General features: G+C 43.0%; 1 protein-coding gene and 1 long non-coding RNA gene across 6 annotated transcripts; both read left to right on the top strand.

The window, feature by feature from the left end:
- Window positions 1-8,281: 8,281 nt before the first annotated feature.
- LOC123800723 (uncharacterized) lies at window positions 8,282-10,283 on the top strand. The gene is made up of 3 exons (XR_006781992.2): window positions 8,282-8,403; window positions 9,305-9,554; window positions 9,888-10,283. It is a non-coding gene; the product is annotated as an uncharacterized LOC123800723 (long non-coding RNA).
- Window positions 10,284-43,047: 32,764 nt separating this feature from the next.
- On the top strand, window positions 43,048-233,646 carry PELI2 (pellino E3 ubiquitin protein ligase family member 2). Of its 5 annotated transcripts, none has more exons than XM_087855959.1 (8): window positions 92,863-92,951; window positions 179,048-179,180; window positions 179,593-187,408; window positions 206,474-206,575; window positions 215,913-216,110; window positions 223,022-223,168; window positions 223,424-223,612; window positions 229,054-233,646. In XM_087855959.1, exons 4-8 carry the CDS (start codon window positions 206,567-206,569, stop codon window positions 229,618-229,620), a joined length of 1,110 nt encoding a protein of 369 aa, XP_087712085.1. In that variant the 5' UTR covers window positions 92,863-92,951; window positions 179,048-179,180; window positions 179,593-187,408; window positions 206,474-206,566; the 3' UTR covers window positions 229,621-233,646. The 5 variants fall into 5 exon arrangements, with proteins under 5 accessions (XP_045666358.1, XP_045666359.1, XP_087712085.1 ...); XM_045810405.2 differs by having other exon boundaries at window positions 179,048-187,081; window positions 187,295-187,408; XM_045810402.2 differs by lacking the exons at window positions 179,048-179,180; window positions 179,593-187,408 and adding an exon at window positions 43,048-43,500 and having other exon boundaries at window positions 92,822-92,951.
- The last annotated feature ends 45,395 nt before the right edge of the window (window positions 233,647-279,041 follow it).

Here is a 279,041-nt window from a genome sequence, read left to right as displayed (position 1 = left end):
TCCCCTCATTGTAACTGATTTTCACAAGCAATTTAAACTCTCTGCTGAATGATGGTCGTTCATCTGAAGAGCACCTTACTCTGGGATCCGTCTACACCGTCTTCACCGTGGTCCCTGGTTCGCCTCTGCACAGTTTTCCCAGGAGCAATAAACCAAACTGGCCCAGAGCACATTTTGAGTGAGAGAGGGGCTCTACAAAGGCCAACTATTTGGGGAAGGAGGCCAGAGCCTTCCTAACCAAGCAAGCACAAACTCGGCTCTCTTTTGCAGTCAACCATTTCCTTTTGGCCTCAGACTATTTATGGAGTCCCTGGAATAGGTCACATCCTTCTCAGCATGTCTAGCTCAGCAGAAGTCCATGAATTATTGACCAGTCCCAAAGCCTTCAGACTCTGGACCAGAGATTCTTGACCTTTCTTTGGTCCACAGATGTATTTGGCAGCCCGCGGAAGCCCATAAACTCCTTCCTTAATGTTTTTACATACTTAAAAGAAAATGAGTGGGATTACAAATGAAATAAGTCGTACTGCAATGCAGTCATTAAAATGTCAAAAATAAAGGTGTTATACAATGTGTATGCTTGTTTTGCTAGTATTAAGTAATGATATTTAGAGGTAGATCTAAGAACTATCATTTTGAAGAAGCTCTAAGTGTAAACGATATTTCACGATGTCTGCAATAACTGAAAAATGCTACGAATATACCTGTGATTTCTGTTGGTGATGAGGTCTGAGGTACTCTTAATACCACCGTGGCTTACTGACTCTATGCTTAAAGGAAATACAAATTTAGTTAGAGTTAACGAAAACAAAGATGCCGTTTTTTAGGGCTGGTACCGTGTTTTGTTCTATTTGTTTCATTTTTTATTTTTTAACTTCTAGCACAGTATTTAGCATGTAGGATGTACTTAATACATTTATGGACTTTTTTAAAAGATAAATAATCAATGAATTAATTTAGTAAGAAGAAAACATACACCTGTAATTTCTTATATTTAGATAAAGTGTCAGTTGTGGCACTGATTCATAGTAAAAAATAGTGTGAAGCTAAAAACACAGAGCCTCTGTATCCTAATTTATCCTTCAGCCATTCTATTGCGCATGCCCCTCTAGAGAGGGCGGGGCCGCGGGATGGAGGGGCCTCCATACTGCTTTGTCCCCGAAGTTTGGAAGGAGAATCCAGGGCTCCGTCTTCGGTATAGGTACTGATTTGCTGTGAAGTATGTTCTGAGAAATATAGGCATTGCTGCTCCTGGAAACATGTTTTCTTGCCAGCGAATGGTAATTCCAATTCCTATTTGAAGTAAATTCCAGATTTGGAGGTCATTGACTTAAAAGTCTCATGATGTTTAATAATTTTGGCTTTTAACTTCATTAGGTCTGGGTTTTCTATCTTCTGGGACCTAATGCCTGACATCCTTCCTTAGTAACAATGTTCCTCACCCGCAAAATCTGTTTCTTTTCTTTAAAAAAAAATTTTTTTTAAATGTTATTCGCCATCCGCTATCTTAATTTGTAAATAGCCACTAGAGAGTACTAACCTACCCATGCAACTGCTATCTGATGGTGCTGCAGAACTTTCCCCCAAATGGCGTAGTAGGGGGTGGGGTGGGGACGACTCCAGTTTTCTAGAATTCTTCCAAATAAGGAGGCATATTTGACCTTTCTGCTGTGTTCAGCTCCACACTCAGTAGAGTGTCATTCTGTGGGTCAATAAAGAAAAGAAGATGCTTGTGAATTTTTATGGTCATTATTTAGGGGTTGCTATCTTTGGAAACATTACTGCATTAAATCCTATTCCTGTGTGCCTCTGGCCAGCAGGATTCTCCTCTGGCTGTAAACTCTGTGTGAACTAGGTGGCAGGTACAGTGGCCTTCAACCAACTCACTAGAGCGTTTGACTTCCTGGTTAGGAAGACCCTCGTTATCACTAACTTGAGAATTGCTGCCAGTCATAAGACAAATGTGGTGGTGCCACAGTCATTCATCAACGGGGGGACGGAGCAACCTTTGCCATCCATTAGGATGAGAGGAAAAGCTTGGGTGTTAGCTCAGTTAGAAATGGTATATACACCCTGGCCCACCCTATTAAATTCAGAGTCGAGGCCTTGCTGGGGGCCACTTGACTGAGCTGCCTCGGCACAGAGGATTGTTTTATGTAATGCAGCCTCTAGTTCTGAGAGTCTGGAGCCTTTCTTTGTCACCGGCTCCGTGAGAGAGGCTTCTCATTCAGCGCTTTCCATGTTTTAAGGACGGGAGACAGCTTTTGCAAAATGTGGTTGGGATACACAGACACTCAGTTGCAGCTTCCCGCCAGAGCTAGCTATTTTTAAAGAGGTCTCCCCCTTTTCTTTTTTTGGAAACACAAAGCGCATATTTCTCTGGCTAATTAGTATTTCAAAAGCAAACTCAGAGACAAGGCAAAGAATCCAGAAAGTATTTAATTTGTAGAAATGTTTTATTTTTGATGTAGCCAAGGCAGTTTAAACACACACTCGTTATCAGAGGCGGGAGGGGTGCCTGGGTGGCTCAGTCGGCTGGACTCTTGATTTTGGCTTAGGTCATGATCTCACGGTGGTGAGATCGAGCCCCACAGCAGGCTCCACACTCAGTGGGGTGTCTGCTTGAGATTCTCTCCCTCTCCCTCTGCCCCTCCCATCTGCTTGCGTGTACTCTCTCTCTCTCTAAAATAAATAAGTAAATCTTAAAAAAAAAAAAAAAGAAGCAGGAAATAGGTTGGGAAATGGATCTGAGGTCTCAAGAATTCTTGGGCAAGCAGCTGATTTCAAGGGCCTAGAAATCTACTTGGTACAGACATGGTCTCATGGTCTCCTGGGCTAAGGATGCAGATTCAGCAAGGCTGTCACAGGAATGGACGCAAACCCGACTGCCTGGACCTCCACCTTCACATTCATTAACTTTGCTCCCCTCTTGCCAAACCCTCCACCCTGACGCCACCTCAGGTTTGTGTTAGAGACAGAACTGGAAGAAGAGAAAGTATGAATGCCAACTGGGCCAGGGTGTTGTATGCTCCAAAGAAAGCAGAAGGGGGTGGGAGGCCACAGGGGCTGAGGCTCCATGGAGCAAAGCCACGGCCAGAGAGAAAGCCTAGGAGTGCCAGGTTCCAGGAGCCAGAGCCAAGCACAAAGCGCTATGGCCAGAGATGCCGAGGCAAAGCAGAAAGGGAGAGGCGATCCAGGCCACCGATTCCAAAGTTCAGGGCTGCAACCCCTTATCAGGGAGAGGCTTGTAACACAGCATATGGGCCAGGCAACTCTGGTTTCCCCTTGCTCCTTTCCTCTTCTCATTGTGCGTTTTTTCTCTGTGTGAGCTCATGCATCCCCATGCTATCCCTGATGATGAAATATGATTTCCAAAATCTACACCTTCAACCCCGACTCGGGCTTCTGAGCTCTGGCCTCCTCTTTCCTCTGTCAGCTGCCTCTCTCTCTCTGGATGGCCCCAGCAGCCACAAACTGCATATCTGTGACTCAACGCATTTCTGCTCCCCGCAAGCATATTCTTCTGGTTCACTAGTTAGAAACTGCAAAATCATCTCTGACTCATTGCATTCTCCCTCACTCCCCCCGCGCCTACGCACACGCAACTGGCCAGCGTGCCCAAGTGCTGTACTGAGGGTGCCTCTAGACTACCTGTCGGATAGATCTCTCTCCTTTCCAGGGCTGGTTCCCTAATTCAAACCCACACTGTCTCTTACCCTGACTTTTACAGTGACCTCCTCTCCGGTTCCAAGCCTCCTCCCATCTATTCAAATTTCAATCAGCATAAGCTTTCAAAAATACAGATATGATTATTCCCTTTTCCTGGGTCACTCTTTTAAAGGCTCCCCATTGTCTCTAGGGCAGAGTCCAGGCTCCTCAGCAGGGCACACAGAGCTTTCTGACCACCTGACCCAGTCTCCATCCCCTGATCGCCTCAGGCAATTCTCCCACGCCTGGGCCTTCATGTGTGCTGTTCTCTCTGCTTAGAATTCCTTCCTCGCCCACGTGTCTAACTAGTAAACTTCTGCTCATCTTTCACTGCCTAATATGAGTGCACGTCTCCCTTTATTCCTGAACCCCAGCACTCGAACAATGGCTGCATTGTCTGTGCTCCTAAGCTTGTGTCCAAACCTTAATAATACGACCTACCCTGTAGTATAGTTAAATGTTTGTTAACAAATGTTTTGAATGAATGAACTCTAGATGTATAGTGAAGGGGAAGGGCCTATGGATCATATCCACCCAGCTCTGCAGTCCTGATCTTTATTCGCGATCCAGTCCCCTGTTCTGCCTTAGAAACGGTAAAAGTTTTGTTTCAATGTTAAAAATAATAATAATAAATCACCTGGGCAGAGTCTTGACGGTTAGGGCCGTGAGCTCATCAAACAATTGGCTGAAAGACACTGACAGTTCAAGAATACATTTCCTTTCAAAAAAATCTGTATTTACGTCTCATGTCCTGATGAATACATTTCCTCCTACTTGTTTACAATCAAATATATTTTAATATTAAAGAATTAGCGTTGATGCTACCTTCTGTTGCTGTTAGAAGGCACAGTGCTTCATGATATATAACAATGAAATCTTTTTGTAGTAAATCTGGGATCACCGTGAACCCAGAGGCATTCTCAGCCCTTTGTGTGACTTGGTCTATTAAAGTGCAGAGGCGTTACCTCATTATCTTTCACTTTGCCAAAAGACAAACTTAGGCACACCAAAAAAGTCAAGTTTGACTTTAAGGAAAAGAATTTGATCAGAGTGTTCCTATTCCTTGCTCTAGTTTCCAGGACACACTTGCCTTCTTAAGGAGGATTAAATAACTTCGAGTGAGAAATTAAGAGAACTAAAGAGCTTGGGGTCTTGTTGTTTTATAAATGGGAAGACTTATGGAGAAAAACTAAAACAGAACCAAGGCTAGACCGTAGAACAAAAAGTTGAATCAAACTGGATTTTTTTTTAAATCCCATCTACTGGTTGTTACTTCTATAGGACAATATAGTTTTAAAGTTTAAAATATCGCCCTGGTTATAAATAATTCCCTTTCTTGACATTGGCATTAACATTTGAGTACCTGCAACATGGAAATGAAGACCATCAATAAGCCTTGACCAAATTATGAGATCAAAGTCTTGACTCTCGAATGAAGTGACGTCTGGCCCAGTCATGATCCACCATGATAAAGATCTAAGGATAGGAAATAGATGGAATTTTTGCTGGTTTTTCTCTTCCTGCCATGCCCAAGGTCAACAACAACAAAGAATGACAGCCCTCACTGTGACCTGCACGCAAGTCTTCAGACCATCAATACAGCCCTCCTGGGGGCAGCCACCAATAACCCATCACTGTGGGTCACCTTTCAGGAGGGGACCCAGCAGGAAGCAGATGGTACACTCAAACTAGTCACTTTAGGAATGTTTAATACAGGGACTCTTGCTAATCCTTGCCACTCCTGGGTCTGAAGGTGCAAGTGGTTGGAGAATCCAGGAGTGGCTGGACGAAGAGGATCTGGCAGGAGCTGTGGGCTTTAGCAGAGAAGCAGCCAAGCATTGCTTTCTGGCAGGGCGGGTGCTGGGGCAATACATACCCAGGCCTCACTCTTCTCTCACCATCCAGTCTCTGCCAGTGTGTTCCACTCATCAGGCCGAGCTGGTGCAGTCTGCACTGGTTAGCCCCTTTGGCACAGGGCTGTTCTCTCTGCTTAGCAGAGCAGAGTGGAGAGTAGATCTGGAGGGGACAATGGGCATATCGGATTGAGAGCAGATGGAAAACTTGTTGCCATTCATAACAACTTGATTGTACTGTCTTCTGCATGTGGGTGCAAAAACAAAACAAAACAAACAGAATGGGCTGCTGATGCTAGCATGTCTTCATTTTCCCACTAGGTAGGCAGGAGTGAGCCTGTGGACCTCTGAGATGGATGAGGCCGTTCTCCAAGCTTAACATTCTAAACCAATTGAATTGTTGGCAAGAGAGTCCCAGCCGGTGTTGGTAGAAAGATGTGACAGACTATTTTGTTTCTAACACTTCTCAGGCAAAGCATCCAAGGAAAATTTCCTCCTTCTTTTCATCTGTCTGCAGATGGGAGTCCTTGTGTCTCTGGAGTCATCTGCGAATGTTACTGATCTCCCATCTGCATCCCCAGCCAGCGGAGGAGCGTGAGCTTCCAGTAGAGTTTATTCATATCCAGTCTGTATATTTTTGATTGAAACCTGATATTTTGACTCTGGAGCCAAGTGTCTTGTGATCTGCCATCACCCAAATGTGTTACTGAGGCGTCATCCCAAGGGTGTTTTCTCCTGCTGCAAATAAGATGTTGTTGGTTTCTTTTCTGTTGTGGAAAATGTTTTGTATGCCAGTTTTCAAAAATAAAAATTCTAAAACGGTCCATGGAACATTCTAGGAGGGCTCTTGAGAGTGGAGAAGGTCTTATCCAAGTATGGTTTGTGTTAGCATCTGGCCTGTGTTTAAATGATCACATTAGGGAAGCAGCCTTGGGATTTCAGCTAAATTACCTATAACATACTGTTAATGCAAAGAGAAAGGGGGGAGAGAGAGGATAACTGATATAAAAAAAATGAATTTAAAGTATTGCTTCCCTTTCCCCCTTTGGTACCAGGGTAAGTAAGGCAAAGGGGTACAAATGTGCATTCTATATATAATTTATCACTATTTCTCACATGGTCATTTACAATTTTTTCAACAGATATTTAGAGCAAGTATGGTTCAGTGTATCTTACTTACACTGTTTCATCAGGAGAAGGGAGGGAGCCTCTTATGGTACATTTTCTAATTGTATTTAAAGGCATTTGTCTCACTTTACTATTTAAAGACCACATATAAAATAATAAAATCCCTCTGTCCCTTTCTCCCCATTCTCTCCCAGATTCTGTAGTCCCCATGCCCCCTCTACTTAGTTCATCTCTATGCTTTGCTCCTTTGATTTCTCTTTAACACTGATGTTTCCTGTCTTTCCAGGGCCTTCCCATAACTTGGAGTCAAGTTTGGGAGGTGCTTGGGTATCTGAATACCCACCAGACCCCACTTGCCCTGCCTGTCTATTCCAATGAGTTCAGCCTACCGTGAGAAACACAGCGCACTCAGCGTGCGGGAGTAAAAGGGGGATTCAGATACGGTTCCTACCCTATGGAGCTTGCAGTCTAATGAGGGAGTCAGAAATACACACACTCTACTATAGTTCAAAGTAGTAAAACATATACTAAGAGCAGAAATGGGAATCTTTATAAAGAGAGGGCTCCCAAGGAAGAGCTGAATTCTGGCCAGATGTGGAGGAGAATGGAAGGCTTCGTGAAGGAAGTGGCACTGAGGACGAGCCTCCATTAGAAGAGGGAAAGCAGGGAGACCTCCAGCCAATCAGAACCGTCACTCTTGGGGTCTGGCGGTGTACCTCTCACCCAGGGGAGAGGCCAGGCTATGGGAGTGAGGCAGATCCCTGTGGGAAAGAACACAGTGGGGAAAGGAAAAGAGGAAGAGCAGAAGCTTGGCCACTGCCTATACTGATGGAAGAGAAGTCAGTGAGGGGGCTTCGAGAAAACCGTCAGAGCTTGGAGGACAACCAACAGGTCAGTGGCAGGGAAGCTAAGGGATGGAGGCATTTCCGAAGGAAGGACAGCTAGTAATAGTCATGAGGAGAATAGCAGCTCGGGTTGTGGACTGTGTGCTACATGCCAGGCACTGTACTGAAGCCCTAACAAAGCTGGGAAGTGACAGAGTCGGGGCTTGAACCCGGGCTTGGCGGAGGCCAACACTCAGCTTTGCAGATACTCATCAGAACGAAGACCCGGGGCATGCCATTTGCCATGTCAGCGCTCGCTGGCGACAGCCCGATGGAGAGGTTATGGTAAAGTGGTCAGGAGGGGTTGCAATACAAGGTAGTAAGGGTGTTGAGTTTGGCATCTCTTCCCAAAAGTTCGGCAGTAAAACTGAAGAAGTGGGGTGGTAACTGAAGAGGAGAAGGCCTTTTTTGAAAGGGGAGTGACTTAGATATTAGGTTGACCATGAGCTTGACGTGTGAGAGGAGATTCCCAAAGAGGTGGGAGGAAGTGGGATCAAGGATACACGTGAACAGATTGTGGTGGAAAGGGTGAGGGGCACTGCTTCCTGCCTCTGAGATAAGAGAAAAGAGGTCAGGAGGAGCACCAGGCAGACCTGCTGCGGAGAGCAGAGTAGCTGAGGAGGGTCGCCCAGGGGGGCCCGGCCCTCCGTCTTCTCTCTAAAGATTGCTAATGAAAGGGGCGGGGAGCTCTGAAAATAGAAAGCGGAGCGGCCCCCGCAGATCACGTGCTGGGCAAAGCCCATCTAGCAAGTAGGAGACGTCCACTTGGAATGCCGACCACGTCTATTTGGGACACAGAATGCAGAGCAGGAAAACAACACTGTCGCGGGGTAAGTTGGAAGTTGTTTTTGAAAGTGAGGAATCCCAAAGACCAAAAAAGCAGATTCACATTCCAACTGAGGGCCTAGGCTTCTTCCCTTACTGATTTTTTGGCTGAGAAAGCAGTAAGCAAAGAGTCTGGGCATTTATATACCAGAAAGACCTCTGGTAAATTAAAAGTCACCTCGGCCGAAAGCAGAGTCCTGAATGCCCCTGGTATAAAAGGTTCTTTGTGGGATAAACCCTACAGAACTAAGGCTTGAAGTAGGGGTTTCTGGATTAGCTGGAGAGCCAGCTTAGGGGCAGGGTGAGAAGATCCTTCATCACTTACTGCCTTCCCTAGTTGATTGTGGAACAAAGTGTGGTGAAAAGAGGGGCACCTGGGTGGCTCAGTCGGTTAAATGTCTGCCTTCAGCTCAGGTCATGATCCCAGGGTCCTGGGATCGAGTCCTGCATCAAGCTCCCTGCTCAGCGGGGAGTCTTCTTCTCCATCTCCCTCTGCCGCTCCCCCTGCTTGTGCTCTCTCTCTGTGTCAAATAAATAAATAAAATCTTAAAAAAGAAAGTATAGTGAAAAGAACATGAGCCTGAGCTCTGAGAGTCCAGGGTTCAAGCGTGGGTCCTCTACTTATTAGTGCCTGGCTTGGGCAGGGTACTTACTCCCTGTGGACCCCAGCTTTAGAACGAAGGGCGTAATACCTACCACGTAGAGCTGTCAGAATTGGATGAGATAACACATCCGCTTTCCTTTCCCTACCTGCCCTGGACACCGAAAATCCCAAATTCTAAGGTGAGGAAGGAGTGGTGTATATATTACATCCATCACAGTACTTCAGAGACTTGAGCCGGTCTTTAAAAAAAAAAAAAAAAAAAAAACCCAAATGGCAGGAATTATTTTACTTTTGTTGAGCAGAGACAGAAATGATCAGGAGCAAGTCTGGTGCAAACTGGGAACCGCTAAGATGCAGGCGCCCGCCTGGAATTCCCTGGGGTCTCTTTTTGGTCTGCCAGTCGCTGCTACTGCCTCCAGCCACGCTCTCCGGAACATCTGAAAAGACATGTGACAGAGCGGGGGAGCCTCGCAGAAGAGAGAAAAGGCAGGCATCGTGAAATCAAGATAATGGAAGGTTTGGTGTCTCTTCCCTCAGGAGTGACAGAATCAGGTACGAGAGATTTCCTCAGAACCACTTAAACTGGATGTCAGGAAGTTGTTTCTAGAAAGACAGGCCTAGTCCTAGGGTAGAAGAGCCCTCCGCTCTCAGAGTATGATAAGTGAGGCACAAACTAATAAGAGCAGCACAGCTCTTGTTAGGTTCTCAGTCATAAAACCCTTGACATTGACATTCCTTAGCTTTGCAGAAATGTAGAATGGGAACGTCTTTGCCTGAAGCGCACTCCTTCAGCACGGACACAGGAGGGGCAGGGAACTGTGGCAGGGTTCTACCTTGTATCTACCAACCCGCCTGCCTCTGACTGAGTCTCTGCCTTCTCTCCAGTCACTGTGATGACCTGGCCTTGCTGCGGCCTGTGACCAACGTCTCCTCCTGGGCACCGTGCCGTCCCTCAGTCAAGCCCCGGGATGTTCGCTCCAGCAACTCTCCTCTTTCTCCTCACCTTCACGTTTCCCCGCTCTGCAGGATCATTCCCAGCAGTCTGCAAACAGGCTGTAATGCCTGTCCTCTTAAAGAAAATCCTGCTCTTGGGGTGCCTGGGGGACCCAGTTGGTTAAGCATCTGCCTTCGGCTCAGGTTGTGATCCCAGGGTCCTGGGATCGAAGCCCACGTTGAGCTCCCTGCACCGTGGGGAGTCTGCTTCTCCCTCTGCCTCTGCCCCCTCCCCTGCTCATGCTCTATCTCTCAAATAAATAAATAAATAAATAAAATCTTAAAAAAAATAAAAATACCCTCTCTGACCCCTCTTCCTTTTCTAGTCATGCCCCATTTTTCTCCTTTCCTTCGTGGTAAAACCTCTCGAAAGAGGCATCTGTTCTTGTAACTTTCAGTTGTTTCTCTCTCCCTCTCCCCTGAACCCACTCCAGGCAGGTTTGGGACCCCATTCCTCTGCGGACATTGCTCAAGGTCACCAGTGAGTTACAGTATCGCTAAATCTAATGTAACTTTTCAGACCTCATCTTAATTGGCCTTGAGCACCCTTAGACCGAGTCAATGCCCTTTCCTCCTTGGAACAGTTTCTTCTCTTGGCTTCCAGGTTTTCCTGGTATTCCTCCTCCCTTACTGGTCAGGGTTTTCTTCATCTCTCCAAACTCTAAATCTTGGACCTTGGCAGGGCTCAGCCATGGGGTATTTTGCTTTTCTAATCATGTTTGCTCTCTTGGTGAATGTTTCCAGTCTTACGGCTTTAAGTGTATCTCTATGCTGATGACTCCCAACGTTGTATCTTCCCACTAGACCTTTCCCTTAAATTCATCAAAGAGCCCCGACATCTCCAAGTGGATGTTGAACTGGCCCTCCAACTTAACATGTCATTCTCCCTGAAACCAGTTTCTCCGGTAGTCCGTTTAGGGCTGCTGTGTTCTGGCAGTTCTTTCAGCCAAAAGATCTTAAGGGCGTCCTTGACTCTTTCCTCTCTCACACACTCTGTACGTGATTTTGCAGCAATGGCTGTTGGCTCTACCTTCAAAATACACAGAGCATCCGCTCTTCACCCTCCTGCTACTGTCCTGGTCCGAGTCCACACCATCTCTCACTACTGCCAGGCCTTGCCCTTCTGCAGGTTCTTCTGGCCCCGTTAGCCAGAGGTGTCCTGTTAGAATGTGAAATTTAACCATGATGCTCCTTGCTTCAAATCTAAGGGCTTCCCATCTCATCCTGAATAAAAGCCAAGTCTACACACCGATGCCCTGTTAACCTCTTGACCCCATTTGTGACCGATCTCCCTTTCAGTTACCCCAGTGAAGCCACACTGGCCACTGCTGGTCCTCGAATACACCTGTGACATGCTTCTGCCCCAAGGCCTTCGCATTTGCTGCTCCTTCCACCTGGATTGCTCCTCTCCCAGGGAGCCTTAAGGTCAGATCTCTCACTTTCTTATTCATTAAAATGTAACAATTTCAGGTAAGCCTATCCTTCTTTTCTGCTTCACTTCCCCCCCTTCTCAACACACTATCTAGTTTATTTACTTTGTTTATTATCTCCCCCACTAGAATGAATGTCCCACGGGATCAGAGATTTTTCTGTTTGGCTCACAACTTTATTCCAGCACCTAGAACAGTGCCTGACACATAGTATTTGTTGAAAGATTAAATGTATGGATTTTACTCCTTAAATATATTTGAAAACCCAAAGAGAGTATCATCAAATTTAAGTAGGCATTGCTTCATGCAGAGTGAATTTTGAGCTGCTGATTCTCTGAGCTAGAAGCACCCCAGGGATCCTGATTGCCGTGACTTGTCCCAGGTTAAAATAAAAATTGATTACTTCTTTATATTAAAAAAAAAGGAGGTATTTTGGGGGGAAAGCGGCAGAGATCTAGTGATCTGGAGTATTTAAATTCATGCCAGAGATGACACCTAGTAGTAACTTTACTCATGGTCATCAAGAATGAGATTTTCAGGGGTAGCGTTTTCTTAGTTGCGTGCTGATGGTGGGCCTCCAGCCAGAGCGCTTCCTGGGAACCAGTAAAGAACCAATTTTGTGGCTCTAACATTAAGAATAAAACTATGGTCCCATTTACCAAGCAAGCAATCGTGGACAGAGTAGCTTCACTCCTTAATGATTTACAATATCAAAGTGGATAACATCTCGGGGCGGTGAGGAAAAGCCCTGTGTTATGGTCTTGGTTATGGTTATGGATATGGCTGGGAAAACCTGGCCTGTCAAGTCTGTGTCCCAGTCACATTTCCAGGGCTCAGAAACGTGAACTGAATTAGATGTAATGTTTCTTTTCTATGAGTGAGACATGGCTTCTCTTATTGAACAAGAAAACTATACTTTCAGCACCCATGTATAAGAGATTTATGGATATAACGATGTGGCAGCTGAACTTACAAAGAAATTCAAAAGTTTTTCCCCCAAAATATGAATTAAATGACTAGCTGTGCGATGTCAGGGAAAGCTCTTGGCTCTTTGGAGCTACCGTCTCTGCATCTGGAGGATGGCAGGGTGTGCCGTATGATCGCTAAGGCCAATTTCTACTTATATTCATCGGCCATGACATCATCTAAACCTTTTTTCTCTAAAATAATACAATAAAATTTGTCCTATATAGCTCATATTTGCTTAGGATCAAGTGATATAATGGTTCTGAAAGCTCTTAGTAAACTAAAACACTTTGCCAATGCAAAGCATTTATTATTACTATTCTCTAGGAGTTCGATATAATGTGTTTAGAATGTTATGGTCCCCACAGTATTTTTTTATTTAAATTCCAGTTAGAGAACATACAGTGTAATATTAGTTTCAGGTGTACAATATAGTGATTCAACACTTCAATAGAACACCCGGTGCTCATCACAACAGGTGCACTCCTTAATCTGCATCACCTGTTTCACCCATCCCCCACCCCACCCCCACCCCACCCCGCCCTGCACCTCCCTTCTGGTAACCATCAGTTTGTTCTCTATAGTTAAGAGGCTGTTTCTCGAGTTGCCACTCTTTTTCTCCCCTATGATCATTTGTTTCTTATATTCCACATATGAGTGAAATCCTATGGTATTGGTCTTTCTCTGACTGGTTTATTTCGCTTAGGATTGTACTCCCAAGCTCCATCCATGTTATTGCAAATGGCAAGATTTCATTCTTTTTATGACCAAGTAATATGCCATATATATGTGACATATATATATATATATATATATATATATATATATATGACATCATCCCCAAAATATTTTTAGGAAAAGATAAAACCCTAGTGAAGAACAAATTTGACCTTGCTAATACATAAAGGGCTTAGATAATTGTCCATTGAAATTTTTTTTAAGTAAATGAATTTTTAAGGCTGTATTAGTTAGGATTGTTTTAGTTATATATGACAGATAACATAACCCACACTAACGCATGTAGAAACTTGCATTCAAAACTGGAGAGTCCAGGGGAAATCAGCTCTAGATGGGGCTTGTTCAGCCTTCCGTGATGTCACCATAAGCTGATTACTCTCTTCACATCAGCTGCCTCCAGTCCAGCTCTAATCACAGGCCTTCTCTGGTCATTAAGTGTCTTCCAGAAGTCCTCAGGGTGACATCCTTTTAAGTTTGAATACAACGGGGAATAGCGAAGCTTTTGCACATCCAGGATTAGCAGACATCCAGTGAGTTACAAACAACTTCCTGGACCAATTTCTGTGGCCAGGAGAAATACGATATGCTGATTGGTTTGGGCTCGCTATAAACTCTGTTTGTTCTAAAGCAGGCTGAAGCCCTGCCCAGCCTTTCTGGAGTAGGAGGGAGTAGAAGTGGATCCCCTCCGCAAATCAGTCCATCGACCCAAGAAGAAAGAGTTGCTACGGACGAGGCAGGCCACATGTGTACACCTCATAAGAAAAATCTAGGCATCCAGTCTTACCATTGCTACTGTGCGCCCTCCAGTTGCCAAGAAAGTAGCACATCTTTTTATTGTGCCAACGAGCAGGCTGTTGGGAGACCATGTTAACTTTTGTTAATGGAAAGCTCAGAGTTTGCAGAGTGAAGCCAAATCTCCCGCAAGAGCCTGCGCAGTCGGCTGTGTTTATCGTGTCCTTGCTCTCAGGTGAAGCTGCTGCATCAGACCAGCCACACCGCTAACAGCCGTGGAGAGGACGTACCGCTCACGAGCTTTGGTACAGATGTGTTCCGGGCCACCATAGTTAGGCATTGCTCTTGCACGGTTCAAGGGGGAGAACCGTCTATCCTCCAAGAGCAAGTTAAACACAACTTTGTGGGTTTCGTGGTTAGCTGCCAACAAGAAGACGGATCTCTGAATTAATAGTTCACGACAGGATGACTCCGGAGTTCTTGGCAGAAAGCAGTGTTTCCAATACTAACGCTCCTTATGGCAAGAAAAGGCATCTATGCGAAGTAGCCCATATTCACCGGTAGTATTTGCATAAAGGATCAGCTCTATTATTGTATTCAATGCCAGATTTGCTGAGGTGAAGGAGACGGTAGATACTCGGCCTGAAGGTGGGAATGTAGCTGTGCCATTCCCAACCCCGTGAACGGTGTGACTGTGAGATGTCCCATCGACGTGACAGGTTTTCGCATGAGACTCCTCTCGCCTATGAATATGAATTTCGCTCCGTGGCATATGAGAACGGAACCTCATAGTGGAAGCCCTGCTACAAGGAGATTTGGTTAAGCTGTCCGACCGTTAAATAAATGGTCTCTTACAATTTGTTTATACCTCTGTCGAGCACAACATTTCAACACAGAAGGAAAATTTTAACTGCCTGAGGGGAGATGGGAAAGATATTACAAGTCTATGGCTGACCTTTATCTCATTTCACGGACTTTATTTTTCTGAGCATTGAGGAGAAAACAGTAGGAAAGTTGCTTCTGAAGATTCTTAGGGGAAATGCCACATCTGTTAAAAGAACTAGCCAAAGCAGGGTCTTTCTCACAAATCATTTGTATCGGAAATAGAAATCAAAGTCTGAAGTGTCAAAACAATCTTGTCTTTTTCCTACCTTCATCGCGATGCCTCTTGATGGAGTACGACACTAGTCCATCCTTTGTGGGAATGCAAGAGTAAAGAACAGGAAGGAATAAAGAATGCAAGGTCCCCAAAATTTTCCTTGCAAACTGCATGCTTTTTGTGTTTTTCAGTTTGTATGATTGCTAAATTTTCTCCCAGGGTATCTGTCACCAAAACTATTACAGGAAAGTCTGGCTAACAGTGAAGTCTCAAAAGCAGCCGCCCACCATTTCCAGCAGCCCTTCGTAAGAGACTCATCTCTGGCCGTGGCTATACTGCTGCATACAAAACGTGTAGAAAGGGACTGGCTGAAGCACGACAGTATAGCCCTTTCTTTATTTATAATAGGCTTGGCAAATACATCCAAAGTAAGCTTTTTCTCAAAAAGTTCTAGGGAGACAGTCATTTACCATTTGTTAAGGCCAGGCGGGCAAGAGCCATGGTTAAGTGTTCAGATGCTGGGATCAGATGGCCCTAAACTGTGTGAGTTTGGGCGAGTTACTACATCTCTCTGATCTCAGTTTTATCATCTCTAACACAAGGACAACACTAGTATCTAATGCAGCACTGCTTGAGAAATACATAAGGTAACGGGCATAAAGTCCTTAGCATAGTTTCAGGAAAAACTTCTAAAAGTGCTGGACACTGCTATGAAGATAAAGTGTAGGTGTAAAAATTTCCCAGTCATCACACACATGCGCACGCATGTGCACACATGTGCACACACACACACACACACACACACGCTCTCTGAGGGATAATTGAATTTTCTCTCTGATCAAAACAGCTACCTACCTCTTTGTGCAGCTTCTCAATTTGCTGAAATGTGTCTCCTAATGGTAGTGGATCTGACAAATGGATTTAAAAATGTAAAAGTTTTGTCTTCATGGGCTAGACAGAGCCAGCCATATTCCTGGGATACAGGGAGGGGGTCTGTGGCTGAGAGGAAACCCCCAAGACCCCAATCTCCATGAATCCATAGGTCAGCGCCAGCACCCGGTGCAGAAAGCCGGGAGAGAGGCACTGCACCACAGTTGTGGGCCCCGCACGTTCATTTCGCCTGGCAGAAGGGTTGACCAGATAGCCTCTCCCTCAAATGGTGCAAAAACCAATTAACAAAGACGTGCACGCACTCTTAAGAGTGATCGTATGGGCACAGAAAAATTAATAAAAGACCCCCCCTTCTCCTTATTTTAAGAGAAAAAATATCCTTCCCATTTCCTTCCTTGAGAAAGAGCCGTAGGAAATATTAAGTAGGCGAAACAGGTGGTGAGACAAGACCTCTCCTTATTTCCTTGGACAATGGTCTTGGAGAAATCAGAATTTCCTTCAGTGGAGTTAAGATGGAAAAGTAAGGGAAAACCACAGCCTCCGCTGGCTTCCTTTGTGGCCGGGCGCGTTGGCCGGGGCTGCCGGCGTGGCCGCGGCAGGGCCAGCATCCGGGAGGCGGTGGCTGGCCCGTGGTCTCAGGTGGCGCGGGGCAGGTGACCGCGGCTTTGGCTGCAAATGGAAGGCCCGGGCCATTTAGCAGTGTGGGGCGTTGCTAATTAGTGGCAGATCTGGCTGGTGTCTGCCAGCGAGGAAGCTCGGGCTGACTCTGGCCCCATCTGCTGTGAAAATAACGATGATGAAATTTTATGAAACGACTTTGCTTTCACAGGGAGCCTCTCTTTGGTCTTTCATGGGAAAACTAAGGGGGAAGATTTTTCTTCTCATCATGGCAGGGTTGTTGGTTTGGTTTGTCTTGGTTTGGTTTCACGTACAGGGGAGTCTCCTCCCTGATATTTTTGTCTTGGGGCTGGTTAAAGATCCCCCCACATCTGAGGAGTCCTCCGTTTCCTTTGTTAATCTGAGTCTCCCTCAAACCCTGAGCTCTGCAGAAAATCTCTGAGAAAACAAGATCTGAACTTAGCTCCTCAGGGTTAAGTAGCTTCCCTTTATTCCGCCTACCTCTGTTCATCTTGTGCTGCTGTAGGGGGGCCAGGACCCTGAAAGCTCATTTACTGGAGACTGACTTTTCTCGAAGAAAATGTCAGGAGATCCTCCCTGTTCTTACAATGGTTTTTGAACTGGGAAGCTCATTTCTTCTTGTTTCTATGTGTGTTTGCTTGCTTGTTTTTTTTTTTTTTTAGTCGGGCAGTAATTGCTCATGTTTTCTTACTGAATCATATTTACCTGGGATTAAAAACCAGAACAAAGTAAATAAACAGAAAAACGCAAGAAAACAAAAACAGTGTGTGGCTTTTCTCCTATCCCATGTATGGATTCCAAAAATAAGTAAGTACTTGAACGTACAGGCATTTTTATTTTTTCTCCCTTCTCCTAAAGGACTGGGCAAAGATGTCTCCACTCCCCACCCCCTTCTTTTATTGTTCTTGTGTCACCTAATCTCTTCCTGGGTTTTCTTGGAGCTTTTCTGCGTAGCTTTCATTAGCTGGATGCTTTTAATAACTCTCAGCAACTCATTTTCAGCATCTTAAAGAAAAAATCCAGTAAGAATGCAAGAGTTGTATACCACTTGCAGCAGATAACCATTTCTCTATTAATTAAGTCATTATGATCTTATTGCGATGAGAAGGATTTTGCCTGTATATCCATCCACTCTGTAGCCCAGAATAACAAAAACTCTGTAAGAACCTTTGCTGATGGGCACACCTTTGAGTTTACAAAGATTAATGATTTTAAAATTGACTCTACAGACCACTAGTAATGAAATTGACCATATCCAATTTTGAAAGCCCTAAGACCGGAGAGAAATTGCAAATTAACAACGAAAATGTAGTGTGTTCCTGGTGACGTGAGGCCCAAGCTGATGGTGGCCCACTGAAGTGTTGTAGAATGTAGCAGGTTAGGTCAATATTATAACACTGGGTTAAAGGTCAGCCTGGACATGAAACATGTGGACGGCTTTAGGAGACATTCGTTTGTAATTCCTGAAGTACTTGAAGTAGTGACAGCACAGTGACCATATGATTATACTAGTTAGAGTTATTAGTTATTATATCCTACTGGCATGGGATATAAATGAAAAGAAGAAGGAAATCGTTTGGGTTCTGATCTTGCATCTGTTGAAGTCATAATGACGGTAGTAACAATACTAGCTACTATTTGTTAAACATTTGCTGTGTTCTGGACACAAGGCTCAGTATTGATTACACGTTACTTCATTAGTTCTCACCAGAATCCTAGGTGGTATACACTCTTACTATTGCCCCCCTTTTACAGGTGAAGAAACGAAAACTTAACACGGCTAAATAACTTGCTTGACTTAAATAACTGTCAAGTAGTAGATAGGGGAGTTGAACCTCCATCTATTTGATTCCAAAGTATAAGCACATCATCACTATCTTTCCCTGCCTCTGTATAGAGCATGGCTGCTCTGTTTTATAGAATCACATGACTGGGAAGGGAGAGCCAAGATGGCCACCATGGGCAAGGCTTCAGTCAGTCATTTGAAGGTCTTTTAAATAACATCCCTAGCTTCTTGTAGGAAATTTTCTCTTTGACAACCAATTTAAATTCCTCATACTGTCCTTTCAAACTCTTAGCTGTCATGTCCTTCCCCTTGCACAATTAGAAGCTCAATCAATGTGACCCTTGTGCTTCTTCAAAGAAAATAAAAGTAAAGGTACATGTTACAGTCTTCAAAGCTTCTTAGTTAACATCTCCAAGTTCCCATCCAGCTGTCAATGAACACCTTCACATTGTAACACGAGCACCTTCCTCTGGGACTCAAACGCCTGGACCCATCACCCAACTGACTTTCAATGCTATGGTGCAAATCATTGAGAAGAAATATGTGTAAATCCTCTCTCAATGTCCTCATGTTAATCAATTTCCTTTTCAAATATTGCAGTATGGGATTTATAATTCAAGTGTTTTATCAAGTACAGGTTTTCCTAGTCCTGATAAGTTAAAGGGGAAAATGCTGTTTTTAAAAAAGATTCATTTATTTTTTTGAGAGAGAGAGAGAGGAGGGGAGGGGCAGAGGGAGCAGGAGAGAGAAACTTGAGCAGACTGCGTTCAGCACAGAGCTTGACACGGGGCTCGATCTCAGGACCCTGAAATCATAACCTGACCTGAAACCAAGAGTCAGATGCTTAATGGACTGTGCCACCCAGGTGCCCCAAAAATGCTTATTTTTATGATGGGGCGCCTGGGTGGCGCAGTCGTTAAGCATCTGCCTTCAGCTCAGGGCGTGATCCCAGCGTTCTGGGATCGAGCCCCACATCAGGCTCCTCCGCTGGGAGCCTGCTTCTTCCTCTCCCACTCCCTCTGCCTGTGTTCCCTCTCTTGCTGGCTGTCTCTCTCTCTAATGAATAAATAAAATTAAAAAAAAAAAGACTTATTTTTATGAGATCTACAACTTTTTATGCTCCCCTGTTTCTCTCCTCTTCTTTCCTGACACCCCATCCCATTTAGCATTTTTTAAAAGATTTTATTTATTTATTTGAGAGAGAGAGAGATAGTGACAGAGCTAGCAAGAGAGAGCAGGAGCGGGGAGGAGAGGGAGAAGCAGGTTCCCTGGTGAGCAGGGAGCCCAACAGGGGCTTGATCCCAGGACTCCAGGATCGTGACTTGAGCCGAAGGCAGATGTTCAACCACTCAACCAACTGAGTCACCCAGGTGCAACCCCCCCACATTTAGCATTTCTTAATGGCTTTATTCTCAGCAATACTACTTTAAAATTGAATGCACGCTTTGTAGTAACAAGAGCTGAAGAGTGGTGTGTGTACTGGATTGATTTTCAATTTCTTTTTAAAAAACTAAGAAAACTTGGCTCAAAAGAAGGGCAATCAGAAATAGAACATTCTGACTATTTCTCTCTCAACACTTGGTGCTTGGTTTTGGTTCCTAATTTTTTTCATCTTTGACTCTTGGTACACATTTCAGACGACAACCTCACCTGTACCACCTCTCCCTGGGCTTGGCCTGTCAGTCTTGGCCAGTCTCCAGTGAATTCTATTTCTGTGACATAATATTAGAAAAATGAAAGTAGTTTGTCACCTCAAGCACTAACAAAGTGTGTTGTTTTCCTCTCATGTAACCCGCTCCCTCTTCTGTCTTTCTCTCCTACTCCATTAAGTTTCAGAGCGGCCAGAATACCCAGAACTAAGTGTTCACTGTAAACGAAGTTCCTTCTAGTCCAGAGAAAATGAAATGGAACAGACAAATTATTTCCGTTTCATGATGGCTTTATCAGGTGAAAGAGCTGCACGAGGCTGCAGGTTTGTGTTTCTGTCTCATGGAAGATGGCATAATTTCTTTTTTCTTTTCTTTTTTTTTTTTTTTTTTGTAGCCATGTCACAAGTTCATCTAGATTTGAGTATGTGAGACCTGGAGAATCCAGAGTTCGATTTTCTGGCTTATTTCTACAGCCACTGGAATACGGTTCTAGATACAGGGGAGCCACTCAATAAATACATGCCAATTTCAGCACCTCTCCTCCTTACAAAGATGCTGGAACATTTGAACAGTTCCCAGCAGGGGTAGATGAGAACGATGAGTAAAAGAAGGCAAAAGTGATGGGTTGCTGCTGATATCTCAGGAGCCTGGAGCCTCCATAAGTTACGAGGGAGCGAGCTGATGTCATCTACAGATTGGTTTGAAAAATTTAAGGGTGAGCCTCGCGAATCCCCCAGGAAGAAAATGTTTCTGAAATGTATTGAAAGATGTAACTGGAAACATAATTGCTATTGAAGTATTTTTTCGCGTTTTCTCCCAGTATGAAAGGACAATTGAAAATTAGAAGATGGGGAACTGTGACCACAATTTGATAATATCATTTAATTAAAAAAATATGTGTACAAAGCACTGACGATGATGCTAGAATTAACAGCACTGCTAACGTCTTTATTCACAAATTAGACACGGGCCACGATCTGGTGGTATTGGTTGAGCCTGGACAAAGGAGCATGCATGGAAAGGGAAGTCGGAAAACCATAAAAATTGTGTTTTTATGTTTTATGGTACTTCAGGCAGCCTTGCTTCCTCCCCTCCTCTCTCTGGGTCAGCCACCATGTGAAAGCCAGGCCTTGGGGGCCCTGTGTTCCCCAGACAGTGGCAGAGTGAGGCAAGGAGGATGAACCAGCGAAACGTTTTTGCCAGTCTAAAGTGCATTGGAACCATAGGCTTCTCTTCTAGAATAAAACCAGCAGCCGTCTGGAAACTGATAGCGTAGAAACAACTGTTTGCACCCTTGCTCTGTGGCAAGGGCAAGTTGGTGACCCTTTCTTGACTTGAGGTTCTTTACCTGTCAAGGCCAGATTGGGTATCTACTTTCGCTCTCCTTGGGAAGATTCATTAAAATAACGCACAGGGAAGCACTCCATGCTCCGTGGGCCTCAGTGGGCCTCAGGTGGTGGGGTGGGGTGACTGGGTATACTCATTTCCTGGGGCTGCCATAAAAAAATGATCGCAAGCTGGGCGACTTTGAACAGCAGAAATGTACTCTCGCACAGCTCTAGAGGCCCGAAGCCAAAATACTAGGTATTGGCAGGCCACGCTCCCTCTGAAGGCTCTAGGGGAGAACCCTAACTTACTTCTCAGCTTCTGGGGGATCCCAGCGTGCTTTGGCTTGTGGCTGCATCACTCCAATCTCCGACTCTGTCTTCCCTATCTTCTTCTCTTCTTCTAAGGATACTTATCATTGAATGTAGGGCCCATTCAGCTAATCCAGGGGGATCTCATCTCAAGATTCCTCACTTGTTGATGCTACAAAGACCCTTTTTCCAAATAAGGTCACACGTACAGGTAGTGGGGGTTAGGACTCGGACATATTTTGGGGGGACGGACCACAATCCAACTTACTGCACTAAATTTTTAAGTCCCAGGACTGATTGGTCATTCATAGCTTACTGTGAACTCATCTAACCAGAGAACAAATTTATGTAAAGAATAATGAGTGTTGCTCTGCTGAAAACCGAGGGAGAGTCTCTTGGAGCTTGGGACGTTTTAGGAGAGAGGGAAGATGAGAGTGGGGTACTGCTGGTGTTGGGGGGGGTATTGAGGATCCTGGCACTGAGGGAGGGGCGCAGGGAAGAAAAGCGGAATGAGAAGTGAAAGACAAGCGTCACCTTCCTCACGTTCATTCCCAGGGCCCTGGTGCTGCTGCTGCATGTGGCGAACAAAGTCACACCTGTGCCACCCGGGTCTTCGGTCTGGCCTGTTACATGAATATGGGAGGAGATGCACTGTTCTCCCTAAAGAACATACCTTGGAATCAGGTGTCCAACGCCTGTGGCCGGTGGCTATGTGCGTGCTTGCCACTAATAGGCTGTCAGGAGAGTTTCTCGCTGTGGTGAATGGAAGGAAGGGTGTACCCTGACTCCAGAGCCTGGAGGAGGAAGCTTGCTGTGGGTGCATCCCTTCTCACTGCCAGCCCTGCTGGAACCTGCAGCTAACACCTAGCACCTCGTAAGCAGGAAGGCGTGACCCCGTTAGGGGCCTGACCCCGGCAAAGCCCATCCGCACGGTCTTAGGCGATCTCCGAGAGTACTTCTACTGACTTGCAAGCTGTGCCTGTTCCAGCACGCCTGGAAATAACTGAAATCCAAAGGACGTCTTAGAACGAGAATTCTGGAGTCTCAAGCTCTTCTTTGTTCTGATATCTCTGATACGTGTTCATTTACTCTAACGGCTAATATGGAGTGAACATTCGGTTATACTCTAAGCACTGTTGTATATGCTTATGATGCTTTATTTCTTTAGCTCTCATAAGAGTCTTGCATGGTAGGTATATTATTGTCTCCGCTTTCAAGGTTAAGAGATGGATGACCAGAGACTCAATGTAAGTTGCGCAAAGTCACACAGTTAGTAGGCGGCGGGGCCAGAGTTCAAATCCCGATGTCTCTAAGAGCAAAGCTCTTGCCTAAACCGCAGCCCCGGGGGTCACGGCGGCAAGCCACTTACACAGTAGGAAGTAGGGAGGGGTCCATGCAAAAAGAAGCTGCTTAAGAGCAAGAAAGGCTCAGAGACCTAAGAAATGAAACTGGAGAGTTTTCCGACCACGTGGCAGGTAGAGTTCTGTCGCCGTTCAGCTCCCTAGCCTCCTGTGTCCCTCGCTGTCAGCCCGTAGCCTCTCTCCAACACCGAAGGGACAGAAGGGAGCCCCCCTCAAGAAGGTGGCAGAAGCTGACCGTACAGAAATATTTCAGGTCAGCTCTTACTAGCACGTCTGGTTCAAAATCAGGATAGCTCGGGAAACAAAACAAAACCAAACAAAACAAAAACCACGCACACAACAGGACAGATGGTTGTTCCTAGGAAAGCTTCACTTTAAGAAACGGGATTCTGTGTCCTTATTTCACACGGCGCAAACCGTATGTTTGAGTGTCTTGTGTCACTATCTAGCTACAAGTATTACAACTTTTGGAGGAGGGGCCTGGCCCCTGCGAGGCGCCGCTGCACAGAGGTCACTGGTGAGCAGGCGTGCAGACGCGCGTGGAAACGCTGGTCGATAGAGACCCTCTTGCCACTCTCACAAGTCGCTGTGGGTCATTTTCAGCATTTTTCTGAGCCCGCTCGCTACTTGAAATGCTCGGCAATAATTGAATACAGCTGTTTGAGCGTTTCTAAGTGATTTCTATTTCAGAGTTAGGAAACACCAGAAAGATTTTGTTGCTCCAATTGCAAAAAAGGGATTTCTTCTCGGGAACTTTAGTTCTAGAAAAATAATTGCACACGTGTAGGGGGAGGAAAACCATGCAAACCTTTTTGACATGTAACGTATAAACACCAGTTCCAGGCCCTGCCCGTCAACTCACACAAATCTATATGATTTGAAGTGTCTGTTTTCCAAGTTACTACCGTGAATTATTATGAAGAAGGCCATATTTTATGTTCATCAAAAAATAATTTTTCTCACATGTTAACTGCAGAAAAGTTTTAAAATAATGGAACTTTCTCCTTGGAAGAAAGTGTTCCAGTTAACGTCGTAATAAACTATCTCAAAATATAGCACCTTAAAAGAGCAACAGTTTAATATGGTCATGGATTCTACAGATCAGGCATTTGAATAGGGCACACAAGGGTTGTGTTGATTCTGTTCCAGGGTGTCGGAGATCTCAGCTAAGACAGCTTCAGACTTGAGGGTGCCGTTGAAGACTTGGAGGCTGGAATCCTCTGGGGCTCCCGCATCGGGCACCTGGGCTAAGCTGACTTGAGCGCTGACGGGTGTGTGTCCCCTCCACGAGGTCTGGCTCCCTTACAGCATAGCAGCCTCAGGGACCCAAATACAAGCGTCCCAGCGAACAGAGCAGAAGCGTAATCACTTGTTGTGACCCATTCTCTCACTCCCACCACGGTCTCTCGGCCAAAGCGGTGAAAGCCCCCCCCTCCAGGTTCAAGGGGAGGGAGACACCACCTGCTGATGGAGAAGTGACAGGTCACATCACAGAAGAGCCCAAGAAATGGGACTTATTGTTGCAGTTGTCTTTGGAAAAATACAGTCTGCCATGAGAATGAGAAATGCCACCGTGGTTCAAAATGCCCATTACCCATGAGTTGACACGTGGAGAGAAAAACTTAACTGGAATAAAGCTCCTTGAAGGAAAATATATTTTATCCAGGACACAGTTAACAATGAGGGTGATAATGATAGTAACTAAAGCTTCACTGTGTACCCGACATTTTCCCAGGTGTCTGTATGAATTCAGTTCATCCTCAGTGGAAACTGGGTTACAAAGAGGTTAAGTAAGTAACCCAAAGTTACGCAGCTAGAACTCAGTAAAACCAGGCCTTGAGCCCTGGCAGTTCAGGTCCACATGCCGTGTGCTTCACCCACTCCGCGGTGTTGCCTCCCCAACCCAATGGGAGAAAGAAGTACAGTGAAACGTAAGCTGTACGTCGGCGTTTGTTTCTAGGCCATGCTGGGGAATGGGGACCAAGATTTATGGATCGCCCACCCCCTGCCAGGTCTTATGCACCGCGTATCCCCTCTCCCAGTTCTCACAGTGACCCTGTGAGGCAGCTCTTACTACCGCCATCTTACAGAAGAGTGAATGGAGGTTCAGAGATGTGAAGTCACTTGCCCAAAGTCACAGAGCCGGCAAATGGTGGCCCTGGAATTCAGATTTATTAATTAACTTACTCAATTTATCTGCTCTTTCCATCTTTCTGTAGCTGCAATCTACCTACTCTCAAGGTTTTAGTGTCCGGGTCCATTTGAATCCTCGCTAAAATATTCACTATGGAGTGTTTTGCTTCTCAGTAGAATGGCATTTGGAGGACATAGCTGAATGATTCGGAGCGGCTAAAAATCTCTTAGTTTGATTATGGAGCTTTGGGGACCAATACTGCCACATTTGTGTTTATCTTTATAAATTCCTGCTGGACATGAACCATGACTTTTATCTTAGATAAGCCTGAATTCTGGAAGGATTTTTTTTCTGTCTAAGAATATGCCTTATTGAATACCTGACATTTTCAAGAATTTATCCTTTGCCCTATCAGACCATTAAGTGAGCAGTAACTGCTCTGAAAAGGCCTGTGTTTGACTTGGGCTTCAGCTATAATTTGATAGGCATTCAACCATAACATCATGATTATGAAGCACTTAGGGAGGACGGTGCATCTGCAAGATGCTTTCTAAATCTTTTCTCGTCCTGTGCTTCTCCCCTCTAAGTCTCCAGCCCCAACTGTGCCGGGGCCCTTAAAGATTCTAGGAGAGTGTCCTGAGCTGCCGTGGAAGAAAGAGGCGATTTGATGGTGGAATCTGTAGTTATTTTGTATCTACTTTATTCTATTAATGTGACTGACAGTTCCAGCTCTTGTGCCAGATTGCTCTCTTTTGACTTGCTTCCTGGGCCGACAACTGATGTTTCAACTCGCTTGCGATCTGTGGATTCAGAGGGTTATGCCATTTGCCCTTTGCTTCAACAACAAAAATGGCATGAACTATATCATGACTTGAAGACTGACACTGTGTTTTCCAGGGCTGGGACTTAGCAGACTTTCCTAGGCTTTATCCACAAAGCAAGTCAAGGGGTTTCAGTTATAATGCTCTTATCAAATTATAATGACATTATTTGGAATCACATCTGTTCCTAATGGGATAGAGTTTAAACTAATGGCAAGAGATCAAGGAGAAGTCACAAAGGTCCTAAAACAGTTACAGAATTCACCAACACAACATTCAGGCATCAATACAAACAGGAAGCTAATGAGTAAATGATATCTCTCATGTCATATAAAAGGGTTTATAAAAGCCATTGGGATGTATTTATTTTAGTTCACTTTCTAGTACAAAAGCTCTTTGACAAGGAGCCAAGCCTTTTTCATCTTAGTGTTTGGTTAGTGCGTAGCACATAGTACATTTTTAATTGATGTCTGTTGACTTGTTCAGAATTATCTCAGAAACTTGCTCACAGGACTTTGTTTAAACCTGGAAGCCCTTGCCAGAGAAACTCAGGCAAGAAAGATCTGGATTTCTTACACGTGGCTCAACCCCACCGCCAGCTCTCCAGCCCAATGCTCTCCGTTTGAAATCATCCTTAGCAGTCAATGGACTAAGGTATGTTATATAATAACTGTGATTTACTCATAGTCCTACTGGCAACCTTATTTATAACTCACCTAATCCCCTTGAGGGCTTCAGAACTGTTTACAGTACTTAGCACATACAGTGGACACTCAATAGAATTTGCTGAATGACAGTAATGACTGAATCATCCATCTTATTAGGAAAAGCTTTTCTATTAAGTTCCATCTCGGTCACAGAAGTTACTCATCAAATCCCATTTTGGATGAAACTGCTGTTCTGTGCAAATACTTAAGATATGCATGCTTTGGTGTTTGCTTTCAGTTGCTTTTTTTTTCAGGGAGCACTGGAAGAGGTAGAGGCCGGCCCCTTTTGTCTTTTGAGGCATATTAGACGCGGTCTTCGTCCAGTTTGAAAGTACGCACACAAGAAACAATTATTTTCATCTCATTACTAGAAAAAGAAATAGATTAGAGCTAGTAGAAATAAAGAGGAATTTATTGTAAGGGTCTGAAGAAATTCTATGAATCTGATGATACAGCCGGGGGACTTACAGGAACTCAAATATCTGCAGACAGAGTGGTTTTCTTGGTCTCTCTCAGAATCTTGTCTTTACTTCCCTTTGCACATCAGCTCCAACTTCCCTGTGGAAATCAGCCTCTCCTGCAGGCCTTTTGGAGTCTGCTTTCCCATAACTTCAGCTGCATTTAACTTTGATGCTAGTTATGTTTTTAATTTGGCCAAGAAGCCAATTCTATTACGAAGTCTGTATGACCTTATGGCTCTAGAGCCTAAAATGTAGATAATTCAGTCAGTGTTTCAATTTCCAAACTTTCTGGGAGAGATCATTTGAACAGCCTAGCTTGAGTCATGTGACCACTCTTGGTCCAATTGCCAAGGGGACGAGTCATACCCCTTCAGGGGTGTTAACAGGAAAAGTTCTCCAAAAAGGGGTGTGGGCAAGAGAAAATGAAGGATATATCTGGATCAAGAAACTTCAAAATTCACCTAAAAATTAGTCTTTGGAAGAAGGAGATGTTTTTGTTTAGATTAATTGTCATGACAACATTTAAACTTAAGGTGATGAAAATTCAGTCTCATTCTTCGTACCTAATACTACTTCACTTTTTATTGCTAAAATACATCTTCATCTCTGAATCTGTTATTTTTCTCCCACAAATTATCTTTAGAGGATAATTTTGTGAACCCTGGCCTCGTAGGTCCTCAGTTAGAAGCCAAATAACAAAGATAAATCCTTCGAACATTTCTTGTTGCTTCTGGCAGTTTCATTTGTAATGATCATTTGGCCTAAATTAAAGTGAGGCTGGAGATAGTGGAACTCAAACTCCAGGGAAAGGACTGAAAAAGCTAGGGACACTTTTGAAGCTTAAGCAGATAAAAGAGATTGTAAGTAGCCTTGAACTTTTCTCTGATAATTTACTCACTTAAAAATCTGCTTTCTTCAAAACTAAAACATGAATTTACTGAAGAATTAACTTTGTAAAATGTGGTTATGTCTCAAAAATTAAAGACTGACTAGAAATGACTGTAAATTTGAACATTAAAAACTTGTTTTGGTGATGCCATTTTCATTTAATTGTGTTAAATTTATACGGTTAGTGCCCTGTTACCAAGAGTTTGCTTCAATTCAGCCCCAAATATCTCACCTACGTTAGACATGTGTGTGGTACCTGTCAACCTACAGTAGCTTTTAGTGAGGCGAACTCTACTTGAAAGAGAGAGCGAGAGCCATTGGCAAGTCACGCTTTCTATCCTTTGACTCTGCTTCATCACCGCCGCTGACTGGACCAGACCACCGAGCTGACCTACAACCGTATTCCCTCTTTCAGGAATGTGAACTAAGGAATGCCAAGGAAAGGAATTCAGGAAGTACTATCAGGAGCAGAAGCTAATCATTATAACATGGAGGGACTTGATTTCCAACGTGCTCTGCCAAAGTCTAAGTGGGAAGAAATACGAGTCGGCAGAAGAAACCCACCTAGAGACAGAACGAGAAGAGTAGTGATACGTTAGAAAGCAGGTGTCTTCCGAAGGATCTATCCTACAGCTGCCCCAATTCCGCTTTTAATCCATCTGGAGACTTGTAGCAAGACCTCCTTTTTTTCTTAGAGTATCATAAGAGGCTCTCTGTTTCTTGTAACTCAAAAAGCCAAACTTCAACACCCTCTTATCCTGGGTTTATGTAAAAAGGCCAAGGACTGCCAACTTACATGAGATCATGAAACTTGATAATTTGATATTTATTATATTGACATTGATCCTTTCAAAAATGAAATTTGAGAAAATTGGGGGGTTAGCAGCCATGCAAAGCATTTTAATGTTGGCCTGCTTTCCCAGAGCAACCAGCTTGGACCTCTCTCTCACTCACGTGGGCAAACGTACCAGCTGGCTGCAGTAGTCCCTCTGGCAGCTGGGGCAGAAGTGATCTTGGAGAAAGCTGGATGTTCAAGCCGTCTGTAATAACGAGGAGAGCAAACGGCCTGTCCACCCTGAGTGGCGTGTGTGTGTGTGTGTGTGTGTGTGTGTGTGTGTGCGCGCGCGCGCAGGCAGACATACACGTGCGTGGTTCCTACCCGGTACAGCAGTAAGCAAAGATGGAGCCTCTCACCACTGGCATCCGGCAGGAGAGCAATGGCTGTCTCACGTGCTCAGGCGAGTATTGGGTGCCTGAAATGGCCTCAAGAACTTCAAGCTCTTACAGGAGTTTTGACCAGGACAGGTTATGATGCCCCCCCACCCCACCCCACAGTATATTGTGAATAGGCGTCTTTGGCCCTGTGCTTTCGGTCGCTTTCTGACAGGGAAGGATACCCAGTTAGTTAAATGGTCCTACATGCTAGAAGTGTATGTATGACACAAACTGCTGACGACTATAGGCATATAAAAGGATATTCAGCCAATAATTCCAAGAGATATAAATTAAAATATTTTAAATTTAAAAATTAACTGCGAGTCACCATAGCGTATTGCCTGAATTCTGGAGCCGGGTATTTTGTGTCTAAAACACAGTTCCACTGCTTACTACCTGTATAATCCTGGTCAAGGGGCTTAAATTCTCTATACCTCAATTTCTTCATCTATATAATGGGGATAATGATCGATCTCATCTGGTTATTGTAAGGATTAAATATGTTAATTTGTATAAAGCCTCTACAACAGTGCCTGGCACATAATAAAGACTCAGTCCACGTTATTGGTTATTACTACCTACTGTACTTAGAAACTAAGGCTTAGAGAGAGAGAGATTTATTGAAGCCCATATGATGATCAGCCATGAAGTTTCTGTTTGACACCGTTTTTTTTTAACACTAAAATGAAACCAGACTTTGCATTTCTCATGATTCTGTGAAAGAAGTATAACATTACCCATATTTATCTTTAATTATAGGTGGAGAAGACCAAAGAATGAAACGTGAAATTTTATACTAAAGGTGATGTCCCTCTCTAATTTGCATTTTTTTTTTTTTGTCATTGAGCTGTTCTGACTTCACTGTCCTTCTCTCTGCAATAACACGCAAGAGTAGAGTCCTTTGGCAGCCCTCCAGGCAGTGAATGCCCTTCAGGTCCTCTAGAACCACACTACTCAAACAGTCCCAGGGCACAGCACGAGGTCTGGCACGCAGGAGACACTCACTATTCACTTATTTTCAGTGATCGAATGTCAATATCTCTCCCGCCATGTGGACCCCATCACCTTTCGTCTGAAAATCTTCAACGAGTTTTTTTTCAAGTTTGAATTATTCATCCTGCATTTCAAATCTTTCAGAGATCTCACCTGGGATGAACTTCCTTCTCTCCTTTTATGTAGTTGGCCCCTTTCACTATTCTTTGCCTACTTGAATTAATGTGTCTTCTTTGGCTATGTTCTTCTTACTCATTTTTATCCCACACGTAGTACTAAATTTAACTCCTTCATACTTTAACATTTTGTTTACACTCAAATGTGTCTGCTCTCTTTCCATTGGAATTATAGCTGTAGGAGACAATTGGAGGTGTTCTGCCAGCTCACATCCCACTTGCTCCCATAGCAGATGTGTTAGAACTCATGACCCATCCTTTAACCCTAGCTGATGGGACCAAGGGTGGTTTTGGGTTTTGTTTGAAGCCACTAAGTTTTGGGGTATTTTGTTTTGCACTAATAGATAGCTGGTATAGCGTTATCCTCAAAAGTTGCTGAATAAAATCGCTAATTGTGAATGAAAAAATATGCTTAGAGCTATAGACATTTCAACTTAATACCCATATGATTTTATTATAAAAAGATTATGGAGTGCAAGAAAGTTCTCTATTGAATACGATGTATAGTAGCAAACATATGGTGAGTCTGTGATAAATGCCAGAAAGATTATGAATTTTAAAATGCTTAGAGAAGGAGGGGAGGACAAGGGATTTGATTTTTTAAGTTTTTTTTTAACTTGCTTTCGGCATCTGTTGGTCTGAACATAGACAAGGACGCAGTTAATAAAATGCTTAACATGTAATAAAATGTTCATTATTTCATAGAAGAAATAAATGTGGTTAGTTCAGTGAAGATTCTTTACTTCCCTGTTGTGTATTTATGGCTTGTTTTTGGTCAACTGCAGATCTTTCTGCATATTGACTTTAGCTAATCACAACGTAAAGATTGAGTACAACAAAAGGGGAAAGACCCCTCGCTTAACTGACCACTGACCAAGCAAAGAGAGAGGCTAATAGGAGCTTCAGTTTACCAGGCAGGTGGATTATTTTGTGAATTGACACTTTTGATTTTGTGGGTCTTAAAGTGTTTCGTTTCCCCTTTACTGTGAATAAGCTGCAACCTTGGTTTAAGGACTTTCAAAAGGAATGAAAAATGTCATTTTGCCTTATTATTTAGCTTAGGGGAGTAGTTATAACTTCTACTGTTATCTGGTGCTCGTTCCTGCTTTAGCTGTTGACTGTGGGGGTCAGTCCCATCTGTGCTGAGCTGTCCGTATCAGCGTGCCCTTGGATTTTTCATGTGAACTGGCATGCGGTAGTGGAGATTAGGTCACTGCTTCATGTGTCAACTCTGCAACTAAACACATCCAGTCACTTCACATATGCAATTGTAATGGCTGAATTTAAAAGATCGCCAAAAGGGGAAAATAAAACAAATGCATCCAGTATAATTCAAGGTCAGGTGAACATTCATAAGCAGGTCGGAAACGGATGAAACATTAGATCAAAATTTTAGATTTAGCTTTCTGAGGTCAGCGATCTTCCCGGGCTCCCTCCCAGTCATGCCAGTGTACAGCACCTCGCAGTTTAGAAAGCATTCTCATTTGGATTCATTTCTTTAGATTCTAAGGCTCTAGCCGCTACAACTGGAACATCTCACGATTAGCGGGAAAGCCCAGAGGGTGCAGACTCTGCCGACCAGGGCCCCGCACCCTCCCTCTCTGTCCCTCGTTTTGGGATGAGGAGTTTACCTCCCAAATGTAAGGTCCTGGGACTCCTAGTTCCCTGCTGTCTTACATGTGGCTTGATCATTTTCTGTGTCTCTCATGGGGCCTCAGAATAAAAGGTCCTAAGTAAATATTTATCAAATTGACCTGTTATCACAGGACGGCACAAAACAAGTACAGGAAGCTTTTAACACATTTATTGATTCATTTTTCTTTAATATTTCCACATCTTCCCTTCCACAAAATTCTTCCTGTAGTTTTATTCAAAAAATGACAACACTGTACAATACGTTGCAGCCCACAGGTTACTGTCACAGGCATCATCCCATTTGATTTTCTCGAAAACCTTGAGAGATATATAAGCAGGAAATGATCATTCTTCTTTCACAGAAGGAATAACTAAGCAGGAATAAAGGGATTGGTGATCTGGCACTGAGGTCTCTGTCCTGTAAACTAGTCCTTTGTCCACACTTTTAGGATGCCTTTCTTCTGCCTCAGTGCAACCTCTTCCCTCGTGTCCCTGTCTGGGGTGGTTGACAGCCGGGAGGCTCTCTTCCAGTTCCCTTCATTGTTTGTAGTCACTCTAGCCTTGGGCTAAGAATAGCAAAAGAAATTCTTTTCTTCAAAAATCATTTATAATGTAGCTTCTAAAATGTGTACCTTGACTTTGCAGTTTACAGTCTCACGATACCCATGTAGTTAACATCGTTAGTTGATTTTGTTGTCTCCTGTGTCAACAGCCATACCCAACGCTCCAGTGATTTACAGTATCAAAGAGAAGCAGAGCAAATGTTCACATCGTTATCCTGATACCCCGCATGATCTGGCTTCTACCTACGTCCCCCGCTTTACTTCGTAACCCGTTTCTGCTCAGTACGTTCAAACAACACGGAGTTCTTTCTGTTCCTACTATAAGCCAAGCTCATTTCTACCTTAGGGCATTTGTACTTGTTGTACCTTCTAGATGGAATCTCATCGTTCCCCTCGGGTCTTCCGCAGATCTTGCTCAGGTGACTCTGTCTTAGCTGTCAGGTGTCTGCCCAAAGGCCTCCTTAAAGAGGACTTTCCTGGTCTCCTTGTTAAGTGAAAGGAGGTAGGTATAGAATAGTGTGCTTAGTGTGCTTCCATTTCTCTGTGTTTTCCTAAATATCATTTACACACATGTGTACAAGGAATAGCGCTGGAAAGATACATAAGAAATTGATAACGGTGGTTTCCACTAGGGAGAAGAATGGCAGGATGAAAACGGGATTAAAACATTTTTCACTCTTTTGTATTATTTAGACTGTTTACTACTTGTATATATTACTTATTACAGTAAAGCCTCTTTAAAAGAATGAGGAAAAAAAGAACCCATTGGATTGTCTAAACCTAGCAAATTGGAAATATAACAGGAATAAATATTTAACATTTCACTTAGATTCAGTAATTCAGTTGTACCGGTCCTGGTGAGATGCATCCTGCTTAAAAGCAGTTCACCTGACGAAAAGCTAAAATTTTATTGACCACAAGTTCAATATGACGCAACCACGTGGCTGTTTAAAAAGCGATAAACTCCACCCAAAAACAGCAGAATGCACATTTTTCTCAAGTACAAATGGAACATTCTCCAGGATAGAGCACATGTTAGATAACAAAACAAATCTTAACAAATTTAAGGAGAATAAAATCATATCTTTTCTGACTACAGTGGAATGAAACTAGGAATCAAGAGCAAAGAAAATTAAGAAATTCACAAGTATTTAGAAATGAAACACGTATTCTTGAACAATCAATGGGGTAAAAAAGAAATCGAAAGGGAAATGGCAAAATATCTTGAGACAAATGAAAATCAAAGTACCACATATCAATACTTATGGGATGTGGCAAAATAGTGCTGAGAGGGAACTTTATAATGATAAATGCCTACACTAAAAAAGACATAGGATCTTACATAAACAATGTGATTGTACACCTCCAGGAACTAGAAAACAAAGAACAATCCAAGCCCAAAGTTAGTCAGAGGAAGGCAATAAAGATTAGAGCAGAAATAAACAGAAAACACAACAAAACTGGGAGTTGGTTTTTTGAAAATATCAATGACATTGACAAGTTTTTAGCTAGACTAGCTAAGAAAAAAAAACTCTAATAAAAATCAGAAATAAAAGAGGGGACATTATTACCACTTCTTCAGAAATAAAAAGGATCATGAGAGTACTAAGAATAATTCTACACCAACAAACAAGATAACCTGAAAGAAATGGACAAATTTCTAGAAACATGTAACTTGCCAAGATTGAATTGTGAAGAAATAGAAAATTTGAACAGACCAAAAGGAGTAAGGAGATTGAATTTATAATCTAAAATCTTCAACAAAGAAGATTCTAGGAAGATGGCTTCACTGGTGAATTCCACTAAACATTTAAAGAATTAATACCAATTCTTCTCAAACTCTTCCAAAAAATTGAACCAGAGGAAACATCATTATCCTGGGATTCCAAACTCATTTTATGAGGCCAGTATTACCCTGATACCAAAGCTAAAAAAAGACACAAGAAAGCTATAGGCCAATATCCCTGATGAATATAGATGAAGAAATCCCCAACAAAATACTAGCAAACTGAACTCAACAGCACACTGAAAGGCTCATACACCATGACCAAATGAGATCTGTTCCTGGTATACAAGAATGGTTCAACACCATATAAGCAGAACAAAGGATAAAAATCTCATGACGCTCTCAATAGATGCAGAAAAAGCATTTGATAAAATCTAGCACCCTTTCTTGATTAAAAAAAAACTAAAAATAAAAAAACAGGAATAAAAGGAAATTATGTCAACATAAGAAAGACCATGTATGAAAAGCCTACTGCTAACATCATACTCAATGGTGGAAAATGAAAAGTTTTTCCTCTAAGATCAGGAACAAGACAAGGATGCCCACTCTTACCACTTCTATTCAATATAGTAGTGCAAGTTCTAACCAGAGTAATTAGGCAAGAAAAAGAAATAAAAGGTCCAAGTTGGAAAAGAAGTAAAATTATCTCTGCTCACAGGTGACATGACCCTCTATGTAGACACACATAAAAATTCTACCAAAAAAGCTGTTAGAAGAAATAAAAGAATTCAGTAAAGTTACAGGATACAAAATTTCTATGCACCAACAATCAACTATCTGAAAAGGGCACAGAAAACAATGCCATTTACAATAGCATCAAAAGGAATAAAATACTTAGGAATAAACATAACCAAGGGAACAAGAGTTTTACACTGAAAACTAGAAAACATTAATGGAAGAAATGAGAGAAGACACAAATGGATGGACAGACATCCCCTGTTCATGGATTAGAAGACTTACTATTGATAAATTGTCCACATTACACAAAACAATCCACAGATTTAATGCAATCGATCAAAATCCCAATGGCATTTTTTATAGAAGAGAAAAAAACAATTTTAAAATTCTTTTGGAACCACAAAGAACCCCAAATAGCCAAAACAATCTTAAAAAGAACAAGCTGCAGATCTCACCCTTCCTGATTTCAAAACATATTACAAAGCAACAGTAACCAAAACAGTATGGTGCTGGCATAAAGACAGACGTATAGACCAATGGAACAGAGTCCAGAAACAAACCTACACAAATATGGCCAACTGATCTTTGACACGGTGTTAAGAATACACAAGGGGAAAGGATAGCCTCTTCAATCAGTGGTGCTGGGAAAACCGGGTATCCACATGAAAAATAATGAAATTGGACCTTATCTTGCACCACACAAAAAAATCAACTCAAAATGGCTCAAAGACTTGAGCATAAGACCTGAAACTGTAAAATTCCTAGAAGAAAACAAAGGGGAAATGTTTTACGATATTGGTCTTGGCAATGATTTCTTGGATTTGACACCAAAAAGCACCAGCAGCAAAAGCAAAACTAGACAGATGGGACTACATCAAACTAAAAAGCTGTTGCACAGCAGAGGAAACAATCAACAGTGTGGAAAAGCAGCCTATAGAATGGGAGGGATACGTACAAACCATGTGTCTGTAAGGAGCTAATCTCTGGAAAACAAAACACTCCTATAACCCAATAGCGACAAAAGAAATGACCCAATTTAAAATGGGCAAAGGAACTGGATAGCCTTTCTCCAAAGAAGATAAACAATACAACCCATATAAGAAAAGATGTTCAACATCACTAATTATTAGGGAAATGCACATCAAAACAACGCGAGATCTCACACCAGTTAGGATGTTCTTTAGCAACCACTCCCCCCCCCCCGCCCCCCGCCCAGAAAACAGCAAATGTCAAGGAGGATACAGAGAAATGGAAACCTCTGTGCCCTGCTAGTGGGAATAGAAAGTGGTGCTGCCACTATGGAAAATAAAGTTTTCCCAAAAAACTAAAAATAGAACTACCATATGATCTAGCAGTCCGACTTCCGGGTATTGACTCAAAATAATTGAAATCAGGATCTCAAAGAGAGTTGCACTTCCCTCCTCATTGCAGCATTATTCACAATAGCCAAGTAGTGAAGACAAACTGAATGTCCACTGAGAGATGAATCTATTAAGAAAAATGTAGCACTGGGGCGCCTGGGTGGCTCAGTCTGCCTTGGGCTCAGGTCATGATCCAGGGTCCTGGGATGGAGCCCCGCATTGGGCAGTCTGTTTCTCCCTCTGCCCCTTCCCTCCACTCATTCTCTCTCTCTCTCTTTCTCTCGCTCTCAAATAAATAATTTTTTAAAAATATAGCATAGATACACAATGAATATTATTCAGCCATAAAAAGAAGGAAATCCTGTTACGTGCTATGTTGTAGGTAAACCTGGAGGACAGCTCGCTCAAAAATAAGCCAGTCGCAGAAGGAGAAATAATGCACGATTCCACTTCTGTGAGGTATCTGAAATCGCCAGACTCGCGGAAGTAGAAAGTGCGATGGTCATCACCAGGGATCGTGAGGAGGGAGAAATGAGAGTTGCTCTTCAAGGAGTATGAGGTTTCAGTCCTGCAAGATGCAGAAGTTCAGCAGCTGGGTAAGCTGTGTTCAGAGTTAACAATACTCTACAGTACTCTAAATTTGTCCAGGGCAAGCTCTCCTGTTATGCATTTTTTACCACAATAAAATAAAGTGAATGCACCTCACAATAGCAATCAAAGAAATGCAAATAAAAAATTATCACCTGTCACATTAGCAAGGGTTTAAAATGCTGGTGAGAGTTCCCTGAGGCAGGCTTTCTCATTTACTGCGAGTTGCAGTGTAAATTGGCGGGCATAACTGTTTTGAAAAACACTTTGGAAATATTCATCAAAGGGTCTTAAAAGTGTTTATACCCTTTGATGTAAGAATTTTACTTGTAGGAATCTCTTCTCTTGCAGTAATAACAGATGTAAATATGTTTATTAGTCATAAGACCAAAAATTAGAAATCTTCCCAAATGTTCCGTGAGAAAGGAATGGTTAAAGATGTTGACATATGTGCTGAAACAACAAAAATGTTTAAGAAGTTTATTGACAAGAGAAAACTACTCACAATATAATATTAATATGTTATTAATATAATTATATATTATGTAATATTATATAGTATACAATATCATCAATATTATATATTATTAATATAGTAAGGAGGATAAACTATATTTCTATAGTTTATATGTTTTCTATATATATCAAAAAATTTAAAAAGTGATGGAAATTGACCAAAAAAATGTTATATAGGGGTATTTCTGGGTAATGAGACTATGGATGACTTAAAATAAGATTTTAAAATATATGTAATATACAATATTATAATTTAATTTATTATATAAATACTTTATATTAAATATATATTTTATATGCACTGTAATATATATTCATCTATATAATTTTAAAATGAAATGTGACCTAAGTTTCATGAGAAAGAAAAGACCAGTTTGTCCAAACATAGATATTTTTATATCATCTAACTCTTTAAGTCTTTGCAAACATAAACACGTAAGATAGAATGTAGAAAGACCCAAAATTAGATTCTTCATTCTAGAAATACTGGAAGGTGTTTGATTGGCTTTATTCAAGGTATGGTTAAGACAAGCAAACTTTTTCACTGCATGTTTTCATTCTAACTTAAAATAGGTAGATATAATAGGGAGAGAAATCAAGAGAAAGCCTTACATTATTTATTTGTGTAGTAAACATATGGCCTTTGGTAGCCCAAGAAATAACATCAGCTCCCTCTGGGATGCTGTGGGTGGGTCACCCTCTCCGGGAGAGTGGTTTAGTAGAGATGTGAATGGCATGGTAAGCAGGGAGGCAGGGACGGGTGTGCCCTGGCAGCCAGGTCAGTCAAACCCACTGTGGGTCGGCAGATGGCACAGCCAGATTGTCCCACCAGCCTGAAGCTGCTGACTAAAACAAAATTACATTCAAGAAGAGATAAATTCACGCTACAATCAGAGCCCTAATATTAGCTAGGGATGGTAGAGGTAATATTCTAATTGGCTTAATTTGTGAGCAGAAAACTCAAAAAGGATGGGCAGAGAAAGGTGCAAGCTGCCTTCCAAAGGGACATAAGTCATTGACTCTCTGAAGAAGTTAAATATATGCCCCACCACTCTGCTCTCCTCCCCGCCCTGCCACTTGATGCCACTTAAAAGTGTTCTTTTACTTATAATCCTCTGTTTCCTTAAAATCAGAGAATGCAAATTTGGCGACCTTAGGCCCAATGTAGAAAATAGATTCAGTGGGCCCATGCTGTGTTTAAAAAAAGACAAACTCAAATGAGTTGTTTGACAGTTCAAAATTGTGAGATTTGGCATATAATTCAGGATTTGGCTCTTAAAAAAGGTAAAGTCAGCAATAGTGAGCTGTTATCCTCACATGGCAAACATTCATTTGCTGGAGACGAGTGACTACTGCTCATGTTAGATGGCATCAGCTCACCAATTTGCCACAGTCCTCACTCAGCCCATGTGTCATTTGGATTTCCATTCCTGGTCCCTGTATACATTCCCGAGGCTTTCGGGTCTCAGAGTGATTTACAAAACTGGGCTGCCAGCCCTGAGCTGCCTACAGTAAAAGTCTCCGCTGAGACAAACAACAAACAAACAAACAACCCCCCAAAAACCCCACCTCATTCAAAGCAACGCTTCCTAAATAATTCTAAGAAAGACAGACCTGATTCAGAACCATAAACATGCTCAAAGACATACTGCGAGAACAGAAAGAGAGCACTGGGCCTCTGAAAGTCAGGGGCGCCGTGGGTAGACCGCTAGAATGGAGAACCTGCAAAGACTGGGACATCCTATGGGAAACTCTCAGCCTAGGGTTTGGAATACTTAGTAGGAGGTTAATAAATATTTGTTTCTGTCTTCCTAAGAGCAGATGCAGAGCACAGCGAGGAGGAAACGGAGCCAGAATAGTGTAATGCAATGCACAAAAGCCCAGCATGCCAAGAGAGCAGGAGGGAGGAGGTAATTGTAGCCTAGAGAGCAGTAGCAGCAACAGAACAAGCCTGGAGAAGTTAGAATGACAGAGCCAAGTACTATAATAACAGGGGACTGCGTAGCCACGGCATGATTCTGATAGATCTTCGCTAGTCACACATCTATATGGTAAGTTGAGCATAGAGTACACAGATGAAGGTAGCGTTAATCAAACAGAAAATTCAGATGGAAATTCACATCAAAACACTAGTGATGAGAAAACATTCAACCCCTTAGCTAAGGCTTGTGGGTTAAAACTACAACAGAATATATATTAAAAAATACAGAGAACATATAAAATGCGGAGTAGCTATATTCAGTTGAAGTATAGAATTTCTATACTTAGCTGAAACAAGTTAGTGGTTAAATTTTTTTTTTTTTGTCTTTGGCTAACCAACAGTGTGGCTATAGTTAGTTTGAAATAATTTTATTTTTATTTTTTAAAATGTTTTTTTATTATATTATGTTAGTCACCATACAGTACATCCCCGGTTTCCGATGTAAGGCTCGATGCTTCATTAGTTGCGTGTAACACCCAGTGCACACCATGCAATACGTGCCCTCCTTACTACCCATCACCGGTCTATCCCATTCCCCCACCCCCCTCCCCTCTGAGGCCCTTAGTTTGTTTCTGAGTCCATGGTCTCTCATGTTTCATTCCCCCTTCTGATTACCCTCTCTTTCTTTATCCCTTTCTTCCCCTACCGATCTTCCTAGTTCTTATGTTCCATAGATGAGAGAAATCATACGATAATTGTCTTTCTCTGCTTGACTTATTTCACTTAGCATTATCTCCTCCAGTGCCGTCCATGTTGCAGCAAATGTTGAGAATTCGTTTTTTCTGATAGCTGAGTAGTATTCCATTGTATATATGGACCACAACTTCTTAATCCATTCATCTGTTGAAGGGCATCTCGGCTCCTTCCACGATTTAGCTATTGTGGACATTGCTGCTATGAACATTGGGGTGCATATGGCCTTTCTCTTCACTACGTCTGTATCTTTGGGGTAAACACCCAGTAGTGCAATGGCTGGATCATAGGGTAGCTCAATTTTTAACTTTTTAAGGGACCTCCACACTGTTTTCCAGAGTGGCTGTACCAACTTGCATTCCCACCAACAGTGTAGGAGGGATCCCCTTTCTCCACATCCTCTCCAACAATTGTTGTTTCTTGCTTTGTCAATTTTCCCATTCTAACTGGCGTAAGATGGTATCTCAGTGTGGTTTTGATTTGAATTTCCCTGATGGCTGATGATTTTGAACATTTTTTCATGTGTCTGTTAGCCATTTGTATGTCTTCATTGGAAAAGTGTCTGTTCATATCTTCTGCCAATTTTTTGATTTGTTTATTTGTTTCTCGTGTATTGAGTTTGAGAAGTTCTTTGTAGATCTTGGATACCAGTCCTTTATCTGTAGTGTCATTTGCAGATATATTCTCCCGTTCCGTGAGCTGCCTCTTAGTTTTTTTGACTGTTTCCTTGGCTGTGCAGAAGCTTTTTATCTTGATGAAGTCCCATAAGTTCATTTTATCTTTTGTTTCTCTTGCCTTTGGGGATGTGTCATGAAAAAGTTTGCTTTGGCCGATGTCGTAGAGGTTACTGCCTATGTTCTCCTCTAGAATTTTGACGGATTCCTGTCTCACATCGAGGTCTTTCATCCATTTGGAGTTTATTTTTGTGTATGGTGTGAGAGAGTGGTCAAGTTTCATTCTTTTGCATGTAGCTATCCAATTTTCCCAGCACCATTTATTGAAGAGACTGTCTTTTTTCCACTGGATGTTTTTTCCTGCTTTATCAAAGATTAGTTGCCCAAAGAGCCGAGGTCCATTTCTGGGTTCTCTATTCTGTTCCATTGGTCTATGTGTCTGTTTTTGTGCCAGTACCATGCTGTCTTTGTGATCACAGCTTTGTAGTACAGCTCGAAATCCGGCATTGTGATGCCCCCAGCTTTGTTTTTCCTTTTCAACAGTTCCTTGACGATTCAGGGCCTTTTCTGGTTCCATACAAATTTAAGGACTATTTGTTCCAGTTCTTTGAAAAATGTCCTCGGTATTTTGATCGGGATAGCATTGAAAGTGTAGATTGCTCTGGGTAGCATGGACATTTTAACTATGTTAATTCTTCTGATCCATGAGCATGGAATATTTTTCCATCTTTTTGTGTCTTCCTCAATGTCTTTCAAGAGTGATTTATAGTTTCTAGAATATAGGTCCTTTACGTCTCTGGTTAAGTTAATTCCAAGGTAACGTATGGCTTTTGGTGCTATTGTAAATGGGATGGATTCCCTAATTTCTCTTTCCTCGGTCTCATTATTCATGTATAGAAATGCAACTGATTTCTGAGCATTGATTTTGTATCCTGCCACATTACTGAATTGCTCTATAACTTCTAATAGTTTGGGAGTGGATTCTTTTGGGTTTTCCGTATAGAGTATCATGTCATCTGCGAAGAGAGACATTTTGAAATAATTTATTTCTAAAGCTTCAATTTAAAAAAAAATCAGTTAATAACCAAAGTAAAATTTTCTGGAGCATATCATGTCACTATAGTAATAAGCTGTAGGTAAAGGGTGTTTAACGGCAGGATGGAAGGTTACAGATGTAATTATTTTTTTCTAGCCCTTTCCTTAGGGTCATGGCTAATCAGTCATTGTTTATAGATAGGGTAGCTTTTGCAGTATTTATTTCTCTAAATATTTAACAGTCTTGGGAGGCAGTGACTGGCAATAATATGGAGTTTCTAGCATGCTACGAGTGCTTCATAAACGGTAAAACAATAAAATCCTGCATGATGAAAAACAGCAGTCAGTAAATCTATTATACTCTAAACTGCTTTAAAGCCATAGTAGTAACTATTTAGAAATGCAGTATAAGCAAACACAGTGCGTTGACTAAATTATGGTAATAAAGGAACATTTATATTCACTAAAAAGTTCACCCAGGTAATTTCCTCTTAAATTTCTTAGGGGAGTGAGAGAAGGTATGGGAAAAGTAGATGGAGTATGGATTAAAACAACAACTTTTTTTTTTAAAAAACCTTGTGGACCCCTGCTGACCACAAATCGGGTAGCTGTATCCTATACACTGGCGGGGTGCTCCAAATGCCTTCAAAACGCAAAACTCCCTCTAATTCAGCACCAGTTAGCAAAACCCTGCAAATTTCTAAATGTCTTCAAGCTTTGAAAGACTTGGTTTTTGGAAGAGGAGGTAGCCAGGTGCGTGAGCGCAGCTCCTCCAGATGTATGCCGCCACGGTGACACCAGGAAAGCAAATGCTCTCTAACCCGGAGAGGAAGTTCTCTTTTTACATCTAACGGAACCGGGGACTACTAGGCTAGGCTTGGGAACTTTGACTATTGCGTTTCCGGGATCCAGTGCAGCCTTCAGCTGCTAGAGAACTGGGCTGCAAGGACTGAGAACCCCGTGCTTGAAGTTTGGGGAAGGAAGAGAGAGAGGAAAAAAAAAATAGAACTGCTCCTTTAAGAACTTCCTTTCCCTTTTACTCTATGTTTACATAACACGGGGGCCGTTCCTCCGCTGGGCCCGAGGGGGGCGGGGAGGGGGCGCGGGCGGCCCCACGCGCTAGAGGGAGGGGGCGCCGGGAGGGCGGGGTGCTGCGGGGCTTTGGGCGAAGGGCCGGGCGTCCCCCACCTGCCGGCGCGCCGGCGGGGCGGCTCCGTGGTCCTGCCCCCGTCCCTCCCCCGCTCCCTGCCTCCGCCCCTCCCGCGCTCGCTTTCTCCCTCCCTCCTTCCCTCGGCGGGGCTCCGGCGGCGGCGGCGGCGGCGCTCGGCGCGGGCAGGTCCCCCTGCTGCCCGGTCCCATTTGTTGCCGAGTCCGGCTCGGAGAGGCAGCGGCGCGCGGAGCTCCCGGGAGCCCAGCGGGGCAGCCGCACAGCCACGACGGAGCAGCCGCGGGACTGGCCGCCCCGCGCCCCCTTCGCCGCCGTGCCCTTCCCCGGCGCGCTCACCCCCTTCTCAGGATGGGATTGTAGCGGCGGCGCGGACTCGGCGGGGATCGCGGCGGCGGAGGAGGCGGCGGCGGCGGCCGATCGGGGCTCCATGTTTTCCCCCGGCCAGGAGGAGCACTGCGCCCCCAATAAGGAGCCGGTGAAATACGGGGAGCTGGTGGTACTGGGGTGAGTCCCGAGATCTCCGACCCGGGGAGCTTGGCGGCGGGCGGCGAGTGCTCCGGGCTGGGTGGCCGCCGGGCGCCCGTATCCCTGAGTGGGGGCAGTCGGGTGGCTCGGGCGCTCTCTGGGGAACCCTGGGGCGCTTAGGGCGGCGGGGGCGGTTCGGGGGTCGCGGCAGCAAGCGCCTGGGGAGCGGTGCCCCCCCCCCCAACGCGCGCGGGGTGTCGCAGAGACCGCCGAGATGCGCTTTCCCAGCGGAGGACGGCGGCCGAGGAAGTAGCGGAGTGGGGCCGGCCCCGGGGAGGCAGGGACTGTGGCTACTCCGCGCCCCGCGGGGCGCTGCGGTCGGGGACTGAATTCTCGTCCATACCGGGGGTGGGTGGGGGACCCTTGCTCGACTTCCCTGCGCGCCCTGGGTCAGGGAGGGCGAGTAGGGGCCGGGGCCGAGACACCACCGTCGTAGGCAACTCGGGGTGTCGGGGGAGACCCCCCCCCCAGTGGGCGAAGCTGAAAGGCCGTTGGGGCCCGGTCCCCGGGCACCCTCTGCCCCGTGGACTGTGATCCGGGTCCCGAAACTCGGAGCGCGGTGCTGCGGGCTCGGCCGCCGCGGGCAGCGGGATCTGCGCGGTGGGCGTCCGCGGGCAGCGCTTTGCATATTGTTATGGTGACCGCCGCGGGTAGCCGCAGCCCGGGGGCAGTGAACTGTCTGTGACCCGGGCGGGCAGGCCGGCCCTCGGCTCTCCCCGGAGGGAGTGTCGTGGAGGGGGCAGGGACACGGCTGCGCCCGTCCGGGCTCCGGGGCGCGGGGATGCATCCCCACCGTCCCGGGCCGCGGCCTCGCTGCTGTCCTCCTGGCGGCGGGGAGCTCGCCCTCCTCGGCTCCCTCTCCGCTTGTGAAAACCACATTTTGAAGATAGTAATTATCTACAATCGTTAAACGGCAGCAATTAGAGACTTCATCTACTTCCTGAGTTTCCTTGTGACATTTCTATTGTTTACCCTTAATAAGCCTGGAGAGAGGCTTCGCAGGATTAAAGCAGGATAAAGTGGGCAGTGAAAGGGGAGCAGAATGGGGAGGAGGGAAATGCAGGAAACTCGGGAGAGGGAGCAACTTGGATTTAGTATTTGGAGAAGAAAGGATTATTTCCTCCTTTGGATGTGTCACTCCTGGGAACCCGCGCTTTTGTCCTTCTCTGTTGAAAGACCTGTATTCAGACTGTCATCGGTGCTGATAGGTAGGCTTAACCCCCAGATGAGAAGCCATGGGTATGGAGAAACTCAGGGAACTCTGAAAAACGTGTTTTGATAACTGAATGCCTTGAAATGAGTGCCGACTTAAAAATAATTTCGAAGAGAAGAATTTTTAAGGGAGGCTTCCAGACACAGACGACCTGGAAGTTGTCTAGTTCTCCTCACGTTGTTGCTACGGTATTAAGTGGAGCATTATTGGAAATCTCCTTACCTTTTTTGAAGTTTGCAGATAAGCGGTTTTTCCCACCTGCATCTTCATTGCGCTGAAAAGACCAATGTCAGGGTTCAGTGGAAGGAGAGCGGAATGACAGGAAAAGCCCGAGGTTAGCTTGTCTTATGTAACTCAGCCCAGCCTAATTTTGTGGAGTTTGGTTTTGTTTGTGTGTCTGGCTTCAAAGTATGTTTAACATACTCTGTGAACCTGACAGGGAAGATTAACTTACGCCAGAACTTTATTTCATTATTTCCTTTTGAGGAAATCATTGTTGAGATGTTTCAGAAAAGCAGTGTCCGAGTGGGCCTGGAGAGGTTTTGTGTTTATAGCTGCAAGAGCAGGGCGTTCCAGAGCCGTGGGAAGGACTGAGACCCAGGATTGTCCTGGTATCACAGGCTTCCTCTAAATAGGCAGCGTAAATGCGTTGACCATCCCATGTGCTTTGTCCTCGACTGATGGTGTTCCGGGAGACACTAAGTAGGACAGAGTTGGCACTTTACTACCTGGGCCCAGACACAGAGCAGTTATTGGGGCACCTAGTATGTGCCCGCACTGCTTAGCTCTTCAGGATGCAGCAGTGAGCAAGGAGCTTTCAATTTAGTGCCGAGTGGCCAGCATCAGCAGAAGGAAACACGTAAACAAATGAATAATACATGGCCATCTCCGGTGCTGCCAGGCTCTCCACGGAAGGTGGTTCACTTAGGGAATGTCTGCGCTGGTAGGCATCGCTTTCTTTAGCTAGGAGGTCGGGGCAGGTGTCTCTGAGGAAGTGAAGTGTGAGTTGACATCAGACTGCTGAGAAGATACTCGTCAGGTTATTGACTACTTGAGAATTGTGGTCTTTTTTTTTTTTTTTGAGGGTAGATTTCTGACTCTCTAGAAATATCGAACACTTTAAAGAATGCTGGGGAAATAGTAATAGGCAGACTTGAAAGAGACCCTTACTAATTTGTATCCAACTCTCACGACTTGAGACAGTGCCCTCCCCCTTAAAACAATAACAGTCAAATAATTAATATCAACTTTGCATATCTGATCATGTGGGGCATAAATATTGGTAGAGAATTTCTAGTAGGTTTTATTGATAAAGTTAATCTTGACATCTAAAAATGACCAATATTGATACAAGCTTTTGCTTTTTTTTTTTTAACTGTGTATAACTACTTTTCTGTTCTCTTCTAAGTATCTTCTTTTTTCTCTCTTCTAAATTTCATAGTACAATGTTAGTGAGAGATCCTGGAGAGCAGACTAAGGAACTATATGCACATATGTGGATATATATAGACACACACATATATATGTATGTATGTGTGAAGAGCTATATATGTAGTAGGTCTGTATCCACGTGCAGATATGTGTCTTTTCACGTATTACACGATATTAAGGGAATTGCCAGGTAGCTAGGATGTTAGTAGGGTCATCACCTTCTCAGTGGATTAGTGGAATTTCATTATTTCTGGGTTCCAACCAGTGAATGTATCATGCCACAGTCCTTCGTCGTGCCCACTACATAAATCAAGGTCGAGAAGATGACTGGTCTAACTGTCAGGTCTTTCTTGTTATTCATTTTAAAGCTGGCTGACGTGTTAAAGTTGGGGAAACATGTCTGGATTTGAGAGGCAGTTCAGTGTAGTGGGGAGAGCATAAAGGAGCAGTCGGGAGACCCAGAGTGAATCTCTGCTTTCTTGCCAACTGGCTTTGTGACTTTGGCTTAGTCTCTTACCCTGTCCTTGCTTCTTCAGCAGTAAGGAAATATGATTCGGTTAGGTCATCTTTAAGGGCCCTTCCCGGTCTATACCCTGTAATACTGTTCCTTGGTTCAAATGTAGAAAATGCAGTTAACTTTCTGTGTGTTGGTTTTGAATACTCTTAAGGTGATGGTGTTAGGATTCCAGTGGGAACTGTCTTTAAATAGCAGAAAAGACTAAGGCTGTGATTACTTTTTTGGAAGTAGATATGTGCAAAGCAGGCTTTTTAAAAAACATTGTAATGGCACACATATATTTGACTCATTGGTGTTGGTTTATATGTGAAGACATTCAAATTTGGTAAAACTTTCTGTTCCAAACTTAAGAAAGGCAATACGGTTTTGCAGTTAAGCTCAATAGGCTGGAAAAGCCAGCATGAGGAAGAGATAATCGGGATAGGATTTTAGGACTGGAAGGGGCCTAAGAGTCCTGGTGTACCTTTAGCCCGTTTATGTTACTGATGAAGAAGAAACTGAGGCTCCGGGCAGGAAGGAGATTTGTTCAAGTTCACAGCTGAGCTGGATCGCTGCACTGCCGGGTCACTGTTTTCCCACTTCAGGGCAGATTCCAGCAGTGCCGTCAGTTCCTCAAAGCTTCAGTTTTTTTTTTTTTCTTATAAGTTGCACGAGGGGAGCTGAATCCCTTTCTGGATTCAATTTGAAGCCTGCAGCTCTTGTGCTGACTAATGGCCCATCATGGTTTTTTGGAAAAATATTGCTTACTCTTAGTTCCCCTCCCCTCGCAGTGGAATGGATAATACATTTTGCAAGGTTTTATTTTTAATTTGATGCTTTGCCAAATGTATTTGTATTGGCTCTCCCAGCCAAGGGTTTTGGGGGTCTTCAGATGGAATTCAGGAAATCCTTGAACTTGGATTGGGGAGGAAAATGCATCTCTATTTTCACTATAGTCAGACTGCACTTTAGCATTTCACTTGATTAGGAGTATAGGCAACAGATAGAGCTGCTGCTGGGTTTGCTACTTCGGCGTTAATACAGAACGGCGTGTATTATTGTGTCATAACTTAAAACTGTCTTGAGAACTAAGTATAATTATTTTTACTTGTAATCCTTTGTATTTTATTTTATGCATTTAAACCATTTCTCTGGGAAGGGCTCAGTAGGCTTTACCAGACTGCCAAAGGGATCCTTGGCGCAAAAATGGGCTAAAAACCTCTACAAAAGGGGCGCCTGGGTAGCTCAGTCGTTAAGCGTCTGCGTTCGGCTCAGGGCGTGATGCCGGGGTCCTGGTTTCGAGCCCCGCATCGGTCTCCTCCGATATGAGCCTGCTTCTCCCTCTCCCACTCCCCCTACTTGTGTTCCCTCTCTTGCTGGCTGTCTCTCTCTGTCTGTCAAAAAAATAAATAAAATCTTAAAAAAAAAAAAGAAAACCTCTACAAAAGAACGCTGATGAATATAACTGAAAATGAAGTAGTTTAGTGGAAACTGATCAAGGTCTTCAAAAAGCTAAAAGGTCGGTGGTGGGGGGGGGCTACCCTTTTCCTTTGGATGGTGCAGCATTCTATCAGATAAGACAAGGAAGACTGTTACTTGAAGAGTTCATGGTCTTTATTTTTTAAAACAAGCGGCTCCCAGTTTCTATATGCTGTTTTTGTTTTAACCTTGGCACTTTGCCTTGACTACCCCTCCCCTCGGTAGTAATAAGAAACCTTAAAATATACCCTAATACTTTTCCTTTTCTCATCCTCCTCTCTAATTTGGACCCAAAGACTTCAAACACTGGTATCCTTTATAGACTAAAAGGTCTTTGAACTTTTTTTTTCATATAGAAAACAAAATCTTTACTGTCACTCAGCGTGTGGGGTGAACCGAAGAGCTCAGATCTGTTTGTGTGGATGGAGCCTCTAATTCTGTGGGCTATTAATGGTTACGATGTTCCTAGCTTTGGGGTGCTCTATTTTCCTTTACTAACTTTAGCCTTGTTTGGAGTATGTGGCTGTCTGTGTGGTTTCTCGTCTGACTTTCTCAGATTTACTTGTTTCTCTCTTTAACACATCAAGACCGACACCTTCATTAGGGCTTTTCATTTTTTGGTTGTACTTCCTCATGTGATCCGTATTTGGGGATGCTTTATATAAACAAAAATAAAACCATATTGATGCAGGTCCCAGCAAATTTACCAAACACAGTTTGTCCAAGAGTTAAAACGTACACACAAAACCCCAAAAACATCCCAGTTGCTGTATTTGAGGAAGACCAGTATTGTCACACTGGGGCAATGATTTTGTATCTGCTGTGCAGGGATCAGCAGCATAGCGTCCTGGAAGGAAGTTAGGTGGGGCTGTGGGTTGACTTTTGAATGGAGACAACAGCAACCTGGTGGACCTCGTTGGTACGAGAGAAACATAACTGAAAAGGGAATGTGAACGTTGTTTGATTTAAGTGACGATCTCTCCCGGGGTGTGCAGAGCCTATTTTATAAAAGGAAAGTGAGGGTAAGAATGATTCAGTTATGAGTTCTTCCCGAGCTTATTGTCATCTTCAGCTTCTGGAAAATAAAATGATAAGAGCAGAAAGTGCTTCATATTTCTTTAGCTTTGTCTAAATCAGCTATTCTCAACCACTGTCTCAAACCATCTCATACGTAATGATCGGTTTTGAGTTACGTGTCCAGTCATATATGACAAGACATAAAGTGTCGCTCTTTCAAATGATTCTGAGATGTCCCTTTAATAATGTCATTCCCCCCCCCACTTGCATTCTGATATGTTTTCTCAAGTGGGAGAGAAAGGGGTGGAGTTAGAGCAGGCAAGCCAGCAATGTATTCATTCAACAAATATTTATTGGGTGTCTACTCGTCCAGGCACAGGGAAGTTAGACAGGGCAATCACGTTCCCTGCCCTCGCGAACTGCTATCTGATTCTTGTCACAGCTCCTTAGTGAACAGCCGTTACCAATGTGTAGTGCGTTTATTTATTCTGCAAATATCCGGGCATCTACTAGTGTGGGACACTGTGCTTGGCACGGAGGGAAGAAGCAGTGAAGAACAAGCCTGGGACGGTTCCTGCCACTTTGGAGCCTGCAGTCCAGTCGGAGAGATAGAAAGCAATCTACAGAGCGTAGGGTCCCCTAACACCGTGCCTGGATGAGGAGAGGATGGCCAGGAGGAGGTAAGGGGGAACGAGTGCTCTAGACAGAGGCCACACAGCCTTCTGAGACCCAGAGGTGAGTGTGCGCGCTCCTCCGAGGAAGAGAGAAAAGCCGTGCGTGGCCAGGGAGAGTGGTTGAGTTAAATACGGGAGAGCTGAGGACAGGAACAGGTCATAAAGCACTTATAAATCACTGGAAAGATTTTGGACTTTATGCTAAGGGCATGGGACACCATAGCAGGGTTTTCAGCTCCAAAAGGGGAGTGGAGAAAGCATTTCTACGAAGGGGAATGCAGTCTGAGTAGAAGGAAAAGGGGGCGGAGGGAAAAGCAGAGGCCAGAGCCCCCCGTGAGACAGGCAAGGAGGGAATAGAGCGTGAGCCAGCGGGCAGCTATTTAGTTCCAGATTCTAGTTCCCGTCCCTCGTGAGACCTAGTTGTGTCCCCTGTGCGGAGCTCTGCGTGTTTGGCCATTCATGCAGTGTCAAAAGTACCGACGGGGGACCAGCACTGCTCCAGCATTGCCTGTACCGAAGCCAGGGAGACAGACAACACCCTGCCGGGGGCGGGGGGGCTTACCTTCAGTGGGAGCGGTGGACTGTGTACACCAGCCGGCAAACAGCTGAAACAGGTGTAGGCTAAAGGGCAAGAGAGTGACTGAGTGGGTAGGGGTAGGGGACTAGCAGCGTAGAGAGCTAGGGATAAGGCAGGGGGAGGCCCTTTGAGGCTGAATAATCAGGAAAGGCTTTTCTGACAAAATAATCCCATGTCCTCTGAGAGCGCCCACCTTTTTCAATTTTTATTTCCTTTTTTTTTGTTTTGTTTTGTTTAAACCACCCTGAGTGGGTTCCGCTCTTACAGCCAAAGCATTCCAAGTATTATACTAGTTAAGGAGGCAGAGCATATAAGCAAATAACCAAAGGGAAAATAGAAGTGTAAACAGGTATAAGGACATATATTTACCATCCCTAGACACAAACGTGGTTCAGTGCCCTGTGCTCTCGCCATGTGCCCAGAGTGGCGATTGCATTCCACTAGAGTTCATTGACATCTGGTTTCCCCTTGCAGCTGGCCTCTGGAGGGCAGGGACCCTGACTTGCACCTGCCTCGGAGTGCTGGGCACCCCTTTTCAGGTGCACAGCAGATACTCGCCAGCAACATGGAAGGAATGGATTTGTGTGGCGCACTCCGGTGTCCCGCTCAGCACAGAGGAGCCCTGGGGCTCAGTGAATGATTTTGGGTTTGGAAGCAGCACTCCCATTCTGGAGCGCAGCTGCGGTTTTGTAAACCGTCCTCCCAACCTTAAGGGCCCAAGTTCAAGGCTCCCTGCACTACTCAACACATCAGATATTCCAGTTTCCACTTTCGTTTGTTTTTCTTGTCATCAGTCACCTAACAGTCGTTTTGTCACCTGCAGAAAGTTCTGCCTTGAAGGGAAGCAGGCCATCTGTCGTGATCCCACCGGCTGCTCTGAGCTGCATTGCAGTGTGCCGCGGTGGCGTTGGAAGGCTGTGGTCACTCGTGCCTGTTCACGACGGCTGGAAAGACTATGGAACACACGCCTCTCGGACGACAACCTAATAAATATGCTTCGGGGCATTTTCAGCGTCAGGTTGAAGGCTGTGGCAAGTCAGTCTCGACTGAGGTTTATATTTGCAGCCGTCCACATACTGCATCTCACTCTCAGACATTTAACTCTGTTTGTTCCCTGCTTTTGTGCTCACGCAGGCTTTCTCTTTAGGATAAGAATCTTATTTCAAGCTTTGTACTTCCATTCTAATTGGTACTGGCTTAGCAGAATCCAACCAGAGCAGGCAGCGGTTGTGTGTTTGGCTTCTAGGCTGTTGGTATGAAACTGCTGTTTACGATTACCAGGGCCTCTGAGGAACCGCAGAGGCCCCTCCTCCTTTCCCATCCATACCTGGAATTCTTGGGCTTCGTGCTACATGGTTATAGAACACTCTTTTGACAGTCAGAACTTGTGATGGGTGAACAATGAGAATTTCTGGAGCACCTGATGGATCAAGTGATTACCTTGAGGAAAGGCCCTTTCTGCACAGGGACCATAGACATAAAGAGGGTGGTTCACACCAGATCCCAGAAAACGACACAGACCAGATCCGGGCGGGAGTACATTAGGTTACACTGTGGTTTGGGTGCTTTTATTACGTGCTCGTAGATAGCATTCAGAATGAAATCTGTACTTTTGCTCGGCCTCTCTGTATAAGGTGTACGGGAAAGTTTTAGTACAGATAACCGTACTATTTGTCAGCACTTTATGCTTCTCAATATAGTTTTTTGCATGCCTGAGCTATTTCTATTTAATGAGCATTCATTGGTTTCACGCTTGAAACCGTCCAGTGGGAGGGTTGAACCTAACGGCATGTCGTTGAGGCGGACGTGACCCGACTTTCCCAGATGGTCTTGTAGTTGCTTGGCAGTCAAGTAAGAGAACTCAGGGTTTTGACTTAATCCCGTGTTCTTCCCCTGTTGTCTTCAAATACGGCCCATAGTAGTTCCCGTGTGTGTGTGTGTGTGTGTGCGTGCGTGCGTGTGTGTGTGTGTGCACTTGCGCGCTGGACCTCCCATCGGGAGGTGAATCCCCGCCCCTCGAATCTGGGCGGGTTTTGTGATTTGCTGTGACCAGTGCATGTGAGGGAAGTGACACTTTGTGGCTTTTGGATGTTGCCTTAAGGGCTGTTGAGCTTCTGTCTTGTCCTCTGTATGAGTTTGCTAGAGCTGCCGTAACAGATTACCACAGATCTGGCATCTTAAACAACAGACGTTTATTTTCTCGCAGTTCAGAAAGCTGGACGTCCAAGATGAAGGTGTTGGCAGGCTGGGCTTCTCCGAGTCCTTTCTGCTTGGCTTACAGACGGCCGTCTCTCCCTGTGTCCTCAGACGGCCTTTGTCTCTGCGTGCCCACCCCTGATGGCCCTTCCTGTTCTGATAAGGACACCAGGCATACTGGATTAGAGCCCGCCCATATGACCTTCTGATAAGGACACCAGGCATACTGGATTAGAGCCCGCCCATATGACCCGATTTCACCTTAATTACCTCTTTAAAGACCCTGTCTCCAAATACAGTCACATTCTGAGGGGGGCTGGGGGTTAGGACTTCAGCGTACAACTTCAGTCTCTAATACCCACTGCCTTAGAAGGCAGCCTCCGGATGAAGACGTGTGACTGCCCTGCTGGAGGGAGTGGCCCTGGCAGTTGAGAGACCCCTGAAGGAGAAGAGGCCCGGCCAGCCTTCAGCCATTCCAGATGCCCGGTTGAGGCAGCGGACCTGGGAGTGAAGTTGTTTTCGATCCTTCAGCCCATCAGGCCGCACAGTCCACGCCACACGGAGCAGAGATGAGCTGTTCCAGCCAGCTTTGCCCAGATGAAGGAGCCGTGGTGGTTGCGTTCAGGCGCTCTACATTGAGGGGGTTTGTTACGTGGCGGCTGACGGCTCAGACCCCACAGTATCCCCTGCAGGTGCTTCTGCTGTCAGACCCGACGGACTGATCTGAAATAATTCACTGAGCTTCTGTTGAGTTGTTTTTTGTTTCTTCAGGTTATTGATTATTTTAATAAGCACAATTTCAGCCTTTTAGATGAGTTATTCCAGACATTAAGTACCGTATGGTCTGAAAATCTTAGCTAACAAACGCATTTGTGGAATAACTTTATCATGTGCAAGTCGTCTCCGAGTCTGTCTGCATTCGTTAATCTCCATAATCGATATTATCTCCTGAAATTCGTTGAGAGCACGGCAGGTGAAGAATGGCCCAGCTTTGCTGGGAACCGTGCTTCTGGTACGCTCGAACATAAGTAGCTTTAACCCAGGGAGCTAATGCATGGCACGGATTTTCAGGCTTTTAAAGGCCACCTGACATGAAATAATAGAACCATCAGAGATTTGAGTAGGGGAGGTAACATGCACTAGCATCCTGCAGGTACAGGGCAACAGATGGCCCAGAAGAAGGTTTTCACACTGCAGTTGGGTGGCGAAATGACAGGATGAGAAGCTCATTTCTATCAGTCGTCTCTGTCTGTGGCTGTCAGCGGTAAGAAGGGAGCACCGTTCCTGAAGTACTTTACATGTCTCGTTCCCACCGCGGAGACCGATGATGTGCCGGGTAAGAGGCGAGCAGAGGCGCGAGATTGCTCTGGGGTGGCACGGTCAGGGCCGGGCCCAGGTCATCCGCTCTGCAGAAGGGGACGAAGTGTGACAGCAGTCGCGCCGCCAGCCACCTGCACAGTGCTCTCCCCACCATACATGTAGAATCCACCAGTGACCACCTCCAAATGGAGCACGTTGCTGGAAAAAGGGAGGAAAAATTCCTATAGTAAAGTGAATGTAACTTCTTGAATTTCCCTAAATTCTGTTTAGGGAATTTTAATGTTTGCCATTTTTAATCAGAGGGACTGAAACATGTAAAATTATGAGTTTTGCAATCAAATTTTATAAACTGAATGTCAAAGGAATTTAAATAAACTTCTAAATGATCTCTTTTGTAGAAACTACTGTAATTTGGGAGCTTTTACTACTTAATGCTACACCAAGACATTTGGGGTACCAAATACAGAGATAGATGTATTTCACTGCATATATCTTCTGTATGAATATAGTTGATTAAAAATGGGAGCCGCTGTTCCTCCTAGAAATTAAGCACTTACAGACACACTAACCATGAACCACTAGGGAGGGGTGCGTTGATGCTGCTGTTGTTGCTGTTCTGATGCCGCTGCTGATTTCACATTTAGGAAGCCACATAAGGAAAAGGCCTCCAGGGGCAGACAACCTAAGGTCAAGACGAATAACTTAGCAACAAACCACGCACAGTGCAGAGTTTTGCAGAGGAGGGCAGGGTGGAGGCCGCTGTTATTTCAGGTGTACTGGGGGCCAGATTCCGTTAGGTGTTTTGCTTGATCAGTCCCAGGAACTGGATTTTACTATTTGGGAAGTGAGGCTCCAGGTCAGGTCACCCGCCTCGTTGGTAGCTGGGCCTGATTTGAAGGTAGGTCTGTACGTAGCGCTCCGAAGCTTGTTTCTTTCTGCCAGGGTGAAGGTCAGAGGCGTGTGTATTCCTGAAAGATTGGGAGTGAGATCCTGGAGGAGGTGGCCTCTGAACGGAGTTGTGAAGGGTGACCTGGGGTTTTATAGGGCAGGAGTAGTAAAGGCACGGGGTGTTTGGCTGGAGGCTGAAGTGGTTGGGGAAGGAGAGAAAGTGGAGAACTGTCAGCTAGTCGGCAGCTACTCGTGCTAGGGATGCAGCGGCTAATAACCGAGTGGTCCCTGACTTCATGAAGCCGAGAGCCTATCACAAAAGAGGGACTTCAAACAAATGGAGCCTGGAAGGGCGCAGACAAGAAGTACAGGGTTCCATGGGGGTGTCGTGCAGGGGAGAAACCTTGGTTTTGTTAGGAGGGAAGGATTCCATTTAGGCTGAGATGAGGAAGGTGAGTAGGAATTAGCCGAGGGTCACAGGGGAGAGTGGTGTGTGTAAGACACATTTAGAAGCTGAAGGGCTGAGAGACATCCTGTGCGTTTGGAAATTAGGGGGTTGGAGGGCCATGTGATAAGACAAGACCATGACCAGAAGGGTGCTGTGGGCCCTGTAACGATTCAGGCCTCTGGGACTGGGGAGCCCTGGCCTTCGGGGAGGTATTCCGTGTGGAGGTGGCAGACACACTCTCAGGCTTCTGAGGAGTTGCCTGAACTCATTCTCAGGATCGGCTCTCCAGCTGGATCTGCGTTTTCTCTTGTAGATCATTTTCCCCTCCTTGTCTCCAGGGGACGGCGGCTCACGCTGGGTCTAGCCATGAGAGATGGCGGTGGTGGGATAAAGTGATCATTCATTCACTTCCCAGTGTGTTTGGGAAACTTGTGCAGAACCCGGGAATGTTTTGGTCCCCGGTCAGAACCACAGTTTATAATCATCCCGAAAGAGGGAGCATCAGGATCTGAGCTTTCCGCTTTCTTTCCTGCACAGATGAGGAAATTCCAGCTAGGCTCTCGCTGCTTTTTAGCGGCGGGTTCTTTGGTGCACAGAGGTGCACAGAGGGTCCGGGCGTCGGTCGAGATGGTGATGTCTCGGTGTCCTGTGTTAAGTGCTTGTTCTTAGCCAGCTTCTGTGCAAAGTGCTGCTCGCGCATTTAAGTTCTGACCAGAACACTTGGGTACCACCACTCATCATTTTATAGATGTGGGACTGGAGCCATGCATGCCGGTGAGAAGCGTGTCCGCGATCACCGGGCTGTCACGTGACAGAGCTCTGATTCAAACCCAGGCCTTTCGGACTCTAACACCTTTGTTCATAAATCCTGTCGTGTGCGTGCGTGTGTGTGTGTGTGTGTGTGTGTGTGTGTGCGCGCGCGCGCAGCTTTGCACCTTTTTCATTTATTTCTTACCCAGACCCTTTCCATACTGCATATTCTCATTAAACACAGTGACACAAAACCTCACTCGTTTAATGAGGTCACTAGTAAGGTTACATGGGTTTTTTTTAATGTTTACAACTTATATAAACCTTTTTTTGGGGAAATTACCTACATATGTGCTTTGCCCACTTATATATTATGTTCCTATTGTATTTTCAAAAAAATTGAAGTATGTGATCTCTAGGGAATAAAAACACGACTCCTCCTATTTGCCTTCTTATTTACCTGAATATCTTACAGTTACATTCAAGAGAGACCTGCTTTTATAATCCAAAATACTTTGAAGCCGCGGCGTTGAGTTATTCGTCCTTCCTTGAGAAAAGCGCTTTCATCCCCTTACTGGTGGCACGCACTCCCGAAGGCTTTCTTTTTTCTTTTGCTGTTGTTGCTGGTCACAGAGGCTAGCACTGACATTTTGTTTATAGCTCGGAAAGGGGCTTCCAGCCCTTGTCCTCTCAGGTGAAGGTCTGTCTTTGCTTAGAAACCGGTGTTGCTGCACGTTGATGTTTCCTTCCCTGTCTGCCGATCTTCCTGTTAGTATCCACGAAGGGAAAAGACCCGCCCAGCCTCCCTCCATCTCCCCACGAACACCACTTAATGCCGCCGGTTCCTGCAGGGGCACTCGTTCAGCTCCTCTGAGAAGCATCGGCCAGCAGCAGTCAGGAAAAGTGCCTTTTATTTGCTATTCTAAGTGTTAACTTAGACCAGATGCCAGCTTTAAGGCTTTGATGAAATTGTTGGCTTAGACCCTTCTGGAAGCTGGCGTAGCTTTATGCTGTACTGTTCCAACCTTCCTGTGAGGCCAGTTAAGCCTTCTCGGTCACAGATGTGGGAAGGCGCAGATGACCCAGAATTTCTGAAAACAGTGTTCTTAACTAACAGGCGTCCTAAGATATCAAGTGGTAAAATACAAAAGGACAAATATAGCATCTTGATGAGCAATATTAGATAGTATATGGGGGGGGAGAGCAGACACTTGGAAGCGCTGCAGGAAAGTAATTCAATCAGGAGGTTGTGATAATGTAATAAGCCGCACCAGGGTGAACCTCGCGGCGACCGCTCGTTAGAACGCCCTTCAGTCGAGTTCATTGTCTTCCGGTGGTGGTCTGCCCGTGTTCTCCTGTTTGAAATATTAAAAAATAACACAACTCACTTTTTCCCCAGATGGGAGAGAAAAGACACAAACCTTCATCACCCTAATCATTTGTGTGCCCCCTTCCCCCTGCCTCCCCCACCCAAAGCTCGTGTTTGGGGTGATTAGTTGGAATTCCTGTCCCCGATAACGAAGCATGCAGACTTCGCGTTGTATAAAAAATAAAACTGCTCCTCGATCGTGCCAAGTCCAGTTTAGCAGTGGTGACAAGCCTGCAGGCTTCCTTAGCTCTGAGGGACCCCCCTGCCCCCCGGCAGAGAAGAACCTGGTTCTACCCTTAGCCCGTGCTTCAGGGGCAGCTGTGGAGAGTTGCTCCTCATTTGGGGGAGGGGGAGGAAGGCCAAGCGGGTAAGGGGAGCTTCCCCCTAGCTCTGTCTCCTGGCTGCTTGTACAGTTTACTGACCGCAGGAGGCAGCAAGAACTTGGGGTCCCTTGCATGGTGTGGGAGGCTTGCAGAGGGGCCCAGGCCCCTGCCATATGCTCGATTTCAGCAGGACTCGGAGGATGGGATGTCACCTCCATTCAAGAAGTGTGGAAGCAGTCAGGGCAGGAGATCCTGCACAGCCAGGGAAGGATTTTGAGGCTCGGGAATTGGAATCCAGATCTCAGATTCTCAAAAGCTTGTGTGTTTTCTGCTTCCAAAGGCTGTCACTCACATTCTCATGGTTGGTAATAACTTGATTTATTTACTTATTTTGGGGGGAATAACTTTTGATAACCACCTGAAGGGTTCCATTAAGGGTGTAACTCTTCTTGTTCGCATTAGGTTCTGAAGTTGTGATGATAATGGAAATCCTGGCAAGTTCTGGCTGGAGCAGCTGGGAAGGGGTGGACAATGGTGTAGGCGACAGCCCTGCAGGGAGCTGGCCCCTCCTCGCTGCTTGACAGCTTTGCTTGCTTATCCTTCCCTTTCTGCTCCTCTCCTTCAGGCCCGGGGAAAGGGTCAGAGGATGCCTGCCCTTGCTTTTCCTGTTACCTCCGTTCAGATCAAATTCAGACAATGGAGCTCTACTCCCTCCGGAGAAGGGCTCTGCGTGACCCCTTACGTTCAATGGAAGTGAATCTTTCTCTGATCTAATTGGTTTTTTTTAAATCCACTTGAAACTCACCGTGTTAGTTAACATGAATCCCATACTCTTTGATTTTGCCTGGGTAATTATTTCACCCCAATTTCTCCTAGGGTTAAGCCAGTTTTAAGTAATGTGTCATAGATTCTCATAACTTCGATGTTAGCATCTAATCTTTAATTACTAATCACTTCGCTTTCCTCCACTGATAAATTTGTAAATGCAGATTTTTTTAAAGCAGACCACTTTTAGTCAGGTAACACGGAATTAACCTTACAAGCCATGTGCTAAAAATATGATATACAAAGAGTATTAATGAAAATTTTGGAGGAAGGAAGAAAAGCATCCATATGCTAATATTTTGTACAGTCACCATCTAGTCATTGTCCACGTACAAAATATTTTATGGACCTCATTTTATACACGGTGTATGCGCTGCTTTATAAAGGATTAGCTCACTTTCATTTTAAGGGAATTTGATGAATGCTAGGAAAATTTTAAAGTAAGCCACATCTTTTTTTTTTTTCCTTCATCAGACCAGTTATTTGGGAATAGGTTATCTAACACAAATTCTGTGGGTTTTTCTTTCTTTTTTTCCTGGGGGGGATGGTTGTTGCAGAATGAGGAATTGTCATGTGATTTCTAAGGCCTCTGTTCTAAGGAAATTTTTGGTATGAGAAGAAGAAATGCAGTGTTGTTCACTGAGATCTTTAAAAGATCTCTCAACGACTGGTATGCTAAGGGCATGGCTTCTGCAAGTAAGTTTCTTAGGAGCTTAGAGAAAAGGACACTTTGAAGGACGCTAAATCTGTATGTGTTGCCCAGTCAAGCCCAAGGTTACTTACTTCCTTGCCCTTGAGGCCTACCTTCTGGCTTTTTCCCCTGAACTTTGTTCCTCCTTTCTTTTTCACCCGTGCTTCTGCACGGCTGCTAAATCCTGCTCACCTGCCAGCATTTACCTCAGGTGTTGCCTCCACCGTGATTCCCTCCCTGACTCCGCCTCTTTCCTCCAGCTGGGAGCAGTTATTTCTAGGGCGCTCTCAGTGCCTTCTTAAGGAACCCCCCCCCCCCCCGTGGTCTTACCTGCCCTCTTTCCCAGCGCTTCAGCCCCTCATGGAGTGCCTGGCACTTGGTGGGTGGTGCGAGATGTGGACTAGCAAATGCTGGCCTGGAAATGTGAGCATTCTCATCTGAATGACCTCTTCCCCCTTTTCTTTGCCCCCAGAGTGGGTTTTAAAGGATGGATTATTCACTTTAAAATAGGTCCTTAGCTTATTTCTGTTTCTTTAATTGGTTTCCAAAAAATACTCTCCTGTTTGCATCTCCCTGGGGTAAATTGCGAAGGTCCTAGGCACATAAATATGTTGGGCACTCGTTGAAAATGGACTAGCGTGTGGGCCCTGAGAGGAGATGGTAGTGAATTTAGAATTTTCCTTTTAAACTTTAAAAAAGATAAGGGGGTTGACGTGGAGAAGTATCGGGAGGTGGTCTGGAGCTGACAGTAATTTCAATTTTGGGATGTAAATGATCTTCATATGTAGTATGAAAAATCTCCCTAAAAAAAACTCTCCCTGGAAAAATCAACAATTCCAAGCATATTTTGACAGTGATAAATCTTTATTTTTCCTCAAAATTAGTTGCTCTGGTCTCTCATCTACTCTAAAAATCACAGATAAATACTCTCTCCATTCTGTTTTCCTGATACGTATCCCAGCTGGCTTGAGTGTCTGTATGCCGGCTGTTTTTGTGCTTTTTCACCTGCACCTTTAACTTTCCAGCTCCTTTCCTTTGATTTTTTTTTTTTTTTGAGAGCTTTATGCTTGTGTACAGGACGTCTGCTGTTTAGCCAATTCCACCGTGTTCTTTTCTCGTGTCCTTACAAACATACTTGGCTGTTTGTTGACTTTTTCCCTCCATCACGCCGCACTGAGTACAGCTTGTTAAATATTTGAAGCAAGGCAGCTGGGGTACTCTGGAAGCCAACTGGAGTTTATTTTTTCATTCCTTTTATTTTTTTAAAAAATCTTTATCATGAGGAACCAGAGATCGTGACATTAACTGGTTTCTTTTTACTGAGCGGGTTGCGTATGGCGGATGGAGTAGAAGCCATCTTCTCTGCCCCCCCCCACCCCGCCCCCGCCTTGTCAGTTTCCCACCCTGCCTGATTCAGTTTGTAGAATCCTCACCTGAGGATTCTTCTTTCTCCATTCCCCTCCAAGGTCTGACACGGATCATAATAGATGATGAGATGTCTAAAACTCAGGTTATTCGTGGGATTTATAACAAATAAAAAGGGAAATGTGATATTAAAAAAATTGCATACGTCGTGGAGAGGATTATGGTGGCATAAATTATTTTGAATTAAGCTCCTCGTTCTTTGTGGGGTCTCTGCGACCCCAAAGCTGTATTCTAAGTATAAACTGTACCTGGATCTGATTCTGTGAACACGTGTACCCTCGTGACTTGCCAACAGGTAGAAGGGAAATCGTCTTTTTCTCTCTGCACAAGTCCTTGGGTGAAAGCTGCAGTCCATATGATTTGTGAATTGTGGTTTTATAAAGTGGCTTAATGAATTTGCTCATTTAATTTTGATTGGATTACAATAAGAGACTGTCTTAAGGTATTTGGCTGATTATTTTTGCCTTGCAGATTTTCTTTCTGGTGTATTATGGGCACCTGGTCTCAGTAAATAAATGACCCAGAAATTGCAGGTATTTTGTCGATATGAGAAATGTTCAGGGATGGTAGCCCAGAGATCTTGGTGGAATGTTGGTGGTTGATGAGTCAATTTATTACTGAAGATCTGTCTCAAGTGAGATTTCTCCAAGAGCTGACATTTTGGGCTTTGTGTAATAAATGTATTTGCTACACATGGTGACTATTATTAAATTGAAAACAGTCTTTCTCATAGAATATATTTCGAAAGCTGGAACTTGTGTCTGTTCTGGACAAGAAGTAATGGGGTTAAAAAAAAAAAGACTAACAAAATGCTGCATTTTCTGCCCACTAAGAACATTTAGCCGAGCTTTTAACTTCAGCTTTGTACCTTAAAGATCTCCAGATCCCCGTTAAGCATAATGTTTCAGGAGTGACATACTTAAGGACCGTGGAGGTTTTAGGTTAAGTTATAGGTTAAGCAGAAATCTCTGCAGAGGACTAAAAAAACAATCACCATTCTGCTTTTCCAAATACAATATTTGGAGTCTGCTTGACTCTGTTTGATGGGTTAGGCTTGCCTTGTTGATCCTTTTGAACGTTAGTAATCATTGAATAAGACCGTTAATTTACAAGGTAAAAAACTGTGACCCAGGGAATCCTCTGAAAATCTTTTGCGGATATTTTAGCCTGTAAATAAAAAATTGTGTTCCAGGTAACTTGGCTCTCTAAGGGCAGGTTGCAGGGAAGGCATTGGTGTTGGCCGAGTTCTACTGGTGCACTTAGGCTCTGCACATTTGGGGTTTTCAGTGTCTCCCGGGGGTGTGGTGGACTCTTGCAGTCCTTGGCTTCTTTGGTCCTGCCCAGAGGCTCTGGATTTAGCTGGTGTGGCAACAAAATAAACATGTTTGCCAGGGGAGCATATAATTTAGAAGTGAACCCTGCTAACTGCCAAATTATATTTTTAACCTTTTAAACTGGTGGTGTCTCTTGAAGCATTGGGCTGTTGAGAGCGAGGTAAGTCAGGGTTTCAGCTGAGGAGAACTGGGACCAGAGCAGAGCTAGAGAGGACCTATGTGATCGATCATTCCCCAGGGCTGCTCGGTTCGTGGGATGCCTTTTGTTCAAATAAGAATAAAAATAATTGCCTACTTCAGCCCACTGACCTTGGTAATTGTGACATCCTCTGATGTAATTTATCGAATGCCAAGTGTTTTTAATTGACGTATGAAGCATGGAGTTCATACGGGACACCTGCCAATGGTGTCTGGCATTGAATGCGTGTCTGTCTTCTTCTCTTTTCCTTCTCCTGCCCTCCCTCTTCTCCCTCCTGTGGTTGTCTGTGCACTCTGAGATCATTTTTTTACAGGGAGACCTTGGCAATTTGCCTTGGGCAACTGCCCGCTGGGAGTGTCGCGTGAAGAGCCCACCGGTACAGAGTTAGTCTTTGCTCCCACTTCCCGTTAGCCCGCTGGGAGTGTCACATGAAGAGCCCACCGGTACAGAGTTAGTCTTTGCTCCCACTTCCCGTTAGAAAGCTGCTTCACCCTTCTTGCCTTCTGGAAAGGGGTGACCATGTATGCCGGGCTGGTCCTACGCAGCTGGGAAGGTTTGGTTGGGTGTCAGCACAACAAAGTGAATTTCACCCACTCAGTAGAAACCTGTTTTCATTGACTGCTCTAGAGGGGAGGGCATCCACTGTACAGTGAGGAGTCTAGGACGAGGTTCGTAATTACCTCTTGGAAAAAGGAGCTTATGGCTTCTCGTTAACATAAGAATCCCACAGTAACTTTTCTTTCCTTGGGAGAGGCTTGTTGGGTGTGTGCAGTAAGATGATTTTCTCATCGTGCAATTTGAGAAATTTCTTTTCGGTCATTGGAGTAGGTACTAGAAAAAGCTTTTGGAGCCATGTGACCAGTCCTCTCTTGGTATCCGGATTCAAGTGGAGGGGAAGAATGGACACCTGAGCTGCCTCGAGCTTAGTGGGCCGTTGGTCTGTGGTCAGGACAGCAGACTTTTCCAGGTGCCCGCTAGGGTATCCTGACCCTGGTTCCTTGTCACCCCAGAATGCTGCTGTGAAGGTCTCAGGTTTGGTTCTAATGCTGACGATGAGGCACGTGTCGGAGAGGTGGTTTTGTGCACACTTCCCCTTTGTAGGGTTTTTAGCTACAGAGTTGATGAAAAGCTACTACTTAGACTCTTGTGTGCTCTCTAAAGTTATCATCGGTTGCTTAAACAAGATTGTGATTGAATTTGAGGCTGATGGCTTGAATTTAAGATCTTAAACTGTTCTAAGTTGCCAATGTGCTTTATTTAGCGAGTTGAACAAATTCATCTTCCCAGAAGAGTTCAGAAACCTGTAAGAGTTGTGCTTAGATCATTCTGCAAACATGACTTGATTCCAAACATATCAGTCTTTTTTTTTTTTTTTAAGATTTTATTCATCTATTTGAGAGAGGGAGAGAGAGAGAACACGAGTGGGGCGGGGGTGAGGTAGACGGACAAGCGGATTCCCTGCCCACCGAGTGGGGAGCCCTACACAGGGCGCGATCCCAGGACCCTGAGATCATGACCTGAGCCCTAGTCCGACGCTTCACCCACTGAGCCACCCAGGAGCCCCCAAACATGTCAGTCTTAACGTGGGGGACCACAAGCTGGTCTGCGCTGGCTATAGTTTCCTGCCTACCATCTCTTCTTTACCTATGGGGTATCGAGAGGCTCCAAGATGCCGGTTTCTGGAGGGCAGCCTGTGATGCCGCCTTCGCTGCAGACAGACACTGGGGGAGGCTGCTGGGCGCTCAAGTGCCCCTAACTCGGGGAGCAGCCAGCCCCAGGCGCCCTGCTCTTCCCTCTTGGTCTCACAGTGCCAGTTCCCAGGCAGCCCGTGTCTGCTGTGTGCTCACCAGAGCGTTACAAAGCTCAGAAAATTGCTTCTCCAAGAACTGGCTGTTCCTGTTTGGAGTAGTCCCCCCTTTTTCTTGAGGTGGTAAAAGTAACTGCAGGAGTATTCTTTGGAAATCGTACACCTAGTTAGTAAAAAGTGCTGAGTCCCAAAAGAGTGTGTATTTCCCCATAGGTTTTGACACAAAGCATCTCATGTCTGGAGTTTTAGTCCTACTATGGAAGTAGCAAAAGCATTTTTCAGGATTTGAACATTTCTTCTCCTTGGAATTGCCTACAACTTTTTGGTGGAAGTGCACGTGGCTGTGTGGTTCTTACCTTTCATAGACTGAAAGATATTCATGAATTCTATAATATCTCTACAGGAAAGGACTGAAATGACAATTGCTTAATAGGAATATTGTATTAGGGTATTTACAAATTTGAATCTGTAAAGCTCTGACTTCAGACTTTGTAAAGTCATCTATTTGGCACACCTAAAAAGTCCTCTTTATTAGAGATGTGGGAATAATTGGAATATGAAAATTGTGAAGATTTGATCCCCTAAGTTAATAGCATTTATTTTATTTCCAACTAATTTGTGGCATAACAAAAAGCTAATGAGCAAATTATTTTCAAAATATTGTCCATCCAGGAACGTCTATATTGTTCATTCATGCAACTTGTTTGAAGTCTTAGTAGCATGATTATGGAAATACTTAGTTCATGTTGAAACAATTATTTCTCCTGTGTTGTTGGTGTGTTTGTTTTCTCAGGTGCCTTTTCCCAGCCCGGGTTTTCCCTTCTTTCCTGCTGACAAAGTTGATGAACACGTGGGGGAGGCGGGGGTTGGGGGTTGCAAAAGTAATTCAAGTTGGTCTGCCCACGGGGAGCTGGAGGGACTTCTGGAGGGACTTTCAGAATGTAGGCAACAGGCTTGCAGGGACAGCTGGGTGGAGGTGGGCTCGTTGGATAAGCCACAGAGTCCTCCGTTATGTGACTGTATGCCTTGCTTCTCCGACACCCGAAATGATAGGGCGTTATATACCCAATCATTTCCCTTGGTTTGGTGCCGGCTGGTGGCTGGTGAGGGAGGCAGGGAAGGAGACAGATGGGTCAGGGAAGGTGGAGTGGGAGGGGAGAGGGTTGGAGGAGAGCGCCTTGGGGCTGACATACAGAGTGGGATTGAGAAGTACTGTGTTTTCTTTGTGTTTGGTAGTTTCAAGATTTAACTGTCTTAGATTAATTATGAAACGGTTGAAAACTGGTCTGTCTGTATTCTGTGTGCCAGTGCGTGTTTCCTAAGCATACCCTGTAGTTTTAAGTTGAGCACCATTAAAGTTCATTTCTTATAGAACCAACTGCTTTTCTCCTACCTGTTCCTCCTTCACCCTGTTTACTGTTCCTTATTGTCCTCTCTTTGGGTATGATGATATTTTGCTTAATTTTTTTAAATCTTAAGTTTACTTTTGAGTCCAAGTGCCTGAAGGCCTTCGTGTGTGCATACGTGTGTGTGTGTGTTATGCTTACTGCCTTTTGTGTTTTACCTTGCCATCGTTATTGTTCTTCCATGGTACAAAATGTTTTTTAAAGTTAATTTTCTAAGAATACAATTCCGGTAACCAGAGAGCCTCCATTAGCACAGATGAAGAACAGAAAAACTAGGACTAATAGGGACAGTAATCCTATCCCACACCTTTCCCACTCAGCAAGATTTCTAGTTGCTAAAATCAGGCTCCCTTCTTTGGAAAGGGTGGTACACACCCTTATTAAAAAGGAGAGGTGGGATTTTCATATTCGAGGCTTGTCATTGGTAGGACATTTCATTGCCGTGGAAGTTGGTTTTCATCAGAAATGAGCGTCTGAAAATGGGCCTCTCTGCCTTTCCCCTTCTGTTTCTTCCCTTGCTAACATGTTAGCGCATGTCTGAATGAAGTGGAAGTGCAGCCCTGTTGATTAGGGCTAAATCGAGCATCATGCTTCCAACACGTGGCTGAGTGGGGCGACTCGGTAAAGTTTCTGACTTTGCAGAACTGATGCATCTTTCCCATTAATGTCTTTGGGACTTGGAAAGAATAATAACCCCCCCACACACACACAAAACACCCATAAACTCCTTCCTCCAAGCCCAGATTTCCATTTCAGATGACTTAAAACAGTATCAGTGGTTGTTTTAAATGAACCATTTGGATATATTCTTATTCGGTGCAAATCTGATTTTTCAAAAGTAGTAGAAGCAGCAGCAAATACAACAGTACCGTATCTTTATAGCGAGGTCTAAAAAGAAAAAGCATGTTCAATTTAAGCAAATCTTTGAAAATGACTCCTTTGAAGTTGTGAGCGTTTCTGAGTAAAGATTATTATATTAAGGGGTTATGTGCAGACACGGCACAGCCCGCAGAGAAATCACTAACCCTCTTGAAGAGGGTCTTTGTCAACCTCTCCTTATCAAATGACCGCAGGAAAAGAGAACGTTCCAGGCTTAAAATTTTAGTGTTTAACTTGATGCCAGGGACTTAATATTTTGAATTGGGAGTTTTGGTTCAGCTTCAAGACTACAAAAATTGATAGTAGAACTGGAGTGGGTGGGGTCTAATGGACACATGGGCAGTCGACCTCTTATTAGGAGATGACCACTCTTCCGCAGGCATGGGAGGGAAGGCCAGGAGAAGGGGTACATGCATGGAGCTTGCCGAGTTTGCTGGCCAGAGCACGTGCAAGCCGATGTAGCAGCCGAGTGTCTTTTTTCTGTCTCTTGCCCCTCATATCTCCCTGTTGAGTTGTCCCCAGCTGAAGAGCACATCACTTCAGTCACAGAAAAACCATAGTCGTATCTGATTTGGTTGGAACCCAAGAGGCTGCTGGGACGGCAATTGCACGGTACTATTTCCCTGTAAATCCGGGCTTCCCTTGGATGAGACAAAAGCAAAACTGGGTTTATCTGTTTGGTTGGTTTTCTTTCAGTTCTGAGGCCGTTGCCCTACAGCACTGTGAATTTAAGGTACGCAGAATAATCCCTCGACTTGACATACTGTTGCAAAATGATTACCACAGTAGTTCGGTTAACGCCAGTCCTCTCCTCTAAAAGCATAGCTCGTTTTAATCATTGTAAGAGTGACAATCTGAGAAACGACAATATTTACTACTTTTCAGGCATCGTCTGCTATGTATATAGATCTGGAAAACTAAATGCGGAGCGGCTGTTAGACCAGAGTCTTGCGTGAGCCTTCGGTGCTCTTGCTTCGGGAATGAATGTGGAGACTGGCTGGCGTGTTAATGGCCAGTTAGGCAAATAAACACCCATTTCCCTGGTAAGATTTTTCTGAGATGGAATTTGCTTCAGTCCATATTCATGGATTTGAGGTATTTTATTACAAGGAAAATGCTCCGTAGTATCGTATCAGGGCGTTGGCATGGCCTAAGCAAATGCAGGGCATACGGCACATAGCCGTTCAGTGCGGTATTAGCGTAGTTCTGCCCTTTCCTAGTTCTAGAGCGTTCTTTCATGAACAGTGATCTCTAACTTTGACCTGAACTTGCCTTATCCCTCATCAGTGGCCTTTGAAATAAGGGGTAGCTGTGGGCTCATGAGCAGAACTTCACATATTGTCATGAAGGCTTAAAATGTGGTCTCTGTTCTACCTTTAACATTTTTACTCATATTTTCAAGTTAAAATAAACTCAAGGTTTCTTCAGGTAAGTTAGCAAAAAATTCCCTATTTATAGATCTTGGGGTGAAATTGGGACATGCTACACCTCGAGTGCTGGTATCTCCAACGGGCTCTGTCCCACCCCTGCACTGCCAGAGCCTATGTGGGGCTTACGCCGGGAATTTGCTCCCCTTTACCAGTGATTATGCTCACGTGTCTCACAGTAAATTTGCAGAGCGTCAGGAGCCTAATGCCGAGAAGTGATAGCTTCTCTACGACTCTGAGCTTCTTAGTCAAGAGATCTTCGACTTCAGAAACATTTGGAGTATGTTTCATAGAAAGCTGTTTCCTCCCAAGTAGGAAAATGAAATTTCTCTTCTTTGCCTGAACACTGGTCTTAGAAGAAAGGGTTATAATAGGAAATGCCAAGGTTCTTAGAAACGCGCAGATCCAGAGCAGTGGCACATTGCGGTACCGCAAGTTTTTTCTTTTTCTTTCTACAAGTGCCTTTTCTTAAGATGGTCCAACCTTTCACTGTTGAAGACTGGACAGCAGAGCTGTATGCGGGGGGGAAGGAAAGCACTCACAGGTTGTACCACACGGAGAGACTGCCGCCACCCCCATCCCCGCCCGCCCCTTTGCAGGGCGTACCCACACAGCAGGGGGAGGGCCAGCATGAACTGTGTCCTGCGCATCACCTGACTTACACTGTTCGGTGGCTTCTCAGGCCCCGGTGATCTGGCATATGCTTATGTGTTCTCTCTCCCATCCTGAGTCTGTCACAACATTCTGTGACCTTTAGAGACCATATCCTTGTTTGTATTTATTTTAGTTCTGTTTCTGGGGCTTTTCTCTCTCTGTCTCTCTCTCCCCCCAGAATGTGAGCTCTGAGAAGCAGGAGGACCGTGTCACAGAAGGATCCTGTAGCTGGCAAGTGCCTGGAATATTGTCAGGGCTCATTAGAAATTTATTAAGGAATAAAGGACGTTTGTCCTTTACAGAATTCTCAGTTTGACTTTTTTACAGATCAGTACTTTTTTTTTTCATTTTAAATGAAGAGGTTGAGATTATAATGACATACTTTTATTTTTCTTAAAGATTTATTTGAGAGAGCGAGCACAAGCAGGTGGAGGGACAGAGGGAGAGGGAGAAGCAGGCTCCCCGCTGAGCAGGGAGCCCAATGTGGGGCTCGATCCAAGGACCCTGAGATTACGACCTGAGCCTAAGGCAGACGCTTAACCGACTGAGCCACCCAGGCGCCCCTATAATGGCATACTTGAAAAAGAAACCTAAAGCTCGGCAATTTTTAGTAAAAATAGGAGTACAGTCTTCCTCTCCTTAAATTAGATCTAGACTACTGCACTACATTTAAGACTTTTTAAAAACATGGGGCCAGATTTAGATTTTTTTTTGAGCTGTAGCTCTTTGAATAATTTTAATCTTCTATAAAAACTGCAAAAATAGCACAGAGAGTTCATGTACATCCTTCACCCTGCTTCCTCTAATGCTGTCATAACCATAGAACAATGATAAAAACCAGGAAATTAACGCTGGTACAATACTAGTAAACCATAGACCTTATATGCCTTTCACTAGATTTTCCCGTTGTGCTTGTTTTCTAGGATTCAGTCTGGGATCTTCTATTACATCAGCCATCTTGTCTCCTTCGGTCTAATAGTTCCTCAGCCTTTCATGACCATGACTCTTTTGAGGAGTACTGGTCAGATCTTTTGTACGTTGTCTCTCAGCTTGGCTTGGTCTGGTCTGTTCTCATGATCAGACTGAGGCTGTGCAGCTGAGAAGTGCAGGGAAGTGATGGGCTCTCCTCAGGGTAGCATGTCTGAGGAGTACATGTGAGTTAAAGGTCTTCCCTTGATCAGTTGGCCAAGGTGATGCATGATTTCTCCTCTGTAAAGTTACCGTCCTTTTTCCTTTCTAATTGATAAACGTCTTCAGGGAGATACTTTGAGACCAATTTGTGTTTCTCCTTAAACTTTTGCTCCCGGATTTTGAGCCTCAGTCAGTGGGTCTTGCCTGCAACAGTTACTTCTGTGATTTTTGGCTTACGGGTGATCTTGTATTTCCCTCATTGCTTTTACATTTCCTAATTGGAATTCTGTGACGAAGAGTTGTTCCTTCTCCGTTTATGTATTTATCATTCATACTGGAATGAATTGTGCATATCTTTGAGTTATAATCCTAAAGTATTACTGTTTTTTTGCTCAAGGTCCTGGCCCTTCAGGTTGACTCCCATGACCTTTCGACACGCCCAACCTTTGTTGAGCCCTTTCTTGTTTTCTCACACCAGAGATGTTTCAGGCTTTTCTTGCATTTTTCCCTGCCCTATTTCTGGAATCAACCACTTTTCCAAGGAGCCTTGTGTCCTTTTATTGGAGAATGATGTTTAGAAACTAAGATCTGGGTGTTGAGTGAGCTCAGTGGTAATGGCCTGTCATTGCTCCCAGGCCTTCCCAGCGGACAGAGTGAGGAAAACCCCGCATGTACTAACCTACACTTGCATGCTTCTCTCTATTTCTACATCCATGTAAATATATCAAGTGTTAGTTTCTACTGACACCTGAGTCCAGTCCAATTACCATGCCGCTTATTCCAGACTTCCCTCTTTCTTTCTTTTTTTTTTTTATTTGTGTTTCAGGGAGGGGGAGGGGCTGAGGGGGAGAGAAACCCAAGCCTCCCTGGGCTGAGCGCCCAGTCCAAAGTGGGGCTCGGTCCTAGGAGCTTGCGATCACAACCTGAGCTGAAACCAAGAGTTGGATGCTTAACTGACTGCGCCACTCAGGCGCCCCAACTTCCCTCTCATTTCTAACTTCTTAGGTAATGAGAAACCCGATTCCTGTTGTCCACAGTGTATCCAGGTATTTGTTCAGTCCTATTATGTCCTTGAGGGCTCAACCAGAGAGACAGAACTAGTAGAAGGCCTATTAGAAGATTTGTGGCAAGGAATGGTCTCCTGTGCTTGCGGGGGGCTGGCGGGCACGGCTGGAATCCAGCGGGCAGGCTGGCGCTCCACGGGGGGCGGGGGGCTGCTGTCCACAGACGCATTTTCTTCAGGGAAGCCTTAGCTTTACTCTTAAGACCTTTCAACTGATTGAATTAAGGCCCCCACACTTATCTAGGATAATCGTCCTTCCTTAAAATCACCCGAGTATGGACTTCACATCTAAAAAATACCTTCACAGCAACACGTAGAGAAGCATTTGAATAAGTGGGGATTGCCGTCTAGTGGAATTGCCACGTAAAACTGACCTCCTACCTCCTGGGCGCAGCAGTTACAGAGCTGCTAATCCATGCCTTCGATGAGAAACACACGAGGTTTGGTTTTTAAGCACTGTTTTCTATGTAAAATTTATTGGTGATGAATCTAGACTAGCATTTGTCAAGCTCAGTTATCCCTGTTGTTTATAATCTTGTTTGTCATCTTCCTCACTGGACCCCTAATCAGCCCTGGCCTGTGTCCCCAAGACTTGGTATCGTTACTGGTACAGTGACTCCCCGTTGAATGAACAAAATGAGTAAGATCACGCATCCTAGTATTTCTTGATCACCAAATTTCCCCTTTGCCAGTGTTTCCATTAAGTGAGAGGAATGAAGCCATAAGACCCAGCTTGGAAGGGGGCAGAAAGAGACCCAAAGATGGGTGCTCGGTTAAATCCTAGATTCCAAAGAAGTGTTTGACAAAAATTCTCTTTACCTTGGGTTAGTACTGAAATAGTTCACAGGAAAGACTGAAATGCACCTTTCTCCGAATCCCTGCTGTGCCATCTCTCACTCCCCCCCGACGTTGCTACAGTTTCCGCTTGCTTAGTTTCTCTACTTTGGAGAAAAGGATACCTTTCTGTTGTTCGAAGCTTCGAAATAGATTAGTTCAGGGTATTAGCAAACAGCGATTCGCTTTTTCACTGTTTTGGAGTCGTAGCATAATACAGACTGTCATTTATTCAATCCTGTCTTTTGCATGTTTCTCCTATGCTGTGCATTTGGGCTGCAGGGAGGAAAAGATAAGGACTCCGCTGCTGAAGCACGTATATTCTAGTGCTGTTTTTCTGACTTCAGTAATTCATGCTTGTGTTTCCAAAGGGAGAAAAAAAATTATCTGGCATCCCCGGTGTTGACTTACATTACTTTTGTGATGTTACTTAGGTATGTACAACTATATCCCTAGGGATAAGCCCCTTGTATTTCTGTCTCCTATTGCCAGTTTGCAAGGAACTATAAAACTAGAGAGTCCCTGAAATCCAAATTAACTATATTAATTTAACGTGACAGATGATATTGTTTTGCTAAAACAAAAGCACCCTTTGCTATACAAAATACCACATTGACTCATAAGGGCCAAGGCTTTTGAGTTTGGCATGCCTGGACCGCCATGGCATGACTCAGACTTCCCACCAGCAGTTTGCTCTTGGGACTACAGAAGTCTTTGTTCTGGATTTCATTTGGCCTTCTGTTGACCCAGCTGCATCATCTGCATAGTAGGTCTGCCTCTGTTGGTTTCTCGTTCGTGCCAAACAATTAAAGTGGTAATAGTTTGCCCCATATTGTTTCTAAACGCAGAACAAACTGGGTTGCTGGAAAAGAAGATAGAAAACCCACTGCTTGATCTAGACCCCTAAGAACAGGTGCGTGAATCCCTATTGGAGAAACTATGGTTCAGTAGAGCTGGACAAGCACGGTTGCCCTGTGATACGCTGGTTCTGTACTGGGGTTATGTGTGAGGTGCCTGGGATGGTGGACGAGGTGTTGGCGTTTGGGCCAAAACTCGAAGGATGAGAAAGAACTAGAGAATGAACAGAGTGTGGGAGGCCATGGGGGCCTGGGGGTGTGGGGGGTTCAGTACTGTTGGAAGGTGATGTCGTACAAGGAGGACTTCTGGAGCTGATGTTAACCTTCAAACACGATCCTTACAGAATTCTGGTGTTTACATGCAGAGAAATACTTCACTTGTTTTATGGAACACTCTAGAATTAAAGTCTTCATTTTTCTGTTGATAAGTAGTCTCTTTTTTACAGCTTGAGCTAGAATTTCTGTACCATTCCATTTACCCATTTCAGCATATGGTTCAACAGTTCTGCAGGTTGATATATTCACTTACGAATCCATCACCGCAATCCAGTTACAGAACATTTCCATCCCCCCCCAGTGTTCCCTCATGCCAGTGTAGTGAATTCCTGCTCCCACCCCTAGCTCTAGGCAACCACCAGTCTGCTTTCTGTCCCTGTAATTTTGCCATTTCTAGAAATTTCATATCAATGGGATCATACAGTATGGAATCTCTGTGTCTGGCCTGTTTCCTTTACTAGAAGTTCTGGAGCGTCCCCCATGTTGTAGTCTGTGCCAGAACACCCTTCCTTTTCATGACCAAATGCCCTTCCACTGGATGGAACCGCATCTTGTCCATTCACTAGTTGATGGACGGACACTTGGACCGCTTCTGATTTTTGGCTATTGTGAATAACATGGTCATGGACATTCACTTGCAAGTCTTCACGTGGACCTAGGTTTTTGTTTTTCTTTGGTAGGAGTGGAATTATTGGATATAAGAAGTGTATGTGTAACTTCTTTTTAAGAAATTGCCAAGCTGCTTTTTCAGAGATGCTGTACCGTCTTCCTCGGTGACGGTCTTATCAGCAGTAAGTGATCACGTGTTTGGGGTGGAGGGACGAGAGGACGTGAAAATCAGCGTGGTGGGCTGGGCTGCTGCTCTGTCTCCTGCTCCACGACGTTCTGAATTCCGACACCAGCACCAAGTTGTGCAGGATGGCATCCGGAGGTTATTGCTTTCGTTCTGTTCAGTGTTTTCTCTTTATGGGCTCCGGTTTTATGTGAACTTTCTGTCTGACATGGGAATCTGGGGGGAAAATACCCCTGTTTGATCTCCGTCTGGGTTAAAACAACACCCTTCTGTCTGTCTGCCTTGTGATGGAATACTCTGGCCCAGCTTTTAGAAAGTTAGGGAGAAGCCAGCAGTGTGGAGGAGGACAAGTGCATATTTCAGTGTGTGGTTTGGGTGTGTGCTGAAAAGGGGAACTAGAGTATCTTTTGGTCCTTACCACAGCATTATTTTGACCACAGCATTATTAGTGTGACAAGTTGTCTTGGAATCAGATTTGGTACAAGATTGGATGTTTTATGTGTAAATAGCGTACGAACAGACAAGTTGAGGTTTAATGTTTTAATAGCATTAGATGGGAAGGACAGATTACCTCCTGCCTTTCGGTCGCAATATGAAGTTCGCCGAGATTGGTGCATCTCTTCCCCTTAAATCTGCCACCTTTCCCCCTTGACTCTGTCTCTGTAATTGGCACCCCAAGCCATGATGCAAACTGGGACCTGGAAGGCAACCCAGATGCTTCCTCCCACATCTCGTGGGTCACTAAATTTCAGATTTTTCTTCCAGTCAGACTCCTCTTTGCTGTTCCTGCCAGGTCTGTTGCCTCCTGACTCCTTTCCTTTTCTCCCTTCCAGTTCTTCCCAAGTCCTGATGCTTCTGGGGAGATCTGTTAGCAGTGCAAAGCAATTTCTGTGACCCTGTTAGGATTTGTGTGAAAATGTATGTGGTGCATGTTGCTTCGAGGATGAAGTGCACACGTTCCAGAGCGTGAAAGGGCCGGCACGGTGCAGGCCCCATCTGCCTCCGGCCCCCTAAGTCCAGCCCGCAGCCTCGTGGGACTGCTCGGGGCTGCTCGGATGTCCCTGCCTCTCTGGGGCTTCCAGCCTTTGCAGATCCTGCTCTGGTGTTGGGGAGACCTGTCCTCCCCCACCCTTATCCACTCTGATCCCTGAAGTTCATCCTTCCAAGACTCCATGTAGGTGCCCAGGCTGCCTGAAACCTTCCTATATGCCTTTACTCCCCCCCCCCCCCACCTTCCTGTTGCCTCCCTGCATTTCTACATGCCTCTCTGGGGGACTTGGTACCAGAGTGCTGCAGTCATGTGCCTGCTGCTGTCCCCTGGGCTGTGTACACCTTGGTAGCAGGGAGGTCTCTTCAGTCCGAGACCCTGGCATCTAGGACAGCGTGTGGCACGGGGGCGGGGGGAACTTGGTAAGGATTTGCAGATAAGGAGCTGAGGAGTCTGGGCAAAAGCTGGGTGGGAGCAGTGGATATTGTGGGAAGTGAGAAGCCATCGGTGCGCTGGGAGGAGGCCTGTTGGGTCACTCTGTGCCTTTCGGGTACGTTTAGACCCAAACCCACCTGCTGATTGAAAGAGCTTCCTAAGCGATACCACCTCCTTCTGTGGTTTCCACAATCAGAAGCCCTCATGCTCAGAAGCGCTAGGATTATATTTCACCAGCTCCTTCTTACTAGGGTTTGTGTTCTTGTTTTTTTTTCCCATTATACTTAGTATGCATGGATCTTTCCGTGAAGGTAAAAAAACATTTAAACCAGAGCTGTAATAAAATTGAAACAAGAGTTGTGAAGTTAGATGCCAAATGTATGAACTTATTCAGTAAGCTTTAAACCACATACCCGTGATTATTGAAAAGTGAGGGCTTTGCATACAAGGTACTTCTTTCCTGTTTAAATTTCTCTTCGTGCATAGTTCTGCTTCATACCAGTTAGATATTCCGGACAGTGCAGTTCCTTCTTTATCCTTTTTTTATTTCTACAACTTGCCAAGTGTAATCACACATGGAATTGGGCTTTATAAAATAATGCCTCCTCGAAGGAGCATCTCGGGAACCTGTGAGGACAATGCCGGGAGGGCAGAAACGTAAGCATCTGTCTCCTCACCGAGTATTTCTCCATTTGGTTTCAGTAGTTCCAGTTTCCTTGGAGATTGGAGCCCACCTCTTACTTTTTCAACTGCATTACAATTGTGAAAAATCTTTTGTCCTCCTGCTAGATTAATTTTTCACCCGACCTTCGGGAGTACCATTGCCTCTGCTCATTTCCAGATTATATCCTTTCTCATAACTTTGCAGTATCTGTGAAAAAAGTGTTCAGATCTGTTTAAAATAGTGTGTACTTTATATTTCTCTTGGTTTAAGAGCTCAAGTATCTTTCAGAGGATAATGCAAATATTTTGTTATTTTTAAAGGACTTTCCTCTCATGTACGGAACACACTTTTTTCCCCCCTGCCTTCTTCCTTTTTTGGTGGTAGTGGGAGACTTAACAGGTCCTGCTTCCCTATACCTTTTATGACGACCCCAGCTATGTTGTGGACAAGATCCATGGCTTTTCTAGCAGTGGGGGGACAGATATCACCAATATTAAGAAGAAACTTTAGTAACTTAGATCTCTTGCTACCTTCCTTCTCAGGGCAGGTGTAAGGACAAATAAGGTAGAGTGCTTCGATCTTCTCAAAAACAAAACAGTTTGAGGAGGAAATATGGGGATTATGCCACCGGCAAAAAGCACCTGCCGAGTGTGTCTGGTGGTTGACACTCAGATCCGCGTGTCAACTGCCAAAACGCCATCTTGAAGGAAACGGTTCCCCCATGAAACGCACTTGAACAGTTTAAGAACGAAGTTGTATTTTAATGAATGCCCTTGTATGTGGATCCAGTGGAGTCTTATCATGGATCCCATTGTCCGTTACCTTTTCAGGGTGTTTTCTTGTTTTTTGTTGTTTTGTTTTTTACCATTTCAAAATACATGCAGTACTCACTTCAACTTTTTCAGGTTAGCTTCTCTATCTGCCGCGATACTGAGGGGGTGGAGTGTTTATTAATGAATTTTGGGAGTAAAGATTTCACATCAGTAAGAATGTTTAAATATCTGGCTCTACATTTTGAGGTATTTACAGTACTTGGAAACTATCTTAACGACCTTCTATTTCCACAATTCTGAATCTCTAAAAGGCCATCAGGTAGGAAAGGAGGAAGTCTCCTTTGTGCTGTTTGGAGAGACTTGATACAGACACTGGGTAGACGCAGAAGAGAAGCCTGGTTTAATGTAAGGACACTTTCCGCAGAGACCTGGCCTCCCCTGATCCCACAGCCCGGCAGCGGACGGCTGGCTGGCCTTCTGCCTCCAAAAGCGGGGTGGACTCTCACCAGTAGGGGAGAGGCTGGGCGGGTGGTGCCCAAGCTCGCTTCAAACCTTACAGATAACCCTGAAGTCTAAGGAGAATCCGTGAGATTACCGTTTGGACATTAAGAACTTAGGAAAATGAGAGGTGCAGGCCCCTTCGTCGTGTTGACAGCTGGAGCGGAGAAGGGGTGAAATGAGATTGACTGGGAGGCGGGTGCTGCTGGCGGTGGCTGGTGCCCCCGCGGTGCCCTGCGCCGCCTCTTGGAAGGAGCATCTTGGTACCTCGGAGAGCAGCGGCAGGGGCTTCAGGGCACAGCGCCCTTGCGAGTCCAGTCCCTTCTGTTTCTCCCTGCCCCCATCTCCCATCTACCGGGTGAATTCGTACTTCCTATCCAGCGCATTGCCCGACGGTCTTCCTCTCTGTGAACTCTTGTGACCCTTGTTTCCATCTCCCTCCTGCCTAACTGGCCCAGGGACTCCCTCAGCACTTCTCTCTGTCCTGTTTTAGAACCGCGCCCTGCAGGGGAAATGCTGCATCCTTCTCCAGAACGGCACTTGCCTGCTGCGGGAACTTGCCCTCAGCCAGTGGAACACACCTGTTCAGCTAGGACTTAATCAGAGTGTTGGGATTTTCACCACCGCTCTGCCGCCTCTCAGCTCTGTGATGGTGGACAGGTGGCTCAACCGGTGCCTCAGTTTCTCCTCAGTTAATATCCTCTGAGGATATTAACAAGCTCCCTTCCCCCGTAAGTTTGTTAAGAAGATTCAATGAGTTAATACATGGAAGGTGCTTCGAACAGTGTCAAGTAAGCTTTTCATAAGTTATAGCTCTTACCTGGATCAAAGCTGAGAACCAAGTTATTAAGAAACAAATTACTAATAGACTTTATTTAAGAAAATGGAGCAAGTTTGGGGCTGAAAACAAAATGATAAAGATACTCAAATATTACCTAAAATAGCACAGCTGAAATCTAATGGATGTTTCCTCTCTTGAAATAGCGCATCACTGTGCTGTCCTTGGTGACTAGTCCACAGGGTCACGAGGAGGCCAGGTTCCTTTTGTTTTCTTACTCGGAGAGTTGGTGTCACATAGTACAGGCTGTCCTCTTTCCCATCTGTGTTCCAGCCTGCAGGGAAGAGAACGGGCAGGGAAAGTGCTCTCCACTATAAGAGGAGCTGGAAGTTGTCTACGTTTGTCCCAGTCACATGACCACACCCAGCTGTAGGGGAAACTCGGGGGTTCTAGCCGTGCCACTAAATGGCTGTGAGACTGGGGGGAAGTTGCTTAACCTCTCTGTGCCTCTTTTGTGCCCTTTAAGGTGGGGGTACCCTAAGGAAGCATTACATACATGGCAATGATTGTGATTCTTTTGCTAAAAGGAAGGGAGAATGAGTATCAAGGGACAGAGGAAAAACCAGAGACCAGGGCTCCCACTAGGGCCTCGTCACGGGAGGTTTCTGGATGGCCGCGTTTGTTGTGATCCCTGAGGTCCCAGGAACCTGGACTCTGCTGTCCCTGCACAGGTCTTGTTTAGCCCTCTGTTGGGTCAGTCATGAGAAAGGTTCGGGAGCTATGTTTATGGTTTTGACCTCTTAATTTTTCATTTCTAGCTCCTCCTTTACTGTAGCTTATCAGTAATTGTCATGAATATACCAAGGAAGTAAGTTAAAGGAAACTGCACTTACAACCACATTAACTTACAATTTTAACATTCATTCTTCCTTATAGCAGGTATCGTAGTTAAATGATGGCTATAAAGTGAAGCTTCCTATATTGAAATAGAGTTCTAATGGATGTCAGTTAGAAAATGGGTTCTGATGGAAAGGCCGTGTGCAGTGCCGTGGCTTGAAAGTCCCGCTCTTCTCTAAGCCATCCACGTGTTGGTAGTGACCGTGAGCAGCGTGGTGTATCCACACACCTGCCTTGGCGGCTCCCAGACTTGAGAGCACTGTTCTGAGAAATCGTCACGCGTGTGCCATGACAGTGGGACACGAGGCCAAGTGAGCTGGGGAGCTGTGGCTCTGTGCTCCACCTGGAGGCTCGCAGGGCGTGCTAGCAAGTTCCGAGCTGTGAGGCTTCATTTTCTTCGGTTCACTTGACCAACTCCTTTGAAAATGAACTTTTGGACTTCTTGGCTTGAGTAGTGCTACTTTAAGTGTTCTGGAAGACCGGGTTCTGGCTGTACTGGTTTGGGGAGTATGAAAAATCCTCCTCTACCTCAAAGTTTCTTATATAACCAGGCTCTGATTCTATGAGTTGCCTGCAGTTCCTGCTCTCGCTGGTTGCCCGTCCCGGTGTAAATACCAAGCGTAATTCCCTGTTCATCTGCAGAGAAAGTAGCAGGAAAATGGTCACACGTGAGCGAGTTTGTTGCCTGGTAAGTGGTGTTGCGCATTCTTGTCGGACTTCCTTAATCCAGGAGATTTCAGATTTAAGATCTTCGAAGGTCTATATCCATAGGCCCTAGAGACCATTTTTACACTCTAAGGACAAATTAATTATGTAAGGTAAAAGTTTGATGAAGATTCTACGTAAAAGAAGTAAGCACGTACGTCACAATATCTGTAGGAGAAGTAGAGAACTTCATTTCCTAAGAAATACAAGGATAGGTGCCAAGAGCTTTTTGTAAGTTTCCCCAACTATGGAAAAACCATAGTTTGTATGCCAGAGATAATCTGTGCACAAGTGGTATTTGTGAATGGAACCATTTAACAGTTTAAGCTCCCTCGTGGCTTTCTACTGAGTATAAATTTAAATCTTCCCACCCTCAGGGTTGACTCGTTTTATTAATTTTTAAAATTTGTGTGTCTTGTTTCACATCTAAATTGATCAATACTGTGCCATTAGAAATAAAAAGGAGGCTACCTTATTTAATATATGCTTTTTAGAACATCTAATTCTGATTTTAAAAATATAATCAACACAGGCCTTTCGGAGATACAGAAAAATATAAGATTACATAATTATACTGTCTAGCCATAATCACTTAACATTGGTGTATTTCAGTTTTTCCTATGAATATTAAATACTCTGACCATATTAAAGGTACATTTTGTATTCTGGTGTTTATAATCCTTTTTCATTGCTATTAAACACTTGGAGTAAACACAGTTTTGTCATGTAGAATTACAGGATCGACTTAATCCTTTATTATTGAATATTTAGGCTATTTGCAGTTTTTGCCATTATAAATAATGACATAATTAACATCTTTGTGCATAAAACTCGCATTTCAAAATAAACTCCTGAGAATAGATCTCTCAAAATAAAATTACTAGGTCAAAGAACACGAGTACTTTTATAAGGGTGTTGATACATGTTGCTGAGTTATTTTCCAGAGATCGGACCAATTAACATTCTCACCAGAGGTGTATTAGACTGTGGGGTCACTTCAACAGTTCGATAATTTTATTGGCAAATAATAATCCTTAATTTGCATTTCTTTGATTAGTGATGAGATCGAACATTAAAAAGTGTTCCTTAGCTATTTTTCGTTTTTTCTGAATTTTCTGTTCATGGTCTTTGCCAGTTGTCTATTGTGTATCTATGGGGCTGTCAGGGTTTTTTCCTTCTAAAAACATTTGCCTATTAAAGATATAAGTTTCTGTCCTATTATTGCCAATATTTTTATCTAGCTTTGGATAAATCTTACCATTTTTGATATGCAGAATTTCAGATTTTTGCGTATTTAAGCGTACCAATCCTTTTCTTTGTAATTTTTCCACTTTTTTTTTTTTTAAGATTTTATTTATTTGAAAGAGAGCGGGCGGGGGGGGGGGGCATAGTCTGTCCTGAGCCGAGCGACCCTGAGATCATGACCTGAGCCGAAAGCAAGAGTCCGTTGCTTAACTGACTGAGCCACCCAGGTGCCCCACCACCGTGTTTAGAACACTGTTTATACCCTGAATCAGTGCTCAGCTTTGTTTTCTTTAGTTGACTGTTGTTCACATTTATCTTTTATGTGTTTCAGGATTTTGTGGTGGAAGTTGAGCTGCAGCTCTGAACACTTTTTTTCCTTTTAGTTAGTTGCTTTCCTTACAGGATTGATCGAATAATCCAGTTTCTTTCCCATTGACTAGTGGTACTTTCGTCTATTTCTTACATAGCCGAGGTTCTATTTCTGGAATATTTCTTCTGTTCCACTGGTTTTTGTTTTTGTTCTCAAGTAATACGTTGTTTCAATTATCATAGGAATAGCACTTAGTTCTCTCTCTTTTCCTACAGTTAATACCCCTTATTTCTAATTCAATGTCTTTAGCTAGGCAAGGACTTTTGGAACAGTGTTTAGTAAAAATGGTAATAATCATTTTATTCCTGGTTTTTAACACGAATGCTTTCACTGTTTTATCTTTAATTGTGGGAAGGAAATACTCTTCTTCGCTCTTAAAAACATGAATCTGGGCTAAAGAAGCTTATCAAATGCCTTCTCAGTATCCGTATGGAGTGTGAATTTGGAAGTTGTTTATAAAGTGAGTTTTCATGAATGAATCACACTTTGCAAGAACTTACATCGCACATTCTGAAGTGTGTCCCTAGAGAAAATGCTTAGGCCTCAAGCAAAATACATTTTTTGATGCCAGAATCTTTCCTTTCCCTCAAAGACAGTAGGACATTTTCTTAATGACCACATAGAAAAACCTCTTCTTCAAGAAGAAAGATGGAGTTTGAGAATGTGTTCTCAGTGCTGGCATCATTCTGAGGAACTCTTAGTAAGAAACAGTGGCCAAAAACTTTAAATTCTGGAAATCCTGAGGGAGAATTTGAAGTAGGATCCAGGGTCCTACTACCAAATGGCTAGGTGCCTGGAAGACGCTCCTTGATTTGACTTGCGTGAACATTCCAGCACCAGTCCCGTTGAACTTGCTGGGATGATGGAATGGTTCTCTAGCCCTGCCATCCACTGGTAGCCACTGGCCACATCTGACTGTTGGGCACTTGAAATGTGCCCAGCACAAAAACTGAATTTTTAATTTAAGTTCAGTTAAAATTTAAATAGCTGCATGTGGGGACACCTGGGTGGCTGAGTTGGTGAAGTGTCTGACTCTTGCTTTTGACTCAGGTCATGATCTCAGGGTGGTGAAATCAGGCCCTATGTTGGGTTCCATGCTCAGTTGGGAGTCTGCGTGAGATTCTCTCCCTCTCCCTCCACCCTTGCCCCCAACCCCACCCCTGCACACTCATTTGTGCGCACGCTCTCTCTCTCTCTCTCTCAAATATTTTTTGAAGATTTTATTTGACAGCACAGGCAGGGGGAGCAGGGGAGGGAGAAGCTGGCTCCCCGCTGAGCAGGAACCCAATGCAGGTGCTCAATCCCAGGACCCTGGGATCATGACCTGAGCTGAAGGCAGACACTTGACAGACTGAGCCACCCAGGTGCCCTGAAAATAAAGAAATCTTTAAAAAAACAGCTTCGTGTGTCTAGTGGCTACTGTATTGGATAATGTAAATTAGTAGACTTGGGAAGGAAATCTCTGTTCTGATTTCCGAATTCTTTTATTTTTTTTTTAAAGATTTTATTTATTTAACAGAGATAGAGACAGCCAGCGACAGAGGGAACACAGCAGGGGGAGTGGGAGAGGAAGAAGCAGGCTCATAGTGGAGGAGCCTGATGTGGGGCTCGATCCCATAACGCCGGGATCACTCTCTGAGCCGAAGGCAGGCACTTAACCGCTGTGCCACCCAGGTGCCCCTGATTTCCGAATTCTTGATAAGATACACCCCGTATTCAGATTATGTGCATGGTTGTTGATGGGCTCCTGGTGTCCATTTGAAAAACAATGTGTTTGTGGTCATTGGCAAGTTAATGTATTCATGGTGAATGTGAAGGACGTTTTCCTTTTGCAGTTGGGGGGTTAATATGCCAAACCAAAACTAACTTGTAGACCATATGCGTCTGTGGCACTGAAGGTTGGTTGGTACAGAGATCGTTTACTACGGCCGCTCAGAAAGAAGCCCTCTTGGGTAATTGACCTGATTGACCTACTCCTTCTGCTGTTAGAAAATGTGGCTTTAGAGCATGCTTCCCTTTCTTGAAAAACTGGATTTTATTTATATTCTAATATTTTCTAATCTTGTATTTCAGTGATTATACGTAGGTTTTCTAGAAATAAAAGAATCTTTAGGAAAGTTATGTGAAAGAATGTGAATCCATGTAGCCGCAACATGCGTGATGTGAAGCCACCACTGGCTGTACGCTTTATAGTTCATTGAAGTATATTTGGTGTAAACCCTTCCCTCCCCCACCCCATTCTGTCCTGGGTAATTGATGAAAGTGATTATATTTTATAACCATCTTGAACTTAGCTGCTACACACAGTATCAATTATATATCTCTTACTTTGTCAGGGCATTGCCCAACAAGTTTTCAAAAGTTGGGTTGCTTGCTCTGACACATCTATATTTCTAGGAATTTCTAAATTCCATGTGTGTATGCTAACGGCTGAAAGTAAACATTAGTAAAGGTTACATTGATGTGATTCTTTTTAGGAGAAATTTTGAAAAAGGAAGCGATTTGAAGTAATTATTTTAGTAGTTAGGAGTACTTATAACTTATGAGACAGAAGAGATTCCAATGCTAGTTTCATTTTCGGGCTTTAATTCTTCGGGCCAGTAATAAAATCTTTGTACATCAGGCTCCTTATTTGAAATGCCCAGAGCTCCAGTACGTGTTAGATGCTGGGCCCAGTGCTAGTTGTAGACGCCCCCTTTTTTGGCAACCTTTGAAATGCTCAGTTTTTAGAGGCCTCTTACTATGGTGGAAGTTGTATATAAACGGATTTAAAAGAATCAGTGCTTTGCCAAAGAGACATAAAAGAATTAGGATAAAATTGCTAAATTTGATTTTTAGAGACTAAGACCTTATATACACGTATAGCTTATTTGAGGGACCACAGCTTTGATGTAATTTATGGAAAAGAAGACCTACAATTTGACATTTCATCCCCCTCTTTAAAAAGTATACTTTTTTTTTTTAAATCAGTTTTCCTTAGTTTAAAAAGGGACACATTTGGAATTCTCATCTTCTTCCTTCAGAATGGAAGTCTTCATATATAGACCTTTGGGCATATATAGGATGTTTTCTGTGGCTTTAGCCCAGAGTCCTTAGGTACGGAGGGGGAAGCTACTTATGTTAATTTGCTTTTGAAATTCAGAGCATCATTTCTTTTTTGCCCTATAATGCTGAGTAACGAATCCTCCCCAAACTGACTTTTCAAACAACAATGATTTGTTCTCTGAGTCCGTGGGTTGGTTGAGAGGACTCTTTGTTTGGCGGTGTTGGAGTGGCTTTGCTTCGGGCTGCCTGCGTGTGGTTCGGATCTCCTCCAAGTGTGTCTCCCGCTCCGCAGGCTGGCGGGGACGTGGGTTTCCTACGGCCACGTCCGAGGTGCCAGAGGGTGATCCCAACTGCCAAGCCCCTGCTCGCGTCGCACTGTTAGCCTCCCTGTGGCCCAACCCGAAGTCCAGGGCAAGGACATTCACCGGAGCTGGAAAGTCATGGCTCAGGGGCTGTCCTCAGGGAGGAGTGAGCACGTGGGACCTGTGCTTCAGCCTACCCCATACAGTTCACAGGCCGGATGCTCTTAACTTAGGGGATGAGAGGCTAAAAAGAGCAAAGGTTAGAGCGATGGAGAAGGAACATTGGGGATTTGATTTGTTTTCCAGAATGATGGACGTAAAGAAGTGTAGAGTGTAAGATGGTACTAATCCAAGAACAAGATAAATCTTCACATGATTTTTGAACTGTACAAATCTTCTAGTGTGTCAAATCCTTTTCTTTCTTTTTCTTTTTTCTTTTCTTTTTTTTTTTTTTTGCCACACTTCGTTTTTTTTTTTTTCCTTGTGATCTTTTTCTTTTTTAGGAACCAGGTTACTGAAGAGTAATACTTTAATTTTCACCTAATAAGGTAAACAAGAGATTCTCTGCCATAAAGCATTGAGATTAATACACGTTTAGTTGGACGTGTTTTGGACTGGTGGTGCCAATGGCAGAATAAAAGAAGTAGTCTTAGATGTTGTGAGAATAACATAAATAACTTTCCTTATTCCTGATGCTTTGCATATCTTGAAGTATTCAGTGAAAAATGCGCTGCTGTTGGCCCTCCAGCAATGCTTAAAAATCAAAGATTCAATCCAGTAAAAAAAAAAAAATCCTGTGTGATTTAGTGACGGTACCAATTTGAAATGAAAAAGGGAGGAGAAAGATTTCAGTCCCACAAATGACAAAGTATTCGATGATACTGTTCTTTTCATAAACCATTCCTTTGTTTTTGAGGTAGACTGCATTTGCTTTGAGAGTTCATTTTCTTTTGAATGGCCTGGTTGGAGGAAGAAACACCTGGGGAGGAGTGACCCTCCCTACAGGAACTGAGTAAAGCCAAGAAAGAACCGAGTGATGGCCCAGGAGCCAGTGTAGGCTGGGGTCCCCGCCTCTCCTGAGCTCCTCCCCCAACACACAGAATCCAAAGGGTAGACTGTTAGGCCTTCCTCCTTTAGGGGGAAGGACAGTAAGCTTCTGAGAAGTTCAGGGACTTGGGCAAAGTCCCCCTGGGATGGGAGGGCGGACCACGAGGGCCCTCCCTGTCCCTCCCGCTGCAGAGGGGCTGGAGGAGAGTGCGTGGGTGTACAGAGCCTGGAGGAACAGCCTAAGATCTCCTGCTGTGGGGGCAGTACTGTGTTCCTGATAGAAAAAACTTCTAATATTTTACCTTGGAAAATATTTTGGTATGGGGAAGCTAAAAACAAACCAAAAATAACTCCTCAAGATAAGAAAAAGGCAACCTGGAAATCTAACTGCCCTGAAGATCTGGGAGGCTTTTGGAAGGGTGGTGGCGGTAAAAGCCTGTAGTTTCATGAAGCACCACAACCTTCACCCTCCTGAGCCGGGACGACGGTGTTCTAGCTGGGTGAGATGCCTTCTGGGTCCATCCGTACTTGGAATCCTCGAAAGAGGCTTGGGAATCTTTTTAAAGATTTTTTTTTTATTTTTTATTTATTTGACAGAGATAGAGACAGCCAGCGAGAGAGGGAACACAAGCAGGGAGAGTGGGAGAGGAAGAAGCAGGCTCACAGCGGAGGAGCCTGATGTGGGGCTTGATCCCACAACGCCGGGATCACGCCCTGAGCTAAAGGCAGACGCTTAACCGCTGTGCCACCCAGGCGCCCCGGGAATCTTTTTAAAATTGAATTTGTAATTTTGTGTTCCTCTCTCTGTAGCTGAAGAAACAGGCCTGTCTTCGGTAGGTTCCCTGCCCCAGGCAGGAAAGAGTGGGAGCTGGAGCTCCTGTCTGCGGATCCCCGCACCACCGTCCTTATCCCCGCACTCACGTGGCCACTGTGTGCTTGACCCCCTCCTCAGTTTTAAGGTGCCACGTAGAGGTGAAGGGGCTTATCCAAATAAAAAGGGGACTTCTCGAAAAGCATCCAGTCAAAATGGTGTGAGTTATAAAGGGAAGATTAACCCGTGCCGTGGCGCAGGCCTGGTGTAGCAGATAGCTCCTAGGGTTCCCTGACTCCGATCCCACGTGCAGGGCGTGGCAAGACCCAGTGCTGGGTCCCGATTCAGAACTTAACGTTCCGATTTAGTTTTTCCCATTGTGTTCTAACTCCCTTTCCTTAGCATTTATTAGTATTTATAGTTTTTCTGCCTTCACCTCCCTGTCTCAAGAGGCAAGATCTCTTGTGAGTATCCTTAGCCCCTGGCCCTGGGGCTTGACTCACCCCAGGCACCTCGTGGGTTGCATTCTTGAGTGAATATATTGTTTTTCATATTGATTGGACCTTAAGTAGCTGCTCGAAGCAAGGACCATTTCCAACCAGAAATGGGACATTGAGAATTCTCATTTTCAGGCCAAGCCCAGGAAGATTTTCTGAATGAAGTGATGTTGAAAGAGCTGCGGCAGGTAATAAGCAGGGGGGAGAGAGAGACTGTTCTGGTGCTGCCATAATTAGTTCTTTGGCTAGAAAGGAATGTCGGTTTACAAAGCCTACACTGTGCAGCATTTGTTAGGCACAGAGGAATAAGCACTGTTGGGTCCCAGGGCTTTGTATGTAATGTTCATCAGGGCAAGGCAAGCCCAGATGTGTTCTGACGGATAAACCGTGAGTTGGGGCTGTAATCATCAGGCTGGCGTCAGGCCCTTACGGGCTTACGTGCATTTTCTTGCACTTGCACGAGTGCATTCACTGTCCTGTGAGCTGGTGTGTGCTGTGTCGAGGCAGGTGCCACGCTGCAGGTGTTGAGCAGACCCTGTGCCCTGTATCCGAGCTCACCTGCAGTGTCCCTGACTTGTTCATCTGCAGTGTATGGTTTACTTTGGCTACAGTAGTCGCTCGCGGTTTATCTGTGCCAGTGACAGAAGTGCTGCTTGGGAGGGAGGGCAGAACATTCAGCCTGCGGCGGGAAGCCAGGCTGCCTCTGTAGCGTGGTCCTGGGGTGCCGTACCCCACATCCTCTTCCCATTTCCACGTGGGTGCTGCTCTAAGTTCAGGCTGCTGAAGATCAGACGTGATCCTTCCAAAATGGGATGGGGAGCCCCTGGCATACCTCTCTTGCTGGTTCCCGTAGAAAATTCTTTCTGACAAATGCATCTTTAAGGTGGCAGGCATCTCCTCAAGACTGTATCTTGGTGTTGTATGCCAAGAAATGCCTTGGATTTAAAAATTGTCAGCGTCTCCTGGGAAGAATGACATTTGGAGTCCGACAGAAGCAGATGTGGAGTAGGGTTCTGTCCGCCCTCTCCTCGCTGTGCAAGTCTGTGTGTGGATTTCAGCCACTCGAGCCTGTTACCTGTCCACGGAGGGTAGTAATGCCTCCCTCATGGTAAATGCATAGCAATTGCTAGTGAAAACGTGTGAACCCTGCATTTTATTTTTTATTTTTTTTTATTTTTATTTTTTGTGAACCCTGCATTTTAAACCAGGAAAAACCCTCGATTTGTGAGGTTTCTTACACAGGTTTTTTATTGTCATTCACAGCATCCAAATACCTTTACTATTAAGACCAGCTATTTGCCCTGCATATGCGAAGAGTTAAATTTTCATCACACACTTACTAAATAAGTGGATGTTTTTAACATCTCCAGAATTTTTTTTTTTAATGGGAAGCTTGAAAAACAACTTGTGGGTTTCAATCCAAATACCCCTGTTCAGCTAAAACAGGGGGCAGCAACTCTTGGTAATACTATTTTCTACAAACTTAGTGGCTGAAGAGCTTGCCAGGCCAGGGAACGTTCTGATCTTCTTTGTTGGAATGATAACTTTGTGCCTTTGTCGGCAACAATCACATCTCTCCTCCACCATATAAATGATGGTCCTTCTCTCTTGTGCTGTGGTCGCCCTGGGTGGGTCTCAGTGCCTGGGTGCCCCTGCACTGGTGTGCTGTGTCAGGCACTGTGGGTGGACTGGACGTTCCCTGGGGAAGCCGGGCTGGAGGGGAAGGGTCTGTGATCAGGAAGACGTGACCGTGCTTGACAGATCAGGGGACAAAGGAGAGGCTGTGATCAGGGAGAAGGGAGTATTAGGGCTTGTTCCAAGCTCCTATTCCTGTGTAACCAACTGCCCTCAACTTAGTGGCTTGACACAGCGATGTTCTTATTTACTGCACTGTTCTGTGAGTCAGGAATTCGGGCAGGGCTCAGCTGGGCTGTTTTTCTGCCTCACATGGTATCGTGGTCACTTGGTAATAGTCTGCTGGGGGATAGGCCGGTCCGGAAGGTTCAAGACTTCTTCATTCACGTGACCGGTGCTTGAACGGGGTGTTTGGAAGACTGGACTCTGCTGAGCCTGCTGACCGGAGCGCCTGTGTGTGGCCTCCCCAGCATGGTGGTCCCAGGTCTCTTCTGTGGCAGCTCAATGCTCACCGAAGACCCAGGCAGAAACCGCAAGGTTCTTTCAGACTTGGCTCAGAAAGTTTCAGAACGTTACTTCCTCCACATCCTGTTGGTAAGCGAGTCCCTAAGGCCAGCCCAGGTGTAGGGAGAGGGGACTTAGACTTCCCCTCTCACTGGGTGAAGTCCTGGGCATCTGTGGTCCTCTCTGATTTGCCACATTGATTCGAGAGCCATTGGGAAACTTTTAGGGTGGGGTGGAGGTCGGAGAGGGTGGTGGCAGGACACGTGACCAAATGTACTTTTTGATTTGGGGCAAAGATCATGTGCTACTGAATTGAAGAGTCCGAGAGTGTTGGAAGCAGGACAGTGCGTGAGGAGCTCTCTGCTGAGGAGAACATGGGATGGGAGGGGAGGCTCAGAGTGAGACCCGGGGTCTAGGGGCTGGCTTGGGTTTACTTGTTCACTCTGGAGATGGATCAGGTCCCCAGCGTCCTGGTCTTCCAGATCATGGGTAGTATGTTTTTCTCCTATGAACTGGCCTTTTAACTGCTTAAACACTGTTAATTCTCTTGTCTTCAGTGATACAACTTTCTCCTGTTCCTGGTCCTTCTGCCTAGGACTAAGAAGGGGTTATTTCTTTAACTGGTTGCATTTTCTAGGGTCAGTTTTTGCCTTCTGGTCCTTGACTTCTTTATTTGGCACTTTTGCTGGGCGTATCTTGTTTATGCTTGTGATTTCAACTGCCACACTTGTAGTATAAAAGCCCCCCGGGTCTGTAAGTTGTCTCACCTCCCAAGTGGCTTTCCCTGGATATCCCTGTCATTCCTATCCTGCTTCCTAATAATGCCATCCCCCTGGCCGAGGCCACAAGCCTGTATGCCGTTACCTTTCTCTGTCCCTCCACCCTGTGCAGCCGAACAAGTCCCCAAGTACTCTTGATACTTGCCTTCAAGACCCCGGTGCCTGGTCGTGGCTGCAGGTGCACATCCCTGTGCAGCTCTGACAGCCCACGCCGGGAGCCCTGCACCGGGACTGCGGACTCAGAAGCTCTCGAGCCTTCGGCGTGCATCGCTTGGTAAAGCTTCCCTGGAGGTTCTGATGCTCACCTGGCCCTGAAAACAACGCTCTGAGTTCCTCTGAGCTTCCACCTCCTTTCCTCGCCGCTTTGGTTTAGGCTGTTAATGTTTCCTGCAGCTGTCAGGACCAATTACCACTGAATGGTGGCTCAGGACGGCAGAATGGGTTCTCCCGGTTCTCTCCAGTTCCTCAAGTCTGGAACCACGGTGCTGCCGAGGTCATGCTGTCTCCCGGGGCTCTGGGGGGCAGGGTCCTTCCTTGCCTCTTCCCACTTCTGGTGGCTGCAGGCGGTCCTTGGTTTGTGATTGTCCAATTCCAGTTTCTGCCTCCCTTTCTGTTCACGTGGTCCTATGTGTCTCTTACAAAGGCCCTTGTTACTGGATTTCGAGCCCTCTGGTAACCTAGCATGATTTCCTCTCCAGAGCTTTAACTACATCTGCAAAGACCCTTTTTCCAAAGGATCCGGGACATGGGCCCATCTGTTGGGGGCCACCGTTCAACCCACTACACTTCCGGTAGTTCGGCTAGTTCTGCCATCTGATCATCAGGATTCTAGTCTGGCTGTCCATCCGGGACTCTAGTCTGGCTGTCCATCCTGCGCCATGCTGCTTCAGCAGTTACTGCGTGTCCGATCACGTTAGTCCTTTGCTTACATCTTATCAGCTCCCCTTTCTTCGAAAAAGCCACGCCCTCATGGAGCGCCCCGCTCTTGTCGTCACCTGGCTCCTGCCTTTTACCCTCTTGACCCGCTGCTTCTCTCCCCTTGAACTGGACACTGTCACAGTACTGAACTACCTACTCCTTGCCTGTGTACGTACTATTGCCCTACATTCCCGGTCAGTCTGGTTCATGTTTCGAGGCCATTCACACATTGTCTCTTCATGACACTCTCCCTGATGCCTCTTCCCACGTGCTCTGTGCACGAGTGCATCTTGTTGCATTCAGGTCTTATCACACTCGTTCTGTGCCTTTCTCTGCTCTTAAGTGGAGAGATCTGAAGACCAGGAAGCCGATATTCATCACAGCTCTGGGACTTGGCATTTTTAATATTGAATGAAGGACCCTGTAGCTTCACCTAATTAGAAACGTGTCTCATTGGACACTGGTTTTTCCACCATCACCTTAATTATTTCCAATAGGGTTTTTCACCGATCACTGTTTGGCTGTGTTGAGTGAGTGGGGAATCTGTATGTAGACTGGCGTAGTGTTTGCTTAACCTGTGCTATCTGCATCTATGCTCAGGTCACTTAAAACGTTTCTGCATATGTTAAGGTGCTACTAGTTTTGTGGGTCCCCCCTTTATATTAGATGGGGCTTCGGGGTGTAGATAGCAGAACCAACTTGAGTTAACGGAAACTAAAGAGGGCGCCATGAACAAGGGTCAATGTACAGCGGGGCCAGCAGGAGCCCTGAGGGTCCTCTTTGTCTCTGGTTGCCGGTCTCTGCCGCTGCTTCATGTGACAGGTTGGGACATCCCCAGAGTTGGCGCACTTAACATCACACAGCTCTGGCCATCCACAGACGTGAGCTGGTTTTCTCTCCGCCCCGGTTTTGTGTTTTCCACAATGAGCTTGTCCTTGGTCAACATGGGCCAGATGTGCACCTGCAGTCATTCAGCTCCAGTGTGGTGGGGAGGGTGCTGGCCTGGCCATTTCATTCAGACGGGGCGTGGGGGCTCACCTGAGGCCGTTGGGTGGGGCGGGGGAGGGGGATTCCTGAGAAGGGCGTGTAGTTGTGAGTGGATCCCTAGAAAGGCATCAGACACCGTCTTGCTGGTTAGATCTTCTCAGCGAGCAGTGTGTGGTTGAATGATGGAGCGGGGGGCGGGGGGGGGGGCTGGGGAGATGTGAGAGGCACAGGAGAAACCCTGCCCGATCTTGTACTCTTTGCCTCTAGGCCTCAGTGGGGAAAATACTCCTCTACGCTGTTGAGAGTCCTAGCTTTAATTGATTTACATATGTTTCTCTTAATACAGAATGTTCATCTTGATTTAAGTGATGGGGAAATCTATTAAAACAAAGTGGGTTGATGATGGCCACTTACTCAGGGACACATTCATTATGGTAGCGATCCCGAACATGAGTAAGAAAACTGCGTGTTTTGATCTTGCCTCAGAAAAAGGAGACTCGGAATCAATCATCTCTGTATTCTAGAGACACTTTTATGGAGCCCATGTTCCTTTGTGATGGAAATGGGAACAGATTAAAAACACAGGAGGAATAACTTCAAGTGATAATTTAAATCCATTGGCAGACTGTAGCTACCAAATTATAAAACAAAAAAAAACTCTCCCCAGTTTTACTGGCGGCCCCTCAGCCATGCTGGCCACCATGTTCTGGGTGTGGCCAAACTAGAGGCAAAGGCAAGACTTTAAAGATTAAGAGAACTTCCCCCCCGAAGGGGATGGAGAATAGTCCTGTCAGCGTGGCGACAGGAGACATTGGTCAGAACATACAGGGACCCATTAAATCCAGAGTTAGAAATACAATTGAAAACAGAAATACGAAGTGCAATCCTGCCTTTCTTTTAAACACTGGTATTAGTTTAAGGTATTAATGTGGGAAATTTGTGTAAGGACATCGTTTTCCAGATGACTTTTTAAGTTATTGGACATTTTGGACTAAAACGCCCCCCCCCCCCCACTTCTGGGTCTCTTTTATGGGCAACCTTCTTGTGAAGTCCTACTTTATGTTTAATTTTCACACGGTATTTTTGCTCACCTGACAGTTTAAAAGTTCAAATAGAAATGAGAATGAATGTGGAGAATTCAGAACTTTCAAGACTGCAAGTAACTAAATTTGGTCTTCTTACAAATAAAGATCCTAAAGACATTAACATGATTTGGGAGTGAGAGATGAGGTTTAATTAGTATGCTATTTTCTAACTAGTTCATTTAAAAATATTTCTTGAGTGTTTCTCTGGGGTCCATTAGAACAACGCTTGCTAAATTGAGCCCTCACTAATACAGCCTCTGCAGAATTCTCATTTGCTTATTTATACTGTCTCTTTCCAAAAAGATTTGAAGAGTCTGACTTTATAGAATAGGAGACCTATAATTACTTTGTACATCACTCTTAAATTAAGTTTCTGGAAGTGATTTGAATTTCATTACAGCTGAAGTCTGTTTTGCAGCCCATTCCTTCTCTGGGGTGTTTAGTGGGCGATTTTTTTTTTTTTTATGACCATCCCTGTCTTTTCTCTTAGTTCCTCTTTTTTTCCTTAAAACTTAAAAAATCTGCAAATACATGACCTTTCATCTTTGTTTATAGGTACAACGGTGCTTTACCTAATGGAGACCGAGGCCGGAGGAAAAGCAGATTTGCTCTCTATAAACGGCCGAAGGCGAATGGAGTCAAACCCAGCACGGTCCACGTGATATCCACGCCACAGGCTTCCAAGGTAGGGGGCTCCCGCAGAACTGGGAGGCCTGGGCGGGTGGTGACTCGTGCTCACTTCTTGTCTTGGCTGCTCTTTTTTAGTTGCTTTTCTTTTTTTCTCCTGGTGGGACAGTTGCTCAGTCATTGAGGCCAGATAGTTTTTTGTTGGGAAGGGCTGTCCTGTGCTTTGCAGATGAGCCTCACCCCTGGCTTTGACCCGCTAGACGCCAGTAGCACGTCATCCCCACCCCCAACTGCCACTGCTGTTGGGACGACCAAACAGGTCTCCGAACATCGCCACGTGGCCACTGAGTGGTGGGCTGGGCCAACCCGCCCCTCCCGCCCGCTCCCCCAGGGTGGACTGCTCACTGCTTGGGACATAGTGGAACCAACATATGTCAATTTAAAACAGTTGTGGTTGAAAGATAAGCGATGCTCTTTATCCTAAAGGGTTTTTGTGTTAAGTCTTAGTAAAACCTCAATAAGGGTTGTTATTTTCCTCCTATTTGAGTAGTAGTTTTCACATAATCTGCATGTACGTGGAGTTGAATTGGGGTGATTATTAGAAAGACTGGAAGTAAACAGAGCTAAGTGCCATGAGAGGCTTACTGTATCTCTTCTCATTGGTTTGAGTTATATAAAACGTTAATTTTTATGACTGCTTTATTTTCTTGATCTATAAATGGGGAAAAAACCCCTGAGTTTCCGCTCTGGTTGATATGTTCCACCTATTTAGACAGGACAATTTTCTAATTATTTAACATGCGATATAGTTTCCTTTTCTATAAAAATTATATTCCCCTGAAGTATTTTGTGTGGTGAATTGGCTATATGTGTTTATCATAATGGGTCTGGACCATCTGGAATAAATAAGACTTGATTCCCATTTTTGCTGAAAACCCAAAGTTCCAAGGGAAATGAATAGCTTCAAGGAAGCATGTGTGGTATTTATACTCCGTCCTAGGAACTGATCACCTTCGTTAATGTTTTTATTTAAGGGGCGCCTGGGTGGCGCAGTCGTTGGGTGTCTGCCTTCGGCTCAGGGTGTGATCCCGGCGGTCTGGGATCGAGCCCCACATCAGGCTCCTCCACTAGGAGCCTGCTTCTTCCTCTCCCACTCCCCCTGCTTGTGTTCCCTCTCTCGCTGGCGGTCTCTGTCAAATAAATAAAATCTTTAAAAAATTAATTAATTAAATTAAATTAAATTAAAAATTTTTAAGAAAGCCCCTGTTGCTTTTTCCCATGCCATGGGAAAAGTTAGAATGTACCAGTTGAGGTTGTCTTGCATTAATGAGGGAATGGTTAGACCCAAAAATATCAAACACTGAGGAAACAGGAAGGATTAATATTTAGCAGCCACGTTTTTGGCGGCTAGAGAAAGGGAAATTAAGTTCTAAGAAGGGAAGGACTCTTGATAGGAAAAACAGAGGAAATGAGCTTTACAAAAGATTCTGAGACAAGGGGAAGTGAAGTAACAATCTTGGAAGGTTAAGGAAGTAAGAGAAATATTTTATAGTTGAAAAATATTTGGAAGATACAGAGACAAAAGTTTTTAAGCGTGTGATCAGCACCAAAAATGCTCTGATGGTACAGACCTGGTCCTCACATTTGTCTGTGGTTGGCGGTTGCCTTCCCTTCCTCTAGCTCTGTACTTTATTTTCCTTAAGCTTAGATTTGCTATTGATACAATGGCTTCAGATATTTAAGAACCTTTTATAGAAATCTTTGACTACTCAGGCTTCGTGTTGTGATAGAATTCATGAAAGACAGCTGGAAGTTGAAATAGATCTTCCGGTAGCTGCTATCAGAAGATCAGTGACTTTCCCTTATTTATTACCCGCCTCCATCGGCTCCAATTTTAGCTTTTTATAAAACTTGAATCTTTTATACCTGGGTTTTACCTGAAGTTATTTAAATTCTAAAACTTCTGGTCTCAATTTGTGTTTATGGTCTGTCTACACTGCTAGTAGTAGGGAAATTGGTCTTCGGTCTTGTAACCTGGGAAAAACCTGTATTCTTGGGGCCTTGGTTTCCTCCTCTACAAAACGAAACGAGTTGGCTATCGACAGGAGCCATGCTGAATCAGGCAGGGTGCTTCGGTTATAAGCAACACATGAGTCTGGCTTGGAAAAAAAAAAACAAAAATGAAGAAATTATGAAAGGCTAGAGGGTAAGAACAGCTCAGAGAGAACCATACTATCAGCAGGGGTTAATGCGGACATTCTTGAGAGAGTGTTATAAAGTGATTTGGCTCCAACTACCTTCTGTCTCTCTTCGAGGTTTTTAATTGTCAGGAAAGGGACTCTGCTAGGCCTGGCCGGGGTCAGTCAACTGTGACTAAGGGAGAGGAGTAGACAGACACTTACTGTGAGTGATCAGCTGTCCCTTACTGCTTTCCCTCTGCATCTTCTCCTCCCGGTGCCTTGTACATTGAGGGCCTCGTGCACAGAATTCCACCCTACCTGAGCCTAGCACCTTGGTCACAAGTTCCTCACTCCTTCTGTTCCCACCCCTGGTCAGCTGTGCCCTACCCCTCCTGCTGCCACCTGCTCTGTTGATCCCTAGACAAAGTCGCTTATACATTTAACCTTTCCTTCAAATATTCCTCCTCCTGCCTCGCCTTAACTGAACGCTGATGTTTTGTTTGTTTCCACCGAAACAGTCTTATTCCTCTATTTTTTTACCCCCATCTTTCCAGTTTATGGAACTAGAAATGATTTCATTCTGTTTCGGTTGCAGTCTGTTCTTTAACCCTACATTATTGAAGTAAGCTGCCTCTTCCCCTGCATCCCTTGACCTCACTGACCTGCAGTCCACCCTCCCGCGCATTTCAGTGATTGCGTGCCTCACCCATCTGTCCCCTAACCCGCGTTAAACCATACATTGGCCTCCGCGGGTCATAATACTTTAACTCTCCCACTTTGTCCCATCACTTTTCCCCCTGATACAGTCTACCTCAGAGTCCATTGTCACTTGAAAGTGACCGTACTCTCCAGTACATTCTACTTGTGTATACATAGGCTTTCTTGTCTAATCTTAAGACCTCTAGCCCTTCGGCCTGTCCTCAGCTCTGTTGTTAGCCCACTTGGGTTTTCCAGTTATGTGTTGCATTTACCTTGGATTCCCTTTCTCTGGTACCTGTTGGCACCCCTCTGAGTCTCTGCCTCTGGGCCCATCCCAGGCCCTGCTGGCCTGTTTTTACTTCTTACTTGCTCACCCATTTCCTGTCAGAATGCCAGGGTATGTGGTGTACTTGGCAAAAGCTGTTGGACCTGAATCAGCCGTGGTTTGTCTGCTCTGAAATTTCCGATTCTGCAATATGGGTAAGGAAAAGGTCATCTTTAATTTGGATTTGTCTACGGGAGACCTAGAAGGGCAGGTGTGGGTCCCGTAGCTAATCAGGAGCCCAAGTGCTGATATTCTATGTTGTTTCTTCCCTCTGCCGCACAGTCGGGGGTCACACCGAGGTGTACCCCCTTGTGGCTAGTAGTGGCTGCTGGAAAATGGGGCCTCTCAGTCTTCGTGCATGCCATTGTCCATGCAAAGTCCGAGGAGGATGGCAAGTACAGGCTAGTGTTGTGTAATCTGTTTGTATAATCTCTCCTCGTGTGTGTATTTGCTCTTGAAATAGTAATACTCAGATATGTCCCCTATTATACGATGTGTTTAAAGAAAACCTAAAATAAAACCTTGTTTTACTTTTGGCAGTTCTATAGACCTAGAGCATTTAGCAATTTATTCACCATTCATTTATTCAACAACTATTTATCTAGCACTTTTCTGTGGCCAAGCGTCATGCTAGGGATTGGATCTATTGCAGGGTGCGGGGCAGGAAAAGATGACGGAGCTATGAGAACTGGGGCGGGGGGAGGGAGAGCTTGGATGGGGTAGACAGGGCAGGACCTCTGAGGACACATGAGCTTTAAGGTGAGGGGTCAGGAGGAGTTAGCCAGGAGAGCAGAGAGATCTGGAACAGAGATTTGGGTTTTTCCTAAAAGGAAGCATTGAAGGGTGGTGAATAGAGGACGTGGCATAATCAGACTGAGAATCGAAGTCATTTTTTGTTTGTTCATTTCCTTTTAAGGCTGTGGGGCAACTGTTTTGCTCCTAACCGGTAAATAGGATGGTGGTGGTGATGGTGACTATTTTGGTAGCAACATGGTTTAAATTTAGCGACATCACTGAGGAAAACTCTTCATCATGGTTTTCCCTTGTAGGCTGTGCTTTATTGAGATCTCCTTTTTTGGGCATTTTTACTTTTTAAAAGTGACGGACTATCACTTTGTGCCAGTTGGCATATTTCAGAATGGAAACTATCAGTGGTCTCGGAGTGACCGTTGAGAGAGGGCAGAACCGTTTCACGTGATCGTCGCAACCAGGACCGCTCTTGAGCTGTCGGCGCTGAGTGGCTCTCCTGGTTGGTACTGACCTTCTTCTTTATCAGTGATTAATACGGGAGTAACTGAGACGTGGCCGCATAAACGTCAAGGTAGACTCATTAGTTCAAGCTCATTTTGTCAGCTGTAGTGGGGTCTGCTTTTGAAGTACTGTCTGTCTGTCTGTCCAGCCTGGGTCTCGGTGCAGTGGGTGGCCTGTCTCTGCTGCCGGGTCATTCTGAAGCTGCAGCCTTCTGTACTTTAGAAATCCTCTGTTTATCATTATCCTCAGACTGTTTAATGCAGCTTTTAAATAGTTGGGGTTTTGTTTTTGTTTTTACTTTGCTTTCTTTCATTGTTAATGGACTATAATTCTTGGGTTAGTGATATCTGGTGTTGTTTATAAGTTCAAGAAATCCTTCTTATAAAGGGGCAACAAAGTTTGGATAAGTTTTATCCTTTTAGGTACCATAACCATGAATATTCCAAATTTGTCAGAAAAAAAATTAGTAACCTGCAGCCTACAATATCTTTGGGTTCTATACAGAAATACCAACCCAAGATAATTTGTATTTATAGAATGGGATCCATCTTAATGGTTTTAACAAAATATAGACACAAACATCCTAACCTTATACCTCGAGGAACTAGAAATGGAACAACAAACTAAGCCCAAAGTTAGGAGAAGGGAGGAAATAACAAAGGTCAGAGCAGGAACAAGTGGAGAGAAAAAAGACAATAGGAAAGATTAGTGAAACGAAGAACTGTGTTTTTGAGACCATAAAGACGAATCTTTAGACTCACCAAGAAAACAGAACTCAAAATTAGACATTACAGTTGCTACCACAGAAATAAAAAGGATCATAAGAGATTACTATGAACAATCATATGACAACAAATTGATCAATGTAGAAGAAATGGATAAATTCCTAGGAACGTACAACCTACTGAGACGGAGTCATGAGGAAATAGAAAACCTGAACTGACCAGTTACTAGTAAGGAGATCGTTTAGGGGTTTGATTGTTAATCGAAAGTACAGGACTAGAAGACTTCACTGGTGAATTCTACCAAACATTTAAATAAGAATTAATAAGAGTTCTCAAATTTTTCCAAAAAATTGGAGAGGAAATACTTTGAATTTTTTTTTTTTTTTTTGTGAGGCCAGCATTACCCTGACACCAAAACCAGACAAGGACTCCACAAGAGAAGAAAATTGCATACCAATATCCCTGATTGGACATAGATGTAAAAATTCTTAAAATATCAACACACCAAATGCAACAGTACAATAAAAGGATCATACACCATGATCAAGTGGGACTTGCTCCTGGGATGCAAGAATGATTCAACATCTGCAAATCAGTGTGATATACCACACTGACAGTAGGAGGGTGAGAGTCGTATGATCATCTCAGTATTAAGGAAAAACAGCCAAAATTCAGCATCCATTTATGATTAAAAAATGCTCAACAAACCAGGTACAGAAGAAATGTACCTCAACATAATAAAAGCCATACATGACAAGCCCACAACTAATCTCATAGGCAACTGAAAAACCGAAAGCTTTTTCTCTAAGATCAGGAACAAGACCAGGATGCCCACTCTGGCCACTTTTGTTCAATACAGTACTAGAACTCCTAGGCAGAGTAGGTAGGCAAGAAAAAGAACTAGTCATCCAAATTGGGAAGGAAGAAGTAAAGTGGTCTATTTGCAGATGACATAATATGTATGGAAAACCCAGGAGACAACACCCAAAAACTGTTAGAGCTAAGACGAATTCAGTGAAGTTGCAAGATACAAAATCAGTATTCAAAAATCAGTGACAAAGTCAGAAATTTAAAACAATCTCATTTCCAATTGCATCAGAAAGAATAAAGTAGGAATAGGTTTAACCAGGGAGGTGAAAGATGGGTCTACTGAAAACTATATGATGTTGATGGAAGAAACCGAAGACACACATAAATGGAAAGATCCTTCTTCCAGCCCATGAGCATAAACTAACATGGATGTCTGTACTACCCAAAGCTTGTGTGGAACCCCCCAAGACCCCGAATAGCCAAGGCAGTCTTGAAGAACAAAGCTGGAGGCATTTTGCTCTCTGATGTCAAACTTTATAGTAATATCACAAACTTTATAGTAATCAAAACAGGATGGTATTGCCATAAGAACATACACCTAGGTCAGTGGAACAGAACAGAGAGCCCAGAAATAAACCCATACGTATATGGTCTATTTTATTACAAAGGAGCCAAGAGTAATCAAAGGGGGAAAGATAGTCTCTTCAATAAATGGCATTGGAAAAGCTGGAGAGCCACATGCAAAAGAATGAAACTGGCCCCGTCTTAGACCATATACCAAAACAACAACAACAACAACAACTGAAAGTGGATTAAAAGCTTGAATGTAAGACCTAAAACTACAAAACTCCCAGAATAAAATGTAGGGAATAAGCTCCTTGACTTAGGTCTGGCAGTGATTGATTTCTTGACACCAAAAGCAAAGGCAACAAAAGCAAAAATAAACAAGTAGGACTACATCAAACTAAAAAGCTTCTGCACAGCAAAGGAAATGATCAGCAAGATGAAAAGGCAACCTCAAGAATAGGAGAAATAGGATTTGCAAATCCTCTATCTGATAAGGAGTTAATATTCAAAATCTATGAGGAACTCCTACAACTCAATAACAAAACCGCCTGATTTAAAAATGGGCAGAGGATCGGAATGGACCTTTTTCCAAAGACCTCCAAATGGCCAACAGGTATGCGGAAAGGTGCTCACGGACACGGATGATCAAGGAAATGCAAATCAAAACCACAGTGAAATATCACCTCATGCCAGTTAAAATGGATGTCATCGAAAAGACGAGAGGTAAGTGTTGGCGAAGATGTGGAGAAGAGGGAGCCCTCATGCACTGTGGTGGGAATGCAGGTTGGCGCAGCCACTGTGGAAAACCGTACGGAGGTGCCTCAAACTAAACCTAGGACTGCTCTCTGATCCAGCGGCCCCACTTCTGAGTATAAATCCAAAGGAAGTGAAAACAGCATCTCCAGGAGCTACCTGCTCTCCGTGTTCCTTGCAGCACTCGTTAGCGAGAATATGGGATCAACCTAAGTGTCTGTCAGAAGTTTGAATGGTTTGTAAAGATGTGGTACAGAGTCGACCCTTGAACCACATGGGTGTTAGGAGTACCAGCCGCCCCCACCGCCAGCCACGCAGTTGAAAATCTTCATAAAAGTTTTGACTCCCCCAAAACTTTAATAGCCTGCTGTTGACTGGAAGCCTTACTGATAACAAAAGCAGTCATTTAACATCTAGGCTGTATGTTATATGTGGTAAATACTGTGTTCTTACAAGTAAACTGGAGAAAAGGTTAAGAAAATCCTAAGGAAGAGAAACTATATTTACAGTACTACCATATAAAAGAAATCTGTCTCTGTGGACCCACACAGTTCAAACCCATGTCGAAGGGCCAACGGTGTGTGTACATACAGTGTCCTACCGCTCAGCCACGAGAAGGGGCATCCTGCCATTTACGACAACGTGGATGGACCTGGAGGGCATTATGCTAAGTGAAATAAGTCAGAAAGATAAATGCTACTTATCATTTATATCTGGAATCTAGAAACCTGAACCCCTAGAAACATACTGGAATGATGGTACCAGGGGCCAATGGATTGAGGATATGGGGAGAGGCTGGTCCAAGTCTACTTACACTTACGAACCGCCAGTTATAATTTGAATAAGGTTTGGCGATCTTACGTACAGCATGGCGATCATAGTTAATAAAACTGTTTTATGTACTTGAAAGTGAAGAGTAGATCTGAAATGTTCTCACCACACACCAAAAAAAATGGTAATTATGTGACGTCATGGAGGCATCTGCTAAGGATGTGGTGGTAGTCGTCTTGCAGGATGAAGTGTGCCAAGTTAACGTATTGCATGCCTTAAACTTAATGTTATATGCCAACTGTCTCAAAGCTGGAAAACATACAAACCTAAGTTTCGAAAAAAAAAAATTTTGAAATAACTTCCAAAAACCTTTTATCAAAGGGTATTGTAAAAGCAAAGGAAAAAAGAAAAGGTTACTTGAAATACCAACAGCATACTGCATAGTTTAAAATTTTCTGATTTCGTATTTATTGAGACTTCAGAAAAACAGCTCTTATCTGAATGTGCTGTGACGGCTTAGAGTTGCAGTCTGGATTGTTGCAGGACATATATTAGACGAGAAAACAACTTCTTGGAAAGCTTGTAAATCAGGGCAGTAAAATTTTAGTCATTATTGACAAAGCTGCAGCCATTTCACATAGAAGTGGTTTAACAATTTACTTAAAATACAATATTCAAGACTTCGAAGATAGCTGATGGTTTTTTATTTCATGGCGCTGGAAGGAACAGTCTGAAATATATTAAACTTTACTGTCACTCAAGAAAATGGTTTCAGTGAGATGGGCAGCTTGTGGCATTATTGATGCAAACTGAGTTTGGAAATCAAAGACCTGAATATTCACTTTAATAGAAACTGTGAGATAGCATTTAGATGATTAAATGCTTTAGGAGATTTGGCTTTATTACATGCTATTCTAACCATTCTTCTTTCTTTGGTTTTAGAAGGGAAAAAAATCGATTATTAAAGTGGGTAGATTGACTTGACAAATGGGTGATAGCATATGTAAAAGCAAATACAGAAAATCGTGATAGAGTAGGAGAGAATATTGGAGAAACAAATTTGAAATAAAGCAAAATATTCCAAGAGAAAAACTATTAAATTATCCAGGTTACATGAGAATACTTATTTGGTAACATATCTGAAGAATATAACTAACTTCCTTTTAATTAATCTACCTTTGAAGTTTGACCATCTGATGTTTTCAAACACGTGGATCGAAGGTGAACAAAATTTTGTAAAAGTCAGCTAGATAATTGAATAGGACAGTCCAGTAAGTGGTTTTCACGGCTTAGGTAATGAGAGAAATACTGAATATAAAAATCATAATATTGGGGGTAGAAAAATATTGAACTGAATGGATACTAGTTCAACAGAAGTTAATAGATTTACCATGAGCAATATTATGTTACAGGAAAATCTGTCAGGACTCCATTTACTCCTTGGCTTTCAATTAAATGGGGGGAAGTTATTGGAAGAATTTGGTTTGTCATAAGTAATCCCAGCTCAGACATTGCGTAGTTGTGACCATTACATCGAGTAAAGGATCACCCCAGTAATATCGAACAATTAACAGATGACTTGGAAATACATTAGCATGCTTTGGTGAATGATTGGCGCTCTCACTTGCATGACTTGGAAACTAGTCTTATACTCTCTATAGTTTGTATTATTCAGACCATGGAATGTCTTAAAATGTTTGACTTATACACTTCAGTTATTATAATTCTGATTGTTATGTATTAGCACTCCTGATGAATAACTTTTATAAATCTATCTAGGTGATTATCTCATTTTATGTTTTACATAGTAGGAGTTTTAACATCAAGAATTAGTTATTAACACTATATTTCTATGTATTTTGGCTAACCAGTACTTTTACGGTTTTCTAAGGTTTCTGATGGCTTTGCCATTGCAAATCGTGTAAGTTTAGTAATTTGTGAGCTGTTCTTTTCCCTTTTTTGGTTTAGCTTTGACTCCTGTTCACAAAGTAAACAGTAGCTTTTCTTACTGAACTGTACTTTCTTTCAGACCCCCTCAGTGTTGGCCTCTCTCCTGCTGTGTGTAGGCTAGGTAGTCTGGCTTGTACTGGCTGAAGGTCTCAGACAGTAATTGGTGATCACCCTTTCTCCATTTAGATTTGTGTGAGCGGCCTAAAGGTAGGTTTTAAGATATTTTATAGTATTCTTAAAATTCACCTTTGAGGTATGATTCACAGTGAATAATCCCAGAAAGTTGAAGTCGATTCAGAATATCACATTTTTCGGAGTTTTTGCTATTAATGTAGTTTAGCACTAACATTTTTGGTTTCTCTAATCCTTCTAACATATATTTTTAACAGTTCAAGCATTAACAATGGAGTTTTTTGTGTGTGTACAAAATTATCACAAGGTCATTGCTGCTGTCATTTCTGTTCATTGATATTTAATCTAAATCTCTGCTGTGCGGAGTGGGCAGAAGAATTACTGTTTTCTCCCAAAAGATACTTATGTCTTTTATGTACTTAAGATGCGGGGGGGGCAGCATAATGCTCCCTCCCCACTGAAGATGCCCGTGCCTTAGCGTCTGGGACCTGTGAATACGTTATCTCACTTGGAAGAGGAGACTTCGCAGATGGAATTGAAGTCATGGAACTTAAAATAGGGGGGTTACATTGGGCCCACCCCAACAGTCTACAATAACCACAAGAGTCCTTAAAAGTGGAAGAGGAAGGTAGAAGACTTATAGAAATGTGCGGGAAGAAGGGGTAGGAAAGTTCGAAGCGTGAGCAGGACTCCACCTGCTATTCCTTGCTTTGAAGTTGGAGGCAGTGGCTGTGAGCCAAGGAACATGGGCTGCCCCCCGAAGCCGAGAACCGCTCTGGCAGGCAGCAGCAAGGAAACCAGGACCTCTGCCCTCTCGTCACATGGAACTCAGTTCTGCTGACGCCCTGAATGTCCCTGGAAGCCATCTTACCTAGAGCCTCGTAGAGGAACACAGCCCCGCTGTCCCCTTTCAGCCTCCTGAGGCTTGGGCAGAGAAACCAGCCAAGCCTGTGGACCCGCCGGTCTGCGAGATAACAAATTGGTTTGGAGCTGCTATGTTTTGTGGTAATTTGTTACAGTAGTGTGAGAAAACTTACTTATACTATTGTGGGAAATTAAATACAAAGTACCTTGTTTTACGGAGCAGCCCTTGACCTTGTATTGGGGGAAGTGACAGGCTGGGGAAGCCATCACGGAACTGGGAGGCAGGAAAAGAGGTTTCTGTTTCTTTTCTTTAGTTCTCTTGGATCCAGAGTGTTGGAGCAGCGTGTTGGAAAACTTGACTCCAGCACTCAATAACTTAATTATCAGTGTAATTATCTGCTTTACGGATATGTAATAATTTTACTATTGACTTGATTCACATATTAGTTGGAAAAATCATATTTAATTTGTGTTGTCCTTAAAGCACACTTTCATTAACGAGTTGCTTTTAACATGTCAGTGTGGGAGAATACTTGTATTTATACTTACAATTATGCCATTACTCAGACTTATTTGAATTATGCCTGATCGGGGCACTTACACCCGTCCTGTCTTTCCACGGAGGAAGAGCATCTTTTCCTGTAACTTTCCTTTTTAAATACCTGGGATGTGAAAGTCGGAGGGAACCTTCTGCCCTCTGACTCCTCATTTTACACACGAGGGACTGGAAGTTCAGAGAAGGCCAGTAAGTAGTCTCTGGTCACCCAGCCAGATGTGGCGCCGGGACCAGGAATATTCGTCTGCTGCTGCAGGCTGCAGGTGGGGAGTGCCCTAGAGGACAGGGACCAAGCTGGGTATTCTGCTCCGGGTTCTCTTACCTCCTAGGAGGGTGCCTTGGAAAGTCCGTCCATTCATTTCTGAACTAGGAGTGCTGTCCAGAGAAATGAATATGATATTTGTTAGTAAAAGTGGAAGTTGCTTTGTCGCTTGAGGCTCATGAGCACTGCTAGGACAGGCTGTCTAGTCTGGAAGCCAGCTCTCTGCCGAGAGAGCTGTCTGCAGAAGGCACTGCGATGGAGGCTTGCATTGAGTTAGCTGGTTTGTTTGAAGTGGTACTTAAACCAGCAAGTAGTAAAAGCAACATCAAAATAAATACTGTGCAGCTGAAAAGAAGTCATGACCTTAGAGGGAGGGTCACAGAGGTATCATTGACTGTCTTCAGTTTGCCGGTGGCCTCTTTTGAGACACCTTTGCCTTTCACATTGAAGTGTGCTGTTGACCTTCTCTTTAGTGAAAAAGTATTTCAGCCCCTTTGAAGTCCTATGCTGCCGACTGATTCCCAGAGAAACCTACTTACAGGCTCTTTATTGATCACACCCATGTTGGGCGAGGCGTGAGTAAGTGGCTTCTGGAACTTTGGGTTTTTCTTACCAGAGTTGAGTTAATGGCAGCTTAGTGGAGTCTGGCCCCAGGAGCTCTCCGATGGGTAAGCTCGTTCTGGCTTCGCTCTTTATCCTTATGTTGCTGCCAGGTGAGCCCTGCGGGACTGGCTCTGTCCTCTCTGCGTTGCAGCCTGACATTCAGGTTAAATTCCCCCAGTGGCCATGTTTTCCCTCACCTACACCTCTGACATTCTCATTTCTTAGAATGTGCTCTAGCCTTGAATACTAACCTGTACTCCCACCATCCTCTAAAACATGGCCCAGATGTCCTTTCCCCTAGGAACTCTGATACTCCTCACTCCTAACAGCAGTGGAAAGTCCTTTTGTGGATTCCTAAAGTTCAAAAAAGAATTGTGTGTGTGTGTGTGTATCGCCACAAGAGTTCTACACTGTGTTAGAGTTGTTGGCGTACTGTCTTGTAATGCTGAAAAGCAAGTCCCTTGAAGACGGGTGGTCTGTCCTGTCTATTCCCAGAGCCCAGCCCAGGTTGCTGAATGAGTAGCTAAGTGCTGTGGCCTGCCTTGGGCACGGTGTAGGACAGCTGGTGGTTCTAATGGGTCAGTGACTGATGTGCTCTGTCAACCCACAGGCACATGCACAGGTCCGTTTTATATTTCAGGCATATTTGGTAAATTAAAAATTTGGTTTCCAAATTTTTTCTATTACACATAATGTGATAACTTGCTCAGTACAAAACTTGTGTTAATTTCCACTATTGTTTTTTTCCTTCCAATCTCAGGAATCACATATTTGAGAGTTTTTAGGAAGAAATGTTTTGGAGTTTTTGTTTGTTTGTTTATCTATTTATTTAAGTAATCTCTACACCCAACGTGAGGCTCGAACTCATGACCCTGAGATCAAGAGTCGCATGCTCCTCTGACCAAGCCAGCCAGGTGCCCCATTAATAAGCTTTATAAATTATGAGAATGGAATGAAAGTGTGGGCTTTGGAGTTTCAACTTCCTGAATTCCTGGTTTCCCACGTTTACTACCTGTAGACTTATTGGGCAAAATACTTTCCTGTAGCTCACTTTCCAATTTTTTATAAAATAGATTTATGTCCATATAGGCCAAGTTATCCTGCAGTAAAGAACAACTCCTGAATCTCCCGTGGGTTTATGCAGCCCAGCATACTTATTATTCATGTTACATGGCCATTGTGGATTGCACGGGGACAGGGTTCATCATGGGAATTCAGGGATCCAGATGGAGGGTGCATCTTCTCTTTCAAAGATTGTGGGGGGCACATTAAGCAAATATAGCTTTTAAAACTTCTGCCTGGAGGTGACCTACCTGAATTTCACGGGCTAAATCAAGTCTTATGGCTGACTGAGTTCAACGGTTGGGATGCATAATCCTTTTGCAGAGAGAGGCATCAGAGATTTGCAAAGGGTAGGGCAGTCTGCCTCCAGGTAGTGGCTCATGAAGGGGAACACGTGGAATGTATCACATACAGCTAGTACATGGTAGCGGTTGATGGATGTGAGCTCATATTAGTGATTGGCTTCTCTGGAGAGTAATAATTGCTTGTTTTAAGAAGATATAAATGGGCTTAGGATAGGGTGACACCTAGCATCCACAGTCCATTATTGGCAATTTGATTATATATTTTAATTTATTTTTTTAAACATGCCAACCAATTCTTCATCCCAATGAGAAAACAAAAACAAAAACAACTCTTGTACAGGGATACCGAACTCCATACTTGAATGAGTAGCTGGACAACATAAAATGAAATATTTTGCTCAGTAATACAAAGTATACTTTCAATTTTTCTTCATCATATTTACAATCTTTCCTGGCTCAGCAGCCATATGAAGTTAGTTTATTTATTCTAATACACGTGTCTCCTCAGACTCCACTTGGTGACTGTACTTGGCAATCATTTATCCGGTCGGTGTGGTGGGTCCAGTGGACACAGCTGCATGGGGGACATGATCATAATAAGGAGAATGAAGCTCAGTGACTCCCTGTAGGACAAGCTGTAAGTTAGTCTGCATCGTCAGGATGAGCGACGAAGGCCGTGACCTACCAAGTACTGATGGACACAAAAGTGAATGACTGGGGTCTCCTATTTTCCTTCATTGTTACGTAAATGGCTTTGGTTACCAAAGGAGTTTTTCTATATGAATAATATTACTCAGGGCTATCATTTTAGTAAAACAAGAGAAAAATTACTTGGGATGATATGTGTTGTTTGAATATAAAGTATTCTTAAGAAATCCATGGTACCCCATGACATAAATGTGAATTTCCAAATATATTCGATCAATGCTAGGGAAAACTTTGAAAAAGTGGGAAATGGGCAAAGGGGAAAACTGTATATCAGAGCAGAAGCTCAAGAAAGTGAGTTACTTAAATTTATGGAGAAATTGAATTCAAACAAATGGGAATTCCAGGAAATAAACAGAAGGAGCAGATTCTATTTCCATAGTCTGATCAAAGAATAGCAGTTCCTGGCTCTGAGGCTGTGAACCCTTCAAACATGGGCACTTCTTAAGCCTCAGGACGCTAGGCCCTTACAACACTGGATCCCCATTGATTCCTTTCAGAGCCCTCTTTACGTCTCTGTTCCTCAGGCTGTAGATGAAGGGGTTCAGCATGGGGGTGACCACCGTGTACATCACCGAGGCCACTGCACCTGCGTGCGAGCTCTGGGGAGCAGCAGAGCTAAGGATGAAGGGGTTCAGCATGGGGGTGACCACCGTGTACATCACCGAGGCCACTGCACCTGCGTGCGAGCTCTGGGGAGCAGCAGAGCTGAGGATGAAGGGGTTCAGCATGGGGGTGACCACCGTGTACATCACCGAGGCCACTGCACCTGCGTGCGAGCTCTGGGGAGCAGCAGAGCTGAGGATGAAGGGGTTCAGCATGGGGGTGACCACCGTGTACATCACCGAGGCCACTGCACCTGCGTGCGAGCTCTGGGGAGCAGCAGAGCTGAGGATGAAGGGGTTCAGCATGGGGGTGACCACCGTGTACATCACCGAGGCCACTGCACCTGCGTGCGAGCTCTGGGGAGCAGCAGAGCCGAGGATGAAGGGGTTCAGCATGGGGGTGACCACCGTGTACATCACCGAGGCCACTGCACCTGTGTGCGAGCTCTGGGGAGCAGCAGAGCCGAGGATGAAGGGGTTCAGCATGGGGGTGACCACCGTGTACATCACCGAGGCCACTGCACCTGCATGCGAGCTCTGGGGAGCAGCAGAGCTGAGGTACACTCCTAGGCCTGTACAATAAAACAAGGAGACAACCGAGAGGTGAGATGCGCAGGTGGAAAAGGCTTTATACTTGCCTTGAGCTGAGGAGACCTCACATATGGAAGAAATGATCTTATTTTTTTTTAAACTTTTTATTTAAAATGCACTGATTAAAAAAAACCTGCAGCTTCATGATTTGATGCCAGGTTTTTTTTTGTAAACTTCACAATTTAAATTTATCATTTTCTTTAGATCACAGCAACAAAGGCTTAATGGATAGCTTTTGAATTATCAACCCCACTAACCTTGAAGATCAGCGTATTTCCTTACTGGAAAATGTACTTAGAATATTTTGATAAGCCATTCTTAGGTGAAAATGCCTCTGTCCTGAATCCGTTTTGATTCCTCATGCAATCTTCAGACTGCCAATATTCATTTCATTCTTTGCTTTTTGAACAAAGGAGTAGTTCTATGCTTTCTTCAGTATAGAGTTGAACCTTTGTTTCACATGACTCGTTTAGATTAGAAAACCCCTTTTAAATCTTTCCATAGTGCCTCGTTGACACTAACATGAGTATCAGTTTTTCCCCCCAACACTTCAAAAAAAATTGTACTCTGCAATCTCGTATCATAAATCCAAGAATACTATTTCTAGATTTCTAAATACCACTGATACATATGTTTTATGAGCGAGGTAGAACTAACGTTAAATTGGTGCCCTTAAAATGCAGAAGAATGGGAACTATGGTAAGCAGATCTTACCTAGCTTTTTAGGAAGACTTTATTTAGGGTACACAAATCATGAGTATAGAGTTTGATAGATTTTCATTAAGTGAACACACCTGTTTAAGCAGTACCCAGGTCAAGAGATGGCATCGTCAGCACCCAGAAATGGCAATGAGACCCCCTTGTTCTCTCTCCCAATCACCACACATCGTTGCAACCGAACCCCGTAGACTGGTTTTCTGTGGTACTCTATAGAAACTGGATCTGTAGTGTGCACATTTTTTCTTTCTTTCATGAGCATGATGTTTGTGAGTGACATAGCCCACACTGGATAGGTTTGTTCATTACTATATGGTATTCCATTGTATGAATACTCATTCTCTTATTCAGTATGCATTACAGTGTTAATCACACTAAAATTTCAGTTAAGTTTTTGTAAATTAAAGTTTTTTTTTAAGTGAACTATTTCACTCTCAGATGTGAAAACAAAATAAACAGAAGAGCTTCCGACACAGTGAGAGCTTGCGGCAGTTAAAAACGTAGATACCTGTCGTGCAAGTTAAAAATGGATCCTCACTCTGAAAATCGGTTAGCCTGCTGAAACAGTAGTGAGCTTACAGAACTGGATATTTGGGGGGAAGAACTCTTAATTTTATACTAAATTTTGAATGTTATGATGTTGTTTTCCCCTCCAAAAAAAAAAAACAAAAACCCACCTATTGTAACATAGGGCTTGTATACTAAGTTCTCCTCTGTTTTCACATTTGTGACTGAGAGAGGCTGCCCTTCTGAGGGGTGTTGCTGGAACCCAGGAGGACCTTCTCTCTTGCTGGCCCTGCCCCCTTCCATGGCTGTGAGATTAGACCACATGAATTCCTCTTGGAGTCACTCCCCCCCTGTAACCTTCAAAATTTGGCAACCCAAGCTGTAATTGTGAGAACTATTCTACTTGAGCCGTGATACAAAATCAGATTGTTTTGTTTTTTTAATAAGTTCTGACTCTGGTTGCTCTCTTTTTCTTTCTTTTAAAAATCATATAGCTTGTTTATTTTTGTTTAATAGAAAAGTATTTTTGTCTGCTTTTGAAACATTGAGCAAAGGTTTAATACCAATTTACTGCCTTTTCTTCCACTTACTCCTTTATTACATTGATGTATTTCTAGTTCTGTGTGTTTCTTCTTTTTTAAAATTCTGCAACTGTGAACGTTTTATTTTGTGCATCCCTCAGAGCAGCAAGATAAATTGTTTTGATTCTCAATTCAGTCACCCTAGGTTGGTGTTTGTTGGAAAAAGATTTTTTTTTTTTAAATTGAAGTATAGTTACAAAATATGACTTTAGTTTCAGGTGTCCGGCATAGTGATTTGACGAGTTCATGCCTTATGCTGTGTTCACAAGTATTGCTACCATCTGTCCCATTACATCACTATTACAGTATCACTGACTGTACTTCCTGTGCCCTTTTATTCCTATGACTTATTCATTCCATAACTGGAAATGCGTATTTCCCACTCCCCTTCACCCATTTTGCCCATCCCCCAACCCCTTCCTCTCTGGCCCATCAGTTCTTTGTATTTATGGGTCTATTTCCACTGCTTGTTTGTTTTTTAGATTTCACATATAAATGAAATCATGGTATGTGTCTTTCTCTGTCTTATTTCACTTAGCATAATACCCTCCAGGTCCTTCCGTGTTGTCACAAATGGCAAGATCTCATTCTTTTTTTTATGGCTGAGTAATATTCCTGTGTGTGTGTGTGTGTGTGTGTGTGTGTGTGTGTACACACACCACATGTTCTGTATCTATTCATCCATCGATGACACTTAAGTTGGTTTCATGTCTTGGTTGTTGTAAACAGAGCTGCAGTAAACATAGGGACACATATATCTCTTCACATTCGTGTTCTTGTTTTCTTTGGGTAAATGTCCGGTAGTAGAATTACTAGATCATGTGGAGTTTCTGTTCATTTTTTGAGGAACCTCCACACTGTTTTCCACAGTGGCTGCACCGATTTGCATTCCCACCCAACAGTGCACGAAGGTTCCTTTTTTTTCCTCCACATCCTCACCAACACTTGTTTCTTATGTTTTTGATTTTATCCATTCTGACAGGTGTAAGATGATACCTCACTGGGTTTTGATTTGCATTTCCCTGGTTAGTGATGTTGAACATCTTTCCACGTGCCTGTTTGTCAGCTGCATGTCTTCTTTGGAAAAATGTCTATTTAGATCCTCTGCCCATTTTTTAATTGGGTTATGTTTTTGGTGTTGAGTTGTAAAAGTTCTTTATATATTTTGGGTATTCACCCTTTATTGGATATATCATTTGCAAATATCCTCTCCCATTCAGTAGGTTGCTTTTTTGTTTTATTGATGGTTTCCTTTGCTGTACAAAGCTCGGGGTGTGTGTGTGTGTGTGTGTGTGTGTGGTCCCAGTGGTTTATTTTTCCTTTTGTTTCCCTTGACTTAGGGAGACTTATTTTGAAAAATGTTGGTAAGGCCAATATTAAAGATTGGTGCCTATGTTTTCTTCTAGGATTTTTATGGTTTCATGTCTTATATTTAGGTCTTTAATCTATCTTGAGTTTATTGTATATTGTATGAGAAAGTGGTTCAGTTTCATTTTTTTTTCATATTGCTGTCCCTATTTCCCCAGCACCATTTATTGAAGAGATGGTCTTTTCCCCCATTGTATATTCTTGCCTCCTTTGTCGTAGATCAATTGACCATATAAGTGTGGGTTTATTTCTGGTCTGTCTACTCTGTTCATCTTTGTGTCCCTTTCTGTGCTAGTACCGTACTGTTTTGGTTACTGCAGTTTTGTAGTATATCTTGAAATCTGGGATTGTGATATCTCCACCTTTTTTCTTCTTAAGATCACTTTGTTTATATGGGGTTTTCTGTGGTTCTGTATAAACTCTAGTATTCTAGTTCTCTGACAAATATGGGTATTTTGACAGGGATTGCATTGAATCTGTAGGTTGCTTTGGGTATTGTGGACATTTTAGCAGTATTCTTACAATCTGAGCATAGAATATCTTTTCATTTGTGCCATCTTTGATTTCTTTCATCAGTGTTTTATAGTTTTCGGAGTACAGGTCCTTTACCTCTTTGGTTAAGTTTATTCCTAGGTACTCTTTTGGAGCAACTGTAAATGGAATTACTCATTTCTCTCTGCTACTCTGTTCTTAGTGTGGAGAAACACAACCACTTTGTTTCTGGTCCTTCATTCTTTGCACTGAATCAAATTAAACAGTGGTAAAAGGGAAACAATGAAAAAGTTTATGAATACTACTTTATTTTTTTTAAAAGATTTTGTTTATTTATTTGACAGAGAGACAGCCAGAGAGAGAGGGAACACAAGCAGGGGAGTGGGAGAGGGTGAAGCAAGCTCCCAGCAGAGCAGGGAGCCCAATGAGGGGCTCGATCCCAGGACTCCAGGATCATGCCCTGAGCCACCCAGGTGCCCCCGAATATTACTTTAGGTTAGGGTTTCTTGACCTCGACGCTATGGACAGTTTGGTCAGTGAGGCAGTGCTGGATGTTATAGAATGTTTAGCAGCATCTTTGGCCTCTTGCCTCTTGGTGTCCAAAGGACCCCCACTCCCAGCTCTGATGACCAGAACTGTCTCCAGACATTGCTGAACGTTCTTTTGGAGGGAGGGATGACCGTAGCGTGGACCACTGACTTAGCCTCCTAAGGCTCGTAGGTATGTCATCCGGGTCAGAGTGCAGGCTCTGGAGTTAGCGTCCCGTGGTTGATACCCAGTTCTTCTTTGGCCAAGTGACAACTACACTGTCCCTCAGTTTTCTCATATCCTAAGTGATGGAAAATAATATTCAACTCCTAGGTTGGAGTAAGTTAATACATGTAAAGTTCTCAGTGTTGAGAATGGCACCTGGCATACTGTAAATGCTGAATGTTAGCCATGATTATGGTTACTGCTTATAAGAACATTGGGTATCCTATTACATCTTCCTTTCCTTTCCTTCCTTCTATTGCTTATTTTTTCACTGTCACAGAATGGAGACCTAAGGGGAAATCATAATCGAGTACAGGTTTCAGCAGATCTTTTTTAAAAGCTGTATTGCCATGTGCTGTGGCTGGTGGTGTGGTGGTGAGTTGATACAAGACTCTTCTGACCAGTTCTCTTTCCTTCAGTGACTGTGTGCTGCTGAGCAGAAACCATCGCTCAGAATTGGGCTTGATGGAGGTAGAGGGGGGTGCTTTGCACAGTGACTGTCTTTGGCCTGGATTAAGAACTGCTCTCACTTCTGGTCTCTGTCCCAAGACTCTCTCTTCCTCAGGTCAGAAACACAGTAAGACCTGTCCCCAGGCCAGGATGGAGCGTGGTGGGAAGGCTTCCAGAGGGCCGCCTGGGTGGCTCAGTTGGTTAGGCGTCTGCTGTTGGCTCAGGTCATGATCTCAGGGTCCTGGGATCAAGCCCCACGTTGGGCTCTCTGCTCAGTGAGGCGGGGGCGGGGTCTGCTTCTCCCTCTGCCCATCCACTTGTTCTCATGCATTTTTTTCTCTCTCTCTCAAATACATATGATCTTAAAAAAAAAAGCCTTCCAGATGTAAGTATGGGCTGGAAGGAATGAGGTTTATTTCTGTTACCCCAGTTAGTTGAAGCTCCCTCTGTCTTGAATTTCACCCATTATCTAATCTGACATGGACAAATTCATCTTGCCAAAGCCTTGATTGTGGCAGTGGTTGCTAATTTCATAGAATAAAAAAAAAGCAGTGGAGGGGGGCAGGGTAGAGGGGCTTGGATGGTGGGGAAAGGAGCAGCAGAGACTTTTGTGGAGAAAAAAAATTTCTCTACAATCTGAGAATGGAAAAAGGAGGTGCAAACAAATATAGTCATACATACTAAGAGGGACTTGAAACAATTTAAATATACAAAATAGCTCCTCTGATGATACATGCAATTGAATTGTATGGCTTATGGGTTAAAAAAAATCCATTCATTAATCCCAAATATGTTAATGACAGATACTGTCTTGAATCTGAGTCTTAAAAACCCACTTTTGATAAAGAATGGGAATTTTTAAGATTTTAAGTTTAAATGTTATTTTCTTTTAAAAAATGTTTATTAATTTGAGAGAGAGAGAGAGAGCATGAGTGGGGAGGAGGGGCAAGGGAAGAGGGAGAAGCAGAGTCCCCACTGAGCAGGGAGCCCAACATAGGGCTCCATCCCAGGACCCTGGGATCATGACCTGAGCCAAAGGCAGACCCTTAACAAACTGAGCCACCCAGGCGCCCCTTAAGTTTAAATTTTAACTGAAAGCATCTTTTTAAACTTGAAACTTCAAGTTCATATATAATTTTAAAAGGCAGGTCAGCTTCTTTTTTGTCAACTTACCCCTGGCTATGCTACCATTCTTCTATAATATTAGGAAGCCTCTAGAGCTGCGTGGTCACTGTTCCTAGTAGGAAACTGAGGCCTAGAGTTACAGGACCTTTCTAAGATTGGTCGGCTAGTGTGAGCCTAACGTTTTTAATTGTTACATTTTGTTGGATTCTTAATTCGGTTTGAGAAATGAAGTCTTACCGCCTTGTTCTTTTTTTATGAAAGCGGTCATTGTTTCTGAACTTTGTGGACTCTTATGTGGTAAAAAGCACTTACAAAAAGCATAGCTGAGTACAAAATAGTTTTATTACATGAAATGTGGGGTACTGTGTATTCCCCCTGTAGTGGTGCATTTTCCAGTGGCTCTCCGCCCTCCCCATTAGAACAGCACTTGTGTTCCTGTCCTAAACATCTGCCTCTCAGCCTGCTTCCCTCCATCCCACTCACTTCTGAGCTTCCTGTCTGTGGTTCTGGTCCATCACCACCTACCTTGTAGTCTAAATGAGAACCTGGGTATCGTGCCCAACTTTTCTTTCCACTGATACCTGAGTACCCCCCCCCCCCCAGCCCGTGAGCCTCCGGGTCCCGCACCATGTACATCTACACTGACCCCTGCTCCCCTCCTGCCCATCTCCATTGCCGGTGCCTGGTGCTGACCCTTGCAGTGATTCTTGAGTGGATGGATAGATGAAGCCCTAGCAGTTTTTCCTTTACTCCAGGCCGTAGACTCTTCATGCCTCTTAGATGCCACTGAAGCTCGAAAATGCTTCTAAAGTGATGAGAAGTGCTGTCTCTTTCACACTGCGGTGTTGGCCCAGTGCCTCACGTCACCCAGCTGAAAGCTCCGTCATACGCACGATAAGGCCCCATTTTCAGAGAATGGCTTGTGAAGCCTTTCACAGACTGGCCCCTGTGCCTTTCCAGTTTGCTTTTCTCCACAGGCACCCCTTTTCTCCTCCTTGAAAATGGAGTCAGTTGGGCTTTGTAAGGGATGAGTATGTTTAAGGTCTTGGCCTTTATATTTGTGAAGCTGAGGACTGCGTGTTCGGCCTTGTTGTTAGAATTCAGGGCCAGCTATGGAAAATTGACACGGCCCCGCCCCTTGTGTGTGGTGATGGCCCGAAGGAATGGGGTGGGCGGACGAGTTCACTTCCCACTGATGACGATTAAGTCTGAAGCTGGAACCTGGATGAGCATTCATTTCATGTTTTTCCTTGATACAAGCTTCTCCAGTTTTCAATAAAAAAATTTTCAGGTATACCCATGCAGGCTCAAGGACGTATGCAGGCCAGAGATAAATAGTCTATAAAATGACCCGCATTTCTTTCTGGTATTCCTTGTAACCTCGTCATCCTAAAAATACCCTTATCACCATCCCAGTAAAAGGGGACCCTGCTAAGTCTCTTGTGGTTCAGTCTTCAGCCTGTGTGTTTGCTTCTTACCGTTTCAGCGTTGCCTTGTTTTCTAGTAGGATTTGGAAACACCAACATGGCTCATTTCAGGAGAGAGCCGTGCTTCACCATCCCACGTGTGGTGCCCTCCCGAGGTGCCATTTCTCCATTTGGATCATCTAGTCTCCCCTTGCTTGCAGCTGGTTTGAGGCTGAAGCAGTTTTCAAACAGCATCCGTTCACTAAGGCAGCTTTGAAGCTAGTTGGGCATTTGAATGGCCATAAAACAGAATTACTGTGTGAAAGACCTTTCGGCAATTTAGGTAAAGGTTTTCGAAGCAGTGGAGACATTTTCGCTTACGAAAATTGGCACTAAAGAAACGTGGTGGAGATACCTTTCCTCTAAATGCCACCACCTTCTTTGTTAAATAATACAGGCCACTCATCAGAGGAAACTTCCCCTCCTTCACTGTTTTAGTTTATATTGAACCATTTCTTAGATTTTAGAGGGGTTCCACAGAGATCTTTGGTTATTAAACATGAGTCAGACCCAGAGCCATCTACAGATGCAGTGCAATACCTGTTATTCCAATGGCATTTTCACAGAAATAGAAGAAACCTAAAATTCGTATGAAACCACAAAAGACTCCACCAATCCAGGCAGTCTTGAGGAGGAAGAACAAAGCTGGAGGCATCATGCTTCCTGATGTCAGACTATATTCCAAAGCTGTAATAACCAAAACAGGATGGTATTGGCATAAAAACAGGTCCCTAGACCAATGGAACAGAAGAGAGAGCCCAAGAATAAACCTGCATGTACGTTGTCTATTTATGACAAAGGAGCCAAGAATAACGATAGGAAAAGACGTTCTCTTCATTAAGTGGTGTAGGAAAAATTGGACAGCCACATATAAGAGAGTAAGAGGGGACTACTATCTTAAACCAGACACAAAAATCCAAGTGGATTAAAGGCTTAAATAGAGGTCTTGGAACCATAAAATTCCTAGAAGAAAACATGGGGGTGAGCTTCCTGACGTGGGTCTTGGTGAGGATTTCCTGAATTTGACACCAAAAGCAAAGGCAATAAAAGCGAAATAAACAAGTGGGATTGCATCTGATTAAAAAGCTTCTGTACAACAGAGGAAACCATCAACAAAATGAAAAGGCAACCTACAGAGTGGGAGAAAATATTTGCAAATTATTTCTGATAAGGAGTTAATATACAAAATATGTGAAGAACTCAATAGCACAAAGCCAGCTGATTCAAAAATGGGCAGAGGAACTGCCTAGACACTTTTCCAAAGATCTCCAAATGGTAAATGAAAGGTACCCAATGTCACCGATCATCAGGGAAATGCAAATCAAAACCACCATGAGCTACCACTTTACACCTGTTAAAATGCCTGTCCTCAAAAAGATAAGTGTTTGCAAGGAGAGAAGGGAACTCTTATGCACTCTTGGTAGAAATGTAAATTGGTGCAGCCACTATGGAAAACGATACGGAGGTTTCTCAAAACTAAGACTAGAACTACCATGTGATCCAGCAATTCCACCTGTGGGTATACACGCAAAAGAAATGAAAGAAGGATTTTGAAGAGATACCTGCACTCCCCTGTTCATTGAAACCCTGTTCACGATAGCCAAGATCTGGAGAGAACCGAAGTATCTGTCAATGGATGAGCCAATAAAGAAAATGTGGTGTGTACACACACACACACACACACACACACACACACAAGAATATTAGCCACGAGAAAGGATATCCTGCTGTTTATAACCACATGGGGGGGCCTTGAGGACATTAGTGCCACATGAAATAAGTCCAAAAGACAGATAGCATATGGTATAACTTATATGTAGACTCTAAAAAAGCTGAACTCCTAGAAATAGGGACTAGAACAGTGGTTACCAGCTGGAGGGGGTGAGAAATGGGGAGAGGTGGGTCAGAGGTACAAACGTCTGGTTCTAAGCACTGGGGACCTACCGCACAGCATAGTGATTATGGTTCATAATACCGTATTCTGGAAAAGATACTGTATTATATACTTGAAAGTTGCCAAGGGAGCAAATCTTCTATATTCCCAGCCCAAACAAGTAATGGTAGTGACCTGGCATGATGGAGGGGTGAGCTGAAGCTGTGGTAATAATCCTTTCACAGTGTATGTGTGTCAAATCGACGCGTTGTACGTCTTACACAGTGTTATGTCAGTCATACCTCAGTAAAGCCAAGGAAGAGTGCAGATCACCTGTCAAAAAGCTCAATCCGTCCAGCAGGCAGTTTGGAACACCTTTCTTAGAGGCTGAGGAGTGAGGCCGGCTGCGCCCTGCTCGTGTAGCCGAGCAGACTGCGGACGGATCCCCCGGCGGGAGAGTGCCGTTTCCACCGAGTGTATTCCCAGCTCACAGAATAGACCTTCCGGCTCCAAACCGTCAGTCTAGGATTACCCGGGTGGGAGTGGGAGGAGAGTCGGATAGAACTGGGCGTTTGTTCACCTTACTAGTAGGAGGATATCACAATGCTTCAAATATTACCTGTGACTTCTTAAAATACAACTTCCAGGATTTTAGAGGTTCTATAAGTAGGATTAATGCCAAGTGAATTTAAAAGCTAGAGAGAAGCAAGATATTCCTACAGACTAATTTCCCTCCTTAAAATAAGAGACCTCTTTCCTTCCTAAAGCGTGTTTTGGGGAGGTGCCAATTGTAAATAAACCCGGAAACTAATGTGTTTGGCATTAATTTCTGGAGAAAGTTCTTCTCAGTCTGCATTAACAGAGGAATTTGAGGCACAGAAGTTTCAGTCCTTGGTATTGTGCTTGTGGTGATGGGACCATGATTACGTCGCTATCCCTGGGTCAGTGATCTTTGCTTTGGAAAATCTGTGACCCTCTGCTTCAAGCACACTCGGTGGGGATCCTCACAGATGTGGCTGCAGGGAGCCGACCTCGCCCCTGTGCCCCCCATCCCTTCCTCTGGCCGGAGCCGCGTGGCGCACTGCAGGAGCGTGTACGCGGCCATCCGTTTGAAAAGGGACCAGCAGAACCATTTCTTAAATCGTGGTTTTCAGTCTTTGAAAGTATTTTTCATTTTTATTTCTAAAACATCACCTAATTTTTTGCCTATCTGTTGGGTGAAGGCTGGCATTTGTTTATTTCCTGGCATTTGTTAAATCTCTAATGCTTAGATTCCTTGCCTATTTTTAAATTGTATTGTTTGGCTTTTTTATGTATGTGATATAATTTTGTCTTTTTTTTTTTTAAGATTTTATTTATTTATTTGACACAGAGACAGCCAGTGAGAGAGACAGCCGGTGAGAGAGAGACAAGCAGGGGGAGTGGGAGAGGAAGAAGCAGGCTCCCAGCAGAGGAGCCTGATGTGGGGCTCGATCCCAGATCACCGGGATCACGCCCTGAGCCGAAGGCAGACGCTTAACCGCTGTGCCACCCAGGCGCCCCTAATTTTGTCTTTTGACTCTGTTCACCCTATTCAAGGGTTTTTTAACCTTGATGTAATCATATGTGGAATATTTCACTTATGATTTGTTTCCTCTTTTGCTTAAGAAATACTCTCTCTGGGGTGCCTGGGTGGCTCGGTTGGTTAAGCGTCTGCCTTCGGCTCAGGTCATGATCCCAGGGTCCTGGATCGAGCCTCCTTCTCCCTCTGCCTGCTGCTCCCCCTGATTGTGCGCACAGGCACTCTCTCTCTCAAATAAAATCTTAAAAAAAAAAAAAAAAAAAAGACTGTATCCCAAGGTTTACATTTCTTATACTTTTTGCAAATGCTTTTTTGACTTTATTTTTTAGAGATTTTTTCTTCCATTTGAATTTTATTTTTAAATTAGTATCGATTGAGCATCTCCTTCATGCCAGGCGCTGGGCTCTGTACTGATGAGTAAAATTTGATCCCTTTGATAATGGAGCTTATAGTGTCAGAGGCAGGCAGTGAATAAGTCACCAAACAAAGACATAATTTTCATCTGTGCCCAGTGCTGTCAAGGAAACAGTGATGGAGAATACTGTGTGGTCCAGGGACACAAACGTGAATTAGGCTGAATTATGAAGGGATGCATTGAAGTTAGCTTTGCAGAGAGAGGGGTGGAAAAGTATAGCCAGCAGGATATTTGAAGACCCTGAGGCAGATTTGAGGATTGGTAAGTGCAGAGTTAGAGCCTGGGATGAGAGGAGGGTCCAGAAGTAATGGATCTTTCATGTCTTGGTAAGGAGGCTTGGTTTTGATCTAGGTGCAGTAGGAAGCTGTCGGGGAGTTTAGGGAGAAATATATGGAGGGTAGGATGGAAGCAGAGAAACCAGGTAAGAGACTATAATAGGCCAGATGAGAGATGAGTGGCTTAGACTGGAGTGATAGTTAATTTTACGTGTCATTTTGGCTCTGGGGCCCAGATACGTGGTCAAACATTTAGAATAATAATGTTCTTTGAGGGTGTTTTTGGAGATTAGCATTTTAATCCACAGACTCTGAGTAACAGATTGCCCTGTATAATACTGGTGGGCCTTATCTAATCAATTGAAGGTCTGAATAGAACAAAAGACTGGCCTCCTTGAACAAGAGGGAATTCTGCAGCAGCCAAGTAGACAGCCTTCAGACCTGAATTGTAGCGTGAGCTTTTCCCCGGTCTCCCACCTGCAGGCTCACCCTGCAGATTTTGGACTGGTCAGCCTCTATAATAACATGAGCCAATTCCTTAAGTCACAAAAATAAATAAGCCAAAACTTCCTATATGTATCTGCACACATTGGTTCTGTTTCTCTGGACAACCCTGACTAATCCAACAGAGGTGATGACAATGGAAATACAGAGAAGTGAGCACATTTTGGGGGAGGAAACAGTAGGACTCAGAGAAACAAACTGTAACTGAGTGGATGGGGAGGTCATTCATGGAAACAAAGGCAACAGAGAAGAGCCACGATAGGGAGAAATTCAAGAGTTTGGTCTGGTATCTGTTTAGTTTGAGGTGCCACTGAGCTATGGTGGAAAGGTTAAGGATCCAAATTGGAGATAGGATTCGGGAACTCAGCAATATAGAGAGAAGATACAGGGCTGAGCACTAGAGACCCCCACCTTCAGAAATAGACTGACAGGGAGTGACCAGAAACCTAGGAGAACCAAGAGCTTGAAAGAAAGTCGCTGATGTCAGATGCCACTTCATGGTACCAGAAGATGAAGATTAATGAGAAGTGACTGTTAGGTTTGACAGATTGCTGGTTGGTAGTTCATTGACCAAAGCAAAGTTGATGGAGTAGTGGGAGCAAAGTTAGGAACAGAGTGGGCTGAGTGAAGTGGAGCTCAAGAAGGGAAGAACACACCTGTGGCCACTCTTTGGCTGTACAGCAACAGTGAACAGCAAAACCAGGGGAGGTTGTAGTTGAGGATTTGGGGATCCAGGAATTTCACTTTTACTCTTTATGGAGAATAGGAGGGCATGTTCATGTGCTGATGGAGATCATCCAGGAACATGGAAGACTGAAAATGAGAGAGAAGGTGTGTCACTGAAACCAAAGGTCCTTGGGCAAGACGGACATATTTGTTGCTGGGGAGAATGAAGGAGCTCCCATGTAATGGATTTTGTGCTCCTATAAAAGGGAATGGGGAAGTAAGGAGGGAGTGTGAGGGAAGAGGTAGGAGGTAGAGTGGGGAAGGAAGTTAAGTCAAGAAACAGAATAGCTAGGATGCTGTAGAAAGCCCCCTTGAGAGTTGACTGATCTAGTCTGTGTTTTTCATTGTAAATGTTTTACTGCAGCTATGGAAAATTGGGCTAGATTCTGACAGGACAGAGGGAATGGTTTTTACAGGAGTGATAAAAGTGATGGATGAAATTTCAGTTTGATAAAAGGGATGGATAACTACTGACATCCAGGAATTGTGGTGAAGGGATGTGATGAGGTCATGTATATGGTGTGAGGTTAGGGGTCTACCTGCATTACTTTTAGAAGCAGTTGTGCCTCAACCCTTTATTGAATAGTCCTTCCTTTCTTCATTGACTTTACTTGCCACTGTTCCTATATATTGATTTTCCATATAATCCTAGGAACCCACTTTGGCTGTCTGTTCTTCAGATCTCTTCGCCTCTTGCTGTGTAGACATACACTCTTTCACCATGGGGACAAAGCAGGATCAGAGTCCTTTGGGGCCACATACAGTTGTTTCTCCAGACCTACCACCTGGACTGGAGTTGCTTGGTAAGATGGAAGTTCATCCTCTGGGGCTGCCTGGGCAGCTCAGTCAGTTGGGCGACTGACTTCAGCTCAGGTCATGATCTCAGGGTCCTGGGATCGAACCCCATGTCCGGCTCCCTGCTCATCGGGGAGTCTGCTTCTCCCTCTCCCTCTGCCCCTCCTCCCGCTCATGCTGTCTCTCTCTCTCAAATAAATAAAATCTTTTAAGAAGTTCATCCTCTGTGTCACTATTTTTAAGTTGTTCTTTAAGATGTTTGTAGCATTTTGTACTCCTCCAGCAAGATCAGTTTTGATTTCTCCATGCTCTTACAAATACTTGATGTTACCAGACTTATATTTTGGGGAGAGCACTTTGTTGACCTTCTTACTCCATCATGCTGGAAGTCAGAAGTCAAAAGATTTTAGATTTTAATGTAGTTAGATAAATCTGTTTCTTCCTTTCTCCTTGCTTTTCTTATGGCCTGTGCTTTTGTGTCTTATTTAAACCCTCTTTTCCTATGCTAGTGTCACAGACATTGTTTCAGATATTATCCTTTTTTAAAATTTTTATTTGAATTCCAGTTAGTTAACATACAGTGTAATGTTAATTTCAGGTATACAATTTAGTGATTCAGTACTTACATACAACACCCAGTGCTCATCACAGGGATGTTCCATAATCCCCATCACCGGTTCCCTGCACCCCCCGCCCCATAACCGTCAGTTTATTCCCTATAGATGAGTCTGTCTTGGTTTGCCTCTCTTTTTTCCCCTATAGTCATTTCTTTTGTTAAATTTCACATATGGTGAAATCATATGGTATTTGTCTTTCTCTGACTTATTTTGCTTAGCATTATACTTTCTAGCTCCATCCATGTAGCTGCAAATGCCAAGAGTTCATTCTTCTTGATGGCTGAGTAATATTCCTCTTTATTTATCAGTCGGTGGACATTTGGGCTCTTTCCTAATTTGGCTGTTGTTGGTAATGCTGCTGTAAACATGGGTGTATTTTTGTATCCCTTGGGTAATACCTGGGTGCAATTGCTGGATGATGTGGTAGTTCTGTTCTTAACTTTTCGAGGAACCTCTATACTGTTCTCCAGAGTGGCTGCACCAGTTTGCGTTCCTACCAACAGTGTAAGGGGCTTCTTCTTTCTTCACATCCTCGCCAACATTTGTTTCTTGTGTTGTTGATTTTAGCCGTTCTGATGTTGTGAGGTGATACCTCATTGTAGTTTTGATTTCTGATATTATCTTTCATTATGTTTTAAATAAAGTTTTGCTTTTCAGGATTAAGACTTTAAACCAGAATTTATTTTGTGTGGGTTGTAAGCTAAGTAAAAATCCAAATTGTTTTTTCCTTGTCGATAACCAATTTTCTCTGCACTTCCCCTGGTTAACTTTTTACGTCATATACTAAATTCCTGCATAAGTACGTGGACCCAAATCTGTAACTCTGTTCTCTTCCATTGGTCTGTTTATCCCTGCACCAATACCACACTATTTTAACCACTGCACCTTCATGATAAGTCCTGCCCACCTTATTCTTCAGAAGTGTCTTCACTTGGGGCGTCTAGGTGGCTTGCCGGTTAAGTGTCTGCCTTTGGCTCAGGTCATGATCTCGGGGTCCTGGGATCAAGCCCCTGTATTGGGCTTCCAGCTTAATGGGGAGTCTGCTTCTCCCTCTCCTTCTGCCCCTCCCCCTGCTTGTGCTCGTATGCACGCTCTCTTTCTCTCTCAAATAAAATCTTTTTTTAAAAAGCGTCTTTACTTTCTTGGCTCTCTTCCATAAGAATTCTAAGGATCAGATTGCCAGGTCCTATCAAAAGGCATGTTAGAGTTTTGATGGGAATTGCATGTAATCTATAAATTAATTTGGGGTAAAAGTTGTACAGTTGAATCTTCCTGTAATCATTCATATCTGTAATTATGTCCCCTTTTTATTCCTAATATTGTACGTGTTTGTTTTTCCTCTTTTTTGTTCAGATATATTTCACTTTACTCATATTTTCAAAAAGCCAGATTTTGACTTATCTTTCTACTTATTTTCTTAAATTAGGTTAATTTTAGTTCATCTCTCTTCTTATCGTTAATTATATAAATACGTTTTAAAGATTTTGTTTATGTGAAAGAGAGAGAAGAGAAGAGAGGGAGACTGAGACGGAGAAGCAGACTCCCCACTGAGCAGAGAGCCCAACATGGGTCTCAATCCCAGGGCCCCAAGATCATGACCTGAGCCAAAGTCAGATGCTTAATCTAGACTGAGCCACCCAGGCGCCCAACAACAGTCTTATTACTGTCGTGTGTGAGCCAAAGTTTCTTTCTGCTCAAGGCTTTTCTCCTGAGGGCAATCACGTGATGTTTCTGAGTCATCTTTAGTGACCATCCAGTCTCTCTACATACCCGTGTTTGGAAACTGAATGTCTCCATCCTGCTTGGACTCTAATAGAAGCCACTTATTCCTGTTCCATGTTTGTGTTTGTACAAGAGATGGGTTGGTCTGGGTCATTTCTTCTCCTCCTGTGTTGCTGCTGGGGCAGAATCCAATTAAAGACCTGGGACTGAGAGGATGAAAGTGCCCAATAATCACAGATGGTAGATTCCCAGACGTAACTAGAAACCATTCCTTATTATCAGGAGTATTAAAATAGAAGATTTAAAATGTGCTGATTAAATCTACCCAATGCTTCTGGGTTCTTCCTGTTGATTTCTCAGGGTGTGGCTAGCAATGAACCAAGGTTTACAACTGGCAAATATGAGTGAAATCCCATTATAAATGGGTTTAATGGCCAGCTTGACATGCTTTTTCTGATTAAACACAAACCCTACTGGTTGCATAAGAGATAAAAGTTGTTTTGGTAAATTAAAATATGTGAACATATGTGATAAACCAATCTCTCAGCTCTTTCTCCAGTGTGTGTAATTTGCATTCAGCTTATTGGGATCCAGGGATTTAATTCTGTACTAAGTGTTCTGTTTATGGTCCTGCCCTACGCACAGGTGGTGCTTGATAAATCTTTGCTTACTTGACGTGGACTGCGCATGGCTACAATTCACGCTCACTGTGGAAACCTGCCCTCCACGTGTGGCAGCCCTCACACGTGTATTCACAGGGCAGACAGCAGGTTTGTGTCGAGCTTGGGTTTCCTGGCCAGCACCAGTTGACGTGATTAAGAAAGAATTTGTACGAAACCGGGAGGAATGATTTAAAGCCAGAATTCAAGGCCTCATATAAATGTTTATATTCTTCATAATCTAGTTCATAATTCACATTCCAAATATTTATTGTTGTTTTTGTTCCTTGAAGGAAACAAAATGTACTTCCAGCTACTTACTTTGCTACGACTGTACACGCTGACGTAATAACAGAGCTCAAATCTAGATCAGTGCTGGGTATTAAGGACTTTTCAGAGATTTCCTTGTTTCCCTTCTCAGTTTCACAACGTAGGATTTTTATCCTCTCCTTTTTTCAGGAGAGGACTCTGAGGTGTAGAGTAATTAAGGAACCTCCCCAAGATCACACAGATGGTGAGATGTAGAGACTCAAACCTGGTCTGATGGCCAAGCCTGCTTTTGTAGTGAGTACACCTGGATTGTTACCATATCGGTGTTAACCTTAAAAATCGTCAGTTATCTTACCAGCAAAAAACAGTTTTGTCCTGGGAATAGCAGAGAACTGCAACTCAGGATATGCATACTATTCAAAACCATAAGCAAGCCTGGCACACAAAGGAGAAGAATGCGCTTTTATAGAGGAAGGGGGGGGTACCGTGAGGGGGGTGGGGTGCTCTTAGAAAACAAAAGTCCGTTGGTGTAAACTGGGAGTTCAGAGTGTAATGGCTTTTCATTGGCTGAATTAGGACAGTCTGTCATTGGCAGGACTATTGCTGGGCAAGGAGAAAACCTTCCTCCTGCTTAGGGTAGTCATTTACCAACTCGCAAGACTGGCGGATATTTCCCCTCTTGGGTCTGCAGTGGACCAGAGGTAGAGTGAGAGCTCCCTGTTCTGGCCTCCTGATTCCTTTTACATGAGGTGTATTTTCTTTAATTTAAATTCAATTAATTAATATACAATGTATTATTTGTTTCAGGGGTACAGGTCTGTGGTTCATCAGTCTTCTATGATACCCAGTGTTGATTACAACACATACCCTCCCCAGTGTCCATCACCCAGTTACCCCATCCCTCCACCCTCCTCCCCTCCAGCAACCCTCCATTTGTTTCCTATAATTAAAAGTCTCTTATGGTTTGTCTCCCTCTCTGGTTTCATCAGCAATTGCAGTACTGGGTGTTCACCCAAAGATACAAATGTAGTGATCCGAAGGGGCACCTGCACCCCAATGTTTATAGCAGCAGTGTCCACAGTAGCCAAACTATGGAAAGAGCCCATATGTCCATCGTGACAGGTGAATGGATAAAGATGTGGTGTGTGTACACATACACACACATGCACACACATACAGTGGCATATTATGCAGCCATCAAAAAATGAAATCTTGCCATTTGCAACGACATGGATGAAACTAGAGGGTATTATGCTAAGTGAAATAAGTCAGTCAGAGAAAGGCAATTATCTTATGATCTCGCCGATATGTGGAATTTAAGAAGGCAGGGAATCATAGGGGAAGGGAGGAAAAAATGAGGTGGCTTTTAAAATTTTCACATAGGGTACCACCTAGAACTGGAAGTGATGACTAAGAGGGAAAGAAATGTTATTAAAAGATGGTGAAATGATCAATGTAACCAACACTCAACCGTAAATACAGTCCTGTGTGTTGAAATCGTGGAATGTTGATGATTGTAAGTGAACAGCCTACAGTTCAGGCAGAGATGATTCGTGAAAAAGAGTGCGTTCCTAACCCAGGTCTCTCCTTATTAAAGTTCCTGTTAGATTTATTTTTAATACTGTAGCAGGCTTTAGCAGAAGACCTGTCAGCATTTTCATTAATTATTTTACGTTTGCATTTCAGGCGTTCTGATTGTTTGGCTCACAGATTTTCGCCTGGTCTAGAGGCATTTGGTCATCACTATTAAAAGAAACCATCCAAAGAATTCACAAGTATGTTTAGATTTCATGGGCCTCCTTTTTTACATCAAAAAGACATACACAGTCCTCTTTATTATTAAAATATGTCTGATCTAGACTTAAAACACCAAATAAAATAACATTAAGCTTCAGTCTTTAAATATAAACCCAAATCCGGGCACTGGCCTGTGAATTTGGAGGTCTGGAACTTACTCCCTGCCTGGGACTCCAAATAAATGATTCGCTCTGAGCCTCAGTGAGGAAGCCGTAAAGTGAAGCTGTTATTTGGGCCGGTTTCCATGCAGTTCTTCACATTTCATTGTTCTCTCAAAGGATGATTCTGGATTTGCTGGTGGTTTTCCATGAGAGTGTTCTGTAGGAGAAATGTAGAAAATATGGAGAAAGCTGAAACCTGTGACAGATATTTTCATTTTTTCTTTAAGTAGCTTTGCAAGGTGCCCTCTACTTAATGTGAGAGAGTCTGTCATCCCAGTCTTGGATGAGGATGTATCCAGTGGTGACAGTTACCCAGGAATGATCTAGGGATTTAAAAAAGTACAGCAGTGCCATTAGCTTTTACGGTCATGTTCCTGTGTTCAGCGCATTTTGGGTGCATTCAACCAACATTTATTAAGGGCCTACCGTGTAAATGTTATTTAAGAAAAACACTTCTCCCTGTATAATTCGGTCGAATTGTATTGTCGGACTCCACCTGAAAGCATTTAGTTCTTATAAGGCTCCCATCCACTTAAATCGCGGAGTACCACGGAGTGATGCTTCGGAGCCCCCACGAGACGTGTGTCTGCTATTTGGGTGGCTCAGCGGCTCGGTGGCTTAGGTGCAGTTAGGAATGTGTACCCAGGAATTCAGCCGGCTGATGATTTACAGTAATCCCGTGAACCCCAGGCTCAATCAGCACATATTCTTTTTCTACAAAAGCTGAATTCTTATTTCTGAGTCATTTTAAACTTAAAACAGGCTTCTTAACCTTATAATACTCATATTCACTGTGATGGCACAACTGTGTTGCGTGTTTACTGTGTGTTAGGTATTGTTCTAAGTATTAACTCATTGTCACCACCCAGTGGGGTAGGTTGTATTAGCCCGATTCTGTAGATGGAGAAACTGAGGCAGACACATATAAATTGACCTGCCCATGTCACACAGCTAGCCGGTGCCAGGTATCCAGAGCCCACACTTTTTTAAAAATTATTTTGTATTTGACACATTTGACGTGTTATATGCTAGAGATTTAAGGCATATAGCGGGTTACTTTGATACAGTTATATATTGTAATATGATTGCCATTGAGGTCATACTTAGCACTCCAAAGCTCACACTTTCAGCCAATTAAAAATTATATAATTAGGACCATATAAGCTATTTTTATGAAGAAATACTCTGTTATTGTCACTGAATAAAAATGGGGATGATTGTAAAACATGGAAGGGAAAAGTAGATAGACTGTCATCCCTTTAGTAAAAAAAAAATTTATTTTGGGAAATTTTGCCTAAAATGTAAAAGTAATCCTGCAGTTAATTTTTTTTTCTTTTTGCTTGGCTTTCAGTTTTTCTAGAAGGGCTTCATACCCCCTCTCTCCCACAGAAGTGTAAGTCTGCCCTTGTACCATCTGACTCCTCATTTCCCTGTCTATTGTGTGTGTCTCAGTGGGAGTGGTCCTCCTGGAGCCCCCCTACCCGCCCCGCCACCTTTAGCTGTGCTCCGAATTCCAATTTGTTGCTCTCCAGGCCTGCTCACAGCTCACATCCTGCTTGCTCTGCCTTGTGTCTCTCATTAGGGGGCTTCCTAAGTGTCTGATTCTTGATTGTCTGTTCTCCTACAAGGCTGGCTGAAATCTGGGTGTGGGGAAGGGGTGGGGGTTTCTATAGCGTGGGGCTTAACTGCATTATAATGGAGTGGGGACATGGTCGTGTCTTCTGGGGGATGTGTCTTCTGATGTGATGCAGTGAGAAGTACGCAACCTATCATCTGAGACCTCTTCTTGACAACATTTTCACCTGAATCTGGTCATTAAGAAACAGCCAGACAAATGCAGATCATGGGGCATTTTACAAAACCCCTGGCCTGGACTTTTCAGAAATATGTATCATGGGAAACCACGTGCCAGCTGCTGAGATCAGTCCTCGTCCTAGTCGACCTTGCGGTCTGGTGTAAGACCATACGAGTTTATGGGTGTCTCTGAAAGAGGTTATGACAATGTATAATGGAAAGCGACTTTATACCCAAGTCTTCTGAAGAAAGATTAGTAGTTAACCATGCTGAGTGGGGAGCTGGATAGGCGGGTGGAGAAGGTGTCGAATGAAGAAGAAAGCTAATGCAGGGGGCCTTGTAGCAAGAGAGGATGATGACAGTTCCTGCCTCCGGGAGGTGTTAGGTATAGCCCCACAAGCAGGGCTCCGCTCCTAAAAAGGACTCGTCAGCCTCAAGTATCAGGCATTAGAGGGCTTTCAGCTGAATTTGAGGCATTTGGGAGATCCACAGCACTGATGTCGAGAAGGCTGTACGGTGTATGGGTCTGGAGCTCAGAAGTGAGGTTTGGGCAAGAGTAGGGCGTCATTGGCATAAAGATGGCATTTGGAAAGGAGAGCGTGTGCCCCTGGGGAAAGCTTCTGGACTGATAAGGAGACTAAGTGTATTTGAAGGGCTTGGTAGAGAGGGAGGGGTCTACAGTAAAGGGTCCAGAGTCTAGAAAGAGAACCCAGAGGCGTTTAAGCCCAGGTAATAGGCAGCAGGCTGCAAAGAGAAGACTGGAACATCCCCATGAAATTTGCTGTGAGGGTCCCGGGGGAACTTAACGATGCACTTTCACTGGACTGTGGAGAGAGGGGGCTGGTAGCAGTACAGACCACCTACCTGTGAGCTGGTGGGAAGGGGACTATGGGGAGCAGGCATTGGAAACCCATGGTTTGTGAACAGGAGACAAGAGTGTGACATTGGGGGCAGGGAGTGGAGTTAAAGCCTTATTCATACCTTTTTTTTTTTTTTTTAAATATAGAAGAGTCTTGAACATGCTTTCATGTGACAGTCTTGAGCCTATGGGGAAGGGGAGGTTAACAGTACAGGGCAGGTAACTGGGCAGGATCCTAGAGAAGCAGGAGGTGCGGGCTGAGGAGCATAAACTTCTCCCTTGTAGCAGGAAGCACAGGAATGCTGGGAAGAGTAGATAAAGGGGAGGAGTCGGAGGGAAATCAGAAAAGATATTTACAAAGCAAAACCATTCAGTGGTTTATGAAAGTAAATAATGCGTTACACCTTCACATGGTGTTCACGTCGGGGGGGAGATGCGGCGGGTGCCCCTGGCCAGCACAGCTCCACTTGGAGGAGGTGCTGCAGGCCAGCTGCCCCGCACGCAGGGGTGGGGCGGGGAGAGAGGGACTGGCTGGACTCTGGGTCTTAGGGTAAGAAGTCGTTGAGTGAACGAGGGGAGTGGTTAATTCAGTTGAAATAAAAGGCTTTTCTAAGTATCATGAGTGTTTAAGAGGGTAATTGGAGAATTGGATTTTTTTTCCTGTGGACCAATCAGTAGCCATTATTTTGATGCATGAAAAGACCACAGATAAGCTACCAAAGAGCAGTTAGCTTGCAAGCAAATGCTCCCCAGCGGGAAGCATGGCTGCTTTTGAGTTTACTCTCCTTTGCAGAGGTTGAGTACTGAAATGACACACCTCATTTACCGGGGTATTTACAGTAGGAAGGTGACCTAATTAGAACAAATGGTAACTTCAGAAACTTTCTAGTCATTCGATTACAGGGTCAGTGCCTCAAATTACTTCCCTTTACTTGATTGAAACGGATTAGTTCTGACTTATAACCAGAGTTAATTGGAGAAGAACAAAAGTTGTATCAGAATGTTGGTTTGCGTATCACCTTTCCAGCCCCCCCTCAAGGAGGAGTTTTTAAAAAGTAATCCTTAGTTGACGAAACGGTCTCTTCCGTTTGTCCTCATCTTACAACATTCTTCACTGAATGGATCATACTCTGACCTTTTAAGAGCTTCCTTCGGGTTGAACGTCACCGTTCTGGTCATTCCAAGGGCTCCAGTAAGTTGTCATTTCAGGAATTCTGTAAAAGACTCCTTACCCGTGCCAGGCTGGATGTGATCTTTCTATTTCCAGTATTTCCTCACAGTCTGTTTTTCTAATGGGTCTGCACTCCTAGAGAACACAGTGGTTTCCCTTCAGATGTTTTATTTTTTTTAAGATTTTATTGGAGAGAGTGCAAGCGAGCATGAATGCGGGGGGGGGGGGGTGGGGGTAATGGAAGAGGGAGAAGCAGACTTCCCGCAGAGCAAGGAGCCCACATTGGGGCAGGACCCTGAGATCATGATCTGAGTCAAAAGGCAGATGCTTAATCAGCTGAGCCACCCAGGCTCCCCTCCCTTCAGATGTTTTAGAGTAACAGAAAAATCCTGGAATTTATCAGCAGCCCATGCGGTATCTAAGACTACTGTCCATCGTCCTTGGACATTTTCTTTGTTTCCTGCTGTTCAGTGTTTTATCAATCTAATACCAATTTCCCTCTCCATTTACGGCTCTCCTACACTGGCTATTAACCTTTGATATGGAACTCTGTCAAGTGGATTCTGAAATTCCAGGATCACTGCCACTCCTTTTATTAAACTTGTCAGCGCTGTCCTCCGAGGGGTTGCGGCGCGCCACGTGGGAGTGACTTGCTGTGCCTGAAAGCACGTTGGCTGTGCCTGATTGAGATGTGCTCCGCAAGTTTGCAAATGAGGGCCCATCGTTTGCAGTGATCCCGTGGCTTTTGAATTGTGAATCTACAGTGAAATCCTGGAAAGACGGAAATTTATGACAAATTACCACCCAAGAGCAGAGCAAAGATAGGGTTTTAACATTCATTAGCTGCATTGTTTCTCATTGCCCTTAGACACCTGCTAAGCTCACTAGATCTTAATAAATAATATACTTTGCACGTTGTCAATGAGGCCAGTAGAGCAAAAACTTACTGAATCTCTGTAAACCCTAACGTTGCTGCTGTCATTATATCAAAATCAGAACGGTTTCCACGGTTGGCTCCTAACCGTGCCCCAGTCACGGTGCTAACTTTATGTGCATGATCTCATTTAATCACCTCAGCAGAGATTTTTTATTTTTTATTTATTTATGTTTTTTAGTATTTCTATTCCAGGTAATATGGTAAGTACTGGGGATGTTATGCTCACTCTTCTCCGGGAACTTACAGTTTAATAGGAGATCCCAGCAAGGAAATCAGAAGTCCCGCTACAGCATGATGTTGCTGGGATACATTAAGAGAAGGGACCAGTTTTCTGGCAGGTTTGTTTTCTTGCAGTAGGTTCTCTTTCCATGAAAACACAGCGTCACACAGTGTGGATAAAGCGCAGCCAAGCGTGAATGTCACCTGGACCCAGTGGAGGGAAGCGGCAGTGTGGTTGTTAGCAAGAGAGAGCTGGAGTGCCGGGCAGCAGTGAGGACAGCGGAAGCCTTTCGTGTCTGGCCAGAGGGTAGAGAAGCCTCTACATTGGCAGGACCCGCTAGTACAGAGCAGTAGCCTCGACCAGGCACGGACCCTGCTGCCTTTGGCTGCCCTGGGGAGCTGGCCATCCTGCCTTCGTGTGGGGTGGAGCCTGGATCCTTATCCAGATGGGCACATCGGGATTGCTGAGAGTTCAGGGCTAGGACTCACAAGGCAAACATAAAGCTCTCTCTCAGACATACAGACAATAAATCCAGACACCTCTTGCATGTCAGGCACGGCACTGGTGCTGTGAGCAAGTCGCGTGAGTCAGCTTCGTGGAGGGAGCTTTCACAGTTGAGGAGTCGGTCTGGTGAGCAAAGACTAGCTCTTGAGTGCTTGCTGGGTGAGAGGCAGGTGCCGGGGGGGCAGGCGTCCTCAGGAGCTCCTCACTAAAGCTCCCCGACCCTGGCACGTGCAGGTGCTGTGCAGGTGCGGAGCCCATTTGAGGCAGTCAGAGAGGGCTTTCCGGAGGAGATGAGATCTAATACCTGAAAAATAAATGGGTGGGGAGGGGAGAGGGTGGGGGTGGGGAGTGGGGAGGAGATGAAGCAAAATCTCCAAGAACTGAAAATCTTTCCATTGGCCTGGAAGGGGTAGGGAAGAGAGGGAGGCTGTCGAGATCCTGTTGCCTCTGTCTTTGCCTCTGTGTTGACGTTTGCACTTAGGGAGCAGAGCAGTGGTGGGTGAAACCCCTGGCACCTTAACACGAGGCAAGGTGGAGGCGCAAACCGCACTCCTGGTCTTCATTGCCACAAAGCACCTGCAAGTTAGAAAGAAAATGCAAATTTCATGTAAGGTAGTAAACGCTTTTATTAAGTCTCAGCCCGGAGTACATGTCTTCTTATGATGCGTGCCGAAATGGGAGGTACGCATAAGGCACTTTCCCCACCGGCACCGTGGGCTAGCTTCTCTGGGGAAGCACACGATGCAGTGTTTGACTCGCGAGTGAGCTGGCCGCTCTGAGGGAGCAGCAGTCCAAAGGAATGACCTGTAAACACGGTTATTCAGACTTGGGTGTTTGGTACCCGTTTTCTAAAGGAAAACTAGAGGGAGTTTTTGTTGCCTGTGTTAAAAATTCAAGCTTTCAAGCCACAATTAGGGTTTTGGAAAACTTGTGTGGCCACCGAGGCTGGCCTTTTCTGATGAGTTTGGTAGGGACATTAATAGTGACGTTTTGACACATGGAATGTGTCAACATTTGTTCCAGATGACGAGTGCACCAAGTTACATCTGTAACTCCTGTTACGTGTGTTACTCAGGCATAGTATAAGTATAAGTTAAACCAGTGGATTTAACAGAGTAAGAAAATCTCACTGATAGATTTCAGATTCCCCATCGCAACCTTTAAGAAATGACTCCTTGAGTTTTGGTATTGTATCATGAAAAGTGTGATAATGGTATTGTGGATATGATGGGATGAATGTCCTTGTTCTTCAAAGCATTGTAAGGTATGTAGGAGTGAAATGTCACGTTTCAGATGGTTTGGCCAAAGGAAAAATACACTTACATAAAAGAGGGGGCTCATGTGGTAAAAAGTTAATACTTGGTAAATCTAGGTGAAGGGTCTACATCTGTAGAGATATTTGCTATACTATTTTTAAAAATTTGTTCAAACATTGTACTGTTTTTTTTTTTTAATTTTTTAAAGATTTTAGTTATTTGACAGAGAGAGCCAGAGAGTGGAAGCAGGGGGAGAGGGAAAGGGAGAAGCAGGCTCCCTGCTGAGCAGGGAGCCCAACGTGGGCTTGGTATGGGACTGGATCCCAGGATCCTGACCTGAGCCAAAGGCGGCCACTTAACCAACTGAGCCACCCAGGTGCCCCCAGAGATTGTACTAGTTTTTAAAATTCCTTGTATAACTGAAATTTTTTCCAAATAAAATGTGGAAAAATGAGTCAGGGCAAAAATAAAGGTTTGGAGAATCTCTTTAGAATGTAGAACAGAAAAATACGTAGAAATTGAGGTAAAAAATAAAAAGAGCATCAGTCTAGGAAGTCTAACGTCGCATTAGTATGAACCTTATAGAGAGGAAGCAAACTGAAAGGAAAGGCATTATCAAAGGAATAATGGGATAAAATGGGGTGAAAGGTCCCAGAACTGACGTGGGTCTTCAGCTTGAAGACTCACACGACGGGCCCAGCCCTGTGGCAGAAGAAAAGCCACTTCAAGGCATACCATTGTGAAATGCAGAAAACCAGAGATAAAGAATCCTAATAGCTTCCAGAGAGAAAAATCATCACCTGTAAAGGTCAAGGAATGAGAATGACCTGGGTCTTTGCATCAGCAGCACAATGAAGCGATATCTTCAAGACTGTGAGTGAAAATGATTCCCAGCCTAAAGTTCTGCTTCCTCTTAGATGATCCACTAGCTATGGGAACATCTTCAAATATGGAAGGACGCAGCCATTTAACTTCCTGTATGCCCTTTCTTGTGAAGCTAAGAAAGAGGACGCGCTCTATCTGGATGAGAGAGTAGATAAGGACGAGTGCAAGGGATCCAGGTAATATCCCGCAGAAGATAAAGGCCACGGGGTCTCCCAGGCTGATAAAGGGAATCCCAGGATAGCAGCTGTAGAGCAGGCCTAGAGAATGCTCCATCCAGGAGGGAGTGAAAGACTGACGACTGATGAGCGGGAATACCCAAGGAAAAACTTGGATCCAGTGAGCGATACGTATGACTACATCGAGAGAGTTCTAGACTTCTGTGGGAGAGCCTAGGGATTAATTCATGATCAGCACAAAATAAATCACAGATAAGCAAAGCGTTGGGTAAAATAACAAACTGAACAAGAAAGGAAATTTAACTGTAGTTCGCTACGGGGCTCAGCTCCAGACAGTGTTAATATGGTCAAAACAACACCAACAGTGACTATTGATTTCACCAAAAATTGTAGTATAACCCTACTGGAAGAATGGAAAGAATGTGTTGTGTTGATGGAATGGGGAGGGGTGCAGAGAAGGAAGAAGGAAAGATCAGTCCGTGGATAACATCTGAAATTGGAAAGCATGCTGTTTAAAATTACAGAAGAAATTTAGAAACAACCCCAAGAGTTGAAGTGGTTTTCTGTGGGACGGGGGAAATCGGCTGGAAGGAAGGGGGGGTGGGGTAGGGCTTCTGAGTTTCACTTCAAGCCTTGTAGAATGATTTAGACAATGTACAGGTACTTTTAAATAAAAAATTTAAACTGGGGGGTGGAGTTAGAGTCCAATAGGAAGGGCTTGGTGAATTGCAGAAACAAATGTTGTGGAATTCTCAAGTGAAAGAATTGAAATAGGGGTTCGTAAGCAGATTGGTTCACATTTAAGGTTCCCAGACATAAAGAGGGGATGAAGGCCAGGGAATGGCCTTGAGAGCAGATGAATACAGGGAAAGTCTGCAGTTAATGAGGTCAAAGAATTGAAGGGCTAAGGTTCCATCTGACCTCCAAGTGCGTCGATAGTTGCCTACAATAATGGCAGGATTTGGGGTACCAGGCAGACAGCGGCTGGAGTTAGTCTTCCATCTGGAGCCCCATGGTCAGTCGGTAGAGGCCCCAATTGCCTAGTTGCTGGCTTACTGGCTCTGGCCACTGGGAAGGTTGTCATGGTGTCAGGAGGTGATTGGGTGGTTTTTGGTTGGGAAGTGGACCTCTGGGTTGAGATGTCCTGTATCGCCATAGCCTGTCATCGCCTATGAAGCGGGCCGTCATGCTGCCACCTCTTCTCGCTGACATCCACAGGCAGGGTCAAGTGCTCACAGAGCACTTGCGGTTTGCCTCTTACAGGGCACCTTGTATTTTGTACTGTACATATTTTCAGATGAATTTTCCAGCCTTGTTAGAGTACACAGTATATCCTAATGTGCGTTTCTTCAGCTCTAAGCCTAATACCTGGCACGTGGTAAGAAATAAATATATGTGTTTGGGATGGAAGGATTGCTACGAGAAATAAGATAGGTATCTGATTGATGTTAAAGTTCTAGAGAAGTTTTGTTATAAAAATATTAAACAGGGGCACCTGGTGGCTCATTCAGTTAAGCATCGAACTCTTGATCTCAGCTCAGGTCTTGACCTCAGGGTTGTGAGTTCAAGCCCTGTGTCAGGTTCCATTCTGGACGTGGAGCCTACTTAAGAATAATAATAATAATAATAATAATAAATAATAATAATAATAAACGTGGTATTTTGCGTTCACTACTTCTAGCTGGTGAAATTGCCAAATGACAGAATTCCAAGTCAGAGGTCAGGTAGGAATACCATTAAAAAGGCTCTTTAATTTTTTTCCCCATAGATCCAGCCAAATCATTTCTTTTCCCTGTTTTAAGAAGAAAAATCTGTACTACCAAAACTCATAATCCATGCAAAGTCATACAGGTTGGCTCTCCCCAGGAGTGGAAATATGGTTCTGTGGAACATTGACCCTGGTCTGCAGGCAGATAGCATGACCCAGACTCCGTTGGCCTCAAGGCAGGCCCCGTTCTCTTCCCTGGCAGGGTGGGCCTCTGGCCTCCGAGGGAGAGCCTCTGTGTCTGGAACCCTGACCCCACACAGGTTTAGCTGAGCTCCCACAGGGGAATTGAAAGACCCGACATGGGAGATGAGGACAACAGAAGCTTCTTGGTGCTGCCTGATTGATTTGCTTTCGGAGGAGGAACCGGACTTGGAAGTGTCTGTCACAGTCCCGCCCGTGGCAGCCTCACTGCCAGGCTCACGTAGTCAACAAATGATGCTGTTGAGGAGAACAGTATAGTTCACCATCACCCTTATTCTTACCTGCAAGTGTTCTGGAGGCTGGAAGGGACAGGGACCCCTGTTCCAGGAGCCGGTCTGGGCATGTACGCGGGCTGAGCACGCACCTGCCTGCGGGAGGGGAGGCGGGAGCCATGACTACAAAGTCAAGCGGAGGCCCGTGGCCAGACGGAGCAGAGGTGCTGGGGATGGAAGCTGGGTCGGGAGTTAGAGTCGGGAGGTTTGGGGTCTGTGCTTGCCACGGGTGCCTTTTTGGGGAGCCTGGCCTAGGAGTGGATGGCAGGGTTCCCTACCCTGACCTGTAGCTTGCCACTCATTGCCCTTCACTGCTCTTGCTGACTGACGTTCATCTTTAGAATTATTTCCGAAGTCAAAAAGTGATTGTCCAGGCAGACTGCCTAGAGTATCAGATTATAAAGAACAGGAGCTCCTTGGGAGTTGCCTTGGGAGACATCCTTATCACTTCCACGGGAAGTAGAGAAACCGACTAGGCAAGGACATCTTTTCTCCTGTAACACATGTGCCTGAAGTTACAGTTTGTATCATTAGGAATTACCTGTATCTCTCTCCTGCATCCTCCCTTTCGGCCCAGGCAAGGGGTTTGCACAGTAGAGGTAGAAGGAGATCCAGGAAGGAATTAGCTTGTTGCAGGTGCTGGGAGCAGCGCGCTTGCGGGGCTGGGCAGGATCGGGTTAGTATGGGAAGGCTGGGGGCGAGCCCACTAGGTAGCTTAGGGCAGTTCCCTGGAAGAGCTTGCAAAGGGTAAGTGGAATAGAGCTGGGGTTGAAGAAGCAGATGGACTGTGGTCCCCAGGAAGTTTGGCACTTTGATGATGAAGGGAAGACTGGTGGTGGTTTTAGGATGGAGGGGGCAAAAATGTGTCCAGGGTTGAAGTTAATAAGCCAGTGATAGGGAAGGAGGGATTGAAATACCAAGAGCAGGGCTCAGAGTGAGGGTTATTGATAATGAGTAGGATACCAGCAAAAAGCTTAGGTTTATTTAGTTTTTCTCTTGACGGACATTTCAGTCTTTTTTTTTTTTAATTTTTTATTATGTTATGTTAGTCACCATACAGTACATCCTTAGTTTTTGATGTAGTGTTCCATGATTCATTATTTGCGTATAACACCCAGTGCCCCATGCAATATGTTCCCTCCTTAATACCCATCACCGGCCTATCCCAATCCCCCACCCCCCCTCCCCTCTGAAGCCCTCAGTTTTGTTTCCCAGAGTCCATATCAGTCTTCTGAATGATAAATAGGGACCTCATGCAGCAGTAATGTTTAATGACTCATTTATAAGGCTTGTCCTAATGTCACTATGATGTAATTCAGCGAAACTCCAAATCCCAAATTAGGATCCACAGAGAGGTAGGTTATTAAGTTAATTGGAATGGAGAGCCAGAACATTTGTCTGGCTTTCTCACCTTAGCTCAGGGACTGGGGAAGCCAGCCAGCCGAGATGGGAGTCTGCCACGGTGAGGCACGGGGCTCGGAGGGTGGGGGAGGCTAGAAGGTATTAACCGCGATGCTGTGACTTTGACAGGTGCCAGGATGACACCTGGGACAAGAAGTGATGCAATCTTTTTCCCTGAATTCATTTTTGGTTGTTGATGGCACTCTCCAGTTGGATTGACTGGGTTTGGGCAGTATTTTTTGAAATATCCACACATGATAACATGCCCATGTGCATCGCTTTTACAGGCTATCCTTATTTTCAGTTTCTCTTCCCAGTTCTCCTCCTGAGCATGTCCAATGGGATGAGTGTGATCATGCGGTTCTTTCTGGGTTTGTCCTCTTGGTAGGAAGAGGGTTCTGGTCTGTGTGTCCTGAAAGGAACTGAACCTGGAGTCAGTTACGGTTATGGATCAGGGCAGCTTTGGAGGGCGCTGGTGGGCACGGCAACCCCTGGAGCTCTGAAGATGGATATGCACACTTAAGATATATTTTCCATCAATAAGCTATTCAGACTTTGAGGGACACAGAAACGGCATTTTGAAGTCCAGTATTTGATTAGTGAGAAAGTTGGGAGGGTAGACGTGATGGGGGCAGGGTCGGGGGGATCCTTGAGAATGTGATGAATGCTACACACGGGCTCGTCTCGGACCTCTCCTCCCACCTGTAGTGTATCACGGAGCTGGGCAAGGGGCTGGGGTATGTGGGCCAAGACACTTTGGCCCTCTGGCTTCACAGCTGGGGGAGAAATGGCCAAGGAGATGGCCAGTGTGGTGCTGTGTTACCTGCTTTGATAGGGGAGCTCATGACTGAAAATGAGGGCATGGGAGTAGCGCTGTTCTTGGACATCTGCCTTTTCCTGATTTTTTTTTTTCTTTTCTTGAGATGCTGGGAACTTTAGTCATTATTCTACTTAAACCTCTCTTTTGAAAATTTGGAATTACAAGTCTCACAGCTGAGTAATTTGAGCCAAGGAGGTACTAGTAATGAACACGTGCTGTTCTCCGCGCTTCACGATGCCAGCGCATCTCACGAACGGCGTAATGGTGATTATCTGTGTAATAGTGTCGCTTGCTAGTCTAGATGATGCTACAATGGATCTTCATCCGCTTTGTTTAAGACTCAGCAGTTATAATCGTTCTTATCCTCAGAAGAATATTTAGTCAATAGTAAATCTGTAGTGCCAGACTTTGATGTCTCTTATAGGCTAAACCCTTTTCATGGAGCGTAAAGGGTTTTCAGGAGAGGGCATCTGAGGATAGAAACCTCCCATACTGTGGCTGTAGCAAAACAGCCCACAGAAAACCAGCTGAAGGGAAATGGAGCTGGTTGCATTGTTAGGGAATACACTTTGGGTGTTCTTTTCACACAGATTTTGGGTTTCCTCAAATAGGCAGGTGGAAGGAAACAATACTTGTTTTCTAGATTTAAGACTTATTTATAGCTTTTGAAAAACATAAGTTCATGAACCAAGACGAAAAGAATCAGAAACAAAATAAATGAGTGGTTGAAAATTCCCATTTGGCGTTCACCTGTAATAATAATTTTAACTAAGGTCTCCATTTTGGTAGCAGAACACGTGAGTTAAGGAGCATTTTATTTTCAAAATTAACTGAGTCTTAAGAAAGAATCAGAGTCTTGAAATGTAGCCCAGTTTTGCAAATAAAAAATGTAGTTGAACTCACGGTTGCTTAATTACACCTGTCAGGGCTTGTCACTATCACCAGTGGCGTGGAATGTAGGTGGCTGAGGTTCGCGAGCACCTGTCAGTAGCTTAAAACATCCTTAACGTGGCTGCAAAGTCACGGCGCTGCAGTGGCTTGGAGACCTCCTGCAGCCTGATTGTGTGGTCCCATTTCATGCTGTGATGATGCTTTGGAATCTATATCGCTCTCGCGCTAACGTTATAATTATATTTTTCTATGGGAAATACATGTCAGCACTACTTGGGAATTTGCCCCATCTGCCTTGTATTTCTGCAAAACTGTCCTCTCTAAGCTTCCAGGGTAGCATTTAATGTTGCCTCTTTGTTTAATCAGCATTGCGGAAAAATAAAAACAAAACTGTATGCGGTTGCTTTAACGTGCAGCTGAAATAATTCACCTTCCGTCCGGCTGGTTGTGGTTCTTGGCTGGGGGACGGGGCGGGGGGGGGGGGGGGGGCGGGGAGACTGTCCGCGGTCTCGGAACGGCACTCGGTCGTGCTTGGTTGGTTGAGGCTCCTTTCTGTTTTGTCTTCTGCCCTCTGAGCCAGTTGCGGGGTTTTGCTGCGCTCAGCCTTGTCCTCCAGTTCATTTCCAAGTTTATTAGAAGAGTCTCTTGAACTGCTTGTGCAGCCGAGCGGGAGCTGGTGTTGTGGGACAGGCAGGGCTGTGACCCCCTAAAGTACATATTCGTACCCAGCGAGACCTACATAGGCGGTTTCGTGCCACCAGCGTCGAGGCTCCTGAAGACGGCTAGTTCACGTAATTGGTCTCCTTTTCTTCAAACGTATAATTCTCTGTCTTAGTTGCCGTGTCTTGAGTTTTCATACATTCGATGGTAGTTTTTGAATGAACACTGGTAGGCAGCTATACACCGATTGTGATGCATTCATCTTAATCTCATTCAGGGGGAAGAAAGGCACGAAACTCGGCGGCCGGGGCAGTGTTCAGAGCTCCATTGCTGCCAGGGTTCATGTCGTCAGGGCTCAGTTTTCTGGCTCGTCTGCGAAAGCAAATTCGGCTCCTGGAGACGGTTCCTTACCCGGCAGACAGCTGGCTCTTCGCCAAGAGCTGTTGACAATTACTGCTTCTCCGGAGGCTGATTACCAGGCATTGTTGCAAGGTCCCTAAGAATAATTTCGCTTACCTATATAATAATTTAAGCATTTAATCATTTCCAAACATGTCCTAAGTTATTTAGTTCTTTGTCAGCACCTCAGTTCAGTTCTAGGAGTTCTTTTTTTCTTTTTTCTTTTCTTTTCTTTTTTTTTTTTTCTTTTTTTTTAGCATTCACTGTGGGCACAATAGTGTGTTAAAGACATTAAGGGAAGTGTTTCCAAAATAGGTTGTTTTTCTAATAATAGAATTCCTGCATTCTTGTGCTGCTTTATAGCTTCACACACATCTCACTGGATGGGAAGCAGAAATAGATGCGGCGTGTCTGCCCTTTCACAGATAAGGAAACTGAGGCCTTGGGAAGGCAGGGGTTTGCGCAGGTCCGCACAGCTCGTCGGCGTTGCGGGCGGGTCTGCCCCATGAGCCTTACCCACGAGGTCAGTGTGGTGTGGCCGTCAGAGGAGGACGGCTCTGCTGGCTTTGAAGGGAGGGCAGCCCGTGTGGCCAGAGGCCCACGGGCCACCCCCTTTCGGAACAACCTCGAGGGAGGGCTCATTCTCTCCCCTACCTCCCTGCGTCAGGAAGCCCTTCCAACAGGCCATTTTCGACACTTGAGTGAAACAAAACATGTGATACCCTCTTCTCCACACTGAAAGCTAGACCCATACTTTTTCACGGGAAACAAACCCAAAACGCATGTAAATAGAAAAAGGCACCTTATTTTTATTGTTGTCTAACCTTTGAGATATTAACATTTTGTCAGGCATCTGTTGCCTTCTGTCGTCGTCATTTTGATCCAATGTGGCATTGTTTCTCCTTGGTTGGTTTGCCTCCCCCGAGGCCTGCCCTTTGCAAGGGCTTATCGTGATCGCACGTGGCTGTTGGGAAGCACTATTCGTGGGCTCCCCCTCCTGCACGGCTAGCGAAGACAGACGACCGTTACTAAGGGCCATTTGCCAGGCGAGCGCTTTGTGGAGCGCACTTCACACAGTATCTCCTGTAATTCCTTCCAGATCCCCTCCCGCTGGGTACTCTGGCCAGGCTTGCTTTGTAGGTGAGCAGCGGGAGTGTGCTGAAGAGCCCTGCTCAAGGCCACGCAGGCGAGAAGTGACAGAGCCGGAGGGGAGCCCTGTGTGGTCGCTCTCTGCAGCTGGGGGTCTCCTGCATCCACACACCGGTTCTGTCCCTGCCTTTGGCAATTTTGGTACCTGTGCCCTCTCATTTCCTGGGACGTCTCCTATCAGTGAATGGAATCGGTTTTTTGGGGGTGTGTGTGTGTGTGTGTTTTAATAGCTGAGTAGCCTTTGCACTTAAAAGATTTTAAGCTTGTTTTTCTGTTCTGATATTCAATCAAACAAAATTAGTCTAGTGTTTAAAATATAAGGGAAGAAGTTCACTTTTTTTTTATGGTTGTAGAGTAGAGCAGTCACTCCAGGTGGATCTTGTGATAATAAAAATGATTGGTGTGGAAACCAGCATTGCTCCTTCTTTAATTGTTGCCGTTTTGGAGGCATTTGAGGACTGCGTAGAAACCTTCTGTTGCATAGAAGTTAATGTTTTGTGCCAAATTTTAAGGCTAATTTATTGCTGCCTACTCTTCTACCTCCCAGATGTTCTCCTTTATTATTCCCGAGAGATGGAAATGTTATTCTGCTTTGTCTTTGTGGATAATACATTTAGCAAATCAGATCCAAGACACGGGGTGAGGGGTTAGACAAGAACGTGGGTGGGGAGAAAGATTTGCCAAGAAGATTACAGACTAAAGCTACAGAAGGCTGTTGGCACATCTGAAGGGAGCACCATGGTTCACAGACACGGAAGATTTGGTCAACATGAAATGTGACGAGAGCCCCCAAAGTCGGTGATCACGCGGGGCGTGGGCCTGCCATGCCGTGTGCAGAGGGAAGCAGCAGGCGACATCCTGGCGCTCCTCGCGCCTGGACTTCATATAGGGCCCCGTCCTTGGGCTTTCTTGGCCACGGCCGGGTCAATTTCTTGTTCTCCTCCTTCACCACCTTTTCCTACGAAGTGAGGTTGTCTTCACACCCAAGCCATGTTGAGTATCCTTGTCTGTTAATTCTCAGGTTTCTTTTCTCACTGATGTCAACTTGCCTAAAGGTAACGGTTTTCAACTCCTAACGTTCTCGTTGCTGTTACCGTTCGGTCCCTCGTGCTCTGCCATCCTTCCCTCTCCCAGGAACTGCGGGATGTGGGGCTTGGCACTCGGCACTCGGCTGGGGCAGCCGGATCTCCCCTGCCGCAGCGGCCCCTCCATCTCGCACAGGCCGGGGCGGTCACGGTCAGGAAGGGAGGCGACACGGGCTTTCTGAGCGGCCAGACGCTCGTGACGACAGGCTCTTCAGCCCCGCTCCCAGGATTCATTTGTTGTTTGTAGACCATTCTTAACTGACTGATTATTCTATGTCCATTTCTGTAGCCAACTTAAAAGCAGAAAATGAGATGGGGAAAATTGCACCGAGGTTGGTAAACTAAGAAAGTGCCATGACAGACACTCATTTCATTCAGCGAGACTCATTTCTTCCCCATGTTCATCACTTGCCCCATTCCACAGAGGATTTGAGCCTGCTGACATCCTCACAGGAGTCCCTTGTTACGCCTTTAATGGTGGAGGCTCCTTAAAGAGGCTCCGGGTTGAAAAAAACTCATGCTGCGGAACAGACAGCTTCAGCGTTCTGCTCACACTTTTCACCGCTCCATTAATGCTTGCCATGGGAGTCCTATCACACGCCGTCCAGGTAAACAGAGAGCAAACAGCAGACACTGAGAACTTTCCTATTTCACAAAACAGGTTTCTTATCTGCAAGCTGCAGACATTTAGCTGTCGCTTGTTCCTCGCTCCTGCTCTCTTTAGAGGGCTCTGAACAAGAGGCACACCCCAGATGTGTCCCAGCTGCTGACACCCTGGGGCAGAGCACGCTCACCAGTGCCGGGCGCTGGCCGTGGGCCACCCCGCGGGAATACGGCTTTAAAATCAGAGGAACCTCGGGGGGAGGAGTTAAGATGGCGGAGGAATAGGGGACCCCTTTTTCAGCCGGTCCCCTGAGTCGAGCTGGATAGGTACCAGACCAGCCTATATAACCATGGAATCAGCCTGAGACGCAGGATGATGCATCTGGATCTCTACAAATGAACATCTCCAGCGCTGAGTATTGAGGTACCAAGAGGGGAGCTGTAAACCGTGCACGGATATCGGAAGATAAACGGAAGGGGGAGGGAGCCGCCGCGTTTGGGCGCCGGGAAGCGGCAGCCACCTGCACGGGGGAGCGGGCGGACACACAGAGGGCACCCGCGAGAGAGCGGACTGAGACCGGTGAGCCGTGAACGCGCGCGCGCCACCAGGCATCTCCCAGAACACCGGAATCCCGGTGTGCTCACGGGATCCAGACTGAGACCGGGAACTCCCGGAGCGCGCGCGGGGCGGCTGGCGGCTGGCGGGCCACCTGCACGGGGGAGCGGGCGGACTCGCGGTCGGCACCCGCGAAACAGCAGACTGAGACCCTGAACCGGGTGCGCGCGCCACCAGGCTTCTCACGAAACTCCGGAATCGAGGTGTGCTCACCGGGCATAGACTGAGACCGGGAGACCCGGGAGCGCGCGGGGCGGCCGGTGGCTGGCGGCATTAGAAACACAAAGGACAGAGACGCAGCCGGTGGCTGGCGGCATTAGAAACACAAAGGACAGAGACGCGCCGGCCCTGGAAGTGAGGGCAGGGTCGCCGAGTTGGTGCGCACATCCCGGGACGGCCGCAGGGTTGAGCAGCACCAACAGTAACAGAGTTAAAGTGGCCAGAACATCAGTGGAGAACGGGCCGCAATCCCTCTGTTCTGCGACAATGCAGCCTCTGCTGCTCTGACCCTCAGAAGAGGCATAGCCGGCTGCCAGGGAAAGCCACCAGAGAACAAAAGCCTGGAAATACCGGCTCAGAGAGTGCCCATCCCCATCCTCCCTCGCAGGGGACACGGAGACTCTAACCAAACAGGGTTGCCTGAGTATCGGCGCGGCAGGCCCCTCCCCCAGAACACAGAAGGCAGGCTGAAAAATCAAGAAGCCCACAACCGGAGGCGCCTGGGTGGCGCCGTCATTGAGCGCCTGTCTCCGGCTTAGGGCGTGATCCCGGCGTTCCGGAAAGGAGTCCCTCATCGGGCTCCTCCGCTGGGAGCCTGCTTCTTCCTCTCTCACTCCCCTGCTTCTGTTTCGTTCTTGCTGACTGTCTGTTTCCCTCTCTCAGATAAGTAAATAAATAAAATCTTTAAAGAAGAAGCCCACATCTCTAAGATCCCTATAAAACAAGGGGCACGGCCTGGGACCCAGTCAATAATTTTGGGCTCTGGAAAGCCCGCAACCTCTCTTCATCAGAATGACAAGAAGGAGAAGCCCCCCCAGCAAAGAAAAGACAGTGAATCAGTGGCCTCTGCCACAGAAGTAACGGATATGGATGTAACCAAATTATCAGAAATGGAATTCAGAGTAACAATGGTCAAGATAATGAGTAGACTTGAAAAAAGTATTCAGGAAAATATTACTGAGAATATACAATCCCTAAGGGCGGAAATGAGAGCGAATTTGACAGAAATTAAAAATTCTATGAGCCAAATGCAGGCAAAACTAGAGGCTCTGACGGCCAGGGTCACGGAAGCGGAGGAAAGGGTTAGTGAATTGGAGGATGGGTTAATAGAGGAAAAAATAAAAATAGAAGATGGTCTTAAAAAAATCCACGCCCACGAATGTTGGCTACGGGAGATTACTGACTCAACGAAACGATCCAATGTTAGAATCATCGGCATCCCCGAGGGGGTGGAGAAAAACAGAGGTCTAGAAGAGATATTTGAACAAATTGTAGCTGAAAACTTCCCTAATCTAGCAAGGGAAACAAACATTCGTGTCCAAGAGGCAGAGAGGACCCCTCCCAAGCTCAACCATGACAGACCTACGCCACGTCACGTCATAGTGCAATTCGCAAATATGAGATCCAAGGAAACAGTATTGAAAGCGGCCAGGGCAAAGAAATTTCTCACGTACCAAGGCAAAGGCATCAGAATTACATCAGACCTGTCTACACAGACCTGGAATGAGAGAAAGGGTTGGGGGAGCATTTTTAAAGCTCTTTCAGAGAAAAACATGCAGCCAAGGATCCTTTATCCAGCAAGGCTGTCATTCAGAATTGATGGAGAAATAAAGACATTTCAGAATCGACAGTCACTAGCCAATTTCATAACCACGAAACCAGCCCTACAGGAGGTATTACGGGGGGTTCTATAAAAGTAAAAAGGCCCCAAGAGTGATACAAAACAGAAAGTCACAGCCAATACAAACAAAGACTTTACTGACAACATGGCAGAATTAAAAGCATATCTCTCAGTACTCAGCCTGAACATTAATGGTTTAAATTCTGGTTTCAAACGCCACAGGGTTGCAGATTGGATAAAAAGAAATGACCCATCCATTTGCTGTCTACAAGAGACTCATTTCGAACCCAAAGATGCATTCAGACTGAGAGTAAGGGGATGGAGTACCATCTTTCACGCAAATGGACCTCAAAAGAAAGCTGGGGTAGCAATTCTCATATCAGATAAATTGGATTTTAAACTACAGACTATAGTTAGAGATGCAGAAGGGCACTATATTATTCTTAAAGGAAGTATTCAACAAGTGGATATGACAATTATAAATATATATGCCCCCAACAGGGGAGCAGCAAGATACACAAGCCAACTCTTAACCAGAATAAAGAGACATATAGATAAAAATACATTAATAGTAGGGGACCTCAACACTCCACTCTCAGAAATAGACAGAACACCCTGGCAAAAACTAAGCAAAGAATCAAAGGCTTTGAATGCCATACTCGACGAGTTGGACCTCTTAGATATATATAGAACACTGCACCCCAGAACCAAAGAATACTCATTCTATTCTAATGCCCATGGAACATTTTCAAGAATAGACCATGTTCTGGGACACAAAACAGGTCTCAGCCGATACCAAAAGATTGAAATTATCCCCTGCATATTCTCAGACCACAACGCTCTGAAATTGGAACTCAACCACAAGGAAAAATTTGGAAGAAACTCAAACACTTGGAGACTAAGAACCATCCTGCTCAGGAATGACTCGATAAACCAGGAAATCAAAAATCAAATTAAACAATTTATGGAGACCAATGAGAATGAAAATACAACAGTCCAAAACCTATGGGATACTGCAAAGGCAGTCCTAAGGGGGAAATACATAGCCATCCAAGCCTCACTCAAAAGAATAGAAAAATCTAAAATGCAGTTTTTATATTCTCACCTCAAGAAGCTGGAACAGCAACAGAGGGACAGGCCTAATCCACGCACAAGGAAGCAGTTGACCAAAATTAAAGCTGAAATCAATCAAGCAGAAACCAGAAGTACAGTAGAGCAGATCAACAGGACTAGAAGCTGGTTCTTGGAGAGAATCAATAAAATTGACAGACCACTGGCAAGACTTATCCAAAAGAAAAAAGAAAGGACCCAGATTATTAAAATTATGAATGAAAAAGGAGAGGTCACGACGAACACCATTGAAATTGGAAGGATTATTAGAAATTTTTATCAACAGCTATATGCCAATAAACTAAGCAATCTGGAAGAGATGGAATCCTTCCTCGAAACCTATAAACTACCAAGATTGAAAAAGGAAGAAATTGATTTCTTAAACAGGCCAATTAATTATGAAGAAATTGAGTCAGTGATAAACAACCTTCCAAATAACAAAACTCCAGGCCCGGACGGTTTTCCTGGGGAATTCTACCAAACATTCAAAGAAGAAATAATACCTATTCTCCTAAAGCTATTTCAAAAAATAGAAACAGAAGGAAAGCTACCAAACTCATTCTATGAGGCCAATATTACCTTGATCCCCAAACCAGGCAAAGACCCCCTCAAAAAGGAGAATTACAGACCGATTTCCCTAATGAATATGGACGCCAAAATCCTCAACAAGATACTTGCTAATAGAATCCAACAGTTCATTAAAAGGATTATCCACCACGATCAAGTGGGATTCATACCTGGGATGCAAGCGTGGTTCAATATTCGCAAATCAATCAGCGTGATACATCATATCAACAAGAAAAGACTCAAGAACCATATGATCCTCTCAATCGATGCCGAAAAAGCATTTGACAAAATACAGCATCCTTTCCTGATTAAAACCCTTCAGAGTGTAGGAATAGAAGGTACATTTCTCAATCTCATAAAAGCCATCTATGAAAAGCCTACTGCAAATATTATTCTCAATGGGGAAAAGCTGGAAGCCTTTCCCTTAAGATCAGGAACTCGACAAGGATGCCCACTCTCGCCACTATTATTCAACATAGTACTAGAAGTCCTTGCAACAGCAATCAGACAACAAAAAGGGATCAAAGGTATTCAAATCGGCAAAGAAGAAGTCAAAATGTCTCTCTTCGCAGACGACATGATACTCTATATGGAAAACCCAAAAGAAGCCACTCCCAAACTATTAGAAGTTATAGAGCAATTCAGTAACGTGGCAGGATACAAAATCAATGCCCAGAAATCAGTCGCATTTCTGTACACGAATAACGAGAACGAAGAAAGAGAAATCAGGGAATCCATCCCATTTACAATAGCACCAAAAACCATACGTTACCTTGGAATTAACTTAACCAGAGACGTAAAGGACCTTTATTCTAGAAACTATAAATCACTCTTAAAAGACATTGAGGAAGACATAAAAAGATGGAAAGATATTCCATGCTCATGGATCGGAAGAATTAACATAGTTAAAATGTCCATGCTACCCAGAGCAATCTACACTTTCAATGCTATCCCGATCAAAATACCGAGAACGTTTTTCAAAGAACTGGAACAAATAGTCCTTAAATTTGTATGGAACCAGAAAAGACCCCGAATCTCCAAGGAACTGTTGAAAAGGAAAAACAAAGCTGGGGGCATCACAATGCCGGATTTCGAGCTGTACTACAAAGCTGTGATCACAAAGACAGCATGGTACTGGCACAAAAACAGACACATAGACCAATGGAACAGAATAGAGAGCCCAGAAATGGACCCTCAGCTCTTTGGGCAACTAATATTTGATAAAGCAGGAAAAAACATCCGGTGGGAAAAAGACAGTCTCTTCAATAAATGGTGCTGGGAAAATTGGACAGCTACATGCAAAAGAATGAAACTTGATCACTATCTCACACCATACACAAAAATAAACTCCAAATGGATGAAAGACCTCGATGTGAGACAGGAATCCATCAAAATTCTAGAGGAGAACATAGGCAGCAACCTCTACGACATCGGCCAAAGCAACCTTTTTCATGACACATCCCCAAAGGCAAGAGAAACAAAAGATAAAATGAATTTATGGGACTTCATCAAGATTAAAAGTTTCTGCACATCCAAGGAAACAGTCAGAAAAACTAAGAGGCAGCCCACGGAATGGGAGAATATATTTGCAAATGACACTACAGATAAAGGACTGGTATCCAAGATCTACAAAGAACTTCTCAAACTCAATACACGAGAAACAAATAAACAAATCAAAAAATGGGCAGAAGATATGAACAGACACTTTTCCAATGAAGACATACAAATGGCTAACAGACACATGAAAAAATGTTCAAAATCATTAGCCATCAAGGAAATTCAAATCAAAACCACACTGAGATACCACCTTACGCCAGTTAGAATGGCAAAAATAGTCAAGGCAAGAAACAACAATTGTTGGAGAGGATGTGGAGAAAGGGGATCCCTCCTACATTGTTGGTGGGAATGCAAGTTGGTACAGCCACTCTGGAAGACCGTGTGGAGGTCCCTTAAAAAGTTAAAAATTGAGCTACCCTATGATCCAGCCATTGCACTACTGGGTGTTTACCCCAAAGATACAGACGTAGTGAAGAGAAGGGCCATATGCACCCCAATGTTCATAGCAGCAATGTCCACAATAGCTAAATCGTGGAAGGAGCCGAGATGCCCTGCAACAGATGACTGGATTAAGAAGTTGTGGTCCATATATACAATGGAATATTACTCAGCAATCAGAAAGAATGAGTTCTCAACATTTGCTACAACATGGACGGCACTGGAGGAGATAATGCTTAGTGAAATAAGTCAAGCAGAGAAAGACAACTATCATATGATTTCTCTCATCTATGGAACATAAGAACTAGAATGATCAGTAGGGGAAGAAAGGGATAAAGAAAGGGGGGGTAATCAGAAGGGGGAATGAAACATGAGAGACTATGGACTATGAGAAACAAACTGAGGGCTACAGAGGGGAGGGGGGTGGGGGAATGGGATAGACCGGTGATGGGTAGTAAGGAGGGCACATATTGCATGGTGCACTGGGTGTTATACACAACTAATGAATCATCGAGCCTTACATCGAAAACCGGGGATGTACTGTATGGTGACTAACATAATATAATAAAAAATCATTATTAATAAAAAAAAAAGAAAAGAAAAGAAAATATCGGTGAACAACTAAATAACAGTAAAAAAAAAAAAAAAATCAGAGGAACCTCATTTGTGCAGAGGCGCACGGGCAGGGGAGTGTTGTGCCGTTTGACACACAGATAACAATCTGGCTGGAAGCTAGTCTTTGGGGGGAAAATAACTAAAAACAAAATAATAGTTATAAGACACAGCATGCGTCTACAGTTTTCTTCTGAAAGAAAGAATTTTCACCCTGCAAAAAACACCCCCAAACCAAGCCGCACCCACCCTGCGTTTTGGCGTACATATAATGGTTGGTATGAAAGGACAATACCATAGGATTCCAACACTACTTGCTGATTTTGCCAAAACCATGAGCTGGAACAATCAGTACATTTGTTCTTTGGGTTTGAATTTTTTTAAGAATATGGCAAAGGGAAAAGAGGGAGGGAGAAACCTGCCCCATGATAGGAGAGGACAGGGTGGTGTAGCAGAGCTCGAAAAATCCGGGTCTCCACATAAATGGTTGGTGGAGAGCCGCCGCCAGGGTGAGAAGCTGGAGAAGGTGCACGTGGAAGTGGGGGAGACGACAATGAAACGTCACCCAGTGGTGCCAGCCTTGGCAATTCAAGCCCAGAATCTGGTGGAGATTTCTGGAGAGTATCTATAGCTGCATAGTTCAATTTACACAGCTGATACATTTAGTCAGAGTTTGCAGAAACGCAGAATTCTGCGCTGATAAGGGAGCTGGGCTGGAGATGAGGTTTACGTAAGCGGATTGAGGAATCAGGCAGACAGTTGGGCCCAGGGTGATGCTGTCCGGGCCCACAACCAAGTCTGGCCACACCCTCCAGGAAGCCCAAGCTGCCTTTCCAGGCCACCCCTGAGACCTGTGATACCTGCTCCTACGAGGAGCAGATGCTGCGTGGAACACTGAATTTCAGCAACTGAGGAGGAGAGAACAGGCCCCCCTAAGGAGAATCTGGCTCTGAGATCTTAAAAGGAGCAGGAACAGGAACAAGGTAGAGATGTCCACTCTCACCACTGCTGTTCAACATAGTACTGGATAGTCCTAGCCTCAGCAGTCAGACAACAAAAAGAAATAAAAGGCATCCGAATCAGCAAAGAAGTCAAACTTTCACTCTTCGCCGATGATATGACACTTTATGTGGAAAACCCAAAAGACTCCACCCCAAAATTGCTAGAACTCCTACGGGAGTTCAGTAAAGTGGCAGGATATGAAATCAGTGCACAGATATCAGTTGCATTTCTATACACCAATAATGAGACAGAAGAAAGAGAAATTGAGGAGTTGATCCCATTTACAATTGCACCCAAAACCATAAGATACCTAGACATAAATCTAACCAAAGAGGCAAAGGATCTGTACTCAGAAGACTATAGAACACTCATGAAAGACATTGAGGAAGACACAAAGAAATGGAAAAACGTTCCTTGCTCATGGATTAGAAGAATGAATATTGTTAAAATGTCTGCTACCTAGAGCAATCTACACGTTCAGTGCAATCCCTATCAAAATACCATCAACTTTTTTCACAGAACTAGAACAAATAATCCTAAAATTTTTATGGAACCAGAAAAGACCCCAAATAGCCAAAGGAATGTTGAAAGAAAACCGAAGCTGGTGGCATCACAATTCCAGACCTCAAGCTGTATTACAAAGCTGTAGTCATCAAGACAGTGTGGTTCTGGCACAAAAACAGACCCATAGATCAATGGAACAGAACAGAGAACTCAGAAATAGTCAGCTTATCTTCGACAAAGCAGGAAAGAATACCCAATGGGAAAAAGACAGTCTCTTCAACAAATGGTATTGGGAAAATTGGACAGCCACATGCAAAAGAACAAAACTGGACCATTTCCTTAGACCGTACACAAAAATAGACACAAAATGGATGAAAGACCTCAATGTGAGACAGGAATCCAACAAAATCCTAAAGGAGAACACAGGCAATAACCTCTTCGCCCTTGGCCACAGCAACTTCTTGCTAGACACGTCTCCAAAGGCAAGGAAAACAAAGGCAAAAATGAACTATTGGGACTTCATCAAGATAAAAAGCTTTTGCACAGCAAAGGAAACAGTCAACAAAATCAAAAGACACCCGACAGAATGGGAGAAGATATTTGCAAATAACATCTCAAATAAAAGGCTCATGTCCAAAATCTATAAAGAACTTATCAAACTCAACACCCAAGGAACAAATAATCCAATCAAGAAATGGGCAGAAGCATCAGGCTCCTCCGCTATGAGCCTGCTTCGTCCTCTCCCACTCCCCCTGCTTGTGTTCCCTCTCTCGCTGGCTGTCTCTATCTCTGTCGAATAAATAAATAAATAAAATCTTTAAAAAAAAAAAACTCTAAAAAAAAAAAAAAGGAATGGGCAGAAGATACAAACAGATGTTTCTGCAAAGACGACGTCCAAATGGCCAAAAGACACGTGAAAAAGTGTTCCACATCACTCGGCATCAGGGAAATACAAATCAAAACCACAATGAGATACCACCTCAGACCAGTCAGAATGGCTAAAATTAACAAGTCAGAAAACGACAGATGTTGGCAAGGATGCGGAGAAAGGGGAACCCTCCTACACTGTTGGTGGGAATGCAAGCTGGTGCAGCCACTCCGGAAAACAGTATGGAGGTTCCTTAAAAAGTTGAAAGTAGAGCTACCCTATGACCCAGCAATTGCACTACTGGATATTTACCCCAAAGATACAAATGTAGTGATTCAAAGGGGCACCTGCGCCCCAATGTTTATAACAGCAATGCCCACAATAGCCAAACTATGGAAAGAGCCCAGATGTCCCCAGACAGATGAATGGATAAAGAAGATGTGGTGTGTGTGTGTGTGTGTATATATATATATATATATATATACACACACACACACACACAATGGAATATTATGCAGCCATCACAAAAATGAAATCTTCCCATTTGCAGCAACATGGAAGGAACTAGAGGGTATTATGCTAAGCGAAATAAGTCAATCAGAGAAAGACAGTTATATGATTTCACTGATGTGTGGAATTTAAGAAACAGGCAGAGGATCATAGGGGAAGAGAGGAAAAAATGAAACAAGACGAAACCAGAGAGGGAGGCAAATCATAAGAGACTCTTAATCTTAGGAAACAAACTCAGGTTTTCTGGAGGGCAGGGGCGTGTGGGGACAGGGTGGCTGGGTGATGGACATTGGGGAGGGTATATGTTGTGGTGAGCGCTGGGTGTTGTGTAAGACTGATGAATCACAGACCTGTACTCCTGAAACAAATAATAATACGTTATATGTTAATTAAAACAAAAAGAAGCAGCTCAGGTGACCTGGATAAAGAGGGACAGGGCAGATTAAGGTGAGGCCACCAGAGGGTCACGTGGAGAATATAGAAACAGACACACGTGTTTCCAATGCCCCGATCCCCTCCTACACATGGTGCTCAGGGACTGTCATTTCATTTTATAAAACAAGTTACAGAAGACTTCTGTTTGCCAGATCCCAAATTGGGATGGAATGTCTGCTCCATCTGAAACATCTCTAAAACTGCCAAGATGACAAGCCCTTTAAGGACTGGAGGGTTGAGTCTGAGATGCAAACCCATGGCTGCCCCAGGCCTGATTTCTGAGTTCCCCTTCCTTTGCCTTTTGTGCAGAAGAGTAGAGCAAACTTACACTGGAGGAAGCCTTCGGCCATCTGAAATTATCAGTGGATGGGAGATTGCACATAGTTGAGTTTTATAAATAGTTGATGGTGTACCATTCACATTTTATTTTAACCGCCTTTTGGGTGGTTATGTCTTCCCTTGAGGCCAGGCATTCTTGTTTCTTTCTTTCTTTTCTTTTCTTTCTTTCTTTTTTTTTTTTTTTAAATAAAAGAAGCGTAACCAAGCTCAGCTGACAAACTGTGAAGAGCTTAACGTACCCTGATAACGTGGGATGACCCTGGAGGCGCTCAAAGTCCCTGCTCCGTCCCTCCCACAAAGTGAACACAGAGCAGGAATTCATTGACTGGAATAAGTTATTTTGTACCAAGGTCTGTTTCCGCTATGCATGGTGATCCTAGGCTGCTGTCCTTTTTTAGGTTTGGGCTGCTTTTGAATTTTGCTACCTCCTTTACCTTAACTTTTTAAAAATGTTTATGGAGCTCTCGCTATATTATGCTAGAAACATTTATGTATGTCACCTCATTTTATCTTCTTAGCAAGATGTCCTTTTCATTGGTTTGCATATGTATGGCTTAATTAAAGACATTTTGCAGGTGTGATTTTTTTTTTTCAATTTTCAACAATCATTTTGCCGGATATGGATCAGAAGCAAGAAGACTTCATTCTCTTAATTTGTCTAAGGTAGATTTCCCTCCCATCACTATTAAAAGTATTTGAGTTGCTGGGTAAAGCCAGCATTGAATGGCATTTTAAAAGGTAAGAATAAGGACACCTGGGTGGCTCAGCCGGTTAAGCGTCTGCCTTTGGCTCAGGTCATGATCCTAAGGTCCTGGGATGGAGCCCTGCATCAGGCTCCTTGCTCAGTGGGGAGCCTGCTTGCTTCTCCCTCGGCCAGCCACTCTCCCTGCTTGTGCGCTCTCCTGCTCTCTCTGATTAAAAAAAAAAAAAAAGTAAGAATAAAAACATCTGGTACTTTCTTGGAGCTCGCCATGTGACTGTGTGCCAGGCACTCTTCGAAACCCTTTATCCATTTACTTCAGTTAACACTGCTTTGTGGGACATAAAGAGAAACTTTGTCCAGGGGAAAGATATACTACTGTAATTTATGCCTTAAGATGAAATATTTTTATTGATGACTCAAAAAGAATTCGTTTTGATGGAAGAACTCTTTTTAGTTGACAATGATGGCATAAGGGGGCAAGGAGCAGAGCTAGCCCCAGTCCGTTCAAGAGAAAGCGGTGCCCTTTCTTAGCAGATTCTGCCCCTGCGGCACAAGCTTGGCGAGGGATGGTGCTTCTGTGCGAGATAGAGAAAGGCCTCTCTTTCTCGAGGGGACGCAGCCCATCACCAGTGTGTGCGGGTGAGGGAACGGTGCAGGCTGGATTTCAGCCCCTGGTGCTCCCCGGTGCATTGCACAATCTGTGCCCATGTGTCTTTGGGGAGGAGCCTGGGAGGGAGCAGCGATGTTGATGGAGAAATGGCAGAGAACAAATGTAGGAGAGAATAGGTCCAGGTTAAAATGATAGAGTGTGAAACCAGTCACCAGTCAAAAGAATTATTTCAGAATGGGGGTGGAGGGGAATGGCTGTAGCCACCTCTGCTTGAGGCATGTAAGGCAGTTTGGTCCTCCCAGTGACCCTTGTGGCTCCTGGCCCCATTCGTCTTTAGAGCCTATGGCTAAAACCCAAAGGATGGTTCTGCGAAACCCAGGAAAGTCATGCTGCTCTTACAGCTACCTTGCCATCGGGGAACCTTTCCTTCCTTAACCTTATATCCTTTCTCTGGTCTGAAGTTCTCTGACTGCGGAGCTTAAATATAGAACTTGTTGGGGGGAGGGGAGAGGCTTATTCTTAGACTCCCAAGGCTTTCAGGAGCAAAGGAATTAGACTGGAGAGGAATCATGAGAATTGCATTGGAGCCTTGACAGTCTCTCCCTTGATTCATAATATGTGGGCATCTCCAGAACTGATTCCCTGCCACTGAGTTTTCTTCTGCCCCGAGGTGATGAGGGCTGGCCCTTGGTCTTTGAAGAATGGCCTGGTCTCTCCTCCCATATTAGCCTGTTCTCCTGTGGATTGCAGATGGGCAGAGAAAGGCCAAAATTGCGGGTTGGATGCAGTCCTAATAATAGGAAAGCAAAATATGGAAGCAGTTGTAGATTGGATGTGGAGAAAGGACTGTCTTGTTGTAAAGGAGCCTACTGATATTTATAAATTGGATACACATTTTTTTAAGAGCAAGCGAGCTCACGTGGGGGGCAGGGCTAGGGGGAGGCAGAGAGAATCTTAAGCAGACTCCGTGCCCAACGTGGAGCTCGTTGCAGGTCTTGATCTCATGACCCTGAGATCATGACCTGAGCTAAAATCAAGAGTCAGACACTTAACCAACTGAGCCACCAAGGTGCCCTTTGGGACACGTATCCTATTTTCCTTTTCATACTATGACATATCTGATCTCTTATTAATTTCATTGAGGGCCAGATGCAGGTTTTAATTCCACAGGTAGTAACTTCCCAAAGTTGCAAAAGGATGAAAGAAACCACAGTAAGGTTTTTGTTTTTTCATGTTTGAAAGTCATCCTAATTCACAAGAATTGAGTGCTGTTTGCTAAAATTCCAGAAAGAGATTAATTTGCCAGTTTGTATCCTAGAATACCTGTTTTCCTCCACCCACCTCCCATGGCAGATGTAAATGTATGAGGATGGGGAGATCAATGTACATTATATTCCTGAGGGAAAAATGTCTTCATAGTCTGCAAAATAATGGGGCAATATAAATTGATCCTATGTGGGAATGTAGATCAACATGGCTTTTAAAAGGAAAAAAGGGGGTGGAAGACTGTGTATATACACTTTAAAAATTGTGGTTCAGAACTCCCGGTAGGTTCGGAACTCTACAGGTTCAGAAGTGTCCAGAAAAATACATGGGTGGTGTAGATGTTCATTTGAATAGACTGGTTTCATGTAAAGGCCCCCGTGTCCAGCCAGTGGAATACTTCGGTGAAGTGATTTACTATTGCTTTCATGTGTGGGGCCTGGCGATTTAGACTCAGGGTCAAGCAGATCGTCTGCCTGGGCATGTATTTACTTAATCTGTCCTGGATCTCATAACCAAGTGGAGACTGACTTGATGTGCTCTGTGGTTTTTAAGTTGGAATCTCCTAACTCGGAAAGCCCTCTGCTATCTTGCCCTCTAGTGGCTTTTTAAAAACTCATTAATAGTTCATTCTGAAACAGCTGGTAAAATTGTTACTCTTCAGAAAGGGTCATCTGTTCAAAGTTCAGTAGGGACAGAATTGCTACAACATAATATCATGTGTTTTGTGTCTTTCTCTCCTTGTAGAAAGGGAGCTCACAGACAAGTTGCACCCACTATAGTGTGTCAGAATTTTGTTCTAATTAATCAACCCAGCAGCAACTCAAAATCTAGATAATATATTTTATGTGTAATAGTTTAATTTCTATATGTATAAATGGAATGAGCAGGTTTTGCTACCTTTGTGCAGGGCTTGTTGTATTATTGTACTGTAAGAAGGTAATCTTCTCTTTGGACCTGGGAGACCCATGAAAATGTCAGTACGTAAGGTATAGTTGAGTCAAAGTGTCACAGCCTTGCGCGCACACGCGGGCACACACACTCCTCTCTGTTCACTGCAGCTGCCTTCTCGGGTTCCCTCCGCTCTGTTCATAATCCTGTCCTAGAAGTAGCCACATTGCTCTATAATCACTGACCTGCTAGTTGGTGTCTCGCTGGGCACTCTAACTTGAAGGTCTTGGTATGTGCAGGTATCTGTGTCTTTGGTGTACGTGTGCCCAGAGCTTGCCGTGAGGCTGGCTGCTTAGTACGTGGGGAATGGAGAACTGTACACGTGCGTATGTGCTCAGTGTAATTGGTAAGGGGGACTGACGAGAATGGAGGTCTGACCCTGACATCCAAGAATCCTAAGCAGCTGTATGAACTTGGGGACTCCAGAGATCCAAGCTGCATTGGGCATTAGGCTGCTATCAATAGACCAGTTTTGAAGCAGGGCAGAAGGGCTAGCTACTCCAGAAATCCAGGCATTGGGAGTTCAAACTGAGCACTGCGTATGGAAAAGAGGTAAACTCCAAGAAGGAGCAGTGCCCCCAAGGCTAGGGGGGCTGGAGGAGGAAGCAGCGAATAGAGTGAGACCCTGCATGAGACTCACGATGCCCTGAGCCTCCCCTGGAACTCCCCGAATGATGTGAGGTGAGGTCTGTAATTGACCTGAACTGGACATGCTTCCGGTAAGGTTCTGTGCTGCTTGTGTGAATGACGGAAGCCCAGGCAGTCCTCCCCCAGACGCGGCAGCAAAGCTACAGTGAAGGAGGGAGGAGGAGAAGCTGCTGAGGTCACAACTCCAAACTGTTACCTTCTCAGGAGAGTTTTTGCCTGCCCTGGATCTTTGCCACTCTGTTTTTCTTGTCCTAGAGGAGGCAGAAGCTGCCAGAAGGCATTGAGGAGAACCTAGCCTGAGAAACCTTCTGACTTGGGGCAGCCCCCACACCACTTCCCCACACCTGCGCTTCAGTCGTTCAGCACACCCCTGGGGGAGAGGGGGCTCCTCCTGACTCCGCTCGTCCCCATTCCAGCGTTTAGGTTCTCTGTGTCACGTGGAAGCTAAGGCACAGAGAGGTTACGAACCTTGCCTGAGGTTGTTCGGCTAATACACTGTGAATCCTGGATTTGAACTCAGTCTGGTTTCTGGATCTATGCTTATAACAGTAGTCTATACTCCTTTGCCAGTGTAGGAACTGACTGCCCTAATGAGGGTTGCCAGGGGGAGACTCAGCATTAAATTCTGTCTCTAGCTGAGAAGGTTGGACGTGCTGAGTTACCTCTCTCTCGTTTCCTCTGCTTATCTGGTGTAGATGTGACCCACCTGTCTCATCCTTGCTCTGACTCTCTCCGGGTCAGCTTTCCTGCCCCTAGTTCCCAGGTTCTGGTGAGGTGTGCACAGTCCTGTGCTAGTACTGCCTTCCTTCTGTTTTTCACCCTTGCCCCCCTCACTGTGTATCAGCCTGGGGCCAGCCCACTGTGGCCACTTACGCCTGCTGGATGGATCCCTGCTGTCCACCAGACTTTCTTGATTCCAAGATCATTTGAGGCAAAAAGGTGCTTTGTTCTTTCCTCATAGCAATTCATGACACAAAAGCGAGGGGAGATGGCATTATGCTTTTTTCTAACCTACTTGGATGATTTTGGACCTTATTTTCTAAATTATATACAGATAAATATATATTCCTAAAATTCTAATCATTACATGTTTGCACTAAAATTATTTATGAATTCTCAGTGTAACTACCCCCTTCTAGACTTAGATGCTCTGACACTCATGTTGAGATGACATTCTATGACTATTAACTTTCTAAATGTTTCTTTTATTTATTTTTTTTAAAGATTTTATTTATTTATTCGACAGAGATAGAGACAGCCAGCGAGCGAGGGAACACAAGCAGGGGGAGAGGGAGAGGAAGAAGCAGGCTCCTAGCGGAGGAGCCTGATGTGGGGCTCGATCCCGTAATGCCCGGATCATGCCCTGAGCCGAAGGCAGACGCCTAACCGCTGTGCCACCCAGGCGCCCCTAAATGTTTCTTTTAAATCATTTTATTGGGGAAAAAAAAAAAAACACCCTCTCTGGGGTTTAATATTACAATGGAATGGTGTTTCATTTTGCCTGTTTTAGGCATAAGTTGTAAAATCCTAGAGTACGTTGATGAGTTAAGATATCAAGTTCACTAAATGCTAAGGTACCAGAATCTTAAAAAGATCATGTTTGGTGAAAATCAAATTTTACAGAACAGATCAATTAAGAGGGATTATTCACACTACAAAATGACTTTTTGCTTTATGAAATAACTTGCTACAATATTCTTTAAAGTAAAAGCCCCCAGCACTCTCAGATGTGATTTCTGTATAAAAACTTAAATGTCTGTGGAAATTTTCAGGATTGCAACTGTTCTAAAAATGAAAATGTACCACCTGTCATTAGCTATATTTTATTTTTATTTGTGAACTTTCCCTACAAAGATTTCAGAGATGCACCAATCTGGTATTTGTCTCCTACCATTCTTCTTTTATATTAAGATCATTATCATGTTTTTCTTCTTCTGTTTCCTTAGTGGTTCAGCCCAGAAGCCATTAGGTGGGATGGGGTGAGGCAGCCATCTGTGTGGGAAGGGGATGTGGGCCATGCTGGTCCACCTGTGGCGAGGAGGGTGTCATCCTAGGAGGGTAGCCTACGGGAGAGTTGGCCATGGCCCAGTTTGGGGTGAGGTGGGCAGCCTGGTGTGGGTGTCAGAGCCTGCGAGGGGTGAGATGGGTGGCCTGGGGGGAGTGGGGTGTGACAGTATTCCCCATCCAGAGTGTTCAAGCCCAGGTTAGAGTAAGGAGAGTGCCCTAGTGGGATTGGGGCTCAGTGGCCGCAGTGAGAGATGAGATCCATATAAGGGAATTGATCAAATATACAAGTACACGGAGAATGATGGGAGCCAGACTTGACTTCCGAGAAGGAATTATAAATATGATAAGGGAGAAAATTAGAGTGAACTCTGTGGCGGTAGGTGGGAGTTGGCGATACCAGTACAGATTCATGAATTGCAGTGAACACAGACCTGCAGAAACAAGGATAGATACATCTGTAGTCCAGAGTCGTCTCGCTGTGGTCGCTGACCGCCTGGGAGCGGCAGCACGCCAGGGGCGGTGAACCCACCTGGCGCGCGGATCTTCGCCGCTAAATACCGTTCTCCGCCAAAAGCAGCCAGGGCTCCTTGGAGAAATCCCTGATCCCGATTCTAGCGCCTGGGGAGGGAAAGTACAAGATGAGCCTGAACGTTGTGCTGTGCAAAAAAAGTAGGGAAGTGCTCAGAAAGGAGACCCGTGTCAGAGGGACTCAAAAGCCAGACTGGCAGGTCTGGGCAGTGTAAGCATCAAATCAAATAGTGAAGCTCCCAAAAGAAACACAGATCCACACCGTGGAGCGAGCCTGTGCCGTCGCTAGCAACGTAACTGAACGGGAGTTTCCGGCACCGTCACTTCTAAGGGTCCAAAATAATTTCTTCCTCCTAATACGTACAGTACAGCTTTTTAATAATTTGTTCTGAATTGAAGATCTTGTCTTCACTGAACACCCCCCATCCTGAAAAACGGTTATAAGAAATTGTAGAGATGACAACAGTTGTATGTAAAACAGAACATTTTTATTGAAAATTGGCCTTTAAACATTTCTAGTTTGACAGAGACACTGTTTTTATGCTTGTTAGTCGCGGTGATTTTCCTTGCTGTGGTCTCTGCCCTCCCTTTCCAGCAGGATGTAACCCCTTATTAATGCCGCTCTGGGAATCCATGAGTAGATCCATACATTTTTGAAGGAAAAAGACTAATAAGGAACTGAAAAATTAGACTTCTGTATGGTATATCTAAAAAAAAAATCTTAATTTTTTTCTAAGATGCCTAATATCCTTTATGTTTATTTTGTTCACCATGAATCCTGCTTTTGTAACTAAGTGACTGAAATATTCAGTAACTTCATGTATTATGGGAAAATACAGAATTAGACAAATTTAGAAAACTGGACTTAAAGCATTTAATCTACTAAATTTTTTTTTAAGATTTTATTTATTCATTTGACAGCCAGCGAGAGAGGGAACACAAGCAGGGGGAGTGGGAGAGGAAGAAGCAGGCTCCCAGCAGAGGAGCCTGATGTGGGGCTCGATCCCAGATCGCCGGGATCACGCCCGGAGCCGAAGGCAGACGCCTAACGACTGCGCCACCCAGGCGCCCCATTAATCTACTAAATTTACCTTGAGTTTAGATTTAAAAGGTAAAACCAGGTCAGGCCTGGGAGTATACTTCCTGCCAACTAGCGAAATTGGAAATTAAGGTAAAGCAGGCGAAGGAGAATGGAGGGGGTTGGGGATGTGTAGAGCGTATGACTTGGGTGGGGGTCTGCCTCAGGATGGACCGGTTATGGAGTGTCTGCAGCGGCCTTTCCTTGCTCCTGCTTGATAGCAGGGGTGAGGAAGAGGGATCGTCCCAGTAGGTGACCACGCAAACCTTTTTCTTCCCACTCCGCTCCCTTTTCTGTGGGTGTCAAAGAAAATTGAGACAAGACTTCGAAAAGTAAACCTAAAAAAAAAAAAAGATCTCTACCTCAAAGTTTGGTAGTTGACATTCCTTTCCTATAACCTCCTTAAAAAAAAACAAAACCAAAAAGAAACAAAAGAAACCTCATGTCGTAGTGAATGAGATGTTAACACGCGCCAGGCAACAGTTAATAATACCAAGACCTCAAGAAAAAAAAAAAAATGATGATACTTACAGCATCAGAGTATATCCCCCAGATATTTGAGAACTTTCACAGAAATCTTCGAAAATTCTTCGAGGAAGACTGAGGAAGACTAAATGTACATGGTTCTCTCTCTCAGACGGCACTGTGGTGACTCTAATAAGGCTCACTGCTGTAGGATTTTCATATAATCACCTCCTGTGTTCTAAGGGGCCTTTTCCCAAAAAGGAATCTGATCTTTGCTCAAAGGTAACATGAATATTTGCTTTCGTTTCCCGGCAGTTAATTTCCTGCCCTCACTGAGTAAACACCAGTGGGTCCTTGCAGGGGTTTGTCTTGACCCTTCTCCTTCCTTGAACAGAGTATTCGGCATATCATCAGGATATCATTTGATGATGACCTCAGCCTTGGTGATGGCTATGGAACAGGGGGAGATTCCAGGGATGCTTACTGTGTTGTGGTTAGTATTCTTCTGATGCCAAAAAGAAACTCAGTACTGGAGCTAGGTCAGGTGGGGTTGGCAGGGGACAGGAGTTGCTACGAAGACCTCACTGAGGTCTCCATTCTCGTGCCTTCAGCCTGGATGTGACCCACCTAGGTTTCTGCAACCCCAGTTCCCCTTGCCAGCTTTCATCTCCTCTCTACCCTAAGAGGTTGGCATATCTATGTGTCACTTAGCTGATGTTTTAGAGCCAGCCTGTGTACTAACTGCCCGAGACTCACGTTGCCAGCCCTGCCGTGGTCACCTGTGTGCAGGGCCTGGCTCCACGGAGTCCTGCAGTCCAAGCGTGGCCACTCAGGTCATAGTGGTGTAAGGAGTACTTGTTCGTGGAAGGTCATGCCCATGGCAGATCTAAGTCTTGCAGTCTTATGAAAGGATGGAAGATGACTGTTTTTATTTCTTACTGGCACTTTTAATATATAAGCACCTGCCCTGCATATGAGAACTTGTCTGCCCAGTTTCCTTGTTGGCTCTTCCCGTGCCTGCTTGTAAACCGTGGGGAAAACAGTGAAGGGAGGCAGACTCTGCGTACATCCAGGCACAAAGGCATGTCCTGTTTCTGGATGGTGGGGTTAGGTCTCTTTTGTGCGTTTATTTGATTTGGTTTCATTAGCTTTGCAATTACAAGAAATCAATTTTAAGAAGTAGTGCGGTAGTCCTTGGAACTTGGTTCTGCTTCTGTTTTGGTGCTGGTGGGATTCCTCGCCCTCACACCTCCTTTTCTGCATCTTTCTAGATATTTAGTGGCATACTGGAAGAGGTCACATTAGGAGCTGTAGCTGGATCACCTTTTAAACTTGAACATTTTGGCAGGTGGGAAGCTCTAGTTGAACATTTGCTCCCGTGTGTTACGCATCAAACAGAGTCTAATAAATCTGCTTTTATCCATCCCTCTGCCTCATGACCAACAACTTTGAGACTGAGAGGAGTAGTAGTGTTCGGATCATGACAAACCTTTATGGAGAAGAGATCCTCTGAAGCCATCCCGAGTCCTGTATTTCTAGCAGCATCAAATACCTTCTTATATGAGGTCATTGAAACCAGTGGAACAAGAACGATGCCGTCCTTCGATGCTCTTGCCTGACACGCGTTCTGTAAATGCACATTAGCACCAAGTGTGAAGCTAAGAAAAGAACATCGGACTCCATTGAGAGTCAAAGAAAAAAGAATACAGTTGCTTGGTTATTTTAAACCTTGGTTAACCTCTCCATTTTGTAGTGAAACTTCCCAATGTTTAATTTTGACTTAGTCCCACATTCAATTAGCTGAAGACTCTTTGACTTGGAGTCCATACTGCTAGGACTATTTCCCATCTTTTCCTCAATTGCTTTTTGCAGTGAAAAAGACCCGTGGATTTAGAGTAGAGCATTACTCTTTCCAAGGGGCAATATCTGCTGCAGAGTCCATGTATCACTTTAACAAATTTTGTGCTCGTTGAGATTTTTTAGGTCAACTCCTTTGTGAGGTTGACAGAATTGAATTTTGTGAGTTTATAAATATGACCACTTTTACCTGTGCAGCTGTGTGTCAAAATAAGCATACTTGGGGGTTGACTTGAGACACATTTACATCGGCATGTGTATACGAGTACTTCGGACTGTTCTGGCTACAGCTCTTTGTGCGGAGATAAGTTGTAGTCTAATACCAGGAAGAGACTTATTCTCTGGGTTTAATTATGATTTATGTGTTAATCTTTATAGCAGCTCTAATAGCGAGATGCTTCTGAAGAGTGAATGAGATTTCAGCTTATCCGGAATCCTAGCCAGCTTTGGATATTGTGTGTGTGATACGTGTTTATACATGTCTTCTGTCTCCATTCTGGTTTTGATACATGCAGTGCAAAGGCTTTTACAGGTCTTCTACTCTCTGTTGTTTTTGCTGGCTCTTACTCATGGTGCCTTACTTTCGTGTGTATTTTTATTTTGTTTCGTTTTTACTATGAGTTCATATTTCTTAGATTTTATGCAGAATTCTCTGCAACTGGAGTTGAAGGTGAGTTCCCCTAGAGAGGACTTGCCCTCCCTTCTCCCAGATGACTGGAATCCCTTTCTATCCCTGGGAGCCTTGGGAATTCAACTCTCAACTTGAGTTATTTCTGGCCACAAACTTACAAAAGGTCTGGCTTGTGGTTCTGAATTCTTGGGGGTGCAGAGATCTTCCCCCTTCACTTAGCACTAAAATTTGAAAGCGGTGATTGTCTTTGCAGTCCTGAGATGTCTAGTGCTAGTTTTCCCATACACGGCGGGTGTGGTTCTTTGGGGGTATGTCCTATTTAGACATTCCACTTACAGTGGGCCTTGAGTTGGGTTGTTGTTGTTTTTTAATTAAATCTGCCTGTAACCACCAAGAGACTGTGCAAACAAAAGCTAAAGTCCACCCAGAACAGCAGATGCCCCCAAGGCAGAAGTCACCCTGACTCCCTTGCTCCCCTCTTATGATTTCTGCTTTCACCTAATTCTTGGCTTCTAATATTCCTTAATAAGCAGCTGGCTCATATCTAGCTATTTATTTTTGTGTTTTAGCCATTATTTTTAGTTTTTAGTGAGGACAGATCAGAATCCCTACTTGGCCAGACCCCCAGAAATGGAAGTCCTCCAGCTTTAAGCCTCGCTCCGTCCAGCTGACTTTGCACCACGAGGGCTGGCCTCCCTTTTACAGAATTCGTGGCAAAGAGGCATCCAGACCCCATTTTAATGTCCAGTGCTCACTGCTGGTACAGAATCCCACTCTAGTCAGACGACTTTGATTTTTAGATCTTTTTTTTTTTTTTTTCTTACATGGAACCAAATTCTAGCTCCCTTTAATTCTCCTGGCTGTTTGATAGTCTTCTTGAAGCAACACAAGAGAAATCCCCCCTTTCCGTGTGGCCTGACTTGAAATCTCCGTCGTCACGCACCGGATTGCTGACGATTCCCTCTGTTTGGTGTCCAGTGTTTCAGCTCCTCGGGTACCGCGTATTTAGAGCTGCATCAAATATTCCGGATACAGCCCAACGGCGTCCAAGCGTGTGGACTGCCTGGCTGCTTCTGTCTGTGGCTCCCTGGCTTTCCCTAGCAGCACTTTCACATGCCGCATTACAGTTCACTGAGCTAATAATAGGTTCTTCCCTCCCACTCCCTCCTCCTCCCACCCCCCACCCTGATATCCACGTCAGCTGTTTGAAGCCTGATCTTACTCATCCTGAAATTACGGATAATGGTGCATTTTCCAAAGGTAAATGATGCGCCATTATCGGATTCCCTTTGGAACCGGCATATTAAGCCCCAATATGATTCTGTTTATCTTTGCTTAAGGATAATTTCCTTCAATACAAAATCATCTAGGATCTCAGACTCCTAAATTGTTAGTTTCAAGACCTAGCACTTTCACTTGCTATGTTGCCAATCAGTTCTGTCTGCAGAAATTGATAGTTACTCAGTTATACTTAATAATGAAATCTACTGAATTAATAATATACCTCTTGCAGTTATAGTGACTCTTGAAAGCTATTTTACCGAGGAGTTTCATTTTGCTATCCTTAGTTTAAGGAAAGACATTAAACTTCTTTAAGTCTCGTTTTATCCAACATTTGATGTCAATTGCCATTTTATATTGACTGCATTAATGAGATTTCCTGCTGATTTCAGTCTTGTAGTACATAATATACCAAAAGATCTATTAGTTATAATTAAGACTCTTGTAAATATTTCTGGAAAGCTGTCTTGGCAGTGGTAGTATGGTTAGAGGTGTTCAGGGCTCTTAACCCTACAATAATTTTGCTCCTCTTCTCAAATAAACCCTTCACCGTTCTTTTTCCTGTTATGATTTCCTCACTTTTGGCTGTAGGACTCACTAGTTTTGTATGGACTTACTTACATTTATAACAGAATTGTTCTAAATTTCAGACAAATTCTGATGCGTTAGTACAATGATTCCTGAATTTAATTGTACAGGGACATAAAGCACGTGTCTGAAAGCCAGGCAGCTACAGTGCCTGTGAACATATTTGACAAAGATGTTAACCAAGAGGATTTGTGGGTTAAAGTTACTTTAAGGTTCACATGAAAGGACTTATTCAGTGAACTAGGGGGGAAAAATCCTCGCCTGGCCATAAAAGAGTTTAGAAGAGTAACAAGTTAGGGAGGTGGCTGCAGACTTCCTTGAAGTCATTAAAACAACTCAAGCAGTAAATGAAACCTGCTTTATTGTTAGTGGTTAACAATATTTTTCGTTGATTTTTGATTGGAAACATGAACTGTAAAATATATCACATATTTTTTGGAGAGGACTTTTTATGCTAACATTTATTAGTGACCTGGAGATATTGAAGTATAAATCCATCTTCATAAGGGGACTAAAATCATGGAAAACATTAGTTATTAAGCCTCAGGTGATACTCACCGCCAGCCTTGGTCTGTAGAGTTTCAAAACTGCAAACACGTTGTTTTTATCAGTTTTAGGTAATCCAGAAAGATAAGGCTACTTACATGTTATTTCTTGAATTTGAGAATAGGGAAATAGTCCTCAAAGGAGAATATCTTAGAGTATCTGCTTTTAAAAATTCTTGATGGATTCTATAGGAGAAAGCTTGACTTTAACTAAATTTAAATCCTTGGAGTTTGGTAGTAGAGAACTGACTTTATTAAAGGGTGAATAGGAGTGCTGTCATGTTCTTTGATTAAGCATGCTCTGGACTTTTACTTTTTTTTTTTTTTTAAAGATTTTATTTATTTATGTGACAGAGAGACAGCCAGCGAGAGAGGGAACACAGCAGGGGGAGTGGGAGAGGAAGAAGCAGGCTCCCAGCGGAGGAGCCCGATGTGGGGCTCGATCCCCCAACGCCAGGATCACGCCCTGAGCCGAAGGCAGACGCTTAACGACTGTGCTACCCTGGACTTTTACTTTTAAACCTGCCTTTATTAGTATTAATACAATATATTTATAGAGTACTTTCCTGTTTCTTTTACTTGATTTCCTCAGGAGTTCTGAGAGGCAGAGTCAACATCGTTTAGTGCGTGTGTGTGCGTGTGTGTGTGTGTGTGTGTGTGTGTGTGCGCGTGTTTACGTACACACACCCACAGGACAGTACTGTGTCTGCACTGAATAAATGCAGCCAGACAGCCAAGTGCAAGAACTTGAATCCGTTCACACAGTTGGTGGAGGACCCAGACTAGAGTCCAGGTCTTCTAACACCGAGCTGAGTGCTCCGTGGAGCCCCCACCCCAACTGTAGCTGTGGAGAGAAACTAGCCCTTCTCAGCCCCCATGATTCGCGAAGCCCTCTAGAAAAGCAATCAGCTGGTCCCATTTCTTAACAGAAATGACAAGGCGGGTGAGCCACGTAGAACAGACACGGAAAGAAATACTTCATCAGTAGCAGAGGGAGGTGGGGTCTGGACAAGAGGATCTGGAGGCAAATTCCGTTCCCGCGCTGGCGAACCAGCAACGGCAGTGAGTCTCTGGACGTCTCTGAACTTCCAGTTCTTTATCTGTTAAGACCTTTGGGTTAGATCATGAGGGCCTTTTAAGCTTTTTTAAGGATTTGGAAAGTTATTTCAAGGGCAGGGAGATGCCACAGAAGTATCTTAAGCAGGACGTGAACTAATCCGATTTCTGTTTTAGGAAAGTCACTGTGGGTGCAGGGTGGAGGGCAAGACTCAAGGTTGGGGGTCTGTTAGGGCAGTCCAGTGGGGGCGGGATGGTGGGGCCTGGCGTGCAAGATGCAGAGAGACTGACAGATCCCACAGCTGTGTCAGAGGCAGTCTGGACGATCTCAGTAAATGTGACCGGATATGGGGCGTGAGCGGGAAGAGACCAGGATGACGTTGAGGAGTACGGACAAGCTTTTCGTGATGTTGGCAAAAACAGGTTCAGTACAGTTACAGGGACCAATGACGCTTTCTAGACAAGCGACGAGGGAGACAGGCAGTGAATTGGAGACTATGTAAGAAGACCACTCCTTCAGGATGTTCTGCCTTCAAGGTGTTGGGACAATATAGTGTAATAAGTGGAGGGAATTGAGGACCAAGAGAGGATTTTAAAATGAGCGAGTGCTAAGCATGTTTGAATACTAGCCGAAAGAGGTGGTAAAGAATATAAGGAGAAGCTGTGAAAGAGGGGATTAGTGGATAAAGAGATTTTGAGATCCAGGAAGAGGCGGTATCTAGCACTCAAGTGGAATGGCTGGCCTTGGGTGAACTCACGTCTCTGAGGCTGTGTGGTTGTGGGGAGGAGCCCAAGTCCTGGAGTCTGGCTACTGGGAATCGAATCTTGCCTGTATCTCATGAGACCCAGTTTCCTTCTCTGCAAAATGGACCACTTAAAGCAATAAGAGAGTTGCTGTTATTCCTGTTACTGTTATTAATTATTACTGTAATTGATAATTTCTTATTATTAATTTCTTATTCTTCCCTGTATTCTACTGTAACCTACAGTTTTAAATCAATATGTATTACTTAAAAATAATAAAGCAGAAGCCATCAGGGCTTTTTTCAAAGTCGCTAGTATTGACCTTCATGGTTGGGAGCTGCCCTCTTTGAACTCCCTCTGGGCGACCTGTCTCAGCATGAATAACAACATCATTTGTACCAGGCAGCGGTGCTGTGAAATTCTGAAGATTCCAACATATTCCACTCATCAGATGGCTTCGGAGTTACTTTTTTAAAATAGTTATAAATTTTTTAATTTTAAAATTAATATAAAACATATGTATATTTTATACCAGCAGGAAAAGTACAGCTGGTACAGGGGGAGGCACAAGAATAAGACTGTAAGAAATGTTCCGTCCCGTGGCACAATGCGCTCTTTCCAGGCATGTGATTTGGGCTAATAGTATACGTAAGTCCAGGTTTGTCAGTGTTAGGTGAGGTAGAGTATTAAATCTTTTCTCAGGGAGTTTGAAGGCTGTGAGAGAAGGGGTGGACATATTTTGTTTGTAGAGAATCTGGGCACCTCTTGGGAGAGAAGGCGCTAAGTCTGTCTCTTGCTCTCTGACAATATGGCGGGGTATGCTTGAGTCATGACCAAGGCCCATAATCCTCATGAGGAGGAATAAATCTGGCTTGAGGGCACATCCCTGTTCTCTTTTGGGAGCGTTAGCTGAGAGCAGGGAAGTGGTACGTTATTGAAAACACAGGGAACAAGTGAACACCCATATGCCAAATAGTGAGATCTTCAACTGCCTTCCCTCACTGGGCTCCTAGAACTCTGGAAGCTGGGTCAATAATAGCAGCCAGGAGATTTGAGAATTCTTCTCTGAGGAAATCAAGAGACGCAGAGGAAAAGACTTGAAAAATACCAAAGTTTTAGAATTCTGACCCTTCAGTGAAACATATGGGACTCTTGATTACTCAGTCCTGCAAGAAAGAAAGAATGAGAAGCTCAACATTTGCTAGCCAAAGGTTAAAGCAGCTTTCAATGATAGGAAGATAAAAGCAGAAGAATTCTCCCAGAAACTAGAACCATGGAAGGGGGAGAGTATTTGGGTATCCATTCAAGAATCCAGCACCCAACAAATGTGAGTTCCAGAAAATGTAGTAGGGAGAAAGTTACAAAGTAATTCAGAAAAATACATATGCCTCCAGATAAGTCCAGGCTTATCCTGTCCTTTCGTTTGACCCAGATTCACCGGGCATCTGCTCTGAGGCATGGACAGTTACATTCACTAGAGGCACAGGAGCGGGAGCAAGGCACATAAACATCTGTGCCATCATGGAGTGTACGTTCTACCGGAATTACATTAAAACTGAAAAATGGCTCACGTACGGTGCTTCACTGGGAAATATCAGAACACCAGGATTAAAGGGAAGATAGTAAAACCTCCCAGGAGGAGAAAATCAGGTTATACTTAAAAGATCAAGACTCAAGTAGCATGGAACTTCTCCATAATAGTGATATGCTACTTATAAGGGAAGGAGTTCCAGCCCGTAGTTCTATACCCAGCCAAACGATCAAGTGAGACAGTAGAATGAAGACAGTTCTAGATATACAAACTGTTAAAACTTGACCTGCTGGGCTTGTGCTCCACAACAACGAAGCAGTAAGATGAAGAAAGGGGAAGATGTGTTCCAGGAAGCAAGAGCTCCCACATGAGAAGGAAGCAAAGGGGATTCCCAGGAGAGTGAGAGGCTACACAGCTGTATAGTGGTCCTAGAGGTCCACCTGCCCAGTAGGCAGGGGCCTCCAAAGGAACGGCTCTGTGTGAGGTGTGTGGAGGTCAGGAAGAACCACAGTGGACTCCCCGGTGTTCTGCAGCAGGGAGTTCACCGTCGTGTCAGAAGGCTTGGGGATGAATTAGAGGAAAATAGAAAACAAAGGCAAGCATAGACAAAATTATAATTAATTCTGGGAGAGACAGTTATTAAGAACGGAAAAGTACTCATGGTATACTGCAGACTCAGCTGTGAATATTATATACATAGTCATAACCGTGGAAACAGTGAATATCCATTTAATAAAAAATTTAAGTAATTGTAGGAATTAAAATCAAATTATTACAAGGTTGGGGAGGGAGTCTGCATGAGAAAGCTAAAGGCTTACCTTGTAAAACAGGAAGTCAAAACTAACAACTAAAAAATGAAGAGAGAATAATTTAGAGGGTCATGTAATACTAAACCCACCTGCCAAGGAATTCTGTGTAATTTCCACCCCAGTGTGACTTCAGGTGCAGGATGGAAAGTGGTCTCTCGACCCCTTGGCTGTTGACTTCTATAATGAGATTCCATCTCTGAGGGAGGTGGGACGGCTTTATTGCAGCAAGGCCCCTGGAGGAAGCTATCCAGGACTTCTTAGGGCAAGCTCGTTCTAACATACTCCTTCTCAGGCATACTCTGGGTGACAAGAACTGTGTCACTGCGTTCGTTTTGCCTGTTTGAGAGGGAGCTTTGTGCAGGAAGAATGCAGGCTCTCAAGCTGACATGCCTGGTCCCAAATTCTGCTTCTTCGTGACCTTGGGCAAGTGAGGCCACACCTCAGTTTCCCCATCTATAAAATGAGGGCAGTAATACTACCTCCTTAAGGTGGCCGTGAAGAGTAAATCAATTAGTGTATGTAACATCTTTCAGCTAGCACATGGCACGTAATGAGCATGCCATTGTACATTATTTTACGAACCTTTGCATTTTTTCACGATTACTATTTTGTTTTCAGTTCACAAAAATGGATCAGTAATTCAGAAGTGGTTCACTGAAGTATAAAAGGAGTGACAAAAATAGGATGAAAATACTACAGCTCAAAATAACATCATAAACACAGTGAATAGAAACCCAGTGTAATTATAGACTGTGAGTCTTAATGTCCAGGGACCAGTGAACCTGCCAGATTGGTACTTCCACTCAAGTAACAGAAAAAGAAAAATTTTAAATAGAAAGTACCACAACGACTCTCCAAAAATTGGATTTTACTTGGCATGTGATTTATTTGTCCATAGTCTTCAGTGCTTTTTCTGTTGAAACTTTGTCAAATAATGGCATGAAACCCTTAACACTTTTGAGTCCTTTTCAGGCAAAGTACAGTGGCCTTTCTAGTAAACCAGTTGAGTCTTCCCAGATCAAGTAGAAAATAATGTTTTCCGGGGTGAAATTGATGAATTCTGTCGCTGAGGGCCCAGAATAGAACAAAACCTCAGAGGCATCATTCAAAATTGGATTCGTCATAGCAAAGGCAGATTTGCCGAGAAGTTTGCAACATCAACCTCAGAGCTGATGAGAACATCCTCAGAGGGAAAGAGGAACACGCTTTTGGCAAAATCCCTTTATCAAATGCTGCTGTTGCTTGTCACATAATGTCAGTGGTATGCTGCGTGGGGGAGCAGTCACGTGTGTGAAAGAACATTTTCCTTTATAGTTTGTTGAAATCACTAAAGTGCAGGGTATGAGTCAGCCTTTAGTACATGTCTGATAACACAGATCAGGGAGAAGTAGTCAGTGACTTTTCATTGAAAACCTTTGCTTCAGCGGGGGAGGTGGTTTGGGGATTTTTTTGTTTTGTTTTGGGTTGGTTTTTTTTTTTTTTTTTGGCTACTTTGTGAGTTCTAATGTCAATCAGAAGTTTCCTTGACATGCCTAATGACAGAGCACCAGCCAGGAAGATGTCATTCTGCAAATGCTTATCCACACACCACTTTTCCACCGAGAAGGTGATGAAAGTTCCATCATTAAATGTGTATTTTCTACCGGGCAGTACGAGGAGATATCAGCAGAAAAATATTCCAGCTTTTCCATGTTGAATTTTGCTGGCTGTTGAGATCTTTCTGAAATAAGATATGAAGTATTTCTTCATGGCGTGTGTGACTAAAAACCATTTCTGTGCGATCACATGACTTAGGTAGCATCTAGCATAAGTATTTTTCTCTCTTCTCATTTCATCTGGCCCTTTCTGGTCCATGACAGAAATAAGATACTGAGAGTTTTGAAAATGAGATGCTGCTGCTGGCGACTTGCTCACTAAGAATCTGGCTCTTTACTCGAATATGCTGATTTTCGTCAAGAAAGCCATGCTCTGTGGGGCACATGTAAAAAGCTGCGGCGAGTTGAGACCTTCTATCTCCCAGCATTTAGGGATGACTGAGGTCCTGGTAGATGCCAAGAGAAACCTTTGACGAGAAGTTTCTCCATAATGTCTGGATTCATCTTTCTTGCAAATGCCTGTGCAACAGAACGTGGCCCCAGTCCCGGCTGTCTGGAGAGCGCCATGAGCTACGATTTTCTAACTTATCTAAACTAAAATATATTAATCATAGATTTGTATCTGGACTATTGCTTATGCTAAATATGTCATTGAACCCAGATGTAAGAATGTGCTGATACAGAGTACTTACTAATTTTAAAACGTTTTATTGATATTCAAAAATATGAATATATGACTTTTTTCTTACAGTTAATTATCTGCATGTGTACCATATGCCCACTGAGTGAACTCATAGTTGGAAAAATTTGAGCCTCTGCTGCCTTGGAGGTTGGAGAGCTATTCTGGCCTGGTGTTCAGTCTGTATTATTCGAACTGTATAGCACGTTTTCTTCCTTTGGAAACTGTTTCTTCATTTATAAGCATGAGGACACTTTTACAGTATCAATACTGAACTGATAGATTTTTTGAACTGGCTAGATCCTTTAAATGCCATAGAGCTGATAAATCTTAAAGGAATAGACTTCAGGAGTATTTAGTCCATTCTTCCTCAGTGGACACAAATCTCCCCTGCACACTCCTGGGGCGTTGTCTTTGAACTTGCCTAGTGGAGCAAGCAGGAGACATGATGCTTGCTCTAACTAGGTAAGGGTAGCAGGTTCAGCGCTGGGCCACTCCGTTCCATTGTTAACCACTGTCACGCTTACAGGGTTTATAGACATACCTGAATCTGATTCCTCTTTCCTGTAACTTTCGTATATTGGCTTTGGTTCTGTCCATAAGCCAAACAGAAGAAAATCTAATTTTTCTTTTAAATCAATAGTCCTTCAATTCCTTAGAGTCCACCGCTCATCTTTTAATAGGATATCCCTTGGAGGGCAAGTTGCTGCAATTTGAACTCTTCTGCATGTCAGTTTCCCCTCTCCTTCTCTGTTCCCTCCCCTGTGTCTCTGCATTCGAGTGCTCCTCGGGACAGTTGTGATCTGCCTGTCGATTAGAATGATTTCTTGTTTGTTACTTAACAAGCAGTGTTTACTGAGGCAGGCCAACTGTGTGTCAGGAAGTGTGGGCTTGGCACAGTCCTGTGTTATTAAACCCATATGACTTTGGGAGAGGGCTTGATTACCGACGGTCCACTGATAAGGACACTGGGACTCAGATGTTAAGTAAATTGCTCAAGGTCACTTACCCAGGAAGTAGCAGAGTGGTGGCTCCTACTCCCTTTTATTATTTCATTGCACTGTTGACTCCTCTTGCACACCCTTTCTCTCACTTTCTCAGCCACACTTCCTTTTTTGAATAAAAATATATTACATGGTTTCTGAAAACTTTTAAACTGTAGAATATACAAAGAAAACTCTTCCCCACCCCAGTAACTCTGCTGGTAGTGTGAAATGTGACTGCCCTTTCACATTCTTGCCCTACCACTTACCTTCTGAGCCTACATGAAATGGAGATACGCACCTGTTCCACTGTGAAGACGAGCTACTTAACATATACGAAGGATGTATAGTGTCTGGTACGTAGAGCTCCAGTGTTAGTTGCTCTGACACATTTAAACACATGAACACATGCACATTCATATGTATATGAAAAGAAGTACATATATGATCAGCTTACATTTAACAAGGAAGCCAAGAATACTTCATGGGGAAAGGGTAGTCTTTTCAATAAATGGTGTTGGAGAACAGGAGCTTCATGCAGAAGAAGGAAATTGGATCTGTCATTTCCACTCACAAAAACTAACTCAAAATGAATTAAAAACTTAAATGTTAAGACTTGAAACTGTAAAACTCCTAGAAGGAAACAGGGAAGAAGCTCCTCCACATCGGGCTTGGCAACAGTGTTTTGGATGTGACACCAAAAGCACCAGCCACAAAAGCAAACTGGTGAGACGACATCAAACTAAAATGCTTCCACACAGCAAGAGAAACAGTCAACAAAATGAAGAGGCAGCTGCGAAATAGGAGGAAAATATTTGTAAACTCTGTATCAAAGGGTTAATCTCCAAAATCTATGTGGAACTCCTACAACTCAAAAGCAAAAAGACTAAGAATCCAATTTAAAAATAGGCAGAGGACCTGAATCGACATGTTTCCGAAGAAGACATACACATGGCCAACGGGCCCGTGGAAAGGTGCTCAATATCACTTACTAATTTTAAAATGTTTTATTGAGTTTATTCATCACAGAAAAGCAAATCAAAACCACAGAAGTATCACCTCACACCCGTTCGAACACCTACCATCAAAAACACAGGAGATAACGACTGTTGGCAGGGATGTTCAGAAAAGGGGACCCTTGTGCATTGTTGGCGGGAATGTCAGTTAGTGGAGCCAATCACTGAAAGCAATATGGAGGTTCCTCAAAAAATTAGAAGCAGATGATCTAGCAGTCCCATCTTTGGCTGTATATCTAAAGCTGCAGCATTATTTATGATACTCTAGTCAAGACACGGAAACAACCTACGTGTCCACCAGCAGATGAGTGGGTAAGGGTCATGCGATGTATACATACACACAATGGAATAAGATCCTTGAGAAGGAAATTCTGCAACATGACACAACACGGGTGGGCTTGAAGGGTATTATGTCTAGTGAAATACCCCTTAGTGTGGAATCTTAAAAAAAACCACCCAACTCCTAGAAACAGTAGAATGGTGGTCGTGGGAACTGGAAGGAAGATGTTGGTCAAAGGGCACAAACTTCCAGTTATAAGATGAACAAGTTCTGAGGGTCTAAAGTACACCATGGTAATAACTGTAGTTAACCATATATACTTGAAAGTTGATAAGGGAGTAGATCTTAAACGTTCTTAAAAAAAAAGTTAGGTGAGGTGATAAGGTAACTAACCTATAGAAATCAGCTCATGATGTATGTGTGGTCAAATCACATTGTGCACCTTACACTTACATAGTACTATATGTCAACTGTGTCCCCAGAAAGCTGAGGGGGAAAATAGATCTGCCTCACACTAGGCTAAGAAAATTTTTCCTGTCCCCCCCCCCAAAATTAATAGTTTAGAGACAGGCGGGGGATCAGTATGCTGAAAAATTGGGCAGAATACAAATAAATAATAGAGTAATTTTTAAAAAGTTTCATCAATGCAAAATGAAGCTTAGAATGGGTGAGAGGGAGTGAGAGATACGGGGCTCCAGTTAGGAAATGAATAAGTCATGGGAATAAAAGGCACAGCATAGGAAATACAGCCACTAATACTGCGATAGCGCTGTCTGGTGACAGATGGCAGCTATACTTGTGAACACAGCATAAGGCAAAAACTTGTTGAATCACTGTGTTGTACACCTGAAACTAACGTAACATTGCGTGTCCACCATCTTCAAATATTAAAAAAAAATTTTTTTTAATGAAACTTAAAAAGTTTCTTAAAACAGGAATATACCACAGGTAGAACAATAGACAACAAGGAGTAAGATGGTAAATAAGCCGCAACTATATATAAATACCTGTAACGAATGAAAGGTCAGTGGTCTAGACATTCTGAATTTTTTTTAAAAAGTACATATATATGGAATTCTTTTAAAAGGGGGAGGGACAGTGTATAAGATCTTCTACCTACTTTGATCACCTAGAATTTATCATAGACATTCTTCCATATCATCGTATTTCAGTCCAACGTCATTTATTTTTTTTACTAGCTGCAAAATATACTATAACCAGTTAGTTTAACTATTCCCTTGTTAATGAATGTTTAGGTTGTCTGTGTGCTGTTACAAATAGTGGTGTAGAGAACAGTCTTCTACAAGTTGTGAGACTTGATTGTCTGAACCTACACATAGGAATTTACATTTATTTCTTTAAAAGTGTTTTATCTCATTAGATCTGGCCTGTTTTTATCATGGATTGTCATTGGATAGATTCTGACCTTCTCATCCAGTAGATTCATGGTCTTTAGTTTTAGATCATTTTTTGTGATCACCCTATTCCCCTTGACATCTTGAAAATCATGGGTTAAAAAAGGTTGAATTCAGAGTTTAGGACATAATTCTGTAATTTCCACCAGAGGGATCCTGTTAGGCTGAAAGTGATATTTTAGGTATAATCTTATGCACCCAGATATAAATCACTTAAGGTGATTATCTTCTGTATTTCTCTGTTGTATGTACAAAAACACGGCAGCAGACCTTGTCAGGTGCCTTCATGGAATCTTGTTAAGAAAGTAGTCATTTAGTGAGTAGTCTTTGCTACCCAGTCTGGAAGTATGATACTTTATATTTGGGAAAACTTGAAATATAAACAACATATGTCTGTAGTTTGGGAAGTGTCTAAAAAAGCACAGTTTTATTGCACGCGCGCGCACACACACACACACACACACACACACAATATGAGTGCTATTTTGATTCCCTTCGGCTAGCTGCCACATAACTGGCATCGGTGTTGATGCTCCATTGGGGAATTGTTTAGCAAGGCGAAATTTAATATAATTGGTTAAAATATATTTTCGGAATATTGGATTGACTTAAGCCATTAAAAGTGGTTGCATGAATATGAAGTAGACTACAAAAATAATTTTCAGCGTCTACTCTGGTAACTCTTCTGCAGTGAACATGGCGTGTGAGCCAATTAAATATGTGGCTTCGTTGAACGTAGTAAACAGAACATTAACTTGTGTGCACATTTTTATTCATCCTTCAACTTTTAAAAATTTTAGGGATTACAACAACCACGTACATCACCTCACTCGAGCTTTTCAAGAACTCTGCTGTGACGGAATACGGATTGTTATTCTCATTTTTTTTTTAGTTGAAGGAAGTGAGGCACAGAGAAATTAAATAACTGCCCAGGACAAGGAGTGATTCTCTCTGATCATCGGGAGAGTCCCGGAAATCTTCGCGGCAGTGGTGGCCCTTCACCAGGGCTTGGCGTTTGCTACGGGGTGAGCGTGCAGGGCAGCGTCCCGGCAGAGCAGCGAGCCAAGGCGGGTGGGCACGGGAGAACCACGAGGGTCTGGAAAGTAGGGGAAGGCCAGTGTCTGGCACACGATGGGAGATGGGACCAGAAGGGTGATACGAGGCCAAATCCAATGGGGTCTTGAATGCCAAGCTCCGAACTGGGGCTGGAATCTGTACCAGGGGAGGCAGGGGTGACTCTCGTCGCATCAGAAACAGAGTAGGGCCTGGGAGGATTGGGGCTGCTACCTATTCCAAGTTGAAGGGCCCGTGGGGAAGGACAGCCACGCCGGCTGTCTGTGCCTGCCGTCCCGCCTGGGGGGCGTTGCCCTGAGCGAGTGTCTCAGAAGCACGGTTAGTCGCCAGTTGAAAAATGAAACATGTCGTCTTCTCTCCCAGGTGTTGCCTTGACTTCTGTGCCCTGCTTCTGCTGATGGGGCCTTGCACGCGAGGGCTGGGGTACTTCCATCAGTTCATCGCTGCAGTGGTCCTGTGACTTGGCCATCGAGATGGGTGATTTGGTGCTCAGAAATGTTTAATGGTTTCAGAGGATTGGTATAGGTATCTTTTACGTTCCAGAAATTCACATGAGAATCCTAAGCTTAAGGAGTTAGCATCTGGCAAAATTCAAACAATACTGAGCATTTACTCTGTGCCAGGCACCTGTGGGGGAAAAGGAAAGAAAAAAAAAGTAAGGCCGAGTCCCCTGGGCAGTTAATTGTTCCCCTCCTTTTTGGTAGCACCTAGTTGTGTTGTACATTTGTCTGTTGGCCCTGATCACAGTGTTTGGTTATTCTTATTCACAAGTCTTGTCTCCATCGCTGTGAATGCCTTCCCTGCCCCCAACATACCTTTCTCCTCCATTCTGTCGAAATCCTGCTGCTTCAGCGTCCTGCTCAAGGAGGGCTTCCTCCCAGAATCCTACGCAACTCTTCCGAGCCACAGTCAGTGCGATTCCAGGAACCCTTCCGGAGTAATCCATGAGGTACGAGGTCTGATGTGAGTAACTCAGGGGCAGGAACCGTGCCTGCCTCAGTCGTCATAGCGTCAGGACTGAGCTTGGCAGCAGGCACATGGCTGCAAGTAGGTCTGGTAGGGAAGTAAGGCCCTTATGTTCCCATGAGGAGGCAAGATGTAAAGACACACCAAAGACTTAACCAGCATTTAGGCTAACATGTGGAGCCTGTGTGTTCATTTCTGCCGGAACTCAGAGAAAGCAGAGCTCAGAAGCAGCAGTAGGGAGCATGTCTCGCACTGCTCTGTCCCCTTAGAATGTGTACATGGACTGAGTCGGAGGCCACCGAGTGCCTGCTGTGGTCAGCAGCTGTTCTGAGACCTGCAGTACGTGAGTCTTGATGTCATTTAAATCTTTTGTGGTGGAGGAAGCGTTTCTGGAAGATTGGGTTGACTTCCGTCAACAGACTGGATTAGGGGAGTGCTTCATACAGGGAGTGAGGCAGGTATTCTCTGATCATTCTCCAAAGGACAGAAGTCCCCTTCACGTGTAGGTTTTGGAAAATCTCGTCTTCTTTCTGAGGATGCTCCAAGCAGGAGTATAACCTCTCCCTCCTGTAATACTGTGTGCTCTGCCCACACGGCTTCTGGCTGATTCCCGGCGGCAGCCAGCACTGGCGGGGCTTGTGGAGCACTGCTGCGATGTCCTAGGAGGCCCAGATGGAAGCCTGGGCCATCCTGGAAACATTTCCGCTTGCTTGAGGGTTAGTCCGACTTCAGCCAGAAGATGTGGATGGCTTCTTAAGTTAGGCTTTCTAGAAGCAAAGCTTGTGTAAGGGCTTTATTGAGGAATGGCTGTCAGGAGACACCAGTAAAAAAGCATGGGGACCAGGAGAGAACAGAGAAGCACCTGAGAGAATGTGCTTCCAGCTGCATTCTGGCCTCTGCCTGCTCCCCCGAGCGCTCTGACGCGTGGGACCACACAGTTGCCCCACTGGAGGCCAGGGCTTGGGCTGCAAGATGCCCTTGGGAGAAAGCATTCTCTCCCACACATTTCTTAACTAAGCTGTCCAAGGGACCGTCCCTAGAAAAGAGTTCAGTCGTGAGCCCTCAGTAGCCACCATGTACCTCCCACTCTCCGCGTCAGGGGTGACAGGTGCACAGGACCCTGTGGAGGGTCACTGACAGAGGCACTCCTCATAAACCCCTAACATTTGTACTTCTTCACCTTAGCGAAGGTTTTGTGAGGTGGGATTGCCACCCAGCGGTTGTGACGCAGGGAGGGTGAGTGGCATACCCACGTTCTCAGAGCTGAACGTGGTACCCTTGTGACAGTGCCTGCCAGTGTGATTCCACACCTGCTTGAGTCCCACCATATCCCACACCCTCTGCAATTGTTACGCAAAACCAAAACCCAAGTTTCTGACACCCACAGCTCTTGGAAAGAGACCTCCAGGCGTGAACGATGGGGGACCATTAGATGGAAAATGCTAAGTGTGGTAGTTGTTTAAAGCTAGCATAGCCTGTCAGGGTGAGTTGTTCAACCTCTGGGGTCGCCACAGCACGAGTGGCCCCATATGTGCTATTTTAGTTCAGTTTTTAGTCCTCTTTACTTCCTGCCTGGAGTGACAGGACACCTTGAGACTCTGGACATTGTGTAGCATAATTCTCTTGGGTTTTTTTCATAGCGAGACATAAGTGGATCATGAGGTAGAACTTTGAGAATTTTTAATTAATTTGAGGGTGATACGGGGTAATATCTCAGGCATCTAGAATGCTTGAGAGGATAAGGTATTCTGCTTTAATTATCTATTTGGCAAACGCTTGAGTGCTTTCTGTACCAGACATTGTGCTAGCCAGACAGCAAGGGGCTGACGATTTATAGACAAGTAAGCAGCATAGCACAGGGTAAAGGTGCTGTAACAGTAGCCAGATTTGAAGGGAAAAAAAAGGTGTGTGTTCAGGTCTTTAAAATTATTTTCAGGGGCGCCTGGGTGGCACAGCGGTTAAGCGTCTGCCTTCGGCTCAGGGCGTGATCCCAGCGTTATGGGATCAAGCCCCACATCAGGCTCCTCCGCTGGGAGCCTGCTTCTTCCTCTCCCACTCCCCCTGCTTGTGTTCCCTCTCTCACTGGCTGTCTCTATCTGTGTCAAATAAATAAATAAAATCTTTAATAAATAAATAAATAAATAAAATTATTTTCAGTTAATGGAAGCATAGTCTTGTTTTAAAGTAAGATTTATGAAAGCAAAGATGTTCCAGCATTGTGTTCGTTTTCTGGAACACTTGTGTGTATATAAAATACTATAACCCAAGACCCATCATTTGCCAAGTCAGTAAGTTTTAAAAGAAGTCTTAGAAAATACAACTATAAGATCTATGTGAACAAACATCTAACCTGTAACGTATTACAAGGTGTGTATTGGTGGTCATAGCGGAGTTGGTTTGGGTTGTAGGAGACCAAAAATACTCACTTCAAAATAAAAACTAATTAGAAATATCAGAAGCCAGGTGTGATTTGGAAAAAGGGGGTATCAGCAAACATGTATTGAAATTTGACAGACTGTATATGTATGTACATAAAATTTAATTTTCCTTGGATCTTTCAGCAAAGATTTTACGTTGAGGCTGAATCTCTTTTGCATATTTAATACAAATTATAGTTAGAAAGCAAAAAACTTGAGAACTTCTTGAGAAATAACTAATATAGAGAATAAATGAAATTACTAGTTAATCTAACCTGTAACTTCTTAAATAACAAAAAATTGGATCGCAGGTAGATTTCAGACAGAGATCCCCTCCTTCCTCCCATATGCTGATTAATATAGGTCATACCTCTTAAAGTGGCAGCTTTTGAGAACATATATTCTCTCTGTATGTAGCCTTCCACCCTCGGATTCATACGAGTGTCTAGTGTATGCTGCTCGAAGGTGCCAGATGCCTGAGTAGTAGATACATAGGATGCCCTGCATTGTTATGTATTATTTGCTTTGGCAAACATTAAAGTAAATTTAGTGTTTTTCCTTTCAAAATATGACTATGAATGTTTATCTTTTTCTGTGTATTTGTCTGCATATATACATAGGATCTTATTTTAATAAGTGGACAACAAGGGCAAATAGGATATTATTTAACCAAAATTACCTTTAATTGGTATCTTTTTTACTGAGAGAGGTACCCACCAAGTCGAAGAATAGACGTACACCCCTGTCTCATTAGATACTTGTGGGCCAAGTAGGTCCTGGAGATAAAAGCAATGAACAGCATCAAGTTCTTACCCTCTCAGAGCTTACTTTCTAATGTGAATTGGGAGGAAGATAATAAAATAACAAATGACAGCTTTTATTAAGTGCTCAGAAGAAAATAAAATGGAATTAGAGAGAACTAGATTGGAGTACTGCTTCATATTTAATGTGCCTAGGAGTGAGATAATTAGGAAAGTTGAATTGTTTGAGTTTAAAATTATCGTTTCAAGTATACTACATTCTCTCTGTCACCCGCCCCCAAGAGATTTTCTAAATGTGTGCAAAACAGAGTTGTGTTTCCACATGTGAAGAATTAACTACTGCAGAAATTCTGTGCCTCTTCCTTCCTTCCTCCTGTAGACAACTGGAACATTGGACAGAGTGTATTGAATGACTGTTTGCAGACACTGGACAACAGGTAGCTCAGGGCTGTGATCTCTAAGAAAAGGTAAATAAATGAGGCAAGCCCCCCATCCCATCTTGCTACCTGAAGGCAGTTTCTAGGCTCAAGTCCAGGGATGAGGAACCAAACTGCCCTGTGATCTCCTTGAGTTGAGCCAGAGATTACAGTTGAGGCAGCTAGAATTTGTGAAGGAGAGTACCAGAGATAGGGGGGCTTCACAAGGAGAAAGAGCTCTGGATAGCTGCAGAGGATGCCTCTTGAGCTATTAGCTAATTTCTGCTTTGCTCCTGTGTGGGTGAAACTCTAGGGAAGGGAACGAACCACCAGGAAGCCAGAAGTCAGATGATTTCTGTAGCTCACAAGGGGAGCTAGTTTGTTCCCAACCTGAGGAGTGGAAAGACCTCATAATGCAAGGGAAATAGGTGATACTGTTCTGTAGACTCGATCCTAAGTCATGAGGCTGAATTATCCCTAGATCAAAGTGTCCTCTGGCCGTGCCCTAACAAAGGTCTAAAAGCAAGCATTGAGAGACAAAAACTGATCTGAAGTAACTTTGACTGCCTGCCAGAACAACACCCTGAAAAAAATCCAGTACCCTAAACCATAAAATGAACAGTGCCTAGCATCCAATAAAAAATTACCAGAAATAAAAAAGGAGTAAGATATTACCTATTACTGAAGGGAGAAATAATCAGTAGAAACAAACCCAGAAATTACAGATGGAATTAACTAATACAAGGGTAAGAAACTGCTATGGTTACATTCCCTGTGGTCAAGAGTGTAGAAGAAAGTATGAGCATGTTGAAGAGAGAAATGAAAGTACAAAAGGACCCAAATGAAACATCCTGAGGTCACAGAAGATCAGAAACCAGAGAAGAAATGGTCAGCGAACTTGAAGACATAGTAGAAAGTGGCTGATACGAGACCAAGGAAAAAGACCGAAAAAAACAAAAACAAAGAACCACAGTTGACTGTGGAAAAATAACAGGTGATCTCAAATATGAGTGTTTGTTGTCCTAGAAAAATAGGGGTAGAGGAGGAAAGAAAAGAGTGGTCAAAAATTTTCCAAATTTTTTTAGAATGGATTTTTTTCTTTTTTTTTTTTTTTTTTACCTAAATTCAGTTAGCCAAGGTACAGTATGAAAACGATAAATCCAATATCTAAGACACTTAGCCACACAGAGAAGAAACATAAGGAACATCACAGTAGGACACATTGCAATCAAATGGCCAAAAGCCAACAATAAAAATAAAATCTTGAAAGCATCCAGAGAAAAAAGAGGCAATGTGCAGAGAGGAACAAAGGATGAAAAAAACCATATCAGAAATGCTGCATGACAGAAGACAGTGCACCAACATCTTTAAAGTGCCAGAAGGGAGGTAAAGAAGCAGAGAGAACAGGAAGGCTGTCAACCCTAGAATTCTGTATTTCAAAAATGAAAATAAAGGGGCACCTGGGTGGCTCAGTCGGTTAAGCATCCCACTCTTATTTTCGGCTCAGGTCATGATCTCAGAGTCATGAGATCGAGCCCCTCGTCAGGCTCCATGCTCAGTGTGGAGTCCACTTGAGGTTCTCTCTCTCCCTCTGCTCCTCCTCCCCACACTCTCTAAAATCATAAATAAATCTTTAAAAAAAAAAAAAAGACATTTCAAAGAAAGCCAAAAATGTCACCAGCAAAGTAGCACAAGAAATGTTAAAGGTTTTCAAGCAGAAAAAAAAAAAAAAATACCAGATGGAAATTTGGATTTACACATGGTAAAAATGAGGATAAATATAAAAGATATTTCTTATCTTTGATTTCTCTAAGATGATGAATTGGCTAGAGCAAAATGAATACTAATGGTATAGGGGTTATAACATGACAGTATGAATTAACATCAAAGACAGGAGGGAGGAATTGTAAGATTCTTACATTGTTTATCCCAAGAATGCAGTGTTACTTCGTCATTCAGAAATCAGTGTCATTCACCATTATCTGCTGACAACAAAAACCATATGAGCATTTCAAAAGGTGCACAAACAGCATTTGATAAACTGAACACTAATTCGTGATGAGATCTCTCAGGGAAACTAGGAATAAAAGGAAAGCCCCAATCTGATCAAGGATATCTATTAAAAACTTACAGGTAATAATACTTATCGGTGAAAGACTGAATGCTGTTCTCCCCTAGATCGGGACCCAGGAGAGACTGTTTGCCCCACTCGCTCTCCTGAACGTTGTAAGGGAGGCCTTACGGTATGGCACAGCAAGCAAAGGAGCAAAATGCATACAACTTGGGGGCCGGCAGGAAGTGAAACTGTTTCTATTCTCAGACCATAAGATGATCGGTGTAGAAAATCCTACAGTGGATATAAGAAAAAAAAGTTTTTTAAACCTCAAACTAATAAACAGATTTAGTGGGCTTATAAGATACAAGACCAATATACAGGAGTCATTGTTTTTCTATACTGGCGTTTAGCAATTGATAAGGGAAAAATCTGAAAACAAAACATTAAAAATACTGTATGAAATCCTTGCTGATAAATAGAATATATGCAACATGTTGAGATAAACTAGAGAATAAGGTACATGTTTGTGAATTGGAAGACTTGAGATGTCAGTTTTCCAAAAATTGACTTATAGATTCAACACGATTCCAATCAAAATCCCAGAATTTTGAGGGGTGGGGCGAGTGAATGTACATCTATAACATGTGAAATAAGAAATATATATTGGTTTCTGACCCAAGCTCCTAAAACCCTTGTGATCTCTTGAGTGGTAGGAGTGTTTGACGCGGAGCTTATGAATCCCCTGGGATGTCCTGGGTAAGAGGAGTATCTTTTATTCTAATGAGATGACCCTTGGTGGTCTCCTGAATGGGGGGGGGGGGGCGCTGGTCACCAGAGAGACCACATCACGATTAGGAGCTTGGAAGTTTGAGCCTCCCCCTTCCCATTGTCCAAAGAGTGGAGAGGGGCTGGAAATTAATAATTCATCATAAGTGTACATGATGAAGCCTCCGTAAAAAGTATGGGGTTGGGAGAGTTTCTGTGTTGGTGCACACGGCCATGTGCCAAGACGGTGACATACCCCCAAGGGAACAGAAACTCCTGCCTTTAACACCCGTCCAGACCTCTCATTATGTGCTCCTTCATCTGGCTGTTCCTTTGAATCCTTTAGAATGTCCTTTGCAGTAAATCAGCGAGGGCACTTCTCCTGGGTTCTGTGAGCTGCTGAAGCAGATCGTCAAACCCAAGAGAGGGGTCATGGAAGTCATCAGTGTGTAGCCAAGTTGGACAAAAGTTGTGAGTAACCTGGGGACCTACTCCTTGTGATTGATGTCTGAAGTGGGGGCAGTCTTGTGGGACTGAACCTTTAACCTGTGGGGTCTGTGCTAACTCCAGGCGGTTAGTGTCAGAAGGGCAAGGTGTGAAAAATTCACACCTTGAATGTCTCACATGTTGTGAGTGTGAATAAAGAAATAATAATAGTTTTTTTTCCGCTCTCCATATGACCAGCCATCATCTCCGAGGTGCTTACCCAGAAGAAGTGAAAACATACATCCACAGCCTTATTCATGATAGCGCAAAACTGGAAATAATGTAAATATCCATCAACTGATGAATGGATGAGTAAGTTATAGTATCATACAATGGAATGCAGCTATGAAAGAAAAAGGAACAGGGGTGCCTGGGTCAGTTAAGTGTCTGCCTTTGGCTCAGATCATGATCTCAGGGTCGGGGTATCAAGTCCCGTGTGGGGCTCCCTGCTCAGTGGGGAACCTGCTTCTCCCTCTGTGCTCTCTGCCTCTGTCTCTCAAATAAATAAATAGATAAATGAAATCTTTTAGAAAAAGAAAAAGGAACAAATTATGTATATACACAGCAACAGAGGTAAATCTCAAAAGGGTTCGGTAATTTAGAGAAGCTAAATACAGAAGACTAAGTTTTTATTTGCATGAAATTTTAGAAAAGACCTAGTTCTGTAGCAACAGAAAGCACATCAGTGGTTGTTGGGAAAGTGGGGAAGGGGGCTGGCTGCGAAAAGTCATGAAGGCACTATTTGGCATGATGGAATGGTTCTAAATCTTAAAAAAAAAAAATGGCTACGTACGTGACTATTCATTTGTCAAAGTCCTCAAACTGTGCACTTAAAATTGGCGAATTTTAGTAAGTGTAAATTATCATGAAAGCTGATTTTTAAAATATGCAAAACGGATTTTCATAAACCAAATTTGAGTGTGAGTAAATAGTATGATGAGTACCTCAAGAAGCTGATACAATCTTAAGCTGAAGTGGCACAAGCAGAATTGTTGGCTCATTCTGATCAGCCCACGTAGATTGCTGTGTTCTGTTACTGAGACCTCGGAATGAAGGGAGATGGACAGATCTGTGTTCCGAGTAGGATAACCCCCAGGGGAATAAAGGGATTTGGAGCCAGGAGTTTTGAAAAAAATTGGAAGGAATGGGAGATGTTTCACCAAGAGAAGGAAATATTGGAGGTGAGGTCCAAACTATTGTCTCTAGAGGAAGGACTCTTGTATAGGAAAGGATTGGATTTCCCCCCCCCCCCCCCCCCGAATGTTGTGGCTACAGAAAGATAGGTTTCTACCTACCACAGACCTTCTCAGGCTATTCAGTTTGGGAAGTTTTTCAGACTGGATGGTATTGGCAAGAATGGTGTGCGGTCAAGGAGATTCTAGAAACTTCTGCAGAATGTGCCTCAATTTCAACTTGCGTTAATGCTTTTTAATTGTGTACAGTGATTGCACAAGTGACCTAAATTCACTGGCTTCCCTGATCTCTCCTGCTTAATCCCTCTGCCCCAGCTACAATTTGGATTACGGCTTGCTTTTGTAATTCATTCTTACAAAGTCAGCTTCTGTGATACCATCTTTCCTCCTCCTCCTCTCACTTCACTTAAGGGTCCTTCCTTTCTAATGATAAAAAGGAGTTTGATATGTGACAACTACCTCACTTTCAGAGAGATTTGCAAAGCAATGATCTCATAAATTATAAGTGATTATGAAAGTTTATGTGAGTCTCTTCCGCCCCAAATTTGGAAATTCTTTTGTAAGACAAAAAACAAACATAAGTCAGTGGGAGAAAGACAAATACGATACGATTTCACTCACATGTGAACTTTAAGAAAACTGATGAATATAGAGACAGGGAAGGAAAAGTACGATTAAAAGAAGACAGGGAGGCAAACCATTCAAAGACTATAGGGATCAAACAGGGTTGCTGGAGGGGAGGTGGGGGGAATGGGGTAATTGGGTGATGGACATTAAGGAGGCCACCTGTTGTGATGAGCACTGGGTGTCGTATGCAAGTGATGAATCATTACTTTCTACTCCTGAAACTAATAATGCACTATATGTTAACTAAATTGAATTTAAATTAAAAAGTTTAAAAAAAAATAAGTATAGTGAAGAGAGGATGCAATGTAGTTGTGGACCCACCCATAAGCTAAGGCAAGTGCTTATCCTCTCCAAGTCCATTTCCTTATTTTACAAAATGGGGATAATTCTATCTACATCATAGCTGTGTGGATCAGATGATCCAGTGAAATACATGAAAATGCTCTGCCTTGAAAAAGCACTGTTGGTGCAGAAATTGCTAATTTGGTTATGAAGGTACAGGTGTTTACCTTATCTTGTAAATCTGTTTTGAGTTTATTTTTAGTTACACTTGTATCCAGGCAGAGTATTGCGTGCATGCAGATTACTGATGAGACTAACTTGACATAGAAATATGTGGCCCAAAGGGTGCTGATTTCCCAAGTACGGTAAATGAGACCTTGTTCTACTCTTGAAGTCTCTTTGATAGGTGACATCTTTAGGGCTTACCATTCATCACAAGTTCCATTCACTAGATAGCAACATGTTTATGTGTCGAACTTATTTACATTCTGTCGCTTTCCAAAAAATTAACTAGAGGCAGGGCAGGTTTATTTTAAGCAGCAGTCTACAGGCAGTGTCCTAAGGCAGATCTGGTTTTGATGTGTCTTCTTAGCTAGATGGCAATTTCTTATACTAACCAGCATTGACCCTGGTCATTTTAGCTGCCATTCTTGGAGTCCCGTTCTACAGCATTGCCCCCGAATAAACACTGTGTTATCTACTGCATGGATAGACCTTTTAATTGATAGGAATCATCTTAATGACTTAATAACCAAATCAGATCGGAAACCCCACCATACTCCACATCAAGCCGTTTTACTTTCCCATTGATTGTTTGATTATGCATAAACATATTATCTATAGATTTTTCATAACAGACAATTTTCGTTGAGGTGTCCCTTACCCCCATTCTTATCTTTCAGCCCTTAATGTCTCAAGGAATGTAAACTAATTTGAATAAATAGCTGAAGTTGTGGAGGGGAACGATAAAGAGAATTCTTCTCCATACACAGAATATCTTCTTAGAGTGGAAGATGGCATTTAAAGTCTGTGCTGCTTCTTTCCTCTTTGACCAGATTTGTCAGGTTTTAGTAATGTGCCCAAGGCCTCGGTTCATTGTGGTGGGGCTTAGCCTCCCCCTAAGTGTCTCGCTCCTGATCTGACATTCTTTCCACTGTCCCATTACGTCCTACTGCTGTTGTCATCACAGCCCGATTCTTGTATCATATAGCATCCCTGATTTCTTTGGATGATATTCTCAACAAATACTGCCAGGATGTAAAGATTTAGGACAGAATATGCACAGAGCACAGCACTTTTGTATACGATCCTTGTATCCATTTTCGGTAGTGACCTATTCATCTGCATCGTTCGGAAGGTCCCTGCAGGACTCTGGATGCTTTGATCCCTTTGCCTAAGGGTTTCATAGTCTAGTGCCTCCAGATTTCTTCACTTATCCCAGACTTCTTTTAAATATACAGCCAACAGACAAATACTGATGAACATGCAAGAATTTAAGACACAGAATTTTTAAGAGCCCTTACTAAAGAAATTACCGAAAGACAGATTTCAGCCAAAACAGGGAGATAAATGGAGACTCTTTGGCAGAGAGACTGTGGCATCTTAGCATCGGATTCAATGTGCTTTGTAAGATTAAAACAAAAGAGAAAGTGATTGCCACAGAATGTCAATGTCATAAATTCTGACAATGAAGAAATAATAAAGAATAGGTGAGAGGAAGAGTAGAAAAGGTGAGAGAGAGTGTATGCATGCTGATATCTTCAGATTTTATTGCTGGGAGACAAAAACTATCACTTAAACTGTAGGTATATTTAATGGTTAAAAATCAATAAACATTATCAAATCAAAAGTGTGCGTGGGAGGCTGGTGGAGAGGTAATTCAGATGTTCTCGTTTATCATTGCTCATATTAGAGTTAGTACAACCATGTTTGTCTAGTTGTATATAACGAAGTAACCACAAGAATAGAAACATAAGCCTTCTAAGTAATCATATAAAATAAAGAACGTAAGGCAAAAAGCACAGACCATAATGTGAAAGATTTTTTTAATGACACTATAGAAGCTGAGAAATTGAAATTTTAGAAAAAAGTCATGTACAGTTGCATTTAAGGATGTACGATACAGTTGATCCTCATTATTCACAGATTCCATATTTGCAAATTTACTTAGTAAGATGTATTTGTAACCTCAAAGTCCGTGTGTAGCACTTTCCCAGTTGTGTGTAGGCATGAGCAGTGTGGTGAAAAATTTGAGTTGCCAGATGAGGTTGAAAAAGGTTTCATTCGGCCTTTTTATTTCAGCTCTCATGTTGTAAACAATTATTTCGAAGAAATACGTATTAACCAAGGTGTCTTTAAACAGAAATACATATAAAACAAGGTTATGTATTTTTTTTTAAAGATTCTATTTATTTATTCGACAGAGAGACAGCCAGCGAGAGAGGGAACACAAGCAGGGGGAGTGGGAGAGGAAGAAGCAGGCTCATAGCGGAGGAGCCTGATGTGGGGCTCGATCCCAGAACGCTGGGATCACGCCCTGAGCCGAAGGCAGACGCTTAACCGCTGTGCCACCCAGGCACCCCCAAGGTTATGTATTGATCGATTGACACAAATGTAGTGACCAGAGGCTCACAAGAACCTGCATTTTCCTAGGTATCCACTAATTCATTGTTGGAAACAACTTTATAGAATGTAACTACCACAGGTAATGAGAATCAGCTGTACTGAGGGACAAATCTAACAAAAGATGGGCAGTACTTCTACACCGAAAACTAAAACACCTTGCTGAGAGATGTATCCTGTCTCTAAATACATGGAGAGAGATGCCATATGCATAGATCAGAAAACTCAGTATTGTGTCGATTCTTCCCCAGATTATTTGTAAAATCAATACAATCCCAATCAAAATTCCAGTTTTGTTTTATTTATTTATTTATTTTTTTAGAAATTGACAAGCTGATTCTAAAATTCATTTGAAAGTACAGAAACCTAAAGACAAAAATAGTTTTGAAAAAGAACAGCATTGGAACACTCATGCTAACTTCAAGACTTTTTTTTTTTAAAGCTGCAAGAATCAAGACAGTGTGGTGTTGAAATGTAAAGATATGTAAATAGATCAACAGAATAGAGTCCAGATGTTGACCCAGACATATATGTTGATTTTCAACAAAGGTGCAAAGGCAATCAGTTGAAAAAAGATAGTAGCCTTTTAAACAGATGGTGCTGGACCATTTGGATATCCATATGCAGAAACGTGGGTTTTGATCCATAGCTTTTACCAAATCAAACATTAGATCAAAATGGATGATAGACCTAAATCTAAAACTTCTAAAAGGAAACAGGAGAAAAACTTTTGTGATTTTGTATTAGACAAAGATTTCTTAGGCTCAAAAGCATGATTTATGAAAGAACAAATTAATTAGATGTAAAAATTAAGAACTTCTCTTTGGAAGAAACTGTTCAGAGCATTAAAAGATGAGCTACAGAGTGGGGGAAGTATTTGCAAATCATACATCTGGTAAAGGATTTGTATTTGTATTCAGTCCTCAAAACTCAGTAAGAAAACCTAATTTTTAAAAATCAGCAAAAGATTTGAACACTTTCCAAAGAAGATAGAGATGGCAATTAGCACATGAAAAGATTCCCAATGTCGTTAGGGAAACACAAATTAAAACCACGGTGAGGTATCATTACAGACCCATATGGGTGACTAAAATGAAAAGATGGCCATACCAGGGGTCGGCAGGGTGTGGAACAGCTGGAATCTCCCATTCATTGCTGATTGGAATGCAAAACGCTACAGTCAATTTGAAACGTGATTTGGCAGTTTCTGAAATAGTTAAACATATACTGGGGCACCTGGGTGGCTCAGGCAGTTGAGCATCTGACTCTTGGTTTTGGCTCAGGTCATGATCTCAGGGTCCTGCGATCAGCAGTGTTGGGACCTGCATTCAGCGAGGAGTCCACTTGAGGACTCTCTCCCTCTCCCTTTGTTCCTCCCCCCACTTGTGTGTGCTCTTCCTCCCTCCCTCCCTCTCAAGTAAATAAATCTTTAAAATAATGTATATTATTCATTGTTCTTTACTTATGAGTACCTTGTAAATAATAATATTGTATCCTTGGTTAACAGTGCAGCATTGACAGTAGTTATTAATCATATCTGACCTACTGTAGAGTTCTTTCCCGATAACTTTTTAAAATTAGTATAAATTTTATTTTTAGAGCAAAAAAAGAAAAAAATTATACCTACCATGTGTCCAGCTATTCTACTTATAGGTATTTACCCAAGAGAAATGGAAGTGTCTGTTTGTACAGTCTCCATAAATGTTCATAACAGCTTTATTTGCAGTAGCCCAAAGCTAGAACTAACCCGATGCCCGTCAACAGATGAATCAGATGAACAAATTGTAGTATATCCTTAAAAAGGAAGACTACTACACAATAAGAGGTAATGAACTGTTGATATGTACAGCAACATGAATGAGTCTCAGAGTAATGATGGTAATTAAAGAAGCCAGACCTCCCCAAAATAATTTAAGATTCCATTTCTGTAAAATTCTCGAAAATACAAACTAGTCTATAGTGGCAGAAAACAGCTAATTGGCTGCCTGGGCATGAGGAAGGAAGGGGCTGGAAGGGAAGATTGAATTACAGAGGACATGGTGCAACCACTTCTGTGGTTTATGGAAATGTACATTATTTTGATTATGATGGTTTTATAGGTATATAAATATGTCAAGACTTATACATTTTAAGTAGATGCAATTTATCGTGTCTCAATTATACCTCAGTAAAGCCGTTTTTAGTAATACTAGTAGCAATACAAGCAGAAAATACAGCGTTTATCTTGTACTTATCAATAAACATAAATGTTCTAAACCTACATATTGAAAGAATTGGATCACATAGAAAAAAATACAATTACAGGCTGTGTGTAAGATACATCTAAAACAAAGTGGTTTGGATTGAGGGTAAAATTATGGAGAAGAACATACCAACGAAATGCAAAGAAAACAGAACTTACAGTCTTATAGAATGAATTAATGGTAAAAGTAATAAGTCAAAGAAGGGTTCTATATAATGAAAAGGGATGCAACCCAATGACAGTCTAAGAGTTATGATTATTATATATCAAATAACATCATTTCCTTAAAACATAAAGGCAGTGCATGGGAAAAGAAGCAAATTTTGTGTGATATATGTGTAATATGACCTTTATACTGAAAACAGAAACTGTCTTCTTTATAAACACTGACTATTTGGACAAGTTATTTTTAAGGGATATTTTAATATTTTTATTTATTTTTTTAAAGATTTTATTTATTTGACAAAAGGAGAGCCCTGGAAGGGGAGCAGCAGGCAGAGGCAGAGGGAGAAGTAGGCTTCCCATGAAGCAGGGAGCCTGATGCAGGGTTCAATCCCAGGACCCTGGGATCATGGCCTGAGCTGAAGGCAGACACTTAACCAACTGAGCCACTCAGGCATCCCCTGAGTAATATTTTTAAACCTTATAAAGTAAAATCATAAAACTGTGCTAAAGAAAATAGAAAATTCTTTGCTTGATCTAGAATGAGGAAAGCCTTGCTAATTATGAGGTAAACTCTGGAAACCATAAAAACAAAGTTTCACTGTATAAATTGGTAAAAAAAAAAAATCTACATGGCAAAAAAAGGAAAAAAAAACATTTAGGTAAAGTCAAAACTCAAATGAGTAGGGAAATTTGGAATTCATATAGGAATTCATGGGGGTAATCTCTTTAATATATAAAGAGTGCCTTCAAATCAATAAGAAAAAAGACTAATATTCCAAAAGAGTAATGGGCAAAGAATGTAAACGGTTAGTAGTAAAGAAAAGGGATGGCTTTTAAGCATTTTAAAACCTGTTTAGCTTCATTTTTAATAGTAGAAATGCTTAGTAAAAGCACAATGACATCATTTTTCACATATCTGACCGTGGAGACCGTAACAATAACTCCCCATGTTGGTGAGGGTGGAGAGAACACACTCATATCTGGTAAGAATTTAAATCGGCTTAACTCCTGTGAAAAGTAATTTGACAGTAACTTTGAATATTTACATACCATTTAATCCAGTAATTTTATTTCTAAGAATTTATCCTATAAAGCTACCTCCCTATATGCAAAATGAATACATGGATATTTATTACAGCGTCGCTTGTAAAATAGGGAAAAATGCTTTATTAAATTTATTAGAAAAGTCAGGCTACATCCATATACTTTTTTAATATATCATTTTTTTAAATATATCTACTATATTAGCATAGGCCTAGATTTTCCTGGAAGGATACGCAGGAAATTGGTAACAGCATTTCTCCCTATGCTTAAGGACTGGAATTGGAAGGAGCATCCTAATTCAGTGGTAACATTTGGACTTGTGCATGTATTATCTGATGAAAAATATTCTTTGCCTTATGAATCAATCAAGAACCTGGAGGATCCTATACAATTAAATATGCAATAGAGGTTGTGAATGTTTTAGTAATAAAACCAGCCGAATATAGTAATTACTACATGTTGGGCACTGTACTCTGGATCCTTTACAAACATCTGAGTTTTTCCAACAACTTTTTAAGGTAGTTGCAGTACTGTGCAGGTAAAGAAACAGATTTGGAATATGGGCTAAGGACACGCAGATAACAAGGGCCCTTTAAGAAGTTCAGCTGAATTAGGATCGAGAAGCTTCTCCCAGAAGCATTTATGGATGGCTCGTGTGTGTGCTGGTACGTACACATGTCAGGTCCATGTATGTTTGCTTAAACTTCCACGGAAAGATAGCCATCGTCTTACTCAAAACTTTGTGGATTAGGGTTGGAACTTGTATGATTCCAGCAGGCTGCACATCTTGAAAACACCAGCTGCCAAGATAAATGTCGTCTTTTGAGAGTAAATATTTTCATGTTTCTGTATGACTATGATGTGGCCTTATTGAACTAGTTTTATTCCATAAAGAAAAGGGGGTTCTTCAGCAGATGGACAAATTTTAAATCTAGGCCAAGCCTTAAAAATCAAAGTAAAATGAGGGGAAAATTTTGAAATGTTACCCCTCCCCCTTTTAACCTAACATCTTTTAAATGAGGACTTTTGCTTCTAGCACTATAAATAATCAGTAGGGTTTTGTATTGAGCAAGGGTAAGTTTCAGCCTTTTTTTCCTTCATTACTCAAAGGATCTTTTTGACAGTTGATAAACTGGCCTATATGTTAAAATAATTACGTGGTACATCCTTGGGTATCTTAATATAAAGTCGCTTCATATCAGATTCAGTTTATAGCATCTGGAAGTTTGCCTGCTCATGGCAACAAATTAGGGCTTGCATTTACTACTGACTCACTGTAACACGTGGTTTGTGGTGGATACCTATGTATTTTTTATCCAGCACTCTTTAGAAACAAGATATACCTTGGAGTTTTTTCCGGTTTGATGGAGAGATAATTGACTTACAGCATTGTGTAAATATAAGGGGTGCAGCCTAATGATTTGACTTACATGTGTTGTGGGGTGATACATGAATGAAGGGATACCTTGTTTCGCCCAGTCAATGCATTATTTTAAAAGAAGTATGTAAATGGAATTACTGAACAATGAATCTTTTTCAGCTTAGTCATTTGCAAGATGCTTTGTTTTTCCGTATAATTCATATTTATTCAAGTTCAGCCTTGATTAGCTTTGTTTCCTGTGGCAAGTAGCTCCCTGTGTCTGCAAATATTTATTCAGATAAGTAAACATACGTTGCAGCAGACAGACTCACATGCCTCCTTCGGCGCGTTGGCCATTGACTAAATACCTCTCCACAAAGTTTAGCAGCTCCTGTGCTCTTGTGAGACTGCAGGTAGGCCTCGCGGTCTGTCTTCAGGGGTATGGCAGTGAGAAATCCCATCTTTGTTTTAGTTAGCGCCCCTTTGTGTTCGGATCTAGAACCATAAACTGTGCAGAAGCACTGCTTTTCTGAAGACTGACTTGGTTGGAGGTCCGTTTCTCCACGCGTGGCCCCCGCTCTTCTCCAGGTGACCATGGATGGGTGCTCCTTGCTGTGGGGTTGATGCCGGAGGCTCCGGCGTCTGCTGTGTGCGCTGGACCGGGGAAGCTCCAGGGCATTGCCTTGCCCTTGCGGGACTGCATCCCCCTGCATCCTCTCCTGCTCTGAGAGAGCTGCTCCTTACCCCTGCAGGGTCTGCAGTCAAGTGTGCACTTTAAAAGGCACCCTAAGAAACAGGCTGTCACCGACGGTGACTGGTGCCCAGAATGTGCTCGGTAGCGTGAGCATGTTGTTTACCAGCGTGTGACCTCGCCCCCGCTTTCCTGGCTGGGAAAACTGCACTTCAGCCCAATTTCCCAAAAGAGAGGAGACAAGACAACTGATGAAAGAGGAGATTGCATTTCAGGCAGCTGAGTAGGTTCTAGAAGTACCTATTAGGGGAAATAATAGATGCACTGGAATCTGACCTTCACTGGTTCGTACTTTGTGATAAGCTATAACTGAAACAGTGACTTTGCTGAGATAGCAGGGACCTTCCTGGACACAGGACCAACACTCGTTAAGATGACCAAACTGAGGCACAGAGCCGTTAGCTTTCTTGTCCAGGTGGCACGTGGGAATTCATCTTGACCTGCACTGTTAACCGTGCGGGATACTGCCCGAATGAAGGCTGATTTGAAAAGATGGGAGTTCTTGCCCTCCAGGAGCTTTTCATCCAATGTAAGTGGTAGAATTCCCTCAGGACGGGTCTCCCCAAGGCATGGGAGGGTGTTCTTGCCCACCTCTCCAGCTGCAACCCTTGCTGGTTCATATTTTCTGAACTCTCTCTGAGGTCCTTGCTTGTGACTTGTCCCACTGACCAAATCCAGCTTCCTTGTAATTAGGAGTGACTCCAAATTAGAAACAGGTTCTCCTCCAATGTTCGTATCTTCTCTGGCATCTGTGGCTGCTGGATTGATGGACCGTGTTCCCCCTGCACCCCCAGCCCATGTCCAGCCTGTGCATGCAGTAAGTTCTCCGCCAGCGTTCATCACATAGCTCAGTGAGCTGATCCTAGGTGGGCGTGGGAGTGGCCCGGTGCCAAGCTCAAAGCCATTGCCTCTAACAAACAGGCTTATCTTATTGACTTATTTATTCAGTGAAACACTGTTGATTTTGATGAAATCCAAGTTAGCACCTTGCAACTCTCTAATCATACCCATGGTTCAGACGCTTGTTTGAAATATGGCTCTTTGAAAAGATAGAATATTTTAAAGAGTGTGTTCATGCAAAATAAATTACGAATTCCTTTAGCCACCTCTTCTCTTTAGAAATAGCTCTCATACATATTTTATACATAAATTGACAAGGTTGGCAGAGACCTCATCTTCCCTGTAGCAATTTGAGCCAGACTGATTGAGGATTTATTGCCTAATTATACTTGTCAGCCTGACATAAAAGTCATTAGTTCTGGAAAAACATGTTTGTCATACCAGGATTATCTCTAATTAATACAGTCAATATCGAACATATATTTAAAGCTAAACAGAATCGTAATCTCCAAAGCATATGCTCCGGACTACAGTGAACTGAAACCCTTCGGGTCACGAACGGTGCTCTGAGAGCAGGTTTGTATTTGAGAAGAGGAAATGCCACGTTGCACCTCATTCCCTCGGCTTCGAATACAGTGAAATCCGTGCTGCGGGCACTAACGCCCGCTGCCGATGAATGATAACTAAAGAGGTCGTGGAATTTGGCTGGTGAGTGACTGTACCAGGATTCAAACCTGGGGTCCAGCGTGTGGTGTTCCCAGCATCAGAGCCTGCTGGCCAAGTTGATCTCTGCAGCGTCTCTTATTCCCCTTTCCTAAAGCACGTGTGGACTTGGAAGTCCGCAGGGTAAGCCAGGCAGTCCAAGGAGGCAGCCGTCTAGCAGGAATGGCTGCTTCTGCCCGATGGCCAGGCGTGTGCTGGGTTATCGATGGTCACTGCAGCGAGGCGAGGCAGTGCGGGTGACCTCCCAGCGCAGCGGTCATGCGCCCCCGCCCCCGCTGCCCCGCATCCTCGTGGGCGCGCCGCTCTGGATGGTGAAATCATTCCGCTCTTTCCAAGCCGCTGCACAGTGCGCGGCAAACTCATTCCTGTGCTCCTGCATGGGCCCGTCTCTGCCATAAACAAATATCGGAATTGGTTTTGGACAGAAAAGGTTGAGTTCATCGGCGCCATTCAGTCCTACCCCGAAACGGTTTCCATTATGTTTTTCCACACCGATTAAGATGTTTCTACAGCGATACACCCTGTCGTAGAAGACTTGTGTTGAGTAACCAGAACGGCTGTGAGAGGAGGTCAGTGTCGTTATTTATCCATTTTATCAGGTCCTTTGTGCAGTAATCATTTTGCATAGCTATTTATTTCAATCATACGATGGACTGAAATATTAACTTCCAAATTAGAACCAGCAGGTAAAGTGCCATCAGCATGCGGAGTAATTGGCCAGGAGCCTGTCCTTGCTCGGCGCTGCCTCGGCCGAGAGTGCGGAGTTGTGGGCATCGCGGGGAAGGCTGCCGGGGACCCGAGCGCACGGGTTTCTTGGCGGCCCCAGAAGACACCAGGCATCTCCGGCTTCCCGAGTAGAGCGTGCAGGACATGTCCCAGGACTGTTCCCGCTGGGTGGGCTGTGCGATCCTCTCCGACGTCTTCCTGAGATGTTCGGTCGGAAACTGAGGGAGGGGCTGCCGTGACCTCACGGAACACCGCCACCCTCGGCCACGTGAGGCGCACGCTTCGGAGCAGCTCTGTGAAGACGGGGGTCGGCCTGGAAGAGGTTCCCGCAGCGCGGGTGCCCCCTTCTCCCGGCGGGGACGCGGCAGGGCGCTGCTGTTTCCCAAACCGCGGCCGCTTGGTTCAGAGACTCGTGGCCCCGAGCGGGGACCGCAGCCCTGTCGTAGCTGGCGTCCGGGATGTCTAGACGAGAGAGATTACTCAACTCTTGAGTCATGTGGTTCCAAGACGCATTAATAGAAAACTTGGGTGTGGATTCGAAGAAGAATTTAGTTTCCTTTCATTTGAAACGCAGATTCCCACAGTGACACGAACATGAGGTGCGCGCTCGGAAGGCATCCCCCCCCCCCCCCCCCCCCCCCCCGCTGGTGTACGCGACACTTGCGCTCTGCCGGACTTTGGCTTCCTCGTGTCTGACGGGACTCGCTCGGCCTTCCTCCTGCCTTTCTAGTATCCCCTCCACTCCCGCCGCAAATGTGTAAGGACTGAAAATGGCCCGTGCGACAGGCTTGGTAGCTTTGCCCCCTCTCAGAATGCTTCGAATGCCTGACAGATTCCTTTTATGTATTAATCTATAAATATTAACTTTAAATAGTAATGGAAAACTTTGTTTACGTCTCAGGCAACAACTGAAGATTATCGCAGTAAAAATACCTATTCGCTCCCACCACAGACAGCCGCCTCTTAGCCCGCATCCAGGGGCGCGAAGCCGCTCGGAGTGGAGGCTCTGGGCGCCTGCTCTGGTCCCCCACCTGGTCCCACACCCTGGGGCAGAGGTAAGGGGAGGCCCCAGAGAACCATAACGTCCTAAGGGATGAGTTACGTAAGACAGAAAAAATGCTCGGACCCCAGTAGGCCTTGAAAACTGACCGGTTCACTTGCCTTTTGCTGGGTGGTAAACTTCGTAGCTTAGCAAAAACTGTTGGATTTTGCTCATAATTTTGTGAATTGGGAATTTGGGATGGGCACGCACGGGTCATTTGTCTCTGATCCATGTGGTGAATTTTGGGGCCGTTGGAACCAGAGGATCCACTCCCAAGGTGGCTTCTTCACTCCTGTGTCTGGGTCTTGGTGCCCTGTGGCCTCCCTCTCCCCACATGGCATTTTGGGCTGCAGGGCCCCTCCTTGTAGCAGGGTGGCCTCCGGGTAGTAGCCTTCTGTGGGGGCTCGGGACTCCAAGAGCAAGTGTTCCAGGGTGCTAAGGAGAAGCTGTTAGGCTGCTTCTGACCCAGCCTTGGAAACCCCGTATATCGCTTCTTGTGCATTCTGTTGGTCAAGCAGGTTGCTAAGGGAAGCTCAGATTCATTAAGGACAAATCAGATGACGCCTGCATCTCCAGAGAAAGCTCTAGTCTGTAAAAGAGCTGGCCGTAAAACTCCTTTGGGGAATAAATCAGTTTTGCCCAACAACTATTTTGTATTCGAGGAGAAAGCCCGAACTGTCACACATTGTTTGTTCTACTTGTATTTGATTTTTGCCTCAATGCAGTCAAATCGGTGCTCCTGGCTTTAATTATGGTGATAATGCTAATTGTGTATGGAAGGCAGTGGCAAGAGGGAGCTGTTTTAAGTAGGCGTGGCTGGGAACACGATGGTGATGGTGCCGTTGCCTGAAATAGGAAACCCAGGAGGAGAAAAGGTTGGGGCCACACAGTAGAGTGATGCTTTAGGCCACAAGGAACAAAAATGCCAACTCAAACAGCCTTAAAACTCCGCTCAGAAGTAGTCTGGAGCAGGTAATTCCAGTTGTGGTCCAACTCCCAAATGTCAGGGCTCAGTTCACTGCCCCGAGAGTCTTTGACCTTCTTTCGTGGTGCTAGCTGGTCACCTTCACTCCACACATCACAGTGCCATAGTGACAGAAAGGAACGAGTCTCTCCTGACGGCTGTCACCTCCAGGAGGTCCACACCAGCTTTCTGCTAAGTCCCACGGGTCAGGGTTGGGTCGGATTTCCACGTGCTAGCTTCAGAGCCTAGCGAAGCTGGCATTGGCATTTTCAGGCGTTTTCACGGGAAGCCAGCTCAGCTGGTAAGGGAGAAAGGCATTAGGTAGGTGACCCACGATGTCTGTCACAGTGACGAATTCCATTTTCTCTCCCTACACAGTTGATAAAGGCTCACTCAGAAGGCTTATAGAGCTTGAATTAGGCTAAGTCATGACTGTAATAAATTAGTGTTTTCTACAGGCCAGTTAGTTTCTCAGTGGGCTTTTCCCTTCTGCTCTGTGATTGAGAGCTGATCCCACTGCTTCATAACAAATAAAAGATTTGATTGTTTTCCTCTTCTGCAGTTTGAATGAAAGCTCTGTGGCTGCCATGAAGACATGTACCCACCCTGTCATGTAGCTACAGGATTGCCTTTCCGGTATCACTGCATATTGGATATCTCTGTATGTGCTCTTAGATATGTACCCACTGCCTTGGAGGAGCATGAAAATTCTATAGACATTATGAGCCATGTTTGTTTTAGAGTCTGGGGGCTCAGAAAACTCCCTGACATTTAGTCTGAGTTGAATGAGGACAGCTAATTCTTGCTCCCCGGAGTGGCGGAGGCGGGCTGAGCTGAGCAGAGCCTGTGACACACGTAAAGCTGAGAAAGGAAGAAACTGTCTTGGCTCAGAAGGGGCGGAGTTTGGGCAACTGGGATTGCAGGGTATACTTGTACATGATATCCACAATATCTGCAGTGATTGACTAAGCTGGATAAAGCTGGAATCCTTTTTTCTGTAGGTCTGTAATTGTAATTGTCTAATCTGTAATTGCCCAACTGTGATATTTTTCACCCAATAAAAAATCACATGCCATATTTAGGCTGAGGTGTCACTGTGGGTAGCTTTGTGAATGAAAAGGAGGGGAGGGGTGGGGAGACCTGAGGAAGGAGGCTCTAAATCTCATCTTCTATCTGTAGCGGTTCATTCAGTCCTCTGACATTGGTGGAATGCCTACCGCGCTCTCAGTGCTGGGGATGGAAGAACAGATAAAGGTACTCACAGTGTTGTGAGAGAGTCTGCATCCCTATCGCCCCCTCCCCCTCCCCCTCCCCTACCCAGTAGAAAAGCAGATATAGGAGATCAGCAGGATCCACCAGGCAAGCTAGTTGGGCTGGTTTTCCTTACAATTTTAAAGTGCCTAGTTTCCAAGTTCGAGTTGGTGTAATAAAAATTACATTATGTTACAGTAATTGTGTTTGAACTACATTATAGGGAATGCCAGGAGAAGGCCTTACTTACTTTCCTGTATGATATTTCAGAAATAGATTTCAAAGCAACTTGTTACCTTGGGGAAGTTTGTATTTCCAAAATACCTGCAATGATTGACTCAAGTCGGTGAATCTGTAATTTACTAGAAGCTGAATTTCCAAAAGTCCTATTTTAAATGTAGAAGTATTGTTGAAAAATTGGTACTTCTAACAAGAGAAGAGTATAATGCTTTAGATACTTGCCAGAAGGAAAGCAAAAACAGACTTCAAGCTTAAACTCTCTTCTAATTTCCCCCCAACTAACCAAATCTGGCCCCACTCTGGGCTTTAATATGCACACAAGATCATGGGAGCCCAATTTGTGTCATCAAGGGCAGTCTGCATCTCTCCATTTGTTTCTGAGGATGCCATCGATGGCCTCAGGTGGCCTGGTTTTGACTGCCACCTTTTGCTCCAAATCCCAGTCCTGGCTTGACTCCCAGTCTTCTGAGGGCCAGCTCATCACCATGCTTCTCCTCCGTGTGGGTGTAGCCTGACACGCCGCCAGCACTCAGGACTCTGTACAGGCAGGCTTGCTCTCCTACGTTGGCACTAACAGAGGGAAATCACTGCGAGAACTGGAAGCAACGGAGAGGTGAATGTCTCTCCAATTCTGAAGTTCCTTGGCAATCCCTGCCACAGGGGAGTCTATTACCTGCTGGCCCAGAGCCATTCACCACCTTCTGGGACTCATTTCTCCTGCAGAATCTCTTTTCGCACTTCTCCATCTTCCCTACATCCAGAAGCTTCCAGAACATAGCCTGCCCTTGGTACTTTCTTAATCAAAAAGTCCCAGAAAAGGCATTCCCCTAACCCAGGAGCATTCACCTTTCCTAACGCTGGGTGTTCACATTGAGCCACATAAAACGCAGGCAGAAGTTTGAAGTTGTAAATTTTAAGTGGGCTCGACATTCAAGATGTCCTGCCTGGATCAGGCATTCAAGGCTTCTTGAGTTGCTGTTCTTTCTTCCCTGTTTGGGGGTGGCCAGGCAGGGGTCAGCCTCGGTGGTGCGCTCCCCTGTACTGTGGGCAATTCCTGGGTGTGGTTTCTCTATTAGTAGCCTGTTTCATGTGTTGTGGGGGCTTCTATTAACCTGAGTCACAAGAATAGTTTGAGTAAAACATGACAGAAGAATTGGGTCCACCAACAACGTAGGGCCTGTAAAATGACCATTTCTGGTGTTTCCTGGAGTGGCACAGAAGTGTCTGTGGGGTCCCATACCCACGGCTGTGCCGTGTTATGGGTGAGCACAGCAAGTCCTCCCAGGGCATCAGTTTCCCAGCAAATCTGGAAATGTTTAAATATTAAAACCAGTCAGCATATTATGGAGAGAAAAAAAATTGTACCAGAATTTTAAGGTAAAATGTTGTAATATGAGAAATCTCACTGCAAGGTGCTCTCAGATGTCTCCGAGGTTCAGGTGACTTTCTCCCAGTTAACTTTGATGGAAGCTTGAGAAACACTGTACTTAAGAAGGTACAATCCTACAAAAATGTATGACATTTTAAAGGGAGTTCTGTTTTGGTACTTGTGAACTCCTGATTTTGCAGATATTTCTTATTTTATGTAATATATGTGTCATGAGAGTGGTGTTTTGAATTGAGATATTTGTAAATTGAATACTTTTAAATGCAATAGACACTTTTTAAGGAAACCTAAAACTATAAGTAATCGCCCCCTGATTGTTAGTTTTATAAGTTTGAGTTTAATAAAATTATTTTTCTTGAAGTGGGTGTTTTCACTTAACTGTAATATAAATATCCATTTATCTTGAAAATAGCTATTAGTTTGGCTTTCAAAAAATGTCACTTATATCAATACCTTTCAATTTATCTGACTCAGACCAATGAAAATTTAAGACTATTTTTGTTAGTTGAGTTGTCTAAGAAGTCTTTCTTAGATTTCTGGCCATATTAAATATTTAAAGTATTTCTAATACTTGTATTGTCTTAATGAAGCACGTAGAACAGAACCGTTCAGTCACTAAGTTCCTCAGGGCAGATGATTAAATAACCATGAGATGAAGCAGGCTGACTTCAAAATTGATCTGGAATGTTGTACTACTTTTCGCTCTAAGCAATTATATTAGTCAAATACAAATGTTCAGAGTACATTTTCATTAACATGCTTTATATGTCCAGCTACTTTCAAATGCTTTCTTGGTCTTCATACAGTGTCATTATTCAGTAAATGTTTAATAGAAAGGCTCATTAAAATTTTATTTATTATACTTAATGTAAAAGAGTAGAAATGAAGATAAATTAGGCTGAAGTGAAATGGATAAAATGTAATTGAAATAATTTGGAGTACAATTTAAATAAACTTCTTCATTAATTTAGAAGTATTAAAAGTGTGTGACCACGGCTTAAGATATGTTCAAATATCTCATTATGGTGAAAATAAGAATATTGTATTACTGGGTTTTAGGTTCTTTGAAAAAGGCTATTAGCTTTAGTCTAAAAATAGAAAAGATAAAATTAACTTAGCTTCCTTATTTATTAACTTAGTAAATGTCTGGGTTAAGCAACGACTTATACTCTGTTCTGCATCTTAGGTAAATCTTGTATGATCACTGGCTAGAATACTGTATAGATATCTGTATGAACACTTACATTTTTTCAATGACTTTTTTTTACTAGATTATAATCTCTATTGCATAGGGAAAACATAACAAAATGTCATTGACTTAACTGCTGTAGTGTTGAAATAAATTTTAAATTTTTAAAATAAACCCTATTAATCTAAAAATTCAGTCAGTGAATTAAAGTAATATGGAGAAAGTACATGTTTTTCGGGAAATATGACTAAATCAAGTCTTGCAAACTGGTGAATTAACTTTGATTTGACTTAAATATTGTTCATACTACCATAGAGTGTTGTGTAAAACCATAGTTGTGACTGTTAGCTTCTCTAATTCAGGGCATATCTCAGGGACAGGGTTTTTTTTTTTTTTTTTTTTAAAGATTTTATTTATTTAGAGAAAGAAGGGGAGAGGGGGAGAGAGAATCTTCAAGCAGACTCCCCGCTGCCCACAGAGCCTGACATGTGGGGGCTCCATCTCATGACCCTGAGGTCATGACCTGAGCCAAAATCAAGAGTCAGACACTTGACTGAGCCCCCAGGTGCCCCAGAGACAAGCTCTGACTCTTAAAAAAAAAAAAAAAAAAAAGTTGGCCAATACAGGTTTTGCTGGTAGAGTGATATTTATTAACTATGAGCAGAATTGTGGTTAAGTTGTTGAAATGGGATTTTATTGAATTTTTATATGTGTTTATTTCATTATTAGGCTATCAGCTGCAAAGGTCAACACAGTATATCGTACACTCTGTCAAGGAATCAGACCGTGGTGGTGGAGTACACACATGATAAAGATACGGATATGTTTCAGGTAACATCTTTATTTTTCTCATGGATGAAGTGTCATTAACATGACGTCAGTTTCAGGTGACTAACATAATGGTTTCATACTTGTACATGTTGCGAAGTAACCACCACCGAAGGCCAGTTAACAGCTGCCACCACACGGAGTTACACAGCTTTTGTCTTGGGATGAGATCCACTCTCCTAGCTACTTTGACAGCACACAGTGCAGTAGTGTTTACTGTCGGCACCATGCTGCACGTGATAGCCCCATGACACACCTTTCCTTTCTTCATGGAAATTTCTGCACACTCTCCTTCAGTTCTGCATTTCGATATGTAATCAGAACTAGGACAGTAGTGTTTGTGATGTACAAGGAGAAAGAGGTGAGGATAATATAAAAACAAATTTCTGTTTGGGTTTTGAAAGACTCGGGGGAAAAAACTTCATTCTAAAACTGCAGACAGAAATTATAAAAGCTATATTCTTGGGTCTCAATGCAATAAAAATATACATTATTAACAGTAATAAAAATTTTAAAAACCAACCACTTTGAAAAGCCAACATGTTTAAAACACTTCTAAATAACACTTGAATCAGAAAAGACATCGATACTGCAATTATCAGGCCTTTTAAAAAAATTACTATGGGAACATTATGTAGCGAAACTCATGAGATGTGACTGACCTCATACTCAGAAGAAAGTAAAAAAAATCTGAAGTGCTTTCATTATAGAAGGAAGGAGGGAACAAGGAACTAAACATTGATCTCAAGAGTTCTCTTTAAAAAATGGCAGTAAGAAAATACAGAACAGGTTCATGACTAGTTTTAATGGTATGTAATGGAAAGTCCAGAAATACATCGAAAGAAAGCAAAAGGAAGGAAGTAATAATGCAAGAAAATTCATCAGTTTAAGAAGAGAATTAATATATCTAAGATTTGGTACTTTAAAACAATAGAAAATTAAAATTAAGGCTAATAGAGGAAAAAAAGCAAACTCAAATTGGGAACCATGAGGTGTTTTGCATTTCTATATGGAATGTCAAATTATTAGATAAATGATACTGAAACAGGTGTCAGAACAGTATCCTAGATAATATCAAAAAAGGGAAATAAGGAGCTCTGAAAATTAAGAAAATATGCTCAACCTGGCTTATAGAGAAATGTGTACTCAAATCACAGAGTTCTTATTTTTTACATATTAGATTGGCAAAAATCCGAACAGTTTTGTCAGAGATGTGGGGAAACCCTCTCCTAGTCTGTAAATTGCTATGACCTCTGTGGGGTGGTGACTTGGAAATGCCTGTGAGAAATGAAAAATGCTTACACTCTGACTCAGCTCTTCTCTTCCTAAAGCTCTTCTGTTTCTAGAGATTTACCCCGGAGATACCCCTGCATACATGCAGAATATTTTTACCAAGCCATTGCTCAAAGCAAAGTTTGATAGCAAAAGATTGCTAATTGAATTTAAATAAAAAATAATAGCAAAAGATTGCAAACAGCGTAAATGTCGTTCAGTAGGGGACCAGTTAGGTAAATTCAGGTACAGCCATACAGTGGAGGGAGGCCTCCAAAGGCTGTAAAAATAAACAAGAAAAAGCTCCATGTGGGGACATGGGAAGAGCTCCAAACGTACATAATGCATTAAATATTAATATTATTATATTGAGCCATCGATAATATATTCAATTAAGATTACTTAATCTTAAATGTTAATAAATTAAAGTTATTAAATATATTAAATATTAAATAGCATATTAATTATTAAATATTAGCATAGTTAAATGATTTAAATAATGCTTATGTGCATTAAAAAGCTCCAAGAGGATAAATAAGACATTATTATTAAAGCAGTTGCCTTTGTGGGGAAGAGAATTGGGCAGGTGGTACACAGGGAGGTATTTCACACTATGATTTTTTTTTTTTAAGATTTTATTTATTTATGTGACAGAGAGACAGCCAGCAAGAGAGGGAATACAGCAGGCGAGTGAGAGAGGAAGAAGCAGGCTCCCAGCGGAGGAGCCCGATGTGGGACTCGATCCCGGAACCCCGGGATCATGCCCTGAGCCGAAGGCAGACGCTTTAACGACTATGCTACCCAGGCGCCCCTCACACTATGATTTTTGAACCATGTGAATGTGTTAGCTATTTTTTAAAAAGTTAAAGAGGGCGGGGCGCCTGGGTGGCACAGCGGTTAAGCGTGTGCCTTCGGCTCAGGGCATGATCCCGGCGTTATGGGATCGAGCCCCACATCAGGCTCCTCCGCTAGGAGCCTGCTTCTTCCTCTCCCACTCCCCCTGCTTGTGTTCCCTCTCTCGCTGGCTGTCTCTCTCTCTGTCAAATAAATAAATAAATATTAAAAAAAAAAAAAAGTTAAAGAGGGCACCTGGGTGGCTCAGTCTGTCAAATGTCTGCCTTCGGCTCAGGTCATGGTCTCACGGTCCTGGGGTCAGGACCTGCGTTGGGCTCCCTGGTCAGCTGGGAGCCTGCTTCTTCCTCTCCCTCTGCACGCCCTCCCGTGTGCACGTGTGCCCTCTTTCTCTCTCAAATAAGTAAATAAAATCTTTAATAAATAAAAAATGAATTTAAAAAGCTAAACAGTCCTAGGGTCCTAGTCATAGATGTGGACACAATTATTTAAGTGTCTCAAAATTAAGATTTATCATATTTAGACAAAATATTAACAGTGGCTTTACTCCTCATGCAGTTCCACTTTATAATATTCTAAATATTTTTTCTTCTCATTCTACCAGAGAAAATCCCTCCCTAAATATGTATATGCATCCACATCCCTGCTGATAATTTTACAGGACTTATAATAATTTTTTAATAACTTTCCAAAATTATAAATCTTCTACTTGGTACAAGATTTTTTTTACATGAAGTTTTTACACATGTTTTACCCTTGAGAGCAGATTCTCAACACCAAAAAAAGCACATCAAAAAATTTTTACAGTTGTTGTGGTACATTTTTTACCACCTTAAAATCAACACGTCACTGCAGAGGCACCTGTAATTTCATCACTGTTCTGTAGTGACATGTTGTGACAGAGATCGCGTACTCGTCACTGTTGCACACATTCCACTCACGTGGCTCACTTTCTTCCTTCTCATCTCTGCAAGTGCGGAGTGAATGAAAGATTCATGAGAATCTTCACGCGAGAGCTGTCCTCTGACACTTCAAACGCACAGTGCGGTATTTTGACCATAGGCTCAGCGCTAGACAGCACATCTCTGGAACTTCTTCACCTGGTGGAACTGAAACTTTGGACCTGTTGGACAATGACTCCCACTTCCCTCCACCCCCAGCCCCTGGCAACCACCATGCTCCGGTCCCAACTTGACTGTTTTAGATGCCTCACGTAATTGGAATCCTGCAGCATTTGTCACGTCCTCTAGGTTCATCCATGTTGTCGCATGTGGCAGGATTTCCTTCTTTGAAGGGCTGAGTATTATCCCACTGGAGGTTTTTACCACATTTTCTTTATCCATTCACCCACTGGTGGACATTTAGGTTGTTTCCGTATCTTGGCTATTGTAAATAATGCTTCAGTGAATGTGGGGAGCAGATCCCTCTTTGAGATCCTGATTTCAGGTTTTCTTTGATAAATACCCGGGAACAGGATTGCTGAATCTCACGGCAGTTTGATTTTTAATTTTTTAAAGGAACCTCCATACTGTTAAAAACTTTAAATGCTTTTTTGCATACTTCCCATTTCATCGTATAGAATATTTGAAAGGCTCAATATTTAATAAAAGTAATTTTTTACGACTTCATCAAAAGCATACTTCAGCGAAACGGGCATTATTTTTAACTGCAAGTGCGTGGCAGTAAAGAGCACAGTGGCCATTAGTACAGTTTGGCGCCACTGGTTTGATTCCTGCGGAAGCATGTGATTGCCCTAGCAATCGTTACCATCTAACGTTAGAGGATAACGTTAGAACAAACGTTAGTGCAGTGCAAAAGGCAGAGGGCGTGTTTGTGTTACTATGAAAGCAATCTGGCTTCATGGGCCTAGGCCTTAGAAAAGGTCTTGGGGACCCCGAGAGGTTCATAGACCACTCTGAGAAATACCGAATTATACTACACTAACCTCTTAAACGGAGGTTAAAAGGAGCGGTGACTAGCTACTAAGGGCAGAGAAGGCCTTAGTAGCAAAAGTTAAGATTTGTGTCTCCTGAGTTCTACGTTCCTACGTAGTACCAGGTCGACCTCTTTAAATGAAGTATGGTAATTCAGCAAGGATTTAGAGATTTACTAAGAAAACAGAACACATTTGTCATTTTTACTAAAATAATCTGATTCCACTTGCAAAATAACTGGACATATTGGAGAATTAATATCAGATCACTGTAAGCAGAGTAGAATTAAACAACTCTTAGAAGGTCCTGAAAAATCAAGCTTGTTTCAATTTTTTCTTCCTCTTACGAGTTTTTATGTCCCCAACCTACCATTGATAAAGGTTACTGAGCAAAAAGCACTGTAGCATTCCTGTTCCTCAAGCATGGACCTTGGTGTTGAGGTCTGTTCGTTGTAGCCATTATTCTTTAAAATGATCTCTAGGTTAATTGAGCATTTAAAAGCAGATCATCAGACTGAACCAAAGAAGGGCCCTGTGCTGCCTTTCCCACGGTGGAAACAGATAGTAGGCTCAGAACTCAGAAATATTATTGCCTATTTAAGAGATGGGTTAAGGGTGAGGAAGTCTGAGTTAATATAGCAACAATTTCATAGTTATTTTCTAGAGTAGGTATAAATAAAGGACAGGAACAAGAGTGTAACTTTTGGGAAAGTAAAATATAAAAAATACTTAGTCACAGGAAGTAATGAAATGTTTTACAAGGCCCCTGCAGGGAGGTGTGATGCCAAAACCATCCTGATCCGTGGGGTAAGGAAACCGGCCTCAAACATCACTGTTTCATACTCTTCGATCCTGGGTGCTTCTGGACCTTACAGTTTTGGTTTTTGTTTGGTTGGTTTTTAATTTAGTTGGTTTATAGTACTTTTACATGATAACGTTTTATTGGCACCCACCTTGGTGAGAAAAATGTTAAAGAATATCTACTTTTTAAACAGTTATTTCTTAAAACATGATACCTGTCTCTTTCCCAGGGATCAAGGTCATGGTCATAATCCTCCATTCATCAGTTTCATTTCTCGAGCATCTGCTATGTAGGCAGGTTATTGGAGGTAGGCAGCCCAGGCTCCCCTCTCGTGGAGCCTGCATTCTAGAAGAGGGAAAGAGACCACAAATAAGCAGGAATAATAGGAAGTGCCAGGGCCCCCAGGCAGGAGTAGAGTGAAGGAGGAGGTCAGTGAAAGGAGATGAGCTTGGAGAGGTGGGGCCCTTCGGCCAAGTAAAAAATTTGGGTGTTAAGCAAGGGAGAGGTATAATCTGATTTATATTTCTTGAAGATATCTTCTAGTACTGTCTAGACAAGAACGGAAACGTCCTGTGTGAAAATAGGGAGACCAGATTGGAGACTAAGGTAGTGCAGTCCAGCGGAGAGCTGCCAGCAGGGGAACTAAGGTGGGGAGATATGGAAGGATGGAGGTGGTGTTGGGGGTGTTGACAGGCAGGGTTAAACGTGGGTGTGGAGGAGAGTAAAGAATCCAGGATAATTCTTCGGTGTTCATTTTAAGCTTGAGCAAATTGGAGGTCAGTCGTTGACCTGGGGAATCTAGGGATTGAAGAGGAATCCAGGTTCTGTTGAGAACATGTTACATTTCGAGATGCTTATTAGACACCCAAGTGGAGATTGGGCATGCTCATTTGAAGCTCTGGGTAGAGATCAGGGCTTTTTGGCTAATAATGGAATTTGACGAGACCACCTAGGGAGGGGACAGAAAGCGAAAGAAGGGGGGCTTTTTGCCAACTAGCCTGTAAGAGTCTCATTATTCTAATGCCAGGTACAGATATGCTAGAATGTGGATTATAAGCCCTGGAAACCTCTGCAAGAGTGGGGTCAGTGGAGCTCTGGGGTAGAAACTCCCGCTGGGCCGGACCAAGGAGAGAACTTAAGGGGATGGGTAAGGAAATGGGAGGGTAGTAACTACTGACAGGCTCCTCAAGAAGTATGGCCACTAAGTGAATCAGGGAAATGGGGCTGTAGCTTGAGGGCTGCTTGCAAGTGAAGGAACGTGTTTTTAAAAGTGAGAGACTAGTCTAGAACAATGCTACTCAGAGTGTGCTCAGCAGAACAGCCAAGCATCTGTTAACAGTGCAGAGTGAGTGGAGTAGGAAATCTGCGAGGAGAAGTTTGGAAATGTACAGCACTTTTTCTAGTACCTGAAACTTCAAGCAGACGATCATTTTTCTAATACTCATTTTGATTGTACTTTTAAAGTGTCAGTGACAGTTGGTCCTTTTACCCCCACAGAGTCACAGAGTTTGAGAAGCTCCAGAATGTGTTTGATAGCTGATGATAAGATCCAGTAGTTATAGAGAGAGAAATGGATGATTTGGGAGAGAGAGGAGACAGGGTCAGGAACAAAAGCCTTGGGAAGGGAAGAGTACTGAGACCCCAGGCATCAGTAGAGAGATTGGGCTTGGGTAGGAGCAGCGATACTCCATCCTTGTCATTGGAGGGAAGTCAGCAAATAAGGTTACAGACGCAGGGATAGGAGTCCCATCGGTCCAGGAAAGGAGAGGGAGGCCCTTCCAGCTGCTTCTCTGTTATCTTACCTGTACTAAATTGGACTGACAACCAGACAAACCCAAACTTTTCTCATATATGTAAAATTCCACGTGCTGAGTGATGTTGTGCGTGTGGTGTCAGTAAAATCCTCCCTCTGGCTACTATATGAATATCAGCAGCGTACGATTACCATATGGAATTCAGAACCATCTGGGCTTGTCTACATGACTGCCCTTAAGATAAGGTAGAGTTGATCCGATACCCAAAAGGATGGGTTCCAAGTTTTGCAGGTGGGGTGAGTTTTCGGTAGGAAAGTAGCTTAGAATTTTTTTCCCCCTGGCAAAAGCAACATGAGGTTTGTATCCGAAAGTATAAAATTATACTGGCTCCCTACAGGTTAGATTTAAGTGGAAGTGAACTGATAAACAAATCAAACGTGATAGTCAGATAAGTCTCATGACTTGCAGTAATCAATCCTAGCAGTATGTTCCAGTTGGAATAAAATGTCCATTTCCATTAACTCATCAAGACATTAATTTAATACATTGGGATGAAATAAACATGGCCTCTCCCAAAGAGAGTAATCTTTGTCCACAGTAACAGTTGCGTGACGTTCTACTCGGGCGTGGTTTTAGCTTTGCGCTTCTAACAGAGCTTGAAGACGCGTTGCCCTCTTCCATGGAGGTGACAGAAATTATGTCAGAGACCATGTCTTTGTGAGAGCTCTAGGCAATTTTAGAACTTTCCACATTTCGCTTCTAAACCGCATTGGAATAGAGGTTCAGGACAAGTTGATTCCTGAGTTTGGAGCAGCCTTTGTTATTTTTTATTCTTTTCTGTATTTGTGAAATATTTTACAGTAAGTATTTGTTACTTTTCTAGTTTAAAAAAGAATCTCTTTAAAGTGAAATAAGTCAAAGACAAATACTGTATATCACTTACATGTGGAATCTAAAAAAAAAAAAGATCAAAACCATAGAAGCAGAGACTAGAATGGTAATCTAGGGGCTAAGGGGGCGGGGAGAGAGGTGTTGGTCACATAGTACAAACTTCCAGCTGTAAGATGAATAGGTTCTGGGGATCTCATGTACAGCATGGTGATTATAGTTAATAATACTGTATTGTAGACTTGAAAGTAGCTAAGAGAATAGCTTAAAAAAAAAAAAAAACCTAAAAAAAAGTCTGAATCAGAGCTTCTGAGTCACATACCCAGCTTTGAAATGAATCTAGCCAAAGGAAGACTCTCAACTTTAGAAAAATAAATTGTAAGATTTGTAATTTCTCTTAATTTAGATTTATGTTGTATTTTTTAACAAGTTATGTGTTTCCTAAACCTGAAGTGCATACATGTAGGCAATGTGCATCTATTCACATTGATGAGTTTCAGTGAACCCAGAGGTTTCGTTTATTCCAGGCACATTTCACTAGGACAAGAAATTAAGGGTTGTAAAAAAAAAAAAAAAAGAGGGAAAATAGACGTCTGTTGTCTGTTGGTTTAATAGAGATAGTCTATGCATGAAAATGTGTGAGATTTACAAAAGAAATATAATTTTCAGAGCTAAATGATGCAAGATAATATATATTTTTTCACTTTTATTTGGATGAAAAATATATTACATCTTATGTTTTAGATAGAATTTTGAGATCAGGATAAAGATACCTGAGAAACTGACTTTTGGGGGTCTTCTGTGTCCCTCCCCTCATCACTTTGCGAATCAAAGTCACTAGTGTTAGGAAAGAACATTAACATCACATTTAGTGAGAAATGATTTGTTTACATATAAATGATTTTAACTTAAAAAGTCTCTATGGTGTATAAATAACATGTATCACTGTTTTCTGGTCAGAGATTCATAGAACGGCATCACAAAAATGTTTTGACATTTTGTCTTGAGGATTTTTATTTTGTCAGCAAATACGTAACTCTTCCCAGTTTACAGGACAGAGCAGTACCTATCTTACTGGTATTTATTGAATATGAAAACCTTTTTTAGAACTGTGAGATCTTCCAAATGAAATATATTCCTTCTGGAAGCATTTAATCTTACCAAAGAAAGTAAGTCAACATAATATTATTGGCAGCTTTTTAGACTTTCCCAGGAGAGACTTTCTTTTTTTTAATCCAAAATTGAAATGTTAAGACCAGTTTTTTGAACCTTTCATTTGACTGCATCCCAAACTTTGGGCTTTTACTGCCCTTTACGTCATTCTCATTTACGCTCAATACTGGCAACAGGCATTTGATCTGTGCCTGGGTTAGGGCTAATCTTGCTGAATGCCGTGAGTCACTGGTGGATTTACTTGGTGGGGAAACCAAGCCCTGCTGCTGGGCAAGAGTTCCTTTGTTTGTTGGCTTTCTTTAAAATCTTGGTTTTTTCCAGCTGGAAATATGGGGGCAGGGTGGGTGGGGTAGAGAATAATTTGCTGTTAAAGTAATGTTTTCACCTGATCCAAGAGCTACAATCTGTTGGGGGAGGGGGGCAAGATCTAATGTTTTTCTCCAGAATAAAAAATTTAGCTTTTCTCTTAATATTTAAAATCTGATGATTGGTTACTCTAATATCTCCCTTAGTTAAGAAAAGGAACAGAACTAAATATTTTTCATTAAATTCTTACCCTCAGAGCAGAGATGAGAAATATTAAAGGGATCCCGAACACTCATTCCATGTGAACAAAATGTGGTGACATATTTTTCAGACGAATCATGGTACATTTGGTTTATCTAGGTGGGCAGATCAACAGAAAGCCCTATCGACTTCGTTGTTACAGACACGATTTCTGGCAGTCAGAACAACGATGAGGCCCAGATTACACAAAGCACCATCTCCAGGTTTGCCTGCAGGATAGTCTGTGACAGGAATGAACCTTACACTGCACGGATATTCGCAGCCGGATTCGACTCCTCCAAAAACATATTTCTTGGAGTAAGTACTATGACTAAGTACATTGTTTCAAGAAAAACGCCCACTATTATCAGATCTAACATTTAACCGTGGCCAAAGATTGGCTTTCCACAATGCCTCTAGTTAGATTTGGAGATTTTAGTTTTCAGATGTGGAGTATGAAAGGCTGTTATTAAGAATCTAAAAATAACCAAGTCATTACTTGGTACTTGTTACGTTTGCTGTATTATGTATATGTACAGTAATTATTTTTTTAAATGTGTATTAACATTGTACTGAATGTATTTATAGTAGATTTAAGGGGGTTTATTTCAGTGGGGAAAATAAATGGTCAAATCTACATAGAGTTCAAAGGAAAAAGTGACATTCATTCAAAAAATTTTCATTGTGTTTGCTGTGTTCCATGTCAGGAATTATAGATGTGATATCACAGAGAATGAAACAGATTAAAAATTTCTGGCTTCGTAAGTTTTCCATGTCAATGAAACCCAGAAGTTTTGGTGAATATCCAATTTTAATACAGTTTTTTTTTTTTTTTAAATCAGGATGTTTTTGCAGGGGGGAAAAATTCAAATGGCCTTTAAAAAATGACCTAAACAGGGGCACCTGGGTGACTTAGTCGGTTAAGCGTCTGCCTTCAGCTCAGGTCATGATCTCAGGGTCCTGGGATCCAGCCCCACCCCCCCCTTGGGCTCCCCGCTCAGCAGGGAGTTTGCTTCTCCCTCTGCCCTTCCTCCCTGCTCGTGTGCGTGCTCTCGCTCTCACGCTGACTTCCTCTCTCTTAAATAAAAAATCTTTTTTTAAAACAGCCTAAACAGTAATAAAAATGTATTATTTCATGTAACAAGGACGACAGCTCCGGGGTTGGGTCGGTCAGGGATTCTGAGACATCCGTGGAAGTAGGTTCCTTCTGTCTCGCTGCCTGCTTCCGGGGCCGATCCGCTTCCTCAGGCTGCCTGAGGGATGAGAGGTGGCTCCTGCACTTCCTACATCCCCTGCCGCACGACTTCCAGCTGAGGAAGACGTCGCAGAGGCACTGTTTCTTCCTTATCTCTACTGTTTTTTTAAAATTACTTTTGTCATTGAATAAATTGGACATGTACCTGCGTGTGAGGTGTACAGCCATCTAACCGTGATGTACTTACATGTTGTAACATGACTGCCAGCATAGCACGATTTACCACATTGTGCAATTCAAGTGCCGGAGTGTGGTTTCTGTTCATAACACGGTGCATTAGAGCTCCGTGGCTGATTCACTGCTCATTACAAGCTTGTACCCTTAAACACCATCAATCTTACCACTCTCTCCCTCTGTCCCCCTCACCCACCCATCCCATCCCCAGTAACTATCCTTTTACTCTGTTTTTCATAGGCTTAACTTTTTAAGATTCCACATATACGTGATATCATATAGTACTTATTTTCTCTGACTTAACTTGCTTAGTATAAAGAGTCTTACACTCAAGGTCCATCAAGGTATCCTCCTTTCTCGTGGGTAAATAATATGTACGGTGTCTTTTTTATCCATTCATTCATTGATGGGCATTGGGGTGGCTTCCGTGTCTTGGCTGTTGGGAATAATGCAGTAAACATGGGAGTGCATATATCTCCTTGAAATCATGTTTTCATTTCCTTTGACTATGTGCCCTAGAATGGAAATACTGGATCATATTGTAGTTGTTTTTTGGTGGATTTTTTTTTTTTTGGGTTATTTGGGGTCTTTTGTGGTGGCACATAAAGTTTAGGATTATTCTATTTCTGTGAAGAAATATTTCAGTATTTTGCTGGAGATTATGTTGACTCTCTAGATGGATTTGTGTAGTATGGCCATTTTAACAACATTCTTCTGATTCATAAACATGGGGTGTGTTTGCATTTGTGTCTTCAATTTCAGCAAAGTTTGTACTTCTCATTGCATAGCTCTTTTGCTTCCTTGGTGCAATTTATTTCTAAGCATTTTACTGTTTTTGATGCTGTTGTGAATGGGATAGTTTTCTCTAGGCCTTTTTCAAATGCCTCATCATTAGTGTAAAGGAATGCAACTTCTCTATGTTGGTTTTGTGTCCTGCCACTTTACTGAAACGGTTAATTCCAACAGCTTTTTGACTGATTCCTTGCGGTTCTCAATATAGATCATATCATTAGCAAATAGTGCTAAGCAGTAGTTTTACTTCTTTCTTTCCAGTTTGTATGCCATTTATTTCTTTATCCTGCCTAATTGCTCTGGCTAGGACATGTAGCACTATATTGAATAGGAATGGTGAGAGTGGGCATCCTTGTCTTGTTTCTGATCTTAGAGGAAACACTTGCAGTCTTTCTTCATTGAGTATGATGTCAGCTGTAGGTTTGTCATATATGGCCTTTATTATGTTGAGGTATATTCCTTCTGTGGCCAATCTGTTAAGGGTTTTCATTCTGAAAGGATGTTGTATTTTGTCAAATGCTTTCTCTGTGACTACTGAGATGATCATGTGATTATCTTTCATTTTATTGTTATGATGTATTACATTTATTGATTTGCATACATTGAACCATCTTTGCATCCCAGGGGAAGTCCCACTTGCTCGTGGTGTATAATCCTTTTAGTGTGTTCTTGAATTTGATTTGCTCATATTTTGTTGAGAATTTTAATTGTCTACATTTATCAGGAATACTGGTCTATAATTTTCTTGTATCCTTATCTGGCTTTGCTATCAGAGGAATGAGTTTGAGGAGGACTGGTGTTAATTCTTCTTTAAATGTTTGGTAGAATTCTGTAGTTGACGCCATCTGGTCCTGGAGTTTTCTTGGGATTTTTTTTAACTACTAATTCAATCTCTTTACTCATTAGGCTGTTCAGATTTTCTTTTTTTCTTTTTATTTATTTATTTATTTAATATTTTATTATTATGTTAGTTACCATACAGTACATCCCTGGTTTTTGATGTAAAGTTCGATGATTCATTAGTTGCGTATAACACCCAGTGCACCATGCAATACGTGCCTGCCTTACTACCCATCACCAGCCTGTCCCATTCCCCCACTTCCCTCCCCTCTGAAGCCCTCAGTTTGTTTCTCAGAGTCCCTAGTCTCTCATGCTTCATTCCCCCTTCTGATTACCCCCCCTTTCTTTATCCCTTTCTTTTCCTACCGATCTTCCTAGTTCTTATATTCCACAGATGAGAGAAACCATATAATATGTTCAGATTTTCTGATTCTTCCTCAATCTTGGTAAATGTGTGTTTCTGGAAATGTATCTATTTCTTCTACATTCTAGCAGTCTTTCATGATTCTGTGTATGTCTGTAATACCAGGTATAATGTCTCCTCTTTCATATCTAATTTTTAGTCGTCTTTTTTCTTAGTTTAGCTAAAGGTTTGTCAATTTTGTGTATCTTTTTGAAGAACAGCTCTTAGTTTCATCGATCTTTTCTGTTGTTTTTCCAGTCTCTATTTCATTTATTTCTGCTTGGATCCTTATTTCCTTCCTTCTGCTAACTTTGGGCTCACTTTATTCTTCCTTTTCTAGTTCCTTGAAGTGTAAAGTTAGGTTGTTTACTTGAGACTTTTCTAATTTTTTAATATGCGTGTTTATTGCTATGTCATTCTCAGAACTGCTTGTGTTGTATCCCACAATATTTGATATGTTGTGTTTTCATTTTCAGTTGTTTCAAGAAAAATTTTCCCCTTTTCTTCTTTGACACAATGGTTGTTTAAAAGGGAGTTTAGTTTCCACATATTTGTAAATCTTCTCACTTCCCTTTCATTGTCATTTTCTAGTTAATACCACTGTGGTCAGGGAAGACAGTTGATATGATTTTAGTCATCTTAAACTTGCTAAAATTTGTTTTGTGGCCTATCCTATCCTATCTCTCCTGGAAAATGTTCCAGCGCACTTGAGAAAATTATGTTCTGCTATTGTTGGATAGAATGTTCTATATATGTCTATTAAGTCCATTTGTTCTAAAGTGTGGTTCAGTTCCAATGTTTCCTTGTTGATTTTCTGTCTGAAAAACTATCCATTGCTGACAGCGGGGTATTGAAGTCCCTTACAATCATTATATTGTAGTCCATTTCTCTTTTAGATCTGTTATTATTTGCTTAATATAATTTGTTACTCAGATGTTGGGCACATATATGTTTACAATTGTTGTTTTCTTGATGTACTGACCTTTTCATGATTATGTAATGACTTTGTCTCTTATTACCCTTTTTGGCTGAAATCTGTTTTGTCTGATATAAGTATGACTATACCAGCCTTCTTTTAGATTCTGTTTGCTTGGAATATCATCTTCCATCCTTTCATTTAGAGCCTGTGTGTGTCTTTAAAGCGGAGATGAATCTCCTGTAGGGCAGCATATAGTTGGGTCTTTTGTTGTTTTTAATCCATGCAGCCACTCAATGCCTTTTGGTGAGTCCAGTGCATTTACATTTAGTGTGATTGTTGATATGTAAGGACTTACTGCCATTTTGTCCTTTGCCTTCTGGTTATTTTGTCTCTCCATTGTTTCTTTTTCCTTCCATTTCTACCTGCCTTTGTACATTGGTGGTTTTCCATGGTCCTTTTTTCTCAGTTTCCCCTGCTTTTAATGTTTTATGTCTCTGCTCTAAATTTTTGCTTTGTAATTATCATGAAGTTTACATAAAACTCATAGATAAAACAGTCCTTTTTCTGCTGATAGCAGTTTATCTTCATTTGCCTATGAAGATTCCATCCTTTTACTCTTTTCCTTTTATATTTTTAATATCACAAATTATCTCTTTTTATGCTGTGATTTTGTCACCACATTGTAGTAGCTGTAGTTATTTTTACTATTTATTACAGGTATTTTTAATGCTCTTTGCCTTTAACCTTTATGCTATATCATTGGGAGTTTAAAGTTCAATATACTGTTATAAAGAGTTGCAGTTTCTGATTCTGTCACTTTAGTCAGAATTTTGTGTACCTCTGTCTTTTCATTTCCACTTGAAGAGCTCCTTTCGGCACTTCTTGTAAGGCAGATCTAGGGATGATGAAGTCCCTCAGCTCTTGTTTGGGAAAGCCTTTAATTATCCTTCAATATCTGACACATAACTCTGCTGGGTAGAATATTCTTGGCTGGCAGTTTTTATCTGAGAAATTTGCTAGCCTGATGGGGATTCCTTTGCAGATTACAAAGATTACAATCTTACCCCCCCCCAGCTGCCTTTAAAATTTTATCATTGACTTTTAATAGTTTCAGTATAATGTGTCTTGGAGAAGATCTTGCATTGAGATAATAAGGTGTTCTGTTTGCTTCATGGACGTTGTATAACCAGTTCTTCCCCAAGTTTTGGAAGTTCTCAGGAATTATTTCTTTAAATATGCTGTCTGTTCTTTTCTCCCGTTCTTCTCCTTCTAGAAATTCATTATTGTTATGTTGGCTTTTCTAATGTAGTCTGCTAGCTCTTGTAGTGTTTCTTCACTTCTTAAATCTTAGTTAAATCTTAGTTCTCTCTTCTCTTCCACCTGAATCACTTCTGTGTTCCTGTCTTCCAGCTTGCTGATTCTCTCTTCCATCTGATCTGCTCTATTTCCAGTGCATTCTAATGCATTCTTCATGTCATTTATTGAGTTCTTCAGACCCAGAACTTGTTTGGTTCTTTTTTGGAATTCCGGTGCCTTTGGTAAAGTATTCCTTCTGTTTGTCAGGTTTACTTCTGAGGCCACTGTATTGCCTTTCTGAGTTTTCTTGTAGCTCATTAAATTTCTTCATAACAGTTGTTTTATCAAATTTCAATAATCCATGTCTTTGGGTTCCGTTGCTGGAAAATTGTCATTTTCTTTTTGTGATACTCTGTTACTGTGATTTTACATGATGTTTGATTAAAAGTGCCTCCGTCCTCACATTTGAAGTAGGGAACACCCTATTTAGGCAAGGTTCCATTTACTTTGATTCTAAGTTTAACATATTGGTGGTTAGGAGCCTTTTATTTTCCAGAAGGTGGCACTATAGCACACATTTTTGGTTTCTTTTAGAGGATAGGGGCTCACTTTTCACAGAGGTTGGGAGTGGGCGCCAAAGAAAAAGGACTGGGAGGTGCAGCAGAGTTGGGGGAGGTGTGTACTTAGTTCTTGGGACTTTGTGCCCACAGCCTGGTAGGGGGATCCTCAAGTTGGCACGGGGGATGAAGGGTGGTCCCAGAAGTCCATGGACCGGAACACTGGGGCAGACAGTAGGAGACACTTCCCTGAAGTTCTCTGCCTACTTCCCTTCCCCCACTCACTGCAGTCTTTCCTCAGAGACAGCAGTGGGTCCTTCCAGCTACAAAACATGCATTGGGCAGACCCCCACTCACCTTCACCCTCCACCTCCTTTGTCAGATAAGGTCACCCTAGCCCCCTGCCCACCAGCCACTGCCTTTGTCACCTCTCACTCCCCAGCGACTCCCCTCTGCTTGCCGCCTCTGTGATGGAACACACCCACTTTCAGGGGCATGGATATATGGCTCTCTCTCAGGTGATCTGGATGCTGGGGCAGCCATGCTTTTTTGGTTATGGATGTCTGATTAGTTGTAAATCTAAGGAGCAAGGAAAAAGGAATGACCCCTGCCACTGGGAGGCTGATGTCACTCCCCTTTCTTGTTCTCTTTTTAGAGTAAAGGAACCTTACCGGGAAGGCTCCTAGAAGACCCACTCATGTCTCATTGGCCAGAGCTCAGTCACTGGCAAGAGGGCTTCTCCTAATCAGAATTGACTCCTGAGTCATGTGGGCAGTAGGTGGCTCTGTCATCAAGAAAGAGATCACTGGCACAGGCATCTAGGAGTGTTTGTCCTGCCGTTGTATCAAGCTGTCTTTACCTTCCATCTTTGAGGATATAAACATTAATGTTTATGAAGACATACTGGCCACAACTTGTTAGCCTCACATTTTTTAAAATTTTGTATGTTTAATAAAAATTCCTTTTTTCCCCTTCTTTCTGTATACTTCCCAGATAATAATTACATGTAAAGCACTGGTACCTAAGAGGCAAAAGGACTGCACAAATAGAACCGAAGAACACATACTAGATTCCTGGAATCTCCCCGGGGTGAGGGGAATGGTTAGAAAAAAATCTCTGAGGGAAGGGCTCAGGCATCAGGTTCGTTCTTTTTTTTAAGCTCCCAAGATGAATATAATGCATATCCAATGATAAATCATTCATACATTTTAGCACTTTCATGTTATCAGAATAATTGCATATTTTATCCTTCTGATTATTAGCTTTAAATAGAAAATGAAAATTCATCACTTTCCTTCCTTCTGCCTGTACCGGATATTTTAAAGAGATTCTGGAATCCCTTCATTTTGAACATAATCTTAGCATGCTTTTTCTGTTCTGTGGTATGCTCTCCAGGAAAAGGCAGCAAAATGGAAAAACCCCGATGGCCACATGGACGGGCTCACTACAAACGGCGTCCTAGTGATGCATCCCCGAGGGGGCTTCACTGAGGAGTCCCAGCCTGGGGTCTGGCGTGAGATCTCTGTCTGTGGAGACGTGTACACCCTGCGAGAAACCAGGTCAGCCCAGCAAAGAGGAAAGCTGGTGAGTGGTCTTCACTCTGGAAAATGTACCACACTACAAAAGCCTAGCTCAAGGACTGTCCTTTTCCTCCCCTGAAATCCAGAACCTTTGTGGAGGTACCCATGCTGTGGACCATTGACACAGCAGAAGGAGAATTCCCTAAGCCCCTGAAAATGCTAAAGAAATGGACTTATTTCCTTCCGTGATTAAGCTTTTCCCATAGTAGAAGAAAATTATTTTTTTGCTCCTTACAACCTTAATAGCTATCTTTTATTATATGCTTCAGTACAAAATTCTGCTTAAATTCACGTTAAGAGAGACAAACATTTTTGGTGTAAAACTTCACTAATTTGGAAAAATCCTGAGCTGTCCAAGACTTATTAGTGAAAATTATGAATTACAGAATTATTTACTAGACTTTGTAGAACTAAAAGATAATTAAGTTAGCTTTTTTTCCCTTGAGTTCACGGTAAGAAATTAATACATAATTCCCTATATAATTCACCAAGATCATAAAACTTTTTACTTGAATTCATTCATAGAAGGCATTGCCTTGGCATGTTAATATTTTCCTATAAATACCCCTACTTATCTCAAATTCCCTAATGCAGTTGGCTTTTTAACTCTTTCTTCTGTGGAGAATAATTATAAGCCCTTCCATGGGCAGTTTTGGGTATCTGATCTTGCCTGTGTGGTACAATGCCAGAAGTTTCTGAGTAAACTTTCGGCTCCAGGGCTTTTAATCAATTGGCAGATAGAAGCTAGAACAAGAGAGAACAAATGTTTTCTTCAGAACCCCCCCTAGAAAAGTGTAGAGTGATCTAGCTTTTTTCAGCAAGATGATAAGCACTATTACTGAGACGGAAAAAGATGGCGGTGGCGGGAGGTTGGGGGTGCAGTAGGACTGTTGTACTAACCTGGTTTGCTAGACTCTATTCAATGTTTGTTTGTAGGGAACTGTTCTATTTTACACCATTACTGAGCACAAGTACAGCTTCTGCATTGTACAATAAAGCCCAATGTTAGCGCATCCCGGCCGAGTAAACAGGAGAAGTGTTTTCTAAGAAAGACCAGAGCAAATACGATAACCTCTGTTTAAACACTTCTCAGGAGACTGTAAATAGGGAACAGACCGTGAAAGCAGTTTTTCCAAATAACTTTGTTTCTGATCACTGGATCACTTTATACAAAACTGACCTAGGTCAGCTGAACTGGTTATCAGTCTTTCTGATGGCAACAGAAGTCAGTAGAAATCGTGGCTGGGTGCAGGCATTACGTTAATATTTCAGAGACCTCAGCTCATGAAATGTGAGCAGCTTTGTCAGGGAAGTGGAATCCTGCCCATTGTATGGATGAGGAAGGTATGGCATAGAGAGGTTAAGTATTGCCCAGGGTCCCAGAATAGGAAGGTGGCCGCAGATGGGATTGAAAGGCCGTCCTCCCTGAGTCTAGACTCCCAAGCTGCCACTTGGTATCATCTTGTGGGGAGCAGCACCCGGCCCTCACCTGGGAGGGTCTACCCCAGAGCATTTGCTTCCCTGGGAAATAGAAAGTATTTGCTGGAGTCCGAGAAGGGCTGGTCTGTCTCAAAGGGCACATTAGGGTGAGTTTCCTGCCCACCCTCGGTGATTGCGCAGTGACCCCACTCAGGCAGCTGCGTGCGCCAGAGGGGGCAGGGCTCCTGAGAAGAAAGGACTCCCAAAATAGCCTGTGCTCATGGGTTCTGTTAAATCTCAACTAATTTTAAAGTTAGTCCCTATGAGGGACCCTTAGATCTGCCCCCAATTGTGCTGTACTGTTCGATAGTGTATGACGGTCCTGGCCTACAGTAAAGGTTTCTGAGTTCCCGTCGATCTGATTTTACACTGTGGGAGACACCGTGAGGGTGAGAGGACCCAGCTTCCCTGCAGCCCCCTCTTGTTAACCAGCAGAAGTTTGAGGGGAACACCTGCTGATTCCTGGAGCTTAGGTTTCCATTTCCGACTCTGGTTGTGTACGTGTGACTGGCAGCATTGAGGTAAATGGTCTATCTGGAGATTAGATTTAGGGAACGGTCTCTGGCAGTGCTCTGCGTTTGCAGTTTAATACAGAAACATGGAGAATAACGTGATCTGCTAGAAATCCAGAATATTATAAAAGTAGTGGATGCCTCCTGTTCTCAGTGTGGAACTAGTGCTATGGAAGGTTTCGTATTATTAGCATACTCAGCATTTAATGTGAGTCAGCGTACTGATGTGTTCACAACTACTGTGGTTTCTCATCACCACAGCAAGCTTTGTCCTTGATCATCTTAATTATTTAAATGTGGGGGAAACGCCCTTTCAGGAGGTGAACCCCCTGAATAAATAGGTGAAGAGACTTCGAGTTGTATCCTATTCCTTTACCTAGTTGAGAACATTATAAAGGTGAGTGTACTAGACACAAATCTACTTGATCTATCCTAAATATAGAATGTATCAAATTCTATTTGGGGTTTTTAATTAAATTATACTGGCTCTGTAAAATTTAGTAAATTCAGCTAAGTTAATATCCTTACCTAATTTCAGGTACTATAAAAATAACCATAGCGTTACATACAGACTCTACCAAGTGCTTCACATTAAGTCTCTGTCAGGCAGCGCTCAAAGCAAGCTCATGAGCTCAGTGTCATGGTTCCCATTGACAGATGAGAAAACCAGAGCTTTAAAAAGTTGATACGTGCTTATAAGTAGTGGGTGGGGATTTGAACTCTCTACCTAGCTGTCTGACTGGTAGGGGCCGTTATGTTTTAAATGTTTTACTTCTGTAATATCACTGTCGATTCCTCATGCTTTCTCCTTGCTTTTTTTTTTTTCTTCTGGTAGAATTTTAAAGTAAAATCCAAACCTGGGCCTCTGCACAGTGGTGTCTTTACCATGCTACCTCCCCCGCATTGTCGCAGGAAAACAGCATTGTGTTCACAGCTGAGAGAGAGCACGTGAGAACCGTTCAGGAAGAGAGAAAACAGGCTGCTGTTTGAGCGGCCACTGTCTACCAGCGGTTCTGAAGTCAGGGTGTAGACGGGGTCCTGGTTGCCATGCACAGTAGCACTTGGAATATCTTAGAGAACGACTTAGAGAACCAAGGGCGGATGGGAGCGGCCCAGCGCCCTGCAGCAGCCGGTGATTGCGTGGCCATTCTGACCCAGCAGGGGTAGGAGCTGAGAACCCAGCAGTGAGCACGAGGCCCAGGGCTCTACCCTCAAACTGTCCCATCTGGAGAAGGTCACAGACGATGTAGCCAATCAGCGTGTTTTAGGTGAGGAACACAGTTGTAGAGAAGACTGCCTGGGCAGTCTCGTCCACTCCTGGGGCTTCACCCGGATGCTGGGAAGTTGCAGATGTGCTTCTCTGAGCCCGATCTGCAGCCACATGTGGCTCCTGGGCACAACCGTGACAGTCTCTTTGCACACCCAAAACTGAACCTCCTGTCCTTTCCCCCGAATCTTGCCGTTTCTCCTACATTCCCTGTCCCTGGAAAGCCGCCTCCTATGCGGACAGTAAAGCCAGGCACGTGAATCTGTCTTCCCCGGATCAGGAGCTAAGTCCTCAGCGTTTGCTAGCTCTGTGGTGGCTGTTGGCGCTGATCATCTGTGCTGAGGTGCCCCCCCCCCTTTGCCTGGAGAGCGGTCTCCCCCACCACTCGTCTTGAACCCATCCAGTCCATCCTCCACACTTCTGTAGTGAGTGACCTTTTGGACAGGCAGATCTGTTCTTTACAGCTGCTGAGAACTGCGTCTATTCCCTGGGGGCACAGGGCGCTGGCCCGAGGCTCTGGGCCACGGGTGGCCTCCGGGAGTGCTCCTGCTGCTCCCTCCGTGCCCGTGCTGTGTGGCCTTTGCCTCCCTCTTTCTGGAGTGCCTTCTCTTCCACCCACTGGTTCCTGACAATTTTTTCAAATCTCTTTTCATAGGAAATCTTTTTAAAAAAGCATTTCTGACCTCCTGTCATCCAAGTAAGAGTAGCAAACGTTTGCACAGTGCTTGCTGCATGCCACGTGTGGTTCTAAGAACTGCATTTGTATTATTTGACGCTCACCCTCCCCTTGTCCGGTTTTACAGAAGGGGAAACCAAGGCACAGGCAGCTGAAGTAACTGCCCCAGGTGAGAGCTAGTGCGTGGCAGAGCCAGGGTGCCCACCAAGGCCACGGGCTACAAAGTCACGCTCCTAGCCCCTGTGGTGACATGGCCTCACGTGACGATTGTAACATTTTACGGACCTTCACTGGCTCTAGCAGGTCTGCCTCCCACTACTAAAGACGACGTCTTTTCAGGATGGGTAGAGAAGCTTCGTTACCTCCAGGCCTTAGAGCACAGCCGGTATGTGGAGGCAGTGGTTGGATTCCCGCCTGCCGTGTCTAACAGCCTCGCAGCAGCTGTTCGTCCAACTTGTAAGCACTTGGTGTATAGCGTGCCATCCTTTTAGAAGTGAAGGCTTTCTCTTTCTCTGTTGGACTTATTTCACTCAGCATCATACCCTCCAGTTCCATCCACGTCGACGTAACTAAGATTTCATCCTTTCTGAGGGCTGAGTACTATTCCATTGTGTGTGTGTATATATGTATATATATATATACACACGCCCCACATCTTTATGCATTCTTCTGTTGATGGACATCTGGGCTCTTTCCATCGTTTGGCTGTTGTGGACATTGCTGCATAAACACTGGGGTGCAGCTGCGCCTTCGGATCACTACATTTCTATCTTTGCGGTAAATACCTAGTAGTGCAATAGCTGGGAAGCAATCAGAGCGGGAGGCAAACCATGAGAGACTCGTAACTATAGGAAACAGAGGGTTGGGGGAGGGGAGTGGGGAGAAGGGGTAACTGGGTGATGGGCGTTGAGGAGGGAACGTGATGTGATGAGCACTGGGTGTTATGCAACTGAAATTATTGAACACTACATCTGAAACTGATGATGTACTGTATGTTGGCTAATTGAATTTAATTGTTTTAAAAAATGGCTCATGGCAAACGATTCAGCTCCAAACCCTAAGAATGCAGGACAAACAATAGATTGCATGAAGCGAAGGATCACCAGGCATATTGGGGCCACAGCAGTCATTACTGCAGAGTCCCACAAGGAGTATGAATTTCCCTCACTGCTGGACCGGTGGGACATGTCCTGTCCCTTGTGGATCAAGGAGCAGTAGTGTTACAGACTCAGGAAAAATGAAAACCTAAGATTTGTGCAGTTGGTTAAAACAATCACTCCCGTACGTGAACAGTAAAGCGAGGTGCATCTGTGCTTAGGGCTTTGTGAGGATGGCATACCCACCTTCCATCCCTGTCCCCGTGACCCACAAACGGGACTCGGGGACCAAGCCGCTCGGGCGAAGCCACCTGCCCCTGTTTACCTGAACGATGACTCTTATTCCAAGAGCAACTGTTCGAGCGCGGTGCTGACTTGTGCTTTCACAAGGCGTGTCTGTCACCCTCGTTGTAGGTGGAAAGCGAGACCAACGTCCTGCAGGACGGCTCGCTCATCGACCTGTGCGGGGCCACGCTCCTCTGGAGGACGGCGGACGGCCTGTTCCACACCCCCACGCAGAAGCACATCGAAGCCCTGCGGCAGGAGATCAACGCCGCCCGGCCGCAGTGCCCCGTGGGCCTCAACACCCTGGCCTTCCCCAGCATCAACCGGAAGGAGGTGGTGGAGGAGAAGCAGCCCTGGGCCTACCTCAGCTGCGGCCACGTGCACGGCTACCACAACTGGGGCCACCGGAGCGACACGGAGGCCAACGAGCGGGAGTGTCCCATGTGCAGGACTGTGGGCCCCTACGTACCGCTCTGGCTCGGCTGCGAGGCGGGCTTCTACGTGGACGCCGGACCGCCCACTCACGCGTTCACGCCCTGCGGACACGTGTGCTCGGAGAAGTCCGCGAAGTACTGGGCGCAGATTCCGCTGCCTCACGGCACGCACGCCTTCCACGCCGCCTGCCCGTTCTGTGCCACGCAGCTGGCTGGGGAACAGAACTGCGTCAAATTAATTTTCCAGGGTCCGGTGGACTGACGCCCCTGACAGCCATCCACGACTTTATTAACAAGTTACTGTGAAGATTTTGCCACTAACTCTAGATTTTACCTTTTTATAATGCTGTTTATTAAGGGGGAGGGGGGCGGGGGGCGGGGGTGGAAGAGGAGGCGCTGAAGCAGGCGGCGCCTAAGATGGCGGCCGTGTGGTGCATGCTCCCGGCGGCGGCGTGGTCCGTGAGGGGTGCTTGGTGAGACCGCCCTGGCTTTGTCGGAGTTGGAGTTGAGATGCCATGCTTTATTTTAACCTTGGGTTTTCAACGATGTTTTCCTTTGTAAGCTTGGACGAGACTTTCAATCCTATTTCACAAATGTAGGAGAAATTCCTTCAGAAGTTGTGGCTCCTCCTGCGCCTTGCGTGCCGCGCGGCGTAGGTGGTACCCGCGAGCCGAGCCCCGCCTGCGAGTGCTTGACCGAGGCGGGGAGCTGAGCGGCTGGCGGGGCCCCCGGGCACGGGGGCTCGCTCTGAAATCGGGGGTTTTCGGATTTTTCTTTTTTGGGGCAAAGAACATCCCTGTGCTGCCATGTTGTTTTGTTGTTTATTTTTTACTTTGGTGGAGTTCAGTAACTTGATCCACCCAGTGATCAGATACCTTGGCATTTCAAAGGAATTTCCGTAACTTTTAAGCCCGCCTTTTGTTACCTCCGCTGTACTCCTCGTGCACGGCCAGAACTGTTTGATTAAAATGCAGCAACTCCTAAAAATTCAGAAATGGAGGCTGATTACTGCAGCAGTCAGCATGGCCTCGGTACTGCCCCATCAAGTTGATTTGCTTACGGGATGGTTTAGGATTTAGGATTAAAAATAAGGTTTTACTTTTTAAAACCACTTGTTTGGGGTTTCATAAGTTTTCTTCCTTAAGGCGGCCAAGATTCTGGGAGCCTAAAAGCAACCGCTCACAGGGACGCAGGCGTTCTGGTTCACTCCCTCCCTGCCATCTGTCACCTTCTGCAGCTTACGGAGCCCTGTAAGTTTCGAGAATGTTTGCAAATCAAACTAAATTTAAATGGGATCATTAGATATACACAACACCAAGTGGTACATCTGCAGAGATAATTTGAAATTCCTGATTTCAAGAGAGCAAATGAGTGTTTACTGAGAAATAATTAAATCAGAATTTCATATGAGCGCCACCCTCCTTCTGTTAGTTCCGTTCATTTTGAAGACTTCTCAGATGCTCATTCTCCATCCTCAGTACAGATCGCGTCACCGCTCCCAGAATGTAAGGATTCTTTAGGCCAGCAGACAGCCACAGCTGGGCGACACGAAGCAGATCCCTGCCCCACGCAGCAAGTATTTATTTAAACTAACATCCTCTTGAGTTGACCGTTACAGATTCATGCTACATTTTAACCTTTATAAGGGTATACAATTTATAGGATTCTCACATACTGTGTTCATACTTGAATGTCTTTCCATGTTTTGCCTACCGGTAAATACGTTGCCCTATTTTCAGTTGTTCTAACACATGGTGAATGTCTTTTCCTGAAAGTGATTAGATTACTCTTGATTGCTGCTACTTAATTTGACCTGATATCTAAAAAGTTCACCTTCTCGGTTTTAAAAAAAGCTTTAATTTTCCAAGGAGATGATCTTTGAGGAGGAGACGTTGTTTTGTTTTGGTAATTTTTAAGTGATGTGAAAATCCAACAACCGTCTTCTTGATACCTTACTCTTTTCTATAGGTAATTTCATTTTCTCTACAGGTAGAGTAAGTCATAACGTATCAGATGCCTTTTCGGTAGTCTCTGTCCCCAAGGATTAGCTTTCACGAAGAGTGTCTTTTCAGTTTGGGCTCCTTTGGGCTCTGCAAAATGACAAAGGAGGCAACAGTCCCTTTTCTTGCTGTTACGGCTAGAACATGGTTTGATGAGTCTCAATACCCTAAAAGCATCTTGTAAGGTAAATGGCCTTGCATCTAGAAGGGCTGGATTTTCCCTGTCAGAAACATTTCTGGAAAGTTACGATCTGCAGTAATCTTCCCCTTCAAGGGCTATAATAGTTCAGGGTCCAGCGGTTTTACAGCAACACATACCCCCCAAATAATCTTCCAACGTGAAAAGTGGGTGGTGGGGTTTTTTTGGACTTTTAGTAAATGGAGATAGCAAAGTAAAAGTCGAACTTGGAACGGGGTAACGGTGCCCTGCCCTCTATCCACATCGCATCTCCTTTGACCTCCAAGTGAGGTCCCCTCCCATTCCACCAAAGGAACAGCAGCGAGGGGGCAAGTCTGCAAAAAGAGGCCATGCTCATCTTGGCCGCTTCTAGTAAGAGTCTCTTAGAATTTGAACTAAGGAGTTTTGTCCAGAGCTGAGAGCAGTTCAGTTTGTGAGAAGAAAGAGCTCCAGCTCTATGGAGTAATGCAGTTTAGAAAAAGTAACTTCTCGGAGGTTACTTCTGTTTTTGTCTTGCTTGCCACCACATTAAGGCGTGAGTCCCACTCCCCCACGTGTCTACATAGGAAACTGCTGACCCAATGATCCTGATCTTGGCCTGACCAAAATGCCTTTTGTGAATAGGTCACCAGAAGTAAAACCCCAGTGCTGTATTCCCATAATTTTTTCAGTTATTAAAAAAAAAAAAAAGGTGGATGGGATACAACTCTGAATATTTTTCTAGTCTGGAATTTTTTTAATAATCGGTGCTGTCGGGTCATGCATGCTGCAACTCAACATTTCCCTTATTTGGTTTCGCTTTTTGCTAAAAGGGCTATGGTTCACACTGCAGAGTAAGTACTAAACTTTCTGGGGTTTTTTCCCCCCAACTGTGGCCCAAAAGAATTAAAATCTTTTAATATAAATAGCATATTTATCATTCCTCAATAGTTAATTATAGAGTTTGGTACCTTTGTGCCTCAGGGAAGCCACGTGATATAGCTGGTTATAGAATTTCAGGGTTAGGGTTTAAAGAAAGGAGAAAGCCATTGGAAAAATGATGGGCTCCATGAAGGAGACTAATGAATCTGGATGCAGCAATATGCCAGGAACTGGCATACACATGATTGTAATAGTGTTTCCAGTGTCAATAGGGGAATCTTAAGTTATTGCATATACTGTATTAGGAAAGTTGAGAACTCTTCATGAAGCTTCAGTAGCTTTATTTTTGCTTACGTAAAACTCAAACCCATGTGTTTTGGGAGCTCAGTATTGTGATTTGGGCACTTTTGAAAGTTAAAGGGAGCATGTTTTCTCCTTTTCTCATAGGTTACAGAATTGTTACCTGCAGTTCTATGATTTTGATCAACTTTTTGAAAGCCATTCTGTGCTTTGGATTCGTGTGAAAGGATGTGTGATCACGGCATTGTTCATGCTGGCTACAAGCTACTTATCTTCATGCAATTTTGCCTTGTAACAGTGGAATTTCTGATAGGCGAACCACAGAACCTTGATTTTAAGCCAGCTCCAGCTCCATTGCCTTGGCAGGCGATCTTCTATCCCCATAGTTTAGCCTTCATGGGCTGAGGGTATGAAGTTCCTCCTCCAGGGCTGGAAATGGAGCAGAGCTCTGTTATCATTTCTTTATGACCCAAAGGCCAATGAGACAACTCCAGGATTTTTTTTTTTTTTAGAAGAACGTAAGCATTACTAGAGTAGTAAAACAAAAGAAGGTTCAGTGTTTCTTTTCAGTAAAACTTATATCATCTTAAGTTTTTGCCCTCACGAAAAAGCCCTAGAGGAAGATAGGAAAAAGCAAATATTTTTCCAGTTCTACTTAACTGTTTCTAAACAAAAATAAACTTGATGAAAGGGAAATTATTTCTTTTTAGCTGAGATGACAGATTGTTTCTCTGTATTAAATAGTCTAGAAGTTAAGGGGTGGTCATATTTACCATGTATAGTGTTATGAGCAGTTAAATTTTATGGATATATTTGTAAAACTGTTCTTTTATATTTCACGTCAAATTGAAAAGTTTATTTCTTCACTATTGTACCTGTGGAAATACAAGCCATTTTACAGGAAAAAAAATCTTCAAAAATTATTAAACGGATCTCAGTATGTTTGCGAGTCATTGTCTTCAGACTCTGTGACTGTCTGGGGTTCGTCGGGACATTTAATACGACACTGATACAAAAATAGACTTGATTTTTACATTTCTCAAACTTTCAAGTTGATCCCAAATACTTGAGCTTATTGTATTCTATTCCACACAATATTTAAATCTGATTTTGAAAATCCTGTTGTTTTTTTATTTAAAAAATTCCATTGGTGCTTAAATCTAACTTCCAGGAGAATTTAACCTGATCCATAGAATTAATGGATTTTCTTCATGTTCATTATAGTCATGGCTACTTCTGTGACAATCTTCATTCACTATTAATGACATAAGGATTATGGGGTAAGCCTTCAAGCCTTAAACTAATAGGTCTTTCATAAGAAAATATTTATATTTGGTAGTTTCTCAGATTGATATTTAAGGAGGCTTAATATTTTTGAGGGAAATGGATTTTTCATTTCCCCAAAAGAAGATGCACATTAACATGGGCTTTTATTTCAGGACTTAAATTTGATAAAATACCAGAACACTTAAGATTCCATGAATTGTAAGATGGGTTTTAGAAAAACATAGCCACTTACAATTGTGAGATACATCCCATTTGACAAGGGTGCCAAGTATTCAATGGGAAAAGAACAGTATTTTCAACAAATGGAACTGCGATAACTAGATAGCCACATACAAAAGAATGACATTGGATCCCTACTCCACACAGTGCACCAAAATTAACTCAAAATGGATGAGAAGAGTGCTGAAACTATAGAATTTTTAGAAGAAAACAGTAAACTTTCGTGACCTTGGATCAGTCGGTGATTTCTTAAATAGGACACCAAAAAACAAAAAAATAATTGGGCTTTAAAATTTAAAATGTTTTATTCCTTTCCCCTATGTTCATGTTTCGTTTCTTAAATTCCACATTGAAAGAAAATGTCTTATACATCAAAGGACACGGTCAAGAAAGTAAAAAGACAAACCACAAAACAATTTGAAAATCCTATTAAAGAGTTGTACCCAGAGGGGCGCCTGGGTAGCGCAGTCGTTAAAGCGTCTGCCTTCGGCTCAGGGCGTGATCCCGGCGTTCCGGGATCGAGTCCCACATCGGGCTCCTCCGCTGGGAGCCTGCTTCTTCCTCTCTCACTCGCCTGCTGTGTTCCCTCTCTCGCTGGCTGTCTCTCTGTCACATAAATAAATAAAATCTTTAAAAAAAAAAAAAAGAGTTGTACCCAGAATATGTGAAGAACTCATAACTCATCAAAAAATAAATAAAAAAAATAAAATCTACTCAAATCCTTTGACCAAAGATGATATCAAAATAACCAGTAAGCACATAAAAAGATTCCCATCCCCAGGCATGAGAGAAATACAAGCTAAAACCAGAAGCTATCACTTTCTACCCACTACGGTGGCTAAGACAGTAACAAGTGTTGACAGTGTGTTGAAAAATTGAAACCTTCATTCACTGATGGGGGCGGGGAGGGAACTGTACGATAGTATGTACAACCACTTTGGAACGAATAGTATGGCAGTTTCTCATAAGGTAAAATATAAAATTGCCATGTGACTCCTAGATATGTACCCAAAGAAGCCTGAAAACACGTTCACACAAAAACTTGTACATGAATGTTTATAGCATCATTATTCATCATCCTAAGTAGAAACAACCCAAAAGTCCAGCTGATGAACAATATCCATACAGAATATTTAGCTATAAAAATTAATGAAGTACTGATAGGATCTTTGAAAACCTGCCAAGTGAAAGAAGCCAGACAGAAAAGACCACATATTGTTATGTCAGAAAATAGGCAAATTCACACAACATAGATTAATAATTGACAGGCGCTGAGGAGAGAGAGGAGTCAAGGAATAATTACTACATTATTACTTTCATGATTACATGAAAATGTTCTAAATTTACATAACAGTGATGGTTGCATGACTCAATATACTAAACAAATGTTACACTTTGAAAGGGTGACTTTCAGTGTCTGATTTATATCTCAAAACTGATCTTTTAAAAAGATACATACTAAATTCAGAGATGTTAGATTGTGAAAAATTTTGTATCCTAGAATTTAAACACAGCACCATAATCGTAGTGCTTCACATAAAAATATTCAGGATCCTCTCATGCCTGCCTACTTTGAGATGTTTTCCAAAGTCTTAAAAACAGCTTATTCCTTTCTATCACACTTCCACTTGCCATTAGATGAAGAGCATGGATAAAAGCCCACTAAGAAGATTGGAAGAGAACTTTGTATTTTTAAGGATGGACTGCCTTTTTTGCTGTTAGGATGAAAAAATAAGATGGTATTTCTGAAAGAAATAGAATGCTATTCTGAGACCTCAAAATCTACTTTAAAAAGTATTTTTGGAGCACCTGGGTGGCTTAGTTGGTTAAGTGTCCCACTCTTGATTTTGGCTGAGATCACGATCTCAGGGTCATGAGATTGAGCCCCATGTCAGGCTCCATGCTCAGCAGGGAGACTGCTTGAGATTTTCTCTCCCCCCCCCACCCTGCTCACATGCACACTCTCTCTAAAGTAAAAAAAAAATTTTAAGTATTTTTAAATGAAAACTTCTATAATCAAAATAAATAAAAACAGAGGACCACTGTAAAAAATTTAAAGTCTGTGAAGCATGAAGAATAAAACCTGTTCCTCTACCACCCAAAGATGAACTATTAGTATTTGGAGCTATATCTTTCTAAACTTAAAAAATGAATTTTTGTGACTTCAATTTCATTCTGGTATTTAATTAATTACAAAGACTGATACAAATTTTGAAATGTGGTTTTGGGAACAAAGGGAAAAAATGGCATATCTGTAGTGGGTTTCTCAGTAAACAGCTACGAAAGGAAGTTTTATTTCCTAAAGCACAAAATGTGTCCATGATTGGCAAAATGAGACCACGTGTATAGGGCTGCCGAAGCTATAAGCCTGAGAAGACTGTTTTCAAACTGTTGTGCCCCCCTAAACACCCACTGCCGATTATGGGACATAATGCCCAAATGGACTATTCCTAAACATTACATCCTTCTTTTGTCTTCTAAACGGGTTCTGGTTGAAGAATAAAGTTATTCTTATTAGTGAAAGAAAGGTAAAGTAGATTCTTTCTTGCCTACTTCCAGGTTCAAATTTGAGGTCACATCAGAATGCCATGGGGGGTTGTTGAAAACGCAGACTCTTTAGTGGCATCTCAGGAGGCTGGCGATGTTCTAGTTTTCCAGGTCTCTCCAGTAATTTACACTTTGGACAGACAACCTAAATGATTCCGCAGGCAATGCACGTTCCACGCTTTTAGGAAACTTTTCTTCGACTAAATGATAGTATGAATCGTATGCCTCTGTGGTACAAGTTACTGAATCCCCTTTGTGTGTGTTGGTTTTGGCTGACCCACAGTGGTTTCCGGGAAACGAAGTATATATGACCCAAATGGAGATGGGAATGGATGCTCCCGCCAGTCAAGGGTTCTTCCTACCCCATGATCCAACCTTCCACTTTCCCTTATGTGAATAGAACAGACCCAACTCCATTGCCTCTTTTCTAAACCTCCATGCCCTATTCTTCATCGTTGGTTTCTTTTGTTCGTGCCTTTAACCATCTCCACCTTACAGGGAGAGTCTCTTGAAATTCTCAAATTTGAGGGAGTTCAGAGTTAAAAAGTGAGTTTTATACATAATTCTGAGAGCTTACTGGGTTCTCAAAATTGTTATTAAACAGGATGGAAACTTGCCATGTGTCAGCAAAGTGGGTGTCATCACAGCAGATTTCATAGGCTTTGGGTTTCTACACTTAGTGATGTATTTCTAATAAAAGCTGCAAAGGGAACCTTTTTAAATTACAGTTTGATTCTGGCATGCATTCTGGAAATGTTCTGCTAATTCCATTCATTGGGTTAAGTGGATGGGCAAGTATAGCCTCGTCTATAAAACAAAAGTGATAATAATGCTTCTACTCCTTAGAGATGTGAAAGTAACATACTTAATGCCCTATGGTACATAATAGGTGCTCAGTAAATAATGGTTTTTATTTTTCCCTTGCAGAATTATTTCCCAACATGTAATCTTTGGAATTAAGTCCCAGAAAATTTTCTGTAAAAAATCATAACCCATGATACCCTATGTAGAAAACCCTAAAGTCTCTACCAAAAAACTACTAGAATAAATGAATTCAGTAAAGTTGCAGAATACAAATATACACAAGTCCGTTGCATTTCTATACACTAATAAGAAGTAGCAGGAAGACATTAAAGAAACAATCACATTCACAACAGCATCAAAAAAAATAAGATACCTAGGAATAAACTTAACCAAAGAGGTGAAAGATCTGTTATCTCAAAACTATAAAACACTGATGAAAGAAATCGAAGAAAACATGAACAAATGGAAAGATATTCCATGCTCATGGATTAAAAGAACAAATAGTATTAAAATGTCCATACAACCCAAAGCAATCTACACATTTAATGCAATCCCTAACAAAATACAGTATTTTCCACAAAACTAGAATAATCTTCAGATTCGTATGTAACCACAAAAGACCCCAAATAGCCAAAGCAATCTTGAAAAAGAACAAAATTGGAGGTATCAAAATCCCAGAATTGAAGATACATTACAAAGTTGTAGTGATCAAAACAGTAAGGTACTGGCACAAAAACAGACACATCAACAGAAGAGAACAGAGAGCCCCGAAATAAACCCATGATTAGATGGTCAGTTGATCCACACAACAAAGGAGGCAAGCATATTCAATGGGAAAAAGTCTCCCCAACAAATGGTGTTGGGAAAACTGGACAGCTACATGAAAAAGAATGAAACTGGACCACTTTCTTACACCACACACAAAAACTCTAAATGGATTAAGGACCCACTTGTGAGACCTGAAACCATAAAAATCGCAGAAGAGAGCATAGGCAATAATTTCTCTGACATCAGCCATAACACTTTTCTAGATATCCCCCTTGAAGTAAGGGAAACAAAAGCAAAAATAAACTATTGGAACTACATCAAAATAAAAAATTAAAATACAACCCACTGAATAGGAGAAGATATTTTCAAATGACACATCCAATAAGGGGTTAGTATCTAAAATATATGAAGAACTTATACAGCCCAACACTCAAAAAAACAAATAATCCAATTAAAAAATTGGCAGAAGTCATGGATATTTTTCCAAACAGACATACAGATGGGCAACAGACACATGAAAAGATGCTCAACATCACTCATCATCAGGGAAATGCAAATCAAAACCACAGTGAGATATCACCCCATACCTGTCAGAATGGCTACTATCAAAAACACAAGAAATAACAAGTGTCAGTAAGGATGTGGAAAAAAAGGAACCCTTGTGCATTGTTGGTGGGAATGCAAACTGGTGTAGCCACTGTGGAAAACAGTATGAAGGTTCCTCGAAAAATTAAAAATAGAACTACACGATGATCCAGTAATTGCACTGGATTATCCAAAGAAAATGAAAACACTAATTTGAAGGGATAGATGCACCCCTATGTTCATTGCAGCATTAAGTCCTATACCCAAGTCACAAAAGCAGTTCAAGGGTCCATTGAGAGATGATGGATAAAGATAGTGGTATACAGACCATGGAATATTACTCAGCCATCATAAAGAATGAAATCTTGCCATTTGCAACAACTTGGATGGTGCTACAGAGTATAACAATAAGTGAAATAAGTCAGAAATATAAATGCCAAATGATTTCACTCATGTGGAATTTAAGAGACAAAACAAATGAACAAAGGAAAAAAAGGACAAACCAAAACACAGACTCTTAACTATACATAATAAACAGATGGTTACCAAAAGGGAGGTGGTTGGGGAGATAAGGAAATAGGCGAAGGAGATTAGGAGTACACTTATCTTGAAGAGCACTCAGTAATATATGGAATTGTTGAATCACTATATTGTACACCTGAAATGAATATGACACTGTATGTTAACTATACTGGAATTAAATTTTAAATAAATACATACATAAAGTTTGGCTGAGACCTGTGTAGAGGGGAAGGTCCTTTTTAATCTTATGACCTTGGGAAATAATCTACTACATCCCAAGTTCATTTGACCACAGACCCCCTCTTCTCCCATAATGTGTTTTACTTTCTTGGGGAGTGCTGTAATTGGTAGACTTTAGTTGTGGATCTATTGCCACATTCTCAAAATTTATTGTTTTTAAAGAAACAAATGAGCATGTGCCCAATGGTGGCCACTGATATTTACGTAGTTCTAAACTCTAATATTTAAATATACTATTTGTTGCTAGATACAGCTCTGTATCACAGCCTCTAGGACTTAAAACATTTTAATGATGACTGTGTAATATTTGCTATATATTTTCATAAAGGAAACTTCCACTTTGACTATATATTTGAGAATAAGGCTACTGAAAAGTATGCACTACCTTTTCAGTTGGTAGATGTTTCTCATTTTTAAAGGCATTTTTTTAATAAAGTCCTATTCTGTTTATTAGAATTAGTTTATTCACTTATCCACTTGGATACCAGACTGGATTATCACCCCTTGCTGCCTGACTGGTTCTCCAGTTAGTTTCTTGTATAGAACAGGAGTAAAAACTCACTGAAAATGCTGTAACTTATGCTATGAAATCCAGTGAACCAGCCAGATTTTAGTCTCTGCCACCCACCAAGATGTCCTTCAGATGAGAACTCCTTAGTTATGATTATAGTTTGATTTTTTTAAAGATTTATTTGAGAGAGGGTGCAGGGGGAAGAGGGAGAGAATCCTCAAGGAGACTACCCACTGGGTGTGGAGCCCTCCTCCAGGCTTGATTTCAGGACCCTGAGATCATAACCTGAGCCAAAAATCAAGAGTTAGACACAAGCTACTGAGCCACCCAGGCACCCCAATTACAGTTCAATTTTTAATGGACTTGATTGTCTGCTTGTATTCCTAAATCTGTAGGATGAAATCTGCTTTAGAAAATAAAGGTTTTAATGATGACCTCAGTCTAAATCAACATGATTAATATTAGAAAACATAAAGCCAGGGGCGCCTGGGTGGCACAGTGGTTAAGCATCTGCCTTCGGCTCAGGGCGTGATCCCGGCGTTATGGGATCGAGCCCCACATCAGGCTCCTCCGCTATGAGCCTGCTTCTTCCTCTCCCACTCCCCCTGCTTGTGTTCCCTCTCTCGCTGGCTGTCTCTGTCTCTGTCGAATAAATAAATAAAATCTTTAAAAAAAAAAAAAAACATAAAGCCAATGTGGACAGAGGAAAGAACACTGAGTTAGGTGTCAGTTTTTGGTAATTGTGTGACTTCTAATTGTGTGATCTCATGCAAGTTGCTTAATCTTTCTGCCTGTTTTTCCCATGGGAGATGATGAAATTGTGCTATATTGATCATGTCAAGTCACAAAATAAGTCTCAATTTTAAAGACCAAAAATTTTTATTAAATATCTTCTTACTACAACAAAATGAAACAAAAAAAAATAGAAGGGAAACTGGAAACTTCACAATAATGGGGAAATTAAAGAGCACACCTTGAACAATCACTAGGTCAAAGGGTAAACTAAAAAGGGAACTAGAAATGACCTCGATACAAGTGAAAATAAAACTACAACATATCAAAACTTACATGTTAAAAGGGTAATTCATAGCAATAAGTGCATAAATCAAAAAAGAAGATTTTAAATGACCTAAACTAGGAACTAGAAAAAAAACAAAAAAAAAACAAAACAAAACAAACAACCAAGCCCAAAGTTAGAAGAAAGAAAATTACAAAAAGCAGAAAAAACTAAATAGAAATATTTTTAAAATAGAAAAAAATGACATTTTGAAGAGATAAACAAAATTGACAAACCCTTAGCCAAACTAAGAAAGAAAAAAAAAAGCGCAAACTCAAAATCAGAATGAAGAGATATTACAACTGAGGGCACAGAAATAAAAAGAATCGTGACAGACAACATGAACAATACACAACAACAAACTTGACAACCTAGAAGAAATGGATAAATTCCTAGAAACATAAGACCTACCAAAACTAAGTCATGAAGAAGTATAAAGCCTAAATCAACCCATAACTACTACGGAGATTAGAACTGTAATAAAAAAATCTCCGAATAGAGTCCAGGACCAGATGGTTTCACTGGTGAATTCCACCAAACACTTAAAGAAGAATTAAGGCCAATCCTTCTCAAATTGTTCTCCAAAATTGGTAAGGACAGAACCCTTCCAAATTCATATGAGGCCAATATAACTTTGATACCAAAGCTGGACAAAGATAAGAAAACTGCAGGCCAATATCTGATAAAAATAAACACAAAAATCCTCAAAAAAGTAGTAGAAAACTAAATTCAACAGCTCATTGAAAGAGTTACACACCATGACCAAGTGAGATTTGTCCCTGGGGTGTGAGGATGATTCAATACACAAAAATCAATTAATGTGATATATTACATCCTAAGAATAAAGGATAAAAATCGTAATTGTCTCAATAGATGCAGAAAAACTATTTGCTCAAATTCAACATCAATTCTTTTTTAAGATTTTATTTATTTATGTGACAGAGAAACAGCCAGCGAGAGAGGGAACACAGCAGGGGGAGTGGGAGAGGAAGAAGCAGGCTCCCAGCGGAGGAGCCCGATGTGGGACTCGATCCCGGAACGCTGGGATCACGCCCTGAGCCGAAGGCAGACGCTTAACGACTGTGCCACCCAGGCGCCCCTCAACATCAATTCTTGATTAAAACTTTCAACAAACTAGGAATAGAAGGAAAATATCTCAACAAAATAAAGGCCATATATTAAAAGCACAAAGATAACATACTGCTGAAAAATTGAAAATTTTTCCTCTAAAAATCAGGAACAAGGCAGGGATGCCCGTTCTCCCCACTTCTGTTTAACACAATACTAGTAGTGCTAACTAGAGCAATTAGACGAGATAAAGGTCATCCAAGTTGGAAAACAAAACAATCTGTTTGCAGATGACATCTTATATACAGAAAACCACAAGAATCCATTAAAAAAAAAAAAAACTATTACAACTGATGAAGCTAATAAGTGAATATGGTAAAGTTGCCAGATACAAAGTATGTTTCAGGAGTTCCTGTTCAAGAGCAATGTAGAAAGACCCTGAAATCACCTTCTCCGTGAAACACACCAAGTTACACCTATTAACAGAACAATTTCTCCTGAAGAACTGGAGGTGACTGAACAACTACCGAACAACCAAAGATAGAACAGGAAGAGAACAGCAAGGAAGACAGAGACACTGTAAGGAAGACAGCGACACTGCCAACACTGAGAATGGCAGTGGGGAGGGATAATACTGAGGGACCAGGAACAGACCCCTCTGTCCTGGGGCACAGAAAGAAAGCCGTGGTTTAAAACAGCAACTGGTTAAAAGAGCAACTCCTCTATATAGGAAACAACACTAGAAACTCTGCCAAGTGGTAGAGGAATGCTCCCCAGGTCAGAGGAACTGGAGAATGACACGGTTTATGTTCCTCCCCCCACATAAAAGCCCAGACCAGAGCAGGGTCTGGACACCATAATAGGCATGTCTGGTTGTCTCCGTGAGCTCATGATCTCAGCAAGGCTAGAGTCCACAAGCCCACACCAGCTCCTCACACAGACACAGAAAAAAGGCTGGGGTTTAAAAAGGCTGAGCACCAGTAGGAAGGCTCTCTTCCCCTCCACTGTAAGAGCCTGGAGCAGAGCAGGGTCTAGTTCACAGAAAGCTTGCAACCTCAGTAAGCCCAGGATCCACAAGTCCACAAGCCTACAGCCCTTTGGTGCTGGGACACAGAAAACAAACCACAGGTTTTTTTCTACGTAATATTTATTTTATTTTATTTTCCTTTTTAAAAACTTATCTTGTTTTATCATTTTTGTTTTCTTCTTTTTCTTTTAAAAATCTCTTCTTTATTTTCTTTCTTATTTTTTCCTTTCTTCTTTCTGTGTAATGCTGTGGTAATATATACTATTGTTTTAAGCCGCAGCTCCAGCCAGCCACCAAGTCACCAAGCACAGAGTCTGCATAGGGGTCACCATACACAAGACCAGTCCTTCAAGTTCAGGAGAAGTAGCTGTTCCACTTAATCCAGAGAAACACACACAGAAAGTCAAGCAAAATGTGCTGACAGAGGAATAGTTTCCGAAAGAAAGGGAAAGACAAAACTTCAGAAAAGAACTAAAAGAAATAGATGAGCAATATGCCTGATAAGGAATTTAAAGTAGTGATCATAAAGATACTCGCTAGGCTTGACAGGAAAGAGTGAAGCACTCTGAGACCTTCAATAAAGAGGAAACATTAGAAAGAACTGGGACTGAAGACTACAGTCACTGAAATAAACAGACTAGAGGGAAACAACAGAGCAGCAGATGCAGAAGAACTTACCGGTGATCTGGAAGACAGGGAGCTGGAAAGCACACGAACTGAACAGCAAAAAGTAAACAAAAATTTTAAATGAGATCAAGAGATCTCTTGGACATCAAGTCAAACATTGACGTTATAGGGGTGGGTCCCGGAACGGGGAGAAAGGTGTAGAAAACTTATTTGAAGAAATAACTGAAAAATTCTCGAACCTAGGGAAGAAAATAGACATCCAAGTCCAAGAAACACAGAGAGTTCCAGACAAGATGAACCCAAGGAGGCACATAATAATTAAAAATGTCAGATGTTAAAGAGAAAGAGAGACTCTTAAAAGCAGCAAGAAAGAAGCAAAGTGACCTACAAGGGAAAACCTATAAGGCCATCAGCTTATTTTTCAGCAGAAATTTGGCAGGCCAGAAGAGAGTTGCATAATATATTCGAAGTGCTGAAAGGAAAAAACTACAACCAAGAATACTCCACCAGCAAGTTTATTATTCAGATTTGAAGGAGAGATAAAGAGTTTCCCAGACAAACAAAAGATAAAGGAGTTTGTCACCACTAAATCAGCCTTACAAGAAATGTTAAAGGGACTTCTTTAAAGTGGAAGAGAAATGGTCATAATTAGACCATTAGACATAATTTACTTAGAATGTTACATATGAAACTCATGCTAACCACAAACCCAAAGCCTAGGATACCTACACAAAAAAATAAAGTATCTATAGTGTCTTCTTTGGAGTTCTTTATCACAGAGAGCAAGAGAAGGAAGAACTACGAAAACAACCAGATAACATTTTTTATATGACAATAACTACATACCTATCAATAATTACTTTGAATGTAAATGAACTAAATGCTCCAATCAAGAGAGAGTAGAATGGAGATTTTTATACACACACATACACACACACACACACACACACACACACACACACACACATATAAATATATCCCATCGATATGCTGCCTATAAGAAACTCATTTAAGACCTAAAGATATCTGCAGTGAGAAGACGGAGAAACATCTATTATGGAAATGGATGTTGAAAGAAAGATGGAGTAGCAATAGTTATTTTGGACAAACTAGACTTTAAAACAAAGTCTGTAACGAGAGACAAAGAAGGACACTATATTTTAATAAGGGAGACAATCCAACAAGAAGATACAATTGTAAATATTTATGCACCCAATGTGGGAGCACCCAAACACCTAAAATAATAACAAAGAAACTAATCAATACAATAGTAGGGGACTTTAATATCCCACTTATATCAATGGACAGAATATCTAAACAAAATGCACAAGGAAACAATGAATTTGAATGACACGCTGGAGCAGATGGATTTAACAGATACATTCAGAACATTCTATCCTAAAACAGCAAACTGCACATTCTTTTCAAGTGTACATGGAACATTTTCCAGAACAGATTACTTATTAGGCCATAAAATAGGACTCAATAAATTTAAGAAAATGACAATAATACCATGCATTTGTTCTGACCACAACAGTATGAAATTAGAAGTAAATCACAAGAAAAAAGCTGGAAAAAACAAACACATGGAGACGAAACATGATACTAAACAACCAATGGGCCAATGAAGCAATCAAAGAAATACACAGAGACTCAAGAACATGAAAACAAAATGGTCCAAAAATCTTTAGAGAAAGCACTTCTAAGATTAAAAAATCAAAAAACAATACAGACCTACCTCAAGAACAGAAAGCTCGGGGATCAGGAAAGGTGGTGAAGGAATAGGGGACCTAATTTCAACTGGTCCCCTGAATTGAGCCGGATATCTACCAGACTATTCTGAACACCCACAAAATCAGCCTGAGATGTAAGAAGATAAATCTGGATCTCTACAAATAGAACATCTCCGGGGGTTGGTTTCGAGGTATGAAGTGGGGAGTTGAGATTCTGCCGGCATATACCAGAAGATAAACGCAAGGGGGAGGGAGCCTCCATGCTCATGCGCTGGGAAGGCAAAAGCCTCCCGCGCTGGGGACCTGGCACAGACCTGCAGACTGGTAGGGGCAGGGAAAGGATTTAGGGCAGCCCCCCAGACTGAAATGGGGAGCTATGGGGGCACAAATGTGAACCAGGGGTGGCTGGCGGTTTTAGAAGCACAAAGGGCAGAGAGGTGCCAACCCTGGGAGCGAGGACTGGGAGAGCGGCTGTAGGTCGCACAAACCAGGACACTGCAGGTTGTTAGCAGCATAGACAGAAACAGAGTCAATGTGGCCTAGAAAGCTCAATGAAAAGCAGACTGATCTCTCTGTTCTGAGACAGAGGTTTAGATACTGTCACTTCTGCTCCGACTCTCAGAAGAAACACAGAAAGCCACCAGTGAAAGCTGCCAGAGAATAAAAGCGCCCAAAACCTCTTTTCACTGACTCCACCCCCTCCCAGAGGGGGCAGGGCAACTCTGCCCATATAGGGTGGCCCGAGTATCAGTGCGGCAGGCCCCTCCACAGAACGCAGGCTGGAGGAACAAGAAGCCTATATCCCTAAGGTCCCTAAAAAACAGGTGCATCTTGCTTGGGTTGTGGTGAATAATTTGGACTCTGTACATTCCCGCAAGCATCCCTCAACAGAATGACTAAGAGAAGGAATCCTAGCAAAGGAAAGAAGCAGAGACTGTGGCCTCTGCCACAGAACTAATGGATATGGATATAACCAAGATGTCAGAAATAGACTCCAGAATAACAATTATGAAGGCAATATTTAGGCTTGAGAAAAATATTAGCAATATAAAATCTCTAAGAGCAGAAATGAGATCTAATCTGACCGGAACTTAAAAAGGCTATGAATTAAATGCACTCTTAACTGGATGCTCTGATTGCCAGGGTAAACGAGGAAGATGAATGAATCAGTGAGTTAGAGGATAAAATTATAGAAGAGAAGGAAAAAGAGGTGACATGGGAAAAACTAATTAAAAGTCAAGGAATCAAAGTGAGAGAGATTAGTGACTCAATGAAACGTTCCAATGTCAGAATTATTGGGATCCCTGAGGGGGTGGTGAAAGAGAGAGGTCTAGAAGAGATACTTGAGCAAATTGTAGCTGAGAACTTCCCTAATCTGGCAAAGGAAACAAGCATTCATAGGCAAGAGGCAGAGAGGACCCCTCCCAAGGTCAATGAGAGCAGACCGTCAGCATGACATATAACAGTAAAATTTGCAAATCTTAGATCCAAGGAAACAATCTTGAAAGCGGTGAGGGAGAAGAGATTTCTTACATACAGAGGGAGGAACATCAGAATACTGTCAGACCTGTCCACAGAGACCTGGCAAGCCAGAAATGGCTGGCAAGACATATTCAGAGCTCTGAGAAGAACATGCAGCCAAGGATCCTTTATCCCACAAGGCTGTCACTCAGGACGGATGGAGAGACAAGGAGCTTTCAAGACTGACAGAAACTGAAAGAATATGTGACCACCAAGCCAGCCCTACAAGAATATTAAGGGGGGGGGTCTATAAAAGTAAAAAGACCCCAAGAGTGAAACAGAACAGAAATTTACAGAGACACTCTATAGAAACAAGGACTTCACAGACAACAGGACAACATTAAAACCATCTCTCTCAATAATCACTCTCAATGTAAATGGCCTAAATGCTCCCATAAAATACCACAGGGTTGCAGACTGGATACAAAGACATGACCCATCCATATGCTGTCTACAAGAGACTCATTATGAACCTAAAGATACATCCAGACTGAAAGTGAAGGGATGGAAAACAATTTTCCATGCCAACAGACCTCAAGAGAAAACTGGGGTAGCAATTCTCAAATCAGACAGATTAGATTTTAAGCTAAAGACTGTAGTTAGAGATACATAAGGACACTATATCATTCTTAAAGGGTGTATCAAACAAGAGGATCTAACCATTATGAATATCTATGCCCCCAACATGGGAGCAACCAACTACATAAGTCAACTCTTAATCAAAATAAAGAGACATATAGATAACACATTAATAGTAGGGGACCTCAGCACTCCACTCTCAGCAATAGACAGATCACCTAAGCAGAAAATCAATAAAGAAACAAGAGCTTTGAATGATATACTGGACCAGATGGACCTCATAGATATATATAGAACATTCCACCCTAGAACAACAGAACACTCATTCTTCTCAAACGCACCTGGAACTTTCTCCAGAATAGACCACATACTGCATCACAAATCAAATCTCAACTGATACCAAAAGACCGAGATTATTCCCTGCATATTCTCAGACCACAATGCTTTGAAACTGGAGCTCAATCACAAGAAAAAATTTGGAAGAAATTTAAACACTTGGATGCTAAAGACCATCCTGCTTATGAATGCTTGGGTCAACCAGGAAATCAAAGAAGAACTTAATTTCTGGACCAATGAGAACAAAAACACGTGGGTCCAAAATCGGATTTTGCAAAGGGAGTCCTAAGGGGGAAATACTTGGCATCCAAGGATCACTCAAAAGAATAGAAAAATCCAGAATACACACTCTATATTTACATCTTAAACAACTGGAGAAGGAACAACAAAGGAGGCATAAGCCACACATGAGAAGAGAATTAAGGTTAGAGCAGAGATCAGTAAGTTAAAAACCAGAAATACCATAGAGCAGATCAACAAAAATAGAAGCTTGTTCTTTGAAAGAATAACATCAATAAAACACTAACCAGACTTACCCAGAAGAAAAGAGAAAGGACTCAAAATTAATAAAATTATGAAAGGGGAGAGATCATGACTAACACCAATGAAATAGAAACAATTATTAGAAATTATTATCAACAACTATTTGCCAATAAATTGAGCAACCTGGAAGAAATGGATGCCTTCCTGGAAACCTATAAACTACCAAGACTGAAAAAGGAAGAAATTGACTATCTAAATAGACCGATAAACTGAAGAGATTGAAGTAGTGATCAAAACCTCTCAATAAACAGGAGTCCAGGGCCTGGTGGATTCCCCGGGGAATTCTACCAAACATTCAAAGAAGAAATAATACCTATTCTTCTGAAGCTGTTTCAAAAAATTGAAACAGAAGGAAAACTACCAAAATTACCTTGATCCCAAAACCAGGCAAAGACCGCATCAAAAAGAGAATTACAGACCGATATCCCTGAGGGATGCCAAAATTCTCATCAAGATCCTAGCTAATAGGATCCAACAGTACATTAAAAGGAATATTCATCGCGACCAGGTAGAATTCATCCCTGGGATGCAAGGGTGGTTCTGGTTCAACATTCGCAAATCAGTGTGACAGAACACAATAAAAGAGACAAGAATCATATGGTCCTCTCAACTGATGCAGAAAAAGCATTTGGCAAAATATAGAATGCTTTCCTGATTAAAACTCTTCTGAGTGTTGGGATAGAGGGTATATTCCTCAATTTCATAAAAACCATCTATGAAAAGCCTACAGCAAATATCATTCTCAACACGACAAGGATGCCCACTCTCGCCACTATTATTCAACATAGTACTAGAAGTCCTCGCAACAGCAATCAGAAAACAAAAAGGGATAAAAGGTGTCCGAATCGGCAAAGAAGTCAAAACGTCTCTCTTCGCAGATGACATGATACTCTATATGGAAAACCCAAAAGAATCCACTCCCAAACTATTAGAAGTTATAGAGCAATTCAGTAATGTGGCAGGATACAAAATCAATGCTCAGAAATCAGTTGTGTTTCTATACATGAATAATGAGACTGAAGAAAGAGAAATTAGGGAATCCATCCCATTTATAATAGCACCAAAAACCATACGTTACCTTGGAATTAACTTAACCAGAGACGTAAAGGACCTATATTCTAGAAACTATAAATCACCCTTGAAAGACATTGAGGAAGACACAAAAAGATGGAAAAATATTCCATGCTCATGGATCAGAAGAATTAACATAGTTAAAATGTCCATGCTACCCAGAGCAATCTACACTTTCAATGCTATCCCGATCAAAATAACAAGGACATTTTTTCAAAGAATTGGAACAAATAGTCCTTAAATTTGTATGGAACCAGAAAAGGCCCCGAATCGCCAAGGAACTGTTAAAAAAGAAAAACAAAGCTGGGGGCATCACAATGCCGGATTTCGAGCTGTACTACAAAGCTGTGATCACAAAGACAGCATGGTACTGGCACAAAAACAGACACATAGACCAATGGAACAGAATAGAGAACCCAGAAATGGACCATCGGCTCTTTGGGCAACTAATCTTTGATAAAGCAGGAAAAAACATCCGGTGGAAAAAAGACACTCTCTTCAATAAATGGTGCTGGGAAAATTAGACAGCTACATGCAAAAGAATGAAACTTGACCACTCTCTCACACCATACACAAAGATAAACTCCAAATGGACAAAAGACCTCGATGTGAGGCAGGAATCCATCAAAATCCGAGAGGAGAACATAGGTAGCAACCTCTACGACATCGCCCAAAGCAACCTTTTTCATGACACATCTCCAAAGGCAAGAGAAACAGAAGATAAAATGAACTTGGGGGACTTCATCAAGATAAAAAGCTTCTTCACAGCCAAGAAAACAGTCAAAAAAACTAAGAGGCAGCCCACGGAATGGGAGAATATATTCGCAAATGATGGTACAGATAAAAGACTGGTATCCAAGATCTACAAAGAACTTCTCAAACTCAATACACAAGAAACAAATAAAGAAATCATAAAATGGGCAGAAGATATGAACAGACACTTTTCCAATGATGACATACAAATGGCTAACAGACACATGAAAAAATGTTCAAAATCCTTAGCCATCAGGGAAATTCAAATCAAAACCACAGTAAGATACCACCTTATGCCAGTTAGAATGGCAAAAATTGACAAGGCAAGAAACAACAATTGCTGGAGAGGATGTGGAGAAAGGGGATCCCTCCTACATTGTTGGTGGGAATGCAAGTTGGTACAGCCACTCTGGAAAACAGTGTGGAGGTCCCTTAAAAAGTTAAAAATTGAGCTACCCTATGACCCAGCCATTGCACTACTGGGTATTTACCCCAAAAATACAGACGTAGTGAAGAGAAGGGCCATATCCACCTGAATGTTCATAGCACCATTCTCCACAATAGCCAAATCGTGGAAAGAACTTAGATGCCCTTCAACAGATGAATGGATTAAGAAGTTGTGGTCCATATATGCAATGGAATATTACTCAGCTATCAGAAAGAACGAGTTCTCAACATTTGCTGCAACATGGACGGCACGGGAGGAGATAATGCTAAGTGAAATAAGTCAAGCAGAGAAAGACAATTATCATATGATATCTCTCATCTATGGAACATAAGAACTAGGAAGATCGGTAGGGGAAGAAAGGGATAAAGAAAGGGGGGTAATCAGAAGGGGCAATGAAGCATGACAGACTATGGACTCTGAGAAACAAACTGAGGGCTTCAGAGGGGAGGGGCGTGGGGGAATGGGACGGACTGGTGATGGAGAGTGAGGAGGGCACACGTTGCATGGTGCGCTGGGTGTTATATGCAACTAATGAAGCATCGAGCTTTACATCGGAAACCGGGAATGTACTGTATGGTGACTAACATAATAAAAAAACATTAAAAAGAAACCTTCCCATAGTGAAAATTAAGATACAGATGATTATTAATATTCTCATTGAAAACCAACTGAGCACAAATTTATGCTGTATACCATCACTTATGTATACTTTAAAAAGTTATAAATGTTCACTTAATAACAAAAAAGTTAAAAATTGAGCTACCCTATGACCCAGCCATTGCACCACTGGGTATTTACCCCAAAGATACAGACGTAGTGAAGAGAAGGACCATATGCACCCCAATGTTCACAGTAGCATTGTCCACAATAGCTAAATCGTGGAAGGAGCCGAGATGCCCTTCAACAGATGACTGGATTAAGAAGTTGTGGTCCATTTATACAATGGAATATTACTCAGCTATCAAAAAGAACGATTTCTCAACATTGCTGCAACATGGACGGCACTGGAGGAGATAATGCTAAGTGAAATAAGTCAAGCAGAGAAAGACAATTATCATATGGTTTCTCTTATCTATGGAACATAAGAACTAGGAAGATCGGTAGGACAAGAAAGGGATAAAGAAAGGGGGGGTAATCAGAAGGGGGAATGAAGCATGAGAGACCATGGACTCTGAGAAACAAACTGCCGGCTTCAGAGGGAAGGGGGGTGGGGGAATGGGATAGGCTGGTGATGCGTAGTAAGGAGGGCATGTATTGCATGGTGCACTGGGTGTTATACGCAACTAATGAATCATCAAACTTTACATCAAAAACCAGGGATGTACTGTATGGTGACTAACATAATATAATAAAAAATATTTAAAAAATAAAAAAATAAAACCCTTCAGAGTGCAGGGATAGAAGGTACATTCCTCAGTTTCATAAAAACTATCTATGAAAAGCCTACAGCGAATATCATTCTCAATGGAGAAAAGCTGAGAGCCTTTCCCTTAAGATCAGGAACATGACAAGGAAGCCCACTCTCGCCATTATGGTTCAACAGAGTACTAGAAGTCCTAGCAACAGCAATCAGACAACAAAAAAGACTAAAAGGTATTCAAATTGGAAAAGAAGAAGTCAAACTCTCAGTCTTCACAGATGACAAGATACTTTTTGTGGAAAACCCAAAAGACTCCACCCCCAAATTACTAGAACTCATACAACAATTCAGTAATGTGGCAGGATACAAAATCAGTGCTCAGAAATCAGTTGCATTTCTATACACTAACAATGAGACTGAAAAAAGAGAAATTAGGGAATCAATTTCATTTACAATAGCACCAAAAATCATAAGATATCTCGGAATAACCTTAACCAGAGAGGAAAAGGATCTATACTGTATAAACTACAGAACACTGATGAGAGATATTGAAGAAGACACAAAAAGATGGAAAAACATTCCATGCTCATGAATCAGAAGAATAAACATTGCTAAAATGTCTATGCTACCCAGAGCAATCTACACTTTCAATGCCATTCCGATCAAAATACCAATGTCACTTTTCAAAGTGCTGGAAGAAACAAACCTAAAATTCGTGTGGAACCAGAAAAGGCTCCAAATCGCTGAGGAGATGTTGAAAAGGAAAAACAAAGCTGGGGGCATCATGTTGCCTGATTTCAAGCTGTACTACAACGATGTGACCACCAAGACAGCATGGTACTGGCACAAAAACAGACACATAGACCAATGGAACAGAATACAGACTCCAGAAATGGATCCTCGACTCTATGGTCAACTAATGTTTGACAAAGCAGGAAAAAACATCCAATGGAAAAAAGGCAGTCTTTTCAATAAATGGTGCTGGGAAAATTGGACAGCTATATACAGAAGAATGAAACTTGACCACTCTCTCACACCACACACAAAGATAAACTCCAAATGGATGAAAGGCCTTGATGTGAGACAGGAATCTATCAAAATCATAGAAAAGAACATAGGCAGTAACCTCTTCGACATCGGCCACAGCAAATTCTTTCATGACACGTCTCCAAAGGCAAGGGAAACAAAAGCAAAAATGAACTTTTGGAACTTCACCAAGATAAAAAGCTTCTGCAAAACAAAGTTAACAGTCAACAAAACAAAGAGGTAACCCACGGAATGGGAGAAGATATTTGAAAATGACACTACAGATAAAGGGCTGGTATCCAAGATCTATAAAGAACTTCTCAAACTCAACACTCAAAAAACAAATAATCAAATCAAAAAATGGGCAGAAGATATGAACAGACACTTTTCCAATGAAGACATACAAATGGCTAACAGACACATGAAAAAATGTTCAACGTCATTAGCCATCAGGGAAATTCAAATCAAAACCACATTGAGATACCACCTTACACTAGTTAGAATGGCAAAAATGGACAAGGCCAGAAACAACAATTGCTGGAGAGGATGTGGAGAAAGGGGAACCCTCTTACAGTGTTGGTTGGGAATGCAAGTTGGTACACCACTTTGGAAAACAGTGTGGAGGCCCCTCAAAAAGTTAGAGCTACCCTATGACCCAGCAATTACACTACTGGGTATTTACCCCAAAGATACAGACATAGTGAAGAGAAGGGCCATATGCACCCCCAATGTTCATAGCAGCGTTGTCCACAATAGCTAAATTGTGGAAGGAGCCAAGATGCCCTTCAACAGACGAATGGACAAAGATGCGGTCCATATAGACAATGGAATATTACTCAGCCATCAGAAAAGATGATTACCCAACATTTGCATCAACATGGATGGAACTGGAGGAGATTATGCTAAGTGAAATAAGTAAAGCAGAGAAAGACACTCATTATATGGTTTCACTTATTTGCGGAACATAACGAATAGCAGGGAGGACATTAGGAGATGGAAGGGAAAAACGAAGGGGGATTAAATAGAAGGGGAAATGAACCACAAGAGACTAGGGACTCTGGGAAACACTGAGGGTTATAGAGCGGAAGGGGTGGGGGCATGGGCTAGACTGGTGATGGGTATTAAGGAGGGCATGTATTGTATGGAACACTGGGTGTTACATGCAAACAATGAATCATGGAACACTACATCAAAAACTAATGATGTACTCTACGGTGACTAACATACCATAATTTAAAAAAAAGATGGGGCGCCTGGGTGGCACAGCGGTTAAGCGTCTGCCTTCGGCTCAGGGCGTGATCCCAGCGTTGTGGGATCGAGCCCCACATCAGGCTCCTCTGCTATGAGCCTGCTTCTTCCTCTCCCACTCCCCCTGCTTGTGTTCCCTCTCTCGCTGGCTGTCTCTATCTCTGTCAAATAAATAAATAAATAAATAAATAAAAAGATTTTAAAGCAATGATCATAAGGATACTCACTAGGCTTGAGAAAATAATGGAAGACCTAAGTAAGGCCCTTACCACAGAGATAAAAGTCAAAAAAGAATCAGATAAACAGTACAATGAGATTAAAAACGCACTTGATACCCTGAACAGCAGGGTGGAAGCAGAAGCTGAATTAATGCCTAGAAGAAAACTAATAGAAAGCAATGAAGCTAAACAAAAGAGAGAAGGAATTATATGAAACGGAGATAGACTTAGTGAAATCAGTGACTCCATCAAATGCAGTAACATTTGTATTACAGGAATCCTAAAAGGAGAAGAGAGAGAAAAGAGGCAGAAAAGTTATTTGAAGAAATAATAGCTGAAAACTTCTCTAAGCTGGGGAAGGAAACAAACATCCAGATTCAGGAGGCACAGAGAACTCCAATCAAAATCAACAAAAGCAGGCCCACACCAAGACATATTGTAATTAAATTGGCAAAATATAGTGATAAAGAAAAATCTTAAAAGCAGCAAGATAAAAGAAGTCATTAGTTCACAAAGGAAAACCACAAGACTAGCAGGAGATTTCTCAACACAAACTCGGCAAGCCAGAAGAAAAGGGCATGATATATTCAAGGCGAATGGGAAAAATCTGCAGCCAAGAATACTCTACCCAGCAAGACTATCAATCAGAAAAGAAGGAGAGGTTAAGAGCTTCCCAAACAAATACTAAAGGAGCTTGTGAGCACTAAACCAGCCCTGCAAGAAATATTATAAAGGGAACTCTTTAATGGAAAGGAAAGACCAAACGTGACAGTGTAAAGGCAAGGAACATAAAAGCAGTAAAAAAAAAAAAAAAAAAAAAAAAAAAAAAAAAAAAAAAATTATTAAAAAAAATCAGTCAAGGAATTCATAAAAATGATATAAAATATAATAGCATATACCTAAAATATAAAGAGGAAGAGAGAAAAGTATGGGTTCAAACTTAACTATCAACTTAATACAGACTGCTATATTGAGAAGAGGTTATATACAAACCTAATGGTAACCATATATCAAAAAACACTAATAAACGTGCAAAGAATAAAAAGAAATAAATCCAAATATATCACTAAAGTCAGTAAGCCATGAAAGAATGAATCAGAGAAAATCTCCAGAATCAACCACAAAAAAATTTGACAATAAATGCATATTAACTACTGTGAATAAATGGACTAAATGTTCCAATCAGAAGACACAGAGTATCAGAATGGATTAAAACAAAAAACGAAAACAACAACAAAAAAACAAGACCTATCTATATGCTGCCTACAAAGGATTCATTTTAGACCTAAAGACATGCAGATTGAAAGTGAAGAGATGGAGAAACATTTATCATGCAAATGGATGTCAAAAGATAGCCAAAGTGTTATACACAATTAATGAATCATTGAACACTACAACGAAGACTTATGATGGCTATATGTTGGCTAACTGAACGTAATGAGGGGAAAAAAAAAAAGCCAGAGTACCAACGCTTAAATTAGATAAACTGACTTTAAAACAAAGACCATAACAAGAAACAAAGAAAGACGCTATATAATAAAAGACGCTATATATAATAACAATCCAAAAAGATACAATTTTAAATATCTATATACCCAATATAAAAACACCCAAACACCTAAAACAGTTAACAACAACGTAAGGGAGCTAATCAATAATAATACAATAATAGTAGGGGACTTTAACACCCCATTTGCATCAATGGACAGATCATCTAACCAAAATCAGCAAGGAAACGATGGCTTTGAATGACACACTGGAACAGATAGATTTAACAGACATATTCAGAACATTCCATCCTTAAACAGCAGAATACACATTCAAGTGTACATGAAGCATTCTCCAGAGTAGATCACATGTAAGGCCACAAAACAGGACTTAAACACAAGAAGATCGAAGTCATACGATGCACCTTTTCTCACCACCACATTATGAAACTAGAAATCAACCACAAGAAAAAAATCTGGAAAGGCCAAAAATATGTGGAGGTTAAGTAACAGGCCACTATACAATGAATGCATCAACCAGGAATAAAAGCAGAAATTAAAAAGTACATGAAACAAATGAAAATGAAAATACAATGGTCCAAAACCTTTGGGATGCAGCAAAAGCAGTTCTAAAATGGAAGTTTTTAGCAATACAAGCCTGCCTCAAGATGAAAAATATCAAATAAACAACCTGACCTTACACTTAAAGGAGCTAGAAAGAGAACAAAATCCCAAACCAGCAGAAGGAAGAAAATATAGATTAGAACAGAAATAAATGATACAGAAACTTAACAACAACAACATAACAGATCAAGGAAACCAGGAGCTGGTTCTTTGCAAAAAATTAATAAACCTGATAAACCTCTAGCCAGACTTACCAAAAAGAAAGGACCCAGATAAAAATCACAAATGAGAGAGGAGAAATACCACCACCAGATATAAATAGTTATAATATTATGAAAACCATATGCCAATGAACTGGCCAACCTAGAAGAAATGGATAAATTTCTAGAAACATATGATCTACCAAAACTGAAACAGGAAGAAATAGAAAACTTGAACAGACCGATAACCAAGAAAAAACTGAATCAGTAATCAAAAAAATCCCCCCAAAAACAAAAGTCCAGGACCAGATGGCTTCACAGACAAATTTTACCAAACAATAAAAGGAAAGTTAACACCTGATGCCAAGTGATGTGGAACATTTTTCCATGTTTCTGTTGGCCATTTGTATGTCTTGTTTGGAGAAATGGCTGTTCATGTCTTCTGCCCATTTCTAGACTGGCTTATTTGTTTTTTGGGTGTTGAGTTTGAGAAGTTCTTTATAGATTTTGGATACGAGCCTTTTATCTGATATGCCATTTGCAAATATCTTCTCCCATTCTGTTGGTGGTCTTTTGATTTTGTTGACTGTTTGCTTTGCTGTGCAAAAGCTTTTTATCTTAATGAAGTCCCAACAGTTCATTCTTGCTTTGGTTTCCCTTGCCTTTGGAGACGGGTCTTGCAAGATGTTGCTGTGGCTGAAGCTGATGAGGTTGCTATCTGTGTTCTCCTCAAGGATTTTGATGGATTCCTGTCTCACATTTAAGTCTTTCATCCGTTTTGAGTCTATTTATGTGTATGGTGTAAGGAAATGGTCCAGTTTCATTCTCATGTGTGTGGCTATCCAATTTTCCCAATACCATTTGTTGAAGAGACTGTCTTTTTTCCATTGGATATTCTTTCCTGCTTTGTTGAAGATTAGTTGACCATAGAGTTAGAGTCCATTTCTACGTTCTCTATTCTATTCCATTGATCCATGTGTTTTTGTGCCAGTACCATACTGTCTTGATTACTGGCATCAGGGAAATACAAATCAAAACCACAATGAGATACCACCTCACACCAGTCAGAACAGCTAAAATTAACAAGACTGGAAACAACAAATGTTGACAAGGATGAAGAGAAAGGGGAATCCTCTTACACTGTTGGTAGGAATGCAAGCTGGTACAGCCACCCTGGAAAATGGTATGGCGGTTCCTCAAGAAGTTAAAAATAGAGCTATTCTATGACTCAGCAATTGTGCTACTAGGTATTTACCCCAAAGATACAAATGTAGTGATCCAAAGGGGCACATGCACCCCAAAGTTCATAGCAGCAATGTCCACAATAACCAAACTGTGGAAAGAGCTGAGATGTCCATTGACAGATGGATAAAGATAGATGGAGATTTTATATATATAATATATATATATTTATATAAATATATATTATATATTATATTTATATTTAAATATATATTTATGTTATATATATTATATATTTATATATTTTATATATTTATTTATATATAAATATATATTTATAATATAATATATAATTATATAATATATAATATATAATATTTATAATATACAAATATATAAATATATAGTTATACATATAATATATAATTATATTATATTATTATATTATATATTTTATATATTATATATTATATATATATAAATCACACACACACACATGCACACAACAGAATATTATACAACCATCGGAAAGGATGAATACTTACAATTTACATCAATGTGGATGGAACTGGAGAGTAGTATGCTGAGTGAAATAAGTCAATCAGAAAGACAATTATCATATGGTTTCACTCATACATATAAGAAACAGGGCAGAGTACCGGAGGGCAAGAGAGGACAAGGGAGGGGAAACAGAATGGGAGGTCATCAAAGAGGGAGAAAAACCATGGCAGACTCTTAACTATAGGAAACAAACTGAGGGTTGCTGGAGGGGAAGTGGGTGGGGGAATAGGGTAATTGGGTGATAGGCATTTAGGAGGGCACATGATGCAATGAGCACTGGTTGTTACACGAAACATAAATTATTGAACACTACGTCTGAAACCAATGATGTATTATAAGTTGGCTAATTGAATTAAAAAAAAAGTTAATACCCATTATTCTCAAACTATTCCAAAAAATTTAAAAAAAAAGAGAGAAAACTTTCAAATTCATTCTACGAGGCCAGCATTACCCCATACCAAAACCGGATAGAGATATCACAAAACAAACAAACACGAAACAAAACTGCAGGCCAGGATCTCTGATGAACATAAATGCGAAACTCAACAAAATACTAACAAACTGAATCCAACAATACATTAAAAAAACTCATTCACCACAATCAAGTAGGATTTATTCCTGGGCTGCAAGGGTGGTTCAATATTTGCAAATCAATCAATATGATACATCACTTTAATAAAAGAAAGGATAAGAACCATATGATCATTTCAATAGATGCAGAAAAAGCATTTAACAAAGCAAAAAATCCATTCATGATAAAAACCCTCAACAATAGGTTTAGAGGGAACATACCTCAACATAATAAAGACCATATGTGAAAAACCCCACAGCTAATATCCTAAATGGGGGAAAACAGAGCCTTTCCCCCAAGGTCAGGGACGAGACAAAGAGGTCCACTCACCACTTTTATTCAACATAGTACTGGAAGTCCTAGCCATGGCAATCAGACAACAAAGAGATATAAAAGGCATCCAGTTGGTAAGGAAGAAGTAAAACTTTCACTGTTTGCAGATGACATGATACTCTATAAAGGAAACCTGAAAGATTCCACCAAAAAACTGCTAGAACTGATACATGAATTCAGCAAAGTCGTGGGATACAAAATCCACATACAGAAATCTGTTACATTTCTATACACCAATTATGAAGCAACAGAAAGAGAAATTAAGGAATCTATCCCATTTACAATTGCATCAAAACAGGAATAAGGCTAACCAAAGAGATAAAAGACCTGTACTCTGAAAACTTTCTAAAAACCCTGGTGAAAGAAATTGAAGATGACACAAAGAAATGGAAAGATATTCCATGCTCACGGGTTAGAATATTGTTAAAATGTCTATACCACCCAAAGCAATCTATATCAAAATCACAACAGCATTTTTCACAAAGCTAGAACAAACAATCCTAAAATTTGTGTGGAACCACAAAAGACTCTGAATAGCCAAAGCAATCTTAAAGCAAAGCAGGAAGTATCCAATTCCAGAATAGACAGCCCAGAAATAAATCCATATATACATGATCAACTAATTTCAACAAGGTTTCCAAGAATACATCAGAGGGAAAGGATGGTCTCTTTAACTACTCAGTATTGGAAAAAATGGATATTTACATGTAAAAGAATGAAGTTGGGCCATATCTTACTCCATACACACAAAAAAAAATCAACTTAAGCTGGGTAAAGAGTTAAATGATGGGGCACTTGGGTGGCTTAGTCCTTTAAGTGTCCGACTCTTGGTTTCAGCTCAAGTTATGAACTGAAGCTTGTGAGATAAGCCCTGTGTTGGGCTCAGCATGGAGTCTGCTTGAGATTTTAGTGCTCTCTCTCTCTCTCTCTTTCTGCCCCTCACCTGTTCATTCTTGTGTGGGCTCTGTCTCAAATAAATACAATCTTAAAAAAAAAAAAAAGACTTAAATAAAAGACCTGAAACTGCAAAACATCTCAAAAGCAGGCATAGCTTCATGATACTAGTTTTGATAATGATTTCATGGATATGACCCCAAAAGCACAGGCAATAAAAACAAAAAAATAGATAAGTGGGACTACATAAAACAGAAAAACTTCTGCACAGCAAAGGAAACGACAGAGTGAAAAAGCAACCTATAGAAGGAGAGAAAATATTTGCAAACCATACATTTGATAAGGGGTTAATCTCTGAAATGTATAAGGAATTCATACAACTCAATGAGAAAAAAATAACCTAATTTAAAAATGGGTTAAGGACTGAACAGACACTTCTCCAAAGATGACATAAAAATGGCCAACAGGTATATGAAAAAATGATCTTCATCCCTAATCGAAGAAATGCAAATCAAAACCACAACGAGATATCAGCTCACACCTGTCAGAATGGCTAAAATTAACAACACAAGAAACAACAAGTGTTGACAAGGATGAGGAGAAAGGAAAACCCTCTTGCACCATTGGTGGGAATGCAAACTGGCACAGCCACTCTGGAAAACAGTATGGTGGTTCCTCAAAAAGTTAAAACTGGAACTACCCTATGACCTAGCAATTGCACTATTAGGTATTTACCCCCAAAATACAAAAATATTAATTCAAAGTGATACATGTTCCCTGATGTTTACAGAAGCATTATCTACAATAGCCAAATTATGGAAACAGCCCAAGAGTCCACTGACTGATGAATGGATAAAAAAAGATGTGAGATATATACAGTGGAATATTATTCAGCCATCAAAAAGAACAAAATCTTGCCTTTTGCAAGGACATAGATGGAGCTATGGTGTATAATGCTAAGCAAAACTGAGTCAGAGAAAGACAATTTCGCTCATGTGGAATTTAACAAACAAGAACAAACAAGCAGGGGGGGAAAGAGATACAAACCAAGAACGGACTCTTAACTATAGAGAACTGATGTTTGCCAGAGGGGAGGCGGGTGGGGAGAAGGGTTAAATAGGTGATGAGAATTAAGGAGTGCACTTGGGATGAGCACCAGGTGTTGTATGGAAGTGCTGAATCACTAGACTGTACACCGGAAACTAATATACTGTATGTTAACTGGAATTTGAAAACTTAAAAAACACACACAATGAGATATCATGTCATGCATGTCAGAATGACTATTATCAAAAAACAAACAAAAACAACCCAGAGGTGTTGGCAAGGATGTGGGGAAACTGGAATCTTTGGAAACTTGGTGGAAATGCAAAAATGGCACAGCCTATATGGAAAACAATATAAATTTTCCTCAAAAAATTAAAAACAGAACTAGGATGTGATCCAGCAATCTCACTTCTAGGTATATATCCAAAACAAGTGAAATCAGAATGTCGAATGGATATCAGCACTCCCATGTACTGTAGCACTATTCACTATAACTAAGACGTGGAAACAACCCAAATATCCACCGACAGATGAATAGATACTGTGGTGTATACATACAATGGAATATTATCTAGCCTTAAAATGGAAGGAAATGCTGTAATATACGACCACACGGATGGACCTTGAGGACATTATGCTCAGTGAAGTAAGCCTGACCCAGAAAGACAAACACTACATGATTCTACTTCTATGAAATAGCCAAAATAGTCAAATTCATAAAATTAAAGCCTGTAATGGTGTATGGTATTCCATACCCAAGGCAGGGAAGGAGATATGGGGAGTTATTAACCAACAGGCATAAATGTTTTAGTTAAATAAGATGAATAAGCTCTACCACCTTTTAACACCGTACACAAAAAGAAACTTGAAACGGATTAAAGACCTGACAGATAAAAATCCTAGAAGAGAACACAGGCAATAATTGCTCGGACATCAGCCATAGAAACATTTTTTTCTAGATATATCTCCTAAGGCAAGGGAAACAAAAGCAAAATAAAACCCAAAAACTATTTGGCACTACATCAAAATAAAAAGCTTTTACACAGTGAAGGAAACCATCAACAAAACAACGAGGCTACTGAACGGGAGCATATATTTGCAAAGGATATATCTGATAAGGGGTTAGTATCCAAAATATATAAGGAACTATAACTCAACAAACACATACACAAAATCCAAAGGAAACATGTGCAGAGGAACTGAACGTTTTTCCAAAGAGGCATCCAGATGGCCAACAGACACGTGAAACAGATGCTCAAAACCGCTCATCATTGGGGAAATGCAAACCAAAACCACCCTGAGATACCACCTGAAACCTGTTAGAATGGGTAACATCAACACAAGAAACAACAAATGTTGGTGAGGATGTGGGGAGAAAAGGAACCCTTGTGCATTACTGGTGGGAACATATATTGCTACAAACACTGTAGAAAACAGTATGGAAGTTCTTCAAAAGTTAAGTAGAACTACCGTACGATCCAATTCCACTACTGGATATTAACACAAAGGAAAAAAAATTCCGAAAAAATAAATGTACTCCTGTGTTTCTTGCATATTTACAACAGACAATACAAGTGTCTATCACTAGATGGATGGATAAGGAAGACACAGTACACATGCATACAAGTGCGCACACACGCGCACGCGGGAATATCAGGCGGCCATATAAAAGGGGAGGTGGTGCCATTTGAGACAACATGGAAGGACCGAAGTGAAATAAGTCAGACTGAGAAAGACAAAAACGATGTGATTTCGCTCATAAGTGGAATCTAAACAAATGAACAAAAAGCAGAAGCAGACCTATAAATACAGAGAACAAACTGGTGGCTGCCAGAGGGGAGAGGGGTAGGGATTTGGGCAAAATGGAGAAGGGAAGTGGGAGATTCAGTCTTCCAGCTATGGAATGAGAAAGTCATGGGAACAAAAGACACAGCATAGGGAATACCAGTCAGTGACGCTGTAATAGCGGTGTGGGGACAGATGGCAGCTACACTTGTGAACACAGCATAATGTATGAACTTGTCAAATCACTATGTTGTACACCTGAAACTACTGTACCACTGTGTGTCAGCCATACTCAAAAACAACGAATAACCTCTATTTTTACCTATGGTCAACAATATGTATACTTAGGGGCGCCTGGGTGGCACAGCCATTAAGCGTCTGCCTTCGGCTCAGGGCGTGATCTGGCGTTATGGGATCGAGTCCCACATCGGGCTCTTCCGCTATGAGCCTGCTTCTTCCTCTCCCACTCCCCCTGCTTGTGTTCCCTCTCTCACTGGCTGTCTTTCTCCGTCAAATAAATAAATAAAATCTTTAAAAAAAAATGTATACTTAAATTTGTTAAGAGGATAGATCTCATGTTAAGTGTTCTAATCATGATAAAACTTTAAAAAAAAAGAAACTGGACTAAATCAACAGCCTTCAGATTGTAAATCTAAAAATCAAATAACATCTCATGCAGTTTTCTAATATGTAAGTAGAAAAAAAGCAATATTTTAGTAGCATAAGTTTTGTAAGCTTAAATGGGTAAAAGTACTCAAATGAGAAGAAAATCTAGACTATGGAAAATAGTTATAATTAGATCAGCCTTATTGATTTTTCTGTTTCATTGGGAGAAAAAACTGACTCATAGCTCAACTTCAATCTTAATACTCTTTAATCCAAACCAGAAGCTTGAAAGAGAACAGAAAAGGTTTTCAAAGTTAAATCACTAACAATATCTAACAACCATTCTTAGAAATAGGTCAGGCAAAAATTACCTAATAAATATAAAACCGTGCATAGTATTATATCTTGCATAATATAGGAGCGTAGGCAGCACCAAGTGGATAGAGCTGAGCTGCATTTTTGCTACAGGCCTGAACTTAAAAGGAAACAATTATATTCATGAGGAACTAATGTTAGTGGCATCCTGTGTATATTATATGCCCAGCATCAGTTTCATTCTCCAAAAGCCTGCATTCCACAAGTGGCCTAACATGCCACAATGCAATTTGCAATCCATTAACTTGGAGCTTCTGATAATCCCAACAGAATCAAATTCTGCCTGTCAAACCCTTTCTTTTCCTCCTGAAGTGAGGAATGAAGACCCAAAGGAAAATGAAATTTCAAAAAGACTGAGCATGGCAGAAATATCAATTAAAAACAAATTAAATATTTGACTATGTATATATTACCATATATGTACATGCATTGGTGGAATTATTGGAATTATATATATTATTCATTCTTAATAAAATTTTAATTGATACTTCGAGGTTGTTTAACTTGTATAGTTAAACTCTCATATATGTAAATACTCTGGAACACTAACCCTTTGCTGACAAAAGCTGTTCCTTATTCTAAATAACTCCTTCTGTGGAAACTCTCCTGTCTGACCTTTATTTCACCTTCTTACAGAATTGACTAAGGGACAGGCAAGGCTAGGTAGGGGCTATGTAACCAGGTCACAGAAATCCCAGATGTGGAGAAATGTCATAGATATTAACCAGAGAGAAGGGAACAGAACAAACCCACCTTGTTTGTTCTAAATATAGATGGGATATTTTCATGATATTTACCAATCCACCTTGTTTGTCTTAAATGTTATAGACAAGATATTTACCAAGTTCCCTGGCAACCATAATAGCCCTCAGTGGCAACCCATTAGGGACCCCTCTCACTCTAGAGAGCTCTTTTTCTTTCCTTTTCTATTTTTTCCACTTAATAAACTTTCACTTCACCTTTTTGTCCCTGAGAAGAACCTTGCAACATGACCACGAGTCTACATTCCTTCCTAAAACATGCTAATGGATGCCCCTAGCATGTTTTTTAAGCCAGTGATTGTTAGTGATTGCTACCCTCTCTTAACTTTCAAACCCAATAAGACCATCAAGAACCTTGCTGGTTTCTCTACCTTTCCGGTTTCCTACAGTCCTTTGTCCAAAGACCAGATTCTCAGGCTCTGACTTTAGATCCCAAATCTGTAAATGTCACAGGGCAAAAGAAGCGGCAGATCAATAGCTCACCTGTCTGTAATTAAACCTGTCTAGTTGTGATGGGTGGGCATCAGCTGCCTTCTGATGCTTTTAACAGAATTTTATTTTATCTTATAGTTTATGGCTTTTCTAGCTATTCTTGGTGGGAGCATTGGTCTGCTGCATGACACCCTACACAGGGGCAAGAGTCCTAAGCCTGTATTTGAGGCCACAGAACAAGAGTTGTGCTCAACCATAGCTTTTGTTTATCTCATTTCTATTTCAGGGCCCTAAGGAGTTCTTCTTTGCTCAGAAAGTTAATGGTCCTCAAATTTTGACAAACACGTACCAAAATTATTTTTTCCCTCCTTTTCTTTCGAAGGATATTTGCTTACAAAAACATTAAATCATGGCATGTAATGATTCTACTTTAAATGTGCCATCGGTAAGGATTTGTTAATTCCGATTTATTTTAATGGGGTTTGTAGACTCCAAGTTGACTAGAATTTATTTGGGGGGGGGATGCATCTTCTCCCTCTGTTTTCGGAAGGAGCCGCTGTGCATGGAAATGGAGACATGGCCCAGGCTTTGCAGCTCAGGCAAGAGAGATGCTCGGTTTTGCTCTGAGGTTCTTTAGTCAGTAACTCTGGTCACTTGTGCATAAAAAGCCAGTGGCCCCAACTGATCCCAAATACTTTACATAAAATATCTTAGTGTCCTTAGTGAACTTTCTCAGCAATTGGCCTTCTGAGGCCAGGGCAACATGAGGCTAGGCAAAGCCGAGGTGAACAGAAGAACAGCCTTCCCTAAATCGGAGTAGAATTGAGGACTCAAGGGTGTCTCATGGGCTTGCTTCTCGGCTGAAGTCAATTTCATCCAGGACCTTGAGGAAACCAGAGTGTATGTCAGTTCCCATTAAGTGCGGAGAAATGCTTATGGAAATAGTACCACCTCACTCTAGACCTACATCTCTCTCACCTGTGTCCCTGTCACCTATGAACCATCTGAAAGGCAGGTCCCCCCTGAGCTCAGAAGGCACTTCCGAGAGAACTGTATTCTCTCCACAGATCGTCGCTTTGCAAAGCAAACCTCTTGTCACCGCACTGCGCAGCATCTAGAGGTTACAAACCACGCCACTGTTTTTAGCGTGTCCCTGTGCTTCTCCATGAGTGGGCATATTCTTTAAAATACTTCGCATTTCTCAGGAAAAAAAGATACATGTAATATACAGTCAATATTGCTAGTATTCTAATTACAAAGTAAACAGTTGCTCCTTTTCTTAGCGGTCCTCAGCCCCACAGAGAGGTCTGGCCGCATCCCCTCCCTGTTAGTGCGACTGCTCCTTTGGAAAGCAAAAGCCGTGGCGCCGGGGGGCTCAGTCAGGTAAGTGTCCCGCTCAGGTCCTGACCTCAGGGTCGTGAGCTCAAGCCTTCGTGGGGCTCCACGCTCAGCGGGGAGTCTGCTTGAGATTCTCTCCCTCTCCCCCACTGCTTCAGCACGCTCTAGCTCTCCAATAAATAAATCTTTAAAAAAGGGGGGGGGGGAAGCAACCACCAAAGCAGATACAAGGGAGATACGTCAATTCACGGACCTAAAATACAGCAGCGGTGGCAACTGCAGGATTTCGACAGGCAATCAGGTAGCGACGCGCCAACAGGATTTGACAATTCCGCGGCCTGGGACGGAGGGCAGCGAGCGCTCGAGCTTCTGGGGAATCTTCCCCACAATCAAGGCAAGTGTAAGCCCGGGGAGCGTACCCCGCTAAGCACAGCAGATTTTCCGGCTTTCGATTCCCACCCCCGAGGAGTAGGAGTATCCTTCCTCCTAACATTCGGCTTTCTTGGAAATATTGACCCTCTCTTATACACTGCGGTTCACCTGTGTGTTTGGGGTTAAAGTCACCACTGGTTTAATAACAGTTTTCAAGAGACTTACATACTCCTGAAAAGATGGGCGTTTTCCAGAAGTATTGTGCCCGTTTAGGGTGAGGCTTATGGATAGCATTTCTTCGGAAACGTTCCTCCCAAATCTAAAAGGCAGTGATTCGCAGATTGTCACATAAAGGGTGTTTAGAAGGTGCAGGAGGGTCAGTAATTATCACCCCGACCGAGAAGACACTTTAAGACCAGAAACAACGCAAGCCACTCCATACTGTCGACAGAGTTGCAGCCGGGGTGACTTACCGACCGGGGGGAATCCAGCAGACGAACGACCCAGAAAGCACGCAGCTCCTCTCCACCGGGTCAGGCTCTTACCTCCTCCCTGCGCCTCCCCTCCCCCCTGCCCCCCCCCCGGCTTTTATAGAGCAAGGGGCCTGGTGGTGAGGTCACAGGGTCGTTTATGTAAAGTGGCATCATCTGTGTGCCAGAGGCTCTCCAGTCGTTATCCGAGCACCGCCTCCTGTGCACAGCATGAGGGCAGATCAACACAAGTGTCCCTCCTTCTGGGCAGGGCTGACATTAACCCCCCGGGGCTGGAACACGTAGCGCGGGGCGGGGGTCACCTCAAGGGCACGAACAAGATGGAGGCCCAAGAGTGGCGGCAGAGCTGTCAGCACTCCTACAAAGGGTAACCAGGCTTTCTTGCTCACCTTTGCAAGTTGGAACGGCACCCCGGTGCCAGGGAGGCATATGAGGCATGGAAAGGAGAAAGGACACCGTGCCTGTTCTCTTTTGTGATTAGACATAATTATGAAAGACTTTCCCACTCACAGGACAGAACCAGGCTCCAAGTATTGGCTTAGTGGCTAAGAGCACAGACTTCGCCTGATTCAAATAAAGGCTCTATGATCTTGGACAAGTGTCTTAACTGTTCAGGGTCCTGGTTTCTGCATCTGTATAATCATGCTAATAATACCCACCTCAAAAGATTTGTATGAGAATTAAATGATTCACTGCATGCAAAGTGCTTAGAACAATACCTAGCACATAGGAAGCTCAGGAAATATCTCATTATATAAATAATCATGTATCTCTTCGATATTAAGCATGTGTCCAACAGTTGGAACTTGAGAAAATGGCATTATAGAATGAAAATATTCCTTTGGTATTTTTGAAATGTTTTTGTATTAGTTAGAACTTTGTTGGTTGCAAGTTCAACTTAAACTAGCCTAAGGGGACAGAAAAATGAATTTATTGGCTCTTACGCCTAGGAAGTTCAGTGGTGTATCTGGCTTGGACCCAAAGTCTGTGTCTCTCTCTCTGTCTTTTCTCTCTCTCTCTCTCTCTCTCTCTCTCTCTCTCTCTCTTTCTATCTCTTGGCTGAGCTCACACGATGTCTCCCACCACCAGCACCCTTACTTACATCCTCCTGGCCTAGCATCTCCGGTAGAAACAGTCTCACCCGACCCTCCAGCAGGAGAGACCCAGCAATGACTGTGATTGGCTTAGCCTAGAACCAGTCACTTTAGGGTTAATCTAACTTCCTGGGTTAGCAGGAACCTACACTATACATTTCATAAGACAAAGATCCATTATAAATATTAGATTAAGCCTCCAATTTTTGTAATCAAACTAGTGATTACCTTACACTCTCTAATTCTCTAAAAGTTAATTGTAACATGGATAGAGACAGGATCATCATTCTTTTGTATAGAGATGGCAAATACATTAAATGTGTTTTATATCTCATGCCAACCTAGAAAAATTGGTTGCGAATTCCTAGAGTGCTACGTTGAGAGATTCTGAGGTTGCATCCTTGCTCAGACAAAACAATACCAGCCACAGGTGTGGTTTGGGCGATGGTGGTACATATGACAGGTGATAACAGCCTGTGTGATGCCAGTTTAAGAACCCCTACCCACAGACTCCTCTCCATCGTTATAGATGGAGAGACTTTCAGTTAGAGCCGTGCGTCGGAGCTGAGCTTCCAGATAACGCTAGAATTAATTCAAATGGCCAACGAACACCAAAATGGCAGGTTTTAAGTGAGCAGCTTTACAACACCACGAATGAGTGTTGAGAGGCTGACTCATCTGCAGCAGAAAGAAGATGCTGGGGCACCTGGGTAGCTCAATCGGGTGAATGTCTGCCTTGGGCTCAGGTCATGATCTCGGGGTCCAGGGATGGAGCCCCACATCTGGCTCCTTGCTCAGCGGGGAACCTGCTTCTCCCTCTGCCTGCTGCTTCCCCTGTGCCTGCTCGCTCTCTCTCTCTCCGTCTCTCCTTGCACCCCCCCCAACAAATAAATGAAGGGAAAAAAAAAAAGAAGAAGGAAGAAAACGCTGATTTACCTCTTTCAAAGCCCTCTGGGTCAATGTCTTATAAACCCTACCTTGAGATGCTTTCCCATTAAACAACAAATAAGGATAAAAAGGTAACTTGAACTTTTCTTTTTCATTTTGGTATTCTTATAGTCTAATACTTCAAATGAGATAGCATATACAGCGTTTCACCAATTGCTAGGTAGAGTAAGTACTCATCAGTGGTAGCTGTTCTCATGATTATTTCCACTTTTCTCTTTATAAAGCATATATTTTATCACCAAATAAACAGTGAGGGACTTGTGTAGCCAAATTCTTAAAGATTTTCTTGGAAGATCCCAGAGAAGATTTCCCTGTATTAATCATGATTTTTATTTTCTATAGTTTATGACGCTTGATATCGGGAGAGACCACCCTTCCAGAGCTGGCTAATTCTTAGAGGTAGCAAGCAGCTTGCTGATGAGCACACTTCTCACATACGAACCAACCAAACCGAAGTCCATATTCCCAACTACCTCCCTACATCAAGCCCTCACACACCAAGCCCACATTTCCCCTGCCCCAAATCACCCCAGGTCCGGGCACTAGACAACTAGAGACTAGCTTTATAGCTCAGAGCCCGCCCACATTATCCAAACTGTACAATCCTGTTTGCTCAAACTTGCCTCACCCCGTCCTTCCCACAGAAACCACATGACCCCTGGGCCAGGCTTTTCCCGTCACTCCTTCTGCTTCCTGACTTACCTGGGCCTTTCCCCATGTGGTGCTGCACGGAGCCGCCTGCCCACTCCTCTTGGGCCTTGTAAGTAATAAACTCTTCTTTCAAAGTCCGTGGTCTCCGTGTCTGTCATCTTACTATGCCTGATTAAAACGAATCCTGGGTACCTTCTAAGATACTCCCAGACCACAAACGATAGGGCTGAGGAATAATATGCAAAGAAAACAAATGCTCCCAAAATTGAAGTGGAAGTAAAAATAAGAGAAGAGTAAAGCCTTTAAAAAATAGTATGTTGATAACATTTGTTATTCATTGTCTTTCTCTAGTTGTGTTTGGGAAAGAAGTTGCCTCAATCCAAGCATATACTTGGAACTACGAAATTCCTACAGGAATAAAGACCCATTTGCTTTAGGGTCCCGAGTTTTAACAGAATTATGGACACTATGAATATTAGTAGAAATAATCTCTGATATTATCTTTAGCAATTCAGCAATTAACTAAATCTCATCAAAACATGTTCAAACCTGGACCGGTTGTTTGTTTGTTTGTTTCCATTTTCTTCTTTATTTTCAAGAAGCTTGTAAGTGATCTCTCTTGGTTTTCCTGCCAAATTTTAAAACCAAGCCCCTGGGTTAGATGGAACATGCCCATGTATAAAATCACGCATCAAAAGAAATGCCTAATTATAACGGCTTTTTGGAGTAAAGAATAGAGAGGGTAGACGTGGTGAGGAACCAGGAGGACCCGTAAGGACAAGCAGCACCTGCAGGGGCCGTTACGGGGACAAGGTGGAAAGCACAGCTTCCGGAGGGGATACTGCATAGACTCCGTGCGCTGGCGGGGGGGGGGAGGACGATTTATAGACCATTTTTGGAGGAATCATTTGTGCTGAAGCCATGAACACTTTAGAGAGAGCTATTTGAGGAGGCAGATGTTTAGATAACATATTGCTGCTTTGCATTTCTCTAACACCTTCCATCGAAGAGCCGCAGAGTGTAACACAAACATTAACTAATAAATTAAGCCTCGTGGCAGCTCTGCATGATCGATAGGCATAATAGCCATTTCTATAGTGTGGGAAAGGCAGCCCCCTGCTCAGAGGGGCTGAAGTCATTTACCCAAGGTCATGGAGGGGGAAAAATGACAAACCCTTTCAAAATGGAGCACCAGTTCTCCCCACACTCACATGATGTGTGTTTTCTCCCCTGGCAAGTCCGCAACTTCAAGACTATGTGCTTTTTTACGGGACACTTAGGTGGTAGAAGAGGATGCAATGTATACCCTGGTCTCCACTGATCTGCTCCAGGAGATACCTCTTTAATTTAACAGAGAGATGGTTTGAAAATATTAAGTCTTGGATCAAAGCCTTCCTCGTTTCTCTCTGGTTTACCCAGGAATTAATTTGTTTGCTAATGCTGGTCTCTTCCCTGCGATGACAGTGGCCTTTAGCTCTGGAGTTACGTGTTCATGTTGCTTAATCCGATTACGCAAAGGGCTTAAAATATTACAAGAATATCAAACAACCCCAACCCATCTGTGTAGGCATTCACGTAATTATTTTCATTGCTATTTTAATTTCTGAAGAGCCCATAAAATTGTTGTTGAAAGTAGAGTGTGACCTCTCAAGAAAAAACAGGGCCAATCCTTCACAGAATCTAATGGGCTTGTCAGTAAAATCTTTTTTACTCTTACGTATCTTCCTAAAGGCTACTCACTCCATTATCACACGTTTGGCATAGTCACAACTTGTTCCATACTGGTATTGTCTTTTTCCTCTTTCTCTTGATAACCCACATAATTTCTCCAAGTAGGGTAATCAGGCAGAGGGAAAACAAAGCAAGGAAACCAGATACAAATCCCTGGTACTCACAAACTCTTGGAAAGAAGTTGGCCACACCACCACTGTTACACAACGTGATGGGGTTTTCTACCTGCTTGCACGTTTTCCAATTTCTCAGGGAGTAACAGGTTCACCTCTCAGTCACTCACGTCCTTAATTGCCGTTTGTTTTCTTTTTCCTATTGCAAGAACTAGCAGCTTTTTTTTTTAATGATGCAAGACATGATTTGCTTGTCGCCGGGTCGCAGCTTCCTTTCTTCTCCAGACGCTGTCCTGCAGCAGCGTTAGCAGTCATGTGATAAGATTATCGTTCATCATGTTAGCAAACTACATGTAGGCAGCACTTTCCATCTCTCCACATGTCCCCACCCTGCTTTCTCCCCAGTCATCGCAACACCTCAGATGCAGGCACTGCCTAGGATATGGTGAGGCGAAAGGGCCAGGAAGGACCAGCCCACCTGGTTTCCACAGTGGGCAGTGGGCACTGGGAATGACATGGGCGTGGAGGCAGGCGTGCTGGAGGCAAATCCCAGCTGTGGTCACCCCGAAGAAATTCTGTCACGCATTGCCCTGGTCATCTCAATGAGGAGTGGGTACCTATCCAAACAGGGAGTGTGCGTGTTCAATGGAGGGAGCAGTGAATGCCAATAGTTTAGGAAGAAAGAAAACCACCCTACGTGGTTTTGATAGAGACTTCTGGGAGGCTGGTTGAAATCATCCTTTCAGACTACATAGATTTTTTATTTTTTTATTTTATTTTTTTTTAAAGATTTTATTTTTTTATTCGACAGAGATAGAGACAGCCAGCGAGAGAGGGAACACAAGCAGGGGGAGTGGGAGAGGAAGAAGCAGGCTCATAGCGGAGGAGCCTGACGTGGGGCTCAATCCCATAACGCCGGGATCACGCCCTGAGCCGAAGGCAGACGCTTAACCACTGTGCCACCCAGGCGCCCCTAGACTACATAGATTTTTTAAAGCATAGTTTGTCCTAGAGTTAGGGTGTAAGTAAGCTTTGTGTACAGTCCATTGCTGACCCATGTTGTCAAACTTCCAGGGACAAAGGAAAGAAGGTGAAGAAGGGCAAGTCAGTGGAAACAGCACGTGGGTCAACCAGCAGCCTGAGCCACCGCTCCATAGGTGGGGATGCATTTTTGCATTTATGGTTGCCGCAATTTCTTCAGAACTCTCTTGTGTATCAAGGCCGATAAAGGAAGAACAAAAGAATTTGCTGGAAGAGAAACTGTTCCAAAGCCCAAAGCCAGAGAGGGAATATGCTCATTTCTCAGCACTGGACTCTGTTGTTTGGCCTTTGGAAGCTGGCCCTGGTCAGTTTGAGGTCCCTATACCTGATTCGAAGACTAAAGCTAGGGTCGGCGGAAGTGACGTGCCTACTGTGCACACCGTCATTGTTCAGGTTTTTAGGAAAGCTACAGCCTCTTCTTTGGAAGACCGTACTGCAACCTTTGAAGCAGCCGTAACAAAGTACCAGAGCCCATGAAACCAGTCCTTCTGATCTTCCAGGGAATCTGTGTATTGTGACAGGAAAGAAAATAATTTCTTAATCATTTGAGCCCCTGCTTGACTGAAGATTGGCAGGATTGAGTGGTTTTATGACAACTGAAGAAGATTTGTGGCTAAAAATTCAGCTAAAATTCTCACTTGAAACCATCAACAAAATATAAAGGAAACCTACTGATTGGGAGAAAATATTTACAAACCATATGCCTGATAAAGGATTAATATCCAAAATATGTAACTAACCCATGCAACTGAATGGCAACAAAACAAAAAACCACTCAATGCGATTAACAAATGGGCAGAGGAACTGAACAGACATGTTTCCAAAGAAGACATACACATCGTCAACAGACACATGAAAAGATGCTCGACATCACTCATCATCAGGGAAACACACATCAAAACCGCAATGAGCTATCACCTCACACCTGTTAGGATGGCTGTCATTAAAAAGACAACAGCTAAATGTTGGTGAGGATGTGGGAAGAAGGGATCCTTTGTTCCCTACTGGTGGGAATGTAAACTGATGCAGCAACTATGGAAAACGGTATGGTAGTTCCTCAAAAAATTAAAACTAAAACTACCCTATGATCCAGCTCTCCTATTTCTGGGTATATATGTAAAAGAATTGAAATCAGGATCTCAGAAAGATCTGCACTCTATACTCATCGCAATATTATTCACAATAGCCAAGATATGAAGACGACTAAGTGTCTACCAACAAGTGAATGGATAAGGGTATACTATTGTTCACAGAATAATCCTCATTTATTTATTTTTATTATATATTATATAATGCAATATTATTGAGCCATGAGAAAGAAGCAAATCCTGCCATTGTTAACACAGATGGACATTGAGGTCCTTATGCCAAGTGAAATAAGCCAGACAGAGAAAGATAAATACTGCGTGGTATCACTTATATGTGAAATACAAAAAAAAAAAAAAAAAAAAAAAAGCCAAACTCATAGAAATAGAGTAGAAAAGTAGTTGTCAGGTGCTGGGGGGTGGGAGAAAAAGGGAGAGGTTGGTAAAAGGGTACAAAATTTCAGCTAGAAGGTGAATAAGGTTGAGGGTCTAATGTAAAGCATGGTTGATAACAATGCATTGTATTATTGAGATTTGCTAAGAGAGTTGAACTTAAATATTCTAAGCCCTAAAGATAAATATGTGAGGTATGGATGTATTAATTAACTCAATGAGGAGAATTCTTTCACAGGGAATACATATATGACCACAATGTACACTTTAAATATTTTATGATTTTATATGTCCATTATACCTCAGTAAAGCAGAAATAAAATAAAATTTTAAAAAATTCTCAGTTAAAAAAACCACTTAATTTCCATTTTGACTTTGATTTCAAGTCTTATTGGACAATGTGGGAGAAATGGAATATTTTCTCCCTGTATTATTCATATTACAAACTTCAGAAGTTAACACAGGTGACTTAAGTGGAAAAAGAATTTACTAAAAGGATTTTATTGCAGAATTTACAGAAGGGCTGGCGAAACCAGGAAAATGGGCAGGAACCACAGGAGACAAGTCTTCAGAGCTGTCCCCGTTTGGTTGAGGATGCTGCCCCCGTACAGCTACCTCGTCACTCACCGCCCCTCGTCTCATCTCCATGGAAGTTCTGGCTGAACCCGCATCTTTGGGTCCCTCCCTTAAGATTTAGAGTCTTGGGCATGAGCATTCTACTGGATGCTTTCCGGTTGGTCTTTTCTCCAACTTTCAGAGAGCAGTTGAGGGGATACCTGTGACCCTTCAGGTTCCATCTTGAGATCCCTCCAAAGTAGAATGGGGTGTTCACCCGTTAGACTGAACACCACAAATGTCTACCACAACTTACCACCTTCTTGACTGCTTAGGAAATTCCCACCATACTTTGCAACTCATTCTGTATGCTCTCTCTCTCTCTCTCTCTCTCCATATATGACTCAGATAGATATAGATAGATAGATGATAGATTAGATAGATAGATAGATAGCACTCTTTTTTTAAAAAAAGAAAGCTTGATACATTTTTTATTGTGGCGAAATATATACAACATGAAGTTTACCATTTTAACTATTTCTACGTGTATAATTCAATGTCATTAAGTACATTTACAATGTTGTGTAATGTTTAAATCAATCGCAAATGGACACCAGACTTGAAATTTCCCCGAGCAGACTAAACCAGTTTAGTCATACAGGTAAAGCTTAATTTAGCTTATTTTGCCAGACAAGTGAGGCTACTTTGACCTGGGTCACTTCTTGTTTATGCCTCTGAAAATCATAAGTGAAACTTAGTTCATTCCCACAAATTGGTATGAAGTAACCACTAACAAGTTCCCCTTTCAGTAAAGAGAATTCCAATACAGTAACCGATCACTTTGAAGAATAAACAGTCGTTACATTCCATGTAAGCGGCTTTAGAACAATATACCTCTGAGCCTCACGCCATAATTTGGTTTGCGTGCTCCCAGTTTGCAGACGGTTTTTGCTTTGTTTTGTTTTGAACTCTAATTACTGCTTCAGTAATTCATTGTCTTTACTTTAGGCGTTTTTTGTTTTTGTTTTTGTTTTTTTAACTTTTGACAGTAACTATCACCACTATCTATCCCCAGCTATCAGTCACAGTTATTCCTCTGGCGAATGTGGGCAGAGGGGATCCGAGGTAGTTTTGTGGGCCAGGCTGGAAAGGGGTCCTTCCCAAGCAGAGACGCCAGGCTGCACCTGCTCCCGCCACACCGGAGCCGCTGACAAATGACGTTTACACGACAGCACAGCTTTCCTGCCCACCGCGGCTGAGGAGCACAGGGCTGTTGCTCTGGGCTGCGAAGTAGAGTCCGAACCCTTCGGTGGCAGTGTGGCCAGTTCCTTTCACATTGAGGTCCCTTCCCAGCCCCCATTAGCTGGTTCATTGCCAATGTCCTGGTCATGAGGAAGCTATTGACTCTATTTGACAATGTGTTACCTGTAACAGCATTCTAGACACACTCACCACACTTAATGTCAGCTGAGAAGAGAACCCTCCTTTGGCGCCCACTCTTGCGACAGTTCCAACGTCGCTGACCTTGCATAGGAGCCCCGTCCCAGCCGGTGTTTGCCTCCACTGCAAGGAACACAAGGCAGGGGCCTCGCCGCGGACAGCAGTCCTGTAATTGATCCCATTGTTGGGAACCTTTTGGAATTTTGAAAGCTAAATAATTTAGATTCCTGCCTGTAATAATGTCCTCGAGATTATTATGGTTCTTGTTCACATTTCCTGACCACATTAGGCAAGGGACCCGCTCAGAAAATGGATTTTATAATCCATCGGTTTTCACACAAGTACTTTAAATAGAGAAATTGGGGCCCATGTGAATGAAGGGTGGGAAGACTGTCTCAGAGAATCCTGATTCAATATAGTTTGAAAAAGGTGAGGGAGAATGCAAAGAATTCACAAAAGGCTGAACAGTTTTCATCAGTCGTGCCCTGCTTCACAAAAGGGGGGAAATGAAAGTGGACGGTCCGCCATCTGATCTCCATTATGTGACCAGCGGCTGGGGACCGGTGGAGCGCTCGGCGTCTGGTGAGTCCCAGCCCTGAATGCTCAGAGGTACTGGGAAGGGAAAGTGTGCCTGCAGGCTGTGAGTTGGTTCTAGTTGCTTCTGCGTTGTCCCAGGTTGGTAATTGGCCTGTAACACTTATTGAGGGCGGGTTCCAACCTAAGGATTAGACAGAATCCTTCCCCCGGGGGAGGCATCTGCTTCCTGCCATCCAGAAGCAATGATTCCACTTTCTCCTGCAAGTGCCTCGTTTTATGACAGCGTCATCTCCCTGCGTTCTCTTCCCATTTCCTTCTCTGCTGAGAAGCAACTACAGAGTGGAATTGGCAATTTTAGGGAGCTTTGAAATGAAATCTTTTATGCCTTTCCACTATCTGTTTTTCCTTCCCACGGTGAAAGCTGGCAAGCAAAATTACAGAGGGCTTAGGTCACAGATTCACTCAATTTCTGATGCTAGAATCTCCTCAAATTGTTTGTCTTCTCCTTTCTAGCCTCTTGCCCAGGAAGGTACAGGATTACAACATGACGAGTTACCATGGCAACCCCTATACTTTATCTGTTAAAAGTTCCACACCCACAGAGCCTAATTTGATTTTAAAGATTTTAATTAATGATTTCTATGTTTTATGTAATAACACATTTTTAAATTAATGAATTGTAAAAAGGAAAAATGTAGTCAAATTGGTTTTGATTAAAAGATAGGTCACTTATTTAGATATGCTGCTTCAATTTATGTTGCTCAGACAACTGGATCTTCATTCAATCCAAATCTTTCCCACCAAAAGAGTGGTCCTTCTGTAACAGGCTGCAGTACTCTGATGGGAAGCTCACGGGTTGGAAGATCTAGGAGAGCTGGCCTTGCCACACTGGTATTTGCTTGTCAACTAAGACTGCTATCAATGATTGGTAAACAGTGAACTACATCAAGGAAGAAGACCCTTTGAATTTTATTTTATTTTTTTAAAAGATTTTATTTATTTATTTGACAGAGAGAGAGACAGCCAGCGAGAGAGGGAACACAAGCAGGGGGAGTGGGAGAGGAAGAAGCAGGCTCACAGCAGAGGAGCCTGATGTGGGGCTCGATCCCATAACGCCCGGATCACGCCCTGAGCCGAAGGCAGACGCTTAATCGCTGTGCCACCCAGGCGCCCCTAACCTTTGATTTTTAATATGCCTTTTGAGGGAAACTTTAGGAACAGTGTGTAAGCCTCTTGTGTTCTGTTTGCCCTGGATTGGCAGGCATGCTTGTTATGGGAGTTGCTGCCTGGAGAGCATTAGAACAGTGCCTGCACTTTGTGAGCGCTCGGTGAATTCTCATCATCATTGTTTGCCTTTTTATGATGATTCCAGTCTAAAGGGCTTGAGTATCGTGGCCTCCTCACCGTGTTGGGCTTGCGCGTTCTGACCACAGTTAGGTCTCACTCTTGACTTTCTCTGCTGTGAGCTCTTGATTCGAGAGTTCCACATGACCTCTGACCTTTAAGTCTGGATGGTTTTAAGAAGAATTTTGTTTCAAAAAAAATTAAGAAAGAAGAATTTCATAGCATCTTGGGTTGCAGTCTTATTTGGTGGTTAAT

The sequence above is a fragment of the Ursus americanus genome, chromosome 26, assembly GCF_024610735.1.
Source record: "Ursus americanus isolate L20-20 chromosome 26, mUrsAme1.1.p, whole genome shotgun sequence".
NCBI classification, from domain to species: domain Eukaryota; kingdom Metazoa; phylum Chordata; class Mammalia; order Carnivora; family Ursidae; genus Ursus; species Ursus americanus.
This window is presented reverse-complemented; position numbering and strand designations above follow the sequence as displayed.

Bases quoted from the DNA above. Each gene is read 5' to 3' on its own strand.
- PELI2 (XM_045810402.2), top strand. From the start codon at position 43,424: ATGTTTTCCCCCGGCCAGGAGGAGCACTGCGCCCCCAATAAGGAGCCG. The intron at 43,501-92,821 runs GTGAGTCCCGAG...CTTTGTTTATAG, and splicing joins GGGGAGCTGGTGGTACTGGG to GTACAACGGTGCTTTACCTA. The intron at 223,613-229,053 runs GTGAGTGGTCTT...CCCTCGTTGTAG, and splicing joins CCCAGCAAAGAGGAAAGCTG to GTGGAAAGCGAGACCAACGT.